Source organism: Myodes glareolus, chromosome 20 (assembly GCF_982192425.1).
Source record: "Myodes glareolus chromosome 20, mMyoGla1.1, whole genome shotgun sequence".
Classification (NCBI taxonomy): Eukaryota; Metazoa; Chordata; class Mammalia; order Rodentia; family Cricetidae; genus Myodes; species Myodes glareolus.
The window spans coordinates 45,988,165-46,276,522 of record NC_142045.1 but is presented as its reverse complement, the minus strand read 5'-3'; the positions used below and the strand labels follow the sequence as shown (position 1 = coordinate 46,276,522).

Here is a 288,358-nt window from a genome sequence, read left to right as displayed (position 1 = left end):
TTTTCATAACTAAATGCAGTGGTTGGGAATGTAGTTTTTAAAAATACTGCAACCATATTGTTTATCCTGTTAAAGTTCAAGTTTCTGCTTCTGCAAAATGAATGGTTCATTTTGAGAAGTGATCTTGACCCATGAGTCCCCTGGTATGGATGCGGTTGGGCATCACTGTGGGCTGAGGCCGGGGGCACCGTCTGAAGATTATGTGCGCCTTGATGGTCAACCTCAGATCCATGCATCCAATGCGTACAAGGAGCGTCCTAATGCCCTGCAGTGACTCAGTCCTTTCGATGCCACACAACTTTGTTGTTGCTGTTAGGAGAAGTCTTCCCTTGTCTGTTGCTTAAATGTGCTGTTAGGGGTGTTCTGCACTTCTCCCTAGAAGTCACTCAAATTCTCAGACACTTAATATCACGACAGCAAGTTTTCCCTTAGGCAGTACTTGTCACCCTCCTCTCTAGGGCAATAATCAAGAATTTCATAGGCTAATAATAGTAAGCAGTCATGGGGGTATACATAAAATATCATAAAAGTACCCCTTTCCAGGTCTCTCTTCTCATTCCAAGCTTCAACTTGCCGACTGATTCCATTTTAGCACGTCAGTTATCCGCAAAGAAACCAACAATGTCTTCCAATTCAATGCCTATGAAAGCCAGTCTAAAACTTTGGGTCCAGCTGTCCTTAAAGGTAGCACCAATATTGCTTCCAGCAAAAGGAGTATACAAGGTAAAAGCGATGTTAGGGGAGTTTGAGTCCTCTTGGAGTGACCAGCCCCAGCCATAAGTGCCACTGTAGTACCCTCTCCATAATGCCCCACATGCGATCGCATCAGCAGAAACAATGCTGAGTCCAGCTGAGCCCATTTGCTCTCAGGTGAGCATCACTTCCCAGTTTCCCTGCAATTAGGCTGGGGCTGCCAGACTCTGCTGGACAGTGAACAGAAGGGATCCACACCTCTGTGAGGCTGGGCTGCTGGGAAGGTCCCATGTCCGATCCACTGGTTCCCTTCTATGATAACCTGGGAAGCCACCTGCGGATACTGACCACACCAGCAAAGGGCGTGAGTGGGCCCTGAACAACCCAAAAGAGATGACTCCTCCGTTGTTCCATCGGTGTCACGGCCACCAAGTCACACTGGGAACGGAGTGAACGATAAAGCCTGCCCGTTTTAATCCTCTGAGCCTTGGAGGTTGTTATGGCAACTCCCAATTCACTCCTCATGCTGTGTCGGTAAGTGCCTCCAAATGGATACTCTCTTTCCTATATTTTTGGTCATCAAAATCCTACCAGTGTTTGAAGATCCGGCTGAAATCTTTGATCCACAGGCTTTCCAGTCATAACTAGGTCTGATAATGGCCTGTCTCACCTCCCATTTCCGGAAGTACCTGCTTCGTATCCTACCATACTTTAAATGGGCACTGCTCTGCTTTGCTATCTGATTTTTGATGTGTGTGTATTTACTTGTCTAACTAGATTATAAATTCCCCACACGAAAAGATTATTAAGTCCCTGAAGCAATTATCGCCAACCTGTGTAGGTGTCACACCAAGAATGGAAAGTCAGAAGTCAAGCTTCTAAATATCCTAAAAATATCCTGGTATGACTTTAATGTGGACTAAATATAAGAAGTTGGCCCCCATAGTTCTGGTTCAAAGGTACATCAAGGAATTCTCTGAGGCTAAATTTAATTCCTGTATATAAATGAGTTGTTCAGAAACACATTCAGTTTGCTTTATTTCCGTAAGGACTAATTAATGTTATCATTTCTTCCACATCTCTCAGAAGTGCATGATGAACAAAATTCCAAATTTGAAAGGAAGAATTAGAATGTGAGATCTTTTTGAAAATTCCCGATGCTAGATTATCTCCCATGAGCATGTAGATTCCTGCGGAGCCTGAAGGTCCAGTCCAATTCTTTTTGTATCTACTTTTCAGAAAACGGCAATGCTATGTATGTCATTGCAGTGCTGATTTTATTCTTTCTGACCCTGTATGGTAGACAGTGATACCCATCTCCCTTTTCCTCCTCTCATGATGGAAGATCGCCCTGCCAAGGTTTCTCTTTCAGAGAGTCTCTAGCTGTTACTTACTTGTTACTTAATTCCTAACTGAGCAAATGGCTTTGAATGAACTACTTTAATGTAAAGATAAGAACCATCAGATCTCAGAATAAGCCCAGAATCTCAGCTCTTTCTATGGTTCTCTTCAAAGGTGCTGGAAACCGTGTGAACCAACACTCACTGTAAATGTTGCTGCTGCAGGGATCCAGCTTCACACGCCACCCCTAATGAACGCCCCTGTTCATTCAGAAGACCTCTGTGTAGACAACTGGCTTTTCTGTCTGGTAAATGCATTTTTATTTTGAGCTGGGGAAAAAAATACTTCTGTAATCGTAGAGTTCATGCCCCCCAATCTGCAGTTTCTTCTCCATGGAAGCCATTCGTATGGAGCTCAGTCCCTGTTGATTCTAACAGTGGCTTTAACAATCACAGGGTATTCAATCTTGTCCCTTCCAAGTCCCCGGTACAATGTGTTAATGATGAAGAGTAAATTTTCCAGCCTTTCAAGACTAACTTGAAGTGATATCACAATGTAGGATGGGTCTCCGAGAAGACAAGAAATATTTCTGGGACTGCTTGGTTTTCTTGTATTTTGGGCACTAGTCCATACTTTAACTTCTGGTTGACAAGAATGGAGAACAGAAAAGGACACAAATATTCTACATCACATATTCCCACCTCTGAAAATTCTATTGTGAGAATTACCTTTCGATGTATGATTAGAGTTGATACAAAATAGCCGCCTCTAAGGAGTTTCAGCAGAAGTTTTCAAACTGCGCTTCTCAAAGCCACGCATACGGTGTGGTTAGGTATGCCACAGCTACCAGACGTGGACCAGAACGTGGGACCTAACCCCGACTCCTCCCAACACAGTAGCTGTCGTTTCCCATCTTTTAAAAAGGTCTACAGAAAATTTATATCTGAAAATTGGTATCTGCTGAGAGAGGAAAGGGATGGAAGAATGAAAAAGGGAGAAAAGAAAGGAAGGGGAAACGCCAGCAGTAGCAGGGACCTTCCTTCATGATGTCCTCTTCAAGCCCTAGAAGAGCACGGTGAGTTTCATCTTCCCAGAGCCCACTGCTTTCCCCTAGGTTTTTGAATTAGGAATTGATGCACAGCGATCAGAACCTGGAGTTTTATCAGTTTCATCTATGGTCACATGGTCTGTCGGGGATTTGCTTGATTTTCATGAGCTGCCATCTGCTTGCCCATTGCCAAGTCTGGTTCTCAAGCCCCCTTTCAGTCCAGCGAGCCCTATCAGCCACCCCTGCAATGCATCCTGGGCCTGTGTATTTTCACTTTTCTTGCCTTGCTCTCTTTTCTGGACCAAACACTAGACCGCCTTGTGGCAAGTGTGTACCGTCCCTTGAGAAACACATCTCTCTTTCTAAGGGTTTACTGTGCTCACCCCCTTTCCCCTTTCTAGTTTCTATGGCTGCTGGTCTCCAGAGCTCCCTGGCTCTCCACAGTGGGTCACTGCAGTAATGACGTGAAGCACGGAGAGCTAGCACAGCTGTCAGAAAAGTGGGTGCTTAGAGAGTTAGCGACAGGGATGGCAGGGAGAGGCACAGAATCCAGAAACACAGAGACTTAGGTCAAGGTGACAGGAAGCTGAGAAAAATCGTTCTGAGACAATGTGTTTGATAGAGCAGGGAAAACTTTGATGAGTGTACCCATAGCATCCCTAAGTAAAACACTACGGATTTGTGTTCAGATTTGACTAGGTCTTTACCAAAGCATCTTACTATTTTATGAACCCAGTAAGGACAATATGGCCCTTCTCAGTGAGTTATGTTAGTAATAACACCTCTTGTTTGTCAGGTACTTGCTGTGTACCATCATCTCTGGTAAAATGCTTTAAATATAAGGACAACTGAGACCAAGCAAGGTTAAATAACTGCCCAGGATTACTTAGTAAGTAAATGGGGAAGCAGAGATTTAAAGTCATATTTGCCAACTCAGGTTCTCCCCACTGGGCATTTTAGCCAAATGCTGTTATATTAGATGTGCCCTGGGACATACAGACCACTGTATTTCCACTCCAACTGTCTTAGTTTGGTTTCGTTTGCTGTGGTGAAACACTATGACCAACACCAACTTGGAGAGGAAAGGGTTTACAACTCTCAGATAACAATCTATTGCTGAAGGAAGTCAGGGCAGAATTCAAGGCAAGAACCTGGAAGCCGGAGCTAAAGCAAAGGCTGTGGAGGGTGCTGCTTACTGGCTTGTTTCTCTGTCTTGCGTAGCCTGTTTTGTATTTTTTTCTTATACAATTCAGTATCACCTGCCTCTGTTTGGTACCACCCACAGTGGGCTGTGCCCTCTCATAGCAACCACTAATTAAAGGAAGGAAGGATTGAAGGAAGGAAGGAAGGAAAGAAGGAAGGGAGGGAGGGAGAAAGGAAAGAATGGAATTAAGGAAAGAAGAAAGAAAGAGAAAATGTCCAGGAGATTTGTCTATAGGACAAACTCATAGAGGCATTTTCTCAGTTGAGAGCCACCTTTCCCAAAGGACTATAACTTGTGTCAAGTTGACATAAACACGAACCAGGATAATTGATCCCTTTTCAGCTTGGCACACAAACACATTACCATTAAACCATAATCTTTCACTCCCGTTTATCTCCAGGTATTAATATATCTCGATCTAAAACACATTCCAACTTTTAAAGATTTCACAGTCTTTAAAATTCCAGCGCTTTAAAGCCTTCAGTCCCTTTAAAACATCAAATGTCTCCTTTACAGATCAAATCCCTCTAAAATATCTAAAGTCTCTCCAAAATTCCAAAGTCTCATGAACTCCTATTATTTCTGTAGAATAAAAAACTGAGTTATATACGTTCTCACTCCAAGATGGAAACATCAGGGCACAGTTACAATAATATCAAATATAGCAATAGTCAACAGTGTAAAAAATTCAGTGCTTTATGGACCCATTCATAACCCTTGAGGCTCCAAAGAGCTGGCAGCTCCCTTTCTCCAGCTCTGCCACCTGAAGAACGCACAACTTGTCTCCTAGGCTCAGGCTTTTTCCTTCTACAGCTGCTACTGTCCTCGGTGGTCATCAAAGGTACTGACATCTCCAAACTATTGGGGTCTCCATTGCAACTGGGCTCTCCTTAGGGATTCTGACCCTGCCCTTCAACCTCTCTCCATGACCCCTTCAATCCTGGGGTGTCTATTGCAACTGATGCTCCACCTTCACCAAGAGCCTCACAGACTACAAAATCTCAGCTGTGTTCTATGACCCTTTTATGCTTTCAAAACCAGCACTGCCTGGGAATGGCTTAAATGTTTCCAAATTTGGCTGCCAGTGCAAGGTAGAACCTTGGCCCTCTCTGGACCACAGAGTCTGTGTCAGGGCAGAAACTCAAACAGTCACATCACACCCACAGTCAAGGGTGTAGAGTACACACACTACCCAATACCGTCGAGCATGGGGCACAAGTGGAAGCCCTAACCCAGCCTGGGCCACGTGGCCTTCACCCACACAGCTCAGGTGTCTGTGCTACAATCTAAGCAGATCTGCTTAGATTCATAGAAGCAGCTTTCTTTTGGATTATAAAATAAAAGAATAACAGAAGTAACATTTCCCCCCAAATCAAACATTTCTTACCAGTTCTTCTTTCCTCCAACTCTATCCTGTGTCTTCCTTGCTCTACCTCCCTGCACACATGATGGATGGTGGTATGACCCCGGTTACAAAGCGCATTGGGGCTTTTGGTTTATCTACACCAGCCATAAATCCCTCCTCAGGCTTCACCGTGGTTTGCTTTTTTATGCTGCAAAAAGGTCATGGACGTGCGTACCATGCTTCCTATAAATAGTATCCACACATTCCAACTCTAGAATGAGCACATTCCCCTAAGCAGAGATTGTGGGCAAGTGACCCTGTTGTCATTGCTGCAGATCATGGGTGCTAATCCAAGCAGAGCAGTCCCTATGCCATTGTAACTTGACCTTGGTTGTTTTGGGACTTGCCTCAAAGGTTTCTATATTGTTTCAAGTCTATCATGGCTGATACTCAGGTAAACATGGCCTTCAGTATGGACTGTGCAGCCAAAGCAGAAATCCTGCTAGTTAGAAGGACCAAGATGTGGCCCAATAGTCCACCAACCAAGAGCCATAAGCATCTGAAAGCTAAATATCAATGTTCTAGAAATTCTCCATGCTCAGGACACAGTCAGCTAAGTCCAAGAACTTATAAAATAGTGACCAACATAAAAGCTTTGAGTGTAATTATTCCATTCCCCCGCCATTCCAGTCCATCTGCCAGTGACCCTGGTAATGAAATGTCAATGAGCCCCTTAGTCACATCAAATCCACCACTGTAGTATAGCCACGACCTCTCAGTGTTCTTCAGTTTATAAAATATGACATTACATCCTCTTCACCGTGAATTCCCGGGGCAGCCCTGTGGGGAAGAATTGTTCTCTCATCACATTGTGTGGTGAGCTCAAAGAGGAACTGCAGAGTCCAGACCCCAGCTTCATGCTCTTTCCATTTTAATCAGAAGGTCTTTTGTCTTTAGAACTGTCCTGAAGGATGCTGGATAGGGAGAGACAACTGGGCATCTTCTAAGTTGTTCATTGTTGCAGAGGGGCAGAGAATTTGTTTGTTTGTTTGTTTGTTTAATCTCCAAGCCTCGATTTGCTTCTCTTTGTTACTCAGGGTTTCCACCATGACCAGAGAGGAAAGGGTTTATTTCATCCTATACATCAGGACAGGAATTTAATCATGACAGGAACCTGGAGGCAGGAACTGAAGCAGAAGTCATCGAGGGGCACTGCTTACTACTGTCTTGTTCTTTGTGGCTTGCTCAGTCTGCCTTCTTATAACACCTAAGACTATCATCCCAGGGGTGGCACTACCTACAAGGAGCTGGGCCTTCCTACATCAACTATTCACCAAGAAAATGCACCACAGGCTTGCCTACAGGTTAATCTGCTGGGGACATTTGCTTACTTGAGGTTCCCTCTTCCAAAACGACTGTAGCTTGTATCAGGTTGACCTAAAACTAACCAGTACAAGGCCAGGAGTCTTTCTTTGTCCCAGCTGCATATTTTGTACAGAAGGAAAATAGAAAATCTGCATTAAAGTGGAAGTTTCTCCTCTTTTCCTTTCTCATTTCTTTCTCTCTCCATTTCTTTAATTCGATGGTCTTGGTGAATTATTTACGGCCGTTCCTGTCTGCACTTTCATTAGTGGCTAAATGAGGAAAACGGTGATGTTCCTTTAGGACAATCTGTATCTGCAAGTCTTAGGACAGCATGGGCAGGTACACACTGGTTTTGTGACAAGATGATTGGTATTTCTTTGCTTTAATTTTACATTTCTTGGTTTCTGTTTTTGGTGAGAATAGAGGCGCTGATATTTTTTTTCAATTTTAAACCCCAAACTCTGCCCTCACATGTATGAACCTACAACTAACTGAAAGTTCAGTTGTCATGACAGAGGGCTTTCTTGGAGACCCAAGGTTCTCAAAGTGGCAGCACTGTGCTTTCAACCTGGTTCTTGTCCGGACAGATGCTGGGCACACAAGTTCTCAGGTCTCTCCCAAGACCTGACCATTCAGAAGCTCTGGGGAGGTCCAAAAATTTGTGTTTCCTGAGGTATCCCTGAATCACATTAGAGTTTCAGAACCACCAACTTGAATTTTTGCCTTGCTAGGACCCACTGCCCCCTATACATGTACAGCTTCTTCAAATGGCTCTCTGGGAGGTGAATCACTGAAACTGCCTGTTATAGGAGAGGAAGAAGCTTTAGGTGGGGCAGGGAGACCCTGCTGTAAGTAGAGAGTAGTGATTACAGGCACTGTAACATTCCATTGCCTTTCTTACGCTCCTATTTCTACCTTGGACAGCTGTCTGTTTTAAGGCTCTACCCACACTGTATCTACCAATTTACAATGTTTACAAATAATGAACTTAACATACATCAATCTGAAAATGCTTGTGGCCATCAAATAAGGTTCACGTTTATTTGAGCCCCATCAAGGCTGTGTCTGGAATTGTCCCATTGAGTTTTTTATTTCTCAGAACATCCAATTTAGTCTTGGATCTTAATGGATCTTAATTAAGCCTATTGGTTCATCCCACTAAATATTTCTTTACAGTGCCGACTGCTCTTAAAGATGGTTGTGTAAGAGGATAACTTTGATTACTCTGAGGAACAGGTATCCCTACACGACCCCAGGAGCTAGATCTGGTCCCGTACCATTCTGATAAACACGAGCATTTACAGGCAGTGCAGTGCAGAAGGCTGGAGTCATTGTAACACACTGTACAGAGATACTGCTATGGCGAGAATTCGGCTTGGGCTATGGAATGCCTATGTGACTTTAATGAAGCTGCTTACCCCCTCCACACACACAAAAGCTTCATCTACAGAACAGTGGTGTCATTTCTACCATTGAACTCTAACCATAATTAAGAGCCTGGAAGGGAACCCCATCTGTTTGTAAGGTAGATTAGTTCTTCCCCTCTCCCCAATTGTTGACCTTTGAGGGGAGAACTTTCCTTTCTCATTTGACATGGCGAAAAATGTCACTTTGCTGTGTGACAGATTTGGGGGTAAGTCCTAAATGTTAACAGTTTCTATATGTGTCACTTTGGATAATTTAGGCTCTTGAAGACTTAGATCCCTTGTCTATAAAATGGGGGTAATCACAGTACTTGTGTTGAAGAGCTGAAGATGAAATGCTCCCTGGCCTCATAATATTGTTGTTAAAATTATAGTAGCCTATCTCAAGCTTGGCCTTCCTGCTTCTGGGTTGGAATAATTTTGAGTTTTGAAACACAGTCAATGATCTACTACTACTACTACTACTACTACTACTACTACAAACCCCATCTTTTACCACTGAGAGGAAAAATCTACATGTTGGAACTAGAAGAGTTTATTTCTTTTGTTTGAAAGCTTTCATTGACAACAGTTCTCGCAAACTTGCACTGAGAATAGCAATGTGTGAATGAACGTCATTAAGACGAGCCAGGTTCCTCCTTCAGATCAGGAGGGGCTCAGGGATTGTGTAGTTGAGACTTTGATGGAAGAACTAGCTATCAAAGCAGCGCCTGAGGAAAGAGCCTAAGGGAGCCTACCCTCTCCCCTCCAGCCTGAGAGGCTGTCCAAGGACCTGGAGAGAGAGTTTGCTGCAGCGTCTGTGTATCCGCCACTCCTGCATGCTGTCTGGCTGTGATGCCTCCTGCTGCCTCTCACTGACACTGAAGCATCTGTAGTGGCTGGGCTGCCTCAACAAAGTACCACGGAATTGTGGTTTAAGACAACAGAACTTTATTCTTCCATAATTCTGGAGATGAGACACACAATTGACGTTGTCTGCTGAGCTGAGTTCCCTCTTTAAAGTGGTCAGAAAAATCTGGTGGTTTGTCCAGGACTTGGATTATTTGCTGGGAATCTCTGACAAATCTGTCTTTCATCCTCACGTAGATTTCTAGTGCCTGTGCCTTCACACAAGTGTCTTCTAAGGACACCAGCCAGACAGGATTGGGATTGCCCAGAACCTTATCTGCAATGATCCTAATGTTCCATTTTGATGTCCTAGATATTAGAACACTGACATTTATTTTTAAAGGGACAGAGTGGACCCTATAGCAGCCAACTTCCAGCACACATATAGGAGAGGAACAAGCAGAGAATCACCTTTGTCCTGTCCTCTTGGCTCACACTCTTCAGCAACTAATCTGTGACTGAAGCTTTATTTTACTTTATATCGAAGTATAAGACACAACGAGAGAGAAGTCCATGGACGGTGAGTTCACAGATGAAGCAGCTCCACAAGCTTGGCATGTCCTGTCACAGCCTTTGTACCTGGACATAACACAGGCAACACCTTCAAAGCCCCCGTGGCCTCCCTGCCCACTGTCACCTCCACACCCCGCCCAGGGGAAATCCTCTCTGGTCACATCATCGGTTCACGCTACCAGTGTGTCAACATGGCTCACAAGAGAAGTGATACCAAGTGTTCATCTGTGTTATGTGTGTTTGTAGTCTGTGTGTGTTTGTAGTCTGTGTGTGTTTGTGGTCTATGTGTTTGTAGTCTATGTGTGTTTGTAGTCTGTGTGTTTGTAGTCTGTGTGTTTGTAGCCTATGTGTGTTTGTAGTCTGTGTGTTTGTAGTCTGTGTGTGTTTGTAGTCTGTGTGTGTTTGTGGTCTATGTGTTTGTAGTCTGTGTGTGTTTGTAGTCTGTGCGTGTCTATAGTCTGTGCGTGTTTGTAGTCTGTGTGTGTTTGTAGTCTGTGTGTTTGTAGTCTGTGGTTTGTAGCCTGTGTGTTTGTAGTCTATGTGTGTTTGTAGTCTGTGTGTGTTTGTGGTCTATGTGTTTGTAGTCTCTGTGTGTTTGTAGTCTCTGTGTGTTTGTAGTCTGTGTGTTTGTAGTCTGTGAGTATTTGTAGTCTGTGTGTGTTTGTAGTATGTGTGTATTTGTAGTCTCTGTGTGTTTGTAGTCTGTGCGTGTTTGTAATCTGTGTGTTTGTAGTCTGTGAGTATTTGTAGCCTGTGTGTGTTTATATTCTGTGCGTGTTTGTTATCTGTGTGTTTGTAGTCTGTGCGTGTTTGTGGTCTGTGTGCTTGTAGTCTGTGTGTTTGTAGTCTGTGTGTTTGTAGTCTATGTGTTTTTGTAGTCTATGTGTGTTTGTAGTCTGTGCGTGTTTGTGGTCTGTGTGCTTGTAGTCTGTGTGTTTGTAGTCTGTGTGTTTGTAGTCTATGTGTGTTTGTAGTCTATGTGTGTTTGTAGTCTGTGTGTTTGTAGTCTATGTGTTTGTAGTCTATGTGTGTTTGTAGTCTATGTGTGTTTGTAGTCTGTGTGTTTGTAGTCTGTGTGTTTGTAGTCTGTGTGTTTGTAGTCTGTGTGTTTGTAGCCTATGTGTGTTTGTAGTCTGTGTGTTTGTAGTCTGTGTGTTTGTAGTCTGTGTGTTTGTAGTCTATGTGTGTTTGTAGTCTATGTGTGTTTGTAGTCTGTGTGTTTGTAGTCTGTGTGTTTGTAGCCTATGTGTGTTTGTAGTCTGTGTGTTTGTAGTCTGTGTGTTTGTAGTCTGTGTGTGTTTGCAATCTGTGTGTTTGTAGTCTATGTGTGTTTGTAGTCTGTGCATGTTTGTACTCTGTCTGTTTGTAGTCTGTGCGTGTTTGTAGTCTGTGTTTGTAGTCTGTGCGTGTTTGTAGTCTGTGCATGTTTGTAGTCTCTTTAATCAAGTCCCATCACTTCCATGGAACTCTGAGATCTCAGTCTGGTGTTTCTCTTAGTTTTGTGCCCTGTTCTTAACCTTCCCCCTTAGTCAGCTGTTTTAACCCTTTCAATACTTCCTGTCTGTCTTTCTCACTCTTTCTGCAGTTACCACAGTAACAATGTCCTCCTACTCAAACAGTGCCCAAGCTGGCCCTTTTCTCCCATTTCAGTTTATCATTCACATACAGAACAGTTTGTATCACTGATGAAATGAGAAAGCTAACTGCCAATCAGATCAGCTCACTCCTACCAATCATGTTTCTCCTTTTAGCATTGAGCCAAATCCACCCTGCTACATCTGCCTTCCTCTGCCTCTTCAGCTGTCTTTACAACGTCTTTGGTCATTTCTCTATTACCAAGGTCCCTGAATTTCTAGCAATAAACAGAGTAGATTCTGAACTGACTTTGCAGTGATGAGATACAGCCAATATCAAAAAGAAAACAGAAAGGCTATGTGATCAGCATTTGGTATTTTGATAGAATCCTTATTTTATAGAATTGCTAACACTTGTATTCAGTTGTTGATTCTTATATCTCTAGACAGTGTGTTGTAACAGCACAATCTCTGCTTCTCTTGTGGATATATTCCTATGGCTAGAACAGGCGCTTAGTTGTATCAGTCATTTATAAACCATATGGGCTGCAGGGTGACAAAAAGCCATCATCACTAAGTGGGTAAAGTGAGGAATTAAGCAGCTGATCCTCGGTTAGCACAGTCACAACTCGGTTAATATCTATGCAAAAAAAAAAGACATGGTCTGGATTTTTGACTTCAATAAAAATAAAAAGTCAGAGCTCAGTGTCTTCTATTGCCACAATATAGTTCAATTTTACAACAGAAACAAGAGTGATTGTTTTATTATACTATTTCTGGTAGCACATTATCTTGTTGTGACAAGAGATTGCATATAACCTATGTTTCGGGGTGAGGGGAGGAAAGGAGTTAAGAAACTATTTTGGTTTTCAATGCCCAGAGAGTTTGCTCTTTCACTTTAGATCGTAGTTATAGGTTATGATCATTTGGGTCGGGCTCAGCTCAGAGGGAGTTACTGCCATTCAGAAAGAATAGCAAGAGTATCTCCACTGGTCACCAGGCTGAGCATAACTCAAGATTGGTTAATGGTTCTCTGCATTGTTTCCAGTAGTAAACTAGAATGGTGCCTAGTTGGGGCAAGCTGGTCTGGCATCCAAATAGATACCACACATACTAGATGAATCCAGCGCATGAAATCCTGTCTGTAAGTCATGCAAAAGCTTGTCTTTGTAGCCAGTAGCACTTTGGCTTTCTTCTCTCCTCAGGAAAGTTACTAATGCTTTGATTTTCATGGATGCGGCCAGTTTGAATTACGATCAATCAAAACGCCGTTCAGACGACCCCATCTCAGCTTTGCTCTTGGCCAGGTACATCTGTGCTCAGTGTTGCTCAGTGCCTTAGGGGAGGCTGCAGCACTGTGGCAGCTGACCAGTCCTGAAAACACGGTGCTTCTAGAACCAGCCTGGCCTAGGGGTCTGGCAGTCTGAGTAGATAAGTCTGATTCCTGACTTGACTGAAATTTCCATATGAAAACAATACAGAAATATAGAAAGCCGACATTTCAGGTGAAGTATTCAAATACTCATTTACACTGTGCTATAAAATTCTTTTTGATTAAGAGTTTACCATGACATGACTGGTTCACTGCCTCATTAATATAGACAAAAGTGTGTGTTATTTTGGAGAGTAATATATTACATAAGTGATAATTATTATGGTAGCTGTGGATGTGCCTCAGTGGTGGAATGCTCGTCTAGAAGACACAAGACCCCAGCCTAGGCTTAACCTCCAGAACCCTGATGGCGGTGGCTCATGCCTACTAGTTTAGCATTTGGGAAGTGAAGGCAGAGGGATCAAAAGTTCAGTGTCGTCTTTGGTACCTATGAGTCCAAGGCCGGAATGACTAAATGAGACTGTCTCCAAACAAAACAAAACAAACGAAACAACTAAGAAAACCCCAAAACTCAACAATATGGCCATTATGGCTCATAACGAGCAAAAACCTCTTCCCAAGACCATGGGACGAAGTTCCTATGGGAGGCCACCGAGAAGAAAGCTAATGTGAGATCCAGCAGTCAGAAAAGCGTCTATTGGCAGCATCTGGGGCTGTCTCGGCTGTTTACAAGGATCAGTGGTGATAGACGGTTCAACCCCATCTGCATCTACATCCTTCCAGGGAGCGTTCTGTATTGATCATTGACAAAACGCGTGATGGGTTCTGATGTGTTTTCCACTGGAGTGTTCTTTAGTCAAATACTTCAAAACTGTCAATGCATGTTTATATTCGGTAGGAATTGTTCGGTGTAGCATAAGCCTCGTATTCAGCTGCCTTGGTTTCTTTACACTGATTCTGTAGATCGATGCACCAGAGATCGATGCTCTGAAAGACAAATTTCACTTTATTGAATGGCCAAGTCCCTAGATTTACTGACTTAGAAAAGGTGGTTTTGATATTAACTGAGAACGGCTGAGGTTAGTTACGGATGATAACGCATACAAAAAGTAACGTGAATATTTCCTTTAACAAATTGGCTAAAAGAATCTAAAAATGTGTCAAGTGTTTGAAAGACTAGAGAATGTCTCTCTGGAAGTAAGTCAGTATGATCTCAGCATGTATGGAGTGTTGAGTGCGTGGTTTCAGGCCAAATGGAACATGTAGACGTGGTGACAGCCTGTCGAGAAAGTTGATGTGAGCAGCAGGAGCTGGGACTGACACAGACCATGTGACTGGGGTGATGGAGAGATCAGTGAGCTACAGGTAATGGGAAAGTCATGTGACCTCCCACATTGGTATTAGTTATTTGGAAAATGCTGAAGGTTGATATGCCATCTGGGATAATGTGAATTGCTAATAAATAAGATTTCTAGTTACTGATTTTTTTTCTCATAGGGAAGAGTTTTCCTCCTTTGAAACTTATTGAGTAATAGTTTGGGAGATATGTGTGCACACGTTGTGTGCAGGCGCACATGAATGTACGTTTATGTGGGGATCAGAGGCCAATATTGGCTGTCTACCTCCATTACTCTCCACCTTAGCCTATGAGACAGGGCCTCTCCCAGAACCTGGAGTGCATCAGTCCAGCTAAAACTCTCTGTGCAGTGAGCTCCAGAATTCTGCTATCTCCGCCTCCCAAAACGGCCACTACAGCCCACACCGGCACGTGCAGTGAGCCCCAGAATCCTCCTGTCTCCGTCTCTCAGAATGGCCACTACAGCCCACACCGGCACGTGCAGTGAGCCCCAGAATCCTCCTGTCTCCGTCTCCCAGAACGACCACTACAGCCCACACCGGCACGTGCGGCTTTTGGTGCTGGCGCTGATCTGAACTGAGGTCCTTGTGCTTGCATTGCCACCTCAATGCTGCTCTCTGGTTGTCGATGTTTTGCGTTGCTTTTTCTCCTGCATCACTACAGAGCTGGTTCCACACTCTCAAGAGCATGTCAGCCTCTGACATCCAGGTTGCCAGTTGCTAAGTTTAACACATAATGGAACTGGTACCCTTGTCTCTGTAGTGGTGGCTGTCCTACACCTCAGGTGTCAATCATGACTTCTCCACAGTGACAGCATATTCTCTGAGGCCTCAGTGGCTGTGCCACACCAGCCACCAACTTCCTTCGTGGGTTGCTAGCAGTGGTGGCTACTGTTGCTGCAGTGCTGTTGGTGGCCCTTCGGGCGTCAAGTGTGATGTGATCTCCATTGTCGTCCTAACTAGATGTGGAATCTTTTCGGAAACTCCCTTCGGGGCTTGTCTGTGTGTGTGTTTCCAAAGATGTTTGACAAGGGAGGGAAGACTCACTCTGAATGTGAGTGATCAGCCTCCTCACACTACCATTGCTGACCTAGCATCCTACCATAATGGGCCATACCCCCTCTTAAACTCAGAGGCAAAATAAACGTCGCTTCCGCTGTAGTTCATCTGCCAGGTGTTTTTATCACAGCCACGAGAAAAGTAACTGGTAGATCAGGCACACAATGGCAGAACTATTTTGGCAGTGACCTGGAAGTGCAACCCACCTGTCTTTGTTCAGAGCAAACTGAGCGTCTCCTGGCATGATACCATTGATCCACAGAGCAACAAAAACTGATGTTGCTAAGCAACTGGAACAAACTCCTGGTCTGGGATCCTGAGCCATGAGTGGCATCTTTGGGGCACGGGCTTGGAGGTGTTCTCAGGACAGGTGAGCGGGAAGAGGTGAGTGGTTCAGAAGTCCCCATCCTGCCACGGGGGCCTCAGACGTTGTTACTGGGACACACTGAACACAACTATATAGAGATTTTTTTAACACCCAGAATCTTATGAGGACAAACTTTTCTCTTTTGTTTGTTGTTTTGTCAAGAATTATGGCACCACAGGGACAAATAAAGTTTCATACGGCCAGAGTCTTTATAACTAAAATTGCTTGTTTTGTGAGACAGAGCTTACATCTTAGCTGAGCATGGATTCGAGCTCCGCAAGAGCCTTCTGAGGGTGGGGTTAAGAGACATGCATCAACATACTGGGCTTACATCCATTATACACTATCTCAAACACTTGCTGTATTAGAGAATTTCAGCAGCAGATAGATGTGCTTATAATGATACAAGGATATGGAATGTCCAGCCGCTTAGGAAACTCCCTAGATTTTCTTTTCAGTACTAAGAATGGAAACCAGTTCTATGCACATAGTTAAGGACTATGTCACTAGGCCCTCTGCCTTATTTTTTATTGTGAGACAGAATCTTGTCATGCTATTCAGTTTGGCATTGAATTAAGCACTGACATGAATGCTGCTAGGGTGTTGTTGCTGGGTCTGGCTTGTCTTGCCAGTTGTCCTTCTGTCTCAGTGGGAGTTTTCTTGAAGGAGCCCATGGTGTTCTCTGGACCATTAAACCGGCTTCTGTGGCCCCCATTCGGCAAGCATTCCTGTACTCAAGTTAGAAAGAGATCAGCTTTGGTTTTCTGACCAGGGTCTTGTCAACCTTTATGTAAATGGATCCAAAATGTGGTGTGGTGGTACTCACTGTAATCTCAACATGTGTGGATGCAGGAGGATGGACTTCAAGGCCCGTCTTGTCTACGTAGAAAGACCCTGTCTCAAACACCTGAGAGCTTGGGATATAGCTCAGTGGTCGAGTGCCTGCTTAGCATACACAATGACCCGGCCTCTGGTGCTCAGTAAAACAGAGAAAATGGTTTAAAAAGAATCCTGCCTGTTTTCTCTGTTTTAATTCAACCATAAGAACTAATTGCAGGTGAACCAGAGGGGTGGGGCATGATTCAGTCACTCCATAACTGAAGAAACACCAAAAACTCTACAAAGGCCTATGCTTACTGTGCTGCTTTGAATGAAAATGCCCTCCATAGGAAATGGCACCATTAGGACCTGTGGCCTTGGTGGAGTAGGTGTGGCCTTGTTGAAGGAAGTGTGTCCTTGGGGGTGGGCTTTGAGGTTTCAGAGTCTCAAGGCAGGCCAGTGGCTTCCCTCTCTTTCCTGCTGCCTGCTGATGCAGGTATAGCCCTCTCCGCTCCTTCTCCAGCACCATACCCCACCATGATGATAATGGGCTGAACCTCTGAACCGCAAGCCAGCCCCAGTGAAATGTTTTCCTTTGTAAGAGTTGCTGTGGTCGTGGTGTCTCCTCACAGCAATACAAACCCTAAGAGAGTTACCATGCCCCAGGAACCAGCATGGACTTAGGTTTTAGAAAGCCAGACGGGAGTGATGGGGTGTTTTCACAAAGTTGGCTCTGGACACGGAAATGAGACCCTGCAGACTGCCCACCAGGGTGGTATGGTGGCCTGGCGTCCCCACCTGCCGCTACATAGCCCAGGGAGAAAGACATTATCCGTGCAGTGCCTTTGAGAGCAGGGATTTGAAACCACTGGATAAGCAAATTGAGGTAAATTTGATTGCTTTCTCACCTCCCGTGGGGATCAGGTTTTTGTTTTGTTTTGTTGCTTAACAGGCAGTGGGAAGGGCAGAGAGTGGTGGATGAACTCAAAGGAACTTTCCACACTGAAAGCAAGCCAAGTGGTTTGAGATTGGGGGAAAATGGCCGTGTCTTCCTTCTCAATGGTCCATGGAACACAGTAGACAGGCCTATCAGAAACCCCGTTTTCCCCTCCCCCAGATATGACTGACAGAAAAGGCGGCCAGTGGGTGACTTTAAACATCTCAGGCTAGACAGAAAAGCATAACTTCTGTTCTTTATATATAAGGAGAACTTTATTTAAGAAATTAAAAACAAGCAAGGTTATTGGGCATTATAGTGGCCTGTTGAAATAAAGGTGCCAATCAGGGGAGAAGAAATCATATATCTTTGTTTCTTTCTCCTGTATCTCCTTTTACCCCCTCCCCCAAAGGGAATCTTGCTCTGTGGTCCACTCTGGCTACATACGTAAATCTTCCTGCCTTCACCTCCTAACTTCTGAGTTGATATGCTCAGCTTCTGCCACCTGCTAAAGGATGCTGGGACACGATGTACCGCATCCTCTCCAAGACCCCCCCCTCAACAAAAAGCTAATTACAGTCTGTCTCACATGTCTGAATTCAAATGAGGATGCTTCACTTTTGTTTTGTGATCTGCATCTCCTCAATGGCTGCATAAACCAAATGGCTCAAGAACAGGGCGTGGCGGGGCTTGCCTATAACCATAGCGCTTGTGGAAACAGGAGGGTGGATGTCAGGCCAACACAGACTACATAGAATGACCCTGTCTCCCTGTCTCAGCCTGGAGCTGGGGGTGCAGCTTAATGGTCGAACACTTGCCTACCATGCACAAAGCCCTGGATTTGATTCTTGGGTACAAAAGAGGAGGAGGAGGAGGAGGAGGAGGAGGAGGAGGGGCAAAGAAGAGGAGAAAGAACACAGAACACTCTGCTTTAGGCTAAGAACTTAGCAGGAGAATGGCCACGGACTGCAAATAGGAGGACTGCAGAAAGGAAAATGTGAAAAGGTCGCGACTCCGAGAAACACGTTTAGAACTGTTACTGGCCGTGTCTGAACATGTTTCATCCTTGTGGTTCCTCTAGGGACCTTTGCGGATCCAGAAGCACCTTCCTGATGTCACCTGCCCTCAACCCTCCCCAACATTCTCAAGGACAGAGCTGGCAGCAACAATGCACTGGGAGATACAGGCAGGAGGATCAGATGTCCATGGTCATCCTTGGCTACAAAGTCCGTTCTAAGTTAGGCTGGGCTACATGAAATCCTGTTTCAAAGTAACATAAAGGGTTTTGATTTGGTTTAGTTTTTCGCTTGTTTGTTTGTTTTCCATTGTTAAAAAGCATCAAGCTAAACTCCCGAAAGAGACCCACCGCTCGGGGAGTGTGAGCTGGTAGTTTTTGCCAGAGTTCAGCAATGCCAGAGAGTGCATCGGCCCCAAGAGACCATCATTCCCTGGGGCGTGTCTCTGCAGGCAGAGAGTGCTTAGCATTGTGATGCTTTTGAAATTACTTTGTACAGAGAGGGAAAGAAACTACCTATCAGAGCAATTTCAAATCATATTTAAAAATGCAAGATACAGATTTCACAAGGCAAAGTGGATACTGTTAAGGCATCGCTATGGCAAGAAGACAAGGCAGCACACTCCTTAAGAGTGGTGGGAAACATGTTTTAAACGCATACAGTATGCCCAACACTCTGGAGATTGAAAAATAAAAAAGCTTCACTGTGTAACTCAGGAGGCCTAGGCAGGAAGATCGAGAGTTCAAAGCTAGTCTGAATTACATAAAGAGATCCAGTTTTGCGGGGAGGGGAGCACACAAAATATGGTCCCGTCCCTGACATCAACTAGAGACGTCACACTGATCTTTAAAAGCACTTTAAGGACACACGATGGGGTGTCCGTCTGTGAGCAGCTGAAGTGTAGTGTTGGTCAGTTTCCATGGTGTAAATCCTCCCACCAGGCCTGTCCCTGGCTACAGAGCTGAAGGAACTTGTCCATCTGTGAGTCAGCCAAGCTGGCTTCAGCATGCGGGCACCCGGGGAGGAGGAAGGAAGGCCAGCTGGCCTGATTCTTGGATGGGAGGCCTTCATCGCGTATGAAAGGAGGACTGACTCTTTAAAAAATTTCATGTTAACTATTTTTTCATACACTATATTTTGAGCATATTTTATTTTCTCTCTCCCAACTCATCTCAAGTCTGTCCCATTTCCCTACCAACCCAACTTCATTTTCTTTCCCTCTCTCAAAAAAAGAAGATGGAAGGAAAGAAGGAAGGAAGGAACAAAGGAAGGAAGGAAGAAAGAAAGAAGAGAAAGGAAAAACAAATTAAAAATCAAATAATAAGACAAAAAAAACAAAAGCAAAAACAAAACAACAAAAAGTGCACAAAAAAGTACATGGAGTCCTTTCTGTGTTGGCTGACTACTCCTGGCCCCGTGGCCGATATACTAACTGACAGTACACCAGAGAAAACTGTTTTCCCCTTCCCAGCAAGTATTAACTACAAAAAGATTCTTGGTAGGGGGTGGGGCTCTGTGCCCACTTCCCCTTCACAGTACTGTGCTTTTGTCTGGTTTGGACCTGTGCAGTCAGTCTCTGTGAAGTCATAAGTGTATTAGTCCTCTGTGTCTGGAAGACACTGTTTCCTTGAATCACCCATCGCTCTGGCCTTCCTTCCTCCTCCCTGGGTGCCTGTATGTGGAAGCCAGCTTTGCTGACTTACAGATGGGCAAGTTCCTTCAGCTTGTAGCTAGGGACAGGATTGTAAGATTCCCTTTCTTCCCATCCCACTCCAAAGATTTCTGAGAGTTGAGGTGAGGATTTAAGACTGAGTGTTCCCAAGTCTCTCACTATCTGCCTATTTTCCAGTTATGAGTCCTTGTGCTAATTACTACCTACAGCAAAAAGAAACTTCTCTGATGATAGCTGACGAAGGCTCTTACATATGGGCGTAGCACGATGCCATTAGGAGTTATTTTATTGATATGTTCCTTTAGCAGAATAAAAGTGGTAGATTTTCCTCTAGGCCCACGATCTATGTGGTCTCAGGTTCTTGGCCACAATGTCAAGTATGGGTTCCATCTCATGGATTGGGCCTTAAATCCAATTTTAAAAAGCGGTTGACTACTCCCGAAGCACCTGCGTCACAATGGCACCCTTCTATCTTACGAGCAGGTCACTATTGTGTGTTACAGGGTTTGTAGCTGGGTGACAATGATGGTTACTTTCCTCCTCTTGTAGTATGAAAACTATCTTCCAGCCATGGAGATAAACCTGCTTGGAATATTCTCCCAGTTCTTACATCTTAGCACAGCCCGTGGATAGAATCCAAACTTTTATTGCTCCTAGTTACTTCCTTTTCTGCTTTCTTTTATATATTGGAAAAATCATAAAGTTCATATAAAATTTCAAAAAAATGTATGTGAAAAAAAACACAGAAATGCAGTTTGACAGTTTTGATTTGATTTGATTTGATGTAAGCAAATAAGTCAGGGGATGTGAAAGATGAGATTGGATAGGAGGGCGTCAGCGCCAGCATCCTCAGTCATTAACTGCCACTGGTACACTCTCCCTAAATAGTGCCAAAGAATTCCACGTGTTCTTTCTCCTTAGAACTGAAATTCATTTCTTAAACTCTGAATTTTGGTATTTATAGAAAAATATCACCAATGTAAACCAAAATGCGAATTAGGTCGTGGAGAGAAACATTTCATCTTGTTTCATAGGGAAATAAAGAGCTTAAATGGAAATAACAGTTACCGTGGGACGAAATCAATGGCCTCAGGTTGTCTGTTCTGCTCCTGTGCCCCAGGCCCCTCTCGCTGCTGTAAATGGCTGCCGCACTGACAACAGTGCACACTTGAACAAATGTATAGAATGTCACAGGGCTCTTGAGTCTCAGACCAGTGTTCTAACCGCTGAGTTAAAAAAGAGTAAATGGCGCACCACTTGCCCGCGTTGGAAGCCTGTGGTTGGTAAAAGGGAGGTGAACAGAACGTAACCATCACAGCCAGCTGGGGTGGGAGGAGAGGAAGAAAGCACAGAGAAGGGTGGGCCTGCTGCCCCATGCATTTCACTCCATTAGCATCTCGCGGTATTAAACAGCGCCCCAGTAAATGATGCTTAGCACAGAAACTCACAGAAAACATTCACTGTATCCGCAGTGCTCGCTACAGAATACAGCCAGCACCCTACGGACATCCGTCAAACCGAGGGACCGGGGAAACAACAACAAATGCTTTCCTACCATGCAGAATTGCTGGAATAGAGGCTTCCAGAGGGGCCTTACTTTATCAGACCCTTCTTACACCATGTTTTCCTGCATTAGCTATTTAAAAGCCAGGCGAACACAGAGCCGCACTGGCAACATCTACTGAGCAAACGTGACACATGGTTACAAGAGGTCCTTTTCAAGTCTGATCTGGTAACACGCACATCGGTACGTTGCAGCTGTTCAGGATGCTGAGGCTGAGGATGGCAAATTCAAGGCCTGCCTGGGTTATACGAGTAAATTAGTTTGGGTTATACTATTGCTATGATGAAACACCATGACCAAAGCAACTTGGAGAGAAAATGGTTAATTTGCCTTATGCTTTCATATCACTGTTCGTCATGGAAGGGAGTCAGGACTGGAACTCAAATGGGGCAGGAACCTGGAGGCAGGAGCTGATGCACAGGCCATGGAGGGGTGCTGCTTACTGGCTTGTCCCTCATGACTTGCACAGCCTGCTTTCTTATAGAACCCAGGACCACTAGCCCAGGGACGGCACCACCCACAATAGGCTGGGCCTCCCCCATTAGCCACTAATCAAGAAAATGGCCTACAGCCCAATCTTGTAGAGGCAGTTTCTCAATCGAGGTTCTGTCCTCTCAAATGCCTTTAGTTTGTGTCAAACAAACACAGAACTGTCCTCTACATAAAAAGAATTTGGTTTAAAGGCTGCAGTTCAAGGTGGCAGTGGTTACCTACCTTGTATGAGCCTGAGACTGATCCTCAACATTGCAAAAATTATCTGGGTTGAGGAATAATATACCAAATGACACACGGGGGTTATCAGTCTCTGTCTGCCCACCTGGGACATGCTGGACCACTCTACACTCTTCTAATAGACGCAAGAGCTGCGAACCCCATGGAATGTTCTGTCGCATTCTTCTGGAATCCTCATCCTCGCTTCTTTCAGATTTTCTGTTAGCCTTTATGAGAAACTTAAACAATCTCAACGAATAATCCATTGTTAGGAGATTCCCCCATCTGCATGACTCTCCTCCTACAGCAAATTAAATGCTACAATAAAAATTTGACCTGGACTTGGGTGCACACCTATCATCTCTGTGCTCAGAAGACAGAGACAGAAGGATCTCAGGTTCAAAGTCACTCCGGGCTACCCAGTAAGACTCTGTGTCAAGGTGGGGGTGGCATGCAAACCAGCAGTAGAAGTGTGTACCACACAAGTCTGGCGGTCTGAATGCCATCTCCAGAACCACATAAACGCAGAAGAAAAGAAGCGACTGCACAGAGCTGTCCTCTGGTCTCCACGTGCGCGACTTAGCATGTGTGCACCTCCCACTGTCACACAGTACACAGACTGCAGAAGTGAACAAACGTACATAAATAAAGCCAGGGCCAGAATGCAGAGGAGTGTGGCAGCACTGTGCTGAAAATCATAAGAACAAGCTTTAATAAACTGAACAGATATTTCTCCAAAGAGAAATGCAAGCACACAGAAAATACTTGAGAAAACTGTTTGACATGATTAGCCATTGAGTTTGGCTTACAGCAAATTAAAACGGCTTTGAGATTAGATCTCACCCCAGTCAGAGTGGCAGTAATCAAGGAAACTTGCTGACGAGGACGTGGGGAGAGAGAAACCCTTTAAAAGTACTTATTTTTAAAACAGGGTCTCTCGTGGAACTTAGGCATCTCCAGCTTGCTGTGCAACTGAGGTGACCTTGACATTCCAATCCTTCTGCCTTTCCCTCCCGAGTGTTGGATTATATCTATATCCATACCCATACTTATATCATCTCTCTATCTGTATTCTATTTATATCTATCTATCTATCTATCTATCTATCTATCTATCTATCTATCTATCTATCTATCTATTCATCTATCTATCTATCCATCATCTATCTATCTATCTATCTATCATCTATCTATATATTCATCTATCATCTATCTATCTATCTATCTATCTATCTATCTATCTATCTATCTATCTATCTATCTATCTATCTCTATACCACCATACTTGATTTATTTGGTCCTGGAGAGCAAATCTATCATTTTGCATGCTAGGAAAATACTCTACCAACTGAGCTATATCTCCAACCTCAAGAGAAACATATTCATTCACTGTTGGGAGGAATGTAAGCTGGTATAACCATTATGAAATCAGTATGGAGGGGCCTTAGAAAATGGAAAATAGAGCTACTGTGTGATCTGGTTGTGCCGCTCCAGGAAATACCTGACGAAATATAAACCAGCATACCACAGAGATATCTGTGGATTTACCTAGGTTCAATTAAAATTTACCTGGGTTCAATTCCCAGTAACCACATGGCAGCTCTGAGCCATCTATGAATCCAGTTCCAGTGGAATCTGATGCCCTCTTTTGGCTCCCACAGGTACTGCATACACATGGCACATACACTCACATGCAGGCAAAACAATCATGCATAAACTAAAACAGAGATATCTTTAAAAATTAGTTCCTTTTATTTAATCAGATTATTATGATCTGATATCTTTAAATAATTCTCATGTTTCTCTGTTTTGTTATTGTTTTTCTTTCTTCTCAGCTTTTTTGCCCTGTCTTTAAGTACTACAGCAACAAAGTTATAGACCCTATTTTTGAAGATAGCTTTGGACTGCATGTTTAAATGTGGCTTCCTGGGAATACAGACTGAAGTGCAGGATTCCAGATGTGGTCTGATAGGTCATGTGACCAACACTAAGTTTTTCCTGATTGCTGAACCAGATGCTGGGTTCTCAGGCAGTGGGGTATCAGGAGACAAGCGCCGTTTTCTCAAACATTGAGAAGACCTATAAGTTCAGGCTCTCAGCAGCCTGGCGTCTTTCCTGCCCATAGTTTAGGTATGGTTGCTGTTAGTGATTGTGTGATAACTATATTCCTATATAAAGTAGCTAGAAATTGTCTAATTGTTGGGCGGTAGTGGCACATGCCTTTAATCCCAGCACTTGGAAGGCAGAGGTGGGTTTATATCTATGTGTTCGAGCCCATTCTGGTGTCTAGAGCTAGTTCTAGGACAGCCAGTGCTATTACACAAAGAAACCCTATCTTGAAAAACAAACAGACAAAAAAACTAAACAAAAAATAGAAATTGTGTATTAGTCCACTTAACTCAAGTGAATAAGAACACACTAGAAATTCTAGTGTAAAAAAAAAGCTTGTGATTATATATTTTTATATTAAATACAAACCCATTTTTAAAATGGTATCTTCATGGTACAATTTAATCATTGTTCTTATATTAAAGTAATATGACATACATTGAACAAAATACATTTAATTAAAGAGTAACAAGACATACATTAGAAAAACTTACATCAACAGCAAAACTCCTGTTAAAGTTTTGTTCAAGATCCTTCCAGTCATCCAGACCTGTGCCTTTAGCAACCAACTAAATGGTCACTGTCGTTTCCTAATTCACGTCCGGCCTTGACCTGCCTGCTAACTGCATGTGAACCCGACAGCACCACTTGTCCACTGCAAAGAAACCACGTTTTGCACACTCAGAGATGAGTTCAAGGCCACTCCCACTTCGACCTGCTCCTTCTCCTTCTCCACCTGACCAGCTGTACAAGCTGAGAATCAAACCCTGATTGCCACTGTGGTTCATTGAGAGGCGCCATCGTCAGAACTGCTTCCGATAAACTTGCTTGGTAAAGTCTGAGTGTGTCCTTAAAAGGCCACAGTGTGCACTTAAGAAACAAGAAAATGAGAGGGCCTTTCTGTGACTACTCTGATAAAACCTTTTAATGATATGAAGTCTGGATCTTCTCGTAAACATAGTATGGTTAATAGCTGCAAAATATTTCCTTGTGAATCTATGTTCTAGTTGGCCATTCTCACAAAAGTAGGTCTTTGTCTTTCAATTACATGTACAGGAGTGGGTGGGCGCCCACACATGAGCACGGGCATGCGGAGCCCACAGTAGGACTTTGTGCACATCCCTCTACTGCTTTCCACCCCACGCAGTGAGGTGGGAACATAGACTGAACAGCTAACCTCTTCGGCTAGGAAGGCTGGCCAGCCAGCCAGCGCTGAGGATTTACCTAGCACACCAAAGCAGGAGTTACGGGGTGGCCATGCTCGGCTGTTTATAGCGGGGCTGGAGATTTGAACTCGGGGCCTCATGCTTACAAAGCAAGCACTCTTACCCACTGAGCCATCCTTCCAGAACCTGGATCCTTTGACTTTATACATTTGGAAACTCTCAGAATAATGAAAGGGTAAGGTTTTTGGAACAATAAAAGGATGTTATCTCAAACACATTCTGGATTTAGGTGTTCTATTTACATTATAAATAGAACAAAAATCATCTCTACTACTTGTGATAGCTATTGTTCACAACCTGTTGTTAATACACTTATATGGAAAAATAAATTTGTCTTAGGTTGGAGAAGGTGAACTGTGTCTTTGTCAAACTGATGTTGTCTGTAAATTATCCATGATGCTAATAACATTGCCACTGCAGATGAACATAAACATCTCCTCTTCCTCAGGGAAATAAGAATAATGTTTCCTATCTTTCTTTTTTCTTTTTCTTTTCATCCCTCCCTTCCTTCCTTCCTTTCTCCCTTCCTCCCTTCCTTTCTTTCTTTCTAAGCTGCCAGAAATTGAAAGCCAAATTGAAGTTCCCAATTCTGGCCTCTGCTGCCCAGGACATCCCTTCTCCTAAGTCACTTGTTTTATCCCTTGTCAAAATCTATTTCTTCAAATTGTAGATACAATAAGTTTTATTAAAGAATTAATGTGTCTTGACTCAGCCAAAATATTAAATTGATAATGGAATATGCTTCTGGATATTTGCGAATCATCAGTGAGCTGAGCTCTTAAAGTCATGGGCAGGCAACAGCTGCCTTCCTCACACTTGTAATTTATGCACACACACACACACACAGACACACACACACGCTAGAGAGAAAGAGAGAGAGACACAGACAGACAGACAGAGACAGACAGAGACACAGAGAGAGAAAGAGATCACAAGCTAACCAGGCATACTCCATGAGCACAGGAGGGCTCAACAAATTCAACAGCGTTAGCCAAGATGTGTGAGATTACATATGAAAATTCTGAACAAATTGTTAGTCCTCAGGCTTCCAGTTGGAGCCCAACTAAGCTGCCCTCATCCGTGCTGCACCCATGCTCCGAGTGAGCCTTCAGATTCAGATGGAAATGGAATCTTTTAAACAAGATGGTAATTGAACTCGGCAGAAGGAAAACAAAATGATTTTCAGATCTTTACCTTTCAAATGAACTGCTCCACTGTAATTGGCTCTGGGATCAGGGCCTGACAAGGGCCTGCTGCTCTGAATACCTTATGGCTTTTGAAACCCACAATCCTTTTGCTGAATCTCAAAATCATTCAGCCACAATGGGTCATCAACATTTCCCTGGTTTTTGTTCACTACTACTTTTTGAAGTGCTTTTAATAAAACCTGTAAGCAGTCACCGTGCCCGCAGGCAGAGCATCCATTGGCTTGTCCTCGAAATGCGGAGGGGTGGCCCGGTAAGCGGCTGGTGACTCCATTCGTAGGACCTGTCATGGCACCAAGCCTTTCGGGTTTTGGTTGTCTGTGGTTAGTAATCATTTTGCTTTACTAGTTTCTTATCCGATAGTGACTTTCTTCGTTGTAGACTTTAGATAACGCACATACTTAAGATACCAGTCAGCTATATTTCCGCTCTGCACCCTCCCCATCTTCCTATCTTGCCATCTGACCTAGAACCAAGGCTTTCCTTTGCACTCACATATACACAGAGAATAATCCATTTCTGGCAGACCCTGATTTTAGCCTGGGTACTCACACGCAGTCCACTCCCGTAGGTTCACTGTTGAAGCGAGGCATGAATTAACGGAGAGCAAAAGCCTGTCCTTCCATGTTTCAAACATTTCTGGGGAGAGATGAATTTTCAGACTCCAAATCTATATGACAGTGAAGACAGGGTGGTGACTCTCCCTTTCTCTCCTTCTGGGTGTTAATTATTCATTGAAAAGCTTTTTAAAGACACAGTTCAATATTTCTTTACTGCTTGGCTGTTAATGAAATTGCAGGTAGTGATCGGAGTCCTCGGTTCATTTGGATGGCATTGTTTTCTTTCTAAATGGCTCTGAAGCGATGTTCTGGACGTGTGAGCACAAACTGTTTGTACATTAAGGTCCATCACTACTCACCCTCATCAGGACCCGCCTAAGTCCTCAGTCCTGGGTTTGGTCCTAACTACTGTCCGTTTTCTCACCTCGGCTTCTGAGTAGGCAGAGTGTAGAGGAATGACCGAGGAGGCAGGAGCATTGGCCCAGAATTTGCAAATGAAATTTGACCTCTACCCTTAGGTCCCTCCTCCCTCCCCCTCCCCCCACCAACACTGAGCTAACATCCCTAAGAGAAAGCTGTGTAGAATAGACCCAAATTTGATGACAGAGGTGTGCTCACGTATGGCAAGTCTAAGATTTCATTAGCGTTGTTCGGGATGCTGCTAATGTTATTACTGTAATGCAAACATCAAAGGAAATCAGATCACAGAGTCAGGGAAATCACTCCCTGCTGGAAATCCTATTAGCTGACTTCAACTGTGCAGCTCCGCATTCAGAGGGCCCTGCTAGCCTCATCATCGGCCCCCACACCCCTTCCTAATGCAAGTGCACACATTTGACGTTCATCAAATTAAGCACAATAAAGTTTTAATGTTGTGATTGCTTGGGTTCAGATCCTAGCAATAACAAAGTGATTTTGATTGCTTCAAGTCGTCTCTGGCAGCGGTCGGAAAATGAGCACGTAAAATTGAATTAGAATAAGAAATAGATCTCTCTCCTTCTGCCTCTCCCCATCCTTCTCCTCATTATCTCTCACAGGATCCTGCTATGTTGCCCACACTGGTCTCCCCGCTCCCTGACGTTTGGGAGCACAGGGTGCAACCCAACACCTGGTGGTTCACTGTTTATTCATTGTGCAGGGTGCAACACAAAGCCTTCTTGGTGACAAGCAGTGAAGCTCATCAGAGTAACTGTTTGTTGGAGGAATAACATACTTTTTAAACATATAAGGCATGATACATTCCCTTTCCTCCATCGTGTTTCCTCAAAGGAATGCAAACTCACACATTATCTATGTGATATGTGTGTGTGTGTGTGTGTGTGTGTGTGTGTGTGCACACATATATGTATACACACACACCCATATCCTTCCTTTGGGAGGGGACTCGTTTTTATTCTGAAAAATTTGAACACATAGACAAGCAGAGATCATAGAATAACAAACAACTGTCCATCATATTTAAAATACAACTCTTACTAGGTGGGGCATGGTGGTGCGTACCTGTTATCGTACATGCATGAGACAGTTCCCTGAGTTTGAAGCCAGCCTTGTCTACTTGGTGAGGTCAGTCAGGGCTACATAGTGAGACCCTATCTCAAAACAAAACAAACAAAAAAAACCCACCACACCCAGAGACGTAACTCTTACTATTTGACATAGTTTTACCACAGATGTCAAGTGTTTAGAAATCTAATTTGGGGGCTAGAAATAAGACTCAGTCAGTAAAGTGCCTGCCATACAAGCATGAGAACTTGAGTTCAGATCCCTAGACTCCAATTAAAAAACTAGGCATGGCAGCCTAAGCTTGCAGATAGGGGCAAATGTTGACCGAGATTTCTGTCCCACCCGGTCCTACAGCCATTCATTCCCAAAGAAATACACAGAGGTCTACATTAATTATAGACTGGTTGGCCTAGTAGCTCAGGCTTCTTATTAATTAATTCTTATAGCTTGTATTAGCCCATAATTCTTGTGTGTGTTAGTCATGTGGCTTGGTACCTTTTTCAGCAAGGCAGTCACATCTTGCTTGCTCTGTATCTGGCTTCCTCTCTTTCTGGGTGACAACTGCAGACTGAAACTTCCCTCTTCCCAGAATTCTCTACTTCCTGCCTGGTCACCCTGCCTATACTTCCTGTCTGGCTACTGGCTAATCGGCATTTATTGAAAATACAAGTGACAGGGTACAGACCATTGTCCAGAGCAGGCAAAGACAGGCAGAAGCCCATTGGCCAGCCAGCCTAGCTGAACCGATGAGCCTCAGGTCCAGAGAGAGGTCCTGTCTCAAAAACTGAAGGTTGAATTTTGGGAGCTCAGCCCAGTGCTCTGCTGTGGATCTCTGCATCTGCTTCCATCAGTTGCTGGATGAAGAGAGGGAGGAGCGATAATATGAGCAAAGGAGTCAAGACTATGATGGGGAAACCCACGGAAACAGTTGAACGGAACTAGTAGGATCTCACCTGCTCTGGTCTGACAGTGGGGGAACCAGCATAGGCCCAAACTAGGCCCTCTAAATGTGGATGACAGTTGTATTGCTGGGGCAGACTGTGGGGTCACTGGTAGTGAGACTAGGGTTTATTCCTACTGCTTGTACTGTTTTTTTTTTGGAACCTATTCTCTTTGGAGGGATACCTTGCTCAGTCTAGATATAGGGAGGAGGGCCCTGGACCCACCTCAAAGCAATGTACTAGACTTTGTTGACTTCCTCTGGGAAGCCTTACCCTCTCTGAGGAGTGAATGGGGGGTGAGGTGAGGTGGGGGAAATTGGAGGGAGCAGGAGGAGGGGAGGGAATGGGAATTGGGATTGGTATGTAAAATGAGAAAAGGTAGCTTTCTTAAAAAAATAATTAATTGATTTTAAAAAAGGTTGAAAGTATCTGGAAAAGTCTACTTTTATTGTCGTTCTTATGGAAGTGGTAATATATCCCTGATAATTAATTTCCAGATAATATCCTTTTTCTCTAATTGTCTTTAGTCCTGTAGAGCCAATTTCTTCAAACTAGGAATTGCACTACTTATGAAGTACCAAGGGTCCAGCTTCAGCTTCAGCATGACTGTGGGCACCTTTATGCCTTTATATCATCTTTATATCCATCTTTAAATCATTCTTAAAGCTCAGCCAAAGAAAGAAATATCACTTATTTTGTTTCAAGCATCTGAGGTTGGCTGCAACCAACATTTTGATTCCTAGCATTTAATAAAAAATGATTTTGCCTTATTTAATTTTCAGAAGATATTACAAGAAGCCAAGGATGAGTAAAAATGGTTTCCACTGATCAATAAGCAGGTAAAATTTTCCACTCTCAAAGTTTACGGCACAAATTGTCAAAGCAACTGGAGAACAGGTTCTGAGGTTAGCAGTGCTGGCGGCCCCTGTAGAGACCCCATATTCGGTTCCTAGCGCCCACATAGGGTGGCTCACAGCTTGATCCGTTTAGTCAATGACATTTGGAGATGATTTGCCATGGGCGGGATTTTCCCAGATAAGAGCTGAGGCCTGTGTGTGTGTGTGTGTGGGGGGGTGCTTCGCGCTCTCTCACTTAGACATGGAAGGCTTCTGACGCTCCATTTGGTCTGATCTGATCTATATCCGTGAGAGTATGTTCCCTGTTTCATCCCATAATAAGTCTTCTTCCCAAGCGTCCCTGGATTTCTCTCAATACACAGACACCTAAAACTTCAGCTCTAGGGATTTAGTGCCCTCTTCTGGCCTCCATGGGTAGCGGGACTCACATGCACACACCCACCCCAGTACATAATTAAGAATAAAATAAAAATTTAAAATGAACACAGAGGACCAAAAACAAAACAGCTGGAGAGTTAAAACATTACCTCTGCCTGTGACACTCTAATGTATGGTGATCTGAAATGGTGACTATCAAATTAACCTCACTGATTTAGAAAGGCTTTGGGTGTCCTATAGGTGTCATTGGCAAACATAGGAAGGAGCCATTTAGCTGGGCACAGTGGTATATGCTGTAATCCCAGAACTTCAGAGGTGGAGGCAGAAGGACTCCTGTATGTCTGAGGCTAGCCTGGGTTATAGGGTGAGTTCAGGGCCAGCCTTGGCTACATAGCAATACCCCGTCCAAAAGAATTAAAAGAAAAAAGAAGAAAGAAACTTGAGAAGAAAGGAGAGAGAGGGAGAAAGTTCCTAATACTTCACGAGATGTTGTTCTGGGTCTCAGAGGACTTATCAGGGACATTCAGCCAAGGGCATGCCTGAGATCCTAGGCTTCCTCCGATCCACAGAGCGCCTCTATTTAGTTTCTGCTGGTTAGGTAGGGGATGTAGGGATCAAGAGGCCATAAAGGCCAGTTTATGTTTTGATAACATGGCACTCGTATGAATATCTAATACAAGTCACCTAAAACATGGCTGTGGTGGTTTGAATGAGAAATGTCCCCCACAGGTTCTGGGGTGCTGTTTGGGGCAGTTTAGGAGGCACAGCTTTGCTGGAGGAAGTCCGTCTGAGGGGCCAGGGGGACAGTGAGTCTACCTACTTCCAGTTTGTTCTTTCTGCTTCATGTGTAGAGTAAAAGCACCGTGATCTATCGGTTTGTGAGTGCTGTCTCTGCAGCTTGCTGCTGTGCTTTCCCACCACGACGGACCCTTATCCCTCGGAACTGGAAGGTCAAATAAAGGCTTCCTTCTATAAGTTGCCCTGGTCATGGTGGTTTTTTATCACAAAACAGAAAAGTAACAAAAGTAAGCTGATATAGCAAGAAATAAGAAAGTGATCCATCATTTATTTCTTATGTATTTATGACTTATTATTTAAGTCATACCGTTGACTTAAAACCAATGTTAAACTGAATTTTCTAATTCGTTTTGCCTAAGTACTGTAAATATGTCTTTTTGTTCGTTTGTGTTGTGTTGTTGTTGTTTTAAGGCAGTGCTAGTCTAGAAGCAATAAACTTTGATCCTCAGATTCTTGTTGACTTCTGGAAACGTGGTGAGGGCATCTTTTGTTTCTCTCTGCCAGTGGCCTGTCTCCTTTCCTGGCCTCTTGTGCCTGTGTCATAGGAGGGAGCCGTCCTGGATAATCTCAGAGGTCACTTGTGCGGTGACCTTATGTGACACTTTCCCTCTCTCCCTACAGTGTTCCCCTCAAGCGTCTGGAGCTGTAGGATTCATCTGGCTGGGAAATCAGGGTGGAAATAGGAATTGATTCTTTAGCGCTTGTTCGCGGCGGTAGAAAATTAATTATTGAGTTGCTGTTGAGAGAGCACCGTTACTGAATTACTGACTCAACTCTGAGCTATGAGTCACCCTAATAGGTGCAAAAGATTTAAGTCACAGCGCATTTGGGATGAGCAGGACGATTCTTCCTCTTTTTTTTTTTTTTTTCTAAACTCATTACCCTTCGATTACGGGTGTCAGTGGGCTCTGCAGGAGTTCCAAAACAGGCTAAGGAGGCAAGGCGGAAGCTAGGACAGACACTGACGGGCAGCGCAGTGCACTTGGCATCTCAGGATACGTGTCCTGATTATTTGTGTTCATAGACAATAAGCGTTTAGCAAGGGACTCTGATAATGCTAATCAAATCATTTTCTTTCTGCATGTTTCTCTAAAGGAAAGAGACTACCTGGCTAAAGAAGTATCAGTCATTTGCCACAACCAGACACCAGAATAAACACAAATTAGTTCTTTCTGTTAGCCCTGAAGGTGAATAAGATTACCATAGCCTGTGGGCTGATGGCTCTGACTGATGCAACCTACAACACATAAGACAGAAACAAACCTCTCCAGGTTGAGAATGAGTCAAACACAGGAGTTAAGGAAGATGGGAAAGGATGGGCTAAGCTTTTCTAGTATGGGATAGCTTCCTTTAACACCCGAATTCCTTATCATAAAGACAAGCAGACTAGGCCTGTCCTGCCCTCCCTTCTGCGAGGCCTGTAGAAGTGATGAGTACTCCATGTGACTCTGGCTCGGGTTCCGGCTCTCTCAGAAATCCCTGCACTGCTCTGCAGTCCGGAAGCAGAGGAAGGTCAATGTTAGTGCTCAGCCTGCTTTTTTAATTCAGTTTGAGACCCCAACCCATAGAATGACGCCACTCACATTTAGAAATGGGTCTTCCCACTTCAATGAACCCAGTCTAGAAAGTCAGATTGCTCAAATGTTTGTCTCTGTCTTAGTTACTATGGCTTTGATGAAACAGAAAGCAAAGCAAGTTGGAGGAAAGGGTTTCTTTGGCCTATAATTCTCTATCACCAGTCATCCTTGAAGGGAGTGAGGACAGGAACTCAAACAGGGCAGGAACCTGGAGGCAGGAGCTGATGCAGAGGTCATGGAGGGGTGCTGCTTACTAGCTTGCTCCTCATGGCTTGCTCAGTCTGTTTTCTTATAGAACCCAGGACCACCAGCCCAGGAGTAGCACCGCCCACAATGATCTATGCCCTCCTACATCAATTACTAATTAAGACTATGCCCTACAGCTGGATATTCTAGAGGGATTTTTTTTTCTAAGCACATATGATAGAGATCGAGTTTCATGACGTCTTACATGAAAATGGCCTGGAGTTATTAGTAGTCTTAATGTAATTAAACATCATGATTGAAAGGATTATAATCTGTATGCTAAGCTGTATGCATAGAAACACCGCATATAAGGGAAGAGAGACTATGGTCTTCTTAATCAAATTCACATCCTGCTCAAGGACCCTCATTTTATAAGGGGGACTGAGAAGTGGAAAAATATCTAATGCAATATAAAAAAATACAGGTATTGGATCTGTTTATCTTATAAAGTAGGTGACAACAGGAAGATGTGACATCTGTCCCCATTGGCAGACTCTTCTAGGCTAACACACGCGAAGGGTTGAGCTACTTGGTTTAACTTCAGAGAACAGAACTTCTCATTTGTGTAAGCAGGCAGGCAGCTTACTTTTAAAGCAAAAGGGGTTTTCTAGTAATTAAAAAACCCTAACTATACGGTTGACTGCTCCCTGGATTGGAATTCCCCTATTAGGGATGGAATAAACAGGGACCATTTAAACACAAGTCAAGGATCACAAACATGAGGTTTCCAGTCCAAATCAGCCTAAGCAGCACCATTATTATCAAGCCTCAGCTGCAATTCTGGTGCCTGGTTTGGAGCACAGGTAGCAGTGGAGCCTGCACAGACCTTCCAGCCGGACCGCAGAGGATCCACTGCATAAGCCAGCCCCGTGAAGCACTGGGAGACCCGAGAAAGGTTCCTTCACCTCTCTCCACTTCCTTCCTCATCTGTAAAATGGGGGCACTCCAAAGATCGGTTTGGTTAGTTAGCATCAAGCTTGCAGAGGCATGCCCAGTGTGCAGCCATGTTTCACCAGAGTGATCGTGAAGAAGAGCGGAAGGCTGAAAGGCAGCAGATAGTTCAGTTCCTTCACCCCTTCCCCACTGATGTTAGGAACTCTCCCTGCATCTTCTTCTGCTACCGCAGCACCACTGGGTCAAACTGTAAAATATGTACTAACTATTTCCTTGTCTAAAGAAGTTAAAGACAGATATGCTGTCTTTTTGAAAGTCAACTCCTTGAAGGATAAGAGCTGCAGAAAGCCATAAATGCCTATATAGATAATTGGGCCTCCGGATTGCTAGGCAGGCCACTGACTGGCTGTGGCCCTGTTCAGAACACACAGTCCTTGAATCTGAACATCATTGTAAGAGCCAGAGGTGGTTGAAGACTCCAAGAATACAGTGTCACCCAGACACAGCAAGGCTGATGCACGTATGAATTGACAGAGAGAGTAAGTACAAGGCCTGGGCAAATTCACGGCAGACAAAATACCAACACAGAGAAGGGGAAGTGGGCACAGGATCCCACCCTAATCAAGAAGTCATTTGCAACCGATGGCTGCTGGAAAAGGAAAAAGAATCAGTTTTCTCCAATAAAGTGACCCTGGGTTTATCAGCCACGCCCCAGAATAGGCATCCTGCTCAGGAATAGTTGACCAAAGCAAAGGGGATTTCATGCTTTGTTTTGGCTATGGTTTGGTGATTTTTGTCTTTTTTGGTTTTTTTGTTGCTGTTTTGTTTTCTTCTTTTGCTTTTTAAGAGTGAGAGAGGGGGAGAAAGAGAGAGAGAGAGAGAGAGAGAACATGGAGTTGGTGGCTAGGAAGGAGGGAGGACTTGAAAGGACTTGGGAAAGGAGGAAGAATTATGTTCAAAATATATTGTGCACAGTTTTGGAAATTATTTTTAAAATATTTTTTAAGTGGCTGAAATTCTATGGAACTGCAGGCTAAGGATAAAACCCTCATTCTGCAATTTGCTCACCACAAGTGACGGCTCTTTTAAAAGAGTAATGCACTTATAGCTGGTTAAAGAAATCTGTCTGTTCAGCAGCCACAAACCAATTCCTCTAAGAGCCAATTAAGGTGCATTTTTAACTTTTAGAGACCTAGCTGGCATTTCCCATCCACCTAAATCTCCCTTCTCTTTATGTCAGCACTTCTCTTTTATGTATGTATGTTATTATGAATTATTCTACTCTACTATTCTGCTAGATCAATAACATTTAAAACCTGTGTATGTCCTACAATGTCTGTCCTACTCCGCGAATCCCCAGTGCACTCTCTGTAGCTCCTCTGTCATCCTTCTCAATTAGGTGACATTATTGACACCTTCGTTTGGGCTTTATCAGTAAATGCGCCACCACCCATGACTGATGAACAGGAGATGCTAAATCAGAGGCTGCTAAAACGAAGAGGTCCTGTGCAGACTCAGCCGGCAATAACTACAGAGATGCTGGTGAGCAGACACGGCGCAGGAGCTTTCTAAGACATTTGTAAGCAAACCAGCGCTGTCATCTCCAGGGCTGCATTGAGCCTCCGTAAGGAAAAGTAATCCTGAGGGACTGGTGAGCCAGAAAGATCAGCCGCAAGGTGCTTGCCGTGCAAGAAAGAGAGGACCTGGGTTTAGATCCCCAGCACTAACTTAAAAAAGCTGATCATGGTGGCATATGCCTGTGTTATCCTGGTGCAGGGAAGGTAGATAGAGATCCCGAAAGTTTCCAACCAGCTGGTCTTGCCACATCAATGACTTAGTGAGAAACCCGACCTTTAAAAATAAGTCAGGTGGAGAACTATAGAGGAACACACTTGACTTTAGCATCTGGCCTCCGCGTGTAACACACATTCTGAAGCACACATGGACACAAACTTGCTCAAGCACACACACCACATGCACACATGCAACACATACTGTCATCCTAAAGTAAGCAAATAGAATGCTGGCTGTGATCTGACACCAATACCAACATCATACCTGTATTATTGCTAGCTTTACCACTTAGAATTTCAGGATTTTAAAAATAATATAATATGTATATTTGTATATGAAATAATATATGGAACTGAACACAGGTCATATGTGTGTGGTATAAGTACTCTACACTGACCCACATCCTAAGTGTGAAGAATATGCACTGAGACAAGTGTAGATGTAGGACTAATAGTATGTTGGCAGCTGACAACGAGCTCTCTGGAAAATTCTCTTTCTGTCAGAGAGACATCAACCTTGGCTGGTCTCTGTGATCAGCCCTGCTATCACAGCCAATTACAAGTTACACCAGCCCTGGGGCTGGGAAGGCATGGACCATCGGCCCTGAAGAGCTGATAGAGCTGTAAGTCTCTAGGTACTGTTCTAGACTCCATCTGATAATATTAGGCCATTACCTGACATGAGTGACGCAGACTGACCTTCCTTTTGTGGTGCTTGGGACTGTGTGCTAGGCAAGTGCTCTTCCACTGAGTTGCATCTAGCTTGTGAAATCAAGTGTGATTTCACACTTACCAAGAATTGTGCTCATATATGGCATGATAGTTGAACATATGATCCATTAGCAGGATTAAAGTCAGGCTGAGAAGGGTTGTGGAGTAAGACACCTCTGATGTAGGCCTGAGTGTCTCCAGTATAATCATCCACTCCACTTATTTTAGCACTAGTGACAGCAATGGCTTTAATGATTGTGAGGAGTTTAGTGCAGTGCCCAAGGGTGGGAAAGGCTAGCATAACACATAAGGATGTGGGGGCTTAGCACAGTACATAAGGATGTGAGGACTGACCTCAGTACACAGGACAGGGAGGACTGACCTCAGTACACAGGACAGGGAGGACTGACCTCAGTACACAGGACAGGGAGGATTGACCTCAGTACACAGGACAGGGAGGACTGACCTCAGTACACGGGACAGGGAGGACTGACCTCAGTACACGGGACAGGGAGGACTGATCTCAGTACATGGGACAGGGAGGACTGACCTCAGTACACGGGACAGGGAGGACTGATCTCAGTACACGGGACAGGGAGGACTGACCTCAGTACACGGGACAGGGAGGACTGATCTCAGTACACGGGACAGGGAGGACTGACCTCAGTACACGGGACAGGGAGGACTGATCTCAGTACACGGGACAGGGAGGACTGACCTCAGTACACGGGACAGGGAGGACTGATCTCAGTACACGGGACAGGGAGGACTGACCTCAGTACACGGGACAGGGAGGACTGACCTCAGTACACGGGACAGGGAGGACTGACCTCAGTACACGGGACAGGGAGGACTGACCTCAGTACACGGGACAGGGAGGACTGACCTCAGTACACGGGACAGGGAGGACTGACCTCAGTACACGGGACAGGGAGGACTGATCTCAGTACTTGGGACAGGGAGGACTGATCTCAGTACACAGGACAGGGAGGACCGACCTCAGTACACAGGGATATGAAGACAGCACAGCACACAGCACACAGCATGTAGAGGATTCAGGGAGGCATAAGGAGTACCGAGCTCTTTGGCTACCCTGGTTGCTAGGCCACAACCAATCACAGTTGACAGAAACAGAGCCCTTGCTGTCTTGGCATATGAGGTAGCACGCAGTGGAGCTGCATGCGGTCCTGCTAGCCTGAAGTCTATGCACTCATGTTTCTCCTTGGGGTCTTTCCACTGTCCCCACAGGATTCTGTTGTAAGCAAGAGCTGTCTTTGTTCTGAACAGCATCGCTTCTCTACAGGGGCTTTGCCCCCCACCTCACCCAACATACACGTGTTCACATACTTGGCAGTAAAAATAGAATCTCTGGAGTGAAAAAAACGATCAACTTTTCCTCCCAAGCATTGAATCCATGGTGTCCTGACACTAAGCATACATGTCCTTACTGAACTGTGCTCTTATCCACTGAAGTGGATATCTTGACCGACAAAACTTCAGCTAATGGCACAAGAGTCTATTATCCCATGAATATTAATATTGTCTCTACACATATATTATCTATGATAACTGTTTTGAAGAAAAAATGTTTCTGTAATTTCAAAAGAAAGCTGCATACATACCCTGAAAAATGAAAAATAAATGTGTAATAAGAATCATAAAATTATTTAGACACAAAGAACTACATTCATTATAAGTAGGATGTAGTAGGCTTAAAAAGACAAGATCAAAATAAATAAAAACCACTCTCCTCTCCAAAAGAAATCATTAGTAAATAATGGAAAATACATATTAACATACAAATATTAAAAATATAAATATTGAAAACAAAAGTGCAGGTTGAGGGTCATCTCCCAGAACCCCTCTCTGAATGGGAATCATCACCGCCACCTGCGAATTTGTCTTTGTACAACCGGAGGGTCTAGGTAAGGCCTCTGTGTGGCTCTAAATATATTCAGAACTCAGTAGCAAAACCTTTCTAAAAATGGCTTCAGCCTCAGAAACTGGCACAGCGTTTTTTCTGAAGCTCTCCAGCAATATCGCTATAAAAGAACTCAGGTCAGGGACAGGAGGACGAGTGCAGATGCCAAGGCCAAGGGTGACACTCAGCGGCCTCTCCAGGGCTGCGTGCAAGATCAGAGTATGATCTACTTTATGTTGGCTGTCACGGTTTCAGTCACTGCCTCTTAAATCCCCCGAGCTCACCCTGTCACCATCAATCCACTCCAGCCCAGCACAGTGCTCCTGACTGACCTTGCTTTCCAGAACAGCATTTAAGAACCCAAGAATAAACAAAGTAGTATTATCGCAGTTGGATTAAGAATATTATTAAACAGAAATGAAAAGGAAAGAGATTCAATTCCATAAAATGCCAGTATGTTGGGCAGACCTAGGGACCTCTGAGACAGCACGAGCCCTGACCGCCACAGGTAAGAGGCTTAGACTCAGACACTGTCTTTTCCTCCTGTCTCCTGGGAATCTGAAGTATTTTTAGGGAGAACCCCATCTTCAGAGAGATAGTCTATCCTAGGGATGTGCATGGCCAGGGATACTCATCTTCTCCAGGGCCTGGTGGTAATCCTCTCCGGGCGCTAAGTGTGCGTTTTAGCGTACGTGGTGCTGAGATAAGAAATTCAAATTTGCAGATGGGTTCTTGGCTGCTTTGGCTAAAGCAGCTCCTACTGACTGAACCCACTGAGGCTTGGCAGAGGAGTGGTAGCTGTCATAGCGTCTGTTTAAGCCAATGACGAGGCTCCGAAAGTACCTGTGGAATTCCCACCCCGACCCTTGACCAGGCCTCCTCTTGTCTACTAAGTAGTCCCCACTCCCACCCCAGGTCTGCATTTTTAAAGGTTTGCTTGCATCATATGCGCATGCGTGTGTGGTACGGTGTCCTGTCGGGTGCTCCAGGATCATTCTTCTCATAGTTCCCTGAGCCGGGGCCTCTCCCTGGACCCCGTGCTTTCTCAGTTGGTCTGGAAGCGATCGAGCCCAGGGATCCTTCTGTCTCTGTGCTTCCCCCATCCTGCACTTAGAACCAGGGTTGCAGGCGTGTGTGGGATGCCCGGCTTGCTACGTGGGTATTGGGATCTGAACTCCAGTCCTTATGATTGCGCAGCAAGCACTATTGACTGTGGAACCATCTTTTCTGCATATCTCAGCTCCTTTTTATTGCTTAGGAAATCCCTTACTCTTCTGCATTCAGAACCCCTGCTTCCTTGTACTCACACGGAGGGGAGATTACGTCTGAGGGTTCATGTTTACAGGGACCATGAGTCCGCCTGTGTTCACTAGGGCTGTGAGTTGGTCTAGTGTTCACGAGGACTGTCAGTTGGCCTTGTGATCACTAGGACTGTGAGTCAGCATCATGGTCACTAGGACTGTGAGTTGGCCTCGTGTTCACTAGGGCTATCAGTCGGCCTTGTGGTCACTAGGACTGTCAGTCGGTATATTTCTTTCTCACAGGTCCTTGTTGGATGGACAGGGTGGTGAACGCTCACATCTCAGAAAGGAAAGGGGATTTCCTAGGAAGGTGTGGTAGCCTCTTCCCAAGGCTCTGGGGTGATGATTGGCTGCCGAGGATGGAGGCTGAAGGTCTCTTTCACGCTCTCCCACCGCTCTTGAGTTTTAGGATAATAACATATTCAGGTACAGAAATGGCAGACTGTGTAAAGGTAGGATGAAGAGTGGCCACAGGGCCCTTCCCTATCACACACCCCATACTGACTCTTCGTTTAAGAAAACTGGGCATAGGAGAGTGACCTGTGGCCTCTGGGGACAGCTAGAGACCGTCTCTGTTTTCTCTTATGATGTGGTTTGAGCCCAGCAACTACTGACCTTTGTGGGACTTCCTGAGGTATAAATAAAGGGATAGTGTGTTTGCTAGGGATGGATATGCTGTTTTAATATTTTCCTTTTCTGGTGCAGAAGCCCCATGAAGGGTAGCTAACACGAGGTAATACAGCTTTTAAACACGGTAGGGCCACAAACTCTTAACTACAGTCTAAAGATAAATATTTACCCAATTAAGCAACTTCCTTATGGCCAAAGGTCAAGATCAGGGGTCTCTCTCTCTACTGTTGCCTGCCCTTTTGTTTTTAAAGACTTCTTATTTTTATTTGCTGTGCATATGTAAATGCCGGCATGTATCATGTATGTATGGACACCAAGTGGATGGATGCCAGTGTCAGAGAAGGCCAGAAGATAGCATGGAGTTACTTGTGGCTGTGAGCCACCCAATGTGGGTGCTGGGAACCGAACTCTGGTCCTCTGGGAGTCCTCGTAACCACTGAACCACTCTCCTGCTTCTCCACTTTAGTTTTTGAGACAAGGGATGTCAGTGAACCTGGAGGTCCCCATCAGCTAGACCTGCTAGTCTATGTGACATAGCAATCCTCCTCTCCAGCACTGGCATTCCAGCGGCATGATGCTGGGCTTGGCTTTATGTGGGTACCAAGGATCTGGACTCAGATCCTCATTCTTGTGAGATGGGTGCTCTACCAACTGAGCCAGCACCCCAATCCCCTGATTTCTATTTGATAAATGTTTATTGATTAGCTATTCTGCTGGACCAGACACTCTTCAAAAGAATGTTGGATCAGATGATAAACAGCCACTGCAGGCAGAGCGCCAACGGTATAACTGTATTCTAGATGATAAAGAAGTAAATTCAAAGTGTGTCAGGAACTGCTAAGCACAAGGAATACAGATGAAGGGAGCCAAGCATGATTGGGTCAGGGGAGCGCATTCTGTTTCAGAAAGGTCACTCAAAAAAGGCCTTCCTAGCAAGAAGATGCCCAAGCAAAGCTCTGGAGGTCGTGGCCGCAGACGGTGAGGTGCATGGTCTCTGAGCTGAAAGGGGAGGCTGCACAAAGGTCTGTGTCTCCGCTTGGTGTGCACATAGCGTAGCAGGAAGGTCTGGATGCTTGCAGAGGTGAGAGGATCAGAGGCAGCTGATGGCAGACCCTGTATAACCTGTGTGGGCCAGAACGAGGGTCTAGACTTGCATTCTAAAGGAGAGAGAACCTTTGGAAGCCAGCGAGGAAGTACGGACCAACAGCTAATTTGCTTTCTTACCCAAGCGCAGCTACGGCTCTACTATGCTGTGGATTAATGTTAGAGCAGTGGCTCCCAACCTTCCTAATGCTGCTACCCTTCAGTACAGTTCCTCGTGTCATGGTGCTCCCCAAACCATGAATTTATTTTCATTGCTACCTCATAACTGTTACTTTGCTGCCGTTATGAACTGTAATGGAAGTATCTGGTATACAGGATTTCTGATATGTGACCCGGGTGAAAGGGTTGTTCAACCCCCAAAGGGGTCGTGAACCACACGTTGACAACTCCTGCCTTAAAGGAACAAAGACTGGAGCAGAGGCATCCAAGACAATAGTCCCTATCAGAGAGGACGTTGGCTGGGATCTGTACTTGTTAGATGAGAGAAGCAATTCCTGAAGGCAAAGTTGATGGCTTGTGGATAGTTGTGGCGAGACAAGCGGTCTCCAGGGTCTCCTTGCAGCTTTTGGTAAATACAACCAAAACGGCACAATAAACAGAATTCATTACCTTAAAGAGGAAAACAGAACCCACGCTTTCCACTCTCTAGTCAGATACTTTCTCTGACAATAGCTTCCTTTATGACTAGGGATTTACTGTCAGTTCTGCTTCTACCCACAGACCCCCAGGGACAGACAATGAGTTCAGTTTTGTTGTGAATCTCCGTAACTGAAGATGCTCTTCCAGAAGCCGCAATGGTTATCAGTTTTGACTGTCAACTTGGAAAGATCTAGAATCATCTAGTAGCCAAGTCTCTGGGCATGTCCGTGAGGGACGGTCCATAGGCTAGGTTAAGTGTGGTGGAAATACCCCATCACCACCTCGCTCCTGTAGGAGATAGCTTTCTATAGGGTGGGTCCTGGGCTGAATAAAAAGGAGAAAACGAGAGGAGAATCAGCAATCATCTCTCACTGCTTCCTGATTATGGATACACGGTGACCAATTGTCTCTGTTCCTTTAGCCATGACCCCCCCCCCCATTATTAACTATATCATTAAAACATGAGCCAAAATAAGTCTGGTTGCTTTGGTCTGGGTATTTTACTCCATCGCCAGAAAATGACCTAAATGGAAGCCCACACCGGGGTCACGCACATTTCATTTTAGAAGAGGGTCACATTTTGACCGTGCACCGTCACTGACAAAATGAAGTCTTCTCCTATAACGCCAGGCATAATAAAAAAAAGGATTTTACATCTGAAATACACGGGAAAACGGCACCAGGAAAAACCATTGGTCTGGCACCGTGAGAAAGATTGTTGTTTTGCAAACCATCAATATCTAACAATAATAACCTGAACCAATACAATTTTAACTATATCACTGTCAATTCAAACATGTAAAAGAAAGAGCTAGAAAGATTTGATTTTCTCATCTACGAACTTCTAATACTAACAAAACCCAGCTGTTGAGCTTCTGGAACAGTGAGTGAGAAAACGCTTCTGCAGCCACCCATGTTCAGAGTATGTGCTCAAAGGATCTGCTATTTCAACAATAACATAACTTTTATTGATGATTAATATTAATAGGCATTAAAATCCTCACAATTTCATAAATTCACAAATTATATGATATTAGACAAAGGTTTCTGCCTGCTGACGTAAGCTTCTTTATTGCTGTCTTCTGTTACCCTGAGTTTCTTGTGTTAATTTCTTTACTCCAGTGGATTAAAGGATTAGAGTTCCTGTTTCATTCGTGGTATTTTCAGCCTCAACATTTCAGGACACACTGGGTTGGTGGTGCCCTTTCTCCTCTGGCATCCTGCAGGCTATCTGCCATGAACACTAGTCAATAGCAGTGGAGGCTCTAGTGAGGCCCCAGCTCGACTTCTGTGTGTTCAGTGGGGTTTGTAGGTGTTGTCTTCAGCGATGGGGCTTTACCATTGACTTAAGGAGAGCAGTCAATAGCCTTGGAATAACCACAGCTGTTTGGGGGTTTCAACAGGGCCCCTTTGGCCAACAACTCAAGTAGATGTAACCCATTCCCGGCACTGAACTTTCACTTGGTGGCTTAAAATGTTTAGTTGGGGCTTTGTCTCCCCTGTTATTTGCTGACTCTCTTTAGATTTCTTTCATATATGGGGATATTTTAAGAAACTTCTGTTGTCGTAGGTTTCCATACGACTCCTCCACTGGCCCTTAGTATTAGCTGTCGCTCCCTGGATTCCTTCCTTTACCTCCCCCACCCATTTATCCCTCCCATTCCAGCCTCCCCACTGTGTCTCCATAATATATATTCTATTTGCCCTTCTTTGGGAGATCCCCCCTTACGTCCTTACTCTGTACCTAAACTCCGTGTTCTGTTCCGAAAGTCTTTTCCTGTGCCAATGAGTTCAAGGCTATTCCCCACTTTCTGGTTGTCAGGTTCAGTGTATCTGGCCTTTTGTTGAGGTTCTTGATCCATTTAGAATTGGGTTTTGTGAAGGGTGAACAATATGGTTCTATTTGTATTCTTCTATATGCAGACATCAAGTTGACCAGCACAATTTGTTGAAGATGCTGTCTTTTTTTTTCCCAGTGTGTATTTCTGGCGTCTTTATCAAAAATCAGATGTCCATAGGTATTTGGTTTTAGACTGGGTCTTCTATTTGATTCCGTTGATCAATGTGTCTGTTTCTTTGTCAATACAATACAGTTTTTTCTATTGTTACTGTAGCTCTGTCGTGGAGCTTGAGATCAGGATTGGCGATTCCTCCAGCAGTTCTTCTATTGCTCAGGATTGTTCTAGCAATCCTGGGTTTTCTGTCTTTCCACACGAAGCTGAGAATTGTCCTTTCAAGGTCTGTAAAGAATTGTGCTGGTTGTTTTTACAGAAATTTGGTTAAATCTGTAGATTGCTAAGCCCTTCTTTTAAAAAACATTTTATACAATATATTATGATCATTTCCTTTTTCTTCCCAAACTCTTCCCAGATCTTCCTGTATCCTTATCCACTCAAGTTCATGCTCTCTCTCCCTCTAAGGAAAAAACGGAAATAAAAACAAACCATAACAAAACCACACAAATAAAACATGGTGTCTGTCTTGTGTTGCCCAACCACTCCTGGACATGGGACATTCATGGAGTGTGGTCAATAACCAGAGAGACTTCATTGAAGACTGACTTTCCCCTTCCCAGCAGATAACAGTCGGGAATAGTGTCTGGATCGCGGATGGGACTTGGTGTCTACTTCCACATCTCCATGCTGGGATTTGTCAGGTCCTGTGCTGCCACAGCCTCTATGAGTTCATATGTGTGTCTGTCAGGTCCTGTGCCTCCGCCACAGTCTCTGTGAGTTCATATGTGCACCTGTCAGGTCCTGTGCTGCCACAGCCTCTGTGAGTTCATATGTGCATGAGCCTTGTGTGTCTGAAGGTATTCTTTCCTTCGAGTCACCTCTGACTCTTAAAATATTTTCATCTCTTCTGCATAGATCCTTGAGCCTTGAAGGGAGGGATTGATAAAGACATCACACCTTCATCTGGGCTTGAGCACTTCAAAGTCTCTCACTCTGCACATTACTCATTGTGGGTCCAACATCTACTGCATGAAAGGAAGCTTCTCTGATGAGGGTTAAATGATGCTCCTATCTAGGAATATAGAAATATGTAATGAGGAGTCATTTTAATGCTATGTTTCTTTAGCATAGTAATGGTACTAGGATTTCCCCTGGGACCCATGGCCTATCTGGTCTCAGGTTCATGGCCACTTCTGCAGTGTCAGGTATGAGTTCCATCGCATGGAGTGGGTCTTATATCCAATCAAAAAATTACTGGCTGCTCTCATAACATTTAGCCCCTACTGTACCAGTGCATTTTGTAGGGCAGGCCCTCTGTGGTGGGTTGCGTGGTTTGTAGTTGGGTGATGTTTATGAGTACTTTTCTCCTCCAGTAGTGTGCAAAGCACCTCCCAGCATCACAAACGCTAGCGTCAGTAGGGACGAAGTTTCAGCTGGGCATCAGCTCACTTTCTCTGTGTTCAGTGGCACATGTAAGTCGTGTCTTCAGCAATAGGTTCTTATCACCAGGTTATGGCGAGTAACCAATAGCCTTGGCAATGGCCCTTGATGTTTGGGGAGAATCCATCAGACTCCTTTGGCCAATGATTCAATAAGATCTAACCTATTTCTGGCACTGGTTGTTGACATACAGTGCCCACTTGGGGCATTATCTTATCCATTATATAGCAACTCCTTTTAAATTCCTTTCACACATATGTAGTTTTTAGGAAACTTCTGCGGTGGTATATACCACCTGGCTTTTGTCCTTCCCCATATTCTCCCAAATAACCATAGAGGTTAGCAGGATAGTAAGGGACCCAGGGCAGGAGGAGATCTTCCATCTAAGGAAGGAGATGAATGTGACCAGGCTATTAACAAACAAAAGATTCTAACACCACGCGGAATAAATCTAGCTCCAAGCTGTTTACAAGAGGTATATTTTTAAAACATAATTCTGGAAGTTTGAAAATAGATGTCTCAAGCTGTGGAGCCAGAAAATTACAATGATCATTTATTGTTATTCCATCCTTGATTAAAATTAAGCTGACACCAGAGGCTGCAGACCTCAAATGGCAATTTAATGATGAATTTTAAGCATCTCTTCACTTGGCTGCTATAAAAATCGGTGTCAAATGCAAAGCTAGCCACTACATCCTGTGATATCAATAAATATAAAAACTGAAAATATTTACAGAAAACCTCATCCTAAGGATGTCAAGAAGATTAATGTCAGTCCAAATAAGGTGGACTTAGGGCTTCTCTTGTCAGGTTTATACTTGTTGTATATTTTGAGAACATAAAATTGAATTTCTAGGTAAGACTATTTGTAACAGAGGGAAAGGAACTCTCTGGCCACGGTGAGATGTTTATTTTAGTCACCCCTGCTATGGCTGACTTGGGACACACATTCATATGCAAGCAGGCACACACATACATATAAATAAATAAAAGTCACTTCTTTAAAAGGGAACAATTTTGCTTCCCCAATACTGTAAATTCTGACTTGGAATAAAGTTTGGTCCTCAGTCTTATGACAATAACCAAAGAGCAGCATTTCATTCCTGCAGAAATGACCTTAACCATTATGACCATCAATACACAGATATTAAGGAAAAGGAGAGGAGGATGCCAGGGGCCAGCCACACAGCCTCCCAGCCAGACATGGAATAAGAAGGAAAGAAAGATATATAGAATAAAGTAAAGTACAAAAAAAAGCCCAGAGGCAAAACACAATTAAAGAGAAACAGGATAACTTAAGTCAGAAAAGCTGGCTAAAATCAAGCCAAGCTAAGGTTGGGCATTCAAAAGTAAGAATATGAAGTCTCTGTGTATTTATCTGGGAGCTGGGTGGGCGGGCCCCAAAGAGTTAAAAAAAAAATACAAAGAAAAGTCTACGTTTTTTAGAACAGGATAAGTTCATAAGACGTGAAATAAGTAAATTGAGATTTTTTTTTATTGAAAATTTGAAAACTAAGAGGAAAGTTAGCCAGCCAAAGTTAACAAGGCAAAGGAAAAAGCGTGGTAGTGAGAACATAAAAAGAGAAGTGACTGCCAATACGGGGACTTCAGTGGTAGAAACCGGCTACCGCTGTCTCACCAACAGATTCGGGCAATTGCCGTCTCACCAATAGAAGCCTAAGCGGAAAAGGGGTGGGTTTTCAGGAAGATAGAGAGTTCTGTGACTGGCTAAAGAGGTATAAGAAATCCGAACGACAGAAACGGGAATGACAGTTTCTTCTCTCTTTCGCCCAATAGCACAAAGCTTAGGCAATTTTGTAAGTCATTTTTCCCATAGCTCTGAGGACCAGACAGCTCTCTTCCAGGACTACTCCAAAGGATAAACAAACACAGCAGCCATATAATTCATCCTTTGAAACATATTACTCTCTAAAACAGCTCTCAGAGAAACAGTAAGCAAGTATCATTGATGGATACATCTATAAAATACACAAACATTAGTATCAACTTCAGAAGTATTAAAAATGAAGTTAGGTCTTTTAAAAATTGAGCAGGAAGAGTTTGTCCTGGGGATGCCCTAGAGACCCTGTGAACCTGTAGACCTCTATCAAGAGACTGTGTGAGTCTTTAGGTTGGCTCAGAAGGATCATAAGAATGGTATATTAAATTCAATGCCTATTTATGAAATAAACTCTTACACAAGCAGAAACCACCTTTAACTTGATAAAGATTGGCTACTGCTGGCATTAACACCATACTTAATTATGAAATGAGCCGCCAGAGAGAAATCCTTGCCTTAGACAGAATCCCAGAAGCAGCTGGGTATTGTGGCACATGGAGGATGGAGCTGAGGCAGGAGGCTCAAGAGTTCAAGGCTAGACAGGGCCTCATAGTGGGGCCCTGAGCCGAATAACCAAACCAACCAAACAAACGAAACCTTTAGTAATCATGATGAATAATACTTAATATAGTATTGTTTTAAAATCAGTATTAATACATAAAGCCCAAGATGGATTGAAAATATCACAAGTTTGCCAAGCGGTGGTGGCGCACGCCTTTAATCCCAGCACTCGGGAGGCAGAGGCAGGCAGATCTCTGTGAGTTCGAGGCCAGTTCGAACTACGAGAGCTAGTTCCAGGACAGGCTCCAACGCTAGAGAGAAACCCTGTCACAAAAAAACAAAAACCAAACCAAACCAAAACAAAAGGGTGTGTGTGTATCACAAGTTTAGGTAAAGACATGTGCCTGGCAAGCACACAGAAGCCTGAGAACTCCGAATTTCTGTTTAATACTCTTGGGTAGGTGCTTTTTTTTCCATATGTATATGTGTGTACGTGTGTGCAAGCATTGTGTGTGTACATGCTTTGGTGCACAGCAAATGTGTAACACATGCCTGTAGAGATCTGGAGTTGGGGATGGATGTCTTCTGTGATCGCTCTCCACTTTAATTGTTGAGGCAAGGCCTCTCAGTTGAACCCAGAGCTCCCTGATCAGCTAGACCCCTCATCTCTGCCTCTGAGTGCCGGCATTGCAGGTGGCTGCCCAGGCTGTCTGGGATCCAAATTCTGGCCCGCATGCTCCATGTGCCACCTCTCTGTTGACCCATCCCCCAGCCCCTAAGGCAAGCTACACATTTATATGTTTATACACAGAGAAATATGTGCGTTTGTAATAAATTCACGCAGCCTAGTTTTGAAAACGAACAGTCTGAATATGAACTTTATTCTAATTTTATTCGATGGGTATGAATTTGTATGGCAATATAATTGCCCGTTCTTCCTTCCTTCCTTTCCTTTCTTTATGAAAAATGAGGTCTAACTATGGAGTCTTGGTGAGTCTAGCGAAAATCCCACTTTTACAGGATTCATAGAGATCCATCTGCCTCTGCCTCCTGGGTGCTACGATTAAAGGTATGTCCACCACAACCAACTGACTGCTATTTCTTTGAGATTTTTTTTGTGGTATTTCTTGGGACTTTGGCTTTTCAGATAAAGAAAACAGCTATATATAGGTAATTTTCCATGTTTATATTTTCAGCATTTCATGATTTATTCTGTGTATTGACCAATCTGACATTCTCTCACCTTCTCTATCAATGTGGTCTCTTATCTAGCCACTACTGGATCACTAGTGGAAAATCAGTTTTCCAGATGTAGCAAGTAAAAATTTGGGATGAATGACCAAGTAAACTCTAAAACATAATAATATCAAATTTCATTTTCAAGACTTTACAACAACCAGGAACTTTTCTTAGTGCTTTCTCAGCATTATTTCTCATTGCTGGAATTGAACAGGAATTTCCAGGTGGGATTACTGTTATTACCCCAACTTTTTATACCAGGGGATGAGTGGAGACCTGAATGTTAACTGGTTAGCTAGATCACAGATAACTGGTTAGCTAGATCACAGGGAACGGGCAGGACAGAAACACAAGCAAGCCGGCCCTCATGTTACACAGTGGGGCCCAAATTCAAATCATGGTTTTCTCTTCTGCTCCAGAGCCACCAGCTGTGCCATCAAAGGGTCAGGCACAGAGACACTTTGTCACACTAGGGGTGCATGGAGTGGAGCATGAAGGAGCATCTTTGCCTCGGGCTTCCCTGCTTCCCATCTCACATTATAGCCCAGGAAAATCGGGGTTTCATAGAGAATGGGTTCCCTGGACATGAGCGGGGTAGTAGGCTAGCTAAAGGACTATAAAGTCAAGAATCTTCTTTAATATCAAGGTGATCGGGATTGAATATTTTAAACTATAGAGGATGACATTTCAGCACACATTCACTGAATTGATTACTAGTTAAGCAACTCTCTCTCTCTCTCTTTCTCTCTCTCTCTCTGTGTGTGTGTGTGTGTGTGTGTGTGTGATGAGAACACTTAAGTCCCCTCCCTCTCTCACACTGCAAAGTTTTAGAGCTTATATTGTTAATCATCCCTATTGCTGGTCCTTGGCTTCCAGAATGTCCTCATTCTGCATGACTTTATGTCCTTTTCCCAACACTTTCCTAAATTTGTATTTCACACACTTAGCAATTTTTTTAGTAATACATGAAATCATGCAATATTGGGGATATATTTTTATTAAGGATTATTCACAGGCTGTAGAAATGACTCCTTGGTTAAGAGTGCTTGCTACTTTTCCAAATGACCCAAGTTTGGTTCCTGGAACCCTCGTTGGGCTGCTCACAGGGTCCAACACATTCTTCTGGCATGTGGCATATGCTCATGTACATGTGCACACAGAAGGGGAGGAAGGGAGCAAGAGGGGGAGGGAAGGGATGGAAGGGAGGGGGAAAATATTGACAGAAGATTATTCATCATCAAGAACTCTAAATTAATTAGATATTCTATATTTTATCTTCCAACCCTAGAGATAAGTCTAGGTTTTGTGGTTTTGGCTTTTTGTTTGTTTTCTACTCTTTCTGTGGAACCAGAGCTAACCACAAAATGGAAGCCTTCCAATGCAGAGGAAATAGCTTTCGGCTGTCACCCTTCCTTACCCAAGAGAGATGAGAGCTGAGATTTAGCAGTTCATATATAGACATTTTCAAGTACAGATATGAGTCTGATCAAAATTTGGTTCTTGTTTATCAATCAGTAAATAGATCTATGTGTTTAGCTACCAAAAATAGGTAGAAGTAGATAGAATTGCATCAGAAGCATGTTCAGTCTGTGTACCAATAACATGTCCCAAAGAACAATAAGGATTTCTTAGTACCCACGGAATATAAGGTTAAAAAGTACCCACGTGACACAACATGTTTATGTCTTAGCCATCAAGTTTTAATGGCTTGAAGGTCTCAGGACTCATTTAGAAATTTCAATAATCATTGAATTGGAGTGTGGAGAGTCTTCCCTAAACATAAAATTTGCTCTGAATATATACCCCATGAGGGTTAAGGGAAAGAACATGTGTTTTCACTACATTAACACCTACATTTAAACCTGTGCTCACTACTCCCTAATATGGTTTTCAATACATTTACTTTTTGTTTTGCAAATTTTTTAATCCACTGAGAAGTTGAATAAATGCACGCAAAAAAGATTCAATACTCAGTTTGATTCACTGTATCGGCATCTTCCCACGTGTGTACTCACAGGCATGCACGTGCACACACACACACATTTCCCTTTGACTGCCCTTTGGCTCATCATTTGATTATAGACCACAGATGTCATGAGATTTTATCTCTAGACCAAAAACTCCCTAGAAGTTTTTGCCATCACATCACTGTCATGGCTTCTAAAATTTAAACACAAATTCAACATGACCATTATAGCCCCACCCATTCAAATTGGCCTTTTCTTTGGTTTTGTTACATTTCCATCATCCAGACGGTTTTCTAACTCTTTTTTTTTTTTAATGCTTCTGAGTTCTTTAGGGTCCAGACCAGCTACCCTACGAAGCTGTACCTCATCTTGGCTTCTGGTTCCTCATAGAAAATTTCCAATGTAGGCAGTGTGATGGTGATGTCGTGAGTCCCCCATGGAGCCATGAGTCTTAGAAAGCTGTGTCAGCCTGCCTCCCACCATGGCAATCCTCATAGAAAGACACATTTTCCTTTGGTAATTAGGAAATAATTTGTTGAGTGACCTGTAACCCTCTGTTTAATCGTTCACTAAAAATCCAGGCCTGAATTAGTTATTATAATGCTTGTTTCAAACTGATGATTGGGCATCAAATCGTTCTTTCTAGAGTCACCATGAGCTCTCATTCTTGTGGAAAGACCAGGTCTCCCTTTCTCTCCCCACTTCTTTCCTGATGATTGTCCACTCAGTGTCTTATAATCCATCTCCATTATTTTTATATTAGATGATGAAATCATTCCAGAACTGGTCAGCACCTGGCTCTTCAAGCTGGTCCATGGGCCCTTTAGATGCAACCACCTTAATCTTTAAATGTTTTGTTGTTTTCTGGTCCAAGATGTCACAAGCTCACTTTGTACTTGAGCTTCCTTGTCTCAGACCTGAAATCTTGTGGATCTCCTCAGAGGGTAATGTTTCTTAGAAATCAAGATTTAGGTACAATTACTCTTGGAGTCGCACACCTCCTAGGTCTTGCTAATCATGAATTGATACTGATGTGTACACTTGACTCTCACAGCACAGAATTCTCTCAGTCAGCCTCATCTTTGGAATTACCCAAGAGTCCCAAAATGTGACTTAAGCATTAACTCTGCCCTAATAAATATACAAAACAGTTTTCAGAATTACAAGATCAATGCCTCCTCCACTACAAATCTAGAAAATAGAGCTAAAATTATCTGCAATGTCCTGATATACCATGCACAGTTTATAGTCTAGAATGTGCTAAAACATTTTCTGAACCCCTCTGTGTGGATGGGTTGCTAATTTCACATACTGTTGAAAATTTTTACATGAATTTTTCGGATAAAAATCTTAAATGCTATTTATATGCAAAATCATACATATTACTGAAGTCTTGCTCCAAATCCTCCGTACATTGCTCTTCTCACATCTGAAAAGGTGGAAAGGGAAGTAAGCAGGACTGAATGGTATTTATCTCTCTTTGGCTTTCTCTTGCACAGAGAATAAACAGCATTTTCTGTACTTTGTTTCTTTTCCTGGTAACAATGTGTCTTACAAATGAATAAGAATCAGTTCATAGAGAGTGTCCCATTCTTTTTGTAGCCACTGTCCCTCCATGATCAGCTGGATCTTTTCTAGATTGGTATTTATAGATTGCAGCCATGCACTGCCGTAGCCAATAGTGCCACAACAGATAAACTTACAAACGGTTTATTTTAAATTGGTGGCTTTGAAAATTAAAGGTAAGTTTCTAGGGGTAGAATTTTCAGGTTTGGAAACAGATATCTACGTAGTTCTGTTAGAGATCTCCAAGTCCTCAGTTATAAGGATCATAACATTTGGCATTCATGGAAACAATGAACAGAAGGTCCCTCGTCTCCCTAGGGTGTGGCCAGTGGAGTATCGTGTCAAGTTGTCACATAGCACACCTCACAGTACTTTAAGTTTAGAAAATACAACTGTGAGCAACTCGCTAAGTCTCTTTGCGCCTCCTTTCCTACTTAAGATAAAAATGGACGGCTGGTTGCAGTGGCATACACCAGCAGGATTTGCCAAAGAGGCAGAGTCAAGGAACCATGAGTTCGAGGCCAGCCTGCCCTACACCTTTTCCTTTTTTCCCCCTTTTCTCTCAGCTTATGAGGGAACCCTACCCAAACACAGACCCACAAACCTCACTGCCTATGATGGCGCCAACAATAGGCACTGCCACCCCCCCAAGATGAAACCCAAGTGCACCTCACCTTCCTCTCAATGCTGACTTCTCTGTTTCACTCTCCAGAGCCTTTCCCTGCTACCCCCTCAAATGCCCCCTTCAAAGTTTGCTTGGATGATCATATATCTATCTTACAAGACACCTGCTTAGGTTCATTCTGTAACTGTGGCAACCTCAAGTAATTTAAGAGAGAAAAAGATATATTTGGCTTACGTGCCCAGGTCACAGCCCCTCATTGAGGGAAGTCAGGACAGGAACGCAAGCAGGCATTTGAAATGAGATCTGCTTAGTATTCCTTGAAGAATTACCTCTGGCCTAACCAGGGGTCACTCACAGCCAAGGAGATGTGTCCAGAACATAGAGAATGCTGCTTACTGGCTCACTTATTCATTCTTTGGTTGATTTATTATCTATCTCAAGATCACCTACCTAGGAATGGCCCTGCTCACAATGGGCTAGACCCTCTTGCATCAATTATAAAGACAATCTCTCTCCCAGATATGTCTACAGCCCAATCTGATTTAGACAGTTCCTCAACTGAGGTAATTTTTCAGATGATTTGAGGCTGGACCGTGTCGATAACTAGAGCTAATTAGGACAGCATCTAACTTGACATCCTTCTGCCCTATCCTCATGAGCACTGGGATTACAAGAGCCCCACCACACTTGGCCGTGTGTGTGTGTGTGTGTGTGTGTGTGTGTGATGTAGACCTCTTTCTCTAGAAGTATGCAGCCCAACAAACATATGGAGTCAACACCTGAAAGCTGTAGCCAGGCCAGATTAGCAAGGGGCTACCTTGGGGTATTAAATTGTGGAAACAGCATTTTTGGACTTCCGTGATGACACGGCACAGTCCTTTATCAATTACGTTCCTTTTTATAGAAGAAAGGTGAGGCTAGGGGGTCAGAGAAGTAGAACAGTTTCTTGGTTGAGTTTAGATTTGGCTGATTTAATGAAAGTAGAGAATGGAAGACTAAATGGTTTTACAAATAGAGGAGCAAAACCCAGGGAGTTACAGACAGCTTATAGTGCACCAGAATCCTTGATTCTCTTGTTTCATCTGTGAGGGGTTTGTTAGCAGAGCCAAGAAGCCATCATTCCCAGTGTGAACAGCCACGTCGTGGAGAGGGAAGGGTTACTTGAGGAGCAGCCGGCTCAGAGGCAGAATGAACAAACACCATGGCGAGCATCCCTACAAAGCAATACATCAAGTGCAAATTAGGACACAGCTAGTCTTATCGAGACATTACTTATCTGATGATCTCAACTCTGGACACGGCCTTAAATTATTGAGTATGCAAATCAGTTTCTGAACAGGGAAAATACGAGTCAGAAAATGCATTTTATTTATCACAAGCCTGAATATTCTACAGACTTCAAATTTTCTTCTTGAGAGACGAAGGAAGGCATCACGGCATTCTGAGCAGAGGATTAGTGTAAACTAGCTTGCATTCAAAGCATCCCCTGGTCACCATGTTAAGAGCACACACGAATGGACAGCAAGGGCAGCAACCAGAAAGCAATGCCACAACCCAAGCTGCAGGTAATAGATGAATGGCTGAAATGTTTAAAGTAAATCCAAGACAAAGACCAAGTTATTGCTAGGCTTGTCTAGCAAAATGTTTGAGAGAGTTCAAACTTTCTGCTAGTCAAGTGCTGTTTCTAAACACTGAAATGGGAAAGACGATGGAAGGAGCAATCTGGACAGAAAGGCTGGTGCTTTGTAATGGTGACACAGTGGCCTCAGAAAGTTACATTCAGTAGACTTGGCTATAAAAATCGGGACCTTTCAGTGACTGTCACCATAGAAAAATTTCCTGCAAAGTTAGTTTGTGTGACTAATCATTGACAACTCAAGAAAGAAGGTTAAGGCATTAAATTTTTCTCCTTCATAGAACAGTTGTTGCCTCAAAAGGACAGAAGAATGAAGTATTGGGTTTCCTCAGAGGGGATGATTAATGGACAATTAGCTTTCAGATCTGCAGGAGTGGTTAAGTCTAACTCAGAAGAAAAGGTTGCAGGGTCTTGTTTGGAATTTTAGAGACAGACAGATCCTTCCTCAGGGAGAACTCAGGAAATCTCCAGTCAGTACTATCTCTGAATCAGTGGAAGAGACAGCAGAATTGTGGGGTAAACTGTGGGGTGAACTGTGGGGTGCTCCGAGAGATGAGGCGAAATGAGCTGGAGAGTCCCAGCTTGGGAAAAGGAGTCACAGGGAGGCACCAGCAGTCCTGACTCTGTGGGAAGGTGACCAGATTGTGTCCAAGGCACCTTTATGCCCCAGTTAAAATTCTGTACTTCGAAGTGAGACTTCTTTTTCATAATTCAAAAGGTATTAGCCAACTGTTCGTCACCTCCAAGAAGGACTGGGTGTGGATCCGTTAATCCTAATAGAAGTTATTGGTTGTTGTTAAATCCCAGAGTGGGGTCTTGAGGACAATCTGCCACCAGATTAATCTCCTTACAGACCGGGTTGATTGTGTTACTGGCCTTTGCTAAGCTCTCACAGGTTTCTGTGACTCCAAGTCTGGTCTCAAGGACTCTATGGTCTGGCCTCAAGGTAATGGGCAGAGTCACTGCTACCCCTCCTATCCAGTGGCCCCATAGGGGGTTCACTGTCCTGTTTGTCCTTATCTCAGTTCATTCAGAATCTAGCGATGCCTTCTCAGATCGCTGCAGGCAAAGAGGACAGTTCAGATTTTATCCAGCACCATCCTTGTACCGTACAGCTGAGCAGTTCTGAACAAATGAGTTACTATTCCCTCTCTCTTTACAATATGAGATAAAATGGTTTCACACAAGTTTAGACGCTCATAAAGCCCTAGTGATGAAGCAGGACAAAGATTAAAAATTGTCCATTTAATTGGTCTTCGTCGGTTTCCCTGCGTGCACGTTTGTTGGGGATATGCAGGCTCCGTGGAAACTGTAGCTAACAAAAACGCTGCATTAACAGTGCACCACATAAATGAAGACCACACTGACTCATAAGTCGTCGGAAACTAAGAACTGAGAGTAAAGGGTGAAAGAAAGACGAGGAGGGAAGGTACGATGACAGCCAGGGAAAGAAGGAAGCTTCTGGTGAAACGAGGGAGAATTTGATCCCAGGTGATAAACAGCATTGGAAATCGACCATTTTACAAACCATGATCTGAAATATGAATGTATCCCTCAAATTTTAGGAACTATTGAATTAAAATGTGAAAAACTGCTCTTATTTCTGAGAAGCAAACATGCAGGAAGGAGATGAAGACCCAGGCAGTACCAGCCACCAAGCTGTCCATTATTAGTGAATAGTTGCCAAAGATGGAGACAGAATTTAAATCTGGGCCGTAGGCAAAGTGATCCCGTTTATTGATTATAGCAATATATGCTTCCATCTTCTCTGCAGTAAAGACTATTAAGTTAAATTCCATTTGCTGCGGTTTTAGATCCCTACACGGAAGAGATTTCTAGTCTCTACCCACAGAACATTTGCATCTGGATGTTTTATGGATCATTGTAGCCACTTACGTTTATGTTTCATTTATAATAATTCACCCAGGATGGATGGCTGCTTGTTAACATTTTCTCCAGAAGAGAGCATACTGATATTAATGACCAGCTTGCCGCAGAGGAGAAAACAACGGCACCATAAACTACAAATCGGTGTTCCTCTCGTCCGCCCAAGTCTAAAATCGCTGTGTAAAGGGCTCAGATCTTAGTTTCAGAAAAGGAGAGTAAACACTCACACCTGATGGTTCCTAAAATCTGCATTTCTAGCCTTTCTTCTCTTAAACTGATCCAAAATATCTCTGATCAGGTCTCTTCGTTCTGAAATAAAGTCTCACTCCACAACCCAAGTTGGCCTCAAACCTAAAAATCCTCCTGCCTCAGCCTCCCCAGAGTTCCTGCCATTTTTAAGGAGAGAGAGAGAGATAGAGTAAGGGAGAGACTGAGACAGGGAGAGACTGAGACAGGGTGAGACAGAGAAACGGAGACAGACAGACTGGGCTTTTGAAACCTCAAAGCCCACCCCCAGGGACACACCTCCTCCAACAATGCCACACCTACTCCAACAAGGCCACACCTCCTAATCCTTCTAATCCTTTCAAACAACAGTGAACATGGCTCACTTGGTAACAGCAATCTTTCTTACAGAAGAAACGCATGGCTTCTGCCTCTCTTGAAATGGTAACCTGGTGGTGAGTGCTCTGTAGACATTAAAGTGCTTCTCCCACATCACCCCTTCAGCGGCAGCATCACTTTGGGAACTCATCCAAAGGGCAAATTCTCAGGACTCATCCCCGAGTCACTGCATGGCAGGCAGAGATGAAAATTTTAACAGGGCTTTCGGACCACACTGAAACTGGATAGTTCCGGCAGCGGCATGTTCTCAGGCATGGGCATTGTTCTGAAGTGTCACAGTGGCGACAAGGCGTGCTTGACTGCAGTGTTGGTAGAGGGTCGCTCCAGGACAGGTCTGCCTGCCCCGGCTACAGGGAAGAGCCTCAGGGTATCCTGCCGAGTGAGTAATATTATTTTTTTTAATATAAGGTATTTAAACTCTATAAAATACAGTTTTTAAATGCACAGAATAAAAAAGGTCCAGCAATCACGACCACAAACACTTTAGATTTGGCCTAAATTAACCTAGATGTTTTTCTCATTTTTTTTTCAAGTTTTTCTTGTGTTGTTCTTATTCTCTGGTTCTTCTTTAATCCTAGTAAGTTCTTAAAGCCCCTGGAGCTTAAGTGTGCCGATCTAAAGCTCCCTGCCAAGACATTAATACTAATGGCCATGCTGAAGAGTCTGTATTAAGATCACATGCTCGACACTGGGAGCGTAGTCACCTTGCTCAAGATCCCCTAGCATGGGGCCCAGACAGGGGATGCCGAGATGGAAAAATGCAAGGAGACCGAACTCTAAACTTCCTGAACTGTTTTAGAATTTAGCCCAAACAGCCTGCGCAGACGACACACTGTGTTTTATGGAATCTGCTCAAAGTAAGTGCTATTGCCTGCTAGAGATTTATGTGGAATCATAATCATTCCTGTGTGGAACCCAGGAATCATTCACGCTGCAATTCTACCGTTTGCTAAACTGTAGAAATAAATCACATCTCTTCACAGAGATGCCAAAAATCCCTAAGACCTACTAAAAGGCGAGTCATGTCCTTATATCTGAAGTGTAACCAAGGCACCCTTTTTAGGATCTCCCTTTTGAGCTTCAGCCAACCCTCCCAGGATGCACGGGGCTGGAGGAAGTGAACCCCTCTTCCAACCAGAGATCTGATTTGATAGAAGTAGGAATGGTTCTGAATAAAAACTTCTTGTTAGTAGGTGGGGTGGAAAGACTGGTGCTCCCAAAAAGATAGCCATCCTCAAATGTCAGGCAACAAGGACAGAGGAGTGAAAGTTGCTAACAGACAAGTTTAAAGGAGAAACTCACGCAAGTCATCCATAGGCCCAAAGTCATCACAAGAATTCTTCAAATGGCAAGAACAGGGCAGAGGCAGCAGTGTGAGCCAGTCAGCACAACTGTCTCAGGTTGCTGGCTTTGAAAATATGCTGGGTCATTAACCAGTTGTTTAGGAAGCTTCTAGAAATCATGGAAGGGAGAAAATGGAGTCCTCTTGGAGTCTAAGAAGGAAGGCAGCTCAGACACCTCAAGTCCAAATGAGACCTTTTTCAGATTTCTTGCCTCTAGGGCCATATGGTAATGACTTTCTGCTATTTGAAGCCAGGAGTTGGGGACAATTGTCTGTAACAGGATGCAAATACAGTGCCTAGGAGAGCGAGGGGTGCAATGTGGGGCTCCCCCATTTCCTAAGACTTTCTTAGAACCTCCCCACCCCTAGCCTTTGGTCATAACCCTCTCAGTCTCATCGTGAAGAACTCAAGAGAGAATTCTGGCCATGGCCGTATAGTCTGAAGTTGGGCTTTGTCTGTGAATGAGGTGATTACCACTGGAGGCCTCAAGAGAGACCAAGCCTGTCTCTAAGTGCCCTATGGAGCAAGAAGCAAAAGTAGGTTTTATTGCTGGCTCCTGGCACAGAGCTCCTAACTTTGGAATTTCTGATTCAAATTCTCACTTCTCCAGAAGTTAAGTGACAGCCGAAGAGAACCTAGGTGGTGCGTACATGAGTAGTCACTGTAAAACTGAGAAACTCGCGTGAAGATTTTGGAGGAAGTAGAACCAAGGAAGTCGTCACAGTCTAGCTGTGTTTAGAGTGTTTGTTGCGCTGTTTTGTGGTTTCTTTGTGTTTGTGGTTTAAGACAGGGCCTCACCATATATCAGCAGCTCCAGATGGCTTCAGATTCAAAATCCTCCTGCCTCAGTCTCCCAAGTGTTGGGATCACAGGCAGGCACTACCACGGCTGGCTCACGGTCAGCATTTTCTGATTCCTGATTTTCTATTCTGAAAGAGCAAAAGTTGCTAAAAGTGGGAGAGGTTGAAGGTGTGGTCAATCGAAACTTGCAGGGCTAGGACTGTGCAGAGCTGGTCAACTTTTCACTGTGTCTCCTTGCCGACCAGTGACTCTGCTTCTGCAGCCTTCCCAAAGTCCCAGGGGCCCACGATCATTTCAGAATGAATAAGTGAATAAATGGACAAACACAGTGGTTGTGTTCACGTTCTCCAGTCCCACAGCCCAGAAGCTAGCTTTATGTAGCCCATGACCACACCCATGACTGGCATTCCTTCACCTGAGCTTTTCCTGTCTTGGGGGTTAGATACAGTTGTCTTCGGGTTGGGGGTGGGGTGGTGTTAAGTTTTTCTGGCCTGACAAAATAATCCAAATCAGACCAAATCAATCTGAATTAGAAAAAGCCCAGGTTTAATGGATGCCAGCGCTCCAGGGTGACCCTCTGGGAAAACATGGAGAGGGCAAAGAAGAACTGGAGAGACCATATGTTTGTTTTCTGGGGAGGGGAGAAGCAATTTAAATAACCTGTGGGAGTGGTCTTGACCCTCTCTGGGGAGACGCCATGGTTTGGCGGGCTTTCTCAGAGGTGGAGTCTGGACCGTGGCAACTCCCAAGGGAGGTGGCTTGAAATGGAGCTTACCACTTAACATTCCAAAATGGTGCCAGGAGCTGGGGTGAAGCCCCACTCAAACAGATGGGACTAAAATGTGTCTTGATAGAGAGAGATGACTCAGCTGGTAAAGGGGCTTGCACCCAAACCCGAAGACCCAAGTTTGATCCCTGGGACCCACGTAGTGGAAATAAAATGCTGACTTCAACAAGGTTGTCTTTTGATCTTCACACTTGTGCCATGGCACCAGTGAACCCACACACATACATACAAATACACATAAAATAAAATAAACGAATAATAAATGTACCAAAATAATGCTTTAACAAATGATGGCTTATACTAATAATACTAGAAAGTATGTTTAATATATAATATTCACATCCATCCCTTTAGATGCAATAATTTAAAATATGTGATAAGACCTATGCAATTTAGGTCTCCTGAATCAAACATCTAAAATCCATGGGCAATTCTAAAGACTACTATAGTTGGAGAGAAATAAATCAAATGAAAATTATGAGAATTAACAGCATAAAAACGTGATCTAATGATCAATGTACATTTTGCTCAAATCTTTTCTCATCAACTCATTTTTACTTAATCTGTTTGTGCAAGTATCCACGTTCTGGACAAACGACTTGTGCCATGAATTTCTCTAAGTGGCATTTTGTTCAAGTGAATTGAGATCGGATCGCTAAATGAAAACAAGAATAGACTCTATAACCTCTTCTCATTTTTGGTCTCCTCACCACGTGTAACTAATATGATATTTGAACCTGACACTGATGGAGCCTTAGCAATAATGAGAAAACAGGGACATGGCTTCAGATGTGAACTATTAGAACATGTTTTAATCTAAGACCTTTATTAAACAGAACCTACAAGTGCTGGGCTGGATTGAAACTCAGGGAATGCTAAGTGTGAGGCCTGGGTTCAATTCCTATTACTTAAAAAAGTAATAAAGAAGGCTGGAGGGGCTGGAGAGATGGCTCAGAGGTTAAGAGCATTGCCTGCTCTTCCAAAGGTCCTGAGTTCAGTTCCCATCAACCACATGGTGGCTCACAACCATCTGTAATGGGGTCTGGTGCCCTCTTCTGGCCTGCAGGCATACACACAGACAGAATATTGTATACATAATAAATAAATAATTTTTTTTTAAAAAAAAAAAGAAAGCTGGAGATGCGGCTCAGGTTCAGCTGGTAGAGTGTTTTCCTGGCATGCACACAGCCCTGGGTTTCACCTCCAGCACCATACAAAACTTGGGGTGGTCTTGCACCTTGCACACAGGGGAGGTGAATGAGGAGCAGGTGGGTCAAGATCCTTCTCTGGTACATAATGAGTTCAAGGCTAGCCCTGGATGCATGGAGCCCCATCCCTCCCCAAACAAAAATAAGTTATTCACAGAATGTGTTCAGTGAGATATACTATAAATATTATTATACCTCTTAGGTCAGCTAAACTCACTGGATTATCTTACCTAGGTAGAATGCAGTATCTAAATGAGTTCTCTGCCTGTTCACCCCCCCCCCCCCATACACCCTCCATCCTGAAAGTTACAGAAAAGCTTGAAATTACGTATTTCCAACCCTCCATTTCCCATGATGCTGGGATATTACCCAGGAAACAAACACGATTGAGTCTGCTTATTTCCTGAAACCATGAGAAAAATGTGAACAGCTTGCAGAGTCACACCCAGGGGACAAGGCTCACACTGAGCTCTCTGACACTGTGGACGTGTCTGGTCACTTTTCTCAAGCGTCTGCTTCTCCTTGATGGCTTGGGAAGCTGTGGTCTGCTGAGACCCAGTATCCTGTCCAAAGTCAACAGAATACCGGAAGGACCTAGAGCACCGGACCACACCAGTGTCCTGCTACAGGGACCGAGTGCACCGGACCACACCAGTGTCCTGCTACAGGGACCGATTACATCGGACCACACCAGTGCCCGCCACAGGAACTGAGTGCACCGGACCACACCAGTGTCCTGCTACAGGGACCGAGTGCACCGGACCACACCAGTGTCCTGCTACAGGGACCGAGTGCGCCGGACCACACCAGTGTCCCACCACAGACACCAAGACACGACACGGCACTCTACCTCTAGCTGTGACCTCCTGTGCAGAATATGAGTTTAATATCGTAATTATAATTTACTAAAGGGCTTCCAACTTAATGGGATTAAAAACCTCCACAAAGTCTTCTCCTACTCTCCAAACTGCCTCGTTTACAGCGGCAACATCAGTTCTTGTAGAGAGCATGGTTTAGCTTGTTTAGAGTCAAGTTTATAAGGGGGCAGACCTTCAAGGGTTTGGACCAACTGCTATTGTGAGAAGTAGGCTCTGACAGAGACCTGGAAGAGTGGGCAGCTCTGCTGGGTGGGAGGGAACCAAGAGAAACCCGAGGTGTGTGCAGCTCTGGCAAGTGCCAGAACGCGGAAGGCCCAGGGTAGACCTGGAGGTCAGCAGCTCCAGCTGCTGGGGTGTAGAGTTCCACTGTCCTTTCAGCTGGACGTCTCCCCACCTCCTCTCACTGCTCCCCTTTTCTTGACCAGGTAGCCCCTGCCTGCCACAGTCATAGAAAATTTCAGAGACTAAACGTGAGATCAGGGCAAATTGGATCTGCTGAGCTTTCTTTTAAGTTGCAATTATCCTGAACTTAATGTAGGAATCATGTATTAGCTCCTTGTAGGAACAGCTGGAAGTACTAAGGTCTCAGTTGTCTAGACATAATATTTATTTATTATTTATTCATTTATTCATCTATCAATCTATCTATTTATCTATCTTCTATTTGGTTTTCGTGTGGCCCCAGTCTTCTAGACATCATGTTTATTTATTTACTTCTTTATTTATCCCCAATTGGTTTTCATGTGTTTATGTATGTATGTATTTATTTGCACAAGGTCTGTATGTCCCAGGCTGGCCTCAAACTTGCTACGTAAGTGAGAATAACCGTGAACTTCGAATCCTCCTGCCTCTACCCTCCAAATACTGGGTTACAGGCATGGACCACCATGCCTTTTTATGGGGTGCCAGTAATGGAACTCAGGCCTTCATTTGGGCGAGGCAGACTTTCTACCAATGGAGTTACATCTTCAGTCCCAGAGTTACGTTTTAAAAAGTTTCTAAATTTTCAATAAAATGAAAGAGAAGAGGTCTAGCAGGAACTCCTACAAAATGATTTTGACCTAAAGGCATTTGAAAATGGGCTTTTTCTCTGAACTCCCTCATGTGACAGAACTCACCTGTCAGAGCCTTTTCCTTTGGGAATTTATGCAGGAAGAGTTATTCTGATCACCAGTGACCCAAACAGACATCGTCACAAGGCTATCCTGTCTCCGTCCATTCTCCAGAGGGTCCGTTGACCTTTCTTCGAAGTTCTTTGTCTTTCCTAAGTGGTTTTTTCTTTTATTGAAAGGATAGAGTAGGTCCAAACCCTACCACCATCTTTCTGTGCATTCTTATTTATTCCACAATTAGATTAATACTTCCCTCTGCTTTCTTGCTAACTTTTCTTTTGTTATTCTGGTTTGCTGGTTCCCAGTCAACCTAAGAGGGTGGCGGGAAAGCTCCCTCTCTCAAAAGCAGGGCAGTGGTGAGTGTTCTGTGTACCCCCTCTTCACCAGATACCAGGTGCACTTGCCTCCTGTTTTTCTCTTTGTAGACCCTTGCCTAGCTCCTGTGCTCCGTGAGTTCTTGTCACTTAGAAAATAGTATGTGTGTTTGCTCACAGCCGAGGTGCCGATGCACACGTGTGTGGGGCCAGAGTCAACCTCACGTGTCTTCCTCAATCGCTTCTCCGCGCTAATTTTTGAGACAGGATCTCTCATGAAACCTGGAGCTCGCCTATTAGGCTAGAGCTGCTGGCCAGAGAGCGCCGCCAGGATCTCCCTGTCTACCCGGTGCGGGGAGTACAAGCATGAATCTCTACATTGTGATTTTTTTATGGTCCCGGAGATTGAACTCAGGTCCTCGAGATTGAACTCAGGTCCTCGGGATTGGGTGACAAGCACTTTTCAACTGAGCCATTTGACCAGCCTCCTTTAATTTAAGCCCCTTGTAAGGTAAGGTTTAGCACTGGGTTCGCTTCCCTTTTTCGTGGGCTACCAAATGCTGACAGTGAGACACAGCGACCCCTTTAGGAGTGCTTCACTGATGGGCAGGGTTCCCAGTGCCTTGAATTAGAGGTAAATAATTGGGTAAGAAGTTCAAGGCAGGCACCCTGGGGGCAGAGCGCAAGTCCTGAATACCCATTCCTGGCTACTCTTTCTTTTCCCTTCAGTCCTGTGTTTGCTTGTTTATTTTAACCTTCTGTTTATTTTTATGTGTGTCTTTCACATCACGCATCTCGAGCCCAGTCATTTCCCCCATCCCTTCACATCTGCCCTTCGCCCCTGCAACACCACCCCCAATAAAACAAGATTTAAGAGTTAAAAAAAAAGGAAAAAATGAAAAATCTCATCATGGCAGCCATACGGACAAAGGGGTTTGCTGCATGAGTCACTGTGTCACACCGCAGCTTCTGTGACAGGGTGTGTGTCTTAACAGTGCCAACTCGCAAGTTCTGTGAGCCATGGTTTACTGGTGAGAATATGCCCAACAGGAAGCATTCAAATTCAAACTGAAAAACTGCATTTTTGCCAAATAAAATAAAATAGGATAGACCTATCAGTATATGAATTAGGAATCAGGACTACTACAGGCTGCAAGTTTCAGTTTCTGATCCACAGTCAAAACACCTGAATAAATACAGAGTCAAGAACTTCCTACAGCTTTCTCTCCAGAGACCTAAAGCCAAAGAACGGATGTGTGGTCTGACATTTCGAATTCTTAATTGTTCAAGCTGAGCTGAAATTCTGTGAACTCCCATGTCCTCAGAATGAGTTGTCTTTCTGGTGTTGCTATCCCATCAAACAAATTTTGCCTTTTTTTTTCCTGTCTATTCCAAATCAAATTTTCCTTTTTAGCCTATCTCAAATTATTTCCAGTTTAAATGGTAACAGACTAAGACCTTTTCAGGTCTTATTCTTCATAGCTAAATTGACCTTTTAAAACACACTGCTTCCAATTTCTGTCTTTCCCTAAAGTATAATTTATCCTGTTAGTCAGTCATTTACTTCACTCCTCTGCTTTGAAACTTCAGTTGTTCTTCTGCTAGATGCCATTCTAGAAGGTTTTATCTGGTCACTATAAACCCTGCAAGGACATCATGTATAACAATCCAAAAGGGAGGATTTGAACAAACCTGTTAAAAGAGGATGAGGTCAGCATGACTCCATGGCTGAGCTGGTATCTTCCTCCCTTTCCTACATATCTGTCTCTTCATGCCTTGGCCGCATCACTCCTCGTCTCCTCCATAGCTGGGAATCTTATTCATAGCCAAAACCTCCCCCAGACCAGGGCCATTTGACTGCCCAGGTTCAGGCATCAACAGTGCACGCAACAGCAGCAGTTTCACAGCTTGACAATCACGTCAACCTTTCTGTCCATTATTTCTTCCCAGCCTTTAAGAGGAAACACACATATAGCTCCCTATCTATCTATCTATCTATCTATCTATCTATCTATCTATCTATCTATCTATCGAATGATTGATCTGTCTATCTATTGTCTATCTATCCATCTATCATCTCTCTATTTGTCTGTCTGTCTATCTAACAATCTACTCTCCTTCCCCCTCTTTCCCCTTCTCTTTCTTTCTCTGCCTCTAACTGCCCTCCCTCCCACCTTTTTATTTTTCTTACCCTATAGTCCTGGATCTCCTGAACTCACTACATAGATCAGTTTGGCTATTGTCAAACTCCCAACAATCTTGTCTCTCTCCCCCCGAGTGAGTGAGCACCACAGTGCCCAGTTTCTTATGTCTTTAGTACGCGTCCCTTTTTGCCTCCCTGAAGTGGGAGCATGTAGACGAGCATATAGCATAGTGAAGAGCTCTAGATTTTTCTCTGTCCTTCAACTCTCTATTGTCACGGGAGACCCATAGTCTGTCTCAGTACGTGTCCCTGGATCATCTTATCAATAAGAAGTTTTAATGGACGCCTATATGCAAACTCACTTTTCAGCCTGCTCTCTTCCCCTTCCTCTTTCACTTTCTTTCCATCCTCCATTCTTCCCTTTCTTCTTCCTTTTCTATTTGGCTGCACTTAGAGATGTAGACTCACTTTATCTCCAATTTCCATGAAGTCAACATTCAAGCTCAATTTCTACTCCTCAGATCCACACTCCCTTCAGAGATGGAACTTCTCACTCTAGGCAAAGATTCCCTCTGTGTTGAGATGTAAGGACCTCCCTAACCCAGCTTCACAAACAGCCCAGCTCTTGGAGAGTTACAGACCTCTACAATAAAATGGTAATCTCATTGCATCTACTCTCAATTTACAAGAACACAGAGCAGAGAAACAATCATGATTTTTTTTCTCACCCTTTCCTGTAATGCTCCTTAGGCTAGCTAGGTCCAGGATGTCCTTGAAATGGGACAGCAGGTATCTGGGTCATATAGTCTGGTGGCTGGGATGAACTTCCACAGCCCTCTTCTTCTCAAAATGGTATACCACTGATAACAATAAGAAGGTACTTCGCCACTTAACAAGAGCTATTTGTCATTAGATTCCATGAAGGTGATTACCAACGTAAAATAGTCTGCATTGTGTGTGTGTTTATTTGAGACAATGTCTCACTTTGTAACCTCCAACGTGTGATTCCCCCCCGCCCCCCCCCATCCTCACCTCTCCAGTGCTGTGAATACAGGCGTATGGCACCATACCTGCTTGATTTAGAGTTCTCTTGGTTTGCGCTTCAGGACCCTCTATAATGTCCCCCTAATTGCAGAACTAGGTAACTCCTACTCTTCAGCAAAGTTCATTCTGCTAGTATTGTATGTGATTTCACTTCCTTTCTCTACCTAGACACATGTGACCTGCCAAAGGGTTCAGCTAGGTAGCTAGCAGCTCTGTATCCTAGCTGAAGAGAACACAGATCAGCGATAAGAATTCTGGCAGAGCAGAATTACCCACCGAGGAGAGGCTATCTATCTCTACTCTGTGGGTATAGAGACGAAAGCCTGGATGGTGGAACTGGAAACGTTGGTATAAGCCTTCATTCACCACCCAGAGCAGGGGCACATCCTTGTTCATTGTGTTGCTATGACAAAACCCCATTGACTGGGCAATGATAGAGCTCAGAATTTTTCTCCACTTCTAGAGAACAAGAAGTCGAGCATCACTGTGACACTCTCCAGCAAGGGCCCCTCACCATGTCTCCACTTGGCAGGAGGTAGAAGGTGAAGCTGACCAAGGGCCCTCAGTGACAAAGAATAAACAGTCCCATGACCCAGTCACCTGCCACAGGTCCCTCCTCTTACCCTAGGGCATCCACAGAAGGCACAGTCAAACCACAGCAGGGCTCAGAGCTGTCATTTAACTTCTCTCTGCTTCCATTTGCCCCATGAAAACGGTGCTAGTAGCAGTGCCTGCCTTCTTTGTGCTATTTTTAAGCTTAGGTGAACCAGCGCTCTAGGGAACTTAGCCTTGCTAATAAACACCTAATGTTAAACATCATCATCTTCCTCTTCATAGATGAGTTCAACGTAAGGACAAAAAAGTTCTGTAACACGAGGGGCCGGCTTGTTGGGGTTTCTGTCCCGCCCAGTACCCCACAGCTGGCAAGTCCCAGAGAAAATTAATCACACAGAGAACTCTATAAGTTATAAAGCTGATTGGCCCATTAGGTCAGGCTTCTTGTTAACTCTTATAACTTATATTAACCCATTATTCTCATCTATATTAGCCATAATGGCTCCGTACCTTTCTCAGCTGGGCAAGTTACATGCTGCCTCTTCGGTGGTCTGCGCAGGAGTGGCAAGGAAGCTTCAGCTTCCAGAATACTCCCAGTCTCTTTGCTCCACCCCTACTTCCTGTCTGGCTTTCCTGCCTATACTGCCTGCCTGGCCAATCAGCGTTTTATTAAAATACATGATTGACAGAATACAGACAATTCTCCCGCACCAAAGTTCCCTAAAGCAGTCTTTCATACTATCTTCCAGGAAGAAATTTCTGACTCATGGTATGGATCTTTCCTGGCAGTCTGTCCTCTCATCTACGACATGGCAGTGGTAGTGATGTGCAAACGGACACACTTGCACAGAGCACCATCCTATCAACGGACTCGCCAAAACTGATTTTATATTAACCATCTTTTCTCCCTAAGTGTCAGCTGTGCATGACAAGCTCTAAGGGCAACGATACTGATCGTTGGCATCAATTCTAAACAAGCATTTTTGTGTTGCACAGTCATAGATACATATGATCTATGTATGTATGTATGCATGTACATGTATGTACATGGATCCCATACACAAAAGGACAGCTTTGACTTGGGATGAGGAAACACACCTGATAAAAATGTCGCTTCATTTATGCGTGGAGCAGCATTTTGCACACACTTTCTCAATGATTGCCACATGAAGTAAGAGGAGGGGGCCTTTCAAGGCTGTTTCCAGGTGAGGGTTTTGGGGAACCTCAGCAGTGACTATCAGAGTTGGCTCATCTGCTATTTCTATGCAGCCCACAAGCTAAGGATGGTTCTCACATTTGTAAATGGTTAAAGAGTAAATCAAAATGGAATAATATAATAATATAGATGCAACAACTATATGAAATTCACATTCAAGTTTTTATTGATGGAGTTTTATTGGAAGATGGCCATGTCCGTTAATGTAAATAGTGCCCGTGGCTGTTCTCATACTGAAATAGCATAGCTGAGTAGTTGCCACAGCCTCGTGATGCAGAAAGTACTGTCTAACTGGCCTTTTATAATGAAGTTTTGCTACGCCCTGGTCTAAGAGTTAAATGACTTCTACAAATCACACTTGTAGGGGAAAACCTTGAATCTCAAAGAACAGGCTCACGACCAGCTGTTCCTCTGTTTTATAGAAATAAAACAGCAATATTTTTACACTTTCAGAATCATTTTGGGGACTGACAAGCTTTGAAGCTTCGATTTCAGTCATGAAAAGCTTCAATTATAGATGCAGGAGAAGTCCCCGTCTGCAGATGCAGCCTCTTGAGTGCAGCTGGCAGGAGCATCTCCTCTCATCACTAATCAGACAGTGCCATGCTTCTGCTCCAAGCCCCCCTCAAAGCTGAAGTGTGGCACCTGCAAGAAATTCACTCCTCTCAATGGTGCACGGTGAGATTTGCTCTTAGATCGCCCCTCCAAAACACCTACCAAGAGTGACCCATCCCTTGGCATCCTAAGGACAATCAAAATAATACATTGTCAGGAGAAAGAAAGATCTCCCTCACATGATGCCTTAAAAGTGGCTTCTTAACATCTTTTTGATGTAGAGCAAGAATAACTTCTGTGTGTATTTCCATACACAAAGAATGCTTTCAAAACACAAATACTGTGTCTACTGCAAAGCAATTGCCTTACACTGAGCTCACAGTCATCTGGAATCTGGAAGACAGCCATCTGTTCTCAACAGGGAGTGACTTGCCTGGAGGATTTAAACAGGAGCAAGATGGCCAATTTGGGCAGTTTCCCAAATATTCTTTGTTGACTGTTGACAGCCATTTTTTTCTTATGAATTCTCAAAACACTAAACACATTTATATCCGCACATAAATATATGCACATATGTAAAAATCCATATCACTTTTGAAACCCTTTACATTTTGGAATAAGTGTTGGTGCTTAGAGCCAAGAATTGAATGAGAATTTTTTATCTAGAAAATACAGTATTTAATGTCTTTTCCAATATTGCACAGAGTAAACAGAAGACCAATTTTCCATTTTCCTTATGGCGCTGAGGATGCCATATGCTATCATAGTTTATGTATATGGCAGTGATTCATGAACATGTCAAGGAGAAGGGTAAACCACACACATACTACAGTGAGAAAATGTCTTAGAAAAACAGTTGTAAGGTTTTTATTTCATTCCCATTGTCATTGTTACTAATAAAAGACTATTGGAAATACGTTGGACTTGATTCTCCACTAGGCTGTCAGAGTCACCTCTAACAGGGTGGTAATTAATACAGAATAGAAAGGGTGAGTAGGCGGAAGGACTCCATTTACTTTAGTTATATTTTGCACTAGGTAGATAATAGTGATAATAATAATTAAATATAGTGATATATTTTTAGAGATAGATGAGTAGATGGTTGTAATCATGTTTTGGAACCACTTGAAAGAGTGTCAGAGGCATGATGCTCAGTTACTATTCAATAACCTGGTGCTTGCTGCTGAAAATCAAAATTGTTCTCTTGCATAACCACAGCACGAATGGTCTAGGAATGTAGCTCTGTGACAAAGCACTCGACTAGCATGCGAGAAGCCTCAGAGTCTATCCTCAGTACAGAAAAGAATAATTAATAATTAATAATTTCCTGGGGAAGTATTTCAGGATACAGGATTCCATGTAGGGTCACAAATTGCTTTGAGTTTTTGTTTATTTTTAGTCTGGAATCTCAAATCTGATGACCTTTGACAGTTTGGAAGAATCCAGTGATTTCTCTCAAAAAGTATATCTCTATTTGTAGCTTCTGATAGTCCATCAGCATTAATTTGTGCCACAGATAACAGATATTGGGGTTCAACCTGAAGATCAGAAAAGCAAAGCAACCAAGCCACTAGAGAGCTCTTACCTCTAAGAAATCCTTAGACTGAAAGGGAGTGAGCTCCTGTCTTATCCCATCTTATATTCCTCATCAGTGCTGGAATTAAAGGCGTGCACCACAACCGCCTGGTTTTTATGGCTAACTAGTGTGACTCCTGAGATTAAAGGTGTGTGCCACCACTGCCTGGTCTGTATGGCTGACCAATGTGTCTGTTTTATTCTCTGATCTTCAGGCAAGCTTTATTTATTAAAATACAAATGAAATATCACTACATTAATTCACACTGTATACTGGAAATTCCTAGTGGATGTCTGACCCATTCTCATATCAGAGGGCCAGAACTCCTTTTGGTTAGATCCCAGATGATAATCACCTTGCCACTGCACAGATTCTAGATGTCTCTTTGTCATTAATACAAATCTTTTATGAGCTTTTGTTGTGACTATATAATATTCCCTTTCTCACCGGACTTCCAACCAGTAATTTTATCATATGTGGGTGGTACTTTTACAGTTTAGGGATGAACCTAAATGGGGTGACAGAGAATGACGAAATGGCAGAACACACCTACAGAAAAGCTGGGATCGGGTGAGTCCTGTACTCTGACAGAGACATGCCAACAACAACACCCCATAAACTCAACTTGTTTTACAGCTGACCAAGGAGGCAGACTTAGCTAATCTTGGTAGAGATCTTTGTAGCAGGGAAATAGGAGGCTGGAAACACCCAAGAGGAGGAAGCTGTAGTCAACATTTTCCTCATGAGCCAGGGGAAGGCCTTGCTGTTTCCTTGAGCCGGACCTGAGGAAGGTCTTGTCATTCCCATGTCCCTGAGGAACTGGGGTCCTTGGCATGTCTGTGCTCATGTACAACACATATGTACCCAGGATTTCATCTGCTCCCCGCACAAAACAATTATTATGAGAGAGGTTACCAGAGGTGATCTTTAATTGAATCACTTCATCCATGTTCATTACTAAGAAGTTTCTTCTTGCTCACTTATTTTCATATCTATTTATTTATGATAATATGCTCATAAATTATTATTTTATTTGGTGACTCTTAACTCTCATTATTCACTCTGACACACACATAGTGGGAGTTTCATTGTGAATTTCTGACTGGGCAGAAAGCAACCCGAGCGGTTCTATGTTGCAATTCTGGTAGTAAAAGGTACTTTACCAACAAAAGACGTCGGTAAAACCGGGACAACATCCGCGATGAGGAAAGCCTGGGTGCAGGAAAGACAAAAGCGATTTTAGCGACCCTAGGAAGGGGAAATCAATAGACTGATGTAGCGAGCTTTTCCTTCTGGGCCACCAACCAGCTCCCAACTCATGACACGGAGACTTATTATCAGTTAAGAATGCTTGGCCTAGCTTAGGTTTGCTTCTTTTAACTTAAATCAATCTGTTTCTCTTTATCTACTTTTACCTCTTTTCCTTCTGTATACCGTTACTTCAGCTGCTACTCGTGGCTGCCTGGTTTCCAGCTCCAGGTGAGTCCCTCTCTTTCTCCCTCATTCTTTTCTCCTTCTACTTTCCTTCATTCCCAGCCTAGAGTTCTCTTCCTAATTTTTCTCTCCATCTGCCAGCTCCGCCTATCCCTCTCCTGCACAGTTATTGACCATCTAGATTTTTATTAGACCAATCAAATGCCTTAGGCAGGCAAAGTAAAACAGATGCAACACACCTTTGCAAAGTAAAACAGACGCAGGATAAACAACAACACATCTTTACATTGTTAGCAAATGGAGCAGAAACAGATGTAACACACCTTTGCCTGGTTAAAATATTATTCTACAATGCACTGGAGAGGAAGTCTAAAGAAAAGGAAGAAGGGGGCGGGGCTAGTAACAGTTGCTGAGGGAGAACTGGAGAGCACAGAGACAGGACAGAAGGCAAGTGAAGACAAGGAGTCTCAGTTTATACCTGGGGAGCTCCATGTAGACATGTCAGCACTTCAAAGTAGAGACATGGAACTCAGAAAAGAAATACAGAGAATAGCTTGACTTGGGAATTGTCAAAGAACGAAGCTTTGGAAGTGAGCAAGCTCCCTTACCAGGGGGTGGAAAACTGAATGGAAGAGAACAGGGCCAACATCAGGGAATTTCTAAAATTAAAATGTCAATTGCAGAGTAAGAGAAGATGATTAGTAAAGGAATGCCAAACTTTCTATCCTAGCATGGTGGTACACACCTGCAATCCCATGTCCTGAGAAAGACTGAGGCAGAAGAACGGTCAGTATGGCCTATATAGTGAGTTTCAAGCCAGCCCTGAGTACAAAATGAGACATTGTCTCAACAAATAAAACAAAACCCATCTAATGGGTCAAACAAAGGTTCTGTGAACTACGACTTTGTATGTGTTATTTGTTTGATCCACCCCTAAGAAAATGGGTTCACTTTAAGCCATGCTAAAGAGGTGAGAGAAATAAGCCATTTTCTAATGAGATAATACACTCTTCCTTCCCAGAATTCCCACCTCCCAGCACAGGTCCTCCAAGTCACTGCAAGGTTCTGTTGAGTTTGCCCAGATTTTCGAATCCTGGCTCCAAACGGTTAACTTTCCATTCTTCTCTGTCTTTCTTTTGGGTGCTGATCAGAGCTGAAGTAGACTTTTTTGGGTACTCTGGGCTTTCTTACTCTTTCTCTATCCCCCGTTTCCCTGATATGTGGCTAACTAACCTCCTTGCCAGCTTCCCTCAAATGGCATGAGGGAAGCCATTTTTTTTTCTTCTCTTTCCATGAAGTTACTGAGATTTTCAGCTTGCCTGCCCTGTGTATTTTTCTTTAACCTCTAATAAAATTGTCTTCAAGCTTCCATTTAAAGTTCATCTTCAAATTCTTTTATGAGCCCCAAGAGGGGACCCCAATTCCTCAGAATCACAACATCATTACTTCCACTAATTAGCATATCTGCTGGCTGGGCGTTTGGCTCACTGGAAGCCAACATCACATGCTCAACATGCATGATATTCTGGGATCAATATCCAGAGTTACATATGTAATAATAATTATTAGAAACAAACGAGCATGGCAAAAATCAGTTATCCCTTCTATTCGGCCTCCCCGCAGCTTGCTTCCAGTATTACCCTCTGTCTCCCTCCCTAAATTGGCTAATTCCAAGTCTTCAGAGCTGCTGTAGTTTCAGTTCAGTTCCCACTACCCTCACTTTCATCCAGGCCTCCAAGGTCTGTGGACCTCAGCATACACATCCATTTTAGCCCTGTGTTAGAACAGACTAGCGATTGATTCTTCCCAGCCCAATGCTTTCAGGGCATTCAATAGGGACCCTCCCAAGTGAACCAGACTTTCAAAATTTAGACTCATTACATGCTCACAAAGGCAGCACAGAAGCAGGGCCAGCGACTGACCACAAAGAGTATATTGGCATGATCCTTTCTTTCAAAACAGTAACTTTTATTAACAAGTATTCTGAGTGGTTTTTTTACACACTAATAAAATTGGCCGATAGAATGCAGGCTTGATGACTCCCTGTCAGCTTGGTCAAGTATCCAGGAATGCATGTGTAGTGATAGGAGTGGCGGGCTGCGTTCCTGCTGCCCGGCTCCAATCGCCTAGCTCCCTGGCTAGTTTACACCCGAAATAATTACACAGAAACTGTATTCTTTTAAACACTGCCTGGCCCATTGTCTCCAGCCTCTTATTGGCTAACTCTCACATCTTGACTAACCCATATCTAATAATCTGTATGCCACCACGAGGTCGTGGCTTACCGGGAGGATTCTAACCCACGTCCATCTTGGGCAGGAGAAACATGGCATCTGACTCACTTTCCTTCTTCCCAGCATTCTGTTCTGTCTACTCCGCCTACCTATGTTCTGACCTATCAGGCCAAGCAATTTCTTTATTAATTAACCAATGAAAACAACACGTAGAAAGAAGACCCACCTACATCATTCATACACTGCAGTACAAACCCGTCTATCTAAGCTGTTTCCTTCCCTGTCTTCTGCACCTTGGACCGAAGTCTCTCCTCCTTGACCTACTCCTGTTTATTTCCGTTTCTCCATTTTGATCTATTAATTAGAGCTGTCACGGTGCTCAGCCATCATTATCATGATGCATTCCTAGCAATTTTGTTGTAGCTTTGCTCCTTTGTTGTGATAAAATATTCTGAGCAAAGCGACTTAGGGGAGGAAAGGACTTATTTGGCTTACATTCCCAGCTCACTGTCCTTCTTGAAACTATGGGGAATTGCTGTTTGTTGGCTTGCAGGCTCCATGCTAATAAGCTAGCTTTCTTAGACATCCCAGGACCACTTTCCCGTGTAATGGTACAGCCCACAGTAGGGCAAGCCCTCCTACATCAATTAATAATCAAGACACTCCTCCACAGGCCATTTTGACCTGGGCCATCCTCAATTAAAACATCCTTCTCTGATAACTCTAGACTGCATCAAACTGACAGAGATTGCTAGGTCACATAGTAGATGAGAATGCTGCCTTATTAGGTATGTGTCTCTCCTTGTGACCACTACCCAGAATCCTCTTTTTTTCCTCCAAATCCTTAGGTTCTCAGCCTTCCTAACGCTGTGACCCTTTAACACAGTTCCTCATGTTGTGCTCCCCCCCCCGACCATAGATTATCTCATGGCTTCTTCATAACTGCAATTTTGCTGCTGTTGTGACATAACTATCTGATATGTGACCCACAGGTTGAGAACCACTGCCTGAGACCTTGTTGTTCCCTGTTCTCGGGCTCTTCTGAGAAGTCGGGTGTTTAGCCTGACCCCTCAGCTTCTCTTGACGGCTGCTCCTTTCCCGTCAGGTCTCCTCTACTTACACTCATTCTTCTCTTCTGTATTCCAGGTAACACAGGGCTTTCTGCCATTGTGTCCTAGATCTTGTCTAACCACTGTAATCTTGATCCGGTCCCCATTTTTGTCCTTCGACCAAAGCAGGGGTTGAGTCCTCCATCCTAAGAAGAAAGCTTCTTTCAGAGCTTTGCCCTGTCTTCAGCTCACTGCTGAGCTTTGGGAGAGTGGAGATTGTATGCATCGCATCATCTCACCTTACTTGTGGACAGATTTCAGTCCAAAGTACCTTGTGGACACTGTTCTCTGAAAGACAGCGCTGGCTTCTGACTTCTTTGCTGTCAAGCTCCTGTCCTCCCTTTGTCTTAAGGCAGCAAAACAATGGTGATGTTTAATCAGATCTGTTTTCAAAATTTTTCTTTTCTAAAGGGTGCTCTTCTCAGCCCTCTGTATCATCTTTGGCGTAGACAAGCTTTTAAAAAATAATTTAAATGAATGGGATATTGGGTATGACAAGTATAATTGTTTTAACCTGTTTAAGTGACCAGAAATATGCTGTGCCAGAGAAATCAAAGTCTGTCTCTCTTATATTCTTTTCATTTAAACATGCTTTGGTTTTTTTGGTCTGGATTTCTTTACAGCAATATTTTTTCAAGCCACTTGTCATTCTTACCAAAACTGGTTTAGCTAAAAGCCACGAGCTGTAATCATGCAGACTCCCCATGTGACCCTTTCCTTGTGTCACCGGAATTGATGTCACTCTGTCATGGCCGTGTAGGCTCCTTCATATTCAACCAGATTGAATTTGGATGTGCTGAAAGCAAGTAACTAATGGCTCCCGTCCCCCTAGTAAATCTCACTTTTTGCTCAGAATATCAGACCTGGCAGACCATCTAACAAACAATACTAGAACACCAGGGCCAATCTCCAGAGTGAATGGTTGTATAGCTGATTTTATTCGTGCTTTCTTTGGATCCAACTGCATCCTAGAGACCTTTGTGAGCTCCAACAAGGAGTCACTGCATAACACACTAGGTGCTTCAAACTCATTAGAGTGAATTCAAGTCAAAACATTCAGAACCAATATTCCCAGTATTGCTTGCCAATACTGCACAGCCTCAGGAGTGACCTGGCTTCAAAGTCATAAAGAATAGACAGACTGATAGAATCAGGAAAACTGAGATTGGGTGGTCTGGGTTCTCTGATGGAGAAGCCACAGCCCCTCGGAAGCTTAGTGTGTATCAAGTAGGCAGGTTTAGCCAATCGTGGTGGGAGGACTCTCTGTAGAGGAGTACTTTCCAAGCTGTAACTATCTGGGGGAGAGGACATTTTCTGCACGCTCTATCAGCATTCACACTCAGAGTAGAGGACACCTTCACCACCCCTTTGAGCCTTACTGGGGGAGAAGTCTATTCCGGTTTCCCAGGTGTTGGAGGCTTTGGTCATGTCAACAACACACATCCGCTTAAGACTTCACATACTCGGTGCTTCCTCTGCTCCCCACAATTTCTATCATTTTGCAGCATGACTATGAGAGGTCATTCTGCTAGTACATCCTCTTTATTGTACTGAATTCCAAGCCTTCTCCATGGGTGAGTGTGTTTTTTAATCCCAGCAGAAGCAGACAGATTTCTGTTGAGTTTAAAAACAGTTGGGTCTACATAGTGAGTTCCATGCTAGCCAAACCTACATAGTGATAGCTTTACCTCGCGAGACCGAAAGGAAGAGGTCTGTGAGAATTAGAAACAAACCACTAGAGAAAACCAACGGCCCAGAAACGCCTCCCACCATGAGAAGATGCAGGAACAGCACTTGTGCTATGTACAATTGCACACAGCACGAGAGCAGCTATAGAAAACACTGGAGGAAAAAGAGTGTTTCTGAGAAACAACTGGAAGGAAGCTCACATTCCTTGTGTGCAGAACACAACTTCAGAGAAAAGTCTCTGGGGCTAAGAGAAAGAACCCATGGTGCAGTTCAGATCGCAAGTTCTGAACTCAGATTTCTGCAGGCCTCGTCCCTCTTATGGTATCCACAAAAGCTCTCTCAGTATAGTCAGAGGTCCCCTTGGCTGCCAGGTCCCACCAGCTACGGAGGAAATAAACAAGACTGTCATGCCCATCCCTCAACCAGTTAATTACATAAAACTAAATGCAGACACCGAATAACCCAGACTCAATCCTTAGTTTGCATATTTATTTCTAATGTCTTAACACAGTCCAAAGTAATTTGTGATTTATTGTACATGTTTGTGATTAATCACAAACATTAAAGTATCATATTGTCATTGAAATATAAACCTGCGCAAGACATGGCTATTTAGAATTAAGCAGAATGAAAGCACAGTAATAAGCCCCTGCATTGATGCTAAACAGGTTATCTTACTGTTGGTGAGGTCAGAAGCCCGTATTTTACAGAGAGGTTTACCTGACAGATTTGGGATTCCCGTTTGGTATTGACAGAATAACCTTTCTTTACTGGGTCTCTTAGTCACTTCTCATGTTGCTTTGATGAAGTAGATGGCTTACAGTTCGAGGGGATTGTTCATAAGGGGGAAGGTGTGGAGAAAGCGTCGTGGCAGGCGCAGGGAGCAAGCTGGCCACTTCGCATCCACACTCAGGAAGCAACGAGAGGGAATATGGAGTGGGTGGGGCCACAAAATGTTAAGGTTCTCTCTCAGTGATGCACTTCTTCCAGTGAGATTCCACATCCTAAAGGTTTCACGACAGTCTCACAGCACCACCAGATGGAAACCAAGGACACGAGTGCACTTCACACCCTAACCATAGCATTCGTAGACTACTGAGAAGCTTATTACACTCAGTCTGTTTTACAGAGGCCCTCTTGGGAGTATAAAGTCCTAGAGGGCAATGACTGCACATTTTTGTCGATTGATTGTGTTAGTCTGGTTTCTGTTGCTGCAACAGCATTATGAGCAAAGGTAATTTGGAAGAGTTTATTTCAGCTTACAGTGGGAGGTCAGGGCAGGAACTTAAGAGCTAGAGGCAGCCACTGATGGCACCACCCACCATGAGCTGAGCCCGCCCACATAAATCATCAATCAAAAAGATAGGCTTGCCTACAGGCCAATGTGGTGGAGGCATTTTCTCAATTGAGGTTCCTCTACCCAAATACCTCTAGATTGTGCCAAGTTGACCAAAACTAACCAAGGCAGTGCTTGAAAAAAATTTCCCAACTGGTATAGTATCGCAGAAGCAAGGATTTTTCTTTTAACCATTTAGGATGCTTTCATCTGGAATTAACAGAAAATTCACTTCAACCTGCTCCAGCAATTCATAATATGGCTTATTTTTATGACAAGTAATCCAGGCAGAGTTAGGGAATGTTGCCGAGGGGCTCACTGTCGTTACCAAAGTTTGCTTCCATCTTTCCAATATGCTAACCACAGAATGTGACCTGTGACTAAGAGGACAACTTCTTCTCCTGTGGATTAAAGACAGGCCTCGCATTCCAGACTTCATATGCTGATGTATGGGTATGCTGAACACGAGGCTGGTTTTTTTTCCCCCCATGCATATCTATCTAGAGAACAACATTTCTCAGGAACCCTTTGAATTCTTTCTTTAGGCACAGAACAACATGACCACCGCAGAACAATCACTGGCAGAGCACAGATGATTAATGAGATCTAATTCTGAGGCTTAACGGGGCAAGATGCACAGCTATACCAATTAAGGATCATTTGGCTATTCTGTCATGGAGAATTAAACTAATTGAGCCTTAAATAAGAAAGAAAATTTCCCACATGAAAATATGTTATCTCATGGCCACAGATGACTCGAAACAGCAACTTGAGTTACCTTGTAAATCTGGAGACAACCGAGTGACTCTTCGGAGCTAGACTTGCACAGCCGGAGGTTGACTCGGCTGCAGGTCGTACTTACTGGAAGTTCGGGGGCTTCTTTGTCTACCCACACTCTCAAATGGAGAGAGAGACTGGATCGTCTGTATTCGTATCTGAAGTCGGCTAGGCTGGAGCCATTCTCAGAGGAGGGTCCTGAAGAATAAATAGAAACAGGCAGGCCTTCCTGTTACTTCATAACAAGCCTCTCCACGGATCACTTGTCTGAGGCATCAGCTACTGTTTGCCGCTCACTTGTTTACCTGCAGACAGGGCGGGGTTACGTGGTGGGGTTACGTGGTGGGGTTACGTGGTGGGGTTGCGTGGCGTGGATACGTGGCTGCTTCTGGAGCTTGGCTGGCTCTCAGCTGGAGGAAGTTGGGCAGACTCTTACACAGAGGAAAGATGTGACGAGAAATCAGAAGGTCCTCTCTATGAGAGGACAGCCCCTCTTGGAAACAACCCTGCAGGGCTGCACTGGGGATTTCCTCTCTGAATGGAGGGTAAGAGTACATGTCCAGGACTGGAGAGATGGCTCAGCGGTTAAGAGCACTGGCTGTTCTTCCTGAAGTTCTGAGTTCAATTCCCAGCAACCACATGGTAGCTCATAAGTATCTGTAATGAGATTTGGTGCCCTCTTCTGGCCGGCAGGCAAAGAACACTGCATACATAATAAAAAAATCTTAAAAAAAAAAAAAAAGACTACAAATCCAAAAGCATCATGCTAGCACATATGCCAAGGACAGAGCACTGGGTGACTAAAGTCATTGTTTTCTCTTTAGTCCTATCTGCCCTGTACACTAATTCAATTTGACAGGGAAAGGAAATGCTGCTGCTGCTGCTGCTGCTGCTGCTGCTTCTTCTTCCTCCCCCTCCCCCCCTCCCCCTCCCCCTCCCCCTCCCTCCTCCCTCCTCCTCCTCCTCCTCCTCCTCCTCCTCCTCCTCCTCCTCCTCCTCCTCTTCTTCTTCTTCTTCTTCTTCTTCTTCATATAAATGGATGTTTTGCCTTTTTCGTGTGTCTGTGAACCACCTGGGTACAAAACCTCTGGAGTATAGGAGAGGTTTTTTGGAACTGGAGTTATAAATGGTTGTGAGCCACCATGTGAGTGCTGAGATTTGAACGAACCCACCTCCTCTGAAGGAGCAGCTGGTGCTCTTAACCTCTGAGTCATCTCCCCAGTCCTCCACCTTGTTCTCACCCAGAACTGCCTCTGCAGAGCCCACCCACTGTGAATAAGAACCACACAGCTTCTAGGGGCAACTCTGTATCCCACCCTCTTCGAGACCGCATATCTCTAATTCACAATTTGTTTGGATTTTGTATTAATTCTTTTGTTCTTCTCTGTGCTCATGGGCCACTGACATGATGGCCTCTAAATTCCAGCAGAGCAGAGAATGAGTCTGGGTGTCTGTCACATCAGACACTCAGATAAAGAAGTCTTTGGGCATGGTTACACGCTTCCTGGATTAAAAAGATAACTCCCAAAAGGACCCTGAAATCAGAAGCGTAACATCCTAACAAGCATTTCCGTAAACCAGAATTCGTTTGCTGTGTTTAATGCTTAAATATATTTAAATTGACACATAATGATTGTACTTGTTTATGACACAGGAATTGGGGTTCTTTGTCTGGGATTCATAAATTTAGGTGGGAAATAATGATCTATTTTCCCAAACACCACCTGAAATTTAATAATTTCTTCAATTATTAATAAAATAAGACAGAAATGCATGGGACTTTGTTATCAGTGAAGATTACTGACATTTCATAGCATCTTGAGTTATTATAGATAATATAAAATAATGTTTCGATTCATCTCTATCAAAATTGCAGGTAATTTGGTATATGATTTATACAGCAACTCCCAAGGTAGTGTTTGACTAAATGCAGCACTCCAACCTAGCCACACTGATACTTGGAACCATCACCTTCTCCCAGAATGCTCTTGCTTTTCCTGTTTCCTTGGCCTGAAAATCTCTACTTCCTGGTCCCTGCTTCTCATCAGCCATCATCATTCAGGCATTTAGAAATATCAGCTAAGCGAACAAAGCAGTGAATCTCCCAGCTCAGGTGTTCCAGTGTTCTGGACCGTGGCAAACTGATGTAGCGGTGGCTTCCAGAATGTCCTCAAGCGCCACGTTAGGGGCTAAGTTCATGTGCTCTTTCTGTGAGTGCAGCAGGTTAGCCCTTTCCAGCCTTTTAGCCACCATTAGGAGAAATCTCGGGGTATTCTCTCCCCTCCTTCACACTTTGGACTATATGAAGAAAGTAGGGGTAGGTTTGGACTCTGATAACTTCTTCATAGCAAAATCCTCCTTCCTAAAGAACCGGTTCATACCACAAGGCTGTTTTCTGTATTAGTTCATCACTTCTGGTTGAAGTTAATGGATAAATAGGATCAGGGACTTGGTTTTGTTTCATTTCTGTAGCTCCTGATCTCAAACAGTATCTGTTGTATTGTGGGAGCTTACTATTCACTGCTTGATGTTTGGACTAAAATTCTTATCTATTATTATTTTTTATAGTTTTTTTTTAATTTTAAGTGTTAAGTATTCTGCCTGCATGTATTGTATGCACCATGTCCATATCTGGTGCCTATGGAGACCAGAAAAGGGTATCTGATCCCCTAGAACTGAATTACTGGTGGGTATAAGCCACAATATAGATGGTGAGAACCAAATCCAAGTCCTCTACAAGAGCTACAAGAGTTCTTAACCACTAAACCATCTCTGCAGACCCAGGCTAAAATTTTGTTCATTCCATTAGATGTTAGAGGAAGGAGGAGAGTCTTAGGTTTCTGCTTTGTTCTACTGTTTTCTTACTTTCATATTCAGAAATGTAATTTCTAAAAGATTTGTTTTATTTTAAGTTATACATATATGTCTCTCTGTTACTGTGTACATGTGGATGGAGATGCCTGTGGAGGCCAGATGCACTGGATCCCCTCTGGAACTGGAAGCACCAAGTGTGGATACCAGGACCCAAACCCCATCAAATCAGTACACAAAGGTGTTTTGTCATCATCCTTCACCTTTTCCTTCTCTTCTTCCTTCTTCTCAGTTATTTTTCATCTCTTTTGTGTATGCACTGTGTTTGTACTACAGTTTATTTTATTAACCCATAATCTGTGATGGGCATTGAGAAGTACTTCCAATATTTTTGACATTACAAATAATGCTCCACAGACTTATCTGTTGTTTTTTTTTTCATATTTTTGCATCTTTAGGCTCAATTCCTTGGGTTGGGAATTCTTGATCTACATACATGTGTGGATTTTACGGGTACTCTCTCACATCCCTCAATAGGAATTTGCCCTCTTGTCCTTCCTCCGAGATTCTGGGAGCGCTTGTTTTCACGCAGTTCAGTCAATCACGTGTGTTAATCAGTTATTGGACTATTTGACAATCTAATAAGACAGAAACAATCTAATTAGGCAGTTATCAACAGTAATGACTCCTCAGGAGATAGGGTTCTCCTAAGACCACTGCATATTGGATATTCATATTACAATTCATAACAGTAACAAAATTGCAGTTATAAATTAGCAATAGAAATTATTTTACCACGACATGAGGAACTGCATTAAAGGGTCTCAAATTGTGTAATATTAGTTTAAAATGTGTTCCATTCATTTATACTGTGGAATATTTGTTTAATGATGCGAAGATGTGTTGCATTCTTTTATGTCACATATGTTTAACTCTGTGAAACAGTGTGGCTTTTGTCTGTCTCAAACACTTGATTGGTCTAATAAAGAGATGAATGACTGATAGCTAGGCAGAGAGAGGGATAGGTGGCGCTTCCAGGCAGAGAGAATCAATAGGAGGAGAAATCTAGACTCAGAGGAAGAAGAGCAAGGAGTGAGAAAAGGAGGTGAGGAGGATGCCAGGAGCCAGCCACCCAGCCACCCACCCACCCAGCCACCCAGCCGACAGCCACCGAGTAAGAAGGAAAGAAAAATATATAGAACAAAGAAAGGTTAAGAGCCTAGAGGCAAACATAGATAAAGAGAAGTGGGATAATTTGTTAGAAAAGCTGTCTAGAAACAAGCCAAGCTAAGGCCGGACATTCATAAATAAAAATAAGTCTTTGTGTGTTTATTTGGGAGGTGGCAGGCCCCAAGAGAAAAAAAAAACTATAGTTGCAGCATTAGGAAGGATGAGAAGTTGATCTAATGCTTAGTGAAGGCTTGATCACTTTCCTAATGACTCCTCTGTCACCTCCTCTGTGCATTCTTGCTGTGCAGTATTACAGAAGATCAGCTGACTGTCTTCACTTCTATCTTCATTGCGTATGGTGGTCCCACCAGCCCCCCCACACACACACACTGTGCTGCGGTAACATTGGCCCTCTTCCTGCTCCTCGAACTCCAGGTATCAGCCAGGCTTCTGCAGGGAAGCAGAGTCCAGGGGATATTCATCCTGACAGCAACTGCAGGATGGCTCTTCAGAAGTCAACTTACTGCATGGATCTATATAGATACTTAGATCATGATATAAATGTGGAACTTACTAATGTCAACGTTTCTATATCTCTAAATCTATATGTATGCTATAATAGCTACACTTTTCCTCCTGTATTTATCAGTCAGTTGACTGACAGATGAATTTATTTTGAAAACTTAGTTCATGTTGCTGTGAGCTGATGAGTCTAAAATATGCACACAGGCTTGCAGCTGGAGATTTCAGCAGGATTATTAATGCTGCAGTCTGGAGGCAGGATTTCATCTTCTTGGGAAAACCTGACTTTGTTTTATATAAAAGCATGAGGCCCACCTACAGTATAGACAATAATCTTTCTGTCACCTGATTAAAGATGATAATCTACAGATACCGCAATAACCTAGGAAGCACATGAAACATAAGGGACAGATGAATATAAATAAAATTCTAACTTTTGCATAAGAAAGAAGGGAGAATAATAGTATGGAGCTATTTTTTTTAAAAAAAAAAAAAGGTCTTAAAAAAGCAGGAACCGAGAAAGGGATCTGGATAGAGTGTATTCTGGATTGAGCCTGATCAGATTCAGATAGCACATAGCGTGGGCAAGTCACCAAGCATCCCCAAGTACCCACCAGCATTGCACTGTGCTCCACTCCCTTCCAGGAAGGGTAATAAAAGGTTTATATACAGATGAGCTGGGGTAAGCTGGGGCGGGTAGCAGCTGCACACAGGCTCATTCAAAGGTGGCCTTAGCAGTGATAAAGGGACAAGTATCTCAATGTGGGGAGCCCCCAGAGATGGAGAGGTCTGGGACATACAGAAATGCACATTAAGTGTCAAGACTTTTTTTTTTTTTTAAGTCACAACTTAGAGACCAACAGAGAGCATCTGATGTAGAAGACAATCAGGCAAATGAAGTGATTTGACCAGGAGTTGCCTTCTGGCCTTGTATACCTTCTTGCTAAAACTGGTACATAGTACAAATGTGTACATGCAGTTATGATATAAAAATTCGTTGGGGATGGGAAATAGGTCGGTGGTGAAGAGCACACGCCTAGCATGTGTGAGACTCTGGGTTTGACCCGTGGTACTAAAAGGCAAAGTTGAAGTTTTCTGAATGAAAATGTCGATTTCCCATTTACAACCAGTGGAATTAAATTTTAACTCTCAACTCGACATAGTCTCATCAACTGAAAAGAGAGTTTTGATTGAGTAATTGCCTTTATCAAGTTGGTCAGGGAGCATTTACGTGAGGGACTGTATGGTGGTTTGACTGAGAATGCCCCCTGTAGGCTCCTATGTTTGGGGACTTGGTCACTAGCAGGTGGAACTGTTTGGGAAGGATTAGGTGGGGTTGCCTTGCTAGAGGAGGCGTGCCATGGGACAAAGCCACAGAGCAGGATGCAAGGACTGAGGTTTTAAAGGTTTCCCATGGTTCCTGTTGTGGATCCAGATGCGAGTGCCCGACTGCTGTTCTGGTGCCATGCCTGCCTGCCTGCTGCCATGTTCTCTGCCATGACGGCGAGAGACTCCTATCTCTCTGGAAATGGTAAGCCCTAGATAAACTTTCTTTTATAAGTTGCCTTGGTCATGGTGTTTTCTCATGGCCATAGAAAAGTGATTGGAATAGACTGTCATGATCGTTAATTGATGGAGAATGCAGCTCACTGGGGGGTGGTACCTGGGCAGAAAGCCCTGGGCTGCATAAGAAGGCTAGTTATGCATGAGACCAAGTGAGCCACCAAAAGGCATTCCTCCATGGTTTCTGCTGCAGGTGCCAACATGCTCATTATAAAGAGGTTAAAAAGCATGTATCTTTGTAATAGGATGATCTGGTGGTCACCATCATAGCCATGTGATAAAGCTTTCCCTCCTCAGTGACAGAAGATTGTTTTTGTTTTCTTACCCCAACTTCCCTACTTTAAGATGAAACAAACCCTTTCTCCCATAAGCTGCTTTTTGTCAGATCATTCTATCACAGCAAGGAGACTAGAACACCAGAAGAAATTACTTTTCTGCAAACGAGCACACTTATTATTGATTTTGATTTTCAAAATATAAATCTCCATGAGAAGGTTCAGGGATCCTTGTGGGACAAGATGAGACTGAAACATATGTTTTTATAGAAAGGAAGAATTTAAAAGATCACACCTTTAAGGAGTTCTTACTGACCAACTTGGGATAATTTGAATACCAAAATGGATAATGATACAAAGACTTACAGCACATTGAATAAAAAGACAACCATAGCTGGATGTAGTTAAGCTCATACCTGTAATTCTGGAACTTAGGATGCTGAGACAGGAGGATGGCTATGATTTTGAGGCAAGGCTTGGCTACATCGTGAGTTTCGGTCCAGATTGAGCTAAAGAGTGGGGCCTTTCCTCAAATTACCACCGTCACTGCCACCGTCATCCTTAAATCCACTGCAGCCTTTAAAATAAAACTCGCTTGTTAGCGAGTGCGTATACACGATGTATGTGGGGGGCGGGGCTTGCATGTGTGCCCACAGCACATGCCTGACATGTATAGGGACCAAACTCCAGTTGTCAGGCTTGTATGGCAAGAGCCTCCACCTGCTGTGTGGCCTCACTGCCTCTGCGGAGGAACAGCAGCCGAGAGATGCAGTAGCTGAGTCACCTAGAAAAATCATCAGTTGCAGCCACTTATTACTCTAGGTGAGACTCCTTGACATATGCTGAACTATGGGTAAAATGTTACTGGGGAAATAAGATAGTCATGTAGTTTCCAAACATAATCTTACAGATAGCTCATTTATTATAAAGAGGTTAAAAAGCATGTATCTTTGTAATAGGATGATCTGGTGGTCACCATCATAGCCATGTGATAAAGCTTTCCCTCCTCAGTGACGGAAGATTGTTTTTGTTTTCTTCTCTTTGGGATGCACTGGGGAGATATTCCCTATGCTATGCTCTTGCCGGAATGTTCAGGCTGAATCTGCAACTAGAAAATAATCAGATAAATGTAGATTATAGGATAAGTTTCAATTTAATAAGCTTTCCAAAATGTCATCCAAAGTCAAATGAGAGGTAAGGAAACACTTCTAGATTAAAGAAAAGAAAAGAGTTCAGGGACATGGCTCAGCTGGTGAAGCGAAGGCGTGACCGTCCGAGTTCAATACCCAGGAGCTATGGAAAGCTGGAAGTCTCTGTGCTGCTTGCTTTCAATGAAGAAAACACTATTATACAGATAACCAAGATGACTTCACACAGTGCAGAAACATAATAAAATTTAAAAAGACCAAGAGATTACAGCTCTTCATTGGACGTTCCAGAATGGAGAGGTGTACTTGCTCCCCCAGATACGGGGAGGGAGAGACAGGAGACTTCTTGGGACTCACGGCTAGCTAGTCTAGCCTACTTGACAAGTCTTAGGTCCCAGTGAGTGACCTCGTCTCAAAAGCCAAGGTGTGGTGTCCTGTATGGTTGTCTCCTGCCCCCTCCCCCACACTCACCTGTTCACCTTCATACACATGAGCACAAAAGCAGACTATAAAGTTATGAGCACCAACATATGTAATACATTATTCTCAATGGGATCCTGGATGAAAGCCAAAGTGAGACAGCAAGATAGTATGATTTGTGTATGAAGTAGAGAAAAGTATGTATTGTATCTAAGTTAAAAACTACATTAGTTAAGTTTCTGTGTATAATAATGATGCTATGGCCAAGGTACTTCAGAGGGATTTGTTTTGGTATTCATGGATATTATTAGAGGGTAAATCAGGTTGTAGAGTAGCTGGATTGATTAGTTATATAATTAATATCAAAATATATAATTCCTTTAACTTTCTATATTGAAGTGATTTCAAAGTAAGAGTTGGTGGCAAAATGTTTTCAGATATGATGTATTATATCCACACCCATAGAAAAAGCAATTTTGTGCCAGTAGAACATGAAATAGAGCAATTTCAAAAGCAAAAATTAATGAGTTGTAGTGCACAGGCAAGACTGAAAGGTAGCTGACAGAGAAGAGAAGCTGACAATCAGCCTGGTAGTGCAGTAGGGTCGGCTAACAAGAAGCCGTACCTTGGAGAAGAATGTAATGTATAGAAATGATGTCAATAGGGCCATCTTCCCTAGAAAAGCAGAAAACTTATTATGGTAGTGGGGGAAGGTTTCCGAAGTGTAGGGAAGGAGCGGGCGGAGGAAGGAGTGTTGGGTTGTTCTGTAAGAAGCATTCTCTGTTTCTGCTGCTAGTTTGCATAACTGCAGGAAATAGTGCACAATCATACTCTAACATACATCCCACTGGGCTTTCTTAGTAGCAGGCTTTGATTCCAAGGCAAGTCATTGCCTTCTCTCTCTCTCTCTCTCTCTCTCTCTCTCTCTCTCTCTCTCTCTTTCTTTTTTTCTGCTCTTTAGCTAACAGTTCCAGCCACAGGGCCACCAGAGGGCACAGGATCGCAGGTATTTTTCTTACGTTTATGACAAGGTCCTTCTTTCACAACCTCAGAGGAAAAGCTCTGAGATATGAGGTATGCATGAACTGAGTGTTGAAATGCAGCATTTCCTGAACAGTGGGGTACATCATTTCCAAACCGGAGGGTTAACATTTACAAACACATAGGCTTTGTGTAGATAGGAAAACAAAGACACTGCTTTCAGTGTCTCGTTTACTTTTCTCTCCATTGTACAAACATTTCCCCAGCATCTGCATTTTCTATCAAACCAGGGTGAAGCCAACAGAGTAACCGCTACACTTGCCTGCCCCAGGGGCCATGGTTTGCATCACTGTTGGTATTCTCTTCAGAGAAGACACATGCATTCATATAAAAGTGCAAAGCCCTTTCTGGCCTCTCAACTGCCTCCCTAGTGTTCTATAAATATTTTTTTTTATGTTAGCACTTGCACCAACATATAAAAAGGGGGTTTGAAACTTCTCTATTGGAATAGAGTGATGTTGTTTCATGCTTCAATGCTGTGATAGACAATAGCTTTCTCCAACTCTACAAGAGAGAGATGCTGGCCATATCCTCACAACACACGCAGCAGGTATCTCACGGTTCATCTCGGCCCACATCTGGAGGGAGTCTTCTTGATGCTCTTGGTTGTACCTGGGCTGACAGCTGGTGCTGGACTTGACTGATCTAGACAGGTTTGGGGTATCAGTCAGCAGGGCTGAACGACAGCCTTTCCCCCCTTTCAATGCTTTGTTCTACTTGTTAGTTTCCCCCCTACCCTACTGTGAATGGAAGGAAAAGGCACAGGCTGGCAAGATTCAATTCTCCATTTTTCTTTGATGAAATTGTCTCTGATGCCAGAAATGCTACTAGAAGTATAAAAACGGGGCAGGTTTAAAAATAAACCACAGTCAGGAAATCTTGAAAGTAAACTTTCTCCCACTAGATCTATTTTCTATCTAGTTGCCTATTTCTCTTTTATATAGATATTTGTTGTATATCTATCCTTTTGTCTGCCTAGTTATCATCTATATATCATGTATCAATTATTAATATATCTGCCTAATTATTTGTCATCTACTATGTTTCTATCAATCTGTCTCCTATCTATCTATCTATCTATCTATCTATCTATCTATCTATCTATCATCAATCATCTATCAGTCTATCTTTATCAATCATCTCTGTTCATCTCTCAGTCGTCTATTTTTAGTACCCAATGGATATTTGTTAATGGTGTGTATCTATCATGTTTTATATATACAATTCCCTGATCCTAGCTCCTTATGATCAATAGTGGAAACAATGAATATTTTCATAAATAGTCAACCAGTGACCTGTAAAAACATTTTCCTGGAATAGAATCACAGTGTGGCAGGGAAATCGGGCTAATTTCTTTGAACGTTATCAGGTGGCTTTTAGAATGGAAGTCTTACAAGCAATGCACTATCTCCCAAATTTGGTATTCTTTTATCCTTATAATTTTTGTCATCTGATAAGTTCATATGACATTTTTTGTTATAATAAATTAGAGAATCTTATAATATGCTTATGGGGCACTGGGCCTTGTCACCGTTGAGTCTCTACTCAGGTCTTATGCCTATTTTTTCAATTATTTTCTTACTCCAATGGCATATCTACTTTTATTTATACCTATTTGTTTTCTTTTTTATTGATTTTTTATTGAGCTCTACGTTTTTCTGTGCTCTCCTCCTGCCTCTCCCCTCCGTCTTCAACCCTCCACCAAGGTTCCCCTGTTCCCAGTTCACTCAGGAGAACTTGTCTTTTTCTATTTCCCATGTAGAATAGATTTATGTAAGTCTCTCTTAGTGTCCTCAATGTTGTCTAAATATTTTGTGATGACTTATTTTCTGGTTCTGAGAGTGAATCCAATGTCTTATCCATAATAAGCATGTACTCTATTTGCCACCAAGTCATATCTCCTCATTGGTTCATCAGTTTTAATATGATGAGTATCTTCCTTGTCTTTCCAGTCACCCATCTCTCAATGCTACTTGTGATATCTTGCTGTGGACAGAAATTGTGACTATTTTCACTCGACTTTTAGTAGTCCATATCCATTTTTAATTTTCTAGCTTTGCCTTTAGGGTTTTGTTTAGGAAACCTTTGCTTAACTATATATTACAAACATATTCTTTCATATCATGTTTTATCTGTGTCCTATCTGTTTGTCTTGTTTATACGGTATTCATTAGAAACATAATTAAGTGTCTCTAATGAGTCAATTAGACATTCCAATACCCTGACAAGAGATCCTTTCTGTTTGCCTTTGTTTGGGACTGTAAACTTTAAATATCAGCTTTTAGTACATATCCATATAACACATAATCTTTTGTTTTCCTATTTATCTATTTCTGCTTCAAAAAATAATATTGGTTTGTGTTTCCACTAACAGTTTCCACTACCTTCTTTCCTCCTTTATTCCCTCCATCTCTCCCCTTCCCTCCTTCTGTTTACTGAAACAGGGTCTCATATAACCCACACTAGCCTAAAATTTGCTCTAAATCCCAGGATGGCCTTGTGATGTGGAACATCCTTCTATATGCTGCTAATATGTGTTGCTTTTATTGGTTGATAAATACAAAACTGCTTTGGCCTATGGCAGGGCAGGATATAGCTAGGCAGGAAATCTAAACTGAATGGAGGGAGAAAGAGGATAGATCAAGTGAGACGCCAGCACCCTCCAGGGAAGCAAGATGTGAGGTAAGAAGCCATGAGCCTCCTAGTAAAATATAGACTAATAGAAATGGGTTCATTTTGTTGTAAGAACTAATAAATAATAAGCCTGAGCTAATAGACCAAGTAGTTTATAATTAATAATAAGCTTCTGGGTGATTATTTTAAAGGGGTCTTGGGACCAGGTGGAGCAGAATAAGCCTCCATTTACATTTGGCACTCCAACATGGGGCCAGAATTTCCACATAAGACCTAGCAAAGCTTAAAAAAGGGTTCTAGACACACAAAACAGAGTCAAGAGCAGCTTCAAAGTTCATGTCTCTTGTTGTATGCATGGAACAGAACTGTGGCCCCTGGCTGCCGCAGGCTTTAGCTGTGGGTGGATTTCCACAGCCTCGTACACAGACTATGGTGAAGAGGCTTCTCCCAGACACTGCCTGCGGACTTGAGGCATAAGAACACAGCTGCATGCAACTGAATACTACTCCCTGGAGATGAGGAGGTGAGCGTGACTCTCTCTGGTACCCCTGCCATTTTAAAAAGCCAAGCAGAGTGGTTAAAAAGCCAGCCATAAAAGCTGCCACTTTGTTCCTAACCATGCCAGCTTAGCAGTTTAAAAGCTCTCTTAGTCAGAAAGGATTACAGATACACAGTAAGGACAGATTCAGAAAAAAAAGACTTCTAAATGGATCACAATGTGTTTGATAAATTTGCATAGGCGAGAGGGGGGGATAAGGACTATAAAGAGTCATAGATTAAAAGAATAATTTAAATATAATATATGAAAATCCTTAAAAATAGAGTAATAAAAATTGTAATAAGCCACATAAAGATGGAAAATATACAGAGAGTCAGAATTATGTATATTATTATGTTTTCTTTGAATTTTTTTAGCTGTTAATGAGCCAACTACTGAGAAACATTTGATTGTAGGGGATTCAAAGCTAAACCAACATATATATTTTAAAGGTATCTTGACTTTGGAATTTGGGTCTAAGGACCCAAATTGTTGCTTTGGTAAAGAGTTTCTGCTTTTGTTTCACAGAAGATGAGAAGCTGTGGATTCCTTCCAGATTAATATGGAACGATGGTCCAAGTGATCCAACACCCAAAATAGCTTCAAGACTTCTGACTAAGATGGACCAATCACACAAAATACCCCCATGAGGATTTGACTATAACTCTAATTTTTCTCAGGATTCCTATAAGATTACCAGCACTCCCAATCAGCAGGAAGCAGTATAAAAAACTATGCCCCAATTCTGAAAATATTGCTTATGAATGCTTGCTTTCATTTAAAGGGTTTTGGTTATAAGTGGCTAATGGTCATAGTCAATCTCTTTCTAAAGAAGAAAGGACAGGATAAAGATATGATGGGAGAAAGAGTAGATTATTATGATAATAAAATGGGTAGATTAATAAATCTACTTTAATCCGAAAAACAACTGTTAATCTCAAAATATATTACATTGATATGGATTTTGGTATTGGCAGAAATTTAAGAACAATTTTGTTATACTGTTTCTACGTCTGGATGAGGTATTATGTTTATGCAGCTCATTTAAAAATGAAATTATAGTTAAGAAATACAAATTATTAGTCATCTATAGTAGTCAAATTTACAGTCATGTTAGATTTTCTAGTTATACAGGGATATAGTTCAGATGGATAGGTAATTTTCAAACACTTCAAAGATCCATAGAATATGGGATTTAAAATGTTTTAAAAACTTATACTTTTCTTGACAGTGAGGCACATCTGCTCCTGGCAACTCCAATTACCTCAAGAGCATGATGGGCATCATAGAAGCTCCTTATGGAGTGGCAAGGTTAGCCATTTGGGCAAGAAACTGCTGTTTGGACTGCTTGACAATGTTCTATATAAACTGGACATGCAGGACCCAGGAAAAATGATTGCTAAACTTGCCAAAAACAAGATGGGACAGTCCTTCAGGGTTCTTGTTTCATGAAAGAGTCTGCCAGACATTCTGCAGGATACAGAAGAAAGCAACTGATGAGTTTTGTCAAAATAGGTGGGCTAGTCCTTCACATTTTCTGCTTCGCTGAGAAAGCTACCGTTTACTCTAGACCTGTAGCTGAAGATGGGTGTCCCAATGCTACAGAAGAACTTTGGGTGAGTGCCAGTTGTCTCTGTCATTTCTTGCATTTTTCAGAAGTCACTTGTTTGCAGTTCTTGTTTACTCAGGTAATATCATATCTTCCTGGAGTCTTTGATGGAGTTGAAGGCTAGACAGTTAGAGTTTTCCTTAGTTATGATAAATGATAAAGTAGATATGAAACTTTAGACTCACAAAAATAGAGTATTTTCTTTAATTTTGCACAATATGGACTAAATATTTTAACTATAATTCTTGCTTACTACCTGTTTTGATATGGGTAATTTTACACTGTTAAAGTTAAAACCTTCCTTTTTAATTAGACAGAGAAGGGGAAATGATGTGGGGTGTCCTTCTGTACACTGTGAATATGTATTGTTTTTATTGGTTGATAAATAAACATGCTTTGGCCTATAGCAGAGCAGAATATAGCTAGGTTGAAAAAGTCAAACTAAATATAGGGAGAAAAAAGGTGGAGACAAGGGAGATGCCAGCAGCTGCCAGAGAAGAAAGATGTCAGGATATCACTAATAAGACATGGGCCATGTGGTGATACACAGATGCATAGAAATGGATTAATTTAAAAGTAATTTAAAAGCTAACTAGTAATAAACCTAAGTCATTGGCCAAACAATTATAGTTAAACATTAAGCCTCTGAGTGATTATTTTTTAAGCGGTTATGGGACTGGGCAGGATGCAGAAAAGTCTCCAGCTATAACCTTGAACTCCTGATTCTTCTACATCCAACTGAAGAAATAGAACTATAGATTTTGTTTAATTTTTTAATACCTACTAGAGTAAGTGTCTTTTTTGTTTAAGGAGTAATAATTGACTTACTCCTTTTGAAGCAAGTTCTTTTATGTACTAAATTCAAGTTTGCAAAATACTTTTTAAAATTTACAACTGTGAGTGCACCTGTCTCCCACTATTAGAAATCTCATGTCCTATTCTGATTTGTTCCATACTTTCTAATCATCACTTCAGTTTTCCCTTCCCCACCATTAAACACAGACGCTTACCGTAGGGAGGTAGGTAAATGGATACCTTGAAGAAAGAATTGTGGCTTATCTACTCACCTCCTTTATTTCAATTTCAAGTCTATGACATTGAAGCAACACCAGGGCCTCACTGATCATCTTCACACCAGCAACGGGGAAGAAGCTGAACACTGCCAGTCTTGCGTGGGTCTCAAAGCAGCCTTCACGAATCTCACATGTTCACACGGGAAGGGCTTGAAGAGGTTATTAAAGACGAGCAAGGAAATGCGAGCCTTGGACCTTCTCTGGAATAATCTGCTTTCTTATTTAAATTTTATTTCTAAATTTTATGTTTTGTAAAATCCCAATTATATGTACATTTAAAAAATGTCTGTACATAGAGGTAGTTCTAAACTGGAAAAAAACTAGATCATGCTATTATACTGGAGTGTAGCTCAGTGGTAAAGTGCATGTTTAGAATGAGAAAGACTGTGGATTTGATCACCAGAACCCAAACACACACACATGTAACAACAACAACACAAGACTGGAGTGTTGCTCAACGATAAAGTGCATGCTTAGGATGGGAAAGACTTTGGATTTGATCATCAAAACCCAACACACACTCACACACACACATTCACAACAACAACAACAACATGCTACTGGAGTATAACTCAGTGGTAAAATGCATGCTTAGAATGGGAAAGATTTTGGATTTGATCACCAGAACCCAAACATACACACACACACACACACACACACACACACACACACACACCAGCAACAACACAAGACTGGAGTGTTGCTCAACGATAAAGTGCATGCTTAGGATGGGAAAGACTTTGAATTTGAAGACCAGAACACAAACACACACACACGCACGCACACACACACACACACACACACACACACGCACATGAAACAACACATGACTGGAGTATAGCTCAGTGGTAAAGTGCATTCTTACAATGGGAAAGATTTTGGATTTGATTCTTACATTACCTCTGTATTTTTATACATTCTAAGTTAAACTTTCATTCAGAGTTTTCTCAAGTCTAATACTCCTTAACTGAAAATAAAAGAATTTTCAAGGTATTTTCAGGCCCCAAAAATATAGAGACTGAGTTTTAGAATTTTACCAATGTTTGTGTCCACCGCTAAGGGGATAATCTGTTTATATAAACCAAGATGAATAATGTAATAGTTTGTTTTGATTTTGAATGAATTACAGTCTAAGTAAAAAATGGCAGAGGATTGCTTGTGATATATGAATGAGTGAGGCAATAATTTAATTATATGTTATTGTCATGTGAGTTTATGAAAGGAAAATATGATTACTTTTTTAAAAAAGTTACATTAAGAATTATATCTTTGTGTATAGAGACAAATAAACACACTATAATATTCTTTTTGATGAAGACACCAAGATGCTGACTTGGGACATTGATATTACAGGGTGTCATAAACTGCTGCAGAGAATTTTATTTGTTGCTGAAAATCTGTAACACTAGTTCAATGACAGTGTTGAAACAGTGGCAAAATTCTAATTCTAGGTTATGTTTACTAACTGAAATTTTATTTTTCATGCCATTTGTACAGACAAGAAAGTTAGGTACCTTGATTGTTCCTTAAACATTTTGATTTTGATAAGTAGAAATGATGGAATATCAAGCCAAATTTATGAGATTTAAAGTTTAGTCTTCACATTTACTAATTCGCCCAAAATAGAATTAATATTGTAATTTTTCCTGTGTAGATTAGCTATCTCCCAAAGTTTCTGTTTTCAAAATATCTTTTGCCCAAAGTTACACTTTGCCACAAATAAATCACTTTCTTATTTCTTCTGTTTTATTATGTTGTTGATGAAAAGTTCATTTTCTAATTTTGATTGCAGTTTTTATTTTTGACCCTGGAGCATGGCTCCATGTTGAAGCTTTTTGTTTCTCATGGCTTCCTTGCTATCAATCTTCTTTGGTTTTCTTCCCACCTTCCTGGCCGTTTGGCCCACTTTGACTGATATGTCATAAGCCACTTTTTAGGGGTGACTTTGCCAGGACCCTTGCTGTGATGGGTTCAAATGCTCCAAGGTATGAGTGTGAGGAGTAGAATTGTTAGGGAAAAGGAACATAAATATAGGAGAAATAAGAGACAGAAACATAGGATAGTATCCGGAGGGAGTTCCAGTGAATGCTGAAATTGCCTTTGTTTAGTTTCCATTTGCTTAAATACCCTGACCCCAAAAGGTAAGACAAGAAACTGCATTCACATGATACAAGAAATGAACAGACCTGCTGAGGATTATGGGCTACATTCTTAGTTAAGCATTCTGTTGCCAGAACAAGACAATAACACTCATACCTGTTGACTAAGATTTCTGTCCCGCCCGGACCTGTAGCTGTTTAGTCCCAAATAAACACACAGAAGTCTATATTAATCATAAACTGTTTGGCTTATTAGCTCAGGCTTCTTATCAACTCTTTCATCTTTTATTAACCCATAATTCTTGTCTGTGTCAGGCATGTGGCTTGGTACCTTGTATCAGTGAGGCATTTTCATATTGCTTTCTCTGTGTCTGGGTTATGACTGCAGATCGAGTCTTTCCTCTTCCCAGAGTTCTCCTGGTCTTGTCGCCCCTGCCTCTACTTCTTGCCTGGTTGCCCTTCCTGACTACTGGCCAATCCGCATTTTATTAAAACAAGACGATTGTGCCACAGCACACACCCTAGACCAAAACATTCTGTAGGCAAACTACTCCCTGGGTGGAATCTATAGTTATCTCCCTAAGGAAGTAGGAACTTAGTTTAATTCTTAGAATTTTGTTTGAGGTAGAAACAACTCTGCTTATTAATACTTGAAATACCAGGTCTGGATATTACCTCACCTGTTGATAATAACCTTGAGAGAGAAGAACTCTCTAATGAACTGTTGACAATAACCTTGAAGGAACAAAAGTAAGTTCCAATTCTCTGACTTTTAGTCAAGACAGAATGGACCCATTCCTATGGACCCTGTCAGAGTGACTTCTCCATTCTTTTATAAATACTAGGGTGTGGTAAGCTCCATTTGAGCTACCTTTAAAATCATGCTTCATTTCCTGACCAGGTAATTTAACCCACTCCTTTATTCTTACTTACCAGTAGAATGTGTGCCCACCAAAATGAAATGGCAACAAATAAGTGAAAAGTATGTTTTAATTGAAATACACAAAAGACTGTGAATAAATAAAATTCAGGGAGGAAAAACCTCATATACATGAATGGAACCCTGAATCTTTTCCCATGTGAAAACAATTTGTTACACTACAGAGGAGCAAATGACACACTGCAGACAAAATTTTTCTGAGATAAGAATTCATAACTATGTGAGATATAAACCGTATCAATTTCTATTCAAAATACACATTTTTTAGTATACAAAAAGTGCCATGCAACAATCAGTGTATTCTCATTTTAGAGCGTATTTGCCTTCTGTAAAAGAAATCCACAGGTCTTCAGTGAATCCCCACTGAAGTAAGCTGTCTTACTTTTCTACAGCTGTGAATAGACACAGTGTCCAAGGCAACTTGTAGAAGAAAGAATTTAATGTGGCTTGCTATGGCACCAGAGAAGTAGAAGATATCTTATACTCTTGTCCACAAATAGGGGACTGTAGAAGAGAGAGAGAGAGGAGAGAGAGAGAGAGAGAGAGAGAGAGAGAGAGAGAGAGAGAGAGAGAGAGGGCTAACTGGAAATAGTCTGGGATTTTTTGAAATCTCAAAGCCTGTTCCCAGTGACACACCTCCTCCAACAAGGCCACACCTCCCAATCCTCTCTAAACAGTTCCACCAACTGGGGACCAAACATTCAAACCTATGAGTTAATGGGGGTCGTTTTATTCAAACCTCCACACAGACACCTAAACCCAACTCTGAGACCCAGGAAATTTACTAATTTACTTTCTATATCACTTGATTTTCTTATTCTAAATAGTTCATGGAAGTGGAATTACGAAAAATAAAATCTTAAGATCAATTTCTTTCAGCAAGTATTGGTTCCATCTTTTGTTTTACGTGCGAGTGTGTGTGTGTGTGTGTGTGTGTGTGTGTGTGTGTGTAGACCAGAGGTCCACTTTAGGGGGTCTTCTTCAATTGCTCTCCCCCTTATTTTTTGAGACTGAACCCAGAGCTCACGAATTTGTCCAGACTGGCCAGCTAGCAAACCCTAAAATTGTTTTTAAGGTTGTTTTCTGTGTGTTGACTGCGTTGGCGTATTCAGGTCTTGCTGTGGTAAAGACAGCTGGATTCTGGTTGTGCCACACCGCTCTGCTGTTGTTGATTGTTATCTTACACTGGCATTTAGGCTTCTGGGCTTGGGCTGATTAGGACTAGGTCCTGATTTCTCAGTTTTTCTTTGTTGGATGTGTGTTTTGTTCCTTGGTTTCTGTTTCCTCATCTAGTCTTTGTGGCCTGAATTGCTGATGACCAGTGTGGCCTCTGATCTAGTAGGAGTCTCTGTTTGAGATGTGAGCTGGCCTTCCGGTGCTTAGCTTGGCCTTTTGGCAGCATTGAGAGTAAGGGATGAGGCTCTGTTCTTCTGACTGGTGTAATCCACACCTTGTCAGAAACCAGCTTTGACAAGGATATCACTGACCAGGGTAGGGGCGTGGGGATTAGAAAAATAAATAAAGAGGGTGAAGATGAGAGTGAAAACACGAAAACAGAAACATAGGATGGTACTGAGTTCCAATGAATACTGAAATGAAACCGCCCATGTTTAATTTTCTAAACACTTTTATATCCCAAAATAAAAAGGGGAAGAAGACAAGACTGTTTAAACATGATACAAAGAACAACCAGAACAGTTACTTGCTTCAATACTTGAGATGTCGATTCATTAAATCTTGAGAAAAACATGCAGTTGTTTAGGCAGTGAACCCACTCTAGACCAAGTATCCTGAAGGCAGCCACTCCCTAGGTCAAACCTCCTAATTCAAAAGAAGCAGAAGTATGCTAGAATTCCGACCTTTGGTCAGGGTGGAGTGGATCTACCTGTAAGGGCCATCTTAATGTCCAAAATACCAAGTAACCACACCCTAGGTCAGGGTGTGTAGCCACACTTGTTAACAATTTTGAGCAAGCTAAAACTCTCTGACCTTCAGACAAGGTGGAAATAGGCTCACATTTTTGAGCTTCCACATACCTAAGCAGTGGAAGTTTGCTGGGATTGGGGAAAGGGCTCAGCAGTGGCTGGGGTGATGAGGAGGGAGGGCAAAGGCTGTGGGATGGGTATTGGGGAACAGAATCTTGGGAGTGGGGCAGTTCAGTGGCCAGGCAGGCTGCTCACCTCTTCTTCTGACTGATGTGGCCTACACCTGTGGAGCTGGGGAGACAGGCTGGCCACAGGGAGGATGATGAGGTGTGAACACTTGAGTATTGGAATGGGATTATTTGACTTCTTGGGCTAGTGTGAGCCAGTAATGCTACAGTGAATATTCATTTTTTTTAAACTTTTAAAAAACTTTTAATGATGTAAACAAAAATATACCTAAAAGCGAAGCTTCTGAAAAAACCATTTGTTCTTCCTTGTCTTGTATTGTTCCTCAAATTTGACCTTGGCTTCCTGCCTTGCCTTGAGTTTCAGGGCTGGGTCCCTAAAGACATCCTTGTTGACAACAGTTTTGTCCAGGGGGATGTCCACAGAGTACCTTGTGGGCATCAGGTGGTTGTAGTTATAGACCTTCACAAAGGACTTGATTTTGGATCTATCTCTTGGTGACTTTCTTCTTGCCCTTGGCAGCTGTCACTTTTCGGGGATAGCGGTCAATTCCAGCCACCAGGGCATGGCTGTAAGGGCGGTCTGAGGTGCCATCACCAACGTTCTTCACGATGACAGCTTTGCATCTGGAGTAGCATCCAGCCAGGATGAGCACCACTTTCCCGGATTTCATGAACTTGCCCATTTCAACAGCAAGCAGTCGGTTCCCAGCCGTGGATATTCATTTTATGAGAACAGAGTGTTCCTAGTTTTCTTGGACATACACAGAAGAGTGGAATTGCTGGGTCACTGGACAGCTCTATGTTCAACATTGTGAAGAAGTCTCAAACTGTTTTCCATGGTGGTTACGTGGCTTTGAATTCCTATCAGCAACAAAAGAAGGTTCCAGTTTCTCCATATCCTCTCCAATATATAACCTTTTAAATCTGCTGATTTGTTGTTTCTGGAAATGGGGTTTTGCCATGTTTCCCAGACCAGACTAAGTAATACCCTTGCTTCAGGCTCCCGGATAGCTGTGTTTGCAGGCCTATACCACTATTCCCAGTTTGTTGTTGTTTTTTTTTCCATTGTGATCACTAGAGTGGGTATAAAAAGACATTTAATTGACATATTGATTTGTATTTCCCTGCTATTCAAAGATTTTGAACATATTTTCATTTACTTACTAATCTTTGTACACTTTTGACTAGTTCATTTATATTTTCATGCATCATTTCAGACTTATTATTAGGTAGAAATTCCCCCCCCCCATTCCCATCCCTTATCTCTTCCTTTTTCTCTCCTTCCTTCCTTTGAACAAATCTGTGTGGTTTACAAACTAGCAGGTTACTCTATGGCATTTTCATCTGTGCTTAATTTTGGCTGATCCTGCTCTTGCACAGCACCAGGCGTTTCTTTGTTTGGGTGGAGTGCAGAGATGGACTTCACTCTGAAGCACAAGCTCCTTTGAAGTTCTCTTTGTAGCCCAGGCTAACCTTGATCTCCCCAAAGTCCTCTGACCTCAAGCTTCATGACGCAGCCAAATCTATTTCTGGGGGCCTCTTTAGCATCTGTGCTATTTGGTTTCTCACCAAAGAGTGTGAGAACATGGTGAAACTGATAGGGCATTGAGCTTCACTCATCCTGCTGTCCATGTTCATCACTTGGCTTTGTCTCCAGGGAGGTCACTTGTAGGTCTTCCCTTCAGTGTTGAAAGCCCTTTGAACTCCCCCATCTGTGGCTGACCAGATGTGGTAAGTGCTGAGCATGCCTGTGATCTTGGTCTTTTCCTTTTTGATCAGCACAGCCACAAGAACCCAGATTGGTGGTTGCCAGGTTTCTATTGTTGCAGTAAAACACTGTGGAAAAAAAAAGAACTTGGGGAGGAAAGTCTTAATTTCACTCACAGCTCCATATCACAGTTCATTGTCAAAAATAGTGGGGGCAGGAACCTGGAGGCAGAGCTGATGCCGAGGCCATGGAGGGGTGCTGCTTACTATCTTACTCACCATGGCTTGCTCAGTCTGCTTTATCACAGAACCCAGGACCACCAGCCCAGGAATGGCACCACCCACAAGGGGCTGGACCCTCCCACATCAATCACTATTAAGGAAATGTCCATAGGCTTACCTACAGCCAGATCATATAGAAGCATTTTCTTAATTGCAGTTCCCCCTCTCAGAAGACTTAGGCTTGCGTCAAGTTGACATAAACTATCCATGACACCAGGTATTAGAGATAGGTGCTGGTTTGAATGAAAATGGCTCCCATAGACTTACAGGGAGTGGCATTATTGTTGGAGTAGATGTGGTCTTGCTGGAGGAAGTATATCACAGTTTCAGAAGCTCAAGCCAGGTCCAGTGTCACTCTCTCTTTCTGCTTCCTGCCGATCCAGGTGTAGAACTCTGAGCTACCTCTCCAGCACCATGCTTGCCTGAGTGCTGCCCCCCTCCTGCCGTGCTTCCCTCTGTGACAATTATAGACTAAACCTGAAACTGTAAACCAGCCCCAATGAAATGTTTTCATTTGTAAGTTTCTGGCTCATGGTGTCTCTTCACAGCAATAAAACCGTAACTAAGACTGGAAATGAGTGGGGAGTGACCATAAAAACGGCAGGAAGGTAATCTCCGTGGTGATATGCAGTGTTGGTTACATGAGCTTACAGGTGACAAAATGGCACCTAGCTACACACACGGTACCTGTGTGTAGAATATGTTTTTCATGTTGTCCTGTGCGTGTATAGGATAGAACAGCCAGAGGGAAGTGCATAAGTGCCCAAGGTCATTTTGCGTGATCTTTGCAACTTCTTGTGAACTGGTCATAATTTCTAAGTAAAATGTTATAACATAAAACATCATTAGATGGCTTTTGTCATTAAATTCTTTTAGTTGTTGATTTTTTGAAACATGATCTTTTGATGTAACCTGAACTGGCCCAGAACTTTCTTCTTTGGTCTTAAACCCAAGATTCTCCTGCCTCAGCTTCTAATGATGCTGTGCTATGCCCAGCTCACATTATATTTTCTGGAGGCAGTTCCTTTGATAGCTCCTTCTTGGCGACATGTTGGTAGAAAAGTGAAGGTAGGAGAAAGGTCAGGGAATCCAGGAGGCATTGCTATGTAGGTGTCGTGAGCCACATGAACTGCCAGTTTATCTTCCCATGGTTATAGGCCTTTTAAATAGAGAGGCTCTAAAATAAATAATCCATCTTGATGTTATCTCACAAATACCTGTAGTCACCGGGAGGCTCTCAGTCATAGGGATGGGAAGAAAGAAGAGGCAGAAGTGTCCAGATTCTCCCAGTTCCTCACTCACTGTAGAGGAAATCTGCAGTGAATTATACCTCTCTCTCTCATCTTGCCATTCTAAAATCTTCCTCTTATCTCTGGAGCAATTTAGTTTGTTTAGTTTTGTTTGGGAGGACCTGGATCATATCTAGGTCACTTTTAGTTCAAAGAACTTGTGGTGGGATACTTTTCTGTTTGGAGCTCGATTCCTTAAAATTAGTTGCGGTCCCTCGTTTTGTTTTTGTTTTCTTTTTCTTGCAGCCTTATATCTGACTTCATATCTGCTTAAGAGCAGACACTACCACCCCCTTGTAGAAATGTTGAGATGACCTGAGCTCTCAGAATCAGAGCTAGTGTAAAGAAGGAACTGGAAACTGTGGTTCAGATCCTAGCTCTCTAGACTGGAAATGTATTTCTAATCTCTAAGCCTTATGTCTTCAGTTTGTGAATTGGAGAAAAAGGAGGATAAGAATGTTCTTTGCGGATCTTAGGGAGGATAAGCAAGTGTCTACGTCCTGCTCAACAGTTTACTCTTGCTGTTCCCATTTCAAGTTGTAGGAGCACTTTCCACTCCGCTCCAAGCATCTGCAATCTTTCATTTTAACGTTTTGCTTTACACTGTTTGTGCATAAGAAACACACGGATTAAGTATCTGTCCTAACAGAAAGTTGTTAGCCTTGAATCACTTGCTAAATCATATCCAGCGTGGCGAGCACAAACCACTGCCATTATTAGAATAATAATGTATTTGGCTGTTTTCCTGTGTCAGCGTTTCACACAAGTACATCTGTGAGCACTCCTTTCACACCGTACGGAAATCTGACTCTCCTTTTTGGGCCTCTTTTTCCTATGTTGACTGTACTATCCACGTTATCAGGACGGCGTTTACCTCCCCACTTTGAATATGGAGCAAGGTAGTTTCAAATTTTCGGTGACTAGTGACCCCTCAGACCAGGTATCACTCTATGGTCACGGGCCCGCCCCTCGGCTCAGGCTTCGTCCCTCTTCGAGTTCCTTTTCGAGGTTCCTTTGCCTCCCGGACCCGCCCCTAGGTTTCGCCTGGAGTCCTCGCTTAGGTCCCGCAGCTCAGGCCCCGCCCCTCGGTCCAGGTCTCACCCAGGAGCCAGAGCCCTGCCCCAGACCTAGGCCCCGCCCCTCGCATAGGCCCCGCCTACCCGCCGGGCCGGGTTTTCTTCGGCTCCGCCTCCGGTCATGAGGGGTGGGGCCCACTCGGTCCTTGGGCGGGGCCAGAGTGGCGTGCCCCGAGGCGCCGACGCCCTGACGTGAGACGCCGCCGGTTGACGTCGCCGCAGTGCCGCTGGCCTCCGCTGCTGCCCGGGCTCTGCTCCTCCGCCCTATGGGCGTCCGAGGCTACCGGCGGCGGAGCTGGAGCTGCGCAAGCTGAGGGTGCGGGCATCGACGGAGGTCCCGGCTCGGGCCTGCCGCGCCGTCAGGTGAGAAGAGCTCGCGAGGCTGCGTGCAGCGAGGGCCGGGCGGTCGTGAGATGGGTAGCGCCTTCCCGGGCGAGTCCCTCCGGGGAGGTTGGCGGGGTCGCGGCTGTGGCGCGGGGCTGGGGACGCGGGGTCGGAGGTCGGAGGTTGGAGGTTGCGGTCGAGGCCTAGCAGGCCCTGACAGCCGGGCGCCGGGGTTCCGGGCGCGCGCGGAGCTGGCGGAGCAAGCAGGGCAGGGCCGAAGCCCCCGGGATGGCCCGGCAGCCCTGATGCGGGAAGGCTCGTCCACTAGGGCACACACCTCAGTGGACAGCTCTCTGGCCAGAAGCAGGTCCAGGACGGTTGTCTTCCTTCCGGGGTGTATTAGTTACCGTCCTTTCTCGCCCCATTGGTTCCCGTGTTGACAGCGGGGTGTCTGGTAAAGGGAACGAATTCTTGTAAATTTCCTCTGAGGAAGTCACAGGTTCTGGAACTGAGAGAGTAGGTTTCGGCTGGTTTCGTGGTGCTGTTTTCATCCCATGCATGACAATGAAGCAGATGTAGACTGACAGGTGTAAAAATGGGTGAATTCGTGAGACTGTCTGATATATCAGCACTTACTGGTGTGGTGTCATGTAACATTTCCAGCACTATTAGGTGCAGTCTCCACCCTTCGTGGACGAGAACCTTGAAGCGCAACTGTTTCAAACCTGGCATTCTCACTTCTTTATAGCCCCTCAGTCAGCATGCAACCCAATCCCCCAAAGGTCTTAGAGTTTGCAAGGCAACTGTCATTTGGTAAACAGTGTGCCCGGTGTCCAGAGTAGAAGGGAAACTAAGGCACGCTTCTTTCCAGGGAAGACTCGGTGTCAATAGAAAAACTCTTTCAAGGACACACTTTCAAAACTGCCCCGGCTCCTGCTTCAGTTACTCCTAGGTCACATCCTTTTCATATGTAGAGCGGTTTTGAAAAGTTCAGTTTTATTTGAGGTCTAGGAGTTCTTAATGTAGTTATTGGACCAATATTGAAGACTTTTCTGGCGTGTTTAAATAATTTAATTTGAAAACGTCACCCTGCTAGCAAAGTTAGGATACCCTTTATAATTGGTTAATATGCTGTCCTTTTCAGACTTAAGATGAAACGCTACAGAAGGGCCTCCGGAAGTGGAAAGATAAACAACATTGAAGATTAAAAAATATGTTGTGTAAGTATTTTTGCCTAAGATTAAAAAAAAATCAAATTTCTTATTGAAGCCCAGATAGAAAAATGTTGGATTTATGCTTCTTTTGTGTTCGGTACATCTGTGACCCCAAAATCATTTTGTCTGAATTTTGGACTGTTGATATATGATTGATATAAGTACGTCAAGTGCTTAGCTTTTGTGTTGGCAGAGGTAAGCCCAGAGAAACCCTTGCTTCGTTACCAAGTTCCAGTATTCTTGTCTTTTGCTGCTCATGTTTATAAAAAGTTTAAAAAAGAGTATTTATATGTATCTCTGTTTGACATTGTTTTTTGAGCCCATATCTTCAAAGTCAAGGTTTGTCTGGAACTAGAGATCTTTCTGCTTCAGCTTCTTGGTATCAACTTTTAATATTACCAAACTTAAAGTCTTTTCTTCTTTCTTTCTTTCTTTCTTTCTTTCTTTCTTTCTTTCAATTTTGGGTTCTGAAGAGTTAGTAAAAGACATGGTTAAACATGATTGGAAGCAGTTTAATTCATTTAATAGATATTTATAGAGTACTGCATATATATAGTTAGGGTTAAGGGATATATATATATATATATATATATAATTTTGAGCTTCTGGTAAGAGATTAAACTGTTCAGGATGGTAGAAGAAGAGGAAAGAACCCCTTTTATTTCTCCTCAATCATTTACTGTATGAAGATCATGCAGTAGATTCTTATATTAGAGGAGCTTCTTATATTAGAGGAGCTTCCAGCTCCTCTTCATTAAGCAGTTGTTGTACCATGAGATGTGTCTGCACTGTGTAGCCCTAGTTCCTGTGGATACCCTCTTGCCTTGATCCTTATGCCAGAATACCATACTGTTCTTACTCAAAGACTGAATTAGTTTCTTTTCTATTGCTGTGGTAAGACACCATGATCAAGGCAACTCAATTTGGTTTGTGATTCAGAGGATTAGGGTCTATTGAGGTGGAGCAAAGGCATGGTGCTGGACGGCTGCAGCAGCAGCAGCTGAGAGCTTCCATCTTAATATAAAACAGGCATCATAAGCAGAAGGCCGAGAGCACTAAGAATGACACTGGTCTTTGAAACTTTAAAGCATATCAGCAGTGATATACCTATTCCAAGGCCATACTTCCAGATCCTTCCCAAACAGTTTCACCAACTGGGAATAAATATTCAAACATGCAGCCAATGAAGTTCATATTCTCATTCAAACTACCGCATTTCACTCCTAGGCACCCATTGACTCATAGCCATATCATAATTCAAAATTTAGTCCAACTTCAAAAATTTCCATAGTTATTTGGTCTCAACACTATTGAAAAATCCAAAGTTTAAAGGCTCTCCTGAGACTTAAGGCAATCTTTTTATTGTAAACCCTTATAAAATGAAACAGCAATTTAAATACTTTAAATATACAATGGTTTAGAATATTCATTACCATTATAAAGGGGAAGAATTTGGGACATAGTAATGAAATACTGGCCCCCCAAAAAAGACAGAAACTCAACAGGAAAAACCCCTGAGCTCCATGTCTCATGTCAAAGGGCTTAGTTGACTTTTCTTCCAGCTTTTCTGCCTGCAACATACATCTCTTGGGCTCATTCCACTCCCAGTACTCAGTTTTCCTTGCAGATACCCTATGGCTCTGACATCTCTTAATAACTTGGGGTATCCCACACAACTCAGGCTTCATTTTCACTGCTATCTTTAGGCACTGAGGGATTTTCTTTAACTTCTTTAGTCTTTTATCCTTCATGATTCTAAAGCCAGAACAGTATGGAAAACACTGCTAAATTCTGCTGCTCACTTGGGATGGAGCCTGGCCTCGCATTTACTGCAGCTGTATTTGTTGTTGCTTTTAAATTCCTTAGGCCTTTTCTGGTTGAAGACTTAGTTGGCTGGGATCTTTCCCCTAGTGTGCCCCTCCCTTTATTCCAGTGCAGATCAGGCCTAGCCTGTTCTTTTTCTCTTCAAGCTGTACATTTTGTATTTCTGTTTACCCTACTTGCTCTTATTTTTTGTAGATATGCATGCATAACAGTGATTACTAATAACTGTGTGACAGAGTCAATATTAGGCTGTCTTGAGATCTCCACTGCCAAAGAAATTTGTTCATTACTTTTCAGTTTAGCCTCAGGCAAAGTTTTAGGACAAGGGTAGAAGGCAACTATATTCTTTGCTAAAATATCACAAAAATAGTCTGTAGTCCAGTTGCTAATATTAATATTGTTCCTATCTGAATCTTCTTCAGCTGGGTCTCCATGGTCTCCATTGTCCTTAGTAAGTCTGTCTTTCAAGCTCCTACTAGGATGGCCTATTAATCTCAGTTTACAGCATTCAACTGCTTTTCTAGTCCAAAGTCCCAAAGTCTTCCATACTTTCCCCCAAACAACAACAAAAACAACATGGTCAGGACTGTCAAAACAATAACCCACTTCCTAGTATCAACTGCTGTGTTAGTTTCTTTTACTATGATAAAGACACTATGACCAAGGCAACTTATAAAAGAAAGTTTTATTTGGCTTATGGTTCCAGATAGTTGTTTATGATGGCAGAGCAAAGACATGGTAGCAAATGGCTGGATGGATCCACAAGTGGAAGGCAGAGAGGGGAGTCCTGGCAATGATAAAGTTTTGTTTTTTTGTTTTTGTTTTTATTGTTGTTTTTTTGTTTTTTGCTTTTTTTCAAGACCTCGAACTCACAGAGATCCACCTGCTGCTGCCTCCTGAGTGCTGGGATTAAAGTGCGCTACCACTGCCTGGCCAATGCTAAGTTTTTTAAAACCATAAAGCCTTTACCCAGTAACATATTTCCTCAACAAAGTCACACCTCCTAATCTTTCCCAAAGAATTCCACCAACCAGGAACCAAGTATTTAAACATATGCACCTATGGAAGTCATTCTTATTCAAAGTATCATTACAAAGTAGTTTCTTTATTCTTTATTTGCTTGAGATATATTTTTAACATTGAGTTTTTGTCTGATGATTTTTCTTAAATGTTTTGCATTCATCTTATACTGGGGAGAATGTTGGTAGATACTTATGCCTTTCCAGCCTCAACACCCTCTTTCTTTATTCCTTTCATAAGAATGATGAGCTGTTATAGTGGTAGATGGTGGTGATTTTGGTTGAAGATTCTAGGTTTTTTTGTGGATGGGTTGTACTTTTCGGACTTGATTAGAAACAAATGATATTTTTGTGTAGAGACTCAAATGCCAGAACATACATACCTCACCTAACTTTGTTTCCTTCAGTAAATACTCATTTGACATCTCTAAATGATAAAAAAATAAGCATAAGATAGGTACATATAATTTTATCACATGTAATTCATTATAAAATGTGTAGATATTTATTTAATATGCTTTTTGATATAGATTTTACTGGATTTAAATTTGTGATTCTCTAGGCTTAGCCACCTGAGAAACTGAGATTATAGGAGTAATTACATTACTATCAATTATGTTAATATACTAATTACAGAAGTTACTAGATCTGGCTAGGTATGCTCTTGGCCTTCTTTTTCTCCTTTTTTCTTTCAGTATTAGGTATCAAATATGTGTTCTCATATTTGTTTTTATATCTGTGAGTCTTTCAAAGTGTTTCTCCCATTTAAATAAAGTGTTGAACAAAAGACAGAAGAGAATTCATGGATTATAAAGTGATCGCTTCCTTCTAAAATTTAGGCTGATAATTGACAGGTCTTTCAGTGCTTTTAAAAATACGAGAACCTGTTTTACTCAGTGTGTAAACAGTGGGAGAAAAATTTAAAGTAGAAACATTTTTCCATTTTTTCTCAAGCTTTTTGCTGTTTCATGGCATTGTCACTGTCTACTGTTGCACGTGCACCCTTTTACTTTCCAGAGACATTTTGTTTTTATCTTTATACTATACTAAGATTTCAGCTACATATATGTGTGTGTGTGCGTATGTATATATGTTTCTATATACATACATATATGAAAATTTTATCTATTGTGCTCTCCAAAGTGAGAGTCATGGCAAACAAATAAAAATATGTTTAAAAAGTTGACAAGTCATATTCATTGAATTTCAGTGAAAAAACTTGTCCTCATAATTCTTTGTGTGTCCTTAAAATTTTACTATTATTATTTTTATTCCCCCAAAACTTACCTGTGCTACTTGGTCTAAAGGAATATTAATGATACAGTTTTCCTTATGATTCCTTTTCTTTGAATTTGTATTATAATTGGAGACTGTTGTTAGTGGATTGGGTTAATTGTATTAATATTATACTAAAAGGAAAATGCCTCTTTTGTTTTTTATTATAATGTAAGAACTTTCTTATTTTTTAATTCATTCTTTATAAAATAATCATAATCATGCTACTTGCCTGTCTATGTATATGGATATTCATACTGTCTTAGTCACTGTTCTATTACTGTGAAGAGACACTGTGAGCAAAGCAGCTCTTATAAAAGAAAGCATTTAATTGGGGGCTTTCTTACAAGTTCAGAAGGTTAGTTCATTATTATCATGATGAGGAGCATGGTGGTAGGCATGGTAGCATGGCAGGCATGGTGCTGAAAAAGTACTTGAGAACCACATCTTGATCAACAGGCACAGAGAGAGAGAGAGATGGGGGGAGGGTGGTTGGATGGGAGGGAGACCAATCTTGGCATGGGTTTTTGACACCTCAAAGTCCACTCTCAGTGACATATTTCTTCAGTAAGGCTACACCTTTTAATCTTTCTGATTTTATCAAAGAGTTCTACTCCCTGGTGACTAACCATTTAAATATCTGCACTTATGGGTTCATCTTACTCAAACCAGGACACATACATATCTATATACATATTTATCTACACAATTGACCATGTCTGTTCATAGCTTGACATTTTATTATAATTTTTCCCGAACATGTGATGGCAAGAGATCATTTAACTTTTCACATACTATCCAGAGGAAGCATGTGACTAGGAAGATTATTATCCTGTTGAATGTTGGTGAATACACAGAGGTGATGGAAATTATTAAAGATTTATTTAATATGCAATTATAATATTAAGTGCTAACTTTTGAGGAAAAATCTAGATGAATATTAATAATATATTCATTATTATATCATCCGCAGTGACATACCATTAATTATGCATTAATCAATACAATTAATTATATTTTAATTAAACATAATTATTAGGAATTATATTGTTTATGTAATATATGTGTTTATATAATTAATGATTATTATTAATGGTGACTAATAAGAATATAGGTGATTAATATACCTTATTAAAGTAGATTTTTACTATGATCTTTAATAGCAATCATGCCTCTTTCAGTACTACTCTTTTAATTTGTTTTTGAAAGAGGTTATCTTTATGTAACCCTGGCCATTCTGGAGCTTACTATGTAGACCATAAGTAGACCTCAAACTCACAGAGATTTGCTTATCTTGATTGTAAAATCAAGGCATTTCCAATTTGAACCATGATCTTCTATTTAGATAGAAATATGTACAAACATTTCATTTGTTATTTACTTGCAATCCTAGTGAAAGACATAAAAAGTAACTTTAAAAACCTTGCTAATTCACCTTTTATTGTTTTACATGATTTCTGTTGGAGTTTTATGAATCTTTGATTCTAAGTTTAACTGTTGATCTCTTTTAGGCCTTTAGATGTTCTGGAAAAATATCAGTAATGGATCAAAGGAAGAATGACAGCATTGTCCCCAGTATCACGCAATTAGAAGATTTTCTTACAGAACACAATTCCAATGTTGTTTGGCTTCTTGTTGGTAAGTAGAATATATTTAAAAAGTAATTTTGTTGTGTTTTCTTCCATGTATTAACACCTGTCAGATTTTAGGCAGTGGTGGCTCAACCTGAAATGCTAGAGTAGCGTTCATTTGTCTTTAGGAAGGGGTTTATGTATGTCTTTTGAATATGTCCTCTGGAAACTACGCTGTATTGTTTTTGTTTTTCTTAGGTTGCTAAGTTATCTGACTTATGAGAGCTGGGGGAGAGAAAAGGCATTGATTATGTTGAGCTTATTTTTCCTGTTTTAAATTACTTTCCCCACCCCATTCCAACACATACACAAACATTTTTAACATAAGCTTAATAAATGTTCATTGTAAATAATATTTTGTAGTGAAATAACATATATTTAATACTTTATTTTAATTTCTTTTTTCCCTCAGGAAAAAATGGTAGTGGTTTATGCTATTTATTACTTTGTGTAATGGTCTAGAAGTTTTCTCGGTATATACAAATAGTTCAGATCAGTGCTAGTTAAATGGAAGAGAAGGAAGAGGGAGGGAAGAAATGAAGGAATGAATATGAAGGAGAAAAGGAAGATGTATAAAATAATATTAGTGAATAAAGAGATTATTGAAGGCTGTTATTGCTGCACAAGTTGATGTAAAATCATGCTGTTTGAGTTGGATTTTGGTGTAGGAACCCCAGATGTAGAAGGGAAATTAAGAAGGGTAGAAAGGAGACATACTGATATTTTTTCGGCGTATTTGGTATACTGAATACAATAGGAAGTTTGTATGTGTTGTTTCAGTGCTCAAAGCAGTTTTATGAAGATAGGTTTTCATTTTCTCATTTTAATAATAGCATGGATTACATGCTATGGATTACATAGCAATTTTTACTAAATGCATGATTTTGTGTCTATGTGACTTGATGCCATATACTATAAGGCAGGAATATGGGTAGAGGTGATATTCATGAAGGAATAATGGTGCTTTATAATATGTAGGTAGGATTGAATTACAACTTAGACTTAGAGTTCTATATTTTCTTTTTGACAAAAGAAAACTACTGTAAATTATTAATAAAATCCAAAAAATGAAACAAAGTAATAGCTTTGTTTTTAAAAACTGTAGCATTATTTTGAACAAAGTGAAGATCTTACTGTGATGTTGGTTGGTCACATTTTAACCTGCTACACATTACTTTTTCCTTACTTAGAAAACAATTATACATTTAAAAGAAAAGGTCAATTCATTATAAAAACATTGATTTTTCTGTCTTTCCTTTTGTGTATTGTTGAACAGGGTATTTAAAAAATACAATTTTAAAAAATATAAATTTTAGATGACAACTTTCATGACTAGTTAAATTAAGGCTGATTTATTTCTACCATAATCAGTGACATTTTAAAAAAGTAGGTTATTGTTACAACAGTTACTACAAATATTTAGGAGAGGGCAGCCTCTTAGGGTTCTGTTGCTGTGAAGAGACATGGCAGGTCTTAGAAAGGAAAACATTAAGTTGGGGCTGGTTTACAGTTTCCTGCTATAATGGCAGGAAACATGGCAGCACTTAGGCAGACCTGGTGTTGGGGAAGGAGCTGAGAGATCGACATCCTGATCTGCAAGGCAGCAGGAAGTAAACTGAGGCACACTTTCTCCAACAGTACCATACCTACTCCAGCTAGGCTACACCTCCTAGTAGTGTCTGTCACTCCTTATGAGTTTATGGGAGCCAGTTACATTCACACGACCACAGGTAGCCTATTTAATGTTTCCTTGACAAAATTTCTTGGATTCTATTTCTTTTCTTAGTATGTGTTTATGCACATTTGTATTGGTGTATGTGTGTGTGATGTACATACATTTGTGAAGACTAGAGGTTGATACTGGGGTGCCTTCCACAGTCTCTCTCCACCTTATATTTTTAGACAGAGTCTTTCAATAAACTTGGAGCTCATTGCTTTCACTAGGCAAGCTGGCCAGTGAACTCTGGGGATTGCCCTATCTCTGGCTTCTGCTTCCCAGGTCTTTTCTACAGGTTGTATGTGCCAAGCCCAACTTTTATGTGAGTGCTGGTGATCCAAAATCAGATCCTTATGCATGCCCTGTACCAACTGAGCCATTTCCCCAACTCCTGTTACTTTTTTAAAAGTAGAGATTGTTGATTAAAAAAACAAAAATTTTTCTCTAAGTTGAAAAAAAAAATCAAGAGGCATGTCTAAGGTAGTAACTCTGGTATCCGTGACCTAACCAGGAATGGTATGATTGTGGTGCTGCAGCCCTTGAGCTGCTCATCTGTCCCTGGAGCTGATTTGTTCCTTAACTGGCTCATTGTACCAGACTTCTGCTGGGCAGGGCACAGCTGGGAGGAGTGAAGCTGTACAGACTGTTAGAATCTGTGGGGGAGTAAACTGGGTACGCATGGAGTGCAGCTATCCAACAGGCCGGTGGTGAAAGATCAACACTAGTTTAAATAGTGAAGGAACAAAAGAAAATTGAAAATAAATCTTTGGGACTTGAAAAGGGGGAGATGGCACCATGAGTGACTGCCTGGAGGAAGACCAGGCATGTGGGAAGCCACATACAGACTTTGTACCCCACCTATTTCTCTTTCCTTTTTGTTTATGTATCATCTAATTCAATTGAATGGACTAGTTTTGTTCTGCTCTGCTCTCTTTTTCCCTCTTATTTTTGGCTTTTCTTAAGATTTTTGGCTTTTCATAGATTGGCCAGGATTTTTCGGTCGTCTTGCTTCAGTTTCCCAAGTGCTGGGGTGGTTTTAGGTTGTTTGATTACATTTCTTTACATTTTTCTCTTTTCATTTTGCTATCCAATGGAGCTGCTTTATCTCTTCCCTTTATCTTTACTGTTATATCCTTTTATTTGTTTCTCCTTCTTTTATTTTCTGTGTGCTGCTCTAATACCAATGACTAGTTTTACTTTCTTTCCATACTGTTCTTAGTCACTAATACCTTGTTGCATACTGTGCTTTTGTACTCATCCAAATTTAGGGTTGGGGCAATATTTTAATTGAAGATAATTCTGTTTTCATAATAGACTTGTCCTGAAATTAGTAGTTTGCTCTGAGATGAGTCAAGTCTAGTGGGGGAAAATGACACCTTAAGCATATTATAATATAGTTCTACTTGAACACCACAGATATTTGCATTGAAGAAAATATGGTGATTAAAAAAATTCCAGCCAGTGATTTGTTCCAGATGCTTAAATCCCAACACAGAAATGCAAAAACGAAACAAAACAAAACAAAAACATTTAAAAAAGCAAGACTATAACTATGCACTTGAAAATTCCTAATTATATAGTAATAGACTTCAATGAGAGCAAATTGAATGAAATCTCATGGAAATCAAAAGGATAATATAAGGGCTGGGTGGTGGTGATGTATGCCTTTAATCCCAGCATTTGGGAGGCAGAGGCCGGTGGATCTCTGAGAGTTTGAGGCCAGCCTGGTTTACAGAAGAGAGTGCCAGGACAGGCCCAGAGCTACAGAGAGAAACTCCTCTGTCTCGAAAATAATAATAGTAATGATGATGATGATGATGATGTCCAGTGAAAGCAAAGAAGACTTGAGTAAACTGAATGAATTCAAAGAGCACAAACAATTGAACAAAATAAGGAAGGCAGCACAGAGAGATTAGATAGAAGAATTCAGTAGAGACATATGAGTGCTGAAAATGAATCAGTTTGAAATTTTGAAAATGAAAATATCAGTAGGTCAAAATAAAAAAACTTAGGGAAACCTCACTAATAAAATAGATCAAATGGAAATTGAATTCCAGGTCTTGAAGACATGATAGACAAATTGGAATATTCAGAGGATAATCATGGTAAAATAGTAAGAGAGAAAAAAAAAAACCCAGAACATACAGGATTTATGGAATACAATTGAAAGGACACATTTGGGAATCATGGGCAGAGAAGAGGGCGTAGAGTATATATAGAACAAAAAAGAATGTTGATGGCTGTAAGAGGCACCAGTTTACATGTAAAGGCAAAAAACTCAGAATAATTGCTAATTTAGCTTTCTTAACCAAAACTTAAGGCAGAGGCATGGAACAATACCTTTCAAGTTCTTGAAGCATTGCACTTTAATCTGATTAGCATCTACATTTAAAAATTTTATTTATTTAGGCAAATAACTGAAGAAAAAAAGAAAGTTATGTAAGAAAGAACTCGTGATTTTAAAATTCTAAGTATTAAATTGTTAAAAATGCAGATTACTATATAGAAGTAAATCTTTAATGATTTGTTTTCCCTCTAAACAGCTACCATTTTGTCTTGTGGATGGATTATTTATCTCACCTACTATAATTCTCGGAATGTTGGTCTTATTTTAACACTGGTCCTTAATAGATTGTATAAACATGGCTATATCCATATTGGTAAGTTGTTTAACACTATATTTTTTTCTTTTATCATGAGATAAAATAAAATTTTATTTTATTTTATCTCATGATATTATTTTATCTCATGATTTTTATCTCATGATATTATTTTATTTATAAAATGAGAAAAATAAATTTATATTTTGTTAACAAATAGTAGCTTTAGAACATCATTTGGTTCATGAGTTTAAAGTAATCCAATTGTTTGGTCTTTCCAGTAACATTCCTTAGATAGTAATGAACTGTCATTTGGTTACTTTTACTTATCGTATTGTCATTGCTTAAAGTGTTTCTATAGTAACTTTTTGGCTTTTTTTTTTCTTAAAAAATATGCTTATAAAAATATTTGAAAAACAAAATATTCAAATTGAATGTTTTTAAAGTTTGTCTTGAATTTGAATATTCAATATAGATTTTCCCCTTTTTATAAAGTTGCTATTTTAAAAATTTATAAGTTGAGATAATTTTGTGTATTTCATCTGTGACTACTTTTAGTCGACTTCTTGTTGTCAGGAGAAATTTTGCATGAGGATGGGCATTTGCGTTAGGAAACCATGTTCCTTGGGAAGAAGCCCAGTGGTTAATTGGGTAGAATGGAACTAGAGGTGGCTGGTCCAGCATTCCTCATATTAAAAAACTTCTTAATGAGCACAAGTAAATCTTCTCTGAAGCATAAATTGTCTTCTGTGAATTAGGAGAAATGACTGATACAGACAGATTAATGGAGAAAATGATGAGTTAGGTATTGTTTGTGTATGTGTAGTGGCTGTTTTTAATTAAAGGATCTACCTATAGGGAACAGTTATAAAAATGTTTATTTAGTAGTTCAGCCCATACTGATAATTTTAGCCCTTTTTGTTTCATTGGGGAAAGAAAAATGAGAGATTTATAAGACTTGTGAGTATATGGAGAAGGGAATGGAATAAGATGAATTATTTATTTATTTAAAGGTTTAAGATTAGTCTAAGCTCTAAATGCTCTACTATGCATTAAGGATTACTGTAGTTACCATTGTTTTTTCTCTGTAACAGGTTCCTTCTCTTTCTCTGTTCTTTCTGGCAAAGTCATGGTTCGTGAAATATATTACATTACAGAAGATATGTCTATTAGGTAACAAAAAATGAAAAGAGATCCAAACAAATGTGAACTATTATAAAAATGTTCTTAATATGGTCTTATTTAATATTTGTTTATTCAAATAAACCATAAATCAAAAGTTGTTTATTAAGCAATGTTTAAAATTATTTAGACCAGCAAAATATTTCCTACCTAGCAGTTCATAGAAACAAATATTTTCATTTGATTTGTAGCTGGAAAATTGAACCATTGTGTTAGCTGACTCTTTCAATCGTTGTTACATGGCATACGTGTCAGGGCTATTGGTATGAGTCATCAGTTTTCTCAAGGTCAGCATGCAAGTATTGAGTACATATTAGCAACTATAATTTTGCTGTGAGAATGTAAAACTAATCTAGTATAATAGGAAATAATAACATGATTAAAGTGTTTTCTGTAAGCTTTGAAGAAAAGCTTACTCTATTTTTGTGAGTTTTCAAAATTTGTGACTTAGAAAAAAGTTTAGATTGAGAGATACTATGATTGGTATTGCTTACATCATTTCAAACTGGGAAGCAACTTTTGTGGTAGCCTATAATATTTCTAAATCAAAATAAAAGCTCAGAGAGGATCTTTTTAAGGTATGAAATCATAGGTCATTGACAGATAGGAAGGAGTATTTTAGAAATTTTCCCCTGAGTTTATTAACACCTTCTTTAAGATTTGACTTTTAAAATATGTTTTATGCTTTAAAATGTTATTTAAAATATATTTTTTCCTGCACTTCATTTTTCTGTAAATATATTCTAGCATTATGTTTCACATAGTTAGAAAAGCCCAGTAATTTTTATGTGTTATACATGATAAATCTGTACAATTTTTATCAATTCAACAACATTCCTTCTTAATTTGGAGTTAGGCAGTTCTTTACTTTTTTCCTGAAAGAAGATAAAACAAGGATGAGCTAAGGAATGCTGGGTGTGGTAGAGAAGGTGGAGACAGAATGACTTGAAAGAAGTTCAAGGTCATCTTTGGCTTTGCAGCAATTTTTAGGTCAGCCTGGGTTTAAAAAATGAGTTCAATAAATTGTTTTCTTGCTTTTGTAATCTGGTATAATCTGCCTTCCCTCAGGATTCAAGATGGATTTATCATTTTTCGGTGGTGGAAAATGTATAACCCAAAGCAGAAACAACATGGTAAATTCTCTTTTTTATATGTTTCAAAGGTATTTAATCATATAATCAGAATTTTCCTTTATATGTATTAAGTATTTCACATAATAAATAATTTTTAATAACTTGGCATTTATAAAGCTCTTATTTTATCTGTTGCTTAAATTAATCATTCATTTTGCTGTATTATCCAGTCATGTCCTCAGTATGCTCTCTATCCATGTTTCTAGTATCTGTTGAAAATGTGGACCTAACCATATTCTGAATAAAATGACCCACATCACTCTGATGTTTGTAAGACATCCACATTCTTCAGCTTCTCTTCACTAATACATGCTGTGTTACCCAGTTTGGTCGCGACCTCATGGATGCAAGAGATGCTTGTGCCTCTGCTTTTCTAGTAGCTGGGTCCTTAAGTATGTGCCGCCACCTATGATTAGTGGTGCTAACTACTTGTCTGTTCACATTCATTACGTCTCTTGTTTGTTTTTTAACCAGTTTTCTTCCAGTAGAGTACTTTTAAGTTCCTTATATATTTTGTGTACAGTTTTTATCAGATGACTTCTTTATCAGTTAATATGGTTTGAAAATGATTAGTTTGTACCTTCTGTTAATTATTCTCTTTATTATGAATATACTTTTATTTCGACATAATACAGTTGGTCTTTTTTACCTGTGTTTTTTTGGGTCAAGTTTAAATATCAGTACCTGGACCAGGGTGGTATGTAGTTATTACTCTGTTATTGTTATTACTTTTTTCTAGTAGTTTTATGATTTGAGATTTTAAAGTCTTCAGACCATTTTTGGTTGATTTTTGTGTATGTGGTTTTGAGATGAAGTCCTGTATGTCGATTTATAGTTGTCAGCATCATTTATTAAAGAGATTTGTTTTCCATTGTATGTTTTTGTTGAAAATCAATTTATTGTAGGTTCTTGGGTTCATTAGTAGTCTCTTGTGTTCTGTTACTGGTCTAGTTGTCTCTCTTATGCCAGTTTTGTGCTGTTCTAGTGGTAATCACTTTGTATATAGTTAAACATTGAACATGTGAGCTATTGCTAGCATTATTTTTGTGCTGTGGTTTCCTTGACAGTTTGAATTCTTCTGTAATTCCACATGACCTTTAGGATTATTTTTTCTTTAGCTGTTATCTTGGTCAGTGTTCTGTTGCTGTGAACACACACCAGGACCATGACAACTCTTAAAAAGGAAAGCATTTAATTGGGGCTGGTTTGCAATGCAGTTTCACCATTATCATCTTGGTGACATGCAGGCAGACATGGTGCTAGAGTAGTAGCCAAGAGTCTACATCCAGATATACAGGCATCAGGTAGAGAGGGACCTAGGACTTGGAATGAGCTTTTTAAAACCTCAAAGCTTTCTCCAACAAGGCCCACCACCTACTAATGCTTTCAAATAGTGCTACTCACTGGTGATCAAGTATTCACATTTATGACCCTGTGGGGGCTATTCTCATCTACAACACTACAGCTGTGAAAAGTGATACTGGAATTTTGAGGGAATTACATCGACTCTGTAGATGGCTTTCATTAGTAAAATTTTAACAGTATTCTTTCTTCTAACCCATGAATATGGAATGTGTTTTCTCTTGGGTCTAGGACTTTAACTCCTTTAGTTAATTTAATCTTAAGTACTTTATATATATATTTCTGGTAACTTGTTGAGATTGTTTGCTTGAAAAATTGCTGTTAGTGTGGAGAAATGTTAATGATTTTCCTATGTTGATTATCTTCAGTCTTGTAACTTTGCTGAATTCTTTTTTTAAAAGAGTTTTTGGTGAAATATTGAGGATTTTCTAACAAGACCATGTTGTCAGCAAACAACAATTTAAGTGACTTTCTTTCCTATTGATGCCTAATTTATTTCTCTTGGCTTAATTGCTGAGACAAGGAACTACAACAATTTTGAAAAGACATGAGGGTAGATAGGTGTTCATTGAGTTTTAGAGGAAAGAGTTCCACTTTTCACTATTGAGTTAATGTTAGTTGTGAACTTATATATTCCATGTACTTTTTAAGGGAATTCTCTATTATGGAAGTTGATGTTCTTAATAATGTGCTCACAATCATACCTGTCAAAAGTAAAGGCATGTGAAATAGCAAGGTAGAATGCACTGTTGAATCTATATACATTATTAGTCTTTCATGATTTGGGATCAAAGTTTTAGAATAAAGTGCATAGAATAGTGAATAGGTTGAAATTCAGCACTGACAAAATCCAAGCACTATTAGTAGATTATGTAATTATTTTTAACATATGATAAGAGTGAGCTATTTTCTCTAGTAAGACTTTATAGCAAATATATGATTTCTTGCTGATTTACGGGCAGATTGATGTATGTGCTTCGACAATTATCCAGACAGTATAGATGGTTGACATTCCTTGATGAAAATCTTCGAAGTCTAGCTAGAGTGTGGGCCTGAAAATAGTAGAAGCTACACAGACTTCCAAGGAGGTGAATTAAAGACTGCATCTTGGAGCTGGGCGGTGGTTGTGTGCATGCCTTTAATTCTCAGCACTCAGGGAGGCAGAGGTAGTTGGGTCTCTGTAAGTTCAAGGCCAGCCTGATCTACAGAGTGAGTTCCAAGATAGCCAGAGATACACAGAGAAACCCTATCTCAAGGGAGGGGGAAAAAAAAGAAAGTGCCTCTTGGTAAGGGCTAAGATTTCCATTAGAAATTAGAGTTGTTTTATTGGAAGAGAAGAGTGATGTTCACAAATCTTTTTTTTAACTTTCTTTTTATTTATTCTTTGTATCTTTCACATCATGCATCTCGATTTCATTCATTTCCCCCATCCCTTTGTATCTGTCCTCTGCTCTTGCAACCCCCCCAAAATAAAATGAAGTTTAAGAGAAAAAAGGAAAATAAAAAAGGAAAGATCAATCTCACCATGAAAGCGACAGTATGACACAGTGAGTCATGCAGTAAATACTTTTATCCATATATTTACTTACAAGTGTTCATTACAGAGTCATTGGTCTGGTTTGAGACCTCTGGTTTCTGCTACACTATTGGTGCTGGACCCTTTCTGGGACTTCTCTTGGCTGTCCTGTTGTTGCCCTGTGTTGTGGAGATTCTGCATCTTTGGGTCTGCAGGACCATTCCCTTTACTTGCTCCAACAGATCATAGATGGGGTACTTGTTGGGGTGGGCCAACTCATAACCCTCCTTCTGGACCTGGGTAGTTGCAGGATTGAGCAGCTCGCCAGCTAGCTCTCCCCTGTCCTCACCACTGGAGTGCATTCTCCAGCATTGCCCTAAATAGTTCACTACTGGCAGAAATGAGCAAGGGGCAGGGCCAGTTCTCCAGCTTTCATGCCCTCAGTGTCGGCTCCCCGACACCTGCACCATGATGGTCAGCTCTACTGTGTTGCCCAAGTGAGGTGCAGGGACCCCTCTCCTGGGTGCTGCAGCTGGTGAGGGGCAGGAACTTCGCTTCTATTCTTAGGACTTCAGGGCCCGTTTTCTCCCCTGGCACAGGTGGGGAGGACATGGGCATCTCTTCCCCCATCCACACTACCATAGGGTCCACAAATTCTTTGTTATAGATGTTGGTTGGAATAATTTTGTTCAGGAATACATTGAAATTTGTTGGTTGTTCAGGATTGTCTTAAAAAACAAAGGAAAGAAAAAAGAAAGAAAAGAGACATTTAATGAATTTGGTTTAATATATTCTCTGTTATGAAATGAGTTATTTGCAATAAATAGAGTCTGTAATAAATAAAGTCTCTGTTTTAGGATAATTGATTTTAAGTCATTCTTTTAGAAAATAATTTGCTAGCAGCACTAGTTGCATCTTAATGTGTTATATTGTTTAGATGAATATGGACCTGAATAATTAGTTAGGCATTTTTCTTGCCCAGAAGGGATTCTTGTATTAAGAAGTGGACAGGATAATAAAGTATTCCCTTTTCTATCATTTTGTTGATTACAAGTTTTAGTGTTATATCATTTAGTACTTTTAAAATTTTTTACAGCTAAATATTTGCTTTCATGCATTAATATAATTTTAATATATAATATATTATAGTATGATATATAATATTAATTATAATTAATATAGTATAATTTTAATATATAATATATTATAGTATGATATATAATATTAATTATAATTAATATAGTATAATTTTCTGTTTAAGGGTCAATATTTAGAAACTTAGTTTTCAGTCTTCTGTAATTAGCTTCAACTGCTACAGGGTTGTATGAGAAGATGTTAGTAAAAGTGCCTAGACTAAAGCCAAAAATATAGTCACTATTGAACACAGGTGTACTGCTTTTATTACTACTGTACTGTATTATTATATCACATCACATCACAGAATAAAAAACTGCTTCAAAAGCATAATTCAAAAGCTAATAGTACTCACCCTCAGTATGAGTAGAAGATTGGCTTCAGGACAGCCCTCTTTCTTGTATGGGTAGTGAAATTAAAGAATATTCAAGTATTTTACATAAAAAACATAATGTTTGCATAGAGCCTACACCCTTCTTCCTATGTACTTCATTTCTGGCTTATTCAAAATACTTGTTTCAGTTTGCATGCTGTGTAAATAATTATTGTATTGTTCAAGGAATAAAAAGAAAAATCAGTGTATGTTTAGTACAGGCACAATTGAGAAATATTTGCTCTCATGGTTGGTTGAATCTACAAATGAATACAGAGGTAATTGTATGTAACTTATATGACTGATAAAATGTTGATTTCCTAAGGAAGCTAATATTTATTGTGTATAACAATCCATAGGTTGGTAGTATAGTTCTCATTTTATATGTGAAACAAACAAGGTATGTATAGTTAAAATAGTAAAATACTTGTCTCTGGTCACCACATTAGTAAAACATATTATGTGGGGATCCATACCTGATGTAGGAGGGTCTTCTTTCTATGTGTTGCTTTCATTGGTTAATTAATAAAGAAACTGCTTGGCCTGATAGATCAGAACATAAGTGGGTGGAGTAGACAGAACAGAATGCTGGGAGAAAGAAGTAGAGTCAGGCAGATGCCATAAAGCTCCGGCCCAAGATGGACGTAGGTTAGAATCTTCCTGGTAAGCCACCACCTCGTGGTGCTACACACATTAATAGAAATGGGTTAACCAAGATGTGAGAGTTAGCCAGTAAGAGGCTAGAACTAACGGGCCAGGCAGTGTTTAAATGAATACAATTTGGGTGTTGTTATTTCGGGTGTAAAGCTAACCGTGCAGGAGCCGGGCGGGACGAAAAGCAGGCCTGCTTGCCTCATCACTACAAATGGCGCCCACGTGGACAACTGCATCAACATAAAGCCTGAGACAGCTTGGGAAGTAGCCTTATCACTACACATACCTTTATCTTTCTTACTGCTTATCTCCTTGTCTAGTTCTTGGAGACTCCACTACAAGTATCTCAGTTTAATTTTTTATTTTATTATTATTAATTTTTTATAAAAGAAGCTGTTGTTTGTGAGGATTGATGCCTTTGAAGGACTGTCTGTGCTTTGTCTGTCTTTGAGTGGATGTACCCATCTTGGGAATATTCACCTTCTGATCTGTGTGGACTGCTTTTGCAAGTGAACTCTGTGTAGTTATCTCTGTGAAAGTTATACTGTCATTGTGCTATTAGTTGTAGGCATGCATGTATGACTCTAAGAGTATGTACATGTGGGTGCTTGTATCTCAATATTTCTAAGTCTGTATGTGAATGCCCAATGTGTGGTGTACATCTTTGTATGTATCTGTCTCTTTAATAGGTATATTGTTTCTCTGTCTCTAAGGATATGCTTTTAGATCACTTGCTGTAGCATGATTATTAAAAACCTAGAGACAAATATTGGGGTTCATCCTGAAGGTCAGAAAAGCAAAATAGCCAGCCACTGGCTCTACCTCAGTTTGAAATGACATTCCTGCCTCCTGGAATCTCAGAATGAGACTATGTCTGAGAGCTAGCTCCTCCTCTCTTATAGTCTTCTCTAGGGCTAGGATTAAAGGTATACACCCCAACTGCCTGGTTTCTATGGCAAACTAGTGTGGCTACTGGGATTAAAGGTGTGCATTACACTGCTTGGTCTATAAAGCTGACCAGTGTGTCTGTTTTACTCTCTGATGTTCAGGCAAGCTTTATTGATTAAAATACAAATGAAATATTACAACTTGTGTCCATGTCTGTGTCTGAGTAGAGATGAAGGATGGAGTGAGTGCTTGTATAGAATACTTCTGGGAGTTATAGAAGGCTGGTGACATTGATAGAAAGGATCATGGACAGAGACCCTGAAGACCTGCAGGTTGTGTAAGTGTGAATATCAATCAGAAATTTGATTTAGTGTTAGAATGCTGACTGAAATATTGTCAGTGCGGTCAACACAAATAAAAACAATAGGACACAGAAAAATATAGAATGTGAACTCTGATAAATGTTTCTCTTTTCTAAAACTGAGGTCAAAATGTGTTTTTAAAACTGAAAACTTGCTATTTAATACTTTTCAAAATTGATTTTTAGAAGGAAAAGATGATCTTTAGGCTAATATTGGTTTAATGTGGCCTAAATTTTGTCTTCTTTAAAATTTAGATCCATTATTATTTTTGATCAGTGATTTAAATATGAATTTAGTTCCTTCCTATATTCCAGGCATGTGGCAGATGTTCAGGGATAAAATAAGTGAATGTAATGAGCTAACGTTTCTTCTAATGGAGATCGCATTCTAGTAAGAGAAGTAATAAACATTGTAAAAAATCGGGATATGAAAGAAGGAATCCGGATCTTGCAGTGTAGTATTGTATACTTAGTATTTATGAGGGTTGTCAAATATATTTAGAAATTAATAATTATCTTTATTCCTTGGCATCCGTAATACATTAATGAAGCTGTGTTCTCATCAGTTGTATTGAAAGGAGATGATTTTTGCAGATTCTACAGGGTAGAGATGAAATGAGAGAAGTTCTGTTTTATTTTATATAGTATTCATTTGTTTATTTATCACTGTTGATCCCATTAGGAATAAATCCAGGTTCTGTAACTAATCCATTGGCCTTTGTAGCATAAACCTGGTTGGTGCTTAGAGCATTTGTGCTAAAGGATCATTACTAAACTGTTGGATAACTAAACCTGAAACCATGTGCCTTAGTGAGTTTAAAATTGAGTTGTTCATGACCTTGAAGAATTGTGTAATAATTTCTACGTGTACAACTCTATGTGTGAATGTAAAAATATTCTACATTTATTTATTATGTTTTACTTATTAAGTATTCAAACAGAATAAGATCTCACTATTAACCTAGGATTTTTGCTTTTCTAGAAGTATGACTTGTAGGAAGATGCTCTGGTTTTTTGTTTTGTTTTGTTTTATTGTTTTTGTACAAATGAGCTCTTCTATACATTTAGCATTCTTCTAGATAATAGGAATTTATCAGTGAGCAAAATGGTCCCACTGTTCACTGAGCTTCCTACATTCATGTTGGGAATATTCAGATAATCAGCAAGTAATGAGGGAAAATATAGAGATGAAAAAAATATTATAAAACCAGGGCAATTTGAATGCGGAGTACTTTTGGTGAAGTTCCTCCTGGGAAATCAGGAGCCTCCATTGACAGAGGAGAGTTAAAAGAGAACAGTTCAGCAATTAAGAGAGTATGTAACTGACTGTCTCAGGGAAAGCTTTCTGTGGTTCTTCTGTTCCTCTTTTATTGCCAGTTCTACTAGGCTAATTTACTTGGAGTTGGGTAGAAAGCAGGATTAACACGTGAGAGTGTAGATTGTGTAGAACTTAGGTATTTGAAAGGCCATATTGTTTTTCTGGGTCAGATAGGAAGATTAGAAAGTTTATGAATAGAGGATGAGATGATCTTGAGTTTTAAATAATCTGGTCAATGTGTTAAGCACAAGCATGAGAAGAGCTGAACAAAAGCACAGACTAGTTTGGAGACTGTTATAAGAAGTGCACAGAGATGGTGACTTGAGCCTGAGCATTAAAAAGTGGTTAGATTCTGGATGTTTAAGAAAAGCTGTAAGGATTGTCTGATTGTCTATGGGACATGAATGAACAGTCAAAACTTTTTACGTTTTAGTAATGGAAAAGACAGACTTGCTGTTGATGAGGAATATTGGATTTGGGTAGGGAAATCAGGTGTTGGTTAAGTCTTGTTTCAGGAAGGTTGGAGACATTGAGGGCTGCCCACTTACTCTTTTGCCTTGAAGTCTGGGGTGAACCATTGTTGACTACTAAACAAAGGTTTAAACCTGATGCAAAATAGAGTTTGATTTACTTGTTTATTTAAAATGGGTACTTATGCTTTCTGGTTTCAAGAATTATACTTTATGTATATTAACAAAAATGGCTTTTACTGTCTGCTTTAAGAATTTGATATGCAGTAAGGAAGAATGATGGAATGGCTGATGTAATGAGCACTGTCTTAGCTCTTAGTTATATGGTAAGACTGAAGGAACAGCAGGAATCTAGGTCAGAGAACTACATAAATGACAGCTCATAGCCATCAGGTATTTGGAGTTAATATTACTTTATTTTTACTACCATTGATTTTTTTAAAGGACTGCATTTATTCTGCTCTCCCCAGTTGTCCTAGAAAATGATGAGAAAATACCTTAATTGAAGTAACATGATTACTATATGAAAAATAAATATTAATGATTTGTTTTTCTTAGTTTTCTTTTTAAAAATGTGAATGGCAGTGTATTTTGTTAGTTACAAATTTATATTTGCTTAAACTTTTGAACATTACAATTTTTTTTGCAAGAAACATGAAAAAAATAGTTTTGATGAAATTTGTTATCTTCAGGAAGGTTAGGAAGGTTAGACACTTCTTATTTTAATTTGGCATAGTAACTTCATCTACTACTAAGATGAAAGTCAGTAAGTTTTTCACTCATTTTTAAAAGTTAAGGGTATTTTTTTGAACTGACTATCCAATTTTAAAGAATATTCAATAGAATCTGTTAGATAGAAGTGGAAAATAGACTAAGATTACAAAAGATGTTACAAAAATGTAACATTTTATTTTAGAACAAAAGAAATCCTAGATAAATTTCTCCTGCTGTGGTTCACATGAGATTGATGACTTGAAACTTCCTCTGTAGAAACAAATGTCCTCTCTCTTATAAGTAAGTTTGTTTTACTTTGTGAGAAAATATTTGACAAAAAATATTTTGATTAAATATTTTGATTAAAATTCTTGAAAAATTGATTGAAATCTTTCTTTTCATTATTCTCTTTTTTTGCACTTATTTATTTATCAATTTATTTATTTATTTTGCTGGCATGTGTCTTTAGATCCAAAGGCAGAAACCAGATTATATATCACAGTTAATGACTTTGAATTTCATGTCTACAATCGTTCGGATCTTTATGGACGTCTTCAAGAGTTGTTTGGTTTGGAACCAACTATAATTCCACCCAAGAAGGATGATGATAAGACACGGGAAAATGGAAGAACAAGAACTCAATCCAAAATTGAAAGGTTCAGTGTCAAACTTGAATTTTATTAATTTCCAGTATTTAAACTCTTCTTAGTAGAATATCATCAACAATGTTCACCTAAACAGAATCTTATCCCTTTGTTTTTTTTTAAATATTTATTTATTTAACCTGCATGCTTGCGTGTGTATGTGCGCGCGCGCACACACACACACACACACACACACACACACACACACACACACACACACACACACACACACACCAGAAGAGGACACCAGATCTCATTGTAGATGATTGTGAGCTACCATGTGGTTGCTGGGAATTGAACTCAGGACCTCTGTAAGAGCAGCCAGTGCTCCTACCCTCTGAGCCATCTCTCCAACCCTTATCCCTTTGTTTTTATAGTTATATAATCTTTTAAAAATTAAAGTAATGCAAGATTAGTTTTTTTATAAAAAGTTTCATCTCTTAACATGTTAGTCCATTTTCATAGACTGTTATTAATTTGTCTTTTATCCTTTTAATATGTGTACATAAACACACACCGTATTTATATGTTCGAAGTACACGTGTAAGTATTGTGTTCTTTGTGTTTCTTAAAATTACGTGTGGCTTCTTGTGTAACTTCTTTCTGTCTTCTGTTCTGTTCTGTTTTGTTCTTCCTTCTTGGTGGTGCTAGGAATTGAACCCATTCTAATGCCTTGCCCATTCTAAGTGAACAATCTATCACTGAGCTAATTCCCAACCCTGTAATCTGCTCTTTATTTGGAAATATATATTTAAATCTTTTTGTATCTGTATACTTTAAATATATAACAATTTCACAATGGAAAATAGAATATTCTGTATTTGCCATAAAAATATATCATTATCAGTTATCTTTATATATATGTATGTTTTTGAAAGAGCAAGAGACAGAACAGGAACACATACAGAAAAGGAAATCTGTTATAGAAAGAGAAATATCTTCAAGAAGACACTTAGAAAATAATGGAGTCAACACAGTGTTCAATACATAGTAATTTATTATGAGTCTTGGAAAATAAGTCACAATTAGAAAATGATTAGTAAATGAAATGACTTGTGTACCCTTTCTAGAGATATTAAAGTTACTTAAATTAAAAGCTTTATTCAGGAGTTCTTTTTAAAAATCAAACTATTATTTCAAATGAAGCTCATTGTATTTTTAACTTACTGTTGTGTTTTAGACACAGATTCTCCTTTTATTTATTTTTTTAATTTGAAAATTGTTCCACTGTATGAAATATTAATCCCCTTTTTTAAAAAAGGAAATATTATTTGCAACAAAATAGATATTATGAAATAAGCCAAGACTAGAAAGGCAATACAGCATAATCTTGTTTATATGTGGAGTTTAAAATAATTGAGCTCAGCTGGGCTTAAGGGACAAATGTGAATGTGAGATCAGCTACATAGTAAGAGTGAAATGAAATGTATGCCCTGGCAATGCTGAAGTGGGCATGGACAGCCCATATATGGCAATTCTGTTGAACCTGTTCGTATTGGGTTTCTTGATCTAAGTTGATGAGGATGACCAGGGCACCAGATCTCATTACAGATGGTTGTGAACCACCAAGTGGTTGCTGGGAATTGAACTCAGGACCCTTGGAAGATCAGGCAGTGCTCTTAACCTTAAATCTTTGAGAAGTTCCTTTGTTTTTCCACCAAAAATACATTGTAAGACCCTTTCTCAAAACAAAACTAAACAGAATTTCTCAAAGAATTAATAAAAATACTCTTAAAAACAAGTTTTTTTTAAAAAAGGAAACCAACAACATAGATCTCTTCTCCCCCAATCTTAAACTCAAAGAAATAGAGTGGAATTGTGGTTACCAGGGGCCAGAGGTGATGAAAATTAATACTGACTTTATACCTTGATTATATAAATCACATAGCTGATTAACTTTGTTGTGTTACAAAGTGGGATGATAAAATGAGTATCACAGTACAATAATGGTGTCATATTCTACTCTAGAGTGTTATTATAGAAAGATAGTTTCTCATTATAGCTTGTAAAAAAGCATGAAAAAGTACATGCCAAGATATATTACCTAATATCCCTAATAAATACCTAATAATATACCTATAAACATATTTTCACATGTTAATTGTTTTGTTTACTTAAATACTCACTAGATGTTTTTGGAAAATGCAGTTGGCATAATGTTTGTATGTTATGAGGAAGTTTAATTTTATACCCTTAAGTTTTTCTTCATGTCAGTTTTATTTTTCTCATCAGAGTTAAAGTAAAAACAGAGTCTCAAGACCCCACATCTTCGTGGAGATCACTTATCCCAGTTATTAAGGTCAACGTGAGCACAGTAAGTAAATTATGTTTGAGTCAATGTTTGACACATTAACCCATAGAACTTATTATTATTTGCAAATACAAAGTCCATGTAAGAAAATAAATTTTTTTTGCACATTTTAGTTCCTATTTCTGCAGGGTATGAATGAACTGTTTTAACACCAGCTGTGTATTTAGGCACTTATTAAACCTGAAGGACTGTTTACAAGTGGTTAAGTTACTCTAAACTTATCTTTATTTTCTTTGAATATTGATTTAAATAAATGATTATTTTAAATAATGATTTAAATAGCATATACAGTTAAAATTGAATCAGTTATTGCTTGAGAATGTTGGTTATTAGGTCAGCTAAGTAAAAACAATGACTAGACTATGCTGGCATAGTATCTCTTTTATGTTTTTAGGGACGTTTGGCCTTTGGGAATCATTACCAACCTCAGACTCTGTGCATCAACTTTGATGATGCTTTCTTAACTTACACTACAAAACCACCTTCAAGTCATCTTGACCAGTTCATGCACATTGTGAAAGGAAAGCTTGAAAATGTTCGAGTAATGCTTGTTCCTAGTCCAAGATATGTTGGTCTACAAAATGATGAGTAAGAAAACATCATAAAAATAGTAACTTCTTTATAGCTAATATAAGGAGCCTGTAGTATCCTTCTCATTTCTGTAGTAGAAGTTGTACAGCAATCACATATATTTTTCAATCTGTTAGAACTTTTGTGTGAAAAGTAATAGGTATACTTTTCAATATGTTTCTGTATGATTATAATGATAATTTTTTTTACCTTCTCATTTATTTTGGATTAAATTAAGCTCTGATATTTATGTTAGGACATGCCCATTAAAGGTGTATTTTTATATCTAGAAGGCTAGGATAAGTAATATATTGATGGGATTAATTACAACTCTCTCTTGGAAAAATTGGTTAAGGTAGAGTGGTCCAATTTTGAGATAGCCACTTGACTTTTCCTGTCTAGCTTTTCAACTTCTCCCTGTGCTCAAATAGCTGTTTTATTTAGAAGTACGTTGCATTATATTCATCAGTGTGGTGAGACGTTTATTCAGGAATTGACTAGACCCTGAGGAAATAGCCCTTTATTAACTCCTACCAGACACCATGTCACGTGTTTTTAGAATAACAGTTCCCAATCTTTCTCAGTCTCTTTTATTTTTATGATAAGAACTCTTGCTGAAGTTGTATAATTTTAAGTATATACATATAAAATTTATATTGTAATATTTCAGCTTTTTCATAATTATATCAGCAATGTAAATTTTTTATGAAATTATGAAAAGCAAATTTTAAGTCCTAGCTGACACTCAACTAAAATTTCCAGGGTTGGCTAGCATGGTAGAAAGGGTTTCCTTTGTATGATTTCCAAGTGGCTATGCTTGGTTTTACTCTTAATTATTGTTGTATTTAGCCTCTGTTTTAAATAGATTTATCTCATTCAAAACCTAAAGTGAGGACTATAAGCCAGTTTGTCTTTTTCCTGAACTAATTTATCAATAAATTTTCAGGGTCATTTTATCACTTAACCTGATATAGTATACAACTAGAGTAACTTGTTACATTTGTTACAGTGTTTGTGTGAAATTTTTTTTTTTTTTTAAGATACAATCTCTTGCACCCAGGAGGCAAAGGCAGGCAGATTTCTGTGAGTTCGAGGCCACCCTGGCCTACAAGAGCTAGTTCCAGGACAGACTTCAAAGCTACAGAGAAACCCTGTTTCGAAAAACCAAAACAAAACAAAAAGATCCAATCTGTCATGAACTTTATAGTTTGCCCCCCTTTTTTCTCTTCACTCTTAACTGTTGTTCACTAGAGTGCTGACCATTTTGTAGTCTAAGATATATTTTTTAATTTATTTGTTGTGCTTAACACTTGTTCTCATAGACCACCAAGACTAATGGGAGAGGGTTTTGTGGTGATGCAGTCAAATGATGTTGACATCTACTATTATATGGATGAGCCAGGTATGTCCTCTTTGAAAGTATGTCTCATAGGGCTGGTTCTGTTTCTTCTATGACATGTGGTTGCATACATATTTCAGAATTTCTGAAAGTTAGCATCAGTAAATGTTAAACATGACTATGAGAGTGTCAAATTCCAAAAAAAAAGGTATCATGTCTTAAGAGTTGAGTATTGCATTACTGTTTTGTAGACTAATCTTTCCTACAGACTGCATTTCATAGATGTACTTCAAAAATAATGCAAACAAATAACCCTAAGAAAAACCTTCGGGATGTGTGTTAACAGGGGAGTTTGTCTTAACTCAGAGGGGGAAAAAATCACAATTTGTTACATTTTAACTTCACAACTTAAAAATTGAGACTTAGCTACTCTCATTGTTTGATAGATGGCTTCCATTTGAGAAAAGTTCCTAATGTTGGATTGTTTGAGCTCTTTTGTCATGCTTCTGTTCTTTTTGCCTCCCAGAGTTTGTGTGGTCGCAGTGTTTTCAGTACAGGACCAGGATCCTTGTCCCTTGGTCATGACATTGTAGAAGCAATAGTATTCAGAAGTCAACACCACACATTTGTGGTTCAACAGAAAATGTCAACTCTCAAAAGAATTCCTTGTTGAAACCATAAAAAATGTCAATTTTATTACCTTTTTAGAAGTAGTCTTTGCCCTTGGTATGATGAACTGGGAAGGAAGTGTCATGAAACACTTGTGCTGCAAGAGTTCAGAAAAAGCACTCACTTGATTGAGTCATAAGTCTGCTCGCTTTTCTTCACGGAACATTGATTTTACTTGAAAGAATAATTCAAGACAAACCATATAGTTTTTCATGTGAAAATGAGAGTTTTGGAAACTTTGGTGCTGTATGACAGCATCTCAGTATTCACAACTTTTCTAATGAAACTGTTAGTGATAATAACATGTGGTTTTAGGAAAAGTTTAATAATTAATTTACCAATTTTTATAAAAATGAACATAATGAACCACTGTTTTCTATATAATCAGTATATAATTTTACAGAGTCATTCATGAACAAAAGATTCACTCAGAATACAAGAGAGAGCAGTAGATTTTAATTTGAGACAGTTTGAAAATTTTAATAATGTTTCATTACTACACTCTAATCTTTTGAAGTGTCATTTGTTGAATTTTGCTCAAGTATCAGAGAATATTATCTATATCTATATAGATATGTGTATGCTATTGAAATGTTTCTTCCTTTTCTAGCTACACATAAGGCCAGATTGCTTCAGACTCTTTAACAATATTATCTAGTGTGGAGTGGCTATGAGAATCTGTTTTCTGTTTGTCTGGACACTGATACCTGCTGATGTGAAGAGCAATTCAAAACGTTCTCACTAAATTGTTTTGGAAAATACAGTTTTTTAAAAATTTTTTCTTGAGATGAAAACTTAAGTTTAATTAGTTACGTTATTTATTTTATACTTTTTAAAAGTTATTCTTTATGTAAATAAACAGTACGTTTATTTAAATAAAACCTTAAAATCATGGAATTTTAATTTTGAATATAATAAATTTGATATATAATATACAAACAAAAGAAAAACCACCAACCTTTCTGGAACTCTTAAATTTTTAGGTGTAAGGTTATGTGAGATTAAAATATTTGAACTGCTAATATAAGGAAACTTCTTAAAGGTGGTTTTAACTAAATTGCTTTCTATATTTTGGAACGTAGGACTTGTTCCAGAAGAAACAGAAGAGAGTCTAGAAGGAGAAATAAGCAGTGAAGATTGCAAATTACAAGACTTACCTCCATGCTGGGGATTAGATATTGTCTGTGGTAAAGGAACAGATTTTAATTATGGACCCTGGGCTGACAGACAGAGGTATTTGAGTAAATTATATTTCTAATAGTTTTTTTTAAGTATATTGAGATTTTATTTTAGTTTTTATTGAGTACCAACTTAATGTTTGAAAACATCTTTATTATTTTTAATTATGTGCATTCATGTGTGTCTGTATGCTTATGTATCCATATGCACTCAGGTGTGTGCACCTGAGCTCAGGTACCCGTGGAGGCCAGAGGATCTCCTGGAGCAGGAGTTACAGTCATTTGTAAGGTGCCTGGTATGGGTGCCAAGAACCAAACTCAGGTCACCTGGAAGAGCATCAAGTGCTCTTAACAACTGAATCATCACACTAACTCCCATTACTAAATTTTTGTAAACTATTATGTTGTAGCAAAATAAGTTTTTACTAAACACTTGATTCAGTTAATAACTTGTTTGTGGAGAAACCACCAACTCTAGCGAGCAGCCTACTTACTGGTTCCTTTGTTTTATTTTTGTACTTATGATTTATTTACTGACCTTATGTTAGTCAGGGATTTTGGGGAATATAGATTAAGAAATGAAAGACTGAAATAGCTTTAGTGAAGCCATGATAAGTGGGGAAGGGTCTTGGTGACAGGCTTGAAAAGATAGTAGCGGTTTCTGAGGATTAAATAGTAAAATATTGCTGGGATATTGCTTCAGCAGCAGAACCTTGTTTAATCAAGTTTTGGAGTTCAAGAGTCACACTTGGAAGTATTAGCAATATTGATCCTTTTTGAGCATCATGAGAGGTGGATGTGTCCCAGCCCCTTTTTGAAGCTAAGGCAATGTATGTTGGCTCCTCTTTTGACATGCCCTGTCTCAGAGTCTGTTGATCTCTTTCTTGAGGAGCACACCAGCACACCATGTATTAAAGGATTTAAAACTTAGGATTTAAACATGAATTTTTAGGGTACAGTTTGGCTTGTAACAAGCTATGCACATTAAAGATTAACATAGTGAATACAGAAGGCCTTATTAGAGGGAATGTGAGTATGGCTTATGAAAGGTAAGTAGAGGTTTGCGAGGTGAAAGAAAGGGGTATGACTAATCAAGGAAAGATGAATAGACAGTAAAAAATTGCCCTGACAGTCTTTAAGGTAGTTCAGAGTTCTGCACTAAAGATACATGGCCAGGTACAGTGATTCATGCCTGTCATTTCAGCGTGCCAGAGGGGTCTGTGTAGGAGAATTGGGAGGTGGAGGCCAACCTGAGTTATGAAGTGAGACCCCTCTCCCAAATTAGAAAGCCAGGGACTGAGGCTTTAAATAAACGTTAGAATGCTTGCCTACCTAATGTGCAAGGCCTTAAGGAAAGAAATAAATTAATAGATAAATGCAGGTATGGGTTTTATAGTAATGAGGAGTACCTGAAAGGCTTTGTTTGCCTATGTGTTTGTTTTAAGGTGGGGCTGTTGTTCAACCTGGTCTTAAACTCTGGGTTCAACTGATCTTTTTGCTTTAGTGTCCTGAGTATCTGGAACTATATATACTCTTCAGTATCGTACTTGTTTACCTGGACGGTTTTTAAACTAGTCTTCTATTAATTTTAAAATAACTTATTTATAATATATTATGACCAATTTCCTACTGCTCAAGAATTTAGGAGACATTTAGCACTGATTATTAGGGGACATTGAGAAATTAGAGTAGACACTGGGTGGTGGTGGCTCACGCCTTTAATCTCAGTACTTGGGAGACAGAGGCAGGTGGATCTTAGTGAGTTTGAGGCCAGCCTGGTCTACAGAGCAAATTCCAGGACAGTTAGGACTGTTACATAGAGCAACCTTATTTCAGTTGGGGGGGGGGGGAGTGAGAGAGAGAAATTGGAGTAGACATTATTTAAAATTAGGCTAGTTTTGTATTTATGATCTAGTTTTCTTCAAAAAAGAGAGATAAGCCAAGTCCCTCAGTGAATCAGGTACTTTTAACCTGTTGATGAAGGAGTGCTGAAATTAATTCTTGATACATTGGCTTTTTTTTTTTAATTTTTACTTTCAAATGAGCTCCCTACCTAGTATTGTTAGAAAAATTACACACTGTCAAGTAATATGGTCTGTCTTCTTTTTAAAAAATGGTATTAGAGATGAAACCAGGATCCAATATATTCTAGGCAAGTATTCTTTCTCAGCATATGGTTTTTGTTGTTTGTTTTTTTACTTTTATCATCTTCCCATCTCCTCACATCCTTTCTCTGCTCTTGCAGCCTCCCCTCAAAAGAAAACCAAATTTAAAAGAAAACCCAAGCCAGACAAAACAAAAAAGCAAAACAAAATAAAAACAACAATAACAAAAATGTAGAAGAATCTTGTTGTGGAAGCCATAGTGTGACCTGTTGAGTCACACAGTTTACCCTTTAGTTCATTCACCTTCACTTAAAGTGTTCTTGCCATGCGTCATCTGTCTGGCTGGAGGCCTCTGGCTTCTCTATGCCACAGATACTGGGCTCTCACTGGAGCTCCTCTTGGACATCCTGTTGTTATCCTATGTTGTGGAGATCCTGCAGTTTTGGATCAGTAGATTTGTCCCCTTCACATGCTCCCACAGTTCACAGATGAGGTGGGTGTTAGGGTGGACCAACTCAACCCTGGTTCTGGCCTGGGTGGTAGCTGGATTGGTCAGCTTGCTAGCTTTACCTCATCAACACTACCTGGGTGAGCGCTCCAGCACTGCCTGAGCTAGCTCACCCAGTGCAGCCTGCAGCAAGGAGCAGGACTAGTTCTGCCTCAGGTTCCTCATATTTGGCTTACCTACACTCACACCACCAGGGCCAGCCCTATTGTTTTAGCCAGGCTAGGTGCAGGGTCCTTTCTCACAATTGCTGCAGGGGATGCACAAGAGGCTGGGTCAGTTCTCCTACTCTGGCACCCTTAGGGCTGACTCACCTGCTCTTCTCCTTCCCCCAACAACAGGGTCAGCTTTAGTGTGCTGCCCTGGCAGGGTTCAGGGCCAGTTCTCCTGTGTGCTATAGCTGGTGAGGGGCAGGACTAGTTCTCTCACTCTTGGACCCTGGGGCCAGCTCTCATCTATAGGCCTCTTCATGGTTCTCAGTAGCGACAGGAGTCACAGACATCAACACAGGCTCCCTTCATGGCTGCTTCAGGGCCTCAGACCCAGACCTGGCCTTTGGCAATAAACCAGGCTCAGTCATCACCTTGGACTTGGGTGACTAACAGGCTATTCACATCAGCCTGTTCCTTACCATGCTCACCTCTTCAGATCTACCTCTAAACACAGCCCCTTGAACCATTCTGCCTCTTTCATTTCCCCACCATATACTCACTATAATGGTGCCCATTCACTCTGTGCCAGGGCTCTTGATTGGTGGCACTTGGTTGAGTCTTGCCTGCCCTAGCCACAAGGCTTGGCTCGGAGCTGTTGCTTTTCTTTTCTCACATGGCTAGGCCTAGAACCCTCAGGTAGTGCTTGGTGTGATGGTGCCTGACCAAGAAATCTGGGAGGAGCCACTGGCTCAGGCCTGGAATGGGCCACACACTCCTGCTTGATTGTTCAGTATGTTTTTTTCATGTCATCAGTATTTCAGGTATATTGAAATAACATGCCTCAGTAAGTCATTGTTGAACAGTTGTTCAAAATCTGGAATAAATTTTTTGAAAACCTTGGAAATAGGTTATTATAATTACTATGCTACATTATTAAATTTGAGCATCAATGGAGCCTAAAATTTCAGGTTTGAAAGCAAAGACTCTTTATGTTATTAGATTTTAATCTTCCTCTTATTGTATTTTTTCCTTTCTTTTTTTAGTTTAATGATGCTGTTATCACTGTGGCATCAGTTTATAATGAGAGGTTTCTATTAAGTAATAAGCTAACTCTATTTGAACTGTATTCAGAAATCTTAGGAGAAATTAGTCTTTTTCGGGGGGGTCCTGGTGAACAGTTATATTAGGAAAATAACTGAAATGTTTTTGTATTTTTTTTCCTTAAATAAACCATAATTCTTCTTAAATTATATTTAATCTTGCTACACTTAAAAATATCAGCACACATTTACTCAAAAGCCCAAGTTAAATTTTCATTATAAGCTTTTTTTTTTTTTAAATTTTGTTTTGAGACAGAATCTCTACATAGCTGACCTCCTGGACCTGTGTAGACCAGGCTTACCTTAAATGCAAAAGGATTCATCTGCCTCTTCCTAAGTGCTGTAATTAAAGGCATGTGCCTCCACGCCTGACACAAAAACTCATGTTAGAGATTAACCAATCTTAGTATTATTTAGAGAAATGATACTGCATTTATATGCAATAGAACTTCACTTTTACAACTCTCTCTAGCATGTTTTCCCTTGCTGAGAGAGAACGCCAGTGTTGTTAAAAATTAGACTCAGAGCTCATTAAATCTCATGCTCTTTAAATCCAAAGGTTTATTTTTCAGTGTGCTTTGTTCATACGGGTACCTTACTTTCATGGAAAGATGGCTGTGTGATGTGGGGAAGGTATTGAAACAGTAGTGAGAGCCATGGTTCAGATCAGCTCTTCTAGTCAGTATTCTCTCCAGTTCAGCCTAATGCCTGTAGCTCTGGGTGTGCTGTGAGTCTCAGGACATTTGCAGATTTTTTTTTTGTGCATTTTCATGTAATGATAAGTTTAACTCTGTGAATCTCAGTTTTCAGATTTTGTTCTGTTCATCTACTTTTTCCAAGTCTCTTATTTTAAGTAGTCTTTACTGTCACTACTGACTCCTTCAACCCTATTATTTAAAAGACATGCACTGCTACCTTCTCTGAACATACACTAAACTGATGTTGGCCCATATAGAAGACTCTGAGTTGAACATTTGTTAAGTTCTTTCATCCTGTCAAATGATATAGAGAGACATATATTAGGCTCAGCGACTAAATATTTGTTTACTTTTTAGAATATGTTATTCTTTGTTCTTTCATTGATATTATGTTGATTAAAAGACATGATCTGGTGGTTCAGAGCACTGGTTAGTCTTGCAGAGAACTTGGGGTTACCAGCACCCACATAGTGGCTTACAACTGTTTATAACTTGTCTCAGGGGATCTTATGCTTTTTTTTTTTTTTTAATCCCTCACACACACTGCATCCATGAAATGCACAGATATATGTGCAGGCAAAATACCCATACACATAAAATAAAAATAAAGTTAATTTTTTAAATGATTGTGACAGTAATACAAAATTCTTCCATGCATCACACACTGTTAAGTATTTTTTAATCCTCAGTGCCACTCTCTGAGATAAGTTATTTTTATACACAAGGAAACTGATCAGGTTTTCTCAGAAAGATTAATTCACTTGCTTAAGGAGAAATGATGAATTAAGTTATCTTTCTTCAGTTCTTGATCATTTACATAATTGATATGCTTATAGTCTGTTTTTACAACTCATATACACTTAGATTGGGGCCTGCCCATATTTCACTCAATAATAGTGTATTAGGTGTTCAAAGTTTATTGTTATCTATAAGATACTGAAAAATAGTTTGTCAAATGAGATAGCAATGAAAGATTAAAATAAGATTTTAGCCCCTTATCAAAGATGTTTGTATTTGACTAACATGCCATTACTCCTTTTTCTTGATATGTAGAGATTGTTTATGGAAGTTTTTCTTTCCACCTGACTATCAAGTTCTGAAAGTTTCTGAGATCGCACAGCCTGGGAGGCCAAGACAGATCCTTGCATTTGAACTACGAATGAATATTATTGCAGATGCTACCATTGACTTGCTGTTTACTAAAAACAGGGTATTTATTGTAAGATAGTAGAAAATAATGTTTAAAATTTGAAAATTTCTTTTTAGAGTATTTTTGGGTCATAATTCTATGCTTAGCTTCATTTTTATTTTATGTTTACAATACTTTGTTAAATGTTAAATAATGAAAAGAAATTAATAATGATTAATAGTAATAACAGTGAACTTTTAAGTTATCTCTAATTTTTCCTTTGTATTTTGTTATATTGTTTTAGTATAATTTTGGTGTAAATCTGAACCTTCATTTTTCTAAATTTTTAATACTTCATATTATTAATTATATTTCTTTGATAATTTAAAAGTAATATGATAGGAATATAAATACAATAAGTCTCATGTAATTAATCTTGTTCTTTTGGTAGGAAACAAATGCTGTACATGTAAATGTAGGGGCCGGCTCATATTTAGAAATTAATATTCCAATGACAGTTGAAGAAAATGGTAAGTTATCATTATTTTGCCTGAAATGATTAGTGACATGATTAATATGGTAATGTAGTTGTTAGCCTCTCCCGATTAATAGTAGTAATGTTTTATTTTTAATTTTTTTGTCTCTCAATTTACATATAATTTAGTTGTTTACTGATACATAAAAGTGTATTTATTTATGAGGTGTCATGTGATATTTGAACCCATGTATATAGACTTATAATGTTCACGTCAAAGTAAACATGTTTCTACATTTATAACTTCTGTGTGGTAAAAGAATTTAAAATCCTTTTGTTTAGTTTTACACTTATGTTTTTGAGACAGTATCTCATTATGTAGACCATGCTGAGTAGGGACTTGCTATGTAGCTTAGGCTTGTCCCCAACTTGAGATGCTCCTTCCTCAGACTCCCAGGTGCTGTGATTGCAGGTTGGAACTACCATGCTGACAGGCTTTCCTTGAGCTTTTTGAAGTGTATAGCATTCTCATTATCTGTGGATCAGCCTATAATTTGTGTCTATAACTTAGTAGTCCTTGTTCGCCCACTCCTAACTCTTCCTTTCTCAGTATTCCCCCTAGCCTTGAGTAACTACCATTCTGCTCTCAACTTCTATAAGCTCAGTGTTTATCTTTTCTTGTTTTAGGTTGCATGCATTAATGAGATCATTTAATAAGATCACATCCTTTTTTTGTGTGTCTTATTTCACTTGACATAATGACTTTCATTTGGAGCCATTTTGTCTTATCATCTGATAAGAATTCAACTTTTTTTCTTAGTGGCTAGATTCTCATTTCACATATGTACCTTTTTTTGTTGTTCATTCATCAGTTAATGGATACTGTACTTAGTTTGTATTCATGTCATGACTTTTGTGAATGGTGCTACTGTGAACATGGGCACGCAGATGGTTCTTCAGCCCACTTATTCATTGTCTTTGGAGATAGACTCAATAATGGGGTTGCTGGGTCATGTGATAGTCCTATTTGTAAGTTTTTTGAAATATCCTTGAGCAGATGAGGGCATAGTTTTACATTTCAATGTATCTGTACTTTAAGTAATTACATAATATTTGAGTATCTAGCAAGAACAATTTTTGACTTGTTAGAAAAGTAGTTCTGTATTTTTCTTTTATTGTACACATCTCTTTTAGGTCTGATAATTTGCTTAATATTTCTAGTTAGGCTTTGGTACTGTAAGAGTGGATACTGTTTCATTCACAGGTCTCGTATTTACTTCAGATCCTGGAATTTGAACAGTAATTGTTTGATAAATAGGCTTAAATTTTTACTTTTTTTTGTTTTTTGAGATAGAGTTTCTCTGTGTAACAGCTCTGACTGTCCTTGAACTCATTCTGTAGACCAGGCTGGCCTCAAACTCATAGTGATCAACCTACCTCTGCCTCTCATGTGCTGAGATTAAAGGTGTGCACCACCCCTGCCTGGCACAATTTTTTTTTTAGGGTGTGACATTAATAGATATTTTTTTCATAGACTAAGCTGGGTACTTAGAACAGTGTAACTGTGAGAAAGGAAAAAAAAAACCGCATACTTAAAATATTAAATAATTCTCTTACAGCTATAATTTCATCTGAGGAATCAGTATTCCAAACACCCATAATCTAGAAAGAGAGTACCAGTTTTCACAGGGTACCCTCTGACCTCCACACAGACATATACCAATATAAGAGAAATAGATGATATTTGGCAACTGTAGTTATATAGGGAGTAGTTGAAAAAAGTGATGAAAAAATAATACACGTGAGTCAGTGAATAAAGTAAAAGTATGGAACTTGTGTTAATATTTGAAAAGTATTCCTTGGGCTGGAGAGATGGCTCAGTGGTTAAGAGAGCTCTGCCTGCTCTTTCAAAGCTCCTGAGTTCAAATCCCAGTAACCGCATGGTTGCTCACAACCATCTGTAATGAGATTTGGTGCCCTCTTCTGGCCTGCAGCAACACATGCAGGCAGAGCACTGTATACATAATGAGTAAATAAAATAAAAAAAAGTATTTCTTAGAGAGTAAACATATGCAGTCAGTCTTCATATCCATAGGCTTCAATATGAAAATATTTAAGTAGAGTGAGTTTGTACTGTATACTTTTTCCTTGTCATTCCCTAAACAGTACTGTTTAGTGGTTATTATGTAGTGTTTACATTGTATTAAATATTAAGTGTAGGTAATGTGGGATAATTTGGCATATGTGGAAGATGTATGAAATAATGTGAAATACTTTGACATTTCACATAAAGGTCTTGAACATCATAGATTTTGGTTTAAGTATGGGATCTTGGAACCATCCTGAATGGATACTGAGAGAGCATTCTGGTTTCATACTCCAAAGCAAACTAGAGTAGATATCAATGGTGATGATGTTACTAAGAGCTGTCTAATCCTTGAAGGATCCCTTGTTATATTAGCAAACTCTTTCACTAAAGAATGCCTAAGCTGTTTCTTCTCAGGGCTTTTTTTTTTTTTGAGTTGGTTTTAGCACAAAAATTATAATTGTATAGTTTTTATTCTAGTCCTTACGTTTTATATTTCTATTTTCTAGGTTACACCCCTGCAATTAAAGGACAACTATTACATGTTGATGCTACTACCAGCATGCAGTATCGAACCCTGTTAGAAGCAGAAATGTTAGCAGTAAGTCTAAATATATGAATGCATCCTTTTAGTGGTTATAAATTTGGCTTCAATTTTTCAGTATAAAATTAAAAATTATCTGTTTTCTTATTTAAGAACTGCCAAGTAGGTATTTTAGTTATACCATACTAGGGAAGAGAAGTTAATTCCAAATACCGTGTACTGCCTTTGCATTCCTTTATTGCCCTGCTTCTTTCCTTCTTTCCTTCCCTCCCTCACTTGCTCCTTCCTTCTTTCCCTCTCTCCCTCTCTCTTTGTCTCTCTCCTTCCTTCCCTCGCTCCCTCTTTTCTTCCTTCCTTCCTTCCTTCCTTCCTTCCTTCCTTCCTTCTTTCTTTCTTTCTTTCTTTCCTTCTTTCTTTCTTTCTTTTTTCCCTCAAATTTTTGGAGACAGGGTTCTTCTGTATTAACCCAGGATGTCCTGGAACTTGCCTTGTGGACCAGGCTAGTCTCGAACTCACAGATCTACCTGCCTCTGCCTCCCAAGTGCTGGAATTAAAGGCATATGCTACCTCCCCACCCTGCCACCAGGCTTATTGCTCTGCTTCTAATATATAGGAAGTGAGTAGAAGGCCCGAAAAGTTGTCCGAATGCTAATTTTCAACTTCATATGTTTTTCCTAAATTATAAATAAAATAATTTTTGAGCATGTATTGACCTTGTTGGATTTTCTCTCAGAGCTTAACATTTTATTCTTTGTCAAGTCAGTGACTAAGTATGGTACCTTGGGTTGTCTGACAGTACATGTAGTTTAAATTTCAGATTAAGATACTCATTAATCTGGAACTTAAAAAGAAAAGGCAGTAACAACAACAACAAGAACAACAAAAACCCACTGTTTAGAATGGTTGGTATTCACCGAAGATTCATTTATATAAGATGATGTCATAAGCTTCTTAATTACTTGCCTTAAGCTAACATTTTACACATAACCTACAAGTAAATAGAAGAAAATTTCACAATTACTAAGAACAACTCACATATATATTTATATATTATAATTATCTACAACAGCATTCACAAATAGTCAGGTTTGTTAGCTTAGCCTGAGAGTCAGTGTGCAGTCTTTTCTGTTGACATGAATTAAGTTGATGCCATCATTGTTGAAAAAACCCTTATTTTTGGAGCATTCATATTTCATAGGTATAAAAACATTTCTTAATATATGAATAATATAAAATTATAACAGAAATCTGTTATTACATAAAATCTAGCCTTAAAATCTATCAAAATCAGTATTCCTTATAGTTCAGCACTTGTTAGAATTCTCAAACTATTGCTGATAAATAGGACTATGTAAAACATTACTGCTACTCCTAAGCAGGCAGCTTTTTCCTTTGCAGAAATGCAGGATCAGGTTGTATGATGGTGTGCATGGTATTTCACCCTTCTTCCATTAACAGAGGAGGAATTAGGGGCATGGTTTGCTACCTGCTACATTAATTAGCTGGTTTAAACTAGAGCATGAGTCTGTTCTCAGAAAATTTTGACTACATCAAAGCTTAATATTTCAAAGATGTGAATATTGACCAGGAATACTGACCTTTTTTTACAGCAAGTTTTTTTTTTTTTAAAATTTACTTTTATTTTTCTCTCATATTTTACATTCAAATCAATGTTTCCACTCCCTCTTCTTTTCCCAGTCCCTTCTCCCAATCCACTTTTCTTTCATTTCCCTTCAGAAAGGGGCAGGCCTCCCAGGGACATCAACCAGAGATGGCAACAACAAGTCACAATAAGAGTAGGCGCACCCCCACATATTAAGGCAGTCCAACAGCAGGAAGAGTCCCTAAAGCAGGCAAAAATGTCAGAGATAGCCCCCATTCTCACTTTTAGGAGTCTCACAAGAATACCAGGCTACACAACCATAATGTATGCAGAGGACAGTCCCATAGAGGCTCTCTGTCAGTTCAGTCTCTGTGAGCCCTTATAAGCCCTGTTTAGTTGATTCTGTGGGCTGGGTTTTTTGTTTGTTTGTTTGTTTGTTTTTGCGTGTATGTGTGTATGTGTGTGTGTGTGTGTATTGGATCCTTTGGCTCCCACAGTCCTTTGCAGCCTTCATCAGAATTCGCCTAGTGTTTGGATGTGGGTCTCTGCATCTGTTCTCATCACTTGTTGGATGAAGCCTCTCTGATGACAATTTTGCTAGACTCTGGTATAGAAGTATAGCAGAGTATCATTAGAATAATTTCATTGACATTTTTTTCTTGTTTTTATTTTACTGGCTGTGTTACAACAGTTTTAAAAGTCTCAGACACCTTCTGTTCAGCTCAGTGGGAAAATAAATTTTAATTACTCACTAGTGTGTGTGACTTCATTTCCAATGCTGTTAGCATTGTCACATTTTAACATTTGTTTTGCAGTTTCACATCAATGCCAGCTACCCCAGAATTTGGAACATGCCACAGACCTGGCAGTGTGAATTAGAGGTTTATAAAGCCACCTACCACTTCATCTTTGCACAGAAGAACTTCTTTACAGGTATTTTTTGGTAAATATAGTGATTTATTGTGATGAGCTTATTTCTGTTCTGTAGGTTTACTTTTATATTTAATATAGGGATTTGGTGATATTGTTTATGCTTTTTAAATTTGTTTTAGGCTGAGAATACCAGAGGAACTATTTTAATACAATTTTTTTTGTTTTCATCTATTCCAAACAATGACAGTAAAAATATTAAACCAATTTTGAGCTTAGAAACAAATGGAAGAACTCAGTTTAGGCTGTTGCTTTGGATCAGGCTAGTAAAACATAGACCACTGATGAGCCGGCTGCTGCCTGTTCCAGCTTTATATCATCATCTGTGACAGTATACTCAAATAGTAAAATATATTGTTTTAGACTCAGAATTCCTGCTCAGACTTTTCTGTTAGTGTGGATTATGTCAATGCCATCATAGTTGGAAATAAAATAACCAACTTCTTGGTGCATTCATATTTCACAAAAAACAGGTAGTATGGGTCTATGAATGTTACTAATACTACTACATCAAATCTAGTAGCTTTTATGATTCTGGCTCCAGAAGTTCATTCCACAGAGTTGATCTGATTTATTAGGATCAACAGCTGCTCTATGGAGACACAACATTTGTTTCACTGCTTCTTAGAGTTAAGTTAAAAATCTTTGTGATTTAAAAAAATGTTCTTTCAAGTTGTTCTTTAAACTGGATGTTTTGTTACTTTTAAATACTCAATTACACATTTCTTTAATTAGAACAGATTTTCTTTACTTTTTTGTCACTCTAATTCTTATACTTTTCCTGTTTAATTCATTCTTTTTTAGAATGTGTTTAAGTTCTCATTTCTTAGATAACTGTCACATTTGATCACTTTATACTAATTCTGGAAGACATGACAGCATTATAGTAACTGCTAGAGTACGTTTTAGATTTAATTTTATTGAAAGACTACTTCTTAAATATTAATAGTGGTTCATCCCTGAGTGAATATCCTTGGTCACGGTGCTTAAATAGTTTTCTCTGTTGACAGAATCTACAAGAAATAAGTTCTCTAGCTGGTGTGAGGGAATGCCCTTTGTTCAACAGCAATTCACTTTTTCTTTTGGTGTTTCTATTAATTAATTTCTTTTATTAAAATTTTCTATGTATTTCACATCCTGATCACAGTTTACCCTCCCTCCTCTCCTTCCATTTCCTCTGTGCCCCTCTCCCAAATCCATTCCCCCATTTCTATTTAGAAAAGGGCAGACTTCCCATGCCTATCAACAAAGCATGGCAAGACAAGATTTCCTGAGTAAATTGGGAGCATGGGGAACTTGAGGGAGAGTTGAAGAGGGGAGGGCAGAGACAGAAGGGGAGCAGAGAAAAATATAAAGCTCAATAAAAATCAATAAAAAAAGCATGACATATCAAGTTGCTGTAGGACTAAGCACTTGTATTAAGGATGGGCAAGGCACCCAGTATGAGGATTAGAGTCCCCAGAGCCAGACAGGGTTAGGGACAGCCCCTGCTCCCATTGTTGGGAGCCCTGCAAGTAGACCAAGCTATATAACTGTCACATATATCTAGAGGGCTTAGATTGGTTCTGTGCAGGCTCCCTGGTTCAGTTCAGACTCTCTGAGCTCCTATGAGTCCAGCAATGATTCTTATGCCTTTTATAATAAGATAAAATAGTTCTTTAGAAATTTGGATTTTGGGCAGAGTTTTATCATAAATACAATGCCCCAGAAATTAAAGCTGTCAAAGAAAGGTGGAAACTGAAGCCTCTTGTGGAAATAGATTTCTCTGTGTAACAGACCTAGCTGTCCTGGAACTAGCTTTTGTGAGATTAAAGGCGTGCACCACCACCACCCGGTTATCAATTTAGTTCTAAAGCAAGTTGTTAGTGTGTTTTACAGATTAATTTTTAACTTAGTATCTTTATGATTTTTAAATTTCTTGCACAAATGAATTAGGTCATAAAGAAAGTGTTTCATTTTTCTAATCACATTGTTTGATAAGACCATCTGGTAATGTGAGCAGCTTTTGATCTGAAGAAAAAAGTGCTATTAAAGTGCAACAAGTGCTTGTTACAGATATTAATAAAAATGGTTTTGGCAATCACTTCTTAGATTCTGGTTATTGTACCATAGTCTTCTGTAAGGCAGAGTTACTTCTTGCTGTGTGACTTCTAACATTCACAGTAGGTTACTTGCTATAGCAGTCTTTCTTGGCTTACTACCACTGTGGTGTTAGGTGTTAGGTGATGTCATAGGGCCTTTGATTAAGTATTTAATTTTCATCTTCTTGGACCCATTTGGCCTCTGAGTTGAACAGGGATTTCTGTTAAACAGTTTGAAGTTATTGTCTCTTGTAGCAGAAACTTAATAAAGTTTCTGTTATGTATGTGAAAAATATTTTTTACCCTAATTCTTAATATTTATCAGTAAAAATATCATAGAAGCTGGTGTGGAGACAATATTGTATGATGATATAAAATTTTAAACAAGGTTTTAAAATCTAAGATTTATTAAAGTGGAAATTAGTGATTAGTGGAAATTAGTGATTAGTAATTAGTGGAATTAGTAACCATTTCGGTTACTACTGAAGAAAATATTAAGATTAGTTAAAATAGAAGGTGGCGAATAAATTTATTTAGAAACTACATTCATTTCCTGAGCTATTAAATGATTCGAATTTCTGTTTTCTACTAATTTCATGTCATGCTTTTAACCAATGTAAGTAGATGGTAGATAGCTGCTTCTACTAGACATTCCAAGTCACATAATAATTTAAAACAATTACTGAATATGATTTCTGCCCACAGAGAACTTACAGACATATCACTTAGGTTTTTTCTTATTTTAATTAGTAGTCTCAAGTACATTGATAGACACACTACACATAAAGTGAAACAATGCCAAACCTTGTTTATGTTGAGCTAGAGTAAACTATGGTGTTTCCAATGCATCTGAGATGGAAAGACATCAGAAATTAATACCATCTGAAGGCATCAGAGAAAATAAAGAAGGTTTATTAATGATGGAAATGGACTTTATAAAGTGAACCTTGATATAAGATGAATGATTTATGTAACATTTTGGCATTTACAAAACACATTAATTTATATTTTCTTCATATTACTCTAAAAAGATATTATTGTCTCTAAGTTAACAGTTAGAAACTTGAAGAAAAGCGGGGAGGTGGTGGCGCGCGCTTTTAATCCCAGCACTCGGGAGGCAGAGGCAGGCGGATCTCTATGAGTTTGAGGCCAGCCTGGTCTACAAGAGCTAGTTCCAGGACAGGTTTCAAAGCCACAGAGAAACCCTGTCTCAAAAAACCAAAAAAAAAAAAAAAAAAAAAACCCAGAAAACTTTGAAGAAAATAGATTTAGTGAAGCAGACGTTTGAACTTCAGAATTATTTCTTTGTGTAGTACCTGGCATTAGAAATGGTTGTTTTCCTTCCACATAAAAGATATGAATAACAGTGTAGTCATTACTTCATATCCATAGATTATTGGTTTCTTGTATATACAAAATCCGTAGATGCTCAGTGCCTTCTCTGAAATGGTGTGGTTCTGGCATATAGATTGTATATCTTCCTGTATACCTTCATTAATCTGCAAGTTACTTAAAATACTTATCACAGTGTTGATATTTCATAAAAAAATCACTTGTAGTATCTAAGGAATAATGACAGGCAAATTTCTACATGTTTAGTTCATATACAAAGAAAAACTTTTTCAACCCATGGTAGATCGTATCTATGGTTATGGAAAGATGACTATATTAGCTTCAGACAGGTTAAATAGTGTGTGTGTGTGTGTGTGTGTGTGTGTGTGTGTGTGTGTGTGTATGTGTGTATGTGTGTGTGTAATTATATAGTATATATATAGTGCATATGCTGAACCTATAAGAGTTTATTAAGGAGAAAACTGATGAAGTCAGTCTGGAAAATGTTGAATTTTATTATGAAATTAATTATTTCCAGGGATGAATTTTGAAGGAATAAATCTTGAAAAAAAGAAACAGAGTCAGAATTCTTCAACAGGCTGGGATGTAGAACTGAAGTTTATGTGTCTCCTCGAATGTTTTTCCTTCTTTTTTTTTTCCTTTCTGTTTTTGAGGAAAACGCCTACCTTTGTAAAACAGGGAAGATTATAACTGAGAGTGGGTGGAAGTGGATATGTTTTGCATGTATACCAGTCACAATGAAGTTTGTGTACAGGATGTTTGCACCTGTAGTTTTGGTATAATCACTTCCTTTGTTAGAAAATAAAACAATGAGTGTGTGTATATGTTTCCAAGGTAAGCATAGGTGCAATAGGAGTGGCTACCCTCTGTAATTTTTAAATGAAATAAAGGTATATTTAAAGTAAATTTGACATACTAAGATTTCCCTTTTCTATTAATAGTAAAGGTTAATAGTCACATACCTTTTATTTGATTTATTTTTATCTTATTAATGAGATTAATTATAGTTAAGATTGCTATTTATTAAGTCAGGATTAGGCAGCTAATTTTTACATGAAATCAAATGATACATTTATGACTGCTTTCTGTAATGATTCTGACTCATTTTTTCAGTTTAAAGATTCTCTTTAAAAACAAAGTGACATTAAATATTTAGGTTTTATTTGTAAATTCCCTTCAAGTAGTCTCAATGATAAGTGTACTTTATGGAGTGCTTACTTGATGCCATTTAGTTGTTAAAATGTCACATAAATCATTTCAATTCTTCCAATAAGTTAGGAAATTTGTCTTTATTCTGTAAAGGAGAAGTAGTAATACTTAAGTTATGTTTTCAAAATTATATTGCTAATAAAGCCAAAACTTAAAGTTATTATGGTCTGATATCAAAACCAAAAATGCACACCTAATTTCATGTACATAGTATGAGGCTTCTATGTATTATAAGTATACAAAGTTGAATTTGACATCTCTAAGAATAGAGCTATTTCTCAAGAAATGCTGATCTTGATGATTATATACAATCCATTCAAATGACGGAAAGACAGGAGAACAAGTTGTGGAAACTACTGTGCTTCAAATCTAGTATTGTCATATACAGAACTTTTACTTCTTTATTTTTTCTTTTTCTTTCTTTCTTTCCTTTTTTTTTTTTTTTTTTTTTTTTTTTTTTTTTTGAAACAGGGTTCTTCTTCTGGGTAACAGCTCTGGCTGTCCTGAAACTTGTTTTGTAGACCAGGCTGGCTCAAACTCACAAAGACCCACCTGCCTCTTGAGTGCTAGGATTAAAAGCGTGTACCACCAACCGCCTAATGAGAGCATTTACTTCCTAAATTTAAAAGAAAATTAAGATAACAGAGAAACAGACTAAATATATAAAGACAAATTTAAAAGAAACAACTAGGAGCCAGTACAGTGATCCACATGTGAAGATGCTTGCTGCTGCATCAGTCTGGTAATCTAAATTTGAGCCCTGTAACCTGTGTAAAAGTGAAAGGAGAAAACTGACTCCACAAGCTTATCCTCATATGTACACTATGGCATACTTATGGCCTGACACCTATATCACACACAGTAGTAATAATAAATAAAAATTATAAAACACTTTAAAAAGCAGCAATTCAAGCTTAACACATAAGCACTAATGGTTGTTTTAAACTTTCAGATGACTGTATCTGTTTATTTCATTGCAGTCCCAGAGTTTAGCACAGAGGTTCCCGTACAATAAGTACTCAGTAGATACTTACTTCATGAACAAATATGAAAAATGTTCATCTGTATTTCAGACAAGGTCTTACTATGCACCTCGGCTGGCCTGGAACTCACAGATTATCTGCCTTGGCCTCCTGAGTCATAGGATTACAGGGATTCACTATCATGCTTAGCTGAATTTGTTATTAAAAAAGTTGATTAAAGTGAGATATTTTTCACTTCATAGCAAGCCCCTCATGCCCCCCTATTAACAGATAGGTAGAAATAAGCACAATAAGAAGAGGATTCAAAGAAGTAAGTGTGTAAGTATTTAAAATTTTATTTTTTTTAATTTACAAAAGAATTCATTTTTGATGAACTAGGGTGTGCATGTGTGTGTGAATGTGTAAACACATATACATGTGCATTCATGTTTAATCAATTTTACTTTTTGTTCTCTGTTTTAAGATCTGATTCAAGACTGGTCTAGTGATAATGCTCCAGATATTTTTTCATTTGTTCCATACACATGGAATTTTAAAATCATGTTTCATCAATTTGAAATGATTTGGGCTGCCAATCAACATAACTGGATTGACTGTTCCACTAAACAACAGGAAAATGGTAAGAGTGCTAGTTTTTTAATCTACTCATTAAGATATGCCAACAAAATGAGTGTTAAAATATGTAGATTTCCTCCCTCCCTTCTTTTCTGTCTCCTAAAAATCAGGCAGTGTGCTTTTGCAGTTTGTCCCTTAAGACAAAAATTTGATAGGTACCTGTGGTGATGGAACACTCAAGGTTTTGCAGAAAAAGTAAGGTCTTTCTACCTACAAGATAAATTTATCCTGTTGATGCCTCTCTCCCCAGCAGGTAGGTCAGGCCAAATTTATATAAGAATAGAATTCTGCAAAGAATTCCTACCCAAACTTGAACTTCCCACAGGACAGGAAACCCTGACTGCTCTAGGGGATAGAGAGGGAGAAGGAGAGGGAGTGGGGGGAGTGGGAGGGTGTTGGGAGGAGGGGCTGAAATGGAAACTTTTATAATTTAATAAAAAAAAATTAAAATAAAATATTCAATTTTTCTGAAAAAAAAAAAAGAATTCCTACCCAGTAAAATTTAGAAGTCAGCAATCCCCTTTGTTCTCAGTATTGAAAGCTCTTCTCTTCACCCCATTATACCCATCCCTATCCTAGTGCTACACGTGGTGAGTATTTTCTCTAGGGCAGCTCCTTCTTCAGGGCCACAACTCCTATTAAAGTCCTTCTAAAGGCTTATCTCATTACAACCCTTTATCCATGAATCTGCTTCTCTTTTCTTTCACTTACAACAGCTGGAGTTGATTTTCCTATATTATCTTCTGAGACTATTTCATAATTGTTTTTATATTTTTATGCTTTCATACAGTTCATTTTATTTAGTTGTACATTTAATGTAGTTTTGCCCTTTAAATATTGTTGACATTAAACTAAATTTACTTTACTTTTTCTTATAGTATATCTGGCAGCCTGTGGGGAAACATTGAACATTGATTTTTCTTTGCCTTTTACGGACTTTGTTCCAGCTACATGTAATACCAGATTCTCCTTAAAAGTACGTATAATTGGATGCATTGTTTATTCCAGAGGTTTGTTAGTAGACTTGATTTCCCAGAGCTTCTATGTGCTCTTGTTCATCCTTTTGCCACCGTGAGAGTGTAGCAACCTTCAGTTACTAATAGCTTTAGTGTCAGTGTTACTCCTCTGTCCTTCTAACAGCCTCTAGAAACTGATCTGAGAAAATACATTTTTTTAGAGTTCATTTGTAATTGTTAGAGCTTCTTTCACCTATACTGTACTATAAACAAATTTTATGTTTCTTTATTATTCTTAATTCCTAGATAAACCATAAATTCAGAGATAAAGTACTTCTCTTCTCTCTATTATATCTAAGAGGTAGCAATTATGTACATCTAAGCTTAAAATTTTATGACATATCTAATGTTAAGGTAGGGTAATTAATTATCAATAATATTACTTGAATCAAAGTAGTAAGAATAAAATAATAAGTAATAATAAAAGGACCAACTAAAACCTATTAACCCCTTTTAAATGTACCATTGTTCAGAGGGCATATGCATAGTAACTCATTTAATTCTCAAAAAACCTACTTGGCGTAGTTGCCTATATTTGTATCTTAGAAAACTGAGGTGTATTTGGGCATGATGCCTGTAATTCTAGTATCCAGGACCCAGAGGCAGGACGATCACAAATTGAGGAGAATCTGAGCTACTTATACCCATCTAAAAGGGAAGTTAGGAGGGAAGATGCATAATAATTGGGAGACAGCTTATGTAAATTTTCATGCAGCTAGTGAGTTGCCATGTTGGATTTTGAACCCTGACAATGTAGCTTTTAACCTCCCTATTCTACTGTTCTACAGTGTTACCCGCTGAGAAACTAGGCATTGAAATAAGCAAAGAATAGAGGGTCCATAAGAAAAAAATGAAATCCAACCAAGGTCTAGTGGCTAAGCTATTTTAAAAGTTAAGAAATTGTAGAAGATAGTCTACCTGATCCCATATTAGAGTTTTGATTTTCTTAAATTGTGTATGTGTAATACCCAGTAACAACTATTGAAGGTAGACATTTTATTGTTACTTGAAAACTATGCACTACTTTCTGTATTGCCTGTTTTATACTTTTCAATAAGGATTTAGTTTTAGTCATTGTTTAATCTTATTCCAAATATCTATCTGACTTTTCAGTGTTAAATATGCTATTTAAAATTTATCATTTAATTTTCAGTTTGTTTTCAAGATTTTAGAAATAGATTTAAGTATAGGTAGTGTGCTATCATATTTATGTACTGATTTTTTATTATAAATTATGTTTTAGGGAGAAGATGTTGATCTTCATTTATTTCTACCAGATTGCCACCCTAGCAAATACTCATTATTTATGCTGGTAAAGAACTGTCACCCAAATAAAATGGTTCCTGAAACTGGTATTCCTGCTGAGTGCCAGAGTGGCCAGAAAACAGTTAAACCAAAATGGCGCAACATTACTCAGGAAAAGTAAGAGCATAAAAATAGTGGTCTGAGTATTTTGTAAGCTAATAGGTAGAGAAATTCCTTTCAAATGATAAGCTTTATCTGTAACTAGTGGTTTTATACAACTAAAGATTAAGTGTCTGAATAGATTTTTATTTTTGTTTATATTTGGAAGGGCTGGTTGGGTTGAATGCTGGACTGTCCCAAGTGTCATGCTTACCATTGATTATACGTGGCATCCAATTTATCCACAAAAAGCAGATGAACAGCTGAAACAGTCATGTAAGTGTTTGAATAGCATTTGTGTTTTGAAACAGCTGCTGTTTTAATAGATACATAATCAAATATAGAAAAGATAAAATTAATTTACGGGTATGTAGTCTCAAATACATACGAATTTGTATTCTTTTAACTCTTTTAGAATAATTATAGATAATTTTTATTGAGCATTTAGTCTGTATCAAAAACTGAATCAGCCAGTTTTCTTACTTACATTTCCCATTTAATCCTTATTAGCACTCTGTGATACAGGTAACATACTTACGATACATTTTCTCCAAGGTCTACCAAAATAAAAATAACAAAGCTGGACTACAAAGTACAGTGTCTTAAATAGTATTTATAACACTAATTGGAAAAAGTTAGTTTTTAATGGAGTTTTACAACTATCATGTATTTCTGGATTATCAAAACTAACTTGTTACATTTCTGAGTACAGAAAAAGAATTCAAGAGTTAAGTGATTTTGTTTTTGTATTTTCCAATTTGTTATGATCAAAGAACAGTTTTCGTAGTTATTCATACTTATAGTATTTAATAATATCACACATTTAAATAACTATGTGAAAACTTTAATGCCTATAGATATAATCGATGCCTAATTGTGACCTGAATTTCTATTTTAGGGACTTGTAATATTATATGTAATAGAAGCTTTTCATTTATTCTGTTCATAAATTCTAATTTATGCATATCTCTCCTTATGTTAGTGAAATTCTTTGTTTTCTTTATTATTGGTCTTTCAGTCAATATATTGGTCAAAATATTTTGAAATATTTTGAAATATTTCAAAAAAAATATTTTTTTGTTAAATATTACAGATACAATATTTAATTTTTATGTAAGTATAGTAAAATTTTTTATAATTATCTTGAAGAACTTCTAAAAAGCCATTACTTTTTTTCTGGCATACTAATCTTTCCACCTCCGTCAATTTATTCTAGTGTCAGAAATGGAAGAAACAATGCTATCTGTATTAAGGCCAGCCCAGAAAACATCAGAGAGAGTTGTTTCTTCTCCATCTACTTCACCACGCCCTCCTGTTGATCCCTCTGAACTTCCACCTGATAAACTTCATGTAGAAATGGAACTGTCCCCAGATTCTCAGATAACTCTCTATGGACCGCTCTTAAACGCCTTTTTGTGTATAAAGGTATTAAGAATTTTTTCTTTTGGTTTTTCGAGACAAGGTTTCTCTGAGCTCCTCCTAGGTCCTCCCTACATCTCAACAAACCTTTCTTTCTCTCTGCCTCTCTTTCAAAAAAAAAAGAACAAAACTAGAAATACAAATAAAAACTAAAAATACAATTTTTGAGCATAATTAGCTATGATTTTTTGAGCTATATTCTACAAACAGAAACTAATTTATCTCAGAATAAACCAAATTAATAAGTTTTAAGTAAATGTTCATTGTATTCTAGAATGAAGATTGAATCTAGAACCGCTTCCTTTTGGCGTAACTTTTCTCCTGATGTTGTTCTTTTGGTTTTTTGAGACAGGGTTTCTCTGTAGCTTTGGAGCCTATCCTGGAACTAGCTCTTGTAGACCAGGCTATCCTTGAACTCCTCTTGTAGCCTAAGCTGGCTTTGAACTCATAGCAGTCTTCCTGCCTCAGTCTCCTAAGTACTTAAGATTACTGGATGAGTCAACGTAACTGGCTTTCTCTCTCTCTAAGATTATAATAATGTTACCTTTGTACCTGACCTTTTCTCACTACAAACCCTCCCAGTATTACTTGTTTTCCAAATTCATGGCCTTTTATTTCACTAATTGTTATTGTATGCATATGTGTATTTATATACATTTTTAAATATAATCAATCAATGTGTCCTTCCCTGGAGAAGACAGTTTCTTCTGCTCTCAGCATTCCTCAGTTGCCTGTGGTTCTTTTTTATAGGATTGGGGTCTCTTGGGCCTTTCCTGCCTTCTTTGCATGCTCATTTGTGTTGTCCTTCTTTAGCTCATGTTCAGGCAATCAAGTTGATGAGACCTGGTGTGGTTTCTGGCATTACTGGGAGACACACTCACAGCAGACTCCCTGATTTTATGGCCCTTAGAATATTTCTTCCCTTCTTACTCAGTATTCCCTTAACCTTAGGTAGGAGAATGTTAGCAGATGTACTTCTTGGGACTCACAACTCTATTTTGATCAGTTGTGGTTTTCTGTAGTGGTCTTTATCTGTTGCAAAGCCAAGTTTCCTAGATGAAGGGTGAAGACTACACTTATCTGTGGGTCTAAGGACAAATGTTTAGATTTTTTAGGGATAGTGCTGGTTTAGTTGTAGCTGTAGATTTTCTTCCAATATTCATGACTTTGCAGCACTGAATAATTAACTAGGTTTCAATTACCAGGTATGGTTTCACTCTTGTTGAACAGGTCTTAAGTCTAGTTAGAGAGCTGTTGGGTACCACTGAGGTACACATGCCACACTACTGCACCCTTAGAGTTACTGTGCCATGCTAGTGGTTGTCCAGGTTCATGTGTTATAACTGGGTAAAACTGTTGGTTGGCTAGCTAGTTGGTTGGTTGGTTGGTTTGTAGTTGACTCAGATATTTGGGTCAGAAAGCTGTTTACAGATAAAATCACCTGAAGGATTTTTATCTGCTTCATACTTCTTTGGATTCCATGCCTGCCACATACCTGCTGAACCTGTCTCTAAGAAATGAATGGTGTGTGTTTTTAAAAACAGAATAGTTTGAATTGAGTTTGATCAATAAACACATTCATCTTCCTTCTTTCCTTTCTTCTCTCTTTCTTTCCTTTTTTCCTTTCTTTTGTCCTTTCTCTCTCTCTCTTTCTTTCTCTCTCTTTTTTTATTTCTTTCTCTGTCTCTCTGTCTTTTTTCTTTTGCTCTTTTCTTCTTTCTCTTTTTTCTTCCTTTCTTTTATTCGTTTTCTCTCCCCCCTCTTTCTCTTCCCCCTCTTTCTCTTTTCTTCTCTCTTCTTTCTCTTTTTCTCTCCATTTCTCTTTTCTCTCTCTCTCTCTCTCTCTCTCTCTCTCTCTCTTCCTTTCATGTTTCTCTTTTTTCTATTTTCTCTCTCTCTTGTTCCCCCCCCACCTCCATCTCCTTCTCTTTCCCCAGAGAAATGGCTCAGTGGGTAAAAAACTTGCTTTGCAATTGTGAGCACCCATATAAAGTCATGTGCAGTTGTGTGTGCTTATAACACTAGTGTTGTGGGTCAGAGGCAAGTAGATCAGGGAAACATACTGGCCAGCCAGCCTAGTTGAATGGTGATTCTGCAGTTTAGTGAGGTTGTGTTCTTAAAGGATAGGAAGACACCTAACATTCTCCTCTGGCCTCTACATGAGCATACACCATTTATTCATATATTACACACATGTAGCACACATGCATATACGTAAAATTTAATGTTGGAATTAAGATATAGCAGTGTTATATAAATATAACTTTTTGCTTCAGTTTGTTTCTATTTCTGTTTTATAAGAACAATTATCAAGATTTTAGTTGCATCTGTATTATTTTGAGGTGGACAGCACTAGATAGCAGTAGGATTTTAATTTTAGTGTTTCCATTTTGTATAAGCTTAAAAAATATCCTTTCCTAGGAAAAGATGTTTATAATCTAGTCATAAAATAAATTTGTCAGTAATCGTAGTATAAAATATGCTAAAATGCTGACTTGGTTATCATATTTAGCAATAAAACAGTGATAATACTTAACAGCTTTTCTTTCATGCTCACAGATCAAATAGGTAAAATGGAAATTTATTCAGTGGAAAAAAGAACTTCAATCAAAACTGAATTTGTTTCTTAAGACAAAATATGTTATTTGCAAATGTGATGAAATCAGAATAACACTTGTGTATAAAATAAAAATAAGTGAACTATCTGAAAAGAAATTTGATAATTGCTGGTAAAGGATGTTTGCATTTCATTAACAATACAAGCTGAATGTTCTTAAGAGCTTTTGAATATTTCTGATAAAAATTCCAACTGGAAAATCTATAATTATATATTTATCTAATTGAACTTAGCCAAATTAATTTCCAGAAAATAGATCTGCTTTGCTCAAAGCATTTCCCTGACATTGTCTCATGACTCTGAGAAGCAAAGATGGAAAGCAATTGAGCTCTTCCTTCCTTCAGTGTCTCTTTGAGGATTTAAATTTTTGTAAATTGTCAAAGAGCTTTACTTTATTGCATATTTCTATGCAGGACGTTTATTTACTAAAAGAAATATATTTTTTCATATGATGTAAGTAGACCTAATGTTTTTAATTAAATACAGCAGTTTAGAAAGATGCATATTGTGTAAATGCAGGGCTTATAGTCATATCTCTTATTAATGATTTCTTATTTAATAATAATTGTAGCAGATTCATTATGTACCTTTTTAGTGGCAGCTTACTTGTAAAATATTTACAGGAGAACTACTTTGGAGAAGATGACATGTATATGGATTTTGAAGAGGCTGTCTCCAGCCCTGTCCTGTCACTGTCAACGTCCTCCAGTTCTGGGTGGACCGGGGTTGGAGTGGACAGTGACAAAAAAGAAAATGAAAGTTCAACCAAGTCGATTCATCCACTTGCCTTGCGTCCCTGGGATATTACAGTGCTTGTTAATTTGTATAAAGTTCATGGGCGTCTTCCTGTGGTAAGTGTTCAAGATAAAAATGATATTGGGGTATATTATGTTATCTGTCTGGCATAGGACACTGTATATTTGTGCTTTGTTATACCCACATTAAAAAAATCTTAAATTCAAAAGCTTCTGAAATTATCTTTGTTTTTCTTCATTATATAATTATTTGATCATCAATGATTTTACTTTTGTTTTTTGTTTGTTTTCACTTAAGCTCCTCTTTCCTTGTGCTGTGTAAGTTTAGAACATTTTGCTGTGATGTTGCAGTAACCTAGTGGGTATTCTGGAACTTTATATTTTCCTTTTTTTAAAAAAATTTATTTATTTATTAAAAATTTCCACCTCCTCCCCCCCTCTCATTTCCCTCCCACTCACCCCCTTCCCTCTTTCTCTCCAGTCCTAAGAGCAGCCAGGGTTCCCTGCCCTGTGGGAAGTCCAAGGTCCTCCCACATCCATACAGGTCTAGGAAGGTGATCATCCAAACAGACTAGACTTCCACAGAGCCAGTCCATGCAGTAGAATCAAAATCCAGTGACATTATTCTTGACTTTTCAGTCAGCCTTCATTGTCAGCCACATTCAGAGAGTCCGGTTTGATCACATGCTTCATCAGTCCCAGTCCAGCTGGCCTTGGTGAGCTCCCATTAGATCAGCCCCACCATCTCCGTGGGTGGACGCACCCCTTGTGGTCCTGACTTCCTTGCTCATGTTCTCCCTCCTTCTGCTCCTCATTTGGACCTTGGGAGCTCAGTCCAGTGCTCCAGTGTGGGTCTCTGTCTCTATCTCCATAAGGTTCTATGGTGATATGCAAGATATTCATCAGTGTGGCTGTAGGATAAGGCCAGTTCAGGCACCCTCTCCTCTGCTACCCAAGGAAAAAGCTGGGGACATCTCCTTGGACACCTGGGAACCCCTCTAGAGTCAAGTCTCTTACCAACCCCTTAATTAAGATATCTACTTCTCTGCTCCCATATCCACCCTTCCTCCATTCCAACCATCCCATTCCCCCAAGCTCTCCCCAGTCCTTCCCTTCTCCCTTCTCTCTCCCTATCTCCCCTTCCCCCCACCCCACCCCCGTGCTCCCAACTTTTGCTTGGTAATCTCATCTACTTCCAATATCCAGGAGGATAACTATATGTTTTTCTTTGGGTTCACCTTATTTAGCTTTCCTAGGATCACGAATTATAGGCTATATAATTTATTTATGGCTAAAATCCACATATGAGTGAGTACATACCATATTCATCTTTTTGGGTCTGGGTTATCTCACTCAGTAAAGTGTTTTCTATTTCCATCCATTTGCATGCAAATTCTAGATATCATTGTTTTTTACTGCTGAGTAAAACTCTAAAGTGTATACGTGCCACACCTTCTTTATCCATTCTTCTATTGAGTGGCACCTAGGTTGTTTCCAGGTTACAAACACTGTTACAAATAGTGCAGCTATGAACATAGTTGAACAAATGCTTTTGTAGTATGATTGGGCATCTCTTGGGTATATTCCCAAGAATGGAATTGCTGGATCCTGAGGTAGGTTGACTCCCAGTTTCCTGAGAAACCGCCACACTGATTTCCAAAGTGTTTGCACAAGTTTGCATTCCCACCAACAATGGATGAGTGTTCCCCTTACTCCACATCCTCTCCAGCATAGGCCATCATTGATGTTTTTGATTTTAGCTATTCTGACAGGTATAAGATGGTATCTCAAAGTTGTTTTGATTTGCATTTCCCTGATCGCTAAGGAGGATGAGCATGACCTTAAGTGTCTTTTGGCCATTTGAACTTCTGTTGAGAATTCTCTGTTCAGTTCAGTACCCCCATTTTTTAATTGGGTTAATTAGAGTTTTAATGTCTAGTTTCTTGAGTTCTTTATGTATTTTGGAGATCAGACCTTTGTCTGATGTGGGGTTGGTGAAGATCTTCTCCGAATTAGTACGTTGCCTTTTTGTCTTAATGACAGTGTCCTTTGCTTTACAGAAGCTTCCCAGTTTCAGGAGGTCCCATTTATTCATTGTTGTTCTTATTGTCTGTGCTACTGGGATTCTATGTAGGAAGTGATCTCCTGTGCCCATGTCTTGTAGACTACTTCCCACTTTCTCTTCTATTCAGGTTCAGTGTGGTCAGATTAATATTGAGGTCTTTAATCCATTTGAACTTGAGTTTTGTGCATGGTGATAGAAATGGATCTATTTTCATTCTTCTACAGGTTGACATCCAGTTATGCCAGCACCATTTGTTAAAGATGCTTTCTTTCTTCCATTGTATAATTTTACCTCCTTTGTCGAAAATCAGGTGTTCATAGGTTTGTGGATTAATATCTGGGTCTTCGATTTGATTCCATTGGTCAACATCTCTGTTTTTGTGACAATACCAAGCTGTTTTCATTACTGTAGCTCTGTAATAGAGTTTGAAGTCAGGGATGGTACTGCCTCTGGAAGTACTTTTATTGTATAGGATTGTTTTGGCTATCCTGGGTTTTTTGTTTTTCCATATAAAGTTGATTATTGTTCTTTCAAGGTCTGTGAAGAATTTTGATGGGATTTTGATGGGGATTGCATTGAATCTATAGATTACTTTTGGTAGAATTGCCATTTTTACTATGTTGATCCTCCCAATCCAAGAGCATGGGAGATCCTTCCATTTTCTGGTATCCTCTTCAATTTCTTTCTTCAAAGACTTAAAGTTCTTGTCAAATAGATCTTTCACTTCCTTGGTTAGGGTTATCCCAAGATACTGTATGCTATTTGTGGCTATCATGAAAGGTGATATTTCTCTGATTTCCCTCTCTGCTTCTTTGTTCTTTGTGTATAGGAGAGCAACTGATTTTTTTGGAGTTGATCTTGTATCCTGCCTTATATTTTTTTAGATTCTTGTCATGAGACCACAGCCAGTTTTGGGCATTCTGGCTGCATAGGAACCCCACTCCCACTCCCCACCCCCACCCACAAGAAAGGTTCAGGCTTGACTCTGGAGGTTGAATTGTGTTGTAGGTTTTGGTTTAGTTTTTTTCTGCTTCACAAAGCTTGTTCCTGAACTTGTTGAAGCTGATTATTCCTGACATATTACCCTAAGAAGCCAGGTGCTTCAGGTCAGGACCATTCAAGGAAATGGGGACTCTGGAGCGTTGTGTTGCAGACTGACTGCAGTTCGTATAGTTCTTATGTTGTTAAATAGGGTACTGGACAATTAGTTTGTTTAGTATGTACTTTTATTCCTTTTGAGGAATCAAATTCTCTTAATCATGGTAAATTTTATTTTTGAAGTTTATGTTTTGATAGTGATTTTTTTTTTTAATTGTAGCATGGAACTACTGATGGTCCCGAATGCCCAACAGCATTCTTGGAAAGACTGTGTTTTGAAATGAAAAAAGGATTCAGGGAGACCATGCTGCAGCTTGTCCTGTCACCCTTGAATGTGTTTGTCAGTGATAACTATCAGGTAATGTCAACATGATATATGGTAAATGCTTCAGAGGTTTATTATTAATACTTATGGGGTCAAAACAGTGTTAGCTTCCATATGTATTTCTTTTTAAGGTTATATTTTTATTTTCACTGTTACAGTTTTGTATGAATGTGGACATAGAAGAGTTGTTTGAAGAGTCTATCTCTTTTCTTTTGTGTGATTCTCTATTTATGTGATCCTAATTATGCTTTACTTCTTTTGCCATTAGAAATGGAATGAAATAGTTCATGACTTTCTCATGTGTTTATAGAAGGGAAATAAATTCTATTAACCAGTACCATAAAAGTTTAAAACACACATGTGTATCCTCCTCCACCCAAATTGTTTCATATTATAAGACTTTTATGCAGTTGTAGTTCAGTCTCATGCATTACATTGGTATGTGCTCCATAGTTTGGCATTATTTTATCATATGTACATTCATGTGAATACCATCAAAAGGAAAAGACAGAACTGCCATCACAGCGATCTCATTTGCATAAAACTTTAACTTGAAGAATTTGAGAAAAATAGTGCCCCTCTTTTCTGTGATCAGTGAGTTACTACAGTTGGCTTATTTCTGGGGTATGTGTGTGGAGAGGAAAGGAAAGCCATCTCAGTTTCTTTTTACCCTTGATGAAATTAATAAAGGGGGAAAATATCTCTTATGGTTGAATTCTAAGAATCTGAGATGAATTTTTAGTTTCTTCAAATTACAAAATCATGCTTCAGTTTTTAATTTCCTCATTCACAAAAGATTTCACCAAATTTTTAAAAAAATTTGTTTATTGAGTTCATTATGAAGGTTTACATTAACCCCTATTATTGAGGTACAACAAGTTTATCGACATGAAATTATAAAATATAATTTGAGAATTAGAAAAATAGTTCAGGGGAAGGAGATGTGAAAGCAGTTAGAGAAATCCTGTTGATGTTTTTTTCTACATTATTTGAACTTCATATTTCTTCCCAAAAGCAAGGGAACTGTGTACATCCTTTTGAGATTTGCTTGTCTATTTACTTTGTTCACATTCTGTTATAGTAAGAAAGCTCTTCTTTATCTGTCTAGACTGTTTAATGTGCTTTTGTAATAGAAAGCTTCACAATGTGACCCCCAAGGCTCACTGATGAATCAGACAAACTTAAATTATTTACTCCTGTTAGCTTTACTTTTAACTCAGTGCTTTAAAATAAAGATTCTGAAGTGAATATTGGTTGCTAGTACAATAATGAAGCAACACACCTTTTTACTTTATGGTCATTTCTGGTCCGTTTTGGTTGCCTAAAGCTATCCAATAAAGTTAGTTGGGCTGTTATCACCGAAGACTGTGAACCACTTCCTGACTTTTCTTTGGTGCTGGCAGTTCTCAGCAGTCCTTGGTATTTCTGAGTTTGCAGATGCATTGCTCAAATTACTGCCTCGGTTTTCAGTGACATCCTCCCTGTGCATCTATTGTCCTAATCTTTCTCTTTCTGTATGAACACTGGTCATGTTAAGGTCCATTCACAGCCTCATCTTAAAGTGATTGTACCTGCAGAATTTGTGTTTTCAAAATAATGTCATATTCTCAGGTTCAGGACTATGAACCTATATTTTTAGGAATTATGATTCAACTTGATGGAGTATGATGCAAAGCATAATATTTAAAATATACTACTTACTTTCATGAATCAGAAGTCAAAAATCCTGAAGATTTTTCCAGTAGAAACTTTTATTGACTATTCTCTTGCATTCTTTCTGATAAGAGGAGTTAAGGCATAGATAATAGATAAATTTTATATAAAGTCATACAGTTAATATAAAATTGTACAAAAAGATCTAATTATTGCAGTCATAATTTGAAATTTCCTTTAGAAAATTTCTTACACGATTTAGCTCTTTTCTTTAAAAAATGTATTAAAAAGTACATTTTCAAAAATGTATAGTAAGGCAGGAACACTAACTTCATGATAAGACCTACACACTAACACAAAAGAAAAACCATAGTAGTACTAGTTTTCTAAATGTCTGTAAATTATCTTAATGTATTTTCATTTTTGAAGACCCCAACAAAAGAACTCTGTCTAGCTAGTTAGTAGCTTCTACTTTTTGTGTAACATTGTTAGATAAAGTGAGATTCTTGGTGAGCAAAACAGTAATGGTCATTACTCAAGTGATTTTGGGGGAGAAGATAAAATTGAGAAAATTGAAATTAAAATAAATAATTTCAAATATAAAAATACACAATAAGATGTATGTAGCACTTTGGTGTCATGTTATAGGGTCTGGAGGCAAGAATTGATCATATTTACATTTTTGAAAAATCTGTTTCGTTGTTGGTAGAGTGGGAGCAAAAAGATAAAAGGTACATGTTGGAAGACTTTGCAAGGTTCTTACAGGAGGTGATAATAAATGAACAAAGATGATAGAAAAGAGTGGAAACATGTCCAATATAGACATTTTCCAACATGGGTGTGTGTGTTGGTAGCAATCAAACTCAGGGTTTGTATGCTAGGCAAAATTCTATCATTGGACTAGAATACACCCAAGCCTATATATATTCTTAATAGTATTTTCTGAAGCCAGTGTCTCAAAAACCAGTTTTTTTTAGAATATTTTCTTTGTTTCTCTAAGTATGTCTTAGATACTTAATCTTAGCTAAAAAGCTTAGAGTTCTGAATGTCTTAGATTTCTCTCTGCATTACATGCTTTTTGATTGTAAGTATATAAAGTTCTCAAAATCTGTATGAACCTTGGTCCCCTTTTTAGTTTCCATATTCTTCATTATATAGTCTTTTCTCAGTTTTCTTCTTCGTTTGAGCATTTTAGTATCATGATTCCTAGCCTCACCATAAGATTGACCTCTTATCTTTCCTGTCAGAGTACTAAATTATTTTCATTAATGTAAGCAGTTACCTGCCTGAGAGCTGCATACTTTCAGGATTTAGTATTTTTCCTTGTGGTGGGCTCTAGATACTGTATCAGCTAAACACAAAATGCTGAAGGTTAATTCTGAAGTCTTACTTTCCAGATAGCATAATTTTATAAATTTTTATAAAATTAATGTCTGGAGGGGGGTAAAGCAACTAGAAATCGCAGTATGTTTTCTTGGACTTCTTATTGTTGTTTCAGCAGCGACCACCTGTGGATGAGGTACTCAGGGAAGGTCACATAAATTTGTCAGGTCTCCAGCTGAGAGCACATGCTATGTTCTCAGCAGAAGGTCTTCCCTTAGGAAGTGACTCCTTAGAGTACGCATGGCTGATTGATGTGCAGGCTGGAAACCTTACAGCTAAAGTCACAGCCCCACAGGTAGGTTCTCCCACTGCTGTCTCCATAGGTTCATTCTCACAGTACTGTTTTCTACCATCTCCTTTGTTTCCTTACTCACCTTCCTAAGAATTACTGTATGCCAGCCTGATGTTCATTGCATTCCAGTAGTGCCATGCTAATGGGAGTCATTCTTGACTCTCAGAACTTAGCAATAGGCAAGTCGTTGGCAAGTTTTACTTTTCTGAGCCATATATAATTGACTAATATGTAATTCTGTTTAGCACATGAATTTTAGACTTTATGTGAGGGGAAACGATGCTCTAATATTGGAAGCTAAATATGCTGTAATATTAAAGCTAAAACTAATTTAGCTTTAATATATTACTTATAGAACAGTGCTCATCAGTTGTGCTTTTCTCATTCCTTGTGTTATATGGAGCCACATTACGTTAATCCATAGGTAATTTTATGTTTATTGTATTCTTTGTTTTAAATGTAAAGTTCATATAGCCTAATTGCTAAAATTATGTATTTTGGAATGACATAATGTGTACCCATTGCTCAGTGTGTTTTATTGTTAACAACTCTAATGAATTACACAATTTGAAGAATTATTCTATTCACTGAAGCTATTAAATAGACAGACATACTTTAATCATCAAAGTACCTAGTTTTTTAAAATTGAAACTCAGTGTTATCATAGACAATTAGATTTTTCAAAATTAAATCTTTATTATTTATAAGGTTTTATGTGCCCTTTTCTGCAGTTACTTATGCAATGGATTGAGTTAGCTTTAGACAATTAGAAGTGTAACCCTTGATTTAAAAAGTATTTACTTTAGAAGTTGCTGAAGTGGAAATTTTAGTTGAAATTGATTTTCATTTAACAATGTATTGACATTCACAAATGAAAAGCAGCAAGTTTATAAATGGTCTCAACATAGAAAATCATTGAGGGAGGAGGAGAGGGAGTGGGGGGAGCGGGAGGGTATTGGGAGGAGGGGAGGAAGTGGAAAGAGTGTTTTCGGATACTTGAATAAACAAGTCTAACGGAAAAAAAGAAAATCATTGGCTAGCCAGTATTTATTAAGTAGCAGTTATATAGTTTTGAGTTATTTCAGGTCATTTTAGACTTCATAAGCTTTTGAATACTGAACACTTGTTTAGAATGCTAATAGTATTAACACCTGTTATTATCTGTAGCTGGCATGTCTCTTAGAATGGGGACAGACGTTTGTTTTTCATGTGGTATGTCGGGAGTATGAACTGGAAAGACCAAAGTCAGTAATAATATGCCAGCATGGAATTGATCGTCGGGTCTGTGAATCTAAGGTGAGTTAACAAGCATACTGGTGATGTTATAACCATTTATGCCTTTTGGGCTTAGCTTTAAATCAAATGAACATAGCCTTGAAGTTAATAGCTCACTAATTTGAATAAATGATTTTGTAAATTCATAGCCAGTTATTTAGTTGTATCTAGAATGAGGTCACATGAAAACAGAATTTTTTATTACTTTGCATTTTTACTGTTAAGATTCATATCTTATTGCACTATGATACTATCCATCTGTAGTTTGGCTGTGCATATATAGATTTCAATATTGAAGCAATTAGACCAAGTAAATGTCTATGTAACTCGATTCACACATCATCCCAAAACTTACTTTTAGTGTGGGCATTTGTCAATTTCTAACACCCCAGATTGCGTGTTCTCTTCAGAATACTGAGTTGCCTTCAGTTAGGGTTATTTTAGCACCTGCACACGGGTCATAGAGGATAGATAGGAGCCTCTACAGACTGTTTATGGTAACAGTAAAATGCACAGTGTTACGTCACTATACACCCTGCGTGAGTTTGAGAGGGCCACATGCTCCTGGTTTTGGAAGTATCCGCACTTCAGAAAACTGAGAAATCATGGCAGTTTCAAACAAGGAACATAACCACAGTTTTGTGGCAAATAAGATGTTAATAACTGGATCTTTTCCTAATAGTGCTTCCTTTTATGTTCTTTTACCATATAAATTGTATTTGATGAATCACTAAAATTTTATGTTCAAAAAGCAGCAATGCCCCACAAAAATCAAACAGCAAAGTGTTTGTGTTATTAAAGTTTTTATTAATCAGGTTTATTGACCATAATTTACATGTGTTATATTCACTCTTTAAGTTGTACAATGAAGTTTTACAAATCTTGTACATATGTGTGTAATTTTTAGCACCCGTGAAGATACAGAACATTTTATACCTTAGAAAAATTTGTTTTCTTATTTCAGTCAGCTCTTATTTTTTATTTGCCCTTTTACAACTACTGATATGCCTCTTTTGTCACTTCATGTTATTTTGTTTAGCTCTGTTGTAAATAAACAGTTTATTATTATTGTATGTATGTGTATTTAATACGTGTGCATGGGTGCCTCAGACTTGTGTAGTGGTCAGAGGACAACTTTATGGAGTTGGTTCCATATGAGTTCTGGAGGCTTGCATTGGCACGTGCTCTTACCTGCTGAGCCATCTTGAAAGTCTGCCCTTCTAATTTTTCCTAGAGGAAATCCGTCAATGTAGGGCATTGATTGCCCTGAAAAGCAACTGTTTCTTCTTGTGGCTATGCTGCCGTATGCCTCACATGCTCTTTGGTTTTGTGTGTATTATCTTAAGTATGAAAATATTCATAGCTTATTTATTCATGCATGGTATGAAAATATGCATATGTGACATGTGTGCCTGTGCATGTGATTTTTATAAGGAAATCTTATACCAGAAATCTTATACTAGTGAAGTGCTGTGCGGCTTTATATTGAGCTTGTGATGTGTTTATTTCATCAATTTACTCTGATACATTTTGAGTCTCAATAGTAAGTATTATATATACAATATAGTATATAGTATGTATAATATATACATACATGTAATATAGTCAGAGAAAGAGCGAGATTGAGAAGTTTGCCACTTTTGAAATTTGTACATGATTACATAAGGCTGGGTTTCTAGTTGTTTAATTTGATATCTTACCATTTCAGTTATCCTTGTAAAAGAATGAAACTTAATTGAGTAAGAAATTAACATGTAACAAGAATTTTACTTAAATAATGAGATTTACCTAAGTGTCAAAATAATTAATTAATAATTGGACTACTTTTTTAAAAATTTTAGTTGAGTTGTATTCCTGGTCCTTGTCCAACATCAGATGATTTAAAATACACCATGACTCGTTTAGCAGTAGATGGAGCTGATATTTATATTGTGGAACATGGTTGTGCTACAAATATAAAGGTAACCATTTGTTTCTTAGCCAGGGTAATTATTGTTCTTTTTTCTTTTTACTAAACCAAGTTTCCATCTCTTGAAACATTAGGACTGTGTCGTCTCATAGGCTATTCATACTTTTTTCTTTATGTTCTCTTGAAGTATTGTTTCTGTTAGTGTGCTTACCACTTTCTGCCTATGAATTACTGTAACATTGATTCAAATAGCAGGTTGTATTTACACCCATGGTATGCATTTTTTAGAAAGACAATACTTTGAATCACTTAAAAAGCTGAATGTTGTGGGACACGGCTGTGCTCTTAGTACTCGTTTGGTAAAGTAGGAGGCAGAGATAGGACTGCCCAGAAACTTGCAGGCCAGTTAGAATTGCAGAGTAGTAGAAACAAGAGAGATCTTGCCTTAGCATGGTAGGAGGAGAGAACCGACTTCCATGTGTATTGCACAACATGTGGTAGTAGTGTGTCCTCCCTCCTTCCTTCACTCTCACCCTCTCCCTTACACTCACTCAGTAAATAATTATAAAATGTTTTTGTTTTGAATGTCTGTTGTTTTTAGCCTTTTGGCTTCTTAAAGCATTTGCTTATCCCCTCTGCTTTATGAATTGCTTTTACTTTTTAAAATAAAGTTCGGCTATGTTCCTGGGGTTTCATCATTATTTAATACTCTCAATACTTATTTTTCTCTTCTTCCTTTGTAGTTATGCTCCTTTATGTGCATCTGCTCTTTAGAAGTCATTTACCTATTTAGATGTGTACAGCGAGGTCAGAGGAAACTGGTAGGAGTAGTTCTCTCCTTTGACCATATGACTTCTGGGACCCAACTCCGGGCCTGCCAGCCTGTGTTCCTTCCCCACTTTGCCATTCTTGCCAGCCCTGCTTTAAACAGATTTTTTATTACGTTTTAAAAATTTGTTTAGTGTGCATTCTGGGGTGTACATACCTTCTCAATGCCTAGGTCCTTATGTTGAAAATCAGAGGACAGTTTGTAGGATTTAGTTCTTTCTATCATTTGCTGTGGGGTTTCAGCTCAGGTGGTCATAATTGGTGGTAAACTCCCTTACCCACTAAGCCACCTCACCAACCCTTCCTGATAATTTTTTATTGCGTGTCTACTTTTCATATATTATTGAATTGTACCCTTATATCCTTCCTTTCTTTTCCTTTGCCAGTTTCCCCCTTTCTCCCTTATTCTTTCAGTTTCTTCCATTTACCTTTTACTTTATTTAAAGTAGTCACCAGTTCTGTAGTTTCTGCTAAGATACTTAAAAATACTGAAATTACAGCTTTGTTTTATTTTCTAATTCAACTTTAGATGGGTGCAATTCGGGTGGCAAATTGTAACCTCCATAACCAGTCAGTTGGGGAAGGAATAAGTGCTGCAATTCAGGACTTTCAAGTGAGACAGTATATTGAACAATTAAATAACTGCAGAATTGGACTTCAGCCAGCGGTGCTACGGAGAGCCTACTGGCTGGAAGCTGGGTCAGCCAACTTAGGTCTAATAACAGTTGATGTTGCATTAGCTGCTGATCACCATTCTAAACATGAGGCACAAAGACATTTCTTGGAAACTCACGATGCCAGAACTAAAAGGTGGGTGAAAGTCTTTTTAAAGAGTCATGGTATTAGCTTCCATTGAAAGTTACTTGATAATTTTAAAGAAAATCATACAGTTTGAGTGCATTAAAAATATTTTAAATAAAGACTTACTATGATTTTGCTCCTATACTTTGGTTAATGCACAAAGACCTGATATATCATTTGAGGTTCTGTAGTGATGGTGTGGTTTTAGAAATCTATACTATATGTATTTTAACATGGGTACACTTTAAATTATGGTTTACAGATAATATTTTATGAGACACTTCTTTTTTTCCCACTCTTTTTTTTTTATCATTCCTAGAAACCATCACACAATTATGTACTGCAGAAAAGTCTTTTGGCAGTCCTTCAAAATTTCAGGGATGAGTAAGAACATTTACACATGGTTTCACTAGCTTTTAAGGAATGATTATACCTTTTAAAATAATTGCCAGAGCCTGTTATTATTCTTATTTTCATTTTTCTTGCTGTTATACAGCTGTGTTTTGTTTTGAAAGGTAGATTGATTAAAAAGCTATACTGCACTACTAAATGATTGCGTGTATTTACTTTGACTTTCATATATATTAACAATTGAATTAATATGTCATTTTTTATTATATCTTTTTTATTTGTTAATGAGGTTTCTTTTATGTTGTTTTATTTTGGGTTCTGTTTAGGTTGTGGTTTTTGTGGCCAGATGATACCTTGAAGAATAAGAGGTGCAGAAACAAGTGTGGCTGTCTTGGTGGTTGCAGATTCTTTGGTGGCACAGTTACTGGCCTAGATTTCTTCAAACTTGAAGAGCTGACACCTTCAAGTAGCTCTGCATTTTCAAACATAACTGCGGAATCCGATATGTATTATGGCCAGTCTTTGCTGCAGCCTGGAGAGTGGATCATTACTAAAGAAATCCCTAAAACTGTAGATGGTAATAAAAATGTGTTGTATGTCTGGAGCTGACCTTTTCTGTCACTGTGCCATTCTGAGAGAGTGCTGCTACTTTAGTCAATATAATTGATTCTTTTGAGTACTGTTACAGATAGGGGTTAAAATAATTTATATTCATTTTGCAAGTAACTCAAAGCCAGAAAAATGTAGTATTTCTTTTATTGAGGGTGTTGACGTAGGGTCAAAGTAGGTGTACTATTCAGACTTCTACAGGTGAAAATGGTAACGGGCAGCTTCCCTTGTGAAGGTTAGCTTAAGCATGTCCTCATATATCTCATCTCCCTGTAGCTCACTCTAGTTTACTTTACAGAATAACTTATCACCAGTAGCATTTTATTAATGCTACATTTTACCAACTAATTTTCAAGATAGTTTTCTTACCAATAAAATTGAACATGTCAAGAGAGACATCTTCTCTGAGCGAATTTGGGATGGTGTTGTAGATATACTGGATATACTGGCTTGACTTGAGTAGTGCATCTGTGCCTTGTTGAGCATGTTAGATTTAGATTTCACTGTTGTCTTTCTCCAAAGGCCTCAGAAATGAGTTTTCCTCTGGGCTTCCTTGTTCTATATTTATACAGTTAAGTTTAATGTTTACTGCTTAAAGTTGCCACATTACATAGATGTGAAATATAAAAAAAAAGTCTTGATATTTTACCAATATTTAGTGTTTTCCCCTTAGGCTACTCAAAAAAGGCTTAGTTCCCTTTTTTGGGTATATTTTAAAAATTAAAATAGTTTTAAGAGTTTTTATCAGATTGATTTTCTATACATAGAAGCCTTTGAAGGAGACAGCTAGACTGCCATGCTAAATCCTTGTTTAATGGTAATGCAAACATGTATACTTGTTATTCAGGAGCATTTTACTTCAGGAATGTTACTATCATATAAAACTTATAAATAATTAAATTTCTTGAAATTTAAAAGATAAAATGGATATTAGCACATAGCTGACTTCTTGTAACCTTCTAGTTGAATAATGTTTATTTCAAAGTGTTCACCCTGATATTCTCATTTCTTCTTCAGGCTATCATGTGAGGTGGATATTAAACCTGTTAGTCATTTAGTATTTTTGAAACATGCTCTTGCTATGTAGTTAGCCTCATTATCACAATTCTCTTGCCTCTAGGGTTACCAGTTTTTTTGTGACACTTTACCTGGTTTATCCCTGCTTCTTTAGGGTGGGAAATGAAGAATTTTTTGAGACTAAGTTGTACTAAGTCATATAACTAAGTGTATGGCTGAGAAGAAGTTGGAATCCAGGTTACTAAAGATGCTTCAATGTTCTTTCTACTATCCTAAAGTTGGCACTGACAGTGAGAACGGCTTAATTTTCTGACCTGCACATTAAAACCTAACCATTACAAACACAAGGAAAAATATGGGAAATTTATACTTGGTGAAAAGAGGGGAAGATAGCAATTTCTAATGCAAACAGATCAAGGGCAAAGTTAATTATAATTTTTTACAGTATTTAATCTCCTTTGAAATTCTTGAGATTTAGGTTATAGATACTAAATTACTCAGGATTCATCTGTCAAGGAGATCGGAATTAGTGCCTACAGTATGTGATTTCTGACTGTTGAGTCTTCCTGGAGCAATGTGTAGATGTGTATTGTCAGGATGGAATAAACAAGTTTATACTGATAGAATTAAGGATTCACTTAGTGCCTGTCATGTGGAAGTGAGTCAAACTTGGTTTTCTTTTGAATTTTAGTGTTTTATTTTGCTTTGTAAAATCCATAAATCTTTTTTTTAACCTTTACTCTTTTCTCATACATTAAAGCCCAACCACAGTTTCCTCTCCCTCCATTCATCCCAGTCCCTCACCATACCTCCCATGTCCCAGATCAGCTTCTCTTCCGTTTCCATTAAAAAAAAAAAAAAAGGAAGCTGTGCACTGGTGATGCATGCCTAAATCCCAGTACTGCAGGGAGGGTGTGGAGAGGGCAGAGGCAGGTGGACCTCTCTGAATTCAAGCCTGGCCTGATCTACAAGAGCTAGTTCCAGGACAGGCATCAAAGCTACAGAGAAACTTTGTCTGGAAAAACAAAACAACAACAACAAAAGGAAATAAAAAGGAAAAAAGAAAGGAAAAGAAAAGAAAGAGCAGTCCTACCAGGGATATCCTTCGAACATGTCCTAACAAGATACAATAAGACTGGGTATAAACCCTTCTATCTTAACTGGATGAGGCCGTAGGAGGAAAAGGGTCCCAAGTGCAGGCAATAGAGTCAGAAACACCCCAGACTACCACTGTTAGGAGTCCCACAGAACACCAAGCTACACAACCATAACATATGCAAAGGACCTAGCTCAGACCCATATAAGGTCCATGTTTGTGCTTTAGTATCTGTGAGCCCCTATGAACCCTTCTTAGTTGAGTCAGTGGCTTGTAATCTCATAGTAAACACAGAATCTATTTCCCTTTCCCAGGGAGATTAATATGTTCCCTCTTGGTCCTCCTCATTACTTAACCTTTCTGAGTCGTAGCATGATTTTTCATTACTTAACAACTAATGTCCACTTATAAGAGAGTACACACCATATTTGTCTTTCTGTGTCTAGGTTACCTTACTCAGAATGATCTTTTCTAGTTCCATCCATTTGCCTGCAAATTTCATGACACCATTGTTTTTAACAGCTAAGCAATACTTTATTGTATAAATGTACCGCATTTTCTTTATCCATTCTTTAGTTGAGGGACATTTAGTTTGTTTCCAGGTTCTGATTATCATGAATAAAGCTACTCTGAACGTGGTTGAACAAGTGTCTTTGTGGTAGGATGGCGTGTCCTTTAGGTATATGCCCAGAAGTGGTATAGTTGGGTCTTAAGGTAGATCAGTTCCCAACTGTCATTGATTACCATAGCATCTGTACTAGTTTGCATTATCTTTGCCCTCCTTGAGTTTCACTTGGAACTGCATTCTCTTTAGAGAGTGTAATTTCTGTTTACTAGCAGAGGTAACTTTTGAGTAGTTCAGGGAGGACTGGTGGAGAGGGGAAATTGAGCGAATTTTCTGCTATGGGGGTTCTGTTCAGCTAAAGAGCTATTCTTTTATCTCTTAGTGCCTGCTCCCTCATTTTTGTAGCACATTAAAGGGCTCTTAGGAAACTTTGACATAAGGGCTGATGTCCTCTAGCTCTGAATTCATTATTTATGTATCCATTTATTGCTTTGTGTTTAAGGTTGTTCTAGACACTGGAAATATATTAGTGAATAGAAGATAATATAGTCTCTGCTCCTATTCAACTTTCACAGGAAAATGTTTAAAACAAGTGAACTAATGTGAAATACATGATGCTCTTATATTAAAGTTTCTGTAAATGTGAATTGTGTGCATAAGGTGTACGCACATGCATATGCCTGCTGGGGATCAAACTGCTGGTTTCCATGTCCTTAGCGCATTCTCTACTAATCTACTCTTAGTCTTCAAAGTCTTTACATGAAAGATTAAAGAAGAAAAAACTAAAATTTACATATTATAGACTGTGGATCCAGAATTTTGTAGACAACTTTTTGTAATGTGTAACATGTTACTACGTGAAGTTAAACACTTGTGCTTTTAAAACAGAGCAATATTTTAAAATGTAGTTATAGTAAATTGCTATATTTTTCATATATTTCTTCAAAAATGTTTGCAGTCATTTAGTTCACATTTTATTTTTTTAGGTAATGTGAATGGTACAAAGAGGAAGGAATGGGAAAACAAATCAGTGGGAATAGAAGTGGAGAGGAAAGCTCAGCACCTTAGTCTTCAGGTGCCCTTACGGTCCCACAGTTCATCCTCTTCCTCAGAGGAGAACAGCAGCTCCAGCGCTGCGCAGCCCTTGCTGGCTGCTGAGAAGGAAAGCCCCTCTTCTGTCGCTGAGGACCACTTGGCTCAGAAAGATTTCTTACATGGTACCAAAAGAGATGATGGCCAAGCAAGGTTAGTATTCAGATAGACTTAGAAATTTGATGATGACTGGATTATAATTACTTAAGTATACTAGCACAAGAAACTTCTTTCCTCGCCACTCATTCATTTTATATTTTATTTCTTGAACATACATTTATGTCAGTTTGTCTTTCCAAATAAAATTAATATTTTCTTTGCAACCATCAGAAAATACAATGATGTATTTATAATGAAAATATTTCTTATTCTACCACTCATTGAATTTTTGTTACTATTCATATACTGTCCTTCTTATTTGTTGAACATTTTTTGGTCTTCTTAGCACATTAACAGTTGAACACTCCTTTTGAATTATCCTTGCTTGACATCTTTCAAATGTAAAAACTATAGTCAAAACCTTTGTCTCTCCAGCCTAGGTACCTTGATATTTCTGTTTGGATGCTTCATAGAGACCTTCAATTCAGAGTCATTAAAATTATTGTTTTAGTACAGCTTTTTAGAGCAGTGGTTCTCAATCTTCTTGATGCTGTGACCCTTTAATACAGTTCCTCATGCTGTGGTGACCCTCAACCATAAAATTATTTTTATTTCTACTTAACTATAATTTTGCTACTGTTACGAATCATAATGTAAATATTTTGGAGATAGAGACTTTCCAAAGGTTTGTGACCCACAGGTTGAGAACCACTACCCTAGAGGCACACAGCTGATAGAGTGGGCAGGTGTGTGTGTGTGTATAAATATATGTATGTATGTGTATATGTTTGCCTGTGTAATTCTGTTTGTACCCATCTGTATAGTAGCCCCTGGAGTTCAGAAAAGGGTACAAAGTCCTCTGAAAGTTGAGTCATAGGCAGTTGTTAGCTCTCAAGGGGGTGCCAGATCCTCTGCAAGAGCAGAAAGCACTCTTAAACCCTGCTCCATCTCTCTAGTCCTCTCCTTCCCTTGACTTTAACAAACACTGTTAAGTGTCTAATGCTGGATAAGCTTTTAGAAGATGTGGGAATAAAAACCCTATAAATGTGCTATTGTTCCTTGTCTTCTTTAAATTTTTAAGATGCTTTGTTTTTGTTTTATGGTTCTATTTTTTTCTTTTTTTAGCTTTATGGGGAATATGAACTCATGTAATATTTTGCTGTTTTAAACCAATATTACATATAATTCTAGATTTTGTTTTATTTGTAAAAAGATCAAAATTACTAAACTGATTTTATAAGTAATTTATGTTTAAATTGTGTGTGGGCTGAAAATCAAAACAATTTTCCTCTCTGTTTTAGTATTCCTACAGAAATTTCAGGAACCAGTCCTGTATCTCCTAACACCCAAGACAAGTCAGTAGGACAGTCTCCTCTTCGATCTCCTTTGAAGCGGCAAGCCTCTGTGTGTTCCACCCGACTTGGTAGTACTAAGAGCCTCACTGCTGCTTTTTATGGAGACAAACAGCCTGTTACAGTTGGAGTCCAGTTTAGTAGTGATGTCTCTCGAAGTGATGAGAATGTGCTAGACTCACCAAAACAGAGGAGAAGTTTTGGTTCATTCCCATACACACCATCAGCTGACTCTAATTCATTTCATCAGTATCGGTCAATGGATTCCAGTATGTCAATGGCTGATAGTGAAGCCTACTTCTCTGCAGCTGAAGAGTTTGAGCCCATTAGCAGTGATGAAGGTCCTGGAACTTACCCTGGTAGAAAAAAGAAGAAAAAGCAAATGCAACAGATTGACTACAGTAGGGGTTCCATATATCACAGTGTAGAAGGACCACTTACTGTTCATGGAGAAAGCATTACAGACCCCCGAACTCTTCCATTCAAAACTCATCCTTCGCAGGCTTCCTTTGTTTCTGCATTAGGTGGTGAAGATGAAGTCATAGAACATCTGTACGTTGTGGAAGGTGAGAAAACAGGAGAGAGTGAGCAGATCACGTCTCAACAGCCTGTGATGAATTGCTATCAGACTTACCTTACTCAGTTTCAGGTAATTAACTGGTCTGTTAAACATCCTACCAACAAAAGAACCTCCAAGTCCTCATTGCATCGCCCTCTTGACCTAGATACTCCAACCAGTGAAGAAAGCTCATCATCATTTGAACAACTTTCTGTTCCGACATTTAAGGTACAAATCAAATCATTATTTCCTATTAACATACTTATATAGTAAAGTTTTCAGAACTACTGAGTCATTTTAGCTATCTTTCTAAAATATAGACTTTCTGTTGTAAATGACTCTTTTTAACAGTTAGGTTACAGGTTTTTTTTGTGAGTGTTATAAATTTAAACGAATTGAATTGAAAATGGCTTAAGGTTTCATATTGTTAGTGTAGTAAAGTAATATGTAGGCTAATCTACATTTCCAGTACTCCTAAGATTAGGATCAAATCTCCTCTGTGAGTTCATATTTCCTGTGTTTTAAAAATAAGAATTTGGGCTGGGTGATGGTGACACACGCCTTTAATCTCAGCACTTGGGAGATAGAGGCAGGCAGATCTCTTTGAGTTCGAGGCCAGCCTGGTCTACAAGAGCTAGTTTCAGGATAGGCTCCAAAGCTACAAAGAAACCCTGTCTCAAAAAACAAAAAAAAACAAAAGTAAGATTTTGGAGACTAGAGAGATGCCTTACTGGTTAAGAGTGCATAATATTCTTCTAGAGGACTAGATTTCTATTTTCAGCACCCATGGTTGACTCAGAACCACCTGTAACTCCAGCTCTTGGGGATTCAGGTCTCTTTTGACCTTCACAATCACCTTACTCATGCACACATACACACAGTCATAGATATACTTATATATGCATATAATATACTTATCATATGCATATAATATATACATAATTAAAAGATTTAAAAAATAAGATTTTGGAATTATTTGAATAATGATTAGGAATAATTTTCTGTTGGTCTATAGCTTCTGGTATTTTCAGTTCAACTCAGTTAATGATTGAACTATTATAATTTAATGTGGTTTCTTAAATGACTTTAGAAAAATCAGAAACATTTCAAACTATATTTAGTGATAATAGCCAGTGTGAAAATTCTTATCTTTAAACAATGTACTATAAGACAAAGTTTTATGATGTTAAAGGTATATAAAGTCTGAGGACCTAGTGAACAGTGTTTGCTAATCATTTTTGTGTGTGTATGTGTGTATTACATTTTTCTTCACCTTATTTTTGAGGGTAGACGTCTCACTCAACTTGGAGATTGCCTTTTTGGATAGACTAGTTGACCATTGAACTCCCAGGATCTATCTGTCTTCCACTACACTCATTATTCGGGCTGTGTAGGCACAAGCTTCCAAGCCCATCTTATTACGTGGGTACTAGGGACACAAACTCAGATCATGTAGCAAGTATTTTTCCCCAGCCCAGGGCATAGTATTTTAACTGAAAATTGAAGAAGGAGGAATCATTGAAGATGAGAATCAGACTTAGGGCCTCTGGATTACAGGCAAAGACAATGGTCATCTAGACTTTCATGTGTGTGGTTGATGGTTCATTGTGTCTTGTAGTTATACTAGGAGAAGACGGAAATCAGCTTCAGAAAGAACTAACTAGGTGTCAAAAAGAACTCATGGAGGAAAGACATTTGAAATTCCTGTTTCAGTCATGTCTTTCTCTCATTCCACCCTCACAACTCTGTCACTTACTTGAATAAAGTACGAAGTTACTTGATGTTGTACCCTATAAAGATTTGTCACTCTTTTTGGTTTAATAAAACATTGATTGGCCAGTAGCCAGGCAGGAAGTATAGGTGGGGCGACAAGACTAGGAGAATTCTGGGAAGAGGAAAGGCTCAGTCTGCAGATGCCACCCAGATGCAGAGGAAGCAAGATGAAAATGCTGCACTGAGAAATGGTACCAAGCCACATGTCTAAACATAGATAAGAATTATGAATTAATTTAAATTGTAAGAGCTAGTTAATAATAAGTCTAAGCTAATAGGCCAAACAGTTTATAATTAATATAAGCCTCCGTGTATTTTGTTGGGATTGAATGGCTGTGGTAACAGGCAGGACAGAAACTTCCGTCTACAGTTATTCATTGGATATTTTCTGTTAAATATTTATATTGAATATGTTAAGATTACAATAGCAAGGTTACTTTGAATATTCACAAATATTGCTTATCATAAGAAGAAATAATTAAAATTTTAGACTATAAATAGCATTTTTTCTATTCTAGGTCATCAAACAGGGACTCACTGCTAATTCTTTGCTAGACAGAGGGATGCAACTTTCAGGATCAACTTCAAAGTAAGAGTTTATAATCTTATTTTAATTTTTAGACACAGCCTCTTACTATGTTACCCAGCATGCCCTTGAATTCTGGGGCTAAAGGAATCTTCCTGCCTTAGTCTTCAAGCAGCTAGGACTAGAGGTGCCTTAAAATTGCATTTTTAAAGCTCAGAGTCATAGTCCTTTTTGATTATGAGATTAGTAGAGTTTATTCTGAGTAATAACCATTTTGTACTTGATTTTAGGCCTACTTTAAGAATAAATTACCTCAAATAATTTTTGTGTAGGAGTAGATAAATAATATGTTTGCACATTTTAGGACAGGACTATCACGTAAACAAATATAAAAAATATTTTTTTGTTATGTGATATAATTGACATCTTTGGCTATTTTGCATTTTAGTACCTCATTTGCCCTGCTTTTGGAAAGTGTTTAGATGTGAAATATTAGTCTGTGAGATTTTTTCATTGAGATAAATGTAATTAAAATGTTTATGTACTTTAAGGAAGCTCTAACTTATTGTTTATATTCTTTTAAATATTTGCTTTTCTGGTTAAACTGTACAGCACACCATATACTCCATTAGACAAGAAAATTATTGATAATACAGATGATGAAACATTAACAGAAGAGTGGACTCTGGACCAGCCTGTTGCTCAGACCAAGACAACAGCCATTGTTGAAGTAAAAGGAACTGTTGATGTTGTTCTGACTCCACTGGTGGCTGAAGCCTTAGACAGGTATTTGTCTAAAAATAGAACTACTGCTTTATAAAGTGACATATTTTATACGATATGTGAAAATGTGATAGTGTTCATTTAAGAGTTTATTAATTAGTTGTTTTGAGTAAAAATACAGGGTAAATATATTGTCAGTGTTATAATAGTTACAATATATTTTCTTTTAAATTTGGACTAACAAGCATAAAATGATCAAATGCTTGTGAAGTAATTATTTCATATTCTTCCTAGTTAATTGAAGAGATAAAGGGAAAATAATAGTTATTCTGTCCTGTGAGGTCTGAGTAGTCTATTTAAGGAGATACAATTGACACAAGTAAAAGCCAAAGTGAAACAAATTAGAATGCAACTTGTGTAAAAATAAAGAAGTTCAGAAAAGACTCAGGACCAGTTTTCATGAAAATACTCCTTTTACTGGAGTACATAGTTTTCTCTGATAAATTGTCAAGATTCTTGTAAAATATCATACTAATGAAGAATATAGAAAGTTGTCTAGGAGACTTACTGGTTTAAAAATAACTCAGAAGCCAGGTATGGTGGCATATGTCTTTGTGCACAGCACTTGGGAGACTGAAGGAGAATCATGAGCTCGATGCCAATGTGGGTAACTTCAAACAAGACCCTGTCTCAGAAAACAAAACTACCGACTGAGAATGTATTAACAACCTAAGTAGAATACCTGTAATGTTAAACTACCCCTCCCACACACAAAATGGACAGTGGAGAGATTAGGACATTAAAATGTACAAGAATTCTTTACTTGTGGGGTTTGTGTGTGTGTGGTGAAATCATAGCTAAATAAATAGATAGATAAGTAAATAAAGTAGATAAATGGTATTACAACAAATTAAGTTTTAGCAGACTGGAGACATTCTTCACAGAATGGGAGATATATCAAACATTTGACAAAAGATGGATATTTAGAATATATTAGGAATACCAAAAATCACTATTAGCAATATTTTAAAAAATTAAATAAAAAATTAAATATAGATAGTAGACCTAAGAGGACATTTCTCAGTATTGATGTATAAATGCCAACAGGATTATGAAAAAATTATTAATCCCTGAGGAAATGCCAGTTAAAACTATAGTGAGATATTTCCTCACCCCAGCAAGAATGACCATTGTTTATGGAAATGTAGGTTAATACAGCTCTATATTGAGGTTCCTCACAAGCAAAAGACAACACTACTGTGATTCAGCAACCCTACTAGTGGGTGTATATGCAAAGAAAATGAAAGTAGTATGTTGAAGAAACATCTTCCTTCCATATGCACCAACACTCTGTACGGTAACTAAGATGGAAATGACCCATATCCACTAACTGACAGAATTTGTTACATTTGCATTGTGGAATACTGTTTAGCCATAAGACAATTGAATCCTGTAATTTGTGACAATGTTAATGGAACTGAATGTCAATAGGTTAAATCTAATAAGCCAGGCAGAGACAAATTTTACATCATTTCTTCATATGAATCTGAAACAGTTTAGTCTCTGAATTTTAATGGTAAAATAGTGATTACCAGAGTCCAGTTGGAGAGAGAAGGGGCAGAGGAATGTTGATTGACTAGTACTGAGTTACAGTTAGAAGCTCTGGTGTGCACAGAAGAAGGGATTTTTAAAATTTTCACCTTTAATAAATTAGATTCGTAGTATCTGCATAGTAATTTGTTAGTATGTACAATCCTAATGTTTTTGTATATCAGGTAAGAATAAATTAAAAAACTAAGTTTCAGATATTAGTGTAAGGTAGAAGTCTGTAGAAAATGTTGAACATTGTTTGTGGTGGGGGCAAATGTTCCTACCCAATCTCAGGGTTTTGGGAGTGATGGTAGGCCTAAAAATTTCAGTAATATTTTCCCTGTAGAATTTCTAAAGATATAATTGAGGATTTTGCATTTCTGTATTGAAGAATTGTAAATATTCAGACGGTGGTAAGTTTCACTGTCTGGTAAAATAGGTCATAATAGTAAATGAAATTTTAATTTTTCATTGATCTTTTTCTTTCATCAGATATATTGAAGCTATGGTTCACTGTGCTAGTACCCGGCACCCAGCTGCAATTGTAGATGATCTTCACACCAAAGTCCTTAGAGAAGCTGTCCAAAATAGTAAGACTACCTTCTCAGAAAATGTAAGAAGTTTTTGATTCAATGGGCATAGCAAGTTGAATATTCACCATGTGTCAGAATATGCCAACTTGAAAAACTTGAATGTATCAAATTTTATCAATAAGTTCAATTGAAATGTACCACAAATAACTACTGTGGATTAAGTAGTTCTACTTAAAAATCACAGCTTTATTTTTTTTTTCTTCTATTTTGAAAATAGCTTAGTTCTAAATCTTTTTAAACAAGCCCTGTCCTTAAGTGGTGAGAACAATTTTAAGATTTATTTTGTTTTAAATTTGTGATACTCAGAAAGAGCAGTATATGTCCATAAATGCTGAGCATTTCTCCATCCCTGTGATAAACATTCTTTAGAATTAATATTTTAGTGCTTTAAGAACCAAAAGTACACATATTTTTAACTTCCTTTTATTTTTGTGTTGTTTCTTGTTCACCTCAGTGACTGGAGTAACTCTCTCCTGTGGCACTTCTGCTGTTATCCTGGCTGTGACACCAGTTGCTTAGCAGTCACAATGTGGTGCTCTTTTGATGATTCTCTTTTGATTCTCAAGTTTATCTATATCATATGTAAATTAGTACCAAGTAGATGTGAAAGTGAGCCTGAGTATTTCTGGTGAACCCATTATTACTCCTCCTATGTTGGCCTTTCATGTGCTACATTCAGTTAGTTAGGGTAGAGCAGTAAGAGCAGTATTAAAAAAGGAAATTTGAATTATTCCCAGTCAACAAGGAGCCAGTTGGCAGAAATAAAGTCAGCCTTCAAGACTGTTGAGTTCAGTTTGCCTAAAATTAATACAACAACAACAACTTATTATAAAAATATACTGTTGCCATCTTTGTTTCTCCATAGGTGGATTTAATTTTATTGTATAGTATTTTTTCAGAATGACAAGCTGGTCTATTTGCCAGCTTTTGCTTGAATTTCAAGATTGAGTTTTAGGATAGTTGATGTCACGTAGACTGGGGGAGGTGTAGCAATATAGTGAATAATCATGGCTGTGTGGATGTTATATAACCTACGAAATGTCTGGAGAATAATTCCTACTCAATCCTTTCAGTTGTCCCCTAAGCAAGATGTTCGAGGAACAAAAACTGAGCATCCTGTGATAGGAACAACTAACCAGGGACAAATTCAGACAAATGTTACAACAAAGCAAGATAATGTGACAATTAAAGGTCTGCAGGCTAATGTGAGCATACCAAAGGTAATAAGCTTTTCAGAAACATTTCCCTGATATAGGAGAACATATTTGATATGTTTTTCTTTTACTTTCAAAGGGAATATTAGTCAAATACTTTGCAGTATCAAATAATATATTCCTTTTCCTTGATGATCTAATGTACATTTACTATATTATAAGTAGCTTACTAGAGCAGACTCTTAGTAAGTATTTAGTAAAATGTTTCATATTCAATAAAAATTAAATTGTGGCTTTTTTTGGTTTGAGAATTTCATGCATGCATGCATATACTGCGTTTTAATCAAGTCCTCCTCAATTCCTTCTCCTTGAACTCCTCTCCATTCTGCACTACCACCTTTTCTTCCAGATTTCATGTGTTTTCTTTTTCTAAACCCACTGAGCCAACAGTTAGTTCTGTCATTGTGTTCACAACTATAAGGGGTTATATTCTTGAAAGCTGACTCTCCCATGGCAGCCGTCAGTTAACTTGAACCTGTCAAATTAGGGTTAGGATTTTGTTGAGCCCCTATTTACGCTGGGATTTTGGCTAGTTTGATTTCTTTGTTGTTGTTGTTGTTTCTTAGTGTTTTTTTTTTTTTACTGGAAAAATCTTTTTCATTTGTATATTTTGATCATATTTTTTGCTTCCCTAATTTATCCTAGATTGCTCTCCACCACCCTACCTACCCAATTCATGCTTTTTTCTTTCTCTTTTTAAGATATATATATATATATATACATACACACATACATATATATATATATACATACATATATATGTGTGTATATATATAAACAAGCATTTGAAAACAAACAAAAAACAAAATGGATTTCAAAATAAACAAGCAAAATACAAAAAGTAAAAAAATACCTAACCAAAGCAAAATGAAACAGAAAGTCCATAACCACACCATTAAGTTCATTTTTGTTTTGGCCAACTACTGTGCATGGAGCCTGACCTAATATATGGTTAATATACCTAGTGAAACTTCATTTTAGAAAACAGGTTTTTCCTTTGCCAATGGATGTCAGTTGTAGACAGCTTTTGGTTATGGGTAGGGGCTCATATTCCCTTCCCCTTCTTAGTGTTAGTTATATCTGACTCTTATTTGTATGGGTGGTCTTATGCTTGCTGCTACTGTGAGTTCATATATCCATCAGTCCTGCTGTGTCTGGAAGACCAAGTTTCCTTGGAGTAAGTCATCAGCTCTGACTCTTATAATCTTTCCACTTTCTCTTTCGCATAGATCCTTGAGAGAAAGGGTTCTTTGAAGATATCCCATTTAGAACCTTGTGCTCCAAAATCTCTTGACTCTTTACACATTGTCCAGTTGCAGGTTTCCATGTTAATCACTGTCAAGAAGCTTCTCTGAGAGGGGGTTAAGCACTGATATATGGGATTAACAATTTGTCATTAGGAATCATTTTTCCTTTTGAAGCTCCAATTTATGGACATAGCAATATGCTATTAGGAGGTATTTGATTGCAATGTTCCTTTAGCAGAATAATAGTAGGGTTTCTCGTAGTCCCATGACTAGTCCTTATCTAGTAGTCTGTCTGTCTAGTATCCTTATCTAGATCAGGTTCTTGGTCCTGTTAACATTATTGGGTATGGGTTCTGTCTCATGGAGTGGGCTTTAAATTCAATGAGAAAGTGATTGGTTACTCCCATAACATTTGTACCACCATTGCAACAATTCATCTTGCAGGCATATCATTGTTGTAAGTTGCCTAGAAATATTGATGATTGCCTTTCTCCAGTAGTGTGCAGAGTACCTGCCAGTATCATAAATGCTAGGGTTAGCTTGTCTTGTGCATAAACTCATATCCTTTGTTAGTTTTGTGCAATGTCTGCTCATATCTAAAAAAAAAGTTTCACAGCAGTTATCCACCACTTTTGGCTCTTAACATCTCTCCTCCCTTTTTTTTCTCACTGATTCCTGGGACTTGAGGATGAGGGCGAGACAAAAATGTTCTATTTCTGAATGAGTACTCTAACTCTCTACATATTGACAAGTTGTGAGTTTCTTTATTGCCATATACTACAAACAGAAACTTATCTGTATTTTTCTTTAAAAGCGTAGTCAACCACACTCCAGTGGAAGAATACTCATCCACAAATACTTGGGCAGCACAGACTGGTCTTGAAGGATCTAAAAAAAATTCAATTAGAAAGTGTTGATTACTCGCATAATGTTTTTACCACTATTGTTTGCACTAGTGAACATATCTTAGCAGGAATTATGGCTCTTTTGAGAACTTAGTAGTTTCTTCTTCATTACCCTCAGATATGTCTCTATATTATTATTAGGTTCTTTTTTTATTTGTATTTGTGATTTGGTATACAATATGCTTTTTAATTTTTCAGTTCTGAAATCTGTGACATTTGTGTGTTAGGTTAACTTATGCTTGTTACAAGCCTCAGTGGAAGAATCTCCAGCTACAGTTCCTAGTAGAAGTGTGACTCATGTTTCCCTGGTGGCTTTGTGTTTTGACAGAATTGCTACGCAAGTTCGTATGAACAGGTAAAAAGATTTTAATAATGTAAGCCATGAGTATTTGTTTGATGTTAAAAACATTAATTATCTTAATTGTTCTTAATTGTTTTTAAGAAACACTTAGGTAATATTATTATTGGTTTAATTTAATTTAGTTGCTCTTTTTAAAAAACTTAGTTAAATGTTTTTATTGGACTACATTATTTAAATGTTAACCATTGTGTTTTTTTCTTTTTTCATTAAGAGGTGTGGTTGAAGAGGCTTCAAATAATGTAGACCCTAGTAAAACATCAAATTTTGAGAGATATGTTCATGCCAGCAAGATGCAGCCACAGTCTTCTGGGTCACTTAGATCAAATGCTGGAGCAGAGAAAGGCAAAGAAATTGCTGCCAAGTTGAATATCCATCGAGTCCATGGGCAACTTAGAGGTCTTGATACTACAGGTAGGCTTCAAAATATTTGTGTTTCTTTGGCATTTGTAAATGTATAATTTTCCAAAATAGAATATTTTCCTATGAATAGTGCAGCAATTTGACTTTGTAAGGAAGAGAAAGGTATTCCTTAAAGAGAAAGGCTTCCACATATGAAGTATTTAACTATTCCATACTTATATTGTGTGTAGAGTGGAAAGCAAAGTAGGTTTTAGGACCCAAATTAGAATTTTTTTTCTTTTAATTTCTATTTTTTGCTCATAGAACAGAGAACATCATATGTAGTGCTTTTTAAAAATGAAAATTGTGAGGATTATTAAAAAGAACTAATTATAATATTAATCTAGAGTAAGTTTTTTCTTTAATATCCCTAAAAAGCTGAAAGAGAAAAGTAGAACTGTTACATACCATTTCAGTGGTTTTTATGTGTTTTTAAAATTGTGTTTGTTTGTTTTTGGAACTCTAGTGCCTTTTAGAAATTTAAAAAATATCAGAATATGAGATTGAATTTCATAAACTTTGTTTGTTAGTCTCCCAAAATCTGTATGTTGGGCATACAACGAATCCCAAATGAACAAATGATTTTATGAATCTTTTCCCTTTCTTGTGGGTTCTGTAGGTGTCATGATTCCTGTCTATGTTCTAGGTTAGTGTAACTGTTCTGCCTGACTGAGGGTTTGTCTTAGTTAGGGTTTCTATGACTGCGATGAAATACCTTGATGAAAAAGAAGGTTAGGGAAAGAAGGGTTTATTTGGTTTACTCTTTCACATCACAGTCCATCATCAAAGGAAGCCAGAACAGGACACTCAGGCAGGGCTGGAACCTGGAGGCGGGAGCTGATTAGAAGCTGTGGAGGAGTGATGCTTACTGGCTTGTTCTTCATGGCTTGCCTACAACTCAGTCTTGTAGAGACATTTAATTAATTGAGGTTTAATTTAATTAATTTAATTAATTAATTGAGGTTCCCTCCTTTCAGATGACTTTAGCTTGTGTCAAGCTGTCATTAAAGTATTCAGCAAAGGGCTTATTTCATCACCCTGTGTATAAAGTCACAGCATCCGACCTGAGCCTTTGAAGAGTTTTTTTTTTTTATAACTACGTACTAACTATAGTCCCAAAATTGGGGCAAAATAGTAGTTTGAGTTTTAAATTTTCTGTAGATTGCAGTGGTGATCAATTTGCGCTTATGTATTATGCCAGAACATAAGCATTACATTATGTAACTTGAAACCCACTGTTTATACATATGCTTGCGATTCTCAGTTTCATGGCATTTGATAGCCACAGAGATGAGGTAGGTTTCTGACTGCAGTGCTTTCTGTTAGGTATGCTTTCATATCTATAGCAGTAGATTACTTAGGAAATTAAGTAAGTTTCTTACCTTATACCCATAAAAGTAAGTTCAAGAGATTTAAATAGAAATGCAAGTAATTAAATAATCATAAAAGTTTGGGAAATGAGGGTACATTTTACTTCATTGCATCTGTAAGCAGTAGATTCATGGCAATGTTTAGTATATTACAATTATATAAAATGTTAGTGTAAAGTAGTCTTTTAGTAAAAGTTACACTTTTCCTAGGAAATAATGTTTTTCCTCAGGTCACATAATTGAAGTAATTTTGTTGTTTTAAAGTACTTTACCACAAAGCTGGATTATGTATGAATTTGTTACCTTTATTGACTGGATACTCTGATTTTTTTTTAAAATAAATTGATAAATTCATTGTTAATCTGGAATTTCTTTACATTATTGTAGGTAGCATTTTTTTAAAAGTGTTTTTATTTTTTTGTCATTTTAGAATGCTAATTAATACTCCTTTTTAGGATAACCATTATGATTGATTTATCTTCTTAAATATTAAAATCTGTATTCTTTTTTTAAAAAACAGTTCATTGTGCTCTCTCAATAATAGACATCGGGACCTGTGCCATCACTGCCATTCCCTTTGAGAAGTCCAAAGTTTTATTTACTCTTGAAGAATTGGATGAATTTACTTTTGTAGATGAGACAGATCAGCACGCTATCCCAGATGTAACACGGATAGGTCCCAGTCAAGAAAAATGGGGCTGGATAATGTTTGAATGTGGACTTGAAAATTTAACTATAAAAGGTAAGCTTTTTTTTTTTTTTTTTTTTTTTAACCCTGTCTGCTGAAGTGGGTACAGTTCAGTCCCACATTGCTGAAATGTATTTAATGTTGTTACTTGTAGCAACCTTAATCAATATAATACAGCAAAAATTGTGATGTCTGATATTACCTACAAGAGGTGGATAGCTATCCCAGTTATACCAGTATTATTTCCTTCCGCAGCTAGATAGACAGTTTCTCTTTTCCAAACCTTGAGACCTCACAGAACAGCAGGATTTAAAAATTTCTGAGTTCACTGGAGTGTCCCATTCTTTTCAGAGTTTAGAGCTTTGCCATATAAGAAGTAAATATTTTATGTAAATTCTTCATCTACTGAAAACTACTTATTTATACTTGTTTCTTATATAAGATAGGAGGGGAGGAAAGGAAGAGAGTAAGTCATGTGGTTATGAATAATGCTTTAAGATAGGAAAGTTGAGTTGTAATAAGACTTCCAAGTTTAGTCTGACGTTACACAATAACTTGAAATACTAGTGAGTCAGTCATGCATAGCTCTCTTAGGCTAGTGAGGAAAAACATGGTCTTGATGAAGTTATATACAGGTATTTTATAGTACAGCAGTAAAATACATATCCCCTCTTTTTCTAACAGATAACTCCCTTCATTTTTATAGGAGGAAGACAATCTGGGGCAGTTTTATATAACAGTTTTGGAATTATGGGTGAGACTACTGTCACAGAAAGGGGTGGAGTGCTGACATCCAACAATTCTTCTGACTCTCCTACGGGCAGCGGCTACAACACTGATGTCTCTGATGATAACCTTCCGTGTGACCGAACCAGTCCTTCCTCTGACATAAATGGAAACTCAGTCTCAGATGAACAAGTTGGTGAATTTCTAATGATACTAGTAGTTTGGAATTAGGGAACTACACAATCAATTCAGAATCTATTTCTAGAACGTATCTCCTTGTCGTTTCCTTTTTGAGAGTTGTTACATTTTGCTGAATATACCATAGCTAGAGTACAGTTAGGTATAGAAATATATATCTATGATGCATATTCCTGACCACTATAGTATTATTTAGCACAATACTCAATTTATGTTATTCGTTTAATAAAAATTTGTTAAATAAATGAATTTATAGAAATTAAGGAAAGTAAGTTTGATTAATTAATTAGGTTTTTATTATTTTAAAAGTCATTTTAATACTTGTTATTTGTGATATTTTATGTGGATAATAAATATTTTTGTTATCTGCTTTTTTAATAGCATTTTAAGTAATGCCTTATATTCAATTTATTATTTTTAATGTATTAGAATCTAATTGTTATGAATATGATAACAACAAAAGTATTTAAAATTCTGTATTGTGGAGGTTGGGTCACTAACTGCTTGATGACCTTGGACAAACAAGGATTTTAGCTTTTCCTGTTTTTTTTTTTTAAGAAGTAATAGTGTAGTAAGTAATGCCATTGGCTTTATAGAATTTTGAACATTAAAACAATATTATATATGAAAAACTTTACTCAAGTATCTAGTTCAAGGAAGAATTTAGTGAATATATACACAAATATACATACACTTCTGAGAGTATACAAAAATAAAAGCTTAAGAAAACACCCTTTCATTGAGAAATAGATTGTGGGCATCTAGTAGTCATGGTTATATTCACCTCTGAACCCCATTTCCTGATAATTCTTTGTGTTTCTCTGTGTATGAGAAACAGATGTGAGTGTGTGGGTATAGACATGTCATAGCCTACATGTGAGATCAGAGACAACCTTTGGATGTCAACTGTCACCTTCTATCTGAGACAGGTTTCCTCAATGCTGTGGAAACCAGGTTGGCTGGTCTTGGGGTGTCCTGAGATTTTTCTGTCACCACCACCTCCATTCCCCTGTAGAAACACAGTTGTGAGCCACCTTGTGGGGACTGGAAACAGAGCCCACCCCCAACTGATGCTTTTGACTGCTCTTCAGCCTCCTTTCAAAGAATTTTAAGGGCCTTTCTCCCAGATCCTGTACTATGTGGATTCCCTCCCCTCCCCTCCGCTCCCCTCCCTTCCTCTCCCATTTCCTCCCCTCCCCTTCTCTTTTATTCTCCCCCCCCCCCCACCCTCCCACATGGGATTTCTCTGTAGCTTTGGAGCCTGTCCTGGAACTAGCTCTTGTAAATCAGGCTGGCCTCGATGGAACTCACAGAGATCCGCTTGCCTCAGCCTCCCAAATGCTGGGATTAAAGGCGTATACCACCACAGCCCCACCTATGTGGATTTTATAACAATTTATCCAAGTGTTGTGTTTTCTTTTCCTGTTTCTTTGTGGAATTGTTTCTCTTCAAATGTGGGTGTTCCCTGGAAGTTGTATTTGTGGCACCAATTTCCTCCTGTGTTTGTCTGTTCTCTGATGCATTGCTAGTTCTATTATGTAGTAACACTTTGCCATGCTTCTTTCACAGAACTCCTAAACCATGCCATGACATTTATGCATGTTTAAGTATGCCATGACTCCAGAGACAGTTCAATATACCATCATTTGCTTGACCGTGCACATTGCTGCAGTAGTAATGCACAAGTCTCCCTGCTCTGTTCAGATGTCAGGTTCTGTGTTTTTATACCCAGTGCCTGGCTCATAGCTCCTTGAGAAAATCAGTGCTTCAAATTTATTTATTATGTTTTGTAATGCTGAGGATTAAGTTCAGGACATTGTAACATGCTTTGCAAGAGTTAACTATACCGCTTAGCTGCCTCCCCAGCCATCGAGGTTTCTTTTTGTTGTTGCTGTTTTGTTTCTGTTTTTCAGGATAGTCTTGCTATGTTGCCTAAACTAGTATTGACATCCTGGGCTTTTAAAAGATTCTCTTGTTTCAGCCTCCTGAATATCTAGGACCCTAGGTTTAGATTTCTTTCACAAAGAAAAGTATATTGGGTCTAGTAAGATGACTTAGCAAGCAAAGGCATTTGCTGTCTTGCTGCAAGCCGGATGGAGGACCTGGGTTGAGATCCTAAGCAGAAGGCTACTTTGAGCAGTAGCTACAGATCAAGGGTTTGTGTAAAGGTGTACTCTGTTAGCCTGATGAATGAAAAAGTTTTGTGTTTAAAGTGCTATTAAGCCTGTGTTGTGGTTCTGCAGAATCAATACATATTTAAGTTGTTGCCTTTTTTTTTATATGTAGGATGAAGGAGTTGAATCTGATGATTTGAAAAAAGATCTACCTCTAATGCCACCACCTCCAGACTCATGTAGCATGAAATTGACTATTAAAGAAATTTGGTTTAGTTTTGCAGCTCCCACCAATGTGAGATCTCCCACACATGCATTTTCTAGGTAAAAAATTTCAAAGTGTAGTTTTGTCCATTGACAGTTTGTCCTTATGTTAGACAGCATGCTATTCTGTTTCATGTACTTACTGAAATATTTTCTGACATGTCTAATATTCTATGGGTGCTAAAATGGCTATTCCTCCTATCTTTCTCGTTGGATACTTTCTTTAGACATTGTATATTCTCTACTTAGCCCAAATTCTTCCCTAGTATTTTAGCTGTATTTACTTGTGTTGCTGTCTGAAAACTTTTGTTTTATTCTTCATTTCAGACATGTTTGCCCCTTTTTCCTTTCCATCTCCATTTCTTATTTATAGGTTCATAACTTGTTAGTGACTAGAAAGAAAAATATTGCCTGAGTAAAATAATAGTAAATGCTATAGATATAGATGATTGTTTGAAAATTTGATAAAGTTTGATCTTATAATTTTTTTTATTTATTTTAAAAGGCAGCTGAACCTTTTAAGCACTGCAACCCCAGCTGTTGGTGCATGGCTTGTTCCCATTGATCAACTCAAGTCATCTTTAAACAAATTAGAGACTGAGGGAACCTTGAGAATTTGTGCTGTTATGGGATGCATAATGACAGAAGCATTAGAGGTGTGTCTTTTAATCATATAAGGGATCAGACATGCTTGATTACTGAAAATGATTCACTTCCATAATAGTGGAAGGTACCAGGTCTACAGGTTATTAATTACTAGATATTTTTGATTTTAGGATCTCTTCTACATTTGTTCTAAGTCTTTTGTTTTTGTTTGATTTTCAGAATAAAAGTGTACATTTCCCTTTAAGAAGTAAATACAATAGACTTACAAAAGTTGCTCGCTTTCTCCAAGAAAATCCTTCATGTTTACTGTGTAATATTTTACACCACTACCTCCACCAAGCAAATTACTCTATCATTGATGATGCCACAATGGTTAGTATTTTAAATTTTTTGTTTGTTGAGATAGGGTTTCTTTGTGTAGATCCTGAAGCTTGATTTATAGAGCAGGCTGCCCGCAAACTCTCAGAGATCCACCTCTCTCTGCCTCCTGAGTGTTGGGGGTTAAAGGCATGTGCCATCACACCTGATTGGTAAGTACTAGCTTTAAGGAAACTGTTATTCTGTATCAATAGTACTGATGGACAGGTTGAGAAATTTGGTTAGAAATACAGGTCAGTAGATAACATTGTGCTCTGATTAACACTCTCCGAGTGACCTATTTAAAGGTGTCAGTAGAAGCTGTCAACATGGATAAGATTTCTCAGCCTGATAGATTATGAGAAATGGTCAAAGACGGAATTCTGAAAAACTTTAAGAAGGTTAGAGAGGTTGAATAAAGCTAGGTGGAGTACTAAGAAGGGATAGAAGATAGAAGAACTGAGACAGTTGTATATTGAAAACTGAAAGCATAAGTTTCAAGTCAGGAAATAATCTCTAGAGTCATAATGGTTTAATAAAGTAAAGAGTGCTTAATCATAGAGGGGAGACTATATAATTCAACAACTCATCCTCACCCTAAGAAAAGCAAATGGCAAGTTGGGATTGGGATTTTAGAAGTTTGAGAGCATTGCTTGTCTCCTCTAGGCTTCTGGGTAGTAGAGCATGTGCAACAATATTTAGCCAAATTAGGCACCTATGTATCAGTACTGTTCATGGCCAGCCATACCTTTCACCAGGCGTGTAAAGAATCTATGATAAGTGATAGGTTTTAAAAAGATGTTTATATCTAAGCCTGAAATAGCACTTTCACCTTTCTGGGAGTTGAAGACAAAATTGTACATTGTAAGCCTGACATGCCTATCCTAGTTGTGGTAAGAGAAACTAGAACAGAGAGACTTGAGGCATTAGCTCTGAGGGGATGCTCTACAAAATGTGAAAGGAAGAGGTACAGATGGCACTGTGACTGGACAGGAAAAAGAGGGCCTGATGTTCTCAGAAAGTGGGTGTGACTTCCCACCCAGTTATAAATGGAGTTCTTTGGCCATCTATGTCAGTGTGAGGAATTGCAGAAAATGAATTGGGAAGAATTTACAGTTTTCTTTTTAGGCTACAGCAAAAATAGGAAAGAAGCTAAAGTTTCTTGTAGCCATCTTCATTGTTGACTTTCAAGATAGTTACAAATCCTTTTATACGCAGCATTTAATTTGTAGCAATTCATTTTAACATTTAAATAGTAGAGATACTTGATAGATTGCTAATCTTTGCAGTGAATAATTTTATTTCTTTTTATCTTAGTGAATCATCTAAATAGCTGAGAACAAATTTTGAGTCTTCATTTGGGCCAAAATAATAAAATCTATTAAATGGTTCTTTAAACAAAACAACAGCTTTGTCTCCAGTGTTTAGTGTCATATTCACCTGAAGCAGTCTTAGTGCCTTATATATGCAATGCTGTGTTTAGAGTTGGAGTGCTGTATCAGTCTATTTTTTATTACTTTAATCAGATACGTGGGACTGGTATCCCACAAAGGATCAGTGTGATCTGGTGAGGACTATAATTCCTTAATAGTGGCTTCACGGTGTGTGTGTGTGTGTGTGTGTGTGTGTGTGTGTGTGTGTGTGAGAGAGAGAGAGAGAGAGAGAGAGAGAGAGAGAGAGAGAGGTCATCAAGACATCAAAGATCATGTGCCAAGTCAGGACGCCAGAAGCTGGTGAAGTGGTGGCCTTGCTCTTTAATAAAAGCCCATGTACAGACTCTCCAGGTCTCACCAAAACTGCTGTAATGAATTCTGATGCCACTGTCATCAGCAATTGCCACTAGATCCCCTCTTAAAGATTTTGCCCCTTTCCAAATACATTCCTACAATGGAACCCAAATTTTTGAAGTCCATAATCCCTCAAGGGACAGTCTCAATGTATGTGTAGCTATAGAAGATTTATTTATTTATTTATTTATTGTTTATTTATTAAAAATTTCCACATCCTCCCCTCCTCTCATTTCCCTCCCCTCTCCCCACTCCCCTTTCCCCTCACCCTCCCTCTCCAGTCCTAAGAACAGCCAGGGTTCCCTGCCCTGTGGGAAGTCCAAGGTCCTCCCACATCCATACAGGTCTAGGAAGGTGAGCATCCAAACAGACTAGACTTCCACAAAGCCAGTCCATGCAGTAGAATCAAAACCCAGTGACATTGTTCTTGGCTTCTCAGTCAGCCCTCATTGTCAGCCACATTCAGAGAGTCTGGTTTGATCACATGCTCCATCAGTCCCAGTCCAGCTGGCCTTGGTGAGCTCCCATTAGGTCAGCCCCACCATCTCCGTGGGTGGACGCACCCCTTGTGGTCCTGACTTCCTTGCTCATGTTCTCCCTCCTTCTGCTCTTCATTTGGACCTTGGGAGCTCAGTCCAGTGCTCCTGTGGAAGGTTTTATTATCATCTTGAAATACTGAGTATTGTTGAACAAATTATCTAAATTCTAAATTTTAGTTTCTTCTCTAAGTGTGTATTTTGAGATTTAAGTAAGTTTTTCATTGTTATTGCAGAGTGATGGGCTTCCTGCATTGGTAACCTTAAAGAAAGGATTAGTTGCTTTGGCACGGCAGTGGATGAAGTTCATTGTGGTGACACCTGCCTTTAAAGTAGTTAACTTACACCGACCAGCTCAGCCACTGAAACCTCCAGCTGCTATGGACCAGGAGCATGAAGATGGACTTGGCCTGGATAATGGAGGTGGTCTTCAAAGTGATACCAGTGCTGATGGTGCAGAATTTGAGTTTGATGCAGGTAAATTTAGAGTACATTTCTTTCCTCAGTATAATCACTATGTGCGTGTTTGGGGGATGTGGGGCATATTGGGTATGTGCATCTTGTAGGAATAGTTTCATATGGATAATGCGCCTCTATAAGGATATCAATCAAGACCTTTTTCCTATAGCTATTAGCAAATTATTAATAGAAGCAAATCCTAGCTGTACATAGTTGGTCACATGGTATTAATTTTAATAATTTTTGTCTCAAATTTGAAAATGCTGTGGTTTAACTATGCAGTTTTATAAACCTACATTCAGAATAACTTTGGAATCTTTTCATTGAACAAGTTTTATGATTTGGGTTTGTGAGATACAGTATACTGATGATCTGTACAGTAGAGACAGCTTTTATAGCAAACTTATAAAGACCTGTCTTTTAACATTGTATCTGCCCCATCTGTTTTTAACCAAATTGTATCTACTACCTGTTATGTATGTGATCTTTAAGTAAATTTGGAAGCCTGAGCTGAGCATGCAGTTCTGTAAATAAAATGTGTTGCATCTGAACACGGTGGATGCTTTTCAAATGTATGTTTGTATTTTAACTTTTTGCCAAAGGTTAATTTTTTTATTATGATGATAGATTGTCTTACACTGTTTTGACAAAGAATTAAAAGTAGGGGAAAAGGGTAACCCCAAAATTAGCACTTTGATATAGCTTAATTTTAAAAAATTTACTTTTAATAAATCCATTATAAAAGGTTGCCTAAATTTTATTGCTTATTATCCAGAATGTATTAAGCACAGAGCTTGAATTAGGTTTTTCCTTTCTAGTTACTTCTGGTACCTGTATTCATTTGTGCCGCTCTGGATATTCTTGAGAGTAATTGAGTTGGGTCTTGGTCACTATATCAGTGGATAGTGTAAACTCAGATTAAAGTTGGAAGTAAGAAAACAAAAATAAAAAAATTTAAAAATTTATATTTTTCAGCTTATAAATATGGATTGTAATTATACAGATCAGGATGTTGGTTGATTTTTTTTTTCAAAATGTGTGGTCAAATATATATATAAAACTCGTATTTAATCATTTTAGCCACAATCAGTGAACACACAATGCTTCTAGAAGGAACAGCTAACCGGCCACCACCTGGGAGCTCTGGACCTGTCACTGGAGCAGAAATAATGAGGAAGCTTTCTAAAACTCATACCCATAGTGACTCTGCATTAAAAATAAAGGTACAGTATTGCTGGTTTTATTCAGAGTTTAAAACTTACATCATCAACTTGATTTTTTGATTTCAATATTAAATATATTAGATGTCTACTCTAAATGTTCCAATAGTGTATGTTGAAATTAATTTGGCTAATAACTTTTTTTTTTAATGCATACACTCCTCCTGCATGTACACCTCTGTGCCAGAAGAGGTACCAGATCTCATGAAAGATTGTTGTGAACCATTACGTGGTTGCTGGGAATGGAACTCAGGACCTCTGGAAGAGCTGCCAATGCTCTTAGGCTCCGAGCCCTCTCTCCAGCCCCCTTGGCTAATATCTTTTAATGTATATATTTCCCTGAAAATTTTATCATCAATATTTAATACTTAAAGACTACTAAACCTTTGTGTTCTTTTATCTTATTGAATATTATATGTAAGAAAATTCAATATTCAAAATGTTGATAATCTAGTCATTTCAGTTTTAGTAGAAACCTTTTAGGCTATATTGTTGATTACAAACCTTAGGTTGGGTTTTTACAAATTATGATCTTAATGTATACTCCATTGTTTTAACAAATTTAAAGAATGTTTGATGAAAGGAACAATATAACAAGGTGAGTAGACTAGCATATGGAGCAATAACTTTATTTTAATCCTGCTCTGCAACTTGAAAAATTACTGACTGAACTGTGCATCTTTATTTATAAGGTAGGGATTTTGACAGCAAACTCCTTTGAAAGATTGTGGTGAAAAATAACTTAGTTAAGACATGATAAGTGAATCTGATATTTTACATTGTTATGGTTTTTTTGGTTGTTAGTGTGCTTTTCTAAGAACTGAAAATGCTAGTTAATAAGTTTACTTTTACTCAAAGTCTGCATGTAGATTTGTAATCACAAAATAGTTTTGACATTAAATTATTAAATTTCTAAATAAAAATTATAAAAATACACATAAAAAGGGCTCCCAAATAAACAACATCAGAAGTTTTTCCTAATCACTAAGAAAAAGACAAGATACTAAAATGGAGTTTAAAAAATGGGTAAAGGCATAAAATATGTCACAAAAATATATATACACATATGAAGATATATTCTCTTATAAAAAGTATAAAACAAAATGACATTTCTATTTTTATCTATGAGATTATAATACTAAAACTTTTAATTTATAGGTGAAGATATAAGAATACAGTCATTCTCATACAATATTAGAATATTGTTATATGGCAATCCTTGTTCTGGGGAGACAGTGTGACAGTTATATGTGAAAAGTTAAAATCTTTCAATGTCAATGACTGTTCATTTTAGAAGTGACCATAATTGATCAGACAGATCCTACAGCTTTCTCTTGGCAACACTAAATGGGAAAATAATGCATATGACATAAAAGAATTCAACATAAGAGAGCTAATAAAATATGCCTACCACAAAGCTTTTCCAAAAAGGGGGTAGGTCTTTGTGCAGCTGTGAATGTCACTGAAGTTAAATGGATTGATAACAATTTAGTTGTCAGTGTGTGTGTGTGTGTGTGTGTGTAAGTGAGTGACTTTTCTACTGTTGTAGATGTAGAAACATTAAGCTAACTTTTAAAATAAAGCATTTAAATGGGGACTTACAGTTTCAAAAGGTTAGAATTCATGACCATCATTGTGGGGTGCGTGGCAGCAGGCAGGTAGGCAGACATGGCAATGGAGCAGTAGCTGAGAGCTTACATGTGAGGCAGAAAGAAAGAGAGAGCTAACTGGGAATGGCATAGGCTTTTGAAACCTCAAAGCCACCCCCAACACACCTTCTCCAACAAAGCCACACCTCCTAGTCCTTCCCAGTCACACAAAGTCTAGAACAAACATTCAAAACTGTGAGCCTATGGGGGCTATTCTTATTCAAACCACCACAGTGTTTTTAAAGCACATAAATAGTATATTATTGACTTACATATTTACCAGCATTTTATTTCCTGTATTCTGTTTGAGATGCTGTTTTTTGACTCTTGTTCAGCTGTAGAAACTGATTAATAATTCATTGTTAAAATACTTAAAGGGATATACTCAAATATGATTTGTAGTCCTCAATATTGTACTACAGTTATAAAAAATGCGTTTTTACATTTGAGACTCAATAATTGTAGTAGATATAATCACTGTATTAAAGGGTAGGATAGCTAGCAGCAATAGCAACAGTCATAGATGTTGTAATTATCAGGAGTTATTTTACATATGCCAAAAAAAAATCAAGTGTTTGTTTTGTAGGGCATTCATCCATATCATTCTCTGAGTTACACCAGTGGAGACACTGCGACAGATTCTCCAGTGCATGTTGGACGTGCTGGGATGCCAGTAAAGGAGAGTCCAAGGAAGGAAAGCCTTCTCAGCTATCTGACCGGAAGCTTCCCAAGCCTGCACAACCTTCTGGAAGGCACTCCTCAGAGAAGTAGTGCAGCTGTGAAAAGTAGCTCCCTAACAAGAACAGGTATCTAGCTCCTGTGGATCCAGGTCATACCTCTGCACTCTACACACAACTGTACTCATGTGTGTGTGCATACACACACACACACACACACAATTAAAAATAAAAAAATTCTTTGCAGTTTTTTTTGGTTGCATCACTAATACTTTTAGTATACTTTGTTTTTGAAAAAATATTTTAGAAGAAAATTGTAACTTTATCTTCATACCTCTTCATTTTTTTTGTTTTCAAATAAGTACTGACTAATGCTAACCTACACATGCTGAGACTAAGAAATGTAGAATCATCACCCTATGATAGTAGAAATGAGTTCTGTACTAATGTCTTAGAATCTACCTCATGAAGTGAGAATTGAACAATACTGGGAAGAGATGGCTCAGTCGTTAAGAGCACCAGCTGCTCCTGCGAAGACCTGGGTTCAGTTCCCAGCACCCACATGGCTGCTGACAACTGTCTTAACTCCTGCTCCAGTGAATCCTGATGCCCTCCCTCTTCTGGCTCCCACAGGCACTGCATGCACTTTGTGTACAGACACACGTAAAATACCTATATGCATAAATAAAAGAAAAGGGAATCTTTAAAAAAATTTGTAAAGACATTTTCATCTGACTTTCTGAAAGTATATAAGTAACATTTTTCTGTGTTACAGTATATAATAATTTTATTCTCAGTAAACTTTGTTTTTAGGAAATACGGTGGCCACTGACATGTTGTCTGAACATCCTTTGTTATCTGAGCCATCATCTGTGAGTTTTTATAATTGGATGTCAAATGCTGTGGGTAATCGTGGAAGCGTGGTACAGGAATCTCCTGTTACAAAGTCAGGACATAACAGTCTTCCAACAGGTATTAAAATTGTCTTTTTTTTAAAAAAAAAAACTTAACTGTTTTAAGTGTACAAACAGTTACAGCAAATTCTTGTTTACCAGAGTATAATTAAGTTGTCAGATGTTTAAGTAATATTTATTTGAAATTGTACTCATTCAGAAAATGATAAGTCAAACTATCACTTATTGATCTTGCTATATCTAATACAAGATTTAAAGAGTTTGAAACTTACATTTAATGTGGTTGGTTAAACATTCATAACACCAAAGGAGGCAGGCTAAAAAACATAAAGTGTAGTTACAACATGATGTACCTACAGTAGAAAATACTTTGAATTTGTTTAGCTCTCTCTGAGATATTGTTTAACTATTAATTCATATGCTCTTTATAGTTACTTATCAAATATGTAATCAGATCTATGGGAACAGTAAAGTAAGATTTCTTTCCCCAATGAGAGAGATAAATGAAGGCCATTTTTTAATTTTAAAATAATATGCATGTATAGGAAGAAAACAGGAAGGATGTTCCCCCAAGAAAGTGGTGGCTATATCCAGTATAAGAATATTAGCCTTCCCTTTTCAATTTTCTAAGGTTTCCAAGTTAGTAAATACTGAAGAAATATTGGTATTGATTACTCAAGGCTGCTAAAATGAATTTTTCAAACAGCTATCTGAACCATGTGAATTCTTTCCATATAGAAATTACTAAAATGTGAGTGCCTATTCATCTCTTTCTATTGTTGGTGTGGCTCACCTCAGTCTTGAAGTGATCTGATAGCCACATACTAGGTCTCTGCATTGACTCTTGACTGAAGAAGATAGAAAGATGGCACCCTGCAGTTCTTGGCATTTCTTCTGGTTCTCATTTCACCACTGTTCTAAGTGGCTATAGTTTAAATTACAGGAGAACTAGAATGGAACAGATCCTCTTTCTCAAGAGTCCTTTGTCTTGGAATTGATACAGAAAGTGCCCAGAGAAGCCATAGTTTGTTGTTTTTTTCTTTTTTTTTCATCCCCAGGAAACCTGGGTGTGAGACTATTAACACTGTGCCTTTTGACTGCTGCATCAGTTTTTCAGAGATTTTTCCAGTCGTAAAATCCTACATTTTGGACTGACTGGCTTGAGTACCTGTATAAAGATCACTATTATTTTCTGAATATTTGTTTTAATTTTTTTAAATAAATTACATCTATAAGATTTTACTATTACATATTATTAGTTTTTCTTTTCTTTATCAGTGGTCTGATAAGGGTACTACAACATAGGTTGTCTTTAAATTTGACTTGTTATGCCCTTTTATGGTTTACAAATGAGTCGCATTTTTCTCTTGAAATATTACTGTTAGGAGTTGCACCCAATCTTCCTACGATACCATCAGCCTCAGATTTCAACACCGTCCTGTCTAGTGATCAGAATACTCTGGATGGGACACATTCTCAGCACAGTACTAGTCAAGATGATGTGGCAGGCGTGGAAGAAGCAAACCAAGGCTTTCCTGCTGTTCAACTTGCTGATGCACAGGTGAGCTTGCCTGTTGTACTTGATACTGATACCTCCTTCAGCAGGGCTTACAGGAGGAACCATAGGTAGTAGGTACTTGAAGTTCAAATGAACTCTATTCTGTGCCTGTGGTAAAAGCGTTCTTGCAGGAAAGGAACAGCCTTTAAAAAGTACATTGATTAATTATGAATGCAAATTAACCAATAGTTTATCAAATTGAAAGTCTGATTATAATGTTTTTATTATGTGTAAAAATTTTACAGTAACGTGACTAGAAAGTTAAATTTTTACCATATCCCACAGTCTTTCATATAAATCTAAGACTTTATTAAGTGAGCAATTTTGAGACAGTGGATTTAGAATAGAGAAATAAAGTAATTAAAACATGTGGAGTGGAGATATATGAGTAACAAGTAGTATAAATCAATGAGGAGAAAAAGTAGAGGTGAAAGGTAAACTGTTGAAGTAGTTCATACCAGTGATGATGAAATGCTAGGAAATGTGGCTTTGCAAAAGTATAAACTGAATTAAAAATACAAAGTGCACAGACAAAAAGGAAAGGACATGACTGCTAAGCATGGTGGAGGAACAAGTTTATAAAATGGAGAGCAAAGACAGTCAGGGACATCTGGCTGTTTTCAAAGTGTACATGATCATGCTAAGCTGGTCCATGTGGGGAGAAGAGCAGGGGGAGAAAGAGAAGAGAGAGGGAAGCCAGGTGCAGAGTCAAGAAGGCAAAAGAATAAAAGAAGCCAGTAACCAAAATGGCTGGTAATATAGGGAGGAGCCTATGGAGGAAGGGAAGTCCAGTCTCTGAACTGGAGAGTTGGGATGAGCATAGAGAAAGGGGTATGCCAACTCTACCCTGTATCAGTTGGGATGCTGGGGGATGTTGAGAGAAACTGGCTGCCAGATACACTTTGATATATTAAATAGGAATCCCAGCCATTTGTCCCATGGCTGAGACTTAACATAGATAAATAGTGTGAACTTGTTTGGAATATCTTTCAGTTTGAGTAGAAGGCAGATTGGAGAGTGGGACATAATGTTTAAGAACTGTCTAACTGAAAGAGGCTTGAATGTAAATATGTACTTAGAAGGAATTCAGGACACACACAAAAGAAAGGGTTGGGGCAGAATGACATTTATACAGAATTGAGAAATAATTGATGTTTAAAGCCAATTGCAGAGATCTTTTGAACATAATACGATTTTTATTCTAAAATTTTTGGGAAAGCTGCAAGTTTGTAAATTATTAGTTTCCCCCTTTTTTATATATACCAGATTTACTTATTTTATACTTTGGAGTAGTTTTTAGGACTTCTCTTTCTTGCTCTCTCTTTAATGAGAGAGTAGGAAAATCTTTTGGGCTTCTGTTTCAAGTTCTTTGTGCTTATTAGTATTTGAATCCACTGAGAAACACAAAGACGTATACCCAGTTCAAATTTTGATTCAGTGAATTTATTCTTACTGCTAACAGAAAGACTGTAGCCTTATAGACAAAGGGCATGATTAAGGTGGTTTTAGAGACAAACATCAGAAAGGCATGTATGACAAGTATTCATGGAATCGAATCCACCGATGGGCAGTTGATACAGAGTATTATGGTACTCTACTATTAGAGACATGTATTTGTTTCTGTGACATTAAGTTAGCTGGGGATTTGACCAGAGTAGTACCTTCTGTAAGCATTTAGAGAAGGAATCTTAAAGTATAAAATACTGTATTTGATAAAATACATTAAGTGTCTTACTTTCCATCAGCTATTTCTTTCTTTCCTCGTATATAGTAATAAAAGACCATTTCATCCCTTTTCCATAGCAATCAACAGATTTTACAGAAGTAAAGGCAGCTGTAAAATCTCACAGTTCTATTTTTCTCTCACCTGCAGGCCACTAGGATCTCCCAGGTATTCTAGAGCCGAAGGTCAAAGGCCCTTAAGCAATTACTGGCTCCCTATTAAGTTTCTTTGGCCACCACAGGGAACCTATAGAAATTATTACTCAAGTCTAAGCACTGGGATAGAGCAGTTCATTTCTGAGCAGGCAAAAACACAGTACCATCAGATTAGGACAAGTTGTCAGACTGAACAAGAGATCAGTAGGTTATAGATGAGGTTAAGAAATCAGGATATAACAAATAGTATGAAATTAATTAGTATAGCCTTGTGGAAACAATGGTGGATCCTCAAACAATTGACCCCGAACTGCTATATGCTTCAGCACTCCCACTGCTGACATAAGTTAAAAATTTCTTGCCATGTGCCAGACTAAAGTAAAATTGTTTGAATATTTTTCATACTAGGCTTTCACATCTTCACAAGAATGGCATGTATTCTTAAGTACAAAGAACCTAGGACATCTGGAAATCTGAACTTGAGTCTCAGAGCATAAACTTACCTTCTTTAGTTTGTTTTGATAGGACATTTTAAGCTTCATCTAAGGGATAAGGTGCCATGAATTACAAGGAGCTGGGAAACCACTGTATAGCATTCAGACATAGGATATGGAGAAGGAAAAAGAAATAAACATCAGAGAGTTGATAATTAAAGTATTATGGTACTCTTATTAGACACATGTATTTGCTTCTGTGACATTAAGTTAGCTGGAGATTTCATGGGAGTTATGCACTTCTGTAAGCATTTAGAGAAGGAAACTTTAAAATATGTGTTCTAAAACATGCTAAGTGGCAGATATAGCCAAGTGATAGCATTTAAAAATGGGATAAGTGTTCATAATACAACATGTAAACTGTTTTTATATTATTGCAAGAATTGGTAAACTATTATTGAACCGTATATATTGATTTTTAGTTGTTTTGGCTTTGTTTCCACTCCTGGAAATTGAACTCATCTAGGCAAGTGCTCTATTACTGAGCTGTAGCCCCATCCCGTTTTAAAATATTATTTTGAGATAAGGCTGGCTTTGAACTCATTCCACAGCCCAGCATACTTTGAATTCATATTCCTTTTGACTGTCTTCTCTATTAGCTGTGATAATAGGCTTGAGCCACAAGGCTGGGTACTAGTTTTGTTTTGTTTTAATAGAAGTACGCTGGGTATTCATAGACTTTTTAAAAAGCATAAGTGAATATAAATTATTTAAATCTCAGGGAAGATAGAGCTAATCTTTGTTTTCATCTTTTGGTTTCATTTCATTTTGTGGTAATAGATACTGTGTGCTGGGCTAAGAACAGAAGTAAACAATGAACAATTGATTGTGTTAATATGGTTGTTTGATGTCTTCTAGGTTGTTTTTAAACCTCTTCTGAGCCATACTGGGATCCAGTCACAGGACACAATGCCCCTCTGTTACCGGATGTACTTTGGAGAACATCTTTCATTTTCAGGAACTTTGGACTGCCTCAGAGCAGATATTGTAGATTCAGACACAGCTAAAGACAGGAAAGGCAAAAGAGCAAGAAGGTGACATCATAGTGTATAAAATTTTAACCAAGAGTTATAATTAATTTTAGTAACAATGAGAAGTTAATTTCTAATTAATAAATGTAATAACCATATTTTGTTATAAATATTTTGTTGATTTTATTAATGGATCAAATAGTCTATTTTAGACATATTTTGAAGCATGTACATGAGGTATTCTAAAGTATATCTATTGATAAATGCACTCAGCATTTATATGCTTAGCTTCAATAGTAGAGTTTTTATGACTCTTTGGTTTTAATCTTTGCACTTACAGTTTATTCCTAACTTACCTTTGAATCAACTTTTAGCAGATTTGTGTAGTCATGGATCTATTTATATATGTATGCATGTGTCTGTATGGTTGTGTGCACATGTGTATGTATGAGGGTGGAGTGTACACATGCAGAGAGACCAGAAGAAGGTGTCAGGTATTCTCTGACATTTTCTACCTGTTCATTTGAGACAGAGTCTCTCCCTAACCTGAGATTAATATTTTGTTAGCTAGACTGGAAGTTAGCAAATGTTAGAAATCCTCCTACTTCCTTAACCCTTAGAGTGGGGCTTACAGGTTTTCATGGGATGCTTGCCTTGTTGAATGAGTGCTAAGGTCGATGCCAGTCCTCATGATTGCAGAGCAGACACTCTTAGTCACTGAGCTACCTCTCCAGCCCCTCAGACAGTATTAGGACTAGAGTAAAATTCATATTGATAGCACGGCCATCAGAAACAAATGCACACATGTGCACTAAAGATAGGAGCTGTTACTGCCATTCTATGTTTTCATGAGTAGTTCTTCCGTTTCCTTACTGCCTATTAATAGGTTTGATTGTTCTTTTCAGAAGTTGGAATTTTACTTTGGGTATATTCTTATACCTTGTTAAAATACAAAGAACACCTTAATATGTTACAAAAAACATTATCAGAAATGCCACCTTTGACCATTTTGCCTTTCCTTAACTCACCTTACTGCTTTTGTTCTAAATGTTCTTCAGCATGTACCCAGAATTCTTTTCTCCTTTTCTCAACTCTTCTTCCTTTTGGTCATCATTATACACTTCAGGTTTTTTGGTTTGTTTATTTTTTTCTCGGAGATTTGTTATTGCCCCTACCCCAGTTTTGGATTATTTCATATCTTTTTAGTCTTCTGTTTGTTCTAGTTCTCAGTATAGTGTTTCCTTCTGTAACCACATGTAGAACATTGATAGTCAGCAACTTGTGAGTGCCTGTATTTGTACATATTATACTATAGTTTGCCATATATTTTATTAATAAATGCTATTACTCAGTAAGGAATTACATGTTCTAGTTATAAACTTAAATTAGTTTCTGATTTTTTAAAATAAGAATATAGTCTCTGTTTAATTTGCTCTGTGTGGCAGTATACTCACAGTGCATATGAAAAAAGAGAGGAAATACTGCTTTACTTGAGATTTGTTATTGTTGATAGAAGTTTAGTGGTTTTTAAAAATAAAATGTTTAAAGTGATCGTAATTCTTTCGTAGAAGTTTTTAGATAAGTGAAGGGTTTATAATAATTTTTGTGTAAGATTTTAGGAATTTTTAGTGTGGTTTTGTTTTAATTAGTTTTCATTTCCATTTGAAACTCGTCAGACCAAGCTATGAGGATTTTCTAATAGCAAATAAAATTATAATGAGTTGAAAATTTACTTAATCATTTAGTATGAGGGCCTGCTTCTAACTGATCTCTTGTTAACTCTGAGTTTCTATATTGCTGGGTATACTGTTGGATTATTATTTTATTGAAACTTTTTAAATTGAAAATGAATGATATTGACTTATTAGTAAATTTTAGTGTAAAATTAACAAGAAAAACTAAAGGCTGTTTGCTAATTCCTGAAAAGACTAGACTAGTGCAAACACGAATGTATTGAATCTCTTACTTAATGGTACATTTCTCCTTCGAGGTTATTATGTTTATAAATGCATAAGAATATGCTATACTAGTCTTCAAAAAAGGAAGTAACAGCTTTTTTTTTTCTTTTGAACATTTTAGGCAAGGCCATGTGAATCTTCCTCCGCTTGAGTTCAAACCAGCATTAATGTTGGAAACCTTCAGTATCAGTGCTGTTGTGATGGAAAAGTCAGTGTGTACTCCTCAGAACCCTACCAGTGCTCTTTCCTTTCACGATCTCAATAAGCGCTATTACAACACCTTCCACTGCAACTTTACTATTTCCTGCCAGTCAATAAGTCAACATGTGGATATGGCTCTGGTTCGTCTTATCCATCAGTTCAGTACAATGATAGATGACATCAAAGCAACTCAGACAGACATTAAACTTAGTAGATACACAGCTGGATCAGCTTCTCCTACACCTACCTTCAAAACCAGAAAACACCGGGATTTCCGTTCATCTGACTTCAGCCGTAGTTCTAGAGGAAGTCTCAATGGTGGGAACAGAGTAAATAATGCTAAGACCAAACGGACCAACAATGAGAACAACAAAAAAGAATCCCGAAACAAAAACTCACTAGGAAGGTCTGAAAGAAGAACTTCGAAAGTGTCTAGGAAAGGTTCAAAAGATGTAGTGGATCACATGACCATCCATATGGATGACTCAGATTCCATTACAGTGTCAGAACAAAGTGAGCCTTCGGCTGAGTGCTGGCAGAATATGTATAAATTGCTTAACTTCTATTCACTTATCTCAGATCCAACAGGAATATTGGAAAAATCATCAGAAACATTTGGACCAGCAGGTAACAGGCATTTTTATGATTTTTAAAATTTCTGTGTAGGAATGCTAAAGAAAATGATAGGTTGCTCATCATATTAATGGTATAAATTATTGAAATATAGAGAAATTGGTAGTTACCAAGGAGAGATAATAGTGCTGATACTCAGATATTCTATCTGTAAAGTTCCCATCTTCCCTGACTCTTAACATGAACTACTATAGTGAAATTTTATTTATGTCTTATAAATAAAGCTTGCCTGAAGACCAGAAGGTAAAACTAAGCCACTAGATTGTTACACATCCTTAGACTACTCTTTAAGAGATTTAGATAGACTAATTTCAGATATCTTTTGGTAGATACTAGGGGAGATATTGGAAAAATAGTTATATCATTTAGAGAAGGTAAAGGTCTAATTTGGAATTTGAAACCAAGAAAGCTAATGCAGTATTTAGATCATTCTTTATGTTGGTTGCATTTTTCAAATCTCAAACCATATACTTCTGTTTGCTGAAAAGGTGTTCGGAGTCCTACAGAGCCAACATGTAGAGTTGTGTTTGAGAATGAACAAGACAACAACAGTTTGACTAAGACACAGAGGAAACGTAGTCTGGTAACCTCTGAGCCTCAGCATGTTACTTTAATCGTGTTTGGGATTGGCATGGTGAACCGCACACACCTCGAGGCAGACATTGGTGGGCTGACAATGGAGTCAGAGCTGAAGAGGATCCATGGCAGTTTTACTCTTAAGGAAAGAATGAAAGGTGTGGTGCTTTTATGGTGCTGTGATGTTGCTTTGTGAAAGAAGTGATGCCAGTTGTTGCAGAAATTCTGCAAGTTAGTCAAGATCTGTGAATAGAGGGAGCTTTGATACCTAACAGAAGGAAGTCCTTGGGCATGGGCTCATTAATGTGTGATGCTGAGTACCTGTTCACTAGCTTGTCTTTGAATGCCAATAACAGGTTTCTGATGTCCAAAAATTGAATAAAAAGTTAAATTTGTAAAATATTTGCTTTTCCTTACTACTTCTTTAGAAATCTTATAACCTAATACTCATTTTAATATTTAGAAAAGCTAAAAGCTTTATAAAAATTCTATTAGTGGATGGAAAAATTCCCCTCTATTAATGAAAATGTGCCATTCATCTAAAAAATGATAATAGAAAATATCATATTAAATCTAGGAGAACATCTGCATGAATATAGTCCATAACTTTGTGGTGCGGGAGAATTGTCTGTATTGTGTCAATCATGTTTTAAATAAACACTGATTGGCCAGTAGCCAGGCAGGAAGTATAGGCAGGACAACCATACAGGAAGTAGAGGTGGGGCATCAAGAAATGGAGTATTATGGGAAGAAGGAAGCTCTTTTCACAGTCCTGCCCAGACACCAAAGAAGCAGGATGTGACCTGCCCCACCAAAAAAGGTACTGAGCCATGTGGCTAACATAGATAAGAATAATGGGTTAATATAAGTTATAAGAGCTAATAATATAAGTTATAAGTTAATATAAGTTATAAGATCTAACATAGATAAGAATAATGTGTTAATGTAAGTTATATTGGCTAATGGGCCAATCGGGTTATAAGTTATGGAGACCTCTGTGTGATTTTTGGGGGGCTTACTGGCTGTGGGAACTGGGCAGGACAGAAACCCCAACAAGCAGGCCCCTGCTGTTACAACTTTGTGTATCACAAAAAAATAATTCCACCAGATATAGTCAGTTGTAAAATATCCCCCCAGTTTCAGAAATTTTTGTATTGCACAAGAAAAGAAAATTATGAATGAATGTGTGTTTTTGTTAATTTTGTGGTTATCCAATAAATAAATCTAAATTTTGCATTAAATACCCATCTTTGACTGTTTTGTTTCATACCCTGATTATGAAACAAAAGTCAATCAAACACTGATTTTGCATGAAAATTTATGTGAGATTAAAAAAATTATTGCAGAAATGAAAGATTATAAAGATTATTGCTGAGAGACATGCAAACACATTAATTCTCAAATACAAAACAAGGGATGTGTGGTGCACATACTTCAGATGGCTACATTGAAGTAAAATTTTCTTTAACTTCAGTGGTTTTAAAATTAACCAGTTTTTTTTCTTCTGTCTTAATTAATATAAGAGTTATATTGGTTCTTTTGGTTAGAATCTGGGAGATGGACAATCTCTTCTAATTCAATTGGTTTAACATTCCCCAAGTTTTATCAATAGTCTTTACACGAAATTTATTCTTGAGCCTAGCAGTTCTAGTTCTTACAAACATAGGACAAAAAAAAATCATAATTGTGTGAAAATGACTGATGTTAAAGAGCTAATTGTTATTTTTATAGCCCCAAGACAGTTTAAAATTTATTCATTTCAAATTGTATCATAGGATTTATTTAAATGAAAAAAATGCTAAAAGAGAGAATCAGGCAAAATGTTATGTTTATTTTATTTAGTTTTGTAAGTAATAAGTATTTTAAAACCATAACAATTATATGGACCAAGAGTAATAGTTTATTTGATTTCTTTTTTACGTTCAAAGTATATCTGTGGTATAGACCATTTAACACCATTAAATTATTTAATTCATGAAAGCTTGTTAAAGTGCATTTTTGTATAATTCCAGTTTTCGTATAGACTCTATATGCGCATATGAATACAAAAAAGTAAGCTGAGGAAGTTTTCTTAAGGCAATTTAACATTGAGTGCATTTTATCATAATTTACAGTTATCATTTGTCACCAAATATATTATGAATAAGGTAATTTTACTATAAGATACAATGATATTATTTCGAGAACTCAGAATATTTTTTCTCATATTTAAGATGTTTTACATCAGAAGATGACGGAGACGTGTGCTACTGCTCACATTGGTGGGGTTAATATTGTGCTACTTGAAGGGATCACACCAAATATACAGTAAGTGTGTTTACTTTTACTGTTTTCTTCTACTTCTTTGTTACAGCTTATAGAACACTTGGAATTCCTTGAATGAACTAGTACTTGGTTTAATTTTGAGATTTACACAGATTTCTAGATACTGTCGTTTAGAATATCACCTAATAGGATATGAGGGCAATCTGACTGCAACATCTGTCACCCCATTGATCTCCAGTGTTGATTTGATTGATCTGGTGTCTCCTTCCTTCTTCACCGCCAATAGAGGAGAACCAGTTTTTGGTCAAGAGTATAAAACAAGCTGCATTCCTCGGCTAGAACCGCCAAAGAAGCTTCCAAGAATATCACCTAGTAAAATATTTTTGGAAAAAATAATTGATTTTGCTCTCCCTTCTTACCCTAAATTCACCTCTGTTTAAAAATAAGAAAGAAATAAAAAATGAAAAAGCCCAATTTTTAGTACTTTGTGAGGTAGTCTTATGGGAAAAAGATCACAGTACAAATTTCTCTTTAGCATGTAGGTTGCAAGTTTTCCTATCATTTAAATAGTTAATTAAAATTACAAAACTAAAACTCTTAACTTTATACTAAGGATTAAGTAACTCACTTAATTTAATGAATTACTTACTTTATTAGATAAGTAATCATTACTCATATTCACCTAGACTTCAAATTTGTCATTTTGCATTTAACAAACTTATCAGTAAATCCTTTGAAATCTGTGTTACAGTATAAATTAAGCCTTTTTAAAAGAGCATATCAAGCTGGTGTGGCAGCTCACAACTGTAATTCCAGTACTTGGGAGGTTGAGGCAGGACAGTACCACAAATTAGAGGCCAACTTTGGCTATATATTGTGTGCCAGGCTACCCTGGATTATTTTTTTCTTAAAGAAAAAGAAACATCAATGACAACAAAAATCCAAGTAAATAAAAACCCATATATTATATTTCAACTCTACTTTGTTTTCTTCTTTTTTTAATATAAGTTCTATTCTTGGATCTGGTCAGAATTATTTTGATATTGATAACATTTGCTCGTGGTATTCCAACACTGTCTATCAAGATTGCATTTAACCATATGGCATTGTTTATATCTTTGGCAGTATTTGCCTTAATTTGTAATTTGTTTTTAGTGGATCAGTTTTGCATTATAACTAAAATTGTTTGAATAGTTAAGGTCATATTTTGAGAATTTGTTCCTCTTTGATGGGATAACTAATATCATGCTAATGTTGTCCTAAAATATAGCCCTCAAACTAGCTAACCACTAAGTAGAAGATTTGGCTACTACTATAAAACTTACTAATAGATCAGCTAGTAAACATAATCAGTTACAGTTCTAGTCACAGTGTTTTGGAAATTGGGGTAATGCATACCTACCTTGGGCAACATTTTAAGTAGATATCTATAAACAGGCCAGGGCCTGGTAGAGGAGGTCCCTTGCCCACGTAGCTTAGACCTGGAATCATTGACAGTTTATTTCTAGGAGCTTTCCAGGGTCCAGATTCCACTTACTAAGCAGTTGTCGTTGTCTTCTTCTTCTTCTTCTTCTTCTTCTTCTTCTTCTTCTTCTTCTTCTTCTTCTTCTTCTTCTTCTTCTTCTTCTTCTTCTTCTTCTTCTTCCTCTTCCTCCTCCTCCTCCTCCTCCTCCTCCTCCTCCTCCTCTTTCTCTCCTCCTCCTTTTCCTCCTCCTCTCCCCCCTTTTCCTCCTTCTCCTTCTTTTTCTTTTCTTTTTTTTTTTTAAGGGATTAGGAAGACAAGGAAATCCCCATGGTTAAAACATTATAGAATAATATTTAGTTGTATTATGAAACCCCTGCTGTGGGTTAGGAACTGATTATCAGTTTCTTTACTTAATCTCAATGCAGTTCTGTGAGCTGAGGTGATTTTTTTAGCTCTACTTTATAACATAAAAAGAAGTTGAGATTTAGAAAGATTAAAGTATCAGCATAAACTGTTTAAAGTAGTCCAGTCAGAAGAGTCCCAAAGCTGCACTGCTTCCATCTTCCTCTCTCATCTGCAGAAAATCATTACAGAAAGCACACTTCATGATTGTTCCATTGACTCTAAGCCATGTGTACTTTTGCCTCTTCCCAAAGCAAGCCAGATTCCCTTAGGTGTCCCCAGTGCTAGCTTTATCTTGTGTCTCATTGTCTGTGCTATCTCTCAGCTTGTAAAAGTTAACATGTATTTAATGAGGTTTTAAAAATACAAAATTGATATTTCTTATCAGTTTTACTTGAAATGTAAAAGTTACTCATCTGTTACTGCCAACCTCTTAGAATTAAGACTTTTTCTTAACATTTTTTGAATTTATTCTTCAGCATTGTATTTCTAACTGCAGCTGAAAGGAAATAGAGTGGGGAAAGGTAGTTTCAAAAATAATTTGAAAAAATTTTAAGAACTGGACATTAGACATTAGTAAAGTTTCCTGATATGCAGTCCTGTTGTAACTCACTTACATATGAATGCTGATTGCTTCCTTTTTGTTTTCCTGCTTTCCCTTGAATCTGCATCTGTAGATTGGAGGATTTTCCTACATCTCCTACAAGTACAGCCAAACAAGAGTTTCTGTATGTCATACTATTTTTCATGACTTGCGATTAATATCATACTGTATAATGTTTATATTATCTTCATGGTATGTGTATAGCTAGCTACCATTTCAAAGCTTTATCATAGACACCAGTAGTTTAATACATATTAGTAGTAAATCACAGCCTAAGTGAGGCTGTCTCTTAGGTAAGACAGACTTCTAGTGTGTGTTGCTTGTGTTTCTGTAGACATGTTACTGTTTGGTACTGTAACAAACCAAAAGAAATTCACTTGGTGAGTTTTTGTTAATTACGAAGTAATTTTTAAAAACTAACAATACAACTTGCATGTTTCAGCTTTCTGATTTTCTTTAATGGGGATATTTTAATATCTGGTTGTCAAGTTTTATCTATGGCTTTTGCTATATGCATATTTATATTTTGAGTATCTTCATTTAAACTATCGTGTATATGATATTTTGTTTGCAGTCACATGTCACATTAACATTTTACTTAGCATAGTTATGTCTTTGTTCATTTTTTATAAATTTTAAATATGTTGACTAGATAGGTGACCTATATATTATGTTTCCTGTTGATACGATTATCATATTTTATGAAATATGTTTCATTATTGATAACAAGCCATAGACAAAACATCATTTGTTAAAAGTCTATTGTTGATATTAGTATGTTTGGTTTCATTTTATGAGCCAACTAAAAGTATTAAAAATTGAATTTTAATACTGGAAAATATCCTGTGTAACATTAGTGGTTTTTTTATGCCTTTTGCTTTTATAGAAAAACATAAACAGAACCACATTTAGTTCCACTCAGACATTACCTAGATTTTTTCATTTTATTCACTTTCTCTTGATACTTAACAGAAAATCAATATTGACTTTATAGAGAATGCTTTTAGTGGCCAAAGATCGCATCTCTGAAGAAAATATTTATGGACTTGAATATTATGTACTAGAAAGGCTCCAGGAAGGCAGTAATGGAAAAGTGAAAGGTGGTCTTTGTTGTCATATCATCATGTTAGGCTACCCTGTTCTATTCTTAGGCTTTCTGCTGAGAGAGACAGTTATCTAGAATACAGTTGCTAAGTGGGAAAGATTTCCCAGCTTTACGTATTGACTAAATAGCTTATGATCATGTCACACATTCCACATTGCTATTGTAGAAAAAAGCAAACTGATTTGAGGTAGTCAGCACAGGCCAAGTTATGTAAATTAATATCCTCCACCTTCTTTCCTTTTTTATGTTTGAAGCCAATTCGAGGAGGCAAGGCCTGGAGGGAGTGTAGAGATTGAGACAGAGCTACTAGATTGGTGTAAAGGTGATAAATTACAGTGTAAGTTAGGCTCTCTACTGTTGAACGGGGCAAATCTTCAGTCTTTGAAATCAAAATTTCCACTGAACCACCTTAGTAGAGGCCTGTGAGCTTTCTATTTTAAATTTTGGTTTAAATTGAGAATTAAGTTTTGTACGTTTTCTTATAAAATCTTAAATGATTTTTAGGCAGGCTAACAGGTTATAAAAGTAGATGTGAAAAATAATGAAGATATATTGATTGTTTTCAACTTATACTTTTACTATATGTAAAGAACTAATAAAAGTTCAATGCACATTGACCTAAACTGTTGCTCTTGAATAAACATCAGCAAGATTTGTGATGCAGATAAAGGCTTTCCAGAATTAAACAGCATGATGATTCTGCACTGATGAAATTCAACTAGAAGTTGTAGAGGATGCTCTTGTCAGTCTTGAAAGAGATGTAGAGAGACCTGGGATATGAATTAGTGTGTAGGTTGTTAGTATGAGTCCTCTGTTTGCAGTTTTGTTATTTTTAAAGAGAGTTAGCCTCTTAGTTTAAGGTACACATGTTTATTATTCAAGGAAGAAATGTCAAGTCAAAATCTCACTTAAAAAAATGATTAAAAGTTTGAACCACACTTGTTATTCCCACTGTATATACAAAAAGTTCATGACAGATGTCCACAAAGACTGACCAAAGAGTCATGGAGAGTGCAGTTTACAGAGCACCAGAGCTACTGTTCAGTCTGGCCTCATCACACCAGGGCCAGTTCCCACTCCCTTTTCCCGAGTTCAAGCAACAGGCTGTCTGCCTTCTATTTCTTTTAACAGAGTAGATGATTGTTGGAATTACGTGTGTGTTCTTTGATTATATTTTAGAAATATAATAAGTGTATTTTTCTTTTTGTATTGTGTCTGTCGCTTTAGATCCCAAAAATAAATTGGAGGATAAAAGAGGATTCTGAGTGAGAAAAAAAAATCAAAATGGGATTTTTGTGTGTGTGTGTATTATATATATAACGATGTGCTAATGTTTGTGCTTTTACTCACATTAGTATTTACTAAAGAAACAATAGACTTTTCTATGCAGTATAAATTTAGTTTCTTTTTAAGATCTTTTAAACTAGCTTTTCATATTCTTGACATATGAATGATCTATTCTAACTCATTGAGTAAGAATATATTATATTCTTGGTATTCTTCCAAAATTTTCATTTGTCTATGTTTTAACAGTCTTTCTCCTCTGTTGCTAGAACTGTGGTGAAATGTAGTATTGCCAAGTCCCAAGCCCTCTACAGTGCCCAAAGAGGGCTGAAGACAAACAATGCTGCAGTATTCAAAGTAGGAGCTATCAGTATCAACATCCCTCAGCATCCTGCTACCTTACACAGCATGATGGTTCGAAGCTCTCATCAATTATCCAAACAAATCTCAGACCTTATTAGACAGCCTTCCACAGCGTGAGTTATTTCATTTTTTATATATTCTGTGACTATACAATAAAATATACCTTTTATTTTTGCCGTGATAGCAGAGGTTTGCCCGAAAATGAGCAGTTATTTTAAGCATTGACTCTCACAGTAATGGGACTGGTAGAGTATTCAAATGACATCATGGGAGAATCATAGTGCATATCATTAAAGTATTACATCATCATGGCCCTGTCATTGTCTCATGCTAAATAGGGAGCATAAACATAAAGTTTGAGAGATTCTCAATTTTTATTGGCATCATCAAGAATACCAATTAGCTGGACAGTGGTGGCACACACCTTTAATCCCAACACTTGGAAGGCAGAAGCAAGCAGATTTCTGTGAGTTCGAGGCCAGCCTGGTCTGCAGAGCAAGTTTCAAGACAGATTCCAAAGCTACACAGAGAAACCCTGTCTTGAAAAAGAGGGGAAAAAAAAAAAAAAGCTGGGCAGTAGTGGCGCACACCTTTAATCTCAGCACTCAGAAGGCAAAGGCAGGTGGATCTCTGAGTTCAAGGCCAGCTTGGTCTACAAGAGCTAGTCTCAGGACAGACTCTAAAACTACAGAGAAACCCTGTTTTGAAAAAAACAAACAAATAAATAAATAAATAAGCAAGCAAGCAAACCAATTTTTTTTTAAAAAAGTAAATTAATGAGTTCTAGACCTGTCAGTCCTTGTTTAATTTTAAGAAATTGCAGTGGTCATTTATAGCCTGCATGGTTTTATATGTTCTTTTATTGTGAAATTACTGTTTATGATTGAAGATGGACTACAATGCCATATAGCATTTTAAAAGGCAGTAAAATGAGACCTTTTCACAGTATCTCTCTCTCTCTTTCTGTGTGTGTACATACATGATTGCTTTTCCCCATCCTATAAAGTGATGAAATAGCATGTATTTTGATAGTCTTGATGGTTTTTTCTACCATTTTTTAATCTAAGTCTTTAGTTCTCATGTTAATAAGTTATGACATAAGTTATTACTCTGTCTGTTTTTCTAGATCATTATTTATTAGCTGTTTTTCCACCGAGAAATCCACTAATTTTATTCAATAAAATAGTATTTGCTAATAGTTTTAATGTTTTCTTTTGGTTTATAGCCCACAGCCTATGAAAGAAGATATTGCAACCCCACTGCCTTCCGAGAAAACTCCAACAAGTGTTAATCAAACTCCTATTGAAACAAATGAATTTCCTCAGCTACCAGAAGGTTTAGAGAAGAAGCCTATTGTTCTCAAATTTAGCGCCATGTTAGATGGCATAGCCATTGGAGCAGCACTCTTACCATCACTGAAAGCAGAGTACAAGATGGGGAGAATGAGAAGTCATGGAATGACAGGTAATATTGAATTATGAGTCTAACCACATAAAACTGATGGTAATTTTGAAAAGAAAGCATTTTGATGAAAAGGTGAAGCTCTTAAAAATATGATATTAAAAAATACCTAAATAGCCAGGCTTGGTGGTAACCTTTTAATCTCAGTACTAGAGAATCAAAGACAAGTGAATTTCTGTGAACTTGAGACTAGCCTGGTCTATGTTGTGAGTTCAGAGCAACATAATGAGACCCTCTCAAAAAGTAACAAATAAATAAACAAACAAACAAATAATAAATAATTTGATCATTCAAATTTCAACAATGATATTCTTTTATAAATTTTATTCATGTAGCCTTTTATAATTTCATTTATGATTACAATGTATTTTGATCTTATCTACTCCCCTCATCCCCAACTTCTCCCAGACACTTCTAAATCACCCTTCAATATCTTACCTTCTTTTTCCCCCCATTTATAAAATGGTTTTAATCTTCTTTGTCATTTTTGCCTTGTCTGAATTCTAGTTTTTAAGGTATAATAACATTTTACTAATGAGTCTGTTTGCTGTGTTTTTCATAGGTTTCAAAACCTTTGTCATTTTAACAAAAGTGATTTCTTTTCCTACTGTATTATGAAATTTCTGTGAAGAATAATTGGTTACTATAATTATACCTGTTGAAATAAAAATGTCTTTTCCTTTTCCTTGCTTTAACATGATAAATTAGTGCATTTAAAGCACTAATAGATCTATTTTAACACAGATATGTTACGTTAAGGATCCCTATATTACTTACTACTCCTTACATTTCGGAGTTTGTCGATTAAGAGAGTTTTCTGAACATTTCAACCTTTATATTACCAGAAATAGAAACACTCTAACGTAAGCTTTTGGATTTGGCAAAGTTAACATGGGCTTTCAACTATCAGAGGCAGTCTTATGAGTTTGTCCATGTATTCATGTCATTTGGAATCCATAGATTAATGGAAAAAGCAAGCCAGATAGTTTTCAATTTAGAACTGAAAAATTAGAACTGTTTAAGAACAGAGTGAACAGCTTGTTGAATATCCATACAAGTAAGAACCCAGAATTCTGTAAATGAGGAAAAAGGACACAATCAGTAAAAGAATGACACTGTAACATGAGGGCTGGCTTGTAGGGGTTTCTGTCCTGCCCAGTTTCTAAAGTTGTTAGGTCCCAAAGAAAATCACACAGAGTCTACATTAGATATAAAGTTATTGGCCCATTAGCTCAGGCTTCATATTAGCTCTTATAACGTATATTAACCCATTATCCTTATCTATGTTAGCCACATGGCTCAGTACCCTTTTCAGCAGGATAGGTCACATCCTGCTTCTTTAGTGGTCTGGGCAAGATTGGCGAGTCAGCTTCCTTCTTCCCAGAAATCTGCTGTTCTCATTGCCACACTTCTACTTCCTGTCGGGTTGTCCTACCTATACTTCCTGCCTGGCTACAGCCAATCAGTGTTTATTTGAAACATAATTGACAGAATGCCGAGTTGTCCCCCACCATGACACATTTGATTACAGATGTGTGATAACTGAGACCTAGGGTTGCTTTGATCTGGATGAATTTTATTTAGTGATCCTCACAGTAGAGATAGTAGGAGACAGACCCTACCTCTTGAAGCTTGCAGTAGCTAGTCAAAGGTATACTTGGTTGTAGCAGTTGTATAAGAGGGAACTGAGAGAGTGGTGGTCTGCTGTTTATGAGAGGAACATTACCTTTATCAATGTGTAGTCATAGGTATATACATTGAACAGTGGTAGAGTTGATGTCAGTATAACTTCTACCAATTCCTCATGCCTACATAGATAACTAAACAGTATTGGCAAAATAATGGAATTGACTATTCATTAATATTTGCTTGACCAACTCTGCCAGTTAGATTTAACACAACATTGAGCTAAAATTTGCAGTTTATTATTTAGCCTCTTAATAGTTATTACGGCTAAAGGAATATGTGCTTAGTATTTCAGAATTTGGGAGTTGTTTTTAGCTTGAGTTGTTGTAGTATAGCTCCTCTACATGAAGGGCAATGTCTTTCTGTTCTCCCTTCTGTGATATACTAAATCTGTGTCTTTCTGCATATGATACAATGCTTGGTACCCAGTAGGCTTCATAAATACTGCTGTATTGCTTAATGGTACTTGCTAATTCTTAAAGTGAGTGAATGTACTTGTTTTAAGATAAGGAATCTCTCATATATAAATTTTAAATATTGCTTTTATGTATATCAAACTGAGGGATAATAAAACATTTTTCTTAAGACATCATTTTTGGAAAAGTGAAAATATTAATGCATGCTTGTATGGCTATATAATGTTCCTTACTTCTTACAGGTGCACAGACAAGGTTTACATTTGAGTTACCAAATCATAGATTACGTTTTACTTCAAAAGTTTCTGCAACAGATATGTCAACTATCCCTCCTTCTGCAAGTCTTAATCTTCCACCTGTTACCATGTCAGGGAAATATATCATGGAAGAACATGATAGTTACTCAGATCAAGTGTGGAGCATAGATGAGCTGCCTTCTAAACAGGGCTACTATTTACAAGGGAATTATCTACGTTGTGTAGCAGAAGTAAGTTTTCTTTTAAAGTTACTTTTATCAGTTTTTGTGTTTTTAATATTTAGATATTTGTGTTATAAAATATTTAATATTTTATATGTAGTGATCTAAACTTTGAAGGTTATATGTTAAATTGTTTGTTCATACAGAAAATGAAATCCTACTGAATTTATTGAAACATGCTTTTTGGAACAATATACTAATAATCTATTACTTTGTATTTTATATATTAAATTTCAAGTCCATCATGACAATGTTTTTATGGCTTATTTGATTATAAAAAGGGAATTGACAGCTAAGAGCAAGAGTTTTATATGTTTACTTCTATGATCCTTTAATTAACTTTGAGTTAAACATTCTGTTCTCTGTTTTAAGTGGGGGACAAACTGATTTTTAATATGGTTATATGATTTAAAACGTAATTATTTGTCATGTTCTAAAGGTCATATGGAAAAATAAAACAAATTAACAGATTCATTTATTATTTAAGACAGAGTTAAAAGCTGGCACTCCTGACTGACTCATTATTTCTTTCACCTCTATGTATAACTATCAAAAACTTCAAAAACATGACCTACCTTTTTCATTTGGTTTGAAAATCTATAAGAAAGCTCTTTGAGTTCAATAGAAATACTATAACTGGGAGAGACACATTTAACTATGATACACTTTTTCTAAACTGACCTTCACACCTAAGAGTTTGGATTTCTTTTAGTTTTTAATTTCATTTGTGTGTCTGCATGTGTATGAGTGTGCGTGTGTGTCTGTCTGTCCATCCACGTCCATGATACGTGGTTGGAAATGGGATGCCACAGTACACATATGGCGATCAGATGACTCTTTTGTGGAGTTTGTTCTACTTTATCTTGGTTTTCGGGATAAAACTCAGGTCTCCAGGTTTTTATCATAAGCTCCTTTGCCCAGTAATCTACCTAGCCAGGCCAAGAGTTGAAATTTCTGTATTTGAAAAACAAGTATATCCAAGTGTACACAGGATTCTAAGAAGCCAAAGATTGATTGAAGTAGGAAATTTTATATGGCATGTATGCTTTCCACATAGAAAAATGAGTGGCAAAAATAGTTGAGCAGTACTAGTAATGATGCTTCATTTCAAAGAAAGTAATTTTAAAGCATTATATTTTTTTTTATGAGAAAGTAATTTTTTTAAATTCCATTTCCGCCCCTCCCACTCCCCCCACTTCATCTCCTCCTCCCTCTCCATCCCTAAGAGCAGTCAGGGTTTCCTGCCCTGCGGGAAGTTCAAATTCCTTCCCCCTCCCTCCAGGTCCAGGAAGGTGAGTGTCCAGACAGACTGGATCCCCAAAATCCAGTATATGCAGAGGAAACAAGTCCCAGTGTCATTGTCAATGGCTTTTCAGAAAGACTCCGGGCCAGCCACATTCAGAGAATCCGGCCACATTCAGAGAATCTGGTTGGATTGCGTCCTCATTCAGTCCCAGTCCAACTGGCCTTATATTGTATAATTCCATGTTAATGTTACATACTAAAAAGAAAGAATTTATACTCTAGGAAAAATACAATCTCAGATTTACCAAAAAGGAAAAGAAAATAATAAATTAATTTCAAAGCATATAAAGTTAAACTTTATTTCAAATTACCTATTTTATTGTGTCCTAATATAAATACACTGTAACTCATCTTTGTCCTGTCTGTACTATTTTGTGCAAGATAAAGTGCCTGGTGCAGAGTTGAAGGGATAACTCGTGGTTAAGAACATATACTGCTCTCCCAGAGTACCTGAGTTCAGCTCCCAACAACATCAGGCAACCCCATAGGACTATCACCCCTTTGGCCTGTGTGGGCACTTGCTTTCATATGCACATTCCCCCACACAGACAAGATATATAATTAAAAATAACAAAAAGAAATTTTTATAAATGTGTCTCCTGGTCTAATTAAGCTTTTTGTGATTTTTTTTCTTCTAAGATGACAAATATATTTTCCTCTTTTAATTTTTGATCAAAATATGAACCATGTCACAATGATAAAGTGCTTTAATCAAAAGAGTGCTTGAATCTATGTTTTTTTAATGGTCACTTAATAATTAGAAGCTGCTTTCTGCTTCATCTGTTTATTGACTAAGTCTGTCAGAAATTAATGCTTTGTACTAATCACAAGACACATGTTTCATATGATTAGATTAGGTATCTGATTGGTAATTCACTCTCATAAAACCCTAAGGTTTATAGTGGGCTGTTTTAGGAATTTTGTTTTTAATCGCTATAGCTTTAGCATTTAATTCAAATAGAATTGATCATTGGGACTGAAAAGCCCCTTTTCAATGCATTGTTATCATATACTATATAGATAATTATCTCCTTTTCCTAGAGTTTTTTGACTTTGTGGAAATGCAGTACAGTGTTAACATATTTAGTAGTACAATCTCATATTCTGATTTTGTTTGGCAGGTTGGCTCCTTTGAACACAATCTCACAACAGATCTTTTAAACCACTTGGTGTTTGTACAGAAAGTGTTCATGAAGGAAGTGAATGAAGTAATACAGAAGGTGTCTGGTAAGGCCGTCTGTGACCTAGCAGTGCAAGTGTCTATTCTTATTTGCCTGTAAATTTTTATGATCTGAACTAAGACCTAAGTGACACAAAAGTAAGAAAATTATATTGGTAACTAGTGTGTGTGTGTGTGTGTGTGTGTGAGAGAGAGAGAGAGAGAGAGAGAGAGAGAGAGAGAGAGAGAGAGAGAAGGAGGGGGAGGGAGAGGAGTAGGAGAGGGAAGAGAGGGAAAGGTGAGAGAGAAGATGCACATCCAGAAAAGAAAAGAGAATATCAACTTTTTAAAATTGTCTTCATCTTATTCCCATAAGCTGGGATCTTTCATTGAACCTGGAGCTCGCTTTTGTTATTTGAGACTGTAAAGACCTATATTTCAAAAAAGAAAACCTGTAGGCTGGTGAGGGGAGTCTCTATAAGAATCAATCACTTACACCAATCACTTACAAGCTGGGGTAATTATAGGGTAGACATGGCAGGAAGCAGAAAGTCGGATGAAAAGTTTCCTTTTTTGATCAGAAATGGACTTTTTCTAGGAGTGGCCAAAGAAATGACTAGTAGTGAGTCAAAGAATGTCAGATGACAGGTAACCATCTCTTATGTATGGCTGTTAAGGTTTGCAGAAGTGTGTATGAAAGAAATATAGATGATTATCAGGGGTAGTGGTTGGGGTTCAAAATGCCATGACTATGATTCACATTGGTGACTTTTGTTGTATGAATAGATGGAGAAGAGGGCACATTTTTTGTTTATGTAGTTCTTATCTACTTTCAAGATTAGCATCCTCATCATGGTTTAAAGACAGTTTCTAGTGTTGCAATCTCTGGAAGAGGATGCCATAAGGGTAGAATCCTTTAATGGCATCCAAGCCTGTTAGTACCTGTCTGTCTAGCTAACATTCACAGCTCATGAGTTGAGACCCTTATTAATGTTGAATAAGTCTGGCCTCTTCCAACTAAAATTAGAAGAATAAAGGGGTTTAGAGTCTTCATTATTGTTGACTTTAAAACATTGGAGAACAGTCAAAGGGACCCAGAGTTAGATTATTTTGGGATGATTTGAATATGGATCAACTGTAAATAAATATAGACAAAGTTAAGACAGTGACTGAATATAAAAGTCTAGAGAATTGCCTTACCACTAAGATTATACTAGATTTAACTCATTTTTACTACAGAGATACAGAGATTCAGGTGTAAAGCTGTTCACCAATGAGATGGTAGTCTTTGGCATGGTTTTAATCTTACTTTGTAGATCTTGTAAAGCAAAGGAGGCATAATCAGAATTTTCAGAAATACATAAATAAGAGTATGTCCATGGTTAGAAAAAAACAGTTGAGTCTTTTAACTTGATTAAGAGCTTTAATTTGATTAAAAACCTATGTTTTATATTATTATCAATTATTTTAACTTCAGTTGTATTTTCCTGCTGTGTGCTTAAGAATTTGCAGATGGCCAAAATTAATTACTTTCTTTTTACTGTCATGGACATTTCGACTCTGGTCCTCAAGATTTACTTGCACTTGGGAGGAGTCTGTCGTTAAGCCTTGCTTAGCTGCTCCATCTATCTGAGGATAAGTCAAAGGCCTTACTCGACTATGACTTCGCCTGGAAACATGGAGGAAATTTTCCTCTGTGTTGACCTTCTTTGTAGAATGGATATTAGGTACAGTCTACCTGGTGGGGTCTTCCTGTCGTCCCTGGAAAACAGGCAGGTGACTCACCAGGGCTACACTAGGAGTTGATCCTGGAAGACAAAGAACAAAAATACTGTGCCTCTTAATCCCTCTGTGCACATTAGTATAGGTCTCCAAGAAGTTACTGAGCACCCAAATTTGTTAACACCAGTTGAGTACTTTAACTACCATGTAATAGATAAAGTATGGGCAAAACCTAAGCACTTTTAAATAAACTTTGATTAGATACACATTTTGTTCTTTTGAGTCAATGCTTGTGTTACCAAGAACAAATAAATAACTTAAGAGAACATTTCTTAATTTGAATAAAGGTTTATTATTAGTGTATTGTACTTTGACCTTAGAAATTTATATGTATATATAAGATCTCTTAAATCTCATCTTCTACTGTCTTATATAACTTAAAGCCTTTATGGCTTGCTTAGACTTTCCAGCAAGAATGGCTCCTCTTAACTTTTTACATAAATGCTCGGGACCCAAACCCAGGTCCCTCTATTTCCACAGCAAGCCCTCTTACTCACTGAGGCATCTTCCAAGCCCTGGATAAATGCTTATGTCCATTCATCATTTCTTCATATTTTTGTTCTTTATTATATTTTTAGGTTATCATGCAAAGTAATGGGTTTCATTATGACATTTTTATATAGATTTCATTATACTTTGTTTTCGTTTGCTTCTCTGCCCACGCAGGCAAGCCCCCCTTTCCAGTCAGTCTTCCTTTTGCCCTTATAGCAGCATTCCATTGCCTTTTCCTGTACTTAGGAGCTCTTCCTTCCCCACCACAATAACCTGCTACTTTATTCATTTTCTCTTACAGAGAAGTTACTGCTTATTCTTTGTTTAACTAAGAACTGCGAAGACTCTGAAAAAGAACCCTATAGTTCTTACTTGGTCACACATGCATTATGTTAGTTGTGCCGTAAGATTATTCTAGAGCAGTGTTTCTCAATCCTCTAATGCTGAGACCTTTTAAAATGGTTTTTCATGTTGTGTTGCCTCCCCATCCATAAAGTTATTTTCATTACTATTTCATAACTAATTTTGCTACTGTTGTGAATTGTAGCATAAGTATTTTATATGCAGGATATCTGATATATGAACCCTGTAAAAGGGATGCTTGACTCACCAAGGGGCTATGATCCACAGGTTAGAACCTCTGCTCTAGAGTCATCTGGAACCTAATTTTGACTATAGAACCATGTCGGAGGCCTATACTGACGTAAACATTTTTATTAACAGTATTTTAAAAATAATACTCAAAGTGCAAGTAACGATACTGCGAATTTTTTTCTCTTTAGTATGTGATATACTTTTGTAATTCTAAGTAGAAATTGTCTTTATATAATTATCTTTATAAATTGTATTTCTATATAAAGGAACTGATATAAATCAATTTAAGTAGAATTTATGAGAGAAAATATGTGACTCTAAGTTAAATCATGAAGAAGTTACAAAGATGTGGAAATAAGAGTTATTGGACTTAGCAAACTTACACCTCCGTTAGGATGGTCTCACACACAAACACACACACACACACAAAATGAATGAATAAAAAAATGTAATATTAAAAGTCTTAGGATACTTCATGCATACATTATCACTGAGGACTTTATAATATCAGGATGACTTGAACTAGGGCTTGAATACATCTCTACATTTTGATTATAGAACCATCCAAAAGACAGGGACAGTCTCAGGAAAGAAAACAGCAAAAGTCATGTTCATTTGCTGTGATTAAATAAGACTTATGGGGGTCTAAAGAAAGTTAGGAAGACTTGTCATAGCTGTTGTGAGAAGGGGATCTTAGATCTGACTGAAGATGACAAGTTGACAGGTACACTTGACAGAGTTGAGGAAAACACCAAGAACCCACTAAAATAATGCCTCCCCCAAGAAACTCAATCTAATTTGGGAGATAACTATTGGGGTAAGTAAAAATCATGACAGAAGTGGATATTTTTTGACACATCACAAGAGAAAGAAAGACCAAGTTCTCATAATGATATATCAGGGAGAACTGATAAATGAGAATATTAGAATAAGAGTGACTATAACGATGTATGGTGGGCTGAGGTGAGCACGTGACACACTGCATGCACTCTCTTTGGTACCAGGGCCCACATAGATCTCTGCATGGTTGAGAATGCAGCAAATAAATAAGAACATAATATGCTTTGAAAAGGGAGTTCAGAGAATGGTAACATCAGAGAGTTATGGCTTAAATTCAAATGCTGAAAAACAATAATAGTGATTTAACATTTTAAAATTTTTCACTGAAAAGTAATGTAAAAACTTTCTTTTGGAATGAGTTAGCATGAGACTTCCAAATGTGGCATCAGATAAAGCCTTATTTAAGGAAATTAAGACATTTAAGAAACGATAATTTTTGTCACCTGAAATTTTGGTGGTAGCTGACGATTGAGACAAGAAGAAAGATGAAATAGTTGATAGCTGGCTGCAGATAAGGTAATCACTGATTTCACTAATTTAATTTCGTTAAGAAAGGTTTTTGTGGATTTTGGATATGAGGTAGAAATTAGGACCTGATGATAAGCAGAAGAGGAGAAAAAGTAGGTTTTCAGTTTTTGATCAGAGTTGTTGAAAGAGGGAAAGTATAAGCATGCAAGTATGCACTTAGCATATAAAGACACATAGGTCTGCACAGATTTATGTTAAATAATAGGTTCTGGTATTCTGAATATTTGTGTTCCTGTCTCAGCACACATGCCATTCCTTTTTACTCTCCTGCCTGTAGACATACACATATACAATGTGTGTGTGTGTGTGTGTGTGTGTGTGTGTGTGTATGTGTAAAAACACAGATATATATATCTCCTCTGAATCAGTCACTCTTTCTCTGTCTTACCTTGTACCTTCTGTAAATTGCAGCTTTTTTCTATACCTTTATTATTTTTTCTTTTCATATTGCAGTAGGATTCACAAAATTTGTTTTTATCATGATATTTATTGAATAGATTTTGGATCTCTAGTCTAAATTTTAAGAACCAATATTTTTTTCAAAGCAATACCTAGACTTTCCAAATCTGATTCTTTGTTAATTTGTTATGGCTATAGTAGAAGTAGTTTCTTCCTCACCTCTATAGACTCTCTGAGGTTATGCTAGACTCAAAGCTAAACCAAAGAAAAACATGTAGAAAAATATTGAGGGAAACCAGTAGAAATACATGTTATACCTTAAATACAAATGTATCACTTCCTATTACATGTTGCCTGTGTTCACAATGCTTTGTTCATAGAAACTTCACCACCAGGTTTCCCGCCACCAGTGTTTTTAATTTCTGGAGTAAATGTTTGCTGTCACATTCTTTATTATTAGCACATAGTTAACTATGTTGGTTTGCAGCATTTCTGAATGTAAACAAGTTCACATTGCTGATTAAAGAAATCAGTTTACATTTCGGCTTCAAATACATTTTCCAAGATATATGATCATGTGTTTGGCACGATTACATATTTAATGTTTTGCACTCAGTTGTAGCCAAAAGTCTGAGAAGTAGTAATGTTGTAATTCTTTATGAGATTCTATGAATAGTGTATGTTATATAACCTACTTCACTGAAATGTGACTTGGCTAAAGATTGCAATTGAAGATTGCATTAATTTATCATTTTTTTTTTACCAGAGTTTTTCTTTTTAATGTACAAAATACAGTCTCATTTTTGTCTGATAAGGACGTTTCTCTAGTTCTTCAGTACTTAACTTCTTCTAGGTGGAGAGCAGCCTATTCCTCTTTGGAATGAACATGATGGAACAACAGATGGAGATAAACCAAAAATTCTCCTGTATTCCCTGAATTTACAGTTTAAGGTAAAATTTACATAACAGTGATAACATTTAGGACTTTTTAATTAATTAGTGTACATATGTTGTGGAATATTTGTATAATATATAAATTGAAAAATAGGAAGTAAAACTATAATATAGTTTACTCGGGGAAAAGCTTTAACAGTTGAATACTCTATCAGTGCTTTGTTGGCTCCTCTTTATGTCTTCATTTTAACACAGCTGTGCTTTCAGCCCATGGTCTTGCAAATACACAGCAAGCCCTCTCTCACTGAGCTACATTCTCCATCCTTTTAAGGGCAGGCACCAAGCTTCCTGAAACTACCAGCCCTTTCCTTTTCCCTTTTGTTTTCTTCCTTCCTTCCTTCCTTTTTTTTTTTTTTTTCTGGACAGAGTCTCAGTTAAGCAGCCCTGACTAGCCTGCTAGCCTGCTGGAAGTCACTATATAGACTAGGCTAGCCTTGAACTCAGAGAGCCACCTCTGCTTTCCCAGTACTAAAATTAAAGGTGTGTGCTACCTTGCCTGGACCTTCTATTATTATATGTGCATGTTTTTTATGGATTTTTAAAAAAACTTTTAAATCTTTCTATATCAGATTTTTGAGATCAGCTTTATCTTCTTGAAAGCTATGTTATATTATATAGTTGAAACAGTTTAATTTGCTACATTCCAGTGAACATTTGAGATTTCCAGTTACTTCTTTTATAATTTACTCTGCAAGAATATATTAGATATTTGTTTCATTGATAATAATATTTTAGGGACTGTGATAGAATAATTACCTATACATGCAATTATCTGAATGAAATAAGGCTCTGGGTTCTATCCTCAGCACCAAAGGTGGGAGAACAGGGCATTGCTAAAAGCAAAACAGAAAACTATAATACTACTTTAAACCTTAATTTTCTCCTATAAAATATTTTTGTTTTTAAAAGTTAAATATTTACTTAATGACTTTTCAATTTTAATTTAACCTCAAAATACTAATAAACTATAAAGTCCTAGAAATGTAACTGAATTAAAGACTATTTTCCTTATGCATAACTTACACATTTTAAACATGACTTTTTATCATATTTTAAAAGATTGCACTTGAATAAGTCTGTAATTGGTTTATTTTCTTATTTTCCTTGTAACATGTAACCTGCTAGGGTATTCAGGTAACAGCCACCACTCCTTCAATGAGAGCTGTGAGATTTGAAACTGGACTGATTGAACTGGAACTTTCAAACCGACTTCAAACCAAAGCTTCACCAGGAAGTAGCAGCTATCTGAAACTCTTTGGTAAATGCCAAGTAGACTTAAATCTGGCATTAGGGCAAATTGTCAAACATCAGGTTTGTACAGACTATATTGTTATTTTCACTATTGCCTTTAAATTAATTTATGTGTTACAATTTAGAACTAAGTTCTAAAATTTGTATTTTAAATTCTTTTGGAAACTTAGACTTCTATAATTTTAATTTGCCATTTCATTATAGTTTTTTATTGTATTCTAGCTATTTACTGGTTAGTACAATGGCAATCTCATGAGACTTTATTCAGAATCTGCATGAACATTTGCTTATAATTTTTCAGTTTGTTAAACATTATTTTTATTTCACTGTCTCATGGTTTCATTAGTTAATATCTAAAGTGTTAAATTTACACCTTCCCTGTAGAACATTTGAAAATTTAACATGTAATGAATGATAAGTATTTAAAGTTTTAAGAAAAAGACAATAACTACTATAGTTCCCCAATACACAAAGTTTTACTGCTTATTGGAGTTATTTTCTGTTTAAATTTGACTAAATATGTATTTTAATGCCCCACCTAATTTTCACCCAATGTCATTTTTTAAATGCAGTTACAGTTTAAAAATTGATGTCTATATTAACCATGTTAAATTGTTATCTGTAGAAAAGATAGCTTTTTCAAATGGATACATATTTTGAGAGAAATGAAATAAATCTTATTTATTTTGATATATTTAATACATTGCTATGCTTAGCTCTGTTGGGTTTACTTGGCTTGCTAGCTCTCTACCACAGAGTCACAGCACAGCTCCACATTTGCCTTTTATATAATTCTTAATATTTTATCTTAAGTTTAAGCATTTGTGGTACAGAATGTAAGGTATCTACCATTTAATGGTTGAATTAGGGCAGTATACTGTAGGTCTTTTGTAGAACAATGCTATTAATAATGTTTGAATTGTTTTAGTAAAATTTTTCCATTATTTGATTTTGTTAAGCTTTGAATTTCATTTTAGGTTTATGAGGAAGCTGGTTCTGATTTTCATCAAGTTGCCTATTTTAAAACTAGAATTGGATTAAGGAATGCCCTTCGAGAAGAAATCAGTGGTTCTTCAGACAGGGAAGCTGTGCTTATTACCTTGAATAGACCAATAGTTTATGCACAACCTGTGGCCTTTGATAGAGGTAAGATTATGTCAACCATTATTGACTTCCGGGTGGTGGGCATGCTCTGGATACATCGACTGTAGTGTTCTAGTACAGAGACTTGACAGCTAAATACCTCCTGAGTGTGAAATGTGAGCACTTAAAACAAGTCTTGCTAACCCTAGTTTTTAAAAATCATTTCATATTTTGCATTTATTTTGCTCTTGACATAACTATAATTAATTTATTCCAAGTTTCAAACTTAAATGCTAAATTTTTTGTTTGGATTACCTACTCATTTCTGTTTTTGCCATGGGGTTGATTCATTCGTTCTGAAAATGTTTGCTGTGTGATGGCTAAATGTGGGATACAAAAATGGATAACAGAATCAGGATCCCTGCCCTCAAAGAATATAGTCTGCTGAAAAAGAGTAAACTTCTAAATGTAGTCAGAAATATTTGTTTTAGATCTGAAAGAGTCTGTAATTTCCTATGCTTTTTAGAAGAGAATCAAATTCTTGTGTTTCAACTTTGAATGTAAAGTTCAACACATGAAATAATCTGTTATTTACTTTCTTGTCCTAGGTTCTAGAACATTACTATATACTAACTAAATCTTTGTCATGTGAGAGAAGCAAGTGAGTGTTCATAAGCACAGTGGTCTAAGAGAAGATGGCAGCTTTCAGAAAAGAAAAGAGTGAGAAAGAAGACTGACTAGATGGACAAACTAATGTTTAAATTGTTTTTCAGAGGCAGTGAGGAGATAATTCTGAATCCCTGTAAAATTTCCGTTTGCAATGGTCTTAGATCTGCCATTAAAACCCTTCCCTCCTGACAGTGCTGCCATAGCATTTTGTTTGCTGAGCGTTTTGCTCCTGCTATGCATCTTTCATCTCACCAACCTTTCTTTGTCCTTCACCAAGTCCTTAAAACACTCCCGACTGCTAAGTGACATGTCTTGGTTTTCCTCTTTCGTTGTCTCTCCATTTTTATCTTCTTAAACTTCCATAGTCTGTTGTGAGATGAAGATTTTCCTTGGAGGTGGGGGATACTGTTACTAATGAACTCAAAATTATATCCTTCTAAAATATATGCCTAGCATTGTGTCTGTATCCTTAGAAATGTTTGAAAGAAGTAGGGATGTATTAGTTGACTTTCTGTCATTATGAAAAAATACTGTGAACAAAGGAAACTTGTAGATGAAGAGTATATTTGGGCTTAGGGCTCCAGAGGGATAGTCCATGATGTCTGCAGAGGCATGACAGCAAAAGCCGAGCAAGAAGTTAAGAAAAATCATATCTCAGCTACACAAGGAAGCCCATAGTGAACTATAATGGGACAGTGCTATAAACTCTCATCCTCCTCCACTGCCTATTTCCTCCAGTAAGGCTCTGGTCCTAAAATTCCCATAACCTCTCAAATAGTGCTATCAACCAAGTATTTAAGTACATGGGCATAAAGGAGACATTTCTTAGTCAAACCAACACAAAAGGTAAACCGTATAGTTAAGGTCAAGGACCATGTTTGTTTGCATTTATTATTCCACCCAAATGTAGCATGAATAATAAAAACCCAGAGACAGATATTGGGGTTCAACCTGAAAATCAGAAAAGCAAAGCAGTCAAGCCACTGGAGAGCTCTTACCTCTATGAAATCTTAGGACTGAAAGAGAGCGAATTCCTGTCTCATCCTACCTTCTAGTCCTCTCTAGTGCTGGCATTAAAGGTGCGCACCATCACCGCCCAGCCTCTATGGCTAAGTGTGACTGCTGGGATTAAAGGTGTGTGCCACCACTGCCTGACCTATGTGGCTAACTAGTGTAGCTGTTTTGCATTCTGGTGTTCAGGCAACCTTTATTTATTAAAATACAAATGAAATATCACTATACCCAGGATTAAATGTGTAATAAGCATTCTATAGTATTGAATGGCTAAATGGGTCTATGTTTTCTTTCTGTTGCCATTAGGCAGTTGCTTACTTTCTGCATCGTTTTTTATTTGTCCATGAAAAGTATTTTAGTTTCATTACAATCCTAGTTCTACAATTTTCTGGAGTAAGTTAATAAAACTTATGATAAAGTAATTATTATTAATCATCAGTTTTTGTAGTAGTTGAAATTTACTAACTGTAATAAATCACTTGCATTATTGACTTTAATTTTCTTTCTGTCTGTTCTTTATTTGAAAAGCTGTGCTGTTTTGGTTGAATTATAAGGCTGCCTATGACAACTGGAATGAACAACGAATGGCTTTACATAAGGACATTCATATGGCTACAAAGGAAGTGGTAGACATGCTCCCTGGTATCCAGCAAACATCAGCCCAGGCCTTTGGAACCCTCTTCCTCCAGCTGACTGTGAATGATCTGGGAATTTGCCTCCCTATAACAAATACTGCACAGGTACAGAAAAATCAAGATATAGGAGGCTTTATCCCAGGATTGACAGCCAGATAGATAATTCTACTCAGTTTTTCTGTGCGTTTAAGAGTATAAAAAAATTAAGTAGAACACTTTATAACTTAAACAAAACTCTTTTTTTTTGCTTTTGCAAATAAGCTTTAGAATCTTCTTAGTTGTTTTTTAAACAAATAAATCTTTGTGTTAATCTTTGTATAAAGTGGAAACAAAGGGACATTTGAGAATGCATTTTAATACTGTCATCTGTAATATGGAAGGGAATTTCAATTTGCTTACAAACTTTATGTATTAAGTATGAATTTTAAATGATGATAAGGTAACTTGAAAGTTATATATGTAATTGGATAGGCAAGGATACTGTCTTCATAGTTTAGTACCAGTTTTCAGGAAGTTGCATGTACTTGATCATGTGCTTAAGCAAGAAAATGCTGTGGGCACCTGTCCCACCCAGAAGAAATAGCCCTAAGAATCACATGCAGAGATCTGTCTTATTCTTACAGTTTTCCTTCAGTGTCACATTTAATACTTTAAATGCCATGGCAGTGATAAGCCTGTGAGTGGAATACATGTATATTTAGGGTTCTGTTTGGCAGAACAATGCTAAGAGAAACTTGGAGTTCAAGATGGGCGGTGTTGTTTGTTTCTGAAGAGTTGAAGCACGGCAGCCTTTTGATGACATGATGCGAACGTTCAGGAAAGCTGCACACACAAGAACTGATTGTCTAGTGAGAATGTGCCCCACTGTTTAAACAGAGGAACACAGGCAGTTAGCCTTTTGTATTTAAAAAGGGAAAGGCACAAGGAAAATACATTTTGTTGGAATAATGTTTAAAATTTATTTTTTTCTAAGTTGCTTTATATTGAGGATTTCTAGACTTGACTCTTTCTAAATTTTTATTCATATGAAATGTGAAGATTTCTGAATTTTAAAAGTCATCTGGTCTAAAAAAATTGCTCTTGTTGCTCTTGCAGAGAACCTGGTTTTAATTCTCAGCACCATGTGATGGCTCACAACCATTTGTAAATCTAGTTCAGTGGATCTGAAGCCCTCTTCTGACTTCTGTGGGCACCACACACTAATGTGAAGCACATAATCAATGGGCAGGGTAAACAGTCATACACATAAAATGTCTTTTTTAAAAAAAAATTAATTCACCTTTTGCCTCATTTTTCCTGTGGTATTTCTGCAGTCCAATCACACTGGGGACCTTGACACCGGCTCTGCTCTAGTGCTAACCATTGAAAGTACTCTCATCACTGCGTGTTCCTCAGAGTCTCTGGTTAGCAAAGGCCATTTCAAGAACTTCTGTATCCGTTTTGCTGATGGCTTTGAGACATCGTGGGATGACTGGAAACCAGAGATCCGTGGAGATCTAGTCATGAACGCTTGTGAGTCTGATTTGTTTTCTGCATGAGGCTGATAATTGTAAAGAATTAAAATGTCTCTGTGTTGGTAACTAAAGAATGTTCAGATATAGGAATGCTTTTAGAAATGAAATAAGGACAATTTTAGCCTTATTATTAAAGGTAGCAAAATATATCTACAAAAGCTTGTAACTTCGACCTTCTAGTGACGCAGAGAGACTTCTATACATTTGAGGCTTTGATCTTTTCCTTTTTTTTCCTATAGTAGAACCATGAAAAACTGGATAAAACCATCTTTATTCCATAGATCCTGAAAGTGATAACTGCAAGACCCAACTCACTAAATATAGAGTAGCGTAAATCCCCTGGACTAGAATTCCAGCTTTAATTATTGCTGACATAATTTAATTATAATGACATAATACCAATGATAGTATTAACAGTAAACAACAGAGAGTATTGTGAATTCTACTTCCATTATTTGTGCATATGCTGATCTGAAAGTAGAAAGGTTTGTCTCACTTTTAATATCTTTAGCTATCATAGCAGGGATAGTACAGTATCACAGTATCACCTTTTTTTGTTTGTTTGTTTTTGTTTTGTTTTGTTTTGTTTTTTATCAAGACAGGGTTTCTCTGTAGCTTTAGAGCCTGTTCTGGAACTAGCTCGTGTAGACTAGACTGGCCTTGAACTCACAGAGATCTGCCTGCCTCTGCCTCCCAAGTGCTGGGATTAAAGGTGTGTGCCACCACCGCCCGGCAGTATCACCATTCTTAAATGAAGAAGTCCACGTATAGAAGCTGAAAGATGGTGAAACTGAAATCTTCAGCCAATCCTATGATCCAGATACTTTGTAGAAGGTGGTTTGACATCATTTATACAACTTCTCCATTCTAAAAAGACACAATAACTTAGTACTTTCCCAAAGTAAAGACAAAAACTAATTTAAACCTGATTTGTGTTAAATGCTATCCATGTACTAATTAAAATAAATACACAATGGATGGAAAGAAAATAAACCATTTTCCTAATAATTAAGAAAATTTATGTCATAGAGATTATGTTCAGAATTAAAAGCATATTATTAAAATGAATACATAATTATTTAGTACCTCAGTATTTATTGGTTTGGCAATAAAGAAAGAACTTTGCCATTCTGATCTCTGTGATATTCAGTTAACTGGATTTATACTTTGGAGACCGTTACTTTTGTAGCTCAGTTGTTTTGGGAGAAGAAAATTAGAGTGACAGTGAATAGAGCAATTGTTTTATTTATATTTGAAATCAAAATGGTAAAATGAACAAATTGATTTAATAGTTTGTAGTTTCTAGTGAGAGGAATACTGTTATATAATTTTAATATTTGGTAGAGAAAAGAGATGATGTTCAAGTTTTAAAGTTTTCATTATGTAGTCTTCTTAAATTTGAAAGGCTTTGTTCTGACTTGTAACAGTGACTAAAGTGTAATCAGAGCATATCTTTATCTTGCCTTGTTTATTGTAATTCAGAATAGACAAAGTAGACATCCATTCTTTATGGTTGAAAAGTATAATATTTAACTTTTTTTCTTTTTTATTGATATTTATTGAGTTCTACATTTTTCTCTGCTCCCCTCCCTGCCTCTTACCTCCTCCCCCTTTCAACCCTCCCCCAAGGTGTCCATGTTCCTAGTTTACTCAGGAGATCTTGTCTTTTTCTACTTTCTACTTCCCATGTAGATTAGATCTATGTGAGTCTCTCTTAGTGTCCTCGTTGCTGTCTTAAGTTCTCTGGGATTGTGGTGTGTAGGCTGGTTTTCTTTGCTTTATGTTTAAAAACCACCTATGAGTGAGTACATGTGATAATTGTCTTTCTGTGTCTGGGTTACCTCACTCAAAATGATGTTTTCTAACTCCATCCATTTTCCTGCAAAATTCAAGCTGTCGTTATTTTTTTCTGCTGTGTAGTACTCCAATGTGTAAATGCACCACATTTTTCTTATCCATTCTTCGGTCAAGGGACATTTAGGTTGTTTCTAGGTTCTGGCTATGACAAACAAAGCTTCTATGTACATAGTTGAGCACATGCCCTTGTGGCAGGATTGAGCATCCTTTGAATATATACCCAAAAGTGGTATTGCTGGGTCTTGAGGAAGGTTGTTTCCTAATTTTCTGAGAAATCGCCACACTGACATCCAAAGGGGCTGTACCAGCTTGCATTCCCACCAGCAATGCAGAAGTGTTCCCTTTACCCCACAACCTCTCCAGCATAAGTTTGTCATCAGTGTTTTTGATCTTGGCCATTCTTACAGGTGTAAGATGGAATCTCAGTGTTGTTTTGATTTGCATTTCTCTGATAACAAAGGATGTTGAACATTTCCTTAAATGTCTTTCAGCCATTTTAGATTCCTCTGTTGAGAGATCTCTGTTTAGGTCTGTACTCCATTTTTTTTTATTGGATTATTTATTCTTTTGATGACCAATTTCTTGAGTTCTTTGTCTGATTTGGGGTAAGTGAAGATCATTTCCCATTCTGTAGGCTATCGTTTTGTCTTGTTGACTGTGTCCTTTGCATTACAGAAACTTTTCAGTTTCAGGAGGTCCCATTTATTAATTGTTTCTCTCAGTATCTATGCTGCTGGGGTTATATTTAGGAAGTGGTCTCCTGTGCCAATGCGTTCAAGTGTACTTCCCACCTTCTCTTCTGTAAGGTTCAGTGTGGCTGGCTTTATGTTGAGGTCTTTGATCCATTTGGACTTGAGTTTTGTGCATGGTGATAGATATGGGTCTATTTTCATTCTTCTACATGTTGATATCCAGTTATGCCAGCACCACTTGTTAAATATGCTTTCTTTTTTTCCATTTGATAATTTTTTGCTTCCTTGTCAAAGATCAGGTGTTCGAAGATATGTAAATTGATATTCGGGTCTTCTATTCGGTTCCATTAGTCCTCCTGTCTGTTCTTATGCCAGTACCAGGCTGGTTTCAGTACTGTAGCTCTGTAGTAGAGTTTGAAGTCAGGGATTGTGATGCCCCCAGAAGTTCTTTTATTGTTCAGGATTTTTTGGCTATCCTAGTTTCTTGCTTTTCCATATGAAGTTAAGTACCATTCTTTTGAGGTCTTTGAAGAATTTTGCTGGGCATTGTGCTGAATCTATGAAACATATATTTTTTTAATAGTTACTGCAATATCTTTTTAGGAACATAATAGGTCTGGAGATGTAGCTCAGTGGGTAGACTACTTGCCTACTATCAGGAAACCCTGGATCAGATCTCTAGCATCACGTAAAACTGGCCTTGATAGGCGTGCCTATAATCACAGACTTTGACAAAAAGAGGCCCAAAGATCTTGAGTTCAAGGTCAGCCTATGAATCCTCTGTTATATAACAAAAGTTTGAAGCCAGTATGTCCTACAGCACGAGGTCCTGAGGAGCTGTCTCAAAAGAAAGAAGGAGGGTAGGGTGGGAGAGGAGAAGGAAAAGGAAAGAAGAAGAATTGATCCTTTCTCACAAATGGTTTTATTTTCATTAAGGCTTACTAAAAGTGACTTTAATTCTTTCTTTACAACTTATTTTGTGCCGGGCAGTGGTGGTGCATGCCTTTAATCCCAGCACTCAGGAGGCAGAGTTCTAGACCAACCTAGTCTACAAGAGTTATTTCCAGGACAGGCTCCAAAGCCACAGAGAAACCCTGTTTCGAAAAACAAAAACCAAAAAAAAAACAAAAAACTTATTTTGTTTCAAGATTATTTCAAAGATAGCATATTCTTCACTGATTAAATTTAAGGTATTAAGTTAAAGTCAGATAGTAGTAACGTTTTATAGTTAAAATATGTTTCCAGGCTTAGATACAAGAGCATGAAATTGACATCATAGTAATCAGCCGTTTTTGTTTTTGTTTTGTTTTCACAAAATACTCCTTTTCAAAGAGATGACAAAAGTGACAGATTATCTCGGACCTAATATTCTAGTTCTAAATTGTCAGTTCTTTTTCAGTGATTTCCCTTCTTCAAAAATTTATACATGGGGCAGCACCTGTGACTTAGGCAGAAAAGGCCCTTGCCTCTAAGAAAGATTCAGTCCTCTGAACCCACAGGGTAGAAATTCACTCCTACTCCTTACTCTTGTCATTGCTCCTGCACACTTGTACACATATAATAAATAAGTATAAAATTTTTGTAATTAAAAAATCTTCTCACCAGGGTTTAGTGCCTCATCTATAATCCTAGCACTTGGAAGCCTGAGAGTGAATTGTGAGTTCAAGTCCAAGACAAACTGCATAGCAAGAGCATGTCATCAAAAAACCAGCAACAACGTGTGTGTGTGTGTCTGTGTGTCTGTTGTGTTTTCATGATGTCACACATAATCATAGAATCCTAGAGGTTGGTAGAGAGCCATCTAGAGGTGTCCAGGTATGTGAGTCTAATAACTATATGTTACAAATAAAGCCAAAGCTATAGGTAAGTTGCTAAAATCATAAAATAAAATGCTATACTTTGTAGAACAGGGCTGAGTCCAAAGGTTCTCCTTTTGCGGGGAAGAAATGAAGCATACCAGAGCTACAAATCCTGTTTACATTTAGGTAATTGTGTTTGGGAGGCAACATGTGGTACAGTGTTTAATACAAGCATGTTTTTATTGGTAATTGTATTGGGGTCATTCTTGTGCAGGTGTAGTTCCAGATGGCACCTATGAAGTTTGTTCAAGGACTACAGGACAAGCTGCAGCTGGTAGGTTCACTCTTCGCTTTAAAACAGAGTTAGGTAAAAATAAAATGGTAAGTCTCAAATGCCAAATTCAGGAATTGGATTTGTTGATGAATAGGGAGGCTATTAAATATTTTTGAGCAAGTAATCAAATGGTGATGCCATCAAAGAAAGGCCTCAAGGTACTAAGGTATAGGAAAACAGCTGGTCAGTAGCAGTGTGAGTATGGGGGTGTTGCAGCTATAATGTTAACAGTGTCAACTATTAATTTCTCATGTAATAAAAGTGATCTGTGCTAAAGGCAGACATTTACTGATCGGCCCTTGGGATACTGAGAGGGATAGACTAATCAAAGCCAGTAATATTTATAGTGATCCTTTCTTTTTTCACTGTTCCTTGACACTCTTCCAACTGTAGCCTTAGCATTCAACCTGAATAAGCTATCTCAAGAGGTATTTGCTATTCCCAGCAACAAAGGACTAAAATGTTAGGACAGTTTTCAACAGTAATGCTAGGAAGCTAGAGACTGAGCAAACACTCCCTTTGGGAGAGAGGACACATTTCTTTATCAGAACTGTCTGTTTGTAAGTAATAGCAACTTATTCAAACTAGCTTAACAAAAAGCAAGATCTTATCCCAGGATATTTGCAGATGATTTTAAATTTAAGAATGCTGTGTCAGGTAAGGGAGGGAACAACGGGAACCAGTATCTGTTACCAGGGCCTGTTCAGCTCTGGGTTTTGTTCTGCTCTCACTTCCTCTTTTATTTCTGATCCTTTTTTGTTTGTTTGCTTTGCTTTAATTGATGACATTGCATGAATGGAAAGAGCTCATGGTCTCATTTACACTCTCTCATTTAAAACAGACCAACCTTTGCTGGAGCCCAGCCTCAGCTTGGGTTCAGGTCCTGAGGCTGGGAAGGGTGTCAGCTTCTGATTACCAAGTGATTGCACTAAAGTGCCCCAAATAGCTCAGGCCGTTTTTATTTATACTTAAACAGAGTTTTTCTTACTAGGTTACACAAACAGCTTTATTATTGGCTTCTATTTTTTACTTTTAAGAAATACATCACAAATTAAAGAATACATTGTGATCATGAAATCCCCATTGTTCCCCTTTATGTTCCGCAAATACACCTTCCTACCCTGCATAACTTTATTCTAGACACAGAGTTCAGCATTTTTGCTGGATTAACTAAATATCAAGTCAGACACATCCTGTTCTTGCAGCACTTAATCAGCTGGCAGCTACTTGCAATTACAAAGTTAAAGGTAATAGATATGGGCACAGTGCTTTAAGGACAATATTCAAACCTGGACAATGATTTCATGTCTGTAAGATATGTGGTGGTGGTGCATACCAGTAGGATTTGCTGAAGGAGGCCGGGCAGTGGTGGTGCACACCTTTAATCCCAGCACTCAGGAGGGAGGCAGAGGCAGGCGGGTCTCTGTGAGTTTGTGGCCAGCCTGGTCTATAAGAACAAGCTCCAGGACAGGCTCCAAAGCTACAGAGAAACCCTGACTCAAAAAAACAAACAAACAAACAAACAAACAAAAAAACTTGTTCAGGATCCCAACCCTGGGAGAGAGGTTTGGGGCAGGAGAGCCTATCCGAGTCATGGCACCAAATGTTATGGAAAAATTAAAAATGCTGCAGGATCCCTGGCGGTGGTAGTGGGCCATGTGGTGGCAGGCAGCAGGCCTTGAGAGCAGCCAGTCCCAGGCAGAGACTGGCTGTCTGTCCCAGAGCAGTGGCTGGTCCCAGGCAGGGAGACATGTGATGGGCGGAAAAAAGACAGAGACATGGATAGGCATGACATGCAGAGTGAGGTTAAATATTTATTCAGGGGGTTATTGAGGGAGAAGGTTATTGAGGGAGAAGGGAGAGGGAGAGAGAGAAAGAGAGAGAGAAAGAGGAGAAAGAAGAGAGAGACAGAAGCTGGGGAAGGGGAGAAGTAGGGAGAGAGGCAGAAGTGAAGCTGCCTCTCCAAGAGGAAGAGGGTGGGTGGGGCAGGAAAGAGAGCTCAGGCCAGGCCTGAAGCTGAAGATCAGCCTGCCTCGGGATGAGGGAGGGAGTGGGCGTGGCTTGTCTCTTAAAGAGATGGAACAATCATTACATTATTTTTATACAATTCCCTTTTCTACAAGAGGGTCCAGTGTCTCAATCTCTCTGTAAAAGGCAGACTTTGATAAGTTGCTCTTTTCCCATCTCACTCTATCATACTTCTCCAACCAGTAAAGATGGATTCACCCATCCCATATTTTACATTGTGTTATTCCCATCAGAATATACCAGATCATATCGTTGATTCTATATGATTGGTGCCCAGAGAACTTGCCCTCAAAAGTTGGCACTGTGTATATTACTGAGGCTTTTCCCTGTTCTGTGTACTCTTTCCTTACTCTCCTGTCCAGAACTGTGGGACAGGGTTAGTGTTCCAAGTGTTGTTTTCTTATATGTACCTGTCTCTATTGAGTCAGAAAAGCTCCCAGGATTAGGAGTTGTAGTTAGTAATTCCAGATTAGAGATTTGAGAAACATTAGGTTTCTGTTGAATCTTAGGGGAAAATATTTGAAAATAGAATTTCCATGGAAAATTACAACTGTTGCATGTGTGACTGACAAAGTAAAACTAAAAACCACCCAAAGAATCACCAATATAATGAAAGAGAAAAGAACCTGCACAGATTTTGCAAATTCCTATGCTGTCCCATGGACTACTGGACCTTACCAAGTGAGAGTCCATTTCCACAGGTTCCTTGCTCCATGGAAACACATTGGAAAAGTAGCCATACGCTTATCCGAGACTAGGCTGCACAGCTCCCAACAAAACTTTTCTTAAGTACAGAGAAAGATTTTTGTTTTTACAGCTTTGATGTTTACTTTGATCAGTTATTTAGTTACTTGTAGCTGATGGATAAGTTGATGATGGTTTTCTCATGCACAGGAAAATCTGTTGTGCTCAGAGGAAACGTGTAGTCCTTGAGATAAAGAGTCATGCCATTATACAAAAGAGGTAGATTCACACTGTATACATGGAAACCAATTCACTGTCTGGTGTCTCGGAGAGTCCTTGCTGTAAAAGACCATCATACAGTTTAGAATTGCTTATACTCTTATTCCTACGATTTCTTTTTTCTAAAATGCCACTTCTTTATTTAAACAGAAAGTAGTAGTGCTGGAACGTGGACTCTCAATGTATTGTGGAAAATGTGTGGGATTGATGTCCACATGGACCCTAACATTGGCAAAAGGCTTAATGCTCTGGGAAACACCCTTACAACACTGACAGGAGAGGAAGATATAGATGACATTGCTGACCTCAATTCAGTGAACATAGCTGACCTGTCAGATGAAGACGAAGTCGATACTATGTCTCCCACAATCCATACTGTAAGTGCAGGAGTTTCAAGACTGGCTTTTCTTGAGACAGATACCTGGTAAACTCAGTGTTATTTTGTGTGTTGTGATTGCTATGTATGGAGGAAGGGAAGAAGGTAGAGGTTTCTAGGTCTGCATTTTACAGTGCTGTTGTATATTTCATAATAATGACATTATGAAATGTGCCTTAACCAATATAACATTGAAAGTCAGGTAAGATAAATCTAAACATAGAAAGTAGATCAGTGGGTCCTCAGTCTGGGTGGGTGATAAGATTTGAGAACTGGGATGGAAAAACCTGCTACACAAAAAGGAGCTTTTCTAGGTGATGCTCAGAGTGTGGTGGTGACTGTAGAGTTCTAGATATCCTAAAACCATGGAGTTTTACATGCTAAATTGATGTCTTATGGTCCGTAAGCCATAGCCTAGGAAAGATTTTTACAAATAAGTCTTTTAAAAAGCAAAGTGCTTACACCGTGACATATATATATTTAAAAATGTGTTTTTCCAGCTATACTGCTTATTCTGTAGTATCAAGTTATTTAGTAGTCAAAAAGAAAGTGACTTTCAGATTTCATTCTGGTTTTGATTTGTAAAGATATTTTAAATACATTTATGTGTTGTATCATGAAATAGTTTTGTCTTTGAAATTAATTTTAAATTAATAATACTGTTTATTATTTAGAGTTCAGATGGAAGTACAGTAAGTGGAGATGGCCACAAACTCACCTTTGGGCAACGACTTGTAAATCACCTACTAGGCCTGGCACCCCAAAATCAGCGCTATTCTGTTCCTGCAGAGTATCTGTGTGATTCAGATATGTGGGGCTCCCCTCAGTCTAGCCAGTCCCATTTGAAAGCATGCAGAGCACACTCATGGGGAAACGTAGGTAGCAATTCAGTGAGTTTCTTATGAAATGAGGGGATTTGAATCAGTGGAGAACTGCAATCATCTTACCTGCTGTAGATGACTTTGATTCTTGCATGCTCTCTTTGATCTGAGGCATTAATTTTGTAGTATAGATTGTCTGTATGAACTGAAAGTGGGTATTAACATATATACGTTCTATTTTTTTAGGAAACTGTAGATTATCGAAGACAAGGAACATCATCTAGCCAGCCAGGAGAACCCAGAGGAAGAAAGATTATGAAGCGTTTAGTGGACATCAGAGAACTGAATGAACAGGCGAAAGTCATAGATGATCTTAAGTATGTCATTGGTTTTTAACTTAATATAGCATTGCCTAAAAATAGAATAATAGGATGCTAAAGATGAAGAAACCTTTTAGTCTATCAGTGATGTCAGCAGTGCTCCACAAAGTACAGTAAATTTTCTGAGTAATAAAGTGAAGCTTGGAATCCTAGTTTTATGTCTTCAAAACTCCTCATTTCTATGAAGTAAATGGCTGACTTTATATCACGTATATACAACTCATGTGTGTGTCCATACTTGCTTGTATTTACATGCATAGTTGAGTGTGTATGTTAGTTTGCTAACCCTGTTTCTAGAAGTTGGTTTTTTTTTTTGAGGAATTAATAATCAGCATTTATGGGTACCTGTTCTGGTGTGACATGTTGTCTCACAGTGAACCTCCCAATGCAGTTGTAAGGTTAAATAGCTTTTTCCAAATGTACTGATGAGAAAACTATCTCAGAATAAAAAACTGAGATTTGTGCTTTTATAAATACAAGTTCAAAGTCAGTGTGTGTGTGTTTTTAATCTTGCCTGCTGATATTAACAGTTCTTTAGAACAATAGTAGAGGTAAGGCAGTAAGCATCAGTAACCTTTTTTGTTTTTTTTACATGTGTTGTATTGTAATTTTACTAAGTACCTTTTGTGCAAGAATAAATATTCTTCTTGCTAAGCTTTGAAGCTTACATTTTCTCAAAGGTGGTGGCCATGCCTCCTCTTTCATAATCTTCAAATACTTATACCTGTGGGGATTTTGTTGTTATTATTCAATCATGACTTCTCACAAATACAGGAGTTTTGAAAATGAAAGGTGTGACTTTAGAATTTGTCTGTAAATTATCATGTAATGTTTCATATTTTCCATCATTTTGAGTTTTACTCTCAGGTATAAAAATAACTTGAGGCAGAATGTATTAGTCTTCCAAAATCATATATACATTTTTCTGCAGAGCCAGTGTTTGATTTGCATGAGATTGCTATCACTTTTTGCTACATCAATGGGTAGAGAGTATAAAAACCTTTCCTCAGATGTTAGTGGGTGTAGATGGATTTTTCTTTGGGCCACCAACTCACAAATAACCACATGGAGACTTATTATTAATTATGAAAGCTTGGCTTTAGTTTAGACTTCTTCCCAACTAGCTCTTGTAATTTAATTACCCCATTTTTTTAAAATCTAGATTCTGTCTAACAGCTTGGTTACTTCTGATTTGTACCATATATCCAGCTACTTTAGAATCCCACTGGTGTCTCTCGCTGGTCTCAATTCCTCCTCATTCTCCCCCTGGAAATCCCACCTATAACTCTTGCCTAGCTATTGACCATTCAGCTTTTTATTATACCAATCACAACAAATACATCTTCACAAGTGTACATCACAACAAGTGGGTCTTTTTAATTTTACAGATATGAGTGTTAAAGTTGCAGGTGTTTGACCCATCCAGACATAGTTCTTTGCTTCTCTAACAAGTGGAAGAACTAGAAGGGAGCAGTTGAAAATCAGTTTTACTTTCTTCCTTCTTTACAATAACCTCTCTCCATTTTGGTGGGGTTTTGTTGTTGTTGTTTTGCTTTGTTTTGTTTTGATTTTCTTTTTCTTTTTGATTTTGTTTTGTTTTGTTTTCCTTTAGAAAATTGGGTGCAAGTGAAGGAACCATAAACCAGGAAATTCAGCGTTACCAACAGCTGGAGTCTGTGGCTGTGAATGACATCCGAAGAGATGTTCGTAAAAAGTTACGGAGATCCAGTATGCGAGTGAGTACATACTTAAAAGTTTTAGAAGACTGTTTTCAGATGCTTCCTTTTTGAAATCTAACAATGATAAAATGTTTTTGTTCATGCTGATAATAATACCACCTGATTTCTGAATAGCAGACACTATTTAAAACACTTTACATTATAAAGCTCCACAATAGTTCTATGAAGTCACAATAGGCACAGAGAAGTCAAGTAATTTGATTAAATTCATATAGCCAGCAATGCTGATAGAATCAAGTGTCAAAACTGGGCAACGGAACTCTGCAGTTAGGCCCAAGTCACTGTATTGTTCCTGTCATTCATGGACTCATGAACCCTCTAATGTATGCTCTCAGAAATGTGCAGTCTTGTTCCATGCCTTTGCTTCCAATTTTTTAATATTTACCTCTAAGCTACAATTTCTCTCTTTTCTGCTGTATCTTTAATAAAACACAATTTTTAGAACAATTTTAAGTTCAATTTTCCTGCACACATATATTTTATCAGCCGCTGTTAAAATTCTCCTTGAAAGTATTGCACTTAACTACAGCCAATGCACTACAGGTTCACAATTCCCAGGCTGCTGGTTTACAGGAGAGTTCCTGCTTAGTGCTGTACATTCTGTGGTTTGGGACAAACCTAAGATGGCATTCTTTCTTGCATGCACAGTACTTTCAATGTCCTAAAAACACAATGTGCTTCTTTCTCATTTCTGATCTTAAGCGATATTATACCTGACAATACTGAATTTAAAGTATCTCTCCAGTTTTTAAGTTCTTTGATTTCTCTCATCAGAGTTTTGTAGTTTTCTTCATGTAATAGTTCTTGTACACATTCCATAAGATTTATACTTAAATATTTTACTTTTGGTTGGGCAAGTATAAGTGACACTGTGTTTCAAATTTCACATTCTCTTTGCTCGTTGCAGGTATTTAGGAAAGCAAATTGGCTTTTATATACTTAATTTTACTATAATCTTGATATACTTGTTTATGCGTTCCAGAACAATTTTTATCAATTCTATATTTCCTACATAGACCATTTGTGTCACATTTGTGAGCAGGGAGAGGGAACTTTATTTCTTCCTTCCTAATCTGTATTTCTTGTAGGACAGTGTTGAAAAGTAGTGGTGAGAGGGAATGTGTTAACTGACTTTTTTTACTCTGATAAAATACTTGAGATAATCAACAGACAAGAAGGAAAGACTGATTTTGGTTTCAGTCTATGTCACTTGAACCTGTTGATTGGTGTTGATGGTGGTATCATGACAGAAAGGTATAGCAGAGACATGTTCATTTCATGGTAGCTAGGAAACAGTGAAAGAGAAAGAGAGATACAGATTGGGGTGGGGGGATCATGGAGGGTGGAAGAACAGCAAAAACAGCCACAGAAGGGTCTCAATATCCACGTCAAGCTCACAGTTATCTGACTTTGCAGCTCTGCTTCCCCTTCCTTCGTCTCAACTGCCTCCTCGTTCTGTTGTGGGCTGGGAACAAAGCCTGGCAACACTTGCCTTTGGGGGGTAGTCTAGATTCAGAGGGAACTTCTTGTCTTGTTTTTGTTTTAGTGGGCAGGTTTGGAGTTTTGGACTACTTAATATATTAACTCTACAGTTTTCTATATTTTTTTAATTACCCGATTAAAAATACTCCTCTAGGGGCTGGGGAGATGGTTTAGTGGATAAAATGAATTTGCTACATAAGCATGAACACCTGAGTTCAGGTCCCTGCAACCCACTTAAAAAACCAGGTATGGCATTGTGCTCCTGAATTTACCCCAGCCTCTGGGCAGGTGGAGACTTGCTTGCCAGCCAGTTGACCCAGTTGGTAAGTATTAACTCTCCTAAGGGACCTGCCTCAAGAAGTCAGAAGACACCCAACATTGACCTCTGGCCTTAATCCTAGTTTACTTAGGTTTTAATGTTAGGGGCTATTGGATTTTGTCAAATACCTTTTCTGTATCCATTAATATAATCACATTATTTTTCTTGTTTAGCTTGATCATATAGTGGATTATATTAATTGAATTTTTAGTGTTGAATCACCTGTGAATACCTAGGATAATTCTACTTAGTTGTAATTTGTGTAATTATTTGGATTTGGTTTGGTCTGCTACAAAAGATACCAGTTCATAATTTTCCTTTCTTACAATGTCCTTTTAGATTTGATATTGTGGTAATAGTGGCCCCATTGAGTGCTATAGGAAATGACCTTCCTTAAACATACAGTGTAATTTGCCACTGTACTCATTTGCATGTAAATATAGGTCTATTCAGAACTTTTTTCTTCTTGTGTATATTTTGGCAACTATATCTTTCAAAGAAAAAGTCAATTTCATCCAGATTTATTACCATATTCCGAGTATTTTTGACTTTCAGTGTTCTTAAGATCTGTAATTATGTACTTTGCTTCATTTCTGATGTTAGTGAGTTCTGCCTTTTAAGCCTCTAGAGGCTCACTGATTGAACTACATTTCTTTGGTTGACATCTGCTTATTGATTTCCTCTTTGTTTCATTGTCTTCTGCTGAAATATTTATTATTGCATGTTTTTCCTGTTTAACTTTTCTTTCATGTAAATCTAGACAGCTAATTATAGATCTATCTTCTTTTCTAAAATACCCATTTAGTTCTGTAAATTTTCAGTTGAGCCCTCCTTTTACTTCCTATCAGAAATCTTTATTTTTATTTTTATCTGCCTCTAATTCAAAATAATTTAAAAATTGTTTTGATTACTTCTTTGACCCATGCTAAGTGTGTTATTTAGTCTTGATGCATTTTTATTTTCAGGTAAGACACATATACTGTCTTGTTAAGTTATATTGGAGTCTGAAAGCAATCATTATATAGTTTCAGTCCTTTAAATTTGTTAAGGCAGATGTTATGGCCTAGAATGTTTACTGTCTTGGTGAATGTTCCATGTTGACTTAAAAAGATTTTGTGTGTGCTATTAAAAAAATGAAGTCTTCTGTAGATGTTGATTTTATATATATATATATACATATATATATATGTGTGTGTATATAAAATGGATATACTGATGAGTTTAATTATATACATATGGATTTTCTGTGTGCACTGGGTCTGTCCATTTCTGATAAAAGATCTCCAACCATGATGGTGAAATCATCTGTTTCACTTTATGATTCTGTTTTGTCTTGCATAGTTTAAACCATTGATATTCAAAATGATTAGTGATAACACTGGATTAAACATCCACTTTTTTCCTCTGTTTCCTATTGCTTTTGCTCTCTGTTATACATTTGTCTTCTGGTTTTTGTTTTTTGAGGTTTTTTTGTAGTTTTGTCTTTTATAGTTTTAACTGAGTCTATCAGATTAGGATATTTAATAAGCTCATCAAATATTCTTTTCATTTTAGATAGTAAGTATATTTATATCTACTGTTTTGTTTTGGTTTTTGTTTATTACTAGAATTTCCATCTCTGGTTATAATGTCCATTCTTGCAGTCTTTGTCTTTTATCCATGAGGGCCATAACACATTAATTAAAACTGCTTTTAGTATCCTAATCTGATAGACTCTTGTCATATTTGCTTCTGACTTTTTTCTTCAGATCTTACGCCATTTTGCCTTTAGTATGTTTTGTAATTTTCTTTCTTGATAGCTAGATGCTGTGTCCTAGGTGAAAGGAGCTGCTGTAAAACTTCTTCCAGGGCTGCAGTGCTACAGTGTCTTGTGATTAGATCTGTGAACTTCATAAACATTTGTCCCTTTGTCACCCTTCCTCTTTTGATGAGACAATATGGGTATTGCTGATTAGACCTCAGTATCTCACTTTTCTTTTCATGGTATACTGTGATAATGTCACCCAGGTCAGTGTGGGTTCTTAGTAGTTTATACTAAGGACAGGCCTCAGTAGAAATTTGCAGTTGCCACTTTGTATTTGTCGGTTCCACATTCCTGAACTCGCTCAGTCACAGATCAAAAATATTTATAAAAAATAATTGCTTTTATACTGAACATGTACTGAGTTTTTTCTTGTTATTCTCTAAACAGAATACTATAGCAACTGTTTATCTTGTGTTTCTTATCATACTTAGGTGTTATAAGTAATCTAGGCATTCAACAATACAAGAATTCTCGAGTAGTTTATATACAAGTACTAACCCATTTTAAATAAGAGACTTGCACATATGAAAATTTGGTCATACTCAGTACAACTATACTCTGGTGATTTTCAAAATAGTTTTTTTCCTCTTCCCTTTGCTGAAAACTTGAAGAGCTCCTTCCGCTGGTATTTATTGAAGGAATCTTGTCAAACTCCTGAGGAAGATCTCACTGTGTTGCAGGAGTACCTTGTTACCAGGGAGCATCTTTAACTATCAGAATTGTTTGTACTGAGCCTTAGATTTCCCGGCACTGCCCTTAAGACATTCTCTTCTTGTGAATTCTGTTCTTATCAGCTGAAACTCCCATTTATGTATTTACCTGCTTTTCCAAATCCTTGGTGCAGCATTTTGCCCTTCTCTTACAGCTCAGGAAGGATTATTACTTTCTGTATGGTCATATTTTCATGGAACTAGAAACCGGAAATATAAAAATAAAATAAAAACAGCTCCAAAAGAAGGGTAGGGATGGGGGGGGGGGAGATTGTAGGTGATCTCTCAGTCACTTTTAACTGCCAGAGAACTTTTCTCAAGTTCTACTCTAAATTATTTAAAGATTAAATGCATTTTAATTTATCCATTGATATTCTCTGAGAGTAATAGACTTCGATAATAGCAGTACATAATTATATATTTTAAAGTATACTGAAAGCCATACACTAAGTAAAATAATACATCTGTTTTGTTTCTAAGGTAGTTTATCTGGTTTGCTGAAAATAAAACTTGATAGAATTATTAAAGATACCATTGAAATTTCATCTACTGTCTTAATACTTATCTCACTCAGCATTTCCCCTTTGATCTGTACGATTTCATGAATATTCAGCTGTATCAGAATCCTTTTAGCATGCAGCACCTTAGCACATTTCAGTGTCCCAGTCTCTTTCCTCTGTTACAGTGAAGTAGAGATCTGCAGCAGGGGTGCAGTTTGAATGGTCCTTGAAATGATAAAGTGGTCTCTTTTCAACACACACCTAGCTTTTCCCTGGGATCTTTGCTCATTTTCTTTTTCCCTTCTTTTCTTCTAATTATTTCCTTTATTCTCACTTTGTTTCTGTCCTCTGCTTCCCTTCCTCAATCTTTTCCTTTGCTGTTGAGTTAGCCAGTAGCTCTTCTTGCCATTGTCTCATCCTCCTAAAGGACGTCATGACATCAGGATAGCTGATTGCTGTGGTACTTAACATTTGTGCCAGATGTCAGCTAAGTCTCCTGAAGTGAAATACCACATTTTCATATAATTGCCTTGAATCACTTTTTCTTTTCTCTATCATTTTATTAGGCTGCTTCCCTCAAGGATAAGTGGGGTTTAGGTTACAAACCAAGTTATAGCCGATCAAAGAGCATTTCAGCCTCCGGAAGACCACCTCTTAAGAGAATGGAAAGAGCAAGGTAATACATATTTCCACTAGTAAGACAAATTATAAAATTACTGGCTTCTAACCAACTAAGATTCAGTACTTTTTTTTTACTGTGTTCCAGCTGGATAATAATAAAAAAATCACCTTTATTAGTAATTAATATCATACATCATTTGTTTGAGGAAAACTTCACTGTGTTTATTCTGCAATGCAGTAACAAAATTTTAGTAAAACAAACTTATTTAGATATGATTTATGCATAAGCTTACAAATAATCCAAAGAAAATAAAATTTACATACTGGTAGTTGCTTTCTAAATAGTCAATTTAGGAAAGATGATTGTACACATTAAAAACACATTTTAGTATTAAGTCAGCACTATAAAAATAAGATGTATATTTCTGAAGTGGGTTGTAGAGTGCTTGCCAAACATATATGAAGCCCTGGGTTCAGTTCCTAGTACCACATAAATTGAGTGGTTCATGCCTATAATGGTAGCTCTTCAGACAGGCAAGGAGGATCAAAAGTTCAAGAGCATTTTCTCTCAGCTACACAGTGGTTTTTAGGCTAGCGTGGGACATAGGAGACCCTGTCTCCATAAAATAAAAATAAACATAAATCCTTTTTATGTGATTTAGTTTTAGACAATGTAAAGTTAGTTGAAAGAAACATCGAGGCTTTTTCACTTGTTCTAGGCTAATGTATGGGATTCCAAAAATTAAATCATCTGATAAGGTCAATATTTAGACGTAGAATGTTAATGTCATTAGTAAGACTTCTGTAAAGTCATGGGTTTTTAAATGAGACTATTAGTGTTTTATATTTGTGTTATATATTTATGCTTGTTTTATAACTATGTTTTACTTATAGTTCTCGAATAGGAGAAACTGATGAACTTCCAGAAATCCGTGTGGATGCGGCATCTCCTGGACCCAGAGTAACTTTTAACATCCAGGATACAGTAAGAGAGACAGTACTTGTTAGAAATTTGTGTTGCTTAGTAGTTTAAAAAATGAAATGAAATTTAAAAATAAGTTTAAAAATAGAAATTGTTGCCCATGGTGAAAGTGAAAGTTGTCATAGGTGAAGTATCTGCACCACCAGCAAGCAGACTCTGCCTGTAACACCTACACTGCAGATGACCAAGTGTGTATAGAGTAAAAACCCCATAGCTGCTTGCTTTTACATGGGGTTGTTTTGTTGAGCAGTTTTCTTAGTGAAGATCTACGCTAAATAATTTGTGTCTTTTACACAGTTATTAATGTGAAATACATACTCATTTATGTATTAAGTTCATAATTTATAAATAGTAGACACTAGAAGAAATGCCAACTTCAGAGCTATACACTATAGCACTTCAAAATTTATGTGAAAATGTTTATTTGGGGAATATTTGTTTATATTGTCTTTATTTTTCATGAGTTTTCTTTTCTTTTCTTATTATTTTAATTAAGTTGAAAAACACAGTGTGGGGAAGTTCACCACAGCCCAGCTCTCCAGGGGAAGGGTACTTTCAGGTACTTATAAAAACAGCATAAAATTTTACTTTAAAACTAATTAATGCCCTGAAAATTTGCTTTCAAAATGTCTTTTCAAGCTAAGCTGAAGCTTCAGAAATACTTTATGTAAAGAATTAAGATTGTTGGAATTCTTTTTGTTATATGTATTTCATAATACCCCATTTTGGTTTTACATTTACTTGTAGTTTAATTTTACCTGACCTTCAAATTAATAAACTTTAATCAGATTATTATATCAGCTGAACCAGGTTTTAAGCTCTAAAGCCGAAGTTTACTGAATCAATTACTATCAATTTGTTAATCCTGAAATCAATCTTTTTTCCTTGCATTTTACTACAAAGTGGGTCATTTTAAAATCAGCAATCTTTGTTAAGTGCTTCAAATTCAAGTCAAATCTAACTCCAAATAGCAAATTGGTTGATCATTGACTATCAATTCTTTTAAGTCACTGTGATGCACTAGTATTTATTAAGTGTTACATTCAGAGCCAAGTGTGACAACACATGCCTGTAATTTCAGCTCCTTGACAAGCTGGGGCAGAAGGACAGGAAGTACAAACCCAGCATGAATGACTGACTTTTGTTTCAGTTTTTGAGGCAGGGTTTCATCTAGCCTACACTGACTTTAAGCTCTCTGTGTCACTGAAGATGGCCTTGAACTCCTGATCCTTCTGCCTCTGCTTCCAAATGTTCAGAATACAGTCATGTATTGTTGCTTCTGTTCTCAGCCTGAGCAACTTAGTGAGACCCTGTCTCTAAACAAAAACAGGACAAGAGATATTATTCACTAGTAGAATAGTTGCCGTCATGCATAAAACCCTGATTTTGATTCCTAGAACCAAAATATTAAAAAAATAAAAAGATTCATTTAAAAAATTGTCACTGTATTCAGAACATTGTGAAAATGTGCTACATAATACTTAACATTTTAAGCCAAATTTTTTTCTGAATGTGTCATTAAACTAATCACTAATGTTATTTACATCTGTACACACACACATTATCCCATGTACAACACCAGACATTTAATCTTGCCTAGAATTTTTCTTTCAGATTTCAGTTTTACAAAAGAAAATTGGCAATCACTCCAAATATGTTTCCTTGTCTTTATTTTTTTCTGACTTGAGTCTCAACATGCATTCCATAATTATATTGTATTTGATCTCAAAGCAATTAGAATGTAATACAAGGTCTGGACTCATAACTTAGCAGTTAAGAGCACTTTCTACTCTTTTAGAAGACCTGGGTTCAGTTCCCAGCACCCACATGGTGTCTCACAACCACCTATAACCCCAGTTCCAGAAAATCTGATGTCCTCTTCTGACCTCTTTATTCTTTGCACACATGTGGTGCATATCCATGTGCTTAGACACATACATATACCCATAAAAGAAAATACTTTTCACACTGTTTTGTTTCGTTTTGTTTGTTTTTTCAAGATAGGGTTTCTTATGTATTCCTGGTTTACCTGAAGCTTGCCTTATAGACCAGATTGGCCTCAAACTCCCAGATTCGCCTGCCTCTGGCTCCCATGTGCTGTAATTAAAAGTGTGTGCCCCCACCATCCTGCTTAATATTGGTTTTTTTTAAAAAAAATGATTGATAAATAAGTTTGACAAAGACTTTACTCTGACACGTGTGTGCTGCCACCCACCCTACCCCACCCCACCTCCAGCACACACAATTAACTGTAAAAATAACTGAAGGTAATTTAGGTCCTATTTTTAAATAATAATATACCCCACTTATATAAAAAACCTTAAGTTAGATAACATGAGATTAAATATTAGACTTGGAAGTTATAAATTAGATAATAGATTATGAAGGTATAATTTTATATAAAATAAGTATCAAACAAAGAGGTAATACCCTACAGAAATTTATCAACTTTATTGAAAGATGTCCTAAAATTATCTATTTATTTATTCAATAACACCTTTATTTTTTTAAGTGGAGAACACCTGATTTCTACAAATGTTTACTGTTTTGATTTTTGTATGAATCTTACAGTAACATCTAGTTTTTAATAATAAATTACATTACCTTGCTAGTTGCACTTTATTGGGACTAATCAGGTTTAGATGGCACTGAAGCAGCATTAGTTGGAAAACTGAAATCAGCTCAGAGCAAGTTTTGCTGGCGTTTGGACACTTTAAAAGTGTGGCCTCCAGTAAAATCCCAAACTAGAGGTACAGTATTTTAACAAGTTATTTACTTAAAATACAGCATTGCTAGGTTTGAGTAGTTGATACATGCTTTATTATTCAAATATTTACATATCTTCCATCAATCCATGAAGGTTTCATTTTAGAGATTTGTCCACAGAAGCTCCTTAGAAAATGTCTGCACTCACAGTCTCTGTGCTCATCATGGGCTGTTCTTCCATTCTGATTTATGGTCGATTTTTTTCTTTCCTCATAATCTGCTTCTGCTTTGTGTGAACTGATTAAAGTGTGATCTTTTATGTTCCTCTAAAGTAAAATGACGCTGTGACTTTCAGGTGTCAGTGGTGACTCTGTGGTCGTCCTTTCTCCTTCTTTGGTGTGCCTGCCATTTCATATATGTCCCTGAGCCAGACCTTCCTTTCAGTTCACAATGAGGAAATTCAACTCAGAGAGTCTAAATGTTTACACTTAGATCTTTCATATTTTTAATTGAGAGAGAGTTTGAAAAAAGTCTGATTTGTATTTACAATTTTTATAATCAGTTTCCAGAGGAGACAGAACTGGATCTTTTGTCAGTAACTATTGAAGGTCCATCGCATTACTCATCAAACAGTGAAGGATCATGCTCGGTGTTCAGCTCTCCCAAAACCACAGGAAGCTTTTCACCAAATGTCCCTTTCCAATCCGAAGATGGCCGACGGGATGACAGTCTGTCTTCTACCAGCGAAGACTCTGAAAAGGATGAGAAAGATGAAGACCGTGAGAGGGAAAGATTCTATATTTATAGGAAGCCCTCGTGAGTAGCTTTTTATTTTAAGATCTGTAGATGGTATCAAAATCTCGACATAAGCCTAAGGCATTTTATCTAGCCTAATATTTAACAAGCCAAGCATGATGTCACATACCTGTAATCCCAGCAGTGGACTCAGGAGTTAAGATCCTCTTAGATTACATAACAAACCCTACTCCAACCTGGGCTATATTTGACTTTGTCTCAAAAATATAAAGTCTTAACAACAAATTTAAAAAGTATTAAATTTTGCGTAATTCTAAAATTTATATCCATAATTTTCTAATGTTACTTAACTTTATATGGTAGTATTTTCCTCAAAATTTAAATGAATTTATTTAAATTATTTCTCCATGATAATACCTGCCAGTAAAATGGAGATAGAGATATGGTTATAAGTTTAATAAAGAAAAAAACAATATTTCTCCTGGGCTTAATAAAAATAAAAAGAAACATATAATTGAGAAAAGTAACATATAGTTGAGAAAAATAATAAATAGTAAAGGTAAGTATGTAGCAGTGGATAAGGATTTCCAGTCATTCTTGGAAGAAATGAGATGAGATAGTGTCAATGAAATAAAAGGTATATATGTATGAAGTCTTACTGAGAATGTGTCCTCATAAGGAGCTAGAAGGGCCTTTAAAACCACCTACCTCTAAAGCCTTCTTGAGGAACTGTCTATTTAAACTGTAAGCTCTGTTTTCTTTTTTGCTTTTTGAGACAGGGTTGGTGTGGAATATTATTTTAACTGGGCAAATATGTGTTGCATTTGTTTATGCTGCAGAATACTACTTTTAACTGTGTAAACTTATTTATGCTGCATTTGTTTTGTTTAATTATGTAATAATATGTATTTGTATTTGTTTCACCTTTCTTACCTAAGGCACCTGATTGGTCTAATACAGAGCTGAATGGCCAATAGCTAGGCAGGAAAAAGGATAGGTGGGGCTGGTAGACAGAGAAAATAAATGGGAGGAGAAATCTTTGGAAGAGAGTAAGGAATGAGAAAAGGAGAAGGAATAGATGAAGGACACACCCTGGGCAAGAAGCCAGGCAGATGCTAGCCAGCCAGCCATAGAGAAGCAGTGAAAATAAGATATATAGAAGTAAGAAAGGTAATAAGCCCTGAGGCAAAAGGTAGATAAAGAGAAACAGGTTACTTTAACTTAAAAGACCTAGCCAGAAATGTGCCTAAGCTGGGCTGAACATTCAGAACTAAAGAAAAGCCTCTATCATTTGAGAGCTGGTTGGTGGCCCAAAAGAAAAAGCCTGATACACAGGGTTTCTCTGTGTGTCAGCCCTGGCCGTCCTGGAACTCACTCTGTAGACCAGGCTGTCCTTGAACTCCACCTGTCTCAGCCTCCCAAGTGCTAGGATTAGTCTGGCTATAAGTTCTTTTTATAATTGGGTTTTGGGTTTTTTCCTTTTTTCTGTTTAGCTCTATGAGTTTCTTATGTAATTTAGAAATTAAATTAACATCTTGTCTTAATTCATATGCTGCATTTTACTCTGCTGATTATTTCCTTTGCTCTGGAGACACAGCACTTACTTGGCTTGATAGAATTTTGTCTGTTTTTTCTTTTATTTTTTTGTGCTTTTAAAATTGTGGTATCAGTGAAATCATTGTCAAGATCAGTGTCATAGAAATTTTTCCTTTGTTTCCTCCAAGGAGTTTTACCATAATAGGTCTTATATTTAAGTCTTTAGTCTAGTTGGAGTGTTTTGGGGGTTGTTTTGTTTTACTTTTTCTTCTTAGGGATCAGTTCCTGCTGTGTAGTCAGTCTGACAGCCTCCTGAGTGCTGTGATAGCAGCTTGAATGAATTTGTGGAGCAACATCAGGATCAGTGTCATCACCGTTGTGTGTGGTGTTCAGTTCCTTCACATATCGAAGACCTTTTCATTTTTCTTCTCTTCCTTTCCCTATTCTTCTGCCTTTAAATAAAAACATGAAGCCAGCATTTAGATTTTGCAGTTTGTAGAAATGAGACCTCTTCCAGAGAGTATAGTTCGTACACTGGTGTTCACGTTCATTAATGGTTGTGTTTATGCCTGTGCCTTCATCTCCTAGCATCCACTAGCAGATAATGGTCAGGCCATAACTGTGGCTCCATTAAACTTGCGAAAAAGCTTCAGTTAGTGTTAACTAGTTGAATAATTTCTATTATTTTCTAAAATAATAAAATTTCTCTGCATACTATTACTCACATTACACTGGAAAATAGCTCATTAGGAAGACTTCAGTTTGCTATAAGGAATGCTTCCTTGTTTTCTGCAGACATACCTCTCGTAAGAAAGCCACAGGCTTTGCTGCTGTTCATCAACTTCTTACTGAACGCTGGCCTACAACACCAGTCAACCGAAGTCTTAGTGGCACAGCTACTGAGAGAAATATTGACTTTGAACTTGATATACGGGTAGAAATTGACAGTGGGAAATGTGTCCTCCACCCGACCACTCTTTTGCAGGAGCATGATGATATAAGTTTAAGAAGGTAAGAGACTAGCTGGAAAAGCTCCATGGAATTCATTAGCTAGAAACACTGTTCATATACCATGAATTATCACAAACTTTCCCCTATTCAAAACTATACATTTAATTTAAAAGAAACTGGTCACAGTTATAGATTTGTATAACATACAATTCTTTAGAACAAATACATATTTGTTCTAAATGTGTATTTATTTAATAATAGTATGTATGCAGTTAAAAGTGACTATGTAATTTAGAGATTGGTAAATATTTTAATTAAAATAGACCTTTAGACTGAGGATTTTAACCCAGTGGTAGAGTGTACCTATTGTCTGAGTACAGGATTTAATTCCCAGTAGCACATACCACACACTTACACACATATATAATTGAAGAATTCTTTGGAAGTCTTTCAACAAGCCTGAATTTTTTTTCTTGCCTTTGTATTGAATACATTTTTGTTTTAAAGAATAATTAATGCAGGACTCTTGATTAAGAATTTTGATGTTTACAAACAAATAAGAAAAGACTGAAAGCAGTTATGCAAATAGGACCTGACTAAATAGAAATATTCAGTATATAACTGCAAGATTACCACTTGTTTCTATCATTAACTAAATGATGATATAAACAGATTTGGTATTAGATTGTATTGTGTGTGTGTGTGTGTGTGTGTGTGTGTGTGTGTGTGTGTGTATTCATGTGTGGATTATGATGTGCTTTTGTGTGTGGAGGTTGGAAGCAGACTGAGGTATTGATCCTCTGATACCTTCCACTCTGTGTTTTAAGCAGGGTCTTTAACCTACCTGGCAACAGCTCACCAAGTAGGCTACAGTGACTGAGCAGAGAGCCCAAAAGATCTTCCTATCTGTAACTACATAGCACTAGGATTATGAGTGTGTGTCACCATTATTTATTTTCTGGGCTATGAGGCTTAAACTCAGGTTCTCATGGTTGCTGTTCAAAATACTTTACTGACTGAGCCATTTCATCAGCTCTTTCCTTGAATTTTCTTCTTTCCTCGTCAAATAATTAGTTATGAAAATAAAGTAATAGTTACTAGAGAGTGAGAAGGTAGAAATGTAGGAATGGAAGAATGCTAACAGCTGCTGAAATAGTCAATAAAGATTCTCCACTCCATTCCCTTTATTTCTTTATATATCTGAAATAAAAGATTTTAACAGTCTATCAAATGAAAATTTTACAAAATAAGAGGATAAAAAACACTTTAGACAATTACAGTATCTTATAGTAATGGTGGCTAAAGAATAACTGGTAGGCTGTTTTAATTGAACCATAAAAGACTGTTAATGTTTAGCTGCATTTGGTTCATCCCATTATGTTTAAGTGATACAGTTGTAAACTTAGCAAAGAATAAAGGCAACTGTATATGACTGTGCACACTTGTAATTTCAGCATTTGTAAGGTGGAGGCAGGAGAATGCCTAGTCTTACCATGACCCTGTCACAAATTAATCATACATACATACATACATATAGCTAGCATTAAAACATAAAACATTATCACTTCTCTAAAACATTAACTAATCTAACTAAAAGTTCTGATCTTTCCTTTTTCAAATTTTTTAATTACTACTTTTTATTTACTATGTAAATAGAAGCTTGTTTTGAAACAAAAGAAAAGAAAGTTTTTTTAAAAAAATAACACCCCTCCCTTTTTTTTTTTTAACTGTAGGAGTTATGATCGAAGTTCTAGGAGTTTAGATCAAGATTCTCCTTCAAAAAAGAAAAAATTTCAAACTAATTATGCTTCTACCACTCATTTAATGACGGGCAAGAAAGTGCCATCCTCTCTACAGACAAAGCCCAGTGACTTAGAAACAACAGTGTTTTATATTCCTGGAGTGGACGTAAAGGTAAAAACCTGATTGTCTGGAATAAGAGACTAGACCATTAGTAGCAGTGTTTATTTTCTATAATATATTGTCTTTTGCTTGTTTTATTAAAAAACAAAATGTTTTATTAAAAACGTAATGTAGCCATAGTCTGAATATGAGATTATCTAAATTGTGGCTCACCATTTTGCTCATACATCTTTTCCTATGAAAGTTTGGTAGAAAGAAGTGATACTGATATTAATAGTAGGTTTGCGTACTGTAACTTTATTAAATGATAATGTTTTTAATTTCTAAAATTATTGACTTTTAGACTGTTAAGCTCAAAAGAACTTTAAACATGATCTAGATTGATCTCTTTAATTTAAATAATGTATTTCACGCTGTTTCCTCGTCTAGCAAATTTTTATTTTGAATTTTCTTAATACAGTTGCATTACAATTCTAAGACATTAAAGACTGAATCACCTAATGCCTCCAGAGGATCTTCCTTGCCTAGAACACTCTCCAAAGAGTCCAAGTTGTATGGTATGAAAGATAACGCAGCATCTCCTTCTTCTCCTCCTTTACCTTGCACTGTCCAGAGCAAGACTAACACCTTACTTCCTCCCCAACCCCCACCTCTTCCCTCAGGTATTTGAGACTGCACTGTCATGCTTTTCTTAAGTTTTAGTTATTCTCCTTGCTCTGTTTAGACTTTTCAATTCTTTTGTTTAAGAAAGGACATAGCCTTGTCAGTAATGACTGTATGAAATCCACCTGTGGGAACATCTGTAGAAACAACTACTTCAGACTCTTTCTTGAATTTTTATTACATGAGAACAAGCTTAGTAAACAAACCACACTTTAGAACAGTGTGTATTTGCCAAGGGTAGTTCACGTGGTCACTAGGAATCAAATGTACACATATATGAGTATACTGCAATACTTGCAGTTATTAATTTTCTGTTCTAACACAGCGGATTACCCAAAACATATAAACTTAATCATAGTGCCTTCTTGATTTTTTTTTAAAAAAAAAAAAAAGAGGAATTTGCCTTGATAAATCTCAGCTTACAGTCTTTGATGACGTTAAAGTCAAGATGCTGGCTAGGCCACATGAATACTTGACTAAACTAGGAAGATTTTCCATCCTGTCCTAGTCATGTGACTGACTGACTGACTGACTGACTGGGACATCACATGTGGGCATCTCAACTGGGATGGGAGTATTTTTATGACATTGCAGTTCACAACCTTTGAGCAGAATGATCAAAAGAAGAGCTGACTGAACCTGCAATTCTTAATAGCTTTAAATGTCACAGAGTACAATATTTAGTTTCTTACTGGTTGTGCAGACCATTGTGGATGAGAACTAGAGTTCCTTGGCAGCCATCTTGGAAATGGCTACCATAGCACATAAATGATACTTTACACATGTGTGTGTGTATGTATGTATGTATGGTAGAATTTCTAACATAGGGACTGTTAGAACTGGCAAAAATCATTAAAGAAGTTTCATTTGAAAATTTCACATGATATATCAACCCTTTAAAATACTCAGTAAAGAATCATGATAGTAATGTCTAGTGCTAACCACTTTTCAATTGACAAATCATAACTAGATCCATTTACAATGAGGTAGATGCTGGAATTCCATTTTATAAAATGGAGAAAGTTAGGGCTTACAGATTTGGGGCATTTTTAATATTTATACAACTAATGTTTAAATTGGGTATTAAAGACAAAGTTAACTAAGACTTTGTTAGATATTTTTATGCATTTTATGAAGCAGAAATACTAGATTTTATGAATGTGACATGGCATCCTATGTATTCTCAGTGTGTATATACTAAGCGTAAAAAAATCCAAAAGCTGTGATAGTTTACTTCCACTTTCCACTAAATCATATTAGTCAAGCTTTGCTATCTTTTTAAGTGAACAGATGGACTAACATCAGCCAAAAACTTAGCAAAAGTATAAAATTGAAAATTTGGAACATAATCTGTAGCCTGCCATAACTAAGAATAAACATAGTATTATATATAAATCATTAATGATACTTGTAGCCTAACAATGTATCATTTCTATCAGCCTGTTTTTATTGTTTTCTTATGTAGTCTTAGGTAAAATACTTCACTTAATTAAGCTGTCATACAATTCTAATTTCTCATTAACTTGCCATGTTTTGTTGGGACATTTTATTGAATTTCATTCGATGTACATCATATTTATCAACTTTCTAGCCAAAGGAAAAGGCAGTGGAGGAGTAAAAACAGCCAAGCTCTATGCTTGGGTAGCACTTCAGTCATTACCAGAAGAAATGGTTATTAGCCCTTGTCTATTGGACTTTCTGGAGAAGGCTCTGGAAACTATCCCAATTACACCAATTGAAAGGAATTATACAGGTAAGTATTCTCATATACGTTCTGATTTTAGATCTTATTAGAATTTCTCAGTGCTATTAAATGTTGTTGTATATTCCATTATAAGACAAGTTACAGAACTGGAGAAGAACCAGAGAGGTCATCTCACTCTTTTTTTGCAAGTGAAGAACCAAGCTTTTTGATTTCTCTTCAAGGGTACTGCTAAATAGTGACAACATTAATGATTGATGTATTTCTTGCACTGGACTTTCTTTGTAGGCAAGACATAGGTGCTGTTTTCTGTGTATAGTTTGTGATGTGGAAGAATTTAATTTGGGAAATGAACATGAGATTTGAGTAGGCAAGAATATGTAAATGGACAGACTTAAAAGCAACTTTCTGATGTTGATACTAGTTAGAGAGAGAGATCTTCTAATGATTTGCTCTTGATATGTTATAAAACTTGAAACTAAATATTTTAACAGCAGTCAGTTCACAAGATGAAGATATGGGACATTTTGAAATCCCAGATCCTATGGAAGAATCAACAACATCCCTAGTGTCATCTTCAACGTCTGCTTACTCTTCCTTCCCTGTAGATGTTGTGGTTTATGTTCGAGTTCAGGTGATGTGTGTTATTTCTTCATAAAGACAATATTGTATTTGAAATGTCTACATTATTTCCGTTCAGATTTTTTCTGAGTCATAGCTTTACAAACGTTTGATACAATGTTGATAATTCCTGAGAAGTGTATTTAAAACTGTATGTATGTGTTTACTATTCAGAGCAGTTTCATAGTTAAGAGTTTTCCATTTCTTAATCTCAATCTTCTATTAAATAAAGTTTTAAACCTTTTGAAAGCATTTTATTTCTTTACTAGTGTTGTATTCTTAGCTCTCACCATTATGTTTCTTTCTGGGCAGATTTGCAATGAAATTAAGATACAATAATGCCTTTTATGGAGTTTGTGAAACTGTTATGTAGTTTTATTCTTTAATGCAATCTTATCAATATACCTTTAGGAATACATATCATCCTTTGGTTTTATCCATTTGTTAAAGAGGATTAGAAAGATGTTTGTGTCCACTCTTCAGGTTCAGTTAAATTTTTAAAATGAATCTGTAAGAATAAGAAAAGCGCTAGTGTCATCTGTTGCAGGGTTCTCTACAGTGACTGTTTGCCAAAAGATCTCTAGTCTGATACTTTGGAGTTTTGTTAATTCTGAAAAAATATACTAAGTACTTGAAGGTTTGTAAAAACCTTTATTACTAACACAACAGTGTTTTTAATTTTTAAAATAATTAATTTTAAAGATTAGTTCCTTTAAAAGATTGGATTATTAGCAAAAATACTATGAGCATAAATATGTTTAAGGTGCTGAATTATCCAAATGTCAGTGAATCTTCTTAGCTTGTTCTAGACAAGATCTCAACTCAGTAGCCCAGGCTGGCAGGTACTAGGTTGACCTTGAACTCACAGTAATCCTCCTTCCCCATAGCCCCAAGAGCCAGGCATTAGAATAAACTCTATGTCTAGAATGTTTAGCTTCATAAAGATTGTACCATTTTGTTAATGCATTTTGGTTTATGTGCCATCCTTCTTTTTTGTAAGTTGTGACATTAGATTAAATTGCTTTTAAATATCAGATGATTAAACATAATACATTTGGTGTATATGAATGTTTAAATGGAAATTACATGTAACTTTTAGAATCCAATATGAAATTGTTTTGACCATGCAGTTCCTAGAAATCTTTTTTTCTCTCTTGCTTTTTATTCTTTAGCCTTCACAGATCAAATTTAGTTGTTTGCCAGTATCAAGAGTAGAGTGCATGCTGAAGCTGCCATCCCTGGACTTGGTTTTTTCTTCAAACCGAGGAGAACTAGACACTTTGGGGACTACATACCCTGCAGAGATCTTGTCCCCTGGTGGTAATGCTCCTCAGAGTGGGACAAAGACCTCTGCTAGCAAAGCTGGAATACCAGGTATAGAAACATTTAAGTTGCCTGATACAAATCCAAGTATTACATAAATTTTAGCAGTTATTCATCTGTATTTTACGTAGATTTAGGAAAGCATACTATTAGAGAATTGTGACATTTGAAGGAAAAAAATACCAAAGTTCTAGGTATATTTCATGTGTTAATAGAATGAGTCCCCTTTAATATATATATATATTAGCTCAGCGGTGGTTGGATAGCGCTATAGTTTGAGCTTGAGTGCTGCTAAAAGCACTGTAACAAGAACACTCATAGTTCACACATTCATGTGCATTTGAGTGTTTTGTGTTGTGTTGGATTTTATATTTTAGGAACAATGGGTTTGCAAATGAAAGTAAAAGATATGTTTTTATAAAAATATGTTCTTTTCAAACATTTACCAAGTTGCACTTATAATTTTTTTTCTGTTTCTTTTCTTTGTTTTTTTTTGTTTTGTTTTGTTTTGTTTTTTGGTTTTTTGGGGTTTTTTTAGGGGTTTTTTTGTTTTTGTTTTTGTTTTTGTTTTTGTTTTTTTTTGTTTTTTTTGTTTTTTTTGGTTTTTCACGACAGGGTTTCTCTGTGTAACAGCCCTGACTGTCCTGGAACTTGCTTTGTAGACCAGGCTGACCTCGAACTCACTGAGATCCACCTGCCTTGCCTGTGCCTCCTGAGTGCTGGGATTAAAGGCATATGTCACCACCGCCTGGCTAGCACTTGTATTTTTAATGATAAATATTACTTATTGCTGTCTACCTCGTTTGTTTCATGAAAGGTTTTATTGTAAAATATACTTGAGGATTTCTTGATGAGGTAACACTCCTTCCTCACTAAGAATTCTGTGCTCAAAAGTCAAATAGAAATACAAATATAAATAATAGCAATATTGACTAGTTTGAATGGAAATTGACAGTAGAATTGAAATGTAATTAAAATGGTGATTCTTAATCAAGGGCGGCAGACGCCTTACAGTTTTGGGATTTCATAACTGAAAGACTTTAACAGGAAACTTGTGAAGAAACAAGGAACACTGTGCGAACAACCTGCCAGTCTGAAAACCCTTCTTTCTGAGAAGAATTGTTTGGTTTAAAATGCTAGAAGGGCCAAGGTTGAACTTACTAAAACAAAAGTGTAGGAATGAAATCCTAAACTCCAGTTTCAAAAGAAACATGAAAGCTGTTGAATAAAAATCAGCCTTCAGATTTGGAAGGGATCACTCAGGTCCTGTTTTTTGTACAAATATCTTGAATTCAAAATTTTATCCAGATAGTCTCGTGTTTGCCTTTTGAGAGCATGTTAGTGCTTATGGACTTGCTTGTGGCTGATGATGTTGGATGTCTCCTATTTACAGGCTCATCAGGATTAGGCAGCCCGCTTGGCAGAAGTCGACACAGTAGCAGTCAGTCAGATCTCACTGGCTCCAGCAGCAGCTCATCTGGCCTGAGCTTCACTGCATGCATGTCTGACTTTTCCCTGTACGTGTTTCACCCCTATGGTGCAGGGAAGCAGAAGTCCACCGTTTCTGGTCTTACATCTGGATCCGGAGGACTAGGTAGATTTGCTTGCTTGTGTCTTTTGTTACATTTTTTAAAGTTTTCTGTTCTTAGACCACGGTTGCCTTAAATAATAGAATAATAGGTATGAACTATTTTACCTCTCTCTCTCTATTTCCAAGACAGGGTTTCTCTGTAGCTTTGGAGGCTGTCCTGGAACTACCTCTTGTAGACCAGGCTGGCCTTGAACTCACAGAGATTCACCTACCTCTAGCCTCCCAAGTGCTGGGATTAAAGGTGTTTGCCACCACCACCCTGCTGATAATACCTATTTTATGAGTAAAAATATGAAATGAAATTGAGATAAACTGATTTTATAAGGATTTAAAACTTAAGAATGCTTGTTAAGTGATATATATAGCATAATATCTAAAGATACAATTTTTATATTACATTTTTAAGTATATTATCAAATTACTTTGCATAAAACTTTAGTCAATGAAAAGTAAAATTTTAAAGTATGTAGGTTATGCTTGGTAATTTTAAATGAGATTATTAAGCCAGCATTTAGTAAAATAAAATCTGCATTTTAAAGCTCAGGCTTTATTAATGAATATTTCTTATATTTTTAAAAGTAAATTCTAGTTTTTGTTGTTGGAATAAGCTTATTAAATTGCTACTCTTGTATACAGACTTCAACCTATCAAAACTGCTCTGAAGAATGCAAATGCTCATTAGGTTATTCTGTCTAAATTTTTGCTAGTTTAACTGCATTTGAATGGTGACATGTTACAGAATACTGGATAATTTTCATTAACTAGTTGTCTGCATATACATACATCTCTTTGCATATGCATACCTGTGGATGTTTTTCTTATTTTGGTTTTCTTCTTAGGAAATGTAGATGAAGAACCTACGTCAGTCACTGGTCGAAAAGACTCATTAAGTATAAACCTTGAGTTTGTAAAAGTGAGCTTGTCTCGGATAAGGCGCTCAGGAGGTGCCTCATTTTTTGAAAGTCAGTCTGTAAGCAAGTCTGCAAGCAAAATGGACACTACATTGATCAATATATCTGGTATTCTGTTTTATAGTTCTTAATTAAAATACTATTATAAAGAATTAAACAATGGCCTTTGTTTTTAAGGTGGCTTTGAGCTTAGATGATTTGGAGGGGAAGGTTAAACCCTTAACTTAGATAACTATAAAATAAACTAAAGTGAGAGTGGTTGTAGACCTATCAGTGGGTCAGCTGACCACCAAGTCTGGAAGTAAGGGCTCAGGTACTGTACACTGGAAGTCATCAATAGGTCAGTCTAAAGAAGCCGTGGAAGAGGAACAGAAGAGAAGAAAGGCAGAAGGGGAATGATGACAAACAGAAGCTCTAAGGTGACCATAAGGGAGTTTTTCTTGTGAAAGTTTCTGCCCTGGAACAAAAAGGGAAATAAGAACTCCCTCTCATACAATTATTTGGTTTACAGTTCTCTTTGTGCAAGTTCATATTGTAGCTCATACTGTTGACTTATTTTTCATATTTGAGAGGAGCCCTGTGTGAAACTGAGAGCTTGCCACATAGTTAACTCTAGAACTCTCTCATAACTGTGACAGAACCGTAACTTGCCATCTCCCCAGGAAAAGGACGCAAAGCTAATGATCTTACAATGCACTGTTTCTGTAATTTGAAGAAAGAAATAAAATCACTTGTTAGATACAATGTAGTCTAGATTTTATGGATTAGAACAGTAGGTATAATACCGTGTCTGATAACTAATATATAAAGTGTTAAACGATCTGGAAGTCTGTTCTAAGCTCTAACAAACTTTATTTCTGCATCAGCTGTGTGTGATATAGGGTCTGCTTCATTTAAGTATGATATGCGCCGACTCAGTGAAATTTTGGCGTTTCCAAGAGCCTGGTACAGGAGAAGTATTGCAAGGCGCCTGTTCCTTGGAGACCAAACTGTAAATTTGCCAAGTAAGCTTGTTATCATAATTAGGTTTCTTAGTTTGGGCTAAAGTAAACAAGATCCATGATTGATAACACAAATTTTGATTTACTTTGTAAACTTTACCGTGTAATTCATTTGTTTGAAAGAATGTCTATTGAGTCCCTCCAATGGTAAGCACTGGACATTCCAAACAAATAAATGCCTTACCCTCTTCAAGATTACCTCCTAATTGACATTTTATTTTGTAATAATTTATTCTGTAATCTTTGTAAATTTGGAAGTGCAAGTATACATTTAACTATTACTAATCATAGTTACGCATGGAAAAATGAAAATATTGGAGTTTTACTACCAATTTGCCTCCATCTCTTTCTTGATCTTAGATGTTATGTTCCACTGAAGAGGTTGTGGAAGTTAAGAGTACAGTTGGTCTGAAACAGTAAAAACTGTATTATAATGTCATGAGTGGGTCTACTTTCTTACCTGTAATGGGACCAAAATATCTGTTTTGACCTTCTCACTCAGTTTCTGTCAGAATTAAGTAAATACTGGATTGTTCTTTACAAATTATTTACTGCCATACAGTTGCAAAATATGGAAGTAGAAAGAATATGCAATATAGTGAGAATTGGTGTCTGGGAGAAAGGACTTTTATCACTTAATGGGTTTTATTTTGGTTTTTTTGTTGTTGTTGTTCGTTTGTTTGTTTTTGAGATAGGGTTTCTCTGTGTAGCCTTGGCTGTCCTGGAACTCACCTTGTAGACCAGGCTGGCCTCAAACACACAGAGATCCGCCTGCCTCTGCCTCCTGAGTGCTGGGATTAAAGGCTTGCGCCACCGTTGTCCAGCATTACTTAATGTTCTTACCTGTGACTTTATTTTGTTTTCTACTGTTGTACCAGCATCTGGTCCAGGGACTCCTGATTCCATTGAAGGGGTTAGCCAGCACCTTTCTCCTGAGTCATCAAGGAAAGCATACTGCAGGACCTGGGATCAGCCAAGTCAGTCAGCCTCTTTCACTCATATGCCTCAGTCACCCAACGTGTTCAATGAGCACATGACCAATAGTACCATGTCACCAGGGTCAGCAGCACAGAACCTCAAGTCCCCAGCTTCCATAAGATCAAGGAGTGTGTCAGACTCTTCAGTTCCTCGAAGAGGTAATACTGCTTTTTGTTATCAGTGACCTTCCTGGGTTCCTAAATTAAAGATCTTAATCACTAGGAAAAGAAAACAGTAACAAAAAAAAAAAAAAAAAAAACACTAAGTACCAAACACTTCAGAGCTCTGCCTGCAGGAGAGTTCTGTGGATATCTATTAGATTTACAGAGTTACAGGAAATGTGGAGTTGTCATATTGTCAATATACTCCCTAAGGACAGATGCTTTTAAAAACATTCCAGTAATGCTGTGAATGTACCAAAAGAAGGTTTGATATTGAAGAAATAAATCTTTATATTGATTCAGTTCATTTATTTAGTCAGTGTTTTTCCAACTCATGTGTGCCGGTGTTGTCTTGTGGTTATGCCTGAATGTATCAAGATGATACGGTTCTTTGTACAACAGAGAATAAAATATAATGAGCAAAGTCAGTACTTGGTTTGCATACTGAGTTCATTAGATAAATGCCAGGTACTTAGCCAATGCCTGCATTTTAGAATGGTCCCTGCCTTTGAGTCTTCTGTTTGACTGAAACACTGTTTGCTCTTTTATAAAGAAAATCTTAGGTGATGAAATATCTGTGCATCTATATTTCATGCACACCAAAATTCCCTCATCTCACCTGTTTTAGAAGTAATATGGCAACTGTTAAAACATTTGACTGGTGCAAGACGCTCATGTTTACCTTTTGGAGTATGGAAACTAGTAGGTTTTGCTTTGTAGTAAGCTTTGATTTGTGTGAATAAGTGCATATTTGATTTTTTTTCTGTCTTTAGATTCAATTTCCAAAACATCAACGCCTGTTAACAAATCAAACAAAGCAGCAAGCCAGCAAGGGACTCCATGGGAGACACTTGTTGTATTCGCTATCAACTTGAAACAACTAAATGTTCAAATGAATATGAGTAATGTCATGGGAAATACAACGTAAGCTATTTAGATACAAAGAAAATAGATTTAATAAAATTTTTAATTTTCTTATAGTGTTTTAAAGCAGTCCCAACCCTTTTAGATGTAGATGTCTTTGAGACAGTGAATATAGTGGGTAAAATGTTAACTTTCTATTTTGACTTAATTGTAAGGATACTGTAATACAAATACCATAAAACACATTCCCAAAGGAAAAAAAAATAAAAAAAAATAGGATAATTTTCTAGCTAGAAAGCTTTGTTAGTTTAATATTTAAACATCTATCACGTAGTTCTTGTTTAAATTCTCTGTTAACTGATCTGGTGGGTGTATACCACTCCTCCAAGAGGATGAGCTGAGTTCCAGTACTCAGAACCAGTTTCAACAACACTGTGTGATCCAGACTCAGAGAAAGGAAGAAATAGTTCAGTGTCAAATTGGATCGTCTATTAAATAATCTGATTTAGCTACCTGATCTATTAAATAATCTGATTTAGCTACCTACTATTTTTAATTTATGACAAACAGCCACCTATCTAACAACTTTTTTCTTCTTTTTAGTTGGACAACTAGTGGTTTGAAAAGCCAAGGCCGGCTTTCTGTAGGAAGTAACCGTGATCGAGAGATTAGCATGTCTGTAGGTCTGGGAAGGTCACAGTTAGATTCCAAAGGAGGAGTAGTTGGTGGGACCATCGATGTCAATGCTTTGGAGATGGTTGGTATGTTGAAATTTTACACTAGTATATTCTCAAACATATTGGGAAAAAAAGTTTTAAAAAGTCAAATTTGCTAAGTTTTCCCATGAATTACAATGGAAAGTAATTACTGTTTTTATTTAGCTCATATTTCTGAACATCCAAATCAGCAACCCAGCCACAAAATACAGATTACCATGGGTTCTACTGAATCTCGGGTTGATTACATGGGCTCAAGTATCCTTATGGGTATCTTCAGCAATGCTGATCTTAAGCTTCAGGATGAATGGAAAGTGAACTTATATAACACCCTGGATTCAAGCATGACTGATAAAAGGTATTTATTAGGATGGCCCCTTCTGGAAACTTTATGTGACTGCCCTTAATATTTTTTTACATTCAGGGATGGGACAAATAGTTAATTTTTTTCTAAAGACTGATTTTATATTATACAATTAATACAAATGTAAACACTGGGAAGGGCGGATAATTATTCTTGTATTATTTATGTCTTCTGTGAAATTTCTGATACAGATTCTGTTTCATACTCTAGTGAGATTTTTGTGCATGGAGACTTGAAGTGGGATATTTTCCAAGTAATGATATCAAGATCAACCACACCAGACTTGATAAAAATAGGAATGAAACTCCAAGAATTTTTCACACAACAGTTTGATACCAGCAAACGAGCTCTGTCGACCTGGGGACCTGTTCCTTATCTTCCACCCAAGACCATGACTAACAACCTGGAGAAAAATTCACAAGAGCAGTGTAAGAGTTAGAAGTCAACGTTGATATATTCTTACTTTCTCTGTATGTATATTATTAAGCAACACATTTATATACCATACTTAGAAGGTATCCTGTGGGTTCTTCGTTTACCCACTCAACATTGACTATGGTCCTGATAATGGCATTGACTGTCCCTTGGGAGGGTATACCTTTTTCCACTACAGCTCACCTGAAGCATACCTGCTATGTGACAGTATTATATTCTGGTTTGTGCATGGGCTGAGGAGTCAGAAGAACTGAATCTATTAACTTTTGATACTAGGCAGGTTATTATCTTTCACTTAGTAATTCATAAATTAGCTTATATTTATTAAGTGACAGCTGTATGCTTTGGTACTTCTCTAAACACAAGAGTTGAAGATAATGACCTTTTCTACCTCATGAATCTTACAATCAAATAGGAGAGAGAGACTATAATTAAATGCATAAATGATAGGATTGGTTATTTTAAAATAAAGCAAGGGGAGAATATAAAGAAGACTAAGGTGGAAGAATAGCTATTTCAGAAGAGATGATTGGGAAGCAACATCTTGGTAGAAATGAGTCACTGATTGAAAGAATTGAGATAAGATGTGGGGAAAAGTTCTGGGCAGAGGGTCATAGAGATGTGAGGCTCCTTTTGTTCTTCACAAAGTTGGCTTATTTGAGAATCACTGTTGGACCTAGTGGCACAGTTCTCTAATATCAACTACTTGGTAAACTGAGACAGGAGGATCACAAGTTCAAGACCTGCCTGGGCTACAGAACAAGTTCAGTGCCAGTTTGGATAACTTAATATAAGACCCTGTCTCAAAATGAAATTATCACAATGGTCTGGGGGTGTGATTCCATGGTAGGACCCTTGCTCAGCATGTTTTCAATGAATAGGGTTTGGGGGAATTAAGGGGCATTAAAATAACTGATGAAAGCAGTTATGAGTAAGAAAAAAATTAGACATTAATTCGGGTACAGGTCACAAATAAGGTTTTTAATAAGATGAGTAAATATTGTAAAGTTTTTAAGAGATTCAGTATTGGGGCTGGAGAGATGACTTACTGGTTAAAGAACACTGGCTGCTTTTCCAGAGGTCCCTAGTTCAACTCCCATATCTACATGGTGACTCACAACTATCTGGAATGAGATTTGGTGCCCTCTTCTGGCTAGAAGGCATATGTGCAGGCAGGACACTTATAATAAATAAATCTTTTAAAGAGAGAGAGAGAGAGAGGTTTGGTATCATTTGGTTTGCCTTGTCATAAAATATTCCTTTTTTTAAAAAATAAAATTTATTTTTTAAAGCAATCTTTTCTCATTTTACATACCTATTCCAGTTCCCACTACCTCCATTCCTCTCACTCCCCTGACCTTCTCCCCACCCCAGGCCCCAACCACTCCTTAGACTTCCCAAGTGAAATCAACAAAGTCTGACACATCACTTTGAAGTAAGACCAAAGCCCTCTTCCTGTATCAATTCTCTGCCCCCCCTCCCCCGCCCCATATCAATTCTGAGCAAGGTTTCACTCCGAAAAGAATGGATTCCAGAATGCCAGTTCAAGCACTAGGAATATTCCTGGTCCCGCTGCCAAAACATCACCATGGTTACTGTGTAGAGAACAGACTTTATAGGCAGTGAGGCATGGACACAAGAAGGACATTTGTGAGAATCCAGGCTAGAGATGATGGTCCCCTTAGCTAGGGCGACAGTGATAAGTGGTGACAAATAGTAGGCAGGGCCTGGTGGTGGTGGAGCAAGCCTTTAATCCCAGCACTCAGGAGGCTGAGACAGGCGGATCTCTGTGAGTTTGAGACCAGCCTGGTCTACAAGAGCTAGTTCCAGGACAGGCTCCAAAGCTACAGAGAAACCCTGTCTCAAAAAACCAAAAAATAAAATAAAATAAAGAAATAATAATAAATAAAAAATTAGTAGGCAGAATGATGAAAACTCTTAATCTCTTAATTAGTTTATTTATGGTTTGGGTTTTTTGGTTTTTTTGAGACAGGGTCTCTACATAGCCATAACTGACCTGGAACTAAGTATGTAGACCAGACTGACTTCAAACTCAAAGAAATTCACTTGCATCAGCTTCCCACATGCTGGGATTAAAAACATGCACTACTACGCCCAACCTAACTCCTTAATTAATTTTTTATCATAGAAATAATGTGTGTACATTGAAAGCAAACTAGTAAATATAAACAAAAATCATCACTGTGAAGCAACTTAGAGCTTATATATGGATTTTTCTACATATTTGTACACTTTTTTTAGCCAAAGTGTCACATACCCTTTTCCACAGTTCAACTTTCTATTTTGCAGTTAGTTATCTCCTCTGGCTTCCAGGGCATATTCAGACTTCATGACTGACCCACAAGTATCAAGTAGTTTGTCCAGCCATGTTCAAAGCTTAAATCTGGTTGTTACCTATCTTTACTCTCTTTAGTCTGACATATTTCCTTTTTTTAATGACTGTACTTATTAAACAGATTTGGCCAGTTGTCTGCAGAGCACCCTACTCTTTTCAGTGACTTCTTTGTGGTGTTATTATCTTCTAGTGGTGTATTTCTCTAGGCCTTTATATTCCCTAGAAACAGTATTGTTAGCAAGCATGTATAAATTGCAGTGCTGTGCGAGGTATATGGTTTACTTTCTTTTGAAAAGTCCTTGTCAAAAGAAATAGCACCAGGTTTAGAGAATTGCTTTAAAGAAAATATGCCAGTTAAACACAAAGCATGATTCTTGGTAGTGCTGAGATAAGAATGGTAAACAGCCACAAAGGACATTACAGGAACGAGTGGGGAAAATCTGAATTCTGTGAATCATTAGTACTTCTCAAATATTAATGTGCATCTATAACGCCTGGAAATCTATATTTTGACAGTGCTAAGGAATGAACTCAGAACCTTGTACATACCAAGCAAATTCTTTTAAAAAGCAAATGTGATAGAGTAGATAGTGGGGCATAAGAATGCTGAGTTTTATCAAGCTCCTAGAGTGCTACGGTGCTGGTCCTCTGACCTCACTTTACTAGAAAACAATTAGGAGGGAAAAATATAAAACCTCTCTCATTCCTGATTTTACCTATGAAGAGTTGTTAGACCTGATTGACAATTGATTTAATTATTGTTGTGTAGAAATTGTGTAAAATGCCATACAAGCTCTTTGTAAATCAGCTAGCATTATAGATGGTGTATCATTTCCACTCATTTTCTGAGTCACTTTTAGCTGTAGAATGTACCTGCCTCTGCCTTTTCCCTGCTCAGGTTGCTTGAGATCATTTATGACAGATGTTTCTTGGTTCTCTTGCAGTGCTCGATGCTGCGCACCACCGACATTGGCCTGGGGTGTTGAAGGTGGTATCTGGATGCCATATATCCTTATTTCAGATACCATTGCCAGAAGATGGGATGCAGTTTGGAGGATCCATGAGCTTACATGGGAATCACATGACCCTGGCTTGTTTTCATGGCCCAAATTTCCGTTCAAAATCCTGGGCCCTTTTTCATTTAGAAGAACCAAATATTGCCTTTTGGACTGAAGCTCAGAAAATCTGGGAAGATGGTAAACTGACACATGTCCAGCTTTTATTCTTTGCTATCATCTGGCTTGATCATAAATGACTTATGTAATTTTTGTTTCTTAGGTCTTTGTGTGTTAATTTTTGAAGGTGTATGTGTATGTGTGGTGTATGTGTGTTTTTATATGATGTCTTTGAGTGAAGGCATGTTCATGGCACAGTGTGCTTGTGAAGGTAATAGGACAACCTAGAGTACCAGTCCTCACCCTCCACCCTGTTTGAGACTAGGCTAGATGACTCATGTGCTTCCAGGGATTCTTCTGTATCCAACTCCCATCCCAGTATAGGACCCTAGAGATTAGAGACACACTTTACTCTATCCAGCTTTACATTGGTTCTGGTGGTTCAAGCTCAGGACCTCATACTAGAATAGTAAATGCTTTACATACTGAGCCACCTCCCTGACTCATTTGTGCTTTTGTTTGTTTATAATTATTTATTTTGAGAGAGACACATTTGTGCTATAGCACACATGTGAAAGTCAGAAACCAACTTGAGGAGCTGTTCTTAGGGGTCTTGGGTTGTCAGGCTTGGTAGCAAGTGTCTTTATCCCCTGAACCATCTCCCCAGTCCCTTTTGAATGTTTTTATTGGAGATATCATCTCTATTTAACAGATAAGGGGCGAATTCATTGCTAGTGAAATTAGCATCTGTGAAGTCGGGACTTGTTAAAGAAATATCTCAACTTGTTGTCTTATTCCATTACTTAAATTTAGTGCCCCTGTGACTGCTCTTAGCGTGATATGTAGAAATATTCCTTGTAAAAACATGCAGACAGTGTGAGGAGATTCTGTATAGACAAGATTGCATTATAAAACTTGAGGGCAACAGTAATACCCTGGAAGGCCACACCTCCAGAAATATCTAGTCAGACAAATTGGTCACAATGGATTATTTACTTATTTTTTAATTTTTTTATTGATTTTATTGAGCTCTACATTTTTCTCTGCTTCCCTCCCTGCCTCTCCCCTCCCCCTCAGCCCTCTCCCAAGGTCCCTATGCTCCCAATTTACTCAGGAGATCTTGTCTTTTTCTACTTCCCATGTAGATTAGATCTATGTTTGTCTCTCTTAGGGTCCTTGTTGTTGTCTAGGTTCTCTGGGATTGTGATTTGTGGACTGGTTTTTCTTTGCTTTATGTTTAAAAACCACCTATGAGTGAGTACATGTGATAATTGTCTTTCTGTGTCTGGGTTACCTCACTCAAAATGATGTTTTCCTGCTCCATCCATTCCTGCAAAATTCAAGATGTCGTTATTTTTTTCTGCTGTGTAGTACTCCATTGTGTAAATGTACCGCATTTTCCTTATCCATTCTTCGGTTAAAGGTCATTTAGGTTGTTTCCAGGTTCTGGCTATAACAAACAAAGCTGCTATGAACATAGTTGAGCATATGTCCTTGTGGTCCTTGTGGCACGATTGAGCATCCTTTGGATATATACCCAAAAGTGGTATTACCAGGTCTTGAGGAAGGTTGTTTCCTAATTTTCTGAGAAACTGTCACACTGACATCCAAAGGGGCTGTACCAGCTTGTATTCCCACCAGCAATGGAGAAGTGTTCCCTTTACCCCACAACCTCTCCAGCATAAGTTTGTTATCAGTGTTTTTGATCTTGGCCATTCTTACAGGTGTAAGATGGAATCCAGAGTTGTTTTGATTTGCATTTCTCTAATGACAAAGGATACTGAACATTTCCTTAAGTATCTTTCAGTCATTTTAGATTCCTCTGTTGAGAGTTTTCTCTTTAGGTCTGTACTCCATTTTTTTTATTGGATTATTTATTCTTTTGATGACCAATTTCTTGAGTTCTTTGGGGTTAGTGAAGATCATTTCCCATTCTGTAGGCTATCGTTTTGTCTTGTTGACCATGTCCTTTGCTTTACAGAAGCTTTTCAGTTTCAGGAGGTCCCATTTATTAATTGTTTCTCTCAGTGTCTGTGCTGCTGGGGTTATATTTAGGAAGTGGTCTCCTGTGCCAATGCATTCAAGTGTACTTCCCACTTTCTCTTCTATGAGGTTCAGTGTGGCTGGCTTTATGTTGAGGTCTTTGATCCATTTGGACTTGAGTTTTCGTGATAGATAGGGATCTATTTTCATTCTTCTACATGTTGATATCCAGTTATCTTTTTTCCATTTGATGTTTTTTGCTTCTTTGTAAAAAAAATCAGGTGTTCAAAGGTGTGTGAATTAATATTCGGTTCTTCGATTCGGTTCCACAATGAGTTTTTTTTTAAAAAGGACACCAAAACATGTACAAAATTCTCAAGGAACTAATAAAAATATTTTAAAAGAGCAATTCCTTTGAGCAGTTTCCTATTCAGTGTTTTCTTCTGTTTGCCTTTTGACAATGCCTTTTAGCCCAGGTTGTCCTGTAACTCGGGATCCTCCTGTCTCTGCTTCCTGAGAGCCAGTATTGTAGGTGTGTCCCATTGCCTGACCCACTCAGTTTTTTCTTAACAAAATGGTTGATGTTCTTCATCTCACTGGGATAAATCCAGTTAACTAAAATAACTGTTTGTGTACTTTCTCGTTTATTCACCTTCCTACCCTTTGTACAGCTTAGCTAAATCTATTACTTGGAAGCCACAGTTACTTTCTTAGTTATAAATATAGTTTGTCGCTTATACAAACATATCTTTCTTGTGCTCTAGGCTCTAGTGATCATTCTACATACATTGTTCAAACACTGGATTTTCATCTGGGTCATAATACCATGGTTACCAAACCATGTGGTGCTCTGGAAAGTCCCATGGCAACAATAACCAAGATAACAAGGCGTCGCCACGAAAACCCACCTCATGGAGTAGCGAGTGTAAAAGAATGGTTCAACTATGTCACTGCCACAAGGAACGAAGGTTGAATATTTAGCTTTTGTTGGGCTTCTTTTGTTTGTTTTTCTATTTTGAGCTCTGTCAGCTGTTTAGAATATAAGTAGAGGTCAAGTTTTCATGTCTTGATACAGTATTCATTTTATTTCTGTTGATACATAAAGTGATTATTTAATACAAGAATCACCAGCCTGATGATACAGCATTTTGTAGACTTAAATTAGCTATAACTGAAACTATGCTAAATAAATTGGTTTTAAATGAATAAAATTAAATTTATTATATTTTCTAGCATTTGAGAAATATCTTAGAAATTATTTGAAAAATGTTTTATAACTATTCTGTGCATTTGATAACAATAATATATATGCACATTTTTTAAGAAAATGAACATTTACAACTTGTTAAGTGAAGAGTTTAATGTATTGCAGTGTCTTTAAAGCCACACTTCATTCAGCTTAGATAAATCTGTTACTTTACTCTGATGTCACAATTATTTTCCTGGATTTAAATACAGCTTAACACATTCAGAAATATATGTTTAGTTTTTTGGTTTTTGCTGTTGTTTTTTTGTCAATAGGGCCAAGGTATCATTCTGCTTTATTTAAGTGCGGTGTGTTGATGGTACCCTTTGGCTTAGCTTAACCCTTGCTGTTTTATGTGTGTAGAGCTAAACTTACTTCGTAATGTTGATGCTAATAACATGGAGAACAGTACTACTATGAAGAATTCTAGTTTGTTGAGTGGATTCAGGGGAGGTTCCAGCTACAATCATGAAACAGAGACTATCTTTGCATTGCCAAGGATGCAGCTTGAATTTAAATCAATTCATGTTCAAGAACCACAGGAGCCTTCATTACAAGGTATGTAGAGAAAGAATCTCTAGTCTTAACAGTACTAAGGAAATTCTAAAGAAACTTCTGACTACTGCTCTCTTCCCACAGGTTATTTTGGCATATTAATTTAATAAAACGGATGATATAAGTCAAACTGATGTTTGTACCAGATACTTATGGCCTCTGGTAAATTATTTAGCCTGTTTGTGCCTTTTCTTCCAAGTACTGGGAATAACAATTGGACTTTATTAAAATAAACAATGGCACATTCTAAGAATTTTTAATAATCATTACCCTATAAATCGTGCATATAGCAGTTGATCATTTCTTTACAGTTAGATTTCAAATGGATGCATTATATGGATCTATGTAAATATTAATGGGAAGAAGCCTTGAAATTTTTTACTATATAAGAACTTTATCATTACAGATGCCAACTTGAAACCCAAGGTGGAATGCAGTGTGGTGACAGAGTTTACTGACCACATTTGTGTGACTATGGATGCTGAGCTCATCATGTTTCTCCATGACCTGGTGTCAGCCTATCTGAAAGAAAAAGAAAAGGGTGTGTTGCATATTTTTATTTTCTCTTTTTATTTTCTTCCCTGTAAACTTCTTGAGTATCTGCTAGTTACATGGCACTCTTTTTTTTTTATTTTCATTTATTTATTTTGGTTTTGTGGGGGATGAGGTACATCATGGCATACATGTAGAGATCAGGATGGCTTATAGGAATCAGTTTTCTCCTCCCATTATGGTGTTTGTGAAAATCAAATTCATGTCAGCCTTGGTAGCATTTGTCTGCCCTTCAGTGGCACTCTTTTTATAAGAGTTTGGGATTTGGGGTTTTTTGTTGTTGTTGTTCGTTTGCTTTATTTTTTTAAATAGGGACTGAAAGGATGGCTCAGTGTTTAAGAGTACTTGCTTCTCTTCCAGGAGGCCTAAGTTTGGATTCTAGCTCCTATGTCAGGTGGCTCACAACAATATATAGTTCCTGTTCCAGGGGATCAAACACACACTCTCTCTCTCTCTCTCTCTCTCTCTCTCTCTCTCTCTCTCTCTCACACACACACACACACACACACACACACACACAGAGAGAGAGGGAGAGAGAGAGAGAGAGAGAGAGAGAGAGAGAGAGAGAGCATGCATACACATAAATAAAAATCAAAAATAAATGTTTTTTAGTAGTTTTTAAAAATATTAAAGTCTGCCGGGCGGTGGTGGCGCACGCCTTTAATCCCAGCACTCGGGAGGCAGAGGCGGGCGGATCTTTGTGAGTTCGAGGCCAGCCTGGTCTACAAGAGCTAGTTCCAGGACAGGCACCAAAGCTACAGAGAAACCCTGTCTCGAAAAACAAAAAAAAAACAAAAAAAAATATTAAAGTCTGTAGTTAAAAGCCTTATTGATGATTTTTGCAGAGTGGGAAATGGGAGGAAATACTACTTAAATCCGTAAAATGAGTGAAGAAACAGCTACCTAATAAAGTTGCATTGTTTTATGTGTAGCATACAGTTGGAAAAACTGGATTTAGTAAGGAGATAATTCTGTGGCAAAGAACATTTTAATTTTATAAATAAATTACTTATATCTTAGCAGCCCAGTTTTGATTTCATGAGCTAGATACACATCTGTTTTCCTACTGGCACATAAATGTTGACTCATTAAGAAACATACAGTGACCCTAATAACCTATTTGGAATTAGGAATTTGGAATCCCAGAGCTCCCACATAGCTCTGGGATTACAAGAATACACTGCCTGGCCCAATTCTACATGTGATTCTTACTAAATGTAGCTTGAAAAAGATAATTTGTTCAGGACATAATATAATACTATTTTTTTATGAAGAAAAATTTTAAATTTACCTTGCAGATATATCAAAACTAAAAGATTATCAAAAAGACTATGATGAAACTACAAATTTAACGTAACATAGATTGGACTACTCTTCATTACTGTTCTTCAGAAATGTGCCAAAATTGAGAGTAAAATCTATAGTGATGGTGGGAAGATTCAGTCTCCTACATATCTCACACTTTGCCCTAGAAAGTGCTGTGTGTTGGACTTCCCCAAAGCATGAACCTACCTTTCATGTCCTAGCACATGAAGTGCAGCCGCCACTTGTTATCCTGCTCTGTACCAACCAATAGTCAACCTTCATTTCTAATCTGCCCATGTATGAACGCCTGTACTTGTTTCTCTCAAATGTTATATAAGGCATTTGACATTTCATGAAATACTGTATTGGTCTTAGTCTGCCTCAGACTAGTCTCTCTCTAAAGCAAAAATCTCTTAATTTAAACTGTTTTAGTCAGGTGTGTAGCATAGGCTTATAATTCCAATGACTTAAGAGGATTGCAAGTTCCAGGCCAACCCAGGCAATTTAGTGACCATCTCTCGCTCAGAAAATAAAAATAAATTAAAAGAATTAGAGATATAGTCTTAGTGGTAGAGCACTAGTGTGGCATCGGGTAGACCTTTAGACTCAATCCCCAAGTACTGCATAGACAGTTTAAGATATTTGAATGGGAAAAGACAAAGTGTTGTATGTGAGGATTTAGTTATAAAGATAGTATAATAGCTACTTAAGTGTAGCTCATTATTACAAATTTGGACCAAAATAAATATAAACATTCTCTGAGAAAGTTTTTTACCATCATTTAAGACTAGAGTAAAATCAGTAATTTCTAGAACATGGAGATATAACAGTGTATATCACCAATAATAAAAGCCCAGCAAGTACAGTAGAACTTGCAGGAATCTGTGTTCTGACAGTGTGGTATTGCCTGGTTCATTACCAATCAAGTTGCAGTAAGAGCTGCACAGTGAACATCATCTTCAGTTGTTTTATGTTCACGTTGTGCCTTGAAGCCTGTACTTCAAGAGAACTGCTGTATTTATTCAGTAAGATCACATAAAAAGCAATGTGTGTCACAGATGTGATCTGTGTGTTTATGGTAGCTAACTTTAAAAAGACTTGTCTTTTGTAAGTCATACTTGAACATGAAGAAAAGATTTTACACAAAAAGCTGCTTATTGACACTGTTTTCACAACTATATAGCCATTACAGGAAGCACTAATTAATGCTTTAAATGAATTTTATGTTATGTAAATAACAGTCCAACTAAGTTACAAAGTCACAACCTTTTTTTTTCCATACTGAAGTTTAGACTCAAATGCTAAAAAAGTATTTTACCATGGAATTAGTAACCCTGGTCCTTCTTTAAATTATTTTGAGACACAGTCTCAAATTTTAGGCTGACTTGAAACTGGCAGTCTCCTCAGTCTCCTACTTAGCTGTGGTTACAGATGTGACCAGCATACTCAACTGCTATTCCTTGTTTAGGAAACCCACCTTTGTAAAGGACAGTGCCCTACACCTGCTGTCACATATATGAGCTCTACAATCTATACAGTGGCAACCTTGCTTTTCTCAGAAATACTAAAAATTGGTTTCTCTTGACTTATTTTAAGTTACCTTTTAATAAGGTAACTAAATGGGGCTTGGCATGGTAATAGATAAAATGATAGAGCCAATAGTGGTTCTTAAAATGGTTTAAAATTTATAAGATCTGGTTTTATAAATTTTTTCATTTGTAGCCATTTTTCCACCTCGGATTCTATCCACTCGACCAGGACAAAAGAGTTCAATTATTATGCATGATGATAATTCCTCTGACAGAGACAGAGAAGACAGCATCACTTACACCACTGTGGACTGGAGAGACTTTATGTGCAACACATGGCATTTGGAGCCTACTCTCAGGTAAGAAGTGGGTGTGCATACTTCAGCGTGTCCAAACTTACTGCACTGGTGGTTGTTCCCAGTGCTGAGAACAAATGCTTGACAAGCCGGAGGGAGGGTTTGTTGTGTTTTATAGTTTAAGAGGGGATACAGTCCATCCTGGTGACCCAACATGAGGCAACTGGTCACAGTGTATCCACAATCAGAACTAGGAAAATGACAGACAGTAAGTGGGGCCAGGCTATAACACCTCAAAGCCTGTCCCTAGTGACCCACACTTTCCACGACCTTCAACAGTGCCACCAACTAAGGACCAAGCCCACGAAATATAGTTCATGTTCAAACCACAATACCTACTCCATCCCCACCAGGCTCATAGACATCCCATAATGCAAAATGCATTCATTCACCTTCAAAAGTTTTTATAGCCCAAAGTTTCTCTTGAGATTTAGGGCAGTCTTTGAACTGTGAACCACTGTACAATCAAATATCAAGTTAATACTTCCAATATAAAGTGGCATGGAGGAATAGGGGCATACCAAGGAAAAAATGGGCCAAAGCAGTACTGAAACCCAGCAGGGTAGAAACCAGGCCTCCAAAGGTCTTCAGTGGCTCCACTCATCCAGTTCTGCCTCCTGAAACACATATACCCTCTCTCTTAGGCCAGTTCTCCATGCCTGTAGCTTTTCTCAGGAGACATCCTGTGGTCCTGGCATCTCCATCATCCGGGACTTTCCTCTCCTACTTGCACTTCACTTCCACAGCTTCATGCAGTGAGTTCTTGGTGCTTTTTTGCAAAGACTCTGATATTGCTGTACATTGTCTGGCTTCAATGGCCTCAGGAACCTTGGCACAAACCTCTCTGATACCCCATCCTTGTATCATTCTTGCTTGTAAGACCAGTACCATATAGACAGTGCTGCCAGGTTCTGCTGCTAGCTGAAAATGTAGCCTGCCTCCTCAGACAGGAGTAGCCTCTATGTGGTGGTCCTTGAAGAAATATCCTACTCAGATGTTCTCCTGAAAGGTAGCCATTTTGGTAACATTCTCAGTTGAAGCTCTCTCCTTACAAATGAGTTTGCATTTTCACAAAATGGAACTTCTGATGGGTAAGGTGCCAGGGCACCTTTCCAATTACTCCAGTGCAGACAACCAAAGTGTCTCTTTAATAGTGTTTTTCTCTTTTAACAGCCACTTTCTTATGTACAATTTTAAACTTACATCTTCATCAAACTCCACATTTCTCGTCTTCTCCATTTGTTTCTCACTCTTACTATTGACCTGGTTAGAGTAGCCTGAATGCTATTTCGCCACAATATTTCCTTCACCAAACAGATTATTGGTCCATTATTTTTTAAATCAGTCCCATTCAAATTCTCAGAGCATAGACAGAATGTAGCCAAGTTCTTGGAAAAGATGTAGGAAGAATAGTCTCTAGCCCAGTTATCAGCAGTCCTTACCCCAGTCATGAACTAGACCTTCATTATCCACATTTGTTTCTTGGCATCCTTGACTTCTACACTTCGACCCATTAAACTCTGCTTTGTAATACTGAAGGGCGTTTTTAGCCCAAAGTTCCAAACTATTTTAATTCCTCTAGTAAACCAGTTCCAAAAGTCTGATAACCACATGGTAAAGATTATCACAGCAGCAGCCCCATTCTCAGTACTAATTGATGTAATAGTCATGTTTTTCCATTGCTGTGACCATACTTAACAAGCAGCAACTTAAGTGAGAAAGGGAAGGCTTAAGAGGGGCATGAGACATCTATAGTCAGGAAGTAAAGAACAAACAGGTAATACAGAAGAACTGTAAAACTCAGGCGTGCCTATACCCCACATCCCAGTTCCGCTATTAAAGGCTTCATAGTTTCCCTAAACAGTGTCACCATCTGGGGACTGAATGTTGAAACACATGGGCCTATGAGGAACATTTCACATTCAAATCACCAAAGGTTGTTTCCAGGTTCTGGGTATTACAAATAATACCCCTCAACTGAAGAATGGATAAAGAAAATGTGTTACATTTACACAGTAGAATGCTACTGAGTTGTAAAAATAATAACATCTTGAAATATACAGGCAGATGGATGGATCTAGAAAGGAAAAAAAAACATATTGAGTGAAGTAAACCAGACCCAGAAAGACAAATATGTCATCACTCATAAGTGGCTTTTAGACATAAAGAAAAACCAGCCTACAGTCCACAATCCCAAAGAACTTATACAACAAAGAGGACCCTAAGAGAGACGTGCATGGGTCTAAATAGGAAGGAGAAAAAGATAAGATCTCCTGAATAAACTGGGAGCATAGGGATCTACCTGGGGTAGAAGGGGAGAGGGGAGGAAGGGAAGGGAACAGAGAAAAATGTGTAGCTCAATAAAAACTCCTTAAGAGTAACTCCTTATGCTGTTGACCTTTCTTCACCTTCTGATGAGGACCTTAATTTTAAATTTTAGGCACCCACAGTATCAAGACCCATTAGTTGTCTTTACTTAGGGTTTCTATTGCTTCTACAAAACAAAATAACCAAAAAGCAAATTGGGGAGGAAAGGGTTTATTCAGTTTACACTCTCACATTGCTGTTCATCACTGAAGGAAGTCAGGATGGGAACTCAGGCATTACTGGAACCTGGTGGCAGGGGCTGATGCAGAAGCCATGGAGGGGTGCTGCTTGCTGGTTTGCTTCCCATGGCTTGCTCAACTCATCTTATAGAACCCAGGACTAGCAAGTAGCCCAGGAATGGCACCACCCACCATGGACTGAGCCCTCTCCCAGTGATCACTAATTGAGAAAAATGCCTTACAGCTGGATCTCATGGAGGCATTTCCTCAGCTGAGGCTCCTTTCTCTCTGAAGACACTAGCTTGTGTCAAGTTGACCCACAAAACCAGCCAGTAAAGTCATCACACATCATTAATAAGGAACTGTCAGAGTTTCTACAGGATATGAGTTATGACAATTCCACAGTATCACAATGTCTTCTTTTTGCATGCTAAACAATATAAAACCATGCCTACAATGCTGAACTTAATGCTATCAGTTAATAGTTACTTTTAATGGGTCATATTTTTCCACAGTCATGACATACCAACTACTTTGCATATCAAATCTTCATAAGTATTTTCTAGTATTAATTACAATGGTTGTTATAGTGGTGCTGCTTTGTATGTTGTTGTTTATGATTAACATTCTTTCTGTTTTTCTCATCTACTTTCTATTCAAATTGTAATGTTCCAAATCCTTGGATGGTAGCCAAAAATTGACTCCATCCCAGTGTTCAGCAAGATGATATTTTTATTAAATTAAATTATTATGCAGATATATTTGTATCACAAAATAACTCCAAAACAACAAAATTTTATCGTGTACAGCTATGGCTTGTTAGTAATGTATAGCCAATAAAATTTGCCTTAACCAAATCAACAGAACACTTTTTTATGAGAAATCTTAGCATTGCTATTATTAAGGCCAACATAGGAATTTTTTAGAGGTACAAATGCAGCAAAATATTTGGAAGATATATTTTAGACTTGTAAATCTAAATTATAATGGAACTAATTGTGTATTTAAATTGACTATAAATGAAGATTCAAGTGAATATAAAAAGTTACTACATTCCATTTTTAGCAAGCTCATGACTAAAAATGATAAATAGTATAGAGTGCTAAAGAATATTGTTAACAAGCTCTTAATGTGCAAAACAATCCCACACAAGTTTGGATTCAAAAGGGGTATTTATTTTAGGGGAAAAACTTACAGAACACTGACGGCCAGGAAAGGAGTCTAGTTGCTGGAGCAAGAGCCAGAAGCAAGAGAGCGAGTAGAGGACTGCCGCTCTTTTTAAAAGAAAAATAGACCACGGTGGGCTGGTATCTTGGTGGCTATTGGCTGAAGGAGCGGAAGGCGCTCCTGCAGCAAGCTCTGACTTCAAGCTTGACTTTACCACAGAGTAGTTCAATAGTCAAGCTCAAAAGGCCTGTCTTCTCTTCCTTCTTTAGTTTCCTATTTTTGAAAAGAAATGGTAATACTTACCTATGTGCTCACCTAGCCATAGGCATCACTCAGCACCTAGAACTAATCTTTTGCAAGCCCAGAAATGAGGTAGGAACACACCAATATGAGTACATCCCTCAAAAAAGAAAAAAAAGTCAGGAAATACTTAACACACCACTCAGTTCCTCTATTAACTTTACCAGTCAGACAAATCTTCTATAGACTGAAGGTCCAAGAAGTGAGTTACCAGTAACCTGTCCTCCACAAGAAATGAAATGTCAAAATCCGGGAGAAAATGGTTCTCCTTTCAAACATGTTTAGCATATAGCACTCAGTAAATTTTAGCTTTTCCCTTATTACAACCACATTCTTATGAAGTCTTTTAACCAGTTGTCCTTTTAAATATTTAAGATGTCACAGGCCTGAAATAAATTAAGCACACTGGAATTCCATTAATATTGTTGCTGTATGTAATATGTCAGAGACGTATCATCACCTATAAATTGTTTTCATAAAGCTATTACAATAAATCTAAGGCTTTTAGACTCAAGTATTCAAATATATCTGCTGACGTGTTTTACCCAGACAATATTAATGGAGTGCAATAATGTTCATGGACCTACCCTCAGGGGTATGCAAATGGATCTTATGCCTTGACAATGACCTTTTCTCGTTACTGTTTTAGATTAATTTCTTGGACTGGAAGAAAGATTGATCCAGTAGGTGTTGATTATATTCTTCAAAAATTGGGCTTTCACCATGCCAGGACTACTATTCCTAAATGGCTTCAGAGAGGTGTGATGGACCCACTGGACAAGGTGTTGTCTGTTCTCATCAAAAAACTTGGCACTGCACTGCAGGATGAAAAGGAAAAGAAAGGAAAAGACAAAGAAGAACACTAGAATAGTAGCTTGATCTGTGAAAAACCTGATTGTGTCCGTTAAGTTTTATTACACTGGATTTCTTTTTCAGCATAACTTTAAATATTACTTTAAATAATTCTAATTTTGTGACTATTATTGTAACAGTTTGTAAGTTAATCTGTTTATTCTAGTTCTACCATTCTGTATACAGTAAAGTAGTGCATGAAAATATAAATTTTATGGAAAACTACATAAAATATACACATAAAATTTATGATTGTTTTATGTGCAATATGATTCTGCATTTAAAATATTTGCAGAGTAACTGTGAATTTTTTTGTTATTGGCCATAACTTTTAGAAAAACTCTTGTTGATAATGTGATTGGGGGGATCATTTTTTTATGTAGACTTGTATAAATACCTATTTGTATATAATTTGAGTAATTGTGATGATTGTATACAACAAAAATGTTGTTTGTAACTATTGTAATAAAGTCACAATAATGGCTTCAGACCATGGTTAGTTGTTTCAAATATTTTTCTCACTTACTAGTGCTCATTCTGTTTCACAGTTACCATATGTTTTTTTATAGATAGTACATGTAAAAAAATTTAAATGCATAAAAATACTGAATAAAAATAGGGAAAAGGTTTCAGAGATTCTCAGGTTTCAGAGCCATTAGGTATTGTTCTTTTCAGGTGGTGAGTACAGAGATGCTCATTTTTATTACACTTTATTTAATCTTTATGTATGTAACCTTTTATGCTTATGAATTCATAAGGTGTGTTATATAATACATGTATATGTATAATGGACATTTGTGAAAAACACTGGTACATGTGTAGGCATGCTAAAAAGAATTTAAGAGAATTATAGTATCTAAAATAATACTCCAGTCCTCAGTGCACCTGAATAAACAAATATTCAAAAATAGGTGTATTATTGATAACTCAGGTTGGAAATTTGGCCAAGTCAGGACAGTCCAAAGGTTAGGCATACAGCAGAACTTAAGAAATCTCAAAGAAACTCCTGGTAGATCTTTGCATAGAGATGAATTTTACTAAAAGAACAAACCTCCAGAAAAGCCACTTGCCAGTCACCGGGCTATGTCCAGTAAACAGTGGTAAGTGGGGAGCTAACTGCTGGTATCGATTCTTTAGTCTTCTGCCATCTCATTGTGTAACTGGCTTGGCGGACCTGAGGACAGGCAGCAGTGGCACTTGTGCTCCCCAGTTTTGCTATTTCACTCTTGAAAAGCTAGGCCTTGGGGAATTGGAAGTTCTCCAGAAAAATCTCATGTTGGGAGAAAGCCTAAAGCCTGAGTCAGCCAAAAAGGAAGCTTTTCTTATAGAAAGAGATTTTCAATTTGACAGACCACCTTGTTGAAGGGTAGAGCCAAATGATGGGTCCAGGACTATTTAACCTCACTTCAGGACCCAGAAACTGCACTTAGGGGTGTCACTGGTTCTTTGTTCCTCTTCTCTCTGTGGTTACATTGAATAAAAATCTCCTTTCCTTTTACTGTTGATTTGGATTTATCAAGGACAGGTAGTCAAACATGACTTGTTGGGGCACAGGTTGTGAAACTAACCCAATAACAGTCATATTTCAACCTCTGAATCCTCTCTAGTGCCCACAACAAATGGTCCCCAAAGCTATCTGTGAAATATCATTTCATTAATCAATCTTACCGTAGAAACAAGTTTACTACCAGAAAGTTATTTACTAAACAAAACAAAAATCAATTCATTAGTTGACCTATTTGAATTCCTTTTTAGATACTGACTTATAGTTCTAATAGAGGGCAAGAGTTATGTCTAGCTAAGCAGTTTTGGTCAAAGTATAGTCCCACTTATCATTGACCCATCATCTCAGTTCAAGACTTTCCTGCAAGATATATGGTACTATCTTGGCACTGACTGAAATCCCAGTCCCCTTCCACTCCTAGCATGATGCCTGGGTGCCTTGTTTTACAGTCTGATGGGAGGTTTACAAATATACTTTTGGAATAAGAAAGTCCTCACAGAACTTCCAGATGTTGGGAGATGTTTCTGTTTTTAGCAAAGTGTTATTATTGAAAATCACTCCGAAGAACAACTACTGTCGGTAGTGACAAGCCCTGTGTCTGTGGGAGCAGTGCTGGAAAGTGGCAGTTACAAAGTCTGGA

General features: G+C 38.1%; 1 protein-coding gene and 1 pseudogene across 10 annotated transcripts; one reads left to right on the top strand and one right to left on the bottom strand.

The window, feature by feature from the left end:
• Positions 1–99,561: 99,561 nt before the first annotated feature.
• On the bottom strand, positions 99,562–101,108 carry LOC148118810 (large ribosomal subunit protein eL27 pseudogene; annotated as a pseudogene).
• Positions 101,109–104,531: 3,423 nt separating this feature from the next.
• Bltp1 (bridge-like lipid transfer protein family member 1) lies at positions 104,532–286,702 on the top strand. Of its 10 annotated transcripts, none has more exons than XM_085682390.2 (88): positions 104,532–104,685; positions 105,791–105,866; positions 111,490–111,616; positions 115,870–115,986; positions 117,021–117,099; positions 118,177–118,241; positions 127,501–127,687; positions 129,908–129,989; positions 130,381–130,574; positions 131,879–131,958; positions 133,647–133,797; positions 139,356–139,512; positions 139,883–139,961; positions 142,502–142,593; positions 144,955–145,072; positions 151,159–151,314; positions 152,189–152,286; positions 153,570–153,748; positions 153,900–154,006; positions 154,947–155,155; positions 158,390–158,617; positions 161,905–162,042; positions 165,161–165,340; positions 166,505–166,633; positions 168,454–168,573; positions 169,879–170,159; positions 170,828–171,078; positions 174,775–175,033; positions 176,281–177,118; positions 179,182–179,252; positions 179,802–179,975; positions 181,995–182,115; positions 183,169–183,315; positions 185,689–185,816; positions 186,034–186,233; positions 188,136–188,333; positions 188,986–189,197; positions 191,490–191,641; positions 192,087–192,237; positions 192,407–192,559; positions 195,104–195,344; positions 196,407–196,549; positions 198,782–199,001; positions 199,686–199,844; positions 201,172–201,347; positions 204,575–204,750; positions 206,767–207,473; positions 207,968–208,213; positions 210,269–210,362; positions 212,865–212,915; positions 215,450–215,656; positions 216,769–217,007; positions 219,349–219,593; positions 222,011–222,116; positions 227,537–227,634; positions 228,763–228,948; positions 229,866–230,034; positions 232,183–232,394; positions 233,603–233,801; positions 238,426–238,485; positions 241,627–241,853; positions 242,527–242,727; positions 242,920–243,050; positions 244,666–244,789; positions 250,174–250,283; positions 251,123–251,213; positions 251,707–251,769; positions 254,479–254,732; positions 257,004–257,219; positions 258,893–259,073; positions 259,483–259,684; positions 261,277–261,438; positions 261,882–262,021; positions 263,181–263,382; positions 264,725–264,925; positions 265,762–265,941; positions 266,700–266,837; positions 267,713–267,970; positions 268,747–268,897; positions 269,441–269,598; positions 269,719–269,911; positions 270,128–270,345; positions 273,653–273,904; positions 276,571–276,774; positions 277,416–277,610; positions 278,014–278,148; positions 281,187–281,352; positions 286,012–286,702. In XM_085682390.2, exons 3-88 carry the CDS (start codon positions 111,520–111,522, stop codon positions 286,226–286,228), a joined length of 15,282 nt encoding a protein of 5,093 aa, XP_085538516.2. In that variant the 5' UTR covers positions 104,532–104,685; positions 105,791–105,866; positions 111,490–111,519; the 3' UTR covers positions 286,229–286,702. The 10 variants fall into 10 exon arrangements, with proteins under 10 accessions (XP_085538516.2, XP_085538515.2, XP_085538519.2 ...); XM_085682389.2 differs by having other exon boundaries at positions 139,356–139,521; positions 165,164–165,340; XM_085682393.2 differs by having other exon boundaries at positions 139,356–139,521; positions 259,483–259,579.
• The last annotated feature ends 1,656 nt before the right edge of the window (positions 286,703–288,358 follow it).

Bases quoted from the DNA above. Each gene is read 5' to 3' on its own strand.
- Bltp1 (XM_085682388.2), top strand. From the start codon at position 111,520: ATGGATCAAAGGAAGAATGACAGCATTGTCCCCAGTATCACGCAATTA. The intron at 179,976-181,994 runs GTATTTGTCTAA...TTCTTTCATCAG, and splicing joins GTGGCTGAAGCCTTAGACAG to ATATATTGAAGCTATGGTTC. The intron at 262,022-263,180 runs GTGATGTGTGTT...TTTATTCTTTAG, and splicing joins TGGTTTATGTTCGAGTTCAG to CCTTCACAGATCAAATTTAG.